The following is a 288,358-nucleotide window of genomic DNA, read 5'->3' as shown; positions in this document are numbered from 1 at the left end:
GCATGCTAAATGGAGTACACAACCACACACAAAACACTTTTGTTATCTCACAGAATGTATTTTCTATAAATAGTTAGATGAACAGTTAGGAATAGTGTTAGTCACCTTTTCTCTATGGCTCCGCTGGTGAGCTCTAAACTGCTCTTGATTTGTGAACATCTGTTGGCAGAATGGGCACACTGACTCTGGGAGAGTATTCCATGGTACCTGTTCAACAGAATCTGAAGAGTTCCATTGAACTTCCAGGTGATCTGCCTTTGTCCATTGCTGCTTTTTGTCTCGGTGCACCATACTAATAACTGATGGTCTGTTTTTTCTCACCTCCACTTTGTCTGTTTGAGATCCAGAACCAGATACGAACCTGGAAGCACAATCTAGTGCATTACCTTTCTCTACCCTCTCTGGTGACCCTCTCTTCCTTTCTGAGGTGTACGCTCTGTGGGGACTCCCTACAGGCCTCTCTTCCTTCCCTATGATTGAGTTTGTATGTGGGAAAGAAAATACTGCAACTCTGTTACTGTCCTCATTGTTCTGATCTCCTGTCTCATTGATCTCAGCCTTTTGGTTGTTTCTCACAGTCCCAGGCTGAGAAGGTCTCTTTTGCAACACAGACCCTTCCTGTCTTCCATCTGCATTGAGCCTGACCAGCCCTGCACTCCAGCTTTCTAATGGAGGAACAGACAGCTGCTGAATGCAGTGGTGGAGAGAGGGATAGTCCACATATTTAAACTTGGGTACCTTCTCTTTGGGACTGGCAGGTCTATGGTTTGGTGCCTTTGCCAAAGAGCAAGATCCCAGCCAACCATTTAGAGGAGGCACAGAAAGCTGTTGGATGCACTGATGCAGAGATGGAAAGTCCACATATTGGAAACGAGGCACCTTGTGAGGCACATCACAGAGATCATCTTTTCGTACACGCATTTGTGTAGAGGCCTCTGGGTCACTTTGCTCCTTCCTGACCATACTTATCTTCTTGTCACACTCTGATTGGACAGCTGAGGAGGAAAGTTTGGGGTTGCCAACACCATCTGGAGGCAGGTGCCTCCTGTCCTCCATTCCTGGATCTGCAGGACTGTGCTGTCCTCTCCTGTGACCATAAAGATAGTTTAAAAATGTGACCAAGTTTTTATGAATAATGAAAGTGACCAAATCAGTTCTGACTAGTTTTGAGTCCAATTATTTTGTGTGCTTTACAATTGGGTTGTTTCTTATTACTTGGCTTAAAAGAATATTCTGGGTTCAATCAAGTTAAGCTCAGTCGACAGCAATTGTGGCATAATATTGAGTCCCACAAAAGTTAATTTTGACTTGTCCCTCCTTTTCTTTAAAAAAAAAAATGGGAAAATATGTCTTCTATTGAGGCACTTAAAGTGGAAGTGAATGGGGAAAATTTTTGAACGTTAAAATACTCACCGTTTAAAAAGTATAGCAATAAGCAATATGCGTGTTAACAATTTTACTAACCTTTTCTGTGTAAAGTTATCTAATTTTACAACATCGTTGCCATGATGTCGTAATGCAGTAAACCCCAAACAACCATAAAAACGATGATTTAACACAGCTTCACAGCTCAAATAATAAAATCATTTAACAGATGAAGTAATGCAAGTGCTTTTATAAAACTGTAAGCTTCATGTTTCTGCCTTTAAACCCTCCAAAAATGGGCCCCTCTCACTTCCATTGTGTAACCTCAATTTTTGCTTTTTTAAAGAAAGGGAGGGATGACAAATACAGTAAAGGCTTTGATATACAAGACAGCCCCTTTCAGCCAGCTTCTAAATGCACAATTTGAGCATACCGAAGCCATACCCCCTTTCTTAAAGAATATAACTCACCCTCAGTGCACCTCTGAGGGGGTGTGGATTTCACAGTGTGTGGGAGGATGGTTGGGTGGGCTTGGTCTCCACAGGCCAGGCTGGCAAAACAAACAGAGAAAGATGTTGAGGGGGAAGGAGATTGAACATAGATGTGTGCACATACGGTATGTGTGTGCCAGTGAAAGTGTGTATTTTTGTGTATGTGTGCATTTAAAGGGGAGGGAGATGGCCAGAGTTGCTCCTAAAGCCCTGTGCCATGGGTATAAATAGCTCTGCAGGTATGGAGTAAAGGAGAAAAGTAGGTCAGCTTCAGACTGATCGCCTTCTCCGGGGGCAAAACAAAATATCTGTCACACACAGCACTACAATCTTCTCTTTCTGTATTCACTATGACCAAAGTCAAGAACACCCAATACTCCTACACAAAAGCCTTGGAGCAGCCCAGCCCACCCTGACTTCAGATCACTACACACACACACACCTATTGAAACAGACACTGGCTTGCCCCCTATGTGGAATCAACAGGTGAGGAGATATGGTTTCCCAACTGGTCAGCCCACAGGCTATGGTTATAATGAGCAATATTTTATCTGATCTAAGATCAGCATCATACAAACAGACCCCCAAGGTTATCTATCTTTCTAACTTATCTAGTGAAAAACATTGAGTGTAGGTTTCAGACAAAAATGCGTAAATAAATACATGAAGGAAAAAACACTTCATAATACCTTATTTTATTGACGGTGCATGATGTGTTTCTAAACAGATATTATGTTAAAATATAACTACAAAGCTTACATAGTTGCCATTTCAAAAAGCAAATTGAATAATATAACATTTCATTCAATATATTTCTTCTCTTTCTTATTTCTAAACGCCTCTAAAGAATGGCTGGCACAGAGTGAAAAACACACACAGTAGAACCTGCCCTGGAACCGTGCCGGGCGTGGGGGATAATAACCCTGCTCCACATTCACACTCGCTATGTTGTGCATGAGGAACTGGGTCACGAGCCATGGCCTACATTTTTAAGGTTTTTTTGTCTACGGTTTTTTTCCCCTCCCCACATTTATTTCGGCTGGACCCTCCCTCACTCACTCACTGCCCGAGTAGTGCAACGTAGGTTGGGGGAAAAAAGCGGTGGTTCGCACAGTTTGAAGCGGAGAACTATAGCGCTACCAACAGTTAGATGTGCCCTCTCAACATGTAGACAAACAGAGCATTCACACGCGCGTGACAGCAGAACAAGCGCGTGCAGATACAATGACAAGATGCAAAAAGAGACATGCGTCAACAAACGTATTATTAACAATAAAACATATTATTTAAAATAATAATATTACACCTGTCAAGCATAGCCGGAGCAGACATTGGGCTATTTCAGCAAACTGTTGGCTGGGTAAAAGCCGTTATAAACCCGCATAAAGCCATAAGAGGCGAAGACATTTCAAACATGAACAAATATCAGGCTTTATCAAAATGCGTGTCATTGAATGTATCAAATATAAATCACGCGTATCTTGTTTCTAAAGTTGTACCTTTTGTTACCGTAGAAGTCCGTTGAAGTCCATAAAGTGCTTGTCAAATGAGTTCTCCGTCGATTTAATCGTCATTGTGTTCGTCTAAATTGAAAGAAGACATATTGTCAAAATCTTCATATTATGTTGCTCTCTGACGCACTGTACATAATGAAAGAGCAGGAAATTACTTCGCTCTGGTGAAATTAAGGCGTTTGGCGTTCCTGAATGATCATTCAAACTTATAAAATGTTAAAACAATGACGCAGTATTATTTATCCTATGCTGGTATCAGCGGCACTTTACCAGAATCAGTTGCTTAATGTGTTAAATGTGGTTTGACTCTGGGAGCCGCTATTCGGATTGTGATAGAGGGAGACGAAAGCCAATCATAGCTTGGTCACGTTTCATCCTGCACACATGGACTACGCCTCAAACACGAATATTTGTCCAATCATCGACCTGGTTTTGATAAGTGGGCGGAGACATCTTGTCCTAGTTCTAGGCGAATTATAATTCAGCTCAGACTCCGTTTACTCGAGTCACCCGAGCGCGAGATGACACTCAATGCTCTACGCATCTTTATCAATCAGTCATATTAGCCCTGACATATGCGAGAGATGTCTTTCCTTCTTTTAACATCAAACGGATATACAAAATGTTAAAATAATAACACATCTGGGAAGAATTACCCCTATTCACAAGGATAAACCTTTTTCTTTTGCCAACATGTGTTGACCATTGTGTCACACCTTCAACCAATGGCGAGTCTAGCCCTTTTTAGGGGTGCTTCAGCACCCTTAAAAAGGAGCTCAGCTCCCCTAAAACTAGGAGTAAGAAATTTTGTTATTCTAAAATTTTAGTTCGTCTTTGACAAGGTTAAATAATGTCCAAAACATACTCCGTAGTTTGTGGTTTAAAATGTATGCATTAAGGATGAAAATGAAAACACCCCCGCTTAGCAAATGGTGTCATCCTCTTCTCTTCTTCTGCTTCTCCTCTGTACCTGCACCGCTCAGCACGACCGTCATCCAGCGCGAAACACACGCAGAGGGAGAACCCGTTATGTAGTGTTGTGATAAACTAAGTTGCTCCAAAGCTTTGCTCTCACACTTCTTTCCTTTTACCTAGAGTTGTTCCGATTCCGAAACCATATCAGTGAGTACTGGAGTCAGTATCCTGAATCACCATGGTACACCTATAATAAGTGTTTATTTTCTGACTATTTTAGTCCAGCGGGTCGCCGCCGCTGTGGAGTAGCACAGGACCTGGGTGACTCGTCCATAGTCATAAACGGAGAGAAGTAGCGCCAGTTACAATGTTCTTCCATAAGACGCATGTAGTTCTGTTTATTAACTGCTAGAGCGTGAAACAAAAACAGCGCGACAAATAAACTGCGTACCTGTGTAGTGTGTACGTGTGTCTCTGTTGGTAAAGTTTATCGTTAATTTGATACTCATTTTAACAATCGGGAATCATGTAAACATGACATCACGTGCGCCTTTTCTGGTCAGTCGTCATGGAAACATGAAGCCCTGGCGTTTGGACCAGAGTGAAAACAAACATATCACTGTATACCACCAGTATGTGTGAAAACTCTCACTGTGGCTTTTTAAATGAATTGTTATTCATTCCTAGATTTATATCTGTTATTTTTCAGTTGTGGCTGACTATCAAACTAGACAATAAAAGAAAGTTTAATGTTTTTCTTTTGCTGTATTTATTCATTCCTCACACACAGAGGATTTAAACTGAACCAGGCTTAACTCCTGAACTCCTAGCATTACTCTCTCTCTCTCTCTCTCTCTGTGTGTGTCTGTGCGTGCGTGTGTGTCTGTGTGTGTCTGTGTGTGGGCTGCCAGTGAGCAATGGACATACGACAGTTCTTTAAAAGAAAAAAGACAGATTCAGGTGAGAGACTAGAGACAGTCCATAATGACCTCTGTCTTGTTTTTTTTTTTTTTTTTTTTTGTTCTTCTGAAAAGTGTTAAGCTAAAGTAACAGATAATGCAAACCAGCTATCTGTTGTTGTATCAAATTACTTATCTAGGCAATGGTCCCCTGCTTTTTTTTTATTATTATTTATTTCAAACCCACAATGGAGAATACAGCTTCTCTTGTGAAAGGAATTTGTGATTTAAAAAAGTTTCTAAGCCCAATAATAATAATAATAAAGACATTTAAAATGGCACGCCTCTGTGTGCCTTTTGATCATATCCTTAGAATCTGTAAATGGTCTCCATAACATTTTTGTGACATGACAAACTGACCTCAACTCTCCTGCCTACAATATATTTGTGTATGATTGTCAGTGCCAAGGGAAAGAGAGGGAGATGGAGAAAGGGAAGGAGAAGGAGAAAGTGAAAGGGAGAGCATGCAGGAAGAACCAGGTGAGGAAACAACAACAATAAATTGACATATAGTGAATAGTGGCAAGCAAAACAGTAACTACTCCTCATACTCCTATACTAACTTATTGGCTTTAAGTAGCCTATATTACATTTACTTTTGTAACATTATTTTACACCACATTTTTTCATAATAAAGGAGGAGGAAAACAACAGGGAGAGTCCATAAGGGATGAGAGGGAATTGACTAGTGAAAGAAATGAAGAGACAGAGGGAGTGCAACATAGAGACCACCAAGCCAAAGCAGCAGAGACAGAAGAGAGCTGTTCAGACTTAGGGGATAAGGACACTGGTCCTAAACAGTTTAAGCTGTCTCAATACCCTCATACTCAGTTTGGCACACAAAAAAGAGCCTTTCAAGAACCATTTTTTGTAAATAATTTACAGAAGATGAATTACATTTTGATGTCCAAGTACCTGTTACTTTGTTCAATGACAATAAAGTTGAATCTAATCTAACCAATCTGATGACTGTTGATACAAAAGGAGGCACATGGAGTTAACGGTCAGGAAAACCAGCTGAGTGAAGAAGGTTTTGTGTTTGTTACAGGGGGCTGTCTGTGTGAACTCTCACAATTAAGCTGGTGCTCTGAAAAGGTCTCAGAAAAAAAAGAAAAAAAATCTGGATTTTGGAGTTAGTTGAACCAATGTTAAAATTATAAAGTTATTTTTCAATAGACATATTTTTTGTTTTTGTGTGAAAAGAGGGTGGGTGGTGGCAGTGGGGCTCATTGGGTGCTCAGCACCCCTAAAGCTCTGAGCCTAGAATCGCCCCTGCCTTCAACTAGGTAGTGTGCAGGTGGATTCTGTTGAAATTCTATCACACAACTAAAAGTGTCCCAGAAAACAAAATCTATTATGATTGAGAAACCTGTATGATCTTTTTAGTTGTTGTTGTGGTTGTTAAAACATTTGTAATTTTTTTCCACAGTAGTGGAAGTGCTTTGGTTACCTTCCTTGTGCAGTTGTATCCATCACAAGGATCAAACCAGGGTCTTTGCATGATTTGTGAACCACCCTCAAATCAGTTTTCTTGCTTATACCTGATATGCCGATGGTTGGTCAATAATTGGCTGATAAATATCGGCAGCCGATACATCGGTGCATCCCTAGTTTTGTCACTGCCGGCAGTGGACAGTCATGGCCCAAGCCCTGTCACGTTTATTCTCTGCTCACCTGCTGTCATCTCTTCTGTGCTCCGAAGTAGTTTAAGTATTGATATTGTGAAAAATAGATCTTTTTTTGTTCTAACATTGCTGTTATGTTAACAACAAAACATTTGAGTTGTAAACTTTAAACATCCGTCAATGGTCAGACTGGTGTTTTTTATTTGATTGGATTGTTCATTTATTATTGAAAACGAATTCACATCCTGAGGTGTACAGGCCGCATCACCACAGCACCACCTCAGGTTGTGAACTCATTTTTAATAATAAATGAATGATCCAAGTCCACTTATGACACGTAGGACCAGAGGCATTTCCAGCATTGAAGGACATCCGGGGCTTAGCCCAGACAATTAAATTTTCACACTAGCAACCACTTCCCTGTAGTCCAAAGCTGGTGAGAGGGTATTCTTTGAGTTTTGCTCTGGCTGGGCCTGTTTCTACAGTTCCTAAATCTTCCACTCTAGTACTATCCTCAACATCCTCTCTCCTCCCTGAATCATCTGTGATGCAAAAGAACAGATCCAGCACATAACTTATTGCAAATCAGCTTCAAACAACTAATTCATCAAGTGCTACATATGTCAAATTGTAGACCAATACCATTGAAGAAAATGTATTGGGAAGAGCAGATCAGTGGGATTGCCCTAATATCTATCATGATTCTTGAATTTTCATGTACATTAACATAAAGTCATCACAAAAGAGTTATATTATAGTGAGTAAAGTGAGGTAAAAAAAAATATTGAATATAAATAATTAATATTTTTTGACATAAATAGTCAAAATGGTGTATGAGATCCTAAGTTAAAGCAATACATGAATGACTTTAGTTTAAGTTCATTGACACACTATGGCATCGAACTGTATATAATTCTCATCATCTCTATGAGAATAATTCATCTGTCAAAATCCTTTCATTAGGATCATTGAGATAAACAATGTTTCACTTTTAACTTTCTCTAAAGTAAAGTGACTTATTAATTGTTACCAGTTTCCATGCCTGATTCTGGCACAGCTGCTGCTGCTCCTCAGTCTGTTGCTCATCTTTGCTACCCTCTACAAAACCATTTAATCAAATCAAAGTGTATATTTCCTACAAACTAATATAACAAAACAAGTCACACATACATTTTATGTTAATGCTTATTGGTTATCCTTAGAGAAAACAACACCTGATAAACAAGAAAAGTACACTGCGAACAAGTCCCGAACCACGGTCTCTGCCGTGAGAGATGACTGCTTTAACTCAGAGCTACCAAGCTGCATCAATCTAAACAAGGAGGTTAGAGGCTACAACTCTTGAGGTTTAGCCTACTGTGGGTGAAAGCCAGCTAGATGATGATCTTAAGACTTTAAGGACAAAAACAAATGTGAATTCTTACCCACTGACTTCTTTCGGAAAAATCCCTAAAGCCTCATTTGCTTAATTTTTGCTATCTTTCCTGCTAATTGCCGTTAACTCGCCACTAAGTAACGTTAGTTGATGACAACGACTGTGCAAGCTCCTCCTCTACCTGCTGCATATTCAACAGAGAGGAAGAAACGGAGTCAGCCCATAGGCTACCGACAGCAAAGGAACTTATTCTATAGGCTAGATTATGCCTATGTCTATTTTTACAGGCTGTATGCAGTATGTGCAAAGCCAAAGCACAATGAAATAAGGCAACTTATGATTTCGGGGGTTTACATAGGCTTTTGTCCGGTTTCATATTTGTCAGTCAACTATTCAAAATACATTCGGGGCTACACTCAAAACATTCGGGGCTGAAGTCCCGGCAAAATCGGCTGACGCCGCTTATGCGTAGGACCTTATGATTTCCACGATGTGAAAAACAGGGATGGAATCACTAAATCCAGTCATAAAAATTGCATTGGCTATAAATTGCAGAATGACTTGTTACATGACATATTTTAAATGACAAAGAATGTTTGAATGCACAAATATTCAAATCTAAATTGCGATTTTTCCTAGTGTGATTATTAAACTGCAAAAGCCTGCGATTTAATTAAATAAATAAATATATATATATATTGATATTCTAATATCTATCTGTATGTGCTGTGTGCTTCAAAATGAATGTGAAATTAATTCAGAAAAAATAACCATTCAATAACCACAACATACATTATGACCTCTTGTGTGTTTTTGCTTACATATTACACCTGTTGGGAATATAAATTGTCCTGGAAAATTGTGACTTGAAAAGAGTGGAAACAATGTGATCCATGGTAGAAAGACAGTCACAGTGCCGGTGCTATGATTTCCGAGGCCCTTGGTAACAACCCAGCCCAGGACCCCAGCTTTGGACCGTTCCTCCGGGGGCACTTGTGTTAAGTTTGTCGATGTTGGAAAGTTTTTTCTCTGTCCCCCCTGAGCACTTTTGCCATCTGTCCATCACAAGGCCCCCACCCTAATGCAGAAGGCTTAGGCAATTGCCTAATCTGCCTATAGCTAGTGCCAGCTCTGGACAGTCGTATGGGTTTTGAACATCATAATTAAAAAAGAGTAAATTATGACAGAATTGTACTTCTTGAGTGAACTATTCCTTCAAATATACACTTATTGACATGGAGCTAAATGAACATTTTTATGTTATAAATATAAGAAAGATTCACATTTGAAACCTAAATTGCCAACACTACACGCTCACTAATAGCAGCTTTTATTTACACGATCACAGACAACAAGATCAAATTTTGACATTTGTAACTGAAATTCGGCTACATCCTACTGTGACTGTGGCTTCCCGGGTTTTTCATCTGATAACCCACAGACTGTGGTTGAGATATCAGATGACAGAGTGTCATCCTGGAGATCCGCAGGTGCCAAAACCCTCATATCTTAATGAAAATATTCAGACCACACAATAAAATTCCCTCTCTTATGAATTTTTTTTACACAGTGCCCCTCTTTTGGAGGGCACATATACTGTTTTTACTGAGTGTATATTTGGGTGAAATAGTGCTGAAAAAATCTTTGAGTAAATCTTTGATATGTTTTCTCTTTGGTAATAGCCTGCATGTTAGGACTGCAGGGTTTAACAACAGCATTAATACTCATGGAATGAGCCGAGTATCAGTATGTGCAATGCCATCTTGAACATGACAATTTGAGTTTACTCACTTGAGTTTTCTTATAATCTGCCACTCTTAACTCAAAGGGAAAATGAAGTTAAGCAACTCAGATGTCCAAGTAATTGTCTAAAATGGAAGAAAGTTTTTTGAAGAATGTTTTCTTGGTCAAGACAAGTGCTTTGAATGCATTTCACATTCTATAAAGGCCAAACAGTGCCACATTGATAACAATTTACAAAGCATTTTCAAAAAGAAAATGTAAGAATGTGTGAAATTTCTTTTTTTGGAACTAACACCTAGTTTTTAACGTCTGACATTCTAGAAAAAAAAAATTATCTCAGTACTTTAATCATTTCAATACATGGATATTATTGGCATTTTCCCACTGAATTATAACTAAATTGTCAGGTGCCAGTGCATTATAAACAAGCACCATTAATTCCTTTAATTTTTGTTTTATAAGCAAAGAAAAATCTATTTTTAGGAGAGAATTAACTGAAAGAAACATTAACTGCAGAGATGGAAGAGGGATGTGCTGTTGTCCTCATTTTCTTGTATGTCTTGATGAGCCGTTATCTCACCAGTGTCTTTAGTATTTATTTTAGTTTTGGATTAATTGCTGTATAAACTACACAGTTAAAACGAAAAGTCCTCTGTGACAATCCATAGCATTTAGTACATGCTGTCTTGTTGAGCTGATGGTTTTGATAGACTGGATTGCAACAAGTGTTTATGGTGCTTGTCAGATGTCCTGGTGTGGTTTTCCTCTCTTTTGGGGAATAAATCAAGTGGAATAAGGGAATTCGAGAGGTATTTAAAACCTCAGCCAACCCCTCTCATCTCCCTTCCCTGCTTGCTGAGATTTCCTGAATTCATTAGGTTGGTGCAGAAACATGAGCATGACAACCTATTAGAAGACATAGAAACACATTTTGATGAGTAAAACTGTTGTTGTCAATTCAAGACAAACCTGTTGAAAAGACCAGCATTGCTGATCACCAGCATATGTTGTGCTTATGAAAGCTTGTATGCTGGTGTCCCTACCAGGACTTTTTAACTAGCTTAACCAGAAAGGTTTTCTTGGTCAACTAGTATAATCAATACTGGTTGACCTGCATTTTTGGCAGGTAAACAACATGGTTGGTCCACTAGCTATACCAGTGCCTAATTAGCACTAGCCAGCACAAACCAGGCTGGACCAGCATGGATATTCATGGTGGTCTAAGCTAGTCTTGTCAGCAGGGCATGTGACTAGTGAATTACGACCAGAATACAATATTCATTTATGTTAGTTTTAAGAAAGGTTTTTAAACCCTTAAAGGGATCATTCATCCAAAAATAAAAATTCTGTCATCATTTAATCACTTGAGTGTTGCTCCAAACCAGATAACTTTTTTCATCTGTAGAACACAAAAGATTAATTTTACAACGTTTTCACAGGATTTATTTGCCATATAATGAAAGTGAACAGTTTCAAGCTTGAAAAAATAAAACATAAACCCACAGAAATAGCAAATAATATGATTAATATGGCTCTATTTTCCAAGTCTTCTGATGTGATGAACTGAACAAAATTTAAGTTGCTATTTGCTCTCAAATCAAATCATTCATTAAGCACTGAAATCAAATATGGAAGCTACATCGAACATGAACAAGATGCGATGAGAATGAGGTTTGATGTTATCGACGTTGCTGCTATATTTGATTTATGGAGTTTATTAATGATTTGATTTTAAATTTAATTCTGTTCATCACACAAAGTGATTCTACTACTTCAGATGGCTTGAAATACACTCACTAAGCACATAGAAAGACTATGGTCCTAATAAAGTGCTGGATGTGGTCTTTTACTGTTGTAGTCCATCCGCCTGAAGATTGGACGTGTTTTGCATTCTGAGATGCTCTTCTGCTCACTACAATTGTGCAGAGTGGTTATCTGAGTTAGTGTAGCCTTGTTGTCAGCTCGAACCAGAACAAGGCATTTCAGTCCGCAGATATGCAGCGCACTGGATGTTTTTTGTTTTTGGCACCATTCTGAGTAAACTCTAGAGACTGCTCTGTGTGAAAATCCCAGGAGATCAGCAGTTCCAGAAATACTCAAACCACCCCATCTGGCACCAACAATCATGCAACGTTTGAATCACTAAGATCACATTTTTCCATCTTGGTTGATGTGAACATTAGCTAAAGCTCCTGACCCATATATGCTTGATTTTTTGCATTGCACTGCTGCCACACGATTGGCTGATTAGATTATTGCACGAATAAGTAGATATACAGGTGTTGCTAATAAAGTGTTCAGTGAGTGTATATTGCATGAGCAATATCGATTACTTATTCTCTGGTTTTATGATCTTTTTTGAGCTTGACACACCGGAGCCACTATTCACATTCATTAAAAGGCAAATAAACCCTGTGAAGACCTTTTAAGAATTGCTCTTTTGTGTTCCACTCAAACAAATTCATTCTGGTATGTAGCAGCATCAGGGTGAATAAATAATGAAATAATTTTCATTTGGGGTGAACTATTCCCTTAATTTGCAGGGTTTAGTCTGTGTGTTTCAAATGTTGAAGACATGTAGGTAAGTTGTTAAAACAACAACAACTACTATTAACAACTACTATTCTTTCGGCTAAAGGCTGAAATCCAACAAAAAGAAATGCAACATGTAAATGAAATCACTGAAATGTGTCTCTTCCTTACCTCAGTTTCCCATCTTCTTTTGCCTGTCAAGGAACTTTTGCCGCCTGTCCTGCGGAATCTCATCCAAGCTGATACCATGGTTGCTCGCCCTTTGTGGCATCATACAGAACAGATATCAGCATTGCCTTGTTAAGAGTGTTTACAACTAAACGTGCCTCACTTTTTCTAAAAGATGTACTCTGCCGTTCAAAAGTTTGGGGTCACTTGCCTGAAATGTTTCTCATGATCTTAAAAATATTTTGATCTGAAGGCGTATGCTTAAATGTTTGAAATTAGATTTGTAAACAAAAATATAATTGTGCCACCATATTCATTTATTTCATTACAAAACTAAAAATGTATTTAATTTTTTTTTTTTTAAATGGATGACTTGGACCAAATAATTAAGAAAAACAGCCAATAAGTGCCCAGCATAGATGGGAACACATTTACTCCTGTTTTAAAAGCATCACAGGGGCATACCTCAAGAAGTTGGTTGAGGAAATGCCAAGAGTACATTTCTGCAAAATCTAGACAAAGCATGGCCACTTTGAAGATAATAAAGATTTATATTGGATCTTTGAAGATTTATATTGGATTTTTGTAGTCACAACATAATTCCCATATTTCCATTTCTATAATTCCATAGTTGTGATGACTTATTATTCTAAAATGTGAAGAAAAAATTATAATAAAAAATGAGTAAGTGACCCCAAACTTTTGAACGGCAGTGTACATAATGCAAAAAAGGTACTAATATATAGGGTTGGTTTCTTTCTTACCCAGGTGTAAGGTCTGGTGGTATAGGTAGTGGCTTGTCGAATCCATCCCTCCCAACCAGCCAAAATGTTTCCTCTACACCTTTACCCTGTTAAAGAATAACAGACATAGTTATAGAGAAAAAGAGAAGGGTATCATTTAGTCGCTATAATCAATCTACTCCCAGGCAGGGCTGTACCCAGGACTTGTGGGGCCCCTGACTATATATTGTTCTGGGCACCATCAATACTTCTGAAATTGTTGTGGTTTCACCTGGACCTTTGGGCCCCTAGAATCATTAACACATTTCACCCCATTAGCTACAGCCCTGCTTCCAGGCCTCAAGACATTTTTGAGGTCTTGGCACTAGCATTCTAGGTGTGTTTATGTACCTTAAGCTCTGTCCTGCCCCTAGTAGCTATTTTGTAGCCAAGTTTGAGGCTGTTTAGGACATCAACAGTACTCTGGTTGACATGAATTCTGTAAGCTGCAGAAACAGAGAAAGAAGAAAAAAACACTCTATTTGATGTTACACAACATTAGAAAATACCTAATCATTGTCCACATTGGGATCCTTTGAGTTCACTTATACAGACCCAGGACATTAAGAACATTTTGTATAATTTGAAATATAGGTAATGGTGTTCTCTTAGTAGCTGAGACTTCACCACTAGATGGCAGTTCGTAACTGCTGAAAACGCCTTGACAGTAAATTCTGAGTCCTTTAAATCTGATGCGCTGAACAAGTTGTCACTTTAGACATTCTGCACTATTCTGTTCACTACAGACTATCTAGACAAATAATGTATTTTAGTAATTTCATTATGTAGATGCTGAGATTTAAAATTGAATAGGTGATACAGCAGTCACAGCACAGGATGTGTGTGACCTTGATGGCCTAATCTACTAACACATCTTGAAACAGTATTTGAAACAGACCCTTGTTGCACTATATGATATATATATTTTTTTATCATGTTTCACACATTTTTCAATGTTCTTCAGCATAAAACATGTTCTTAAGGAGAAGTAATGGTCTGAGATAAATGTAGCAGAAGGTCTAATTAAAGGTGAAACAGTTCAGGGTGATAGCGGAGGCTGGGTTCTAAGAGGACATTAGCTTTAAAGCAGGATTTTCTTTCTAATTTGGTTTATACTCTTAAGAGCTTACAGGGCACCCTGCACTTTAAGCCCTCTGAGCTTCTCACTGACATGCAGTCACTGATCAGCACACACACAAAGTATAAATTACTGAGTCTTCAAACTGATCCTCAGCCAAAGATACGCATAAAGCAAATTCTAGGAATAACAGCTTCAGAGATAGTCGCTTATATTAGACAAACAGATGTATGTACATATACACAAATTGGAGAATACATGAAAAATATTTGGTGCACTCACGCAACCCTGTGGATTCCATTCGGGAAGCTGTGTTTACTGTGTCTCCGAACAGACAGTACCGAGGCATCTTCAACCCAACTACGCCCGCTACCACTGGACCTGATACACACAGACACACATACATTTTAAGTAAGCATGGCAGTGTGCAGCGGCTATTGCAGCCATAGAATTTGAATAATTATGTATAATTTAGTCTCATTTTGGGTAGTAATGACTATATGTAATCTACATAATCACATTACAAAAATGATGTAGGATACCTGTAATTAGATCATATTTTTTTAATGAGTTCAATTAAATTACAGTTACTTTTTATGATTTATATGATTACATGTGAAGTACATGTGAAGTTCTTGACTTAAAAAAGGGGGTCTCAGGGAATAACAAAATGCAAAGTGCTATTAAATACATTTATAATAAAATGTTCATAGAAACAAGCAAAAAGGAAACCATAAGTAGATTAGATTACCTACTGTAGTACCTGCACTCAAGGGGTCGCATTATCCCCTGTGTAGTGAAAGGGGACTGGGAGGGGTTATTAGGCTATAATGCTGGTGTCACAAAACATGGTCAGGATGGCATATTTAGCAACTATCAAAACTTCTGCAGGGAAGACAGCACCTTGCAAATGTGAGTTCAATGCTTTACCATAACTCCACATTTTGTGATTCACTGAAATGTGCAAAAAGCCATATTTGGCACTCATCTCGGACTTGGAATCAGGTTAGCTTACATGCTAAAGCTAGTGGCAACATCAAACGAGACGACATGCATTTGAAATGATTTCTCCTCATCTGAAAAACTGTGAATTCATCCATTTAGCATTTGAGACAATACTTCCCTTTGAACTCGCCCAGTAAATTACCAAGTACATAGTGTAGTTACAAAGTTAATAGAACCGAATTTTAAATGACACAACTATTGTGTCAGCTACACTTGTTCAAGCATGTGTTCTCTACAACTTACTGTGTTGTGGGGTGGAGGAGAGGCCCTAAGAGGTGGCAACTAATTTAATAAATCTGTTAATTGGATGATGTCCTGGATTTACATTTCACTTGTTCTTGGAATACACAGTCATCTGGGGATCAAGTGTAAATACGTATAGCACTATGTTCAGGCCAGTGACGTAAGAGAAGAACATCAATGAAATGTCAATGAGTTTGATATTTAACCTTATGAGATGATGCATTTAATGTAAAGGTGCACTCAGTAACTTTTGTCTTTGTGTCATCTTGGACTTACACTGATATCTAGTGGCTTGGATGCAGCATGATTTAAAATCAATAGCTTTCAGTTGCAGATGCCATTGTAGAAATGTATTATTAACATTCAGCCATGATTACTTTAATCAGAGAGAGAAAGTATCAAATAACAGGGCGGTTACTGAGATTAAGTGAGTAGTATTTGGCTGGTCATGAGATTAAAACATGGCAGCCCCTGTGTGCGGACCCTCTCATTATAATAAAACAGCTTTTATAAGGTTACTGATATGACTGGAGTCTCATTTTAATGTGAGTGGTCATGATTTCCTACATACATTGCAAAATTACAATTCATGTCTTTAGGAGGACTTTTTTAATAAGGAAAAATTACTGAGTGCACCTTTAAGGTAAGAAAAATCTTGGAGTAAATGGATTAACTGAACTCTCAACACATTTTTGTGTTATTCATACCGGAATGGAGTCCAATGCGAATTTTGACTTTGACATCAGGCATGTGCCTCATTTGAAAGGTTCCAATGCAGTGGAGAATATCCAGAGACATATTGGCCATCTCTGCTGCGTGTCGGTTACCGTTACGGTTCGGGACCCCTGATGCCACCATGTACGCATCACCAATAGTCTCTACCTGTTGATATATGTCATATCATACATAAAACCTTTATATTACCAAAATATCCAAAATCACCAAAGATAGAAAAACTATTAAGTTATTTGTTTCCTTCCACTAAAATTAATAGGTTGAAGCTGACTGATAAGCAGGGAATATACTCTAAATGTAATATTATAGGATCAGCATTAAAATGGATAGTTTACTCAAAAATTCATAATTCATTATCCAAACATGTATGACTTTCTTCCGTGGAACAAAAAAAAAGAGATGTAAGGCAGATGGACAGCCTCAGTCACCATTCACTTTCATTGCAACTTTTTCCCATACATACTTACTTGCATCTCTTTTTGTGTTCCATGGAAGAAAAAGTCTCACGGTTTTGGATCAATATGAGGGTAAGTAAATGATGACAGAATTTTTATTTTGGGGGAAATATCCGTTTAAGCAATGTGAAAGCATCCAAACTCCTCAATTTCCTCAACAGATTTCAAGTCTTATGAGTGGGTCAGTGAAACATAAATAAAGCTCTGGCAAACCTTGTAGACATCATGGATAGCGATGATTCCATCAAAGAGTATGTAAAGGTCGTTAAGGAGATCGACCACCTCAATAGGTTCACTCAGAGCAGAGATGGTTGTGAAACCTACAATATCACTGAAATACAGTGTCACATCTGAAAAGTGCTCCGGTTTCACTGGCTTCCCTGTCTTTAATGCCAAGGCCACAGACCTGAAAGAGAGCAAAAATAGAGGATGAGAGAATGGCATGCTAAGAAAAGAGAAGAGTGGAAGTAGGAGGGTGAAAATTGAGAGAATGATCTCTGAGTGGGACTCACTTGGGCAGCATCTGGGCTAAAAGAGCATCAGTTTTTTGTCGCTCTACCTCTAGTTCTTCAGTCCTCTCTCGGATAAGATCCTCCAGGTTAGAGGAGTACTGCTCCAGCATCCTTAACATTGAGTCAATTATATTTGTCTTCTTTCCCTTGTTCATGTTCTTGAACTGCAGGTTAGAGAGAAAGAGATAGACAACAGGAGAGAGAATTTACTCTGCAGTGTAACTTTATCTAATTTAATTAGTTTATTTTTTATTATATTTTACACTACTGATATTTTATTAGCTAGTGTTACTTGCTTATTTGTTTTTTGAACTTTATTTTACATTGCATAATTTCTCATTGTATGCAGTTATGCTGCAAACGCGTTGGCAATACAAATGTACAGTTTTTGTCATACTAATAAAGCACATTCAAATTAAATTGACAGAGAAAGAGAATGGGTTAAGACTAATCACCTTAGTATGAGAGTACAGTTTAGAGGGGAATCAAGAAAATAAGAGTTGAGAGAGAATATTGAAATTGTCTAAAGAATGAGACCAGTGAAAGGATATTGATGAAATGTAGCAAAGGTATCAGGATTTTGTGGTTTATGCGTGTATGAGATTGTATGTGTGTGGGTGTGTGTGGGTGATGCAGAAAGAGAGAGAGAAAGAGAGAGTGAGAGAGAGAGAGAGAGAGAGAGAGAGAGAGAGAGAGAGAGAGAGTGAAAGGGATAGAGATAGAGACAAAAAAAGTGTGAGAGATTGTACCTGTCTGAAGATCTCCTCAAATGTGGGCCTCTTGTCAGGTTCTTCACTCCAGGCCTGCTTCATGATCTGAATGACCTCCAGCGGAGCTTCATCCAGAGACACAGTTGGCCGACACAATGGAGGAGGAGAGCGCACCTTGTCTATGATCTCTGCGGTCACAGATAACAACTTATTTATTCAAAACTCAATACACAGCTGTATTCAGAAATTTTTGAATTTCTTAGAACAAACTCCATCAAGGGAATAGTTCACCCTAAAAATTATAATTCTCTCATAATTTACTTTCCCTCATGCCATTCCAGGGCAGATGTGTATCACTTTCTTTCCAATGTGTTTCCAGTGATTTAATCTGTCATCTTAAGCGGTCCAAACATTTTTTTTTGGGTGAGAGCAGACCAAAATATGACTCCTTCACTATAAACTTGGACATATGCAGTTTCCTTGGCGATCATGATCTCAAGCTTGATTACACTTCCTTGATCAAGAGCACTACGCATGCGTCAAGCACTAGAAAGTGTAATTGAGATTAAAATCATGATCGTGTCTAGAGACTGCAATGTCAACATATACAGTGAAAATGGTCTGTTCTCACCCAAAATCGATAATATCACTTCAGAAGACTACGTATGTATAACTTTTATCCTGTTTTTATGTGCTTTAAGGAGCTTAGAAGATTTGGTCACCTTATTCTTATATATTCTTATAAAAATATTTGTGTTTTGCAGAATAAAAAAAGTCAAACATCTGTAATGGAATTAGGGTGAGGAAAAAGATGAGAGAATTGTCATTTTTTTTTTTATCCCCTTTTCTCCCAATTTTGGAATGCCCAATTCCCACTACTTAGTAGGTCCTCGTTGTGGCCTCAATCCGGGTGGCTGAGGACAAGTCTCAGTTGCCTCAGCTTCTGAGACAGTCAATCCGTGCATCTTTTCACGTGGCTCGTTGTGCATGACACCGCAGAGACTCACAGCATGTGGAGGCTCACGCTACTCTCTGCGATCCACGCACAACTTACCTCATGCCCATGAGGAGGTTACCCCATGTGACTAGCCTCCCTAGCAACTGGGCCAATTTGGTTGCTTAGGAGACATGGATGGAGTAACTCAGTAGACCCTTGATTCAAACTCGCGACTCCAGGGGTGGTAGTCAGCGTCAATAATCGCTGAGCTACCCAGGCCCACTAAGTCATTTAATCTTTAGTCTGTCAATTAATCCATAAGAATATAAATCATTATAGTAGTGTATAGTAAGGCTGTGTCAATACAATTAAAATCAATATATTGCGATACCTTATTTCGCTATATTGTCTAGATACTTTAGATCCATGTATCGATATTTATGTTCAGCTATTTGTGCTTTCATATCATTCCCAGGTATTTCAATAAAGTAGAAGCAGGTTGTCTAAATAAGTGCAAACTCAGAGTGGCGTTCTTCAGTGCAGCTGCATATATATACAAATAAACAGTATACTGTTTATGCAATATAATACAGTGGCAAGATGTGAACCCTTTCAAATTAACTGGTTTTCTGCATTAATTGGTCATAAAATGTGACCTTCATCAAAGTCACAAGTATAGACAAACAACAATATGCTTAAGCTAACAACACACATACAATTCTAATCGTTCATTTCTTTGTTGATCACATCCCCTTAAACATTCACAGTGCTGTGGAAAGTGTAAGTGAACCCATAGGCTAATTAATTAATCAACAAAAGTTAATTAGAGTTAGGTGCTGGCAAACCTGGCATCTAATTAATGAAACTATATTGGAGGTGTGGGTTAGAGCTACTTTAACTTATAAAAAGCACTCAAACATTTTGAGTTTGCTTTTCACAAGAAGCATCTACTGATATGGACCATTTCTCACAAAAAAGAGATATCAGAAAACCTATGATCAAGAAATGTTGCTTTGCATAAAAATTTTAAGGGTGACAAAGATGATTATAAGTAATCTCAAAGATTTTAGATATTAATCTGCCCACAATTAGACAAATTGTCTATAAGTAGAAACAATTTAGTATTGTGGCTACTCTCCCTAGAAGTGTCCGTCCAGCCAAGATGACTCAAAGGGCACACCACAGAATGCTCAGTGACACCTAAAGACTTGAATGAATCATTGGAATTGGAGTAACTAAGTCAGAGCCCAGACCTTAACCCAATAGAGATACTGTCAAATGACCTCAAGAGAGCCGTTCACACCAGACATACTAAGAATATGGCTGAGCTGAAGTAGTTCTTTAAGGAAGAATGGTCCAAAATTCCTTCTGAATGTTGTGCAGGTCTAATTCGCAGTTACCGGAAATGTTTGGTTGAGGTTATTGCTGCCAAAGGAGGATCGACCAGTTCAAGGGTTCACTTAATTTTTCCACAGCAATGTAAATGTTTAATGGGATGAGTTCAATAAAGACATGAAAGATTAGAACTGTTTGTGTGTTGTTAGTTTAATCACATTGTTGTTTGTCTATACTTGTGACTTTGATGAATATGAGATCACAGTTTATGACATAATGCAGAAAACCATCTTATTTTAAAGCGTTCATATAATTTTTCTTGCCACTGTATATGCAGTTTATAGACATAATATTTATTGATTGAATCTATGGTATTTGTACATTTTTAAATAGTGATGAAAAACTAATGATACATTTAATTAAATTATAATTTCCTTAATTTACCAAGTTAGAAGATCCACTGTATAATCAATAACAGCATTAGCTGAAAGATCATTTTTATCATACTGTATGTAAGCAAATGGATGTTATAACTGAAAGATACCCAGATGAATTGGAACTGAAAGCTTGTAAATCGGACTTGAATCATGATACAATGATATTTGGAATCGTGACGTGTATTGTGATGTATCACCATATATCGAATAGTGACATGTGTTTCACAATATGTATTGTATCGGGAGGTGGCTAGAGATATCCAGTCCTTATATTTAGTACTGCATAGTTTACGATCTATATTTGAGTAAATATAGAGTAGATTGAAAAATCTTCATGGAAAAAAGCCTTAGCATGTATCAATATCCCCTGGGTGCTTACTACATACATGACGAAAGTAGTTACAAAGAAAATAAAGTTTTTTTGCATTGTGATATTATTTTCAGGACAATAAGCTCATTTTACCCCTCAGTTCTTATTATTGTAACATGAAAAACATTTATATATCAATTTTAAAAAAGTATTCATACATCATGGTGACATTTGTTGTACTGCCTTTAATTAATTATAAATTAACAGATTCTAATTTTTTGATTGTAATTCAATAATTACAGTAATGAGAATCATCATTAAAAATAATGAGGAAGACAATAGCAACACATTACAGTAATGAGAATTAGACTGCATTTTCATTTTTGTGATAATGTTTTTTAAATTATAATTTTTATTTTTATGCAAAACATTATTCCTTTTTTCTTTTTTGGTTTTGGGATGACCTGGATGTGACCTGGACATTTCTTGACAGGTTTTTTGAGATTCACCCATGTAGAGGAGTTAGTGGTGTGTGAATGTGTATTGGTATGTGGATGTCTTACCTTCAGGAGGCATGTCCAACATGCAAAAAGGTGCACAGCGAGAGATCACCTCCTGCATGATAATAGAAAAGCTGTAAACATCTGCTGAATAGGTGCCCTTCTTCTGCAGCTGAGGATTCCGTAGCATCTCTGGAGCTGTCCATAACTGATCTGTACCAAAAACAGAAAAAAGAAAGAGAAATAGAAAAGTGTAAAAAGGGAGACTGAATATGTTTAAATAAAATTAAAGAGGAGAGGAGAGGTTAGGGTCAGTTCAAACATCAGGATTTTTAACATTGCATTAAAAATTAAGTTAACTGTTTCACTGGTGGTATAGATTTGAAAATGTCTATAACGGAGGGGCTCGAGCACAGGACTAAGCTTGAGCTCTGAGATACCACCTGGACTATCTGACTAAAGAAGAAACTCCATTTAAAAAAATTTGGTATAGGTGTTATGAAGTATAAAGGTGGAGATGGGGAGGTGGAAGAATCATCACTTGTATAAGGGAAGCAGCCACTTGTATATTTTTGGGATATGATTGGCAGGCCTAAATGAACAAGCTCCTCCTGAATTTATGTTTGGTACTTCATTATAATATATTTTATTTCACAGTAAAGCCCATGCATGACATCCTCTTTAATACACACTAGAACTTAAAACTATGCTATGTATGGTCTCCACACAAATTAGACTTACCCTCAGGTTGGTTGTCCTCCATGATGATGTTTTGACTGTGGATGATCTCATTGAAGCCATAATCTGTAACTTTTAAAACAAACCGTCCATCTACCACACAGTTCCTTGACTTCAGACGTCCATGTATAATTCCACGATTGTGCAAGTACTTCATTCCCTGAAAGGAAAGGATAAAGAAGACAATGAGAGGAAAGTGACACTTTCCCCAAGTAACAATACAAGATAAGTATAAAGAAATGAGAGCAGGTTATGATAACCAGGCATTGTTCACCAAAATATGTCATTAGCACATATTCATCCCTCCATTCATTTTATCTTCATGCTGAGTTATTATCACGTATCTGTTTATCTATACTAGGGATCTCAAATACAGTATAGTGTTAAAACTTATGGCTGTAAAAACACTTGTATTTGTTGCAGCTGTTCGACTGGGGCCTGATAGAGTAGACCAACTGGCTAGTGGCCTCTAGGTACTTTGAGTTTGAAACTCCTGATCTATACAGCCCTTTATTATAAATTGAGCTATCCTTTCATCTCTTCAATTTCTCACCCTGATCAGGTCAAGGAGGAGAGAGGATTTGAACATCCAGTCCAGTCTCATTTCCTCATTGTTGAGCAGGTCTTCCAGGCTGCCTCTGGTGCAATGCTCTGTAACAATGCCAAATATCCCAGAATCCATGAACAGACCTAGAAACAGGTTCAGATTCTCGTGACGCATGTCTCTCAGCTGGGGAAAGAGAGAGAGAGAGAGAGAGAGAGAGAGAGAGAGAGAGAGAGAGAGGTGGAAGTCAAATAGAAGTATAAAGAAGGCTAAGAAAGCTGAAAATAAGCAGTTTTACATGTACTTTTAAAAGTCAGTAGCAAACAATTTTTTAAGTTGATCATTTATTCTATTCATTAACTTTCAATCATTTCAGTCACTTTCACACTCTCTTTACCTTGATAAAGATGGATTGTGTGCTATCACTGATGTCTGATACAGATCCTCCACAGGGACATTTCTTCAGCCAAACCCAATCACCCTGAGAAAACAGAACAATATTAGCACAACATATAGTCGATGAATCACATTTCACTAATATATTACCACAAGATAGGATTTACAAATAACTGCTCTATGTTAGTTGAATAATTAGAGCCGTCAAAATTAAAGCATTAACGCATACTATTTAAAAAGTAAAATGCATTCATTTTTCTTAATTGCGATTAATGCAGTTACCATAAACTCTGGTTGGAAGGGCAAAACCTTAGTGATGTGTCTGCCGAGAGTCATTACACTGATACACAAATCATCACAACAGCGATGGGAATGGACCTCTTAAAGCTATTTGTATGTACAAAACAAGCCCAGATGGGACTTGTGACAGAAAGCATGTACTTTGCTGTAAGGCACAATTTAATTACCACAGAAGCAAGCGATGTCTTAACTATCACCAAAATGCAGAATGAGACATTTTTGTCTGCAAGCACTTTTCATGTGGAGTTCTAACGCCCTAATGCAAATAATGAACGTTGCTTCGCGATTGCTGTAACAAAGCAGATAGTATGCTATAATATAGCCCTAGTATGCTGGCTCAATACTGTAATTTTATGGAGGATGAGAGTTTTAATTCCCATTGCAGTGAATATGCAATCTATGTGGGGACTAGTTCTTTCAATTAGTCAAACTCCCTCTTAGACTTTGGGAAACATTCAGTATTACTTAAATTGGTGATATTTTTGTGCATTTTTTATCTTTATACTGTGGAAGGCTTTGTTTGGAAAATTTAAATAAAGCATTATAGTGTTACAAATTGTTTTGCTTTCTTTCCTAAAAAGAAAATAAATGCATTTTGACAAGAAAAGAAGTATACATATAATAAAATTTTAGCACTTTCAAAATCTGTGATTAATCACAATTAACAATGGAAAAATTAATAGCGATTAAAATTTGTAATGACTGACAGCACTTAAAATACTATACAATTTCACACATTCATGCACTTTAATACTATACAATCCTTGAGTGAACTAAGGGTAAACAGATTTGCCTTAATGTTCATAACCATGGCCTTGAGCATGAGACTCAAATCTAAAATAAAATGTATAATAAATAGACAAAGGTGGAGCTGCAGTGGTCGAGAGATGCCAAAAAGAATTGTCTCAAGACTGAGGTAAACAGGCATTTATTTATGCCTACTCTTTCATTTTGATTTGGCACAATTAGATTAACATGCTCCTCCCGATTCTGAGCTTTTATATAAAACTCCATTTAGAATCAAAACACTACACTATATCTGTAGACAAACACATATATGTTTAACACACCTCGAATACAGCAACATTGGACGTATCAGGAGTTGACGCAATGTAACTGCGACCTGAAACTGAGTGACATGGTGTTTTAACATCTAGCTGACTCTTCACCATACTCTCCTCATTCAGCTTCTACAGAGTGATGTAAGAAAAACAAAGTTAGAGAGAGAAACATAGACAAAGGCTAACACAAGAGAAATGTGAGAAAGTGATAATTTCACTGACCCTCCTGCTGAGTGTGGTGTTGATGAAGACCAGGTCATCCAATGACAGCACTATTTTAGTAGGGCTTCCGGATCCACCTCCACCACTAAATACTCCTAATATCCCCACTTGGCCATGTTTCCTGTAAACACACATACAGTAAAATACAAATTTCTGTTATTATAGATCATTTAACCCTTGTGCGGCAATACAAAATCGTAACTCAGAGGTCCTTTGAGGACAAAAATGTCCATGTCAAAATACTGCCATAAAAATTTTATATATGAATATTATTTTCCACTTTCACTCACTGATTTTTTTAACCAGCATCAGTCCTGATCATAACTACCAAATATTCATTTGTTTTGAGGATTTTATCCCTTAAATGCCTGTTTGTTTACACAATGCTACTGTTGTTTTTACACACACACAAACACACACACACACACACACACACACACACACACACACACACACACACACACACACACACACACACGGGTTGTGTTTCCATGTTTTATGGGGACTTTCCATAGACATAATGGTTTTTATACTGTACAAACTTTATATTCTATCCCCTAACCCTAAACTTACCCCTAAACCTAACCCTCACAGAAAACTTTCTGAATTTTTACATTTTCAAAAAACATAATTTAGTATTATTTATAAGCTGTTTTCCTCATGGGGGCCGACAAATTGGTCCCACAACGACAAAAAATTTGAGTTTTACTATCCTTATGGGGACATTTGTTCCCCACAAAGTGATAAATACACGCTCACAAGCACACACTTCTCAGTACACACATACAAAACACACTCTGACATCCATACTGAAAATAGGAAAAAAACATGTATTATCTCCATAGACTAAACATGAGGAAAATGATGCTATCTGGTGGAAAACATTTTTTTTAAATTTTGAAGCCAGGGCTCCAGAATGAAAGCATAATATCATAGAATTCATGATTTTATTCTTTAATGGCACTGGGATCAAATATTGGTTTCAATAGGGTAATTTTTGTCCTGCAGGTCCCGAGTGTAACTATTTTGTGCTTAAAAAGTGTAATATAGATGAATTTTAGGAACTGAGGTTGAAATACCAAAATTCCCCCCAAAATACACACCTTTGGCAAAATGTATGCCGTTGGAATTAACACAGCCAAAATTATCAAAAAAAAACTCAATGAAAAAGACACAAAAAGTCCCAAAGGTCACACAAGGGTTAAACTTGTTCAACTCAAGGTATGCTGCTCTCTCAAGCAAGCAAGTTCATACCTTATATGGAGAAAACAGGAACCTGCTCCACCCAGCAACAAACAAAAAAAAAGAAAGAGAAAGAAGAGAGTCACGCCATCCAGGCCTGCAACAGAAAGGAAGAACAAGAGATGGACGAATCAGTGGGAATGCTCATGTTATGAAATGAGGTTACTTTATGTGTTCCTTTCTCACCTCCACTGCAAGCCACATAAGGGCTGAACCAACAGTTGGAGTCACTGCTCGGAGATGCTCCAGCAAAATGAATTAATTTCCCCAAGTACTTCAACCCTCCATATTTCCCATACGTGTGTGGTGCTTCTAGTGCATGTGTACAGTGCAGGTTTGATCCAGAGCCATCTGTATCCAGGACAACGTAGCGCGCTTGCATTCCCTCACCATCAGTACCTGACGATATCCGCTGGTTAAAACCATTAAACTCAAATCCACCCTTGTTCTGAGCCAGTACTTCACCCGATACCCAGCGCCCGCCACCAGCAGCTCGACTTTGCTCTGCAGCCATGGCTGTGTAATAAATCATGTTGTAAATGGTTCCAAAAAATGGAGAAACCTGTAAAAAAATATCACAAACAATTGAATAAATAACACCATAAGTCCTAAACATGAATCCCCTATAATTTTTTGTCTCCAAGTCAGTTTAGTCTTTAATTTTGGGCACATTGAGATTTTATTGATATATATAAGTTCACTGTCCATCCAGGAAGTGGCAGTGCATCTGTGTTATTAGATGCATATCAGTAATCAGATTGGGGAGTAACTGTATTCCATTATAGTTACAATTTAAATTTGATAATCATTAAGGTACTTAAAAAAATATATTGGTTCCTTAAGGAATTGTAATGTTACCACAGACTATTTAGCAGAGATGGAACAATTAAAACAAATGGGAGAAATTTAAACGGTTGTAGAAAAGGAAGTCCCGCCTTACAGGTAAAAGAGCCAATCAGCTTTTAGATAAAGAGATCACCTGTCAATCAACTCGAAAACATGCATGCGAACGACCTGAACCAGCCCAGTTTTTTAAGCATGAACTGAGCTAAAGAAGCACAATATATGATATTGTTGTCAGATTTTACTGCTAATATAAAAGATGTTCTTTGATCCGATCTTTCCCGTTCAAGAAGATTAGAGCTGTACTTTTATGCCGCTTATGCTTGGAATAGTTGGAATAAATGGAATATATGTCATCATCTACTCAACCGCAAGTCTTTTGAAATCATACAATAGTTTTGTGAGAGGAACAGATTAATATTTAAATGGTTATTCACTTGCCACATTCACGTGAGTTCATGACAGAAGAAACTACGAATCATTCTTTTGAATCTATCTTTTCAATGAATCGGTTGAATCAGTTGATCCGGTTAACCAAAACAGTGTGAATGATTCGTTCACATCAGAATTATTTAGTTCTCGAGGTCGATTCATAATCCGGTAAGATCATAATAGTGATCTGATTATCAGTCATGAATAACAATTTCAATTTTGTTTTTTTCTTTACACAAAGCTATAGTATGGCTTCAGAAGACTTAAACGACTCACGTGTCGTATGGACCACTTTTATGATACATTTCTAATACTTTTTAAAGGAAACAGAGAACAATCTCAGAACATTGGCTAACATTCTCTAAAAGTTCTCTCAGAGTTATGAACAAATGTTATTGCAGTAATGTTAATATAAAGTTATTTCAACATTTGTTGTCGTTGGTAATATTTTTCAAAATGTTAGCATGAAAATGTTATTCATACATCGTTTTTGGAACATTTTTAAACTTTGCTGTATTGTAAAAAAAAATATTTTCTAGAATGTTCCTATAAACAAGAAACATTTTCTTAAAACAATTTAACTTTAAACATTCTCAGAACTTTAAAATACGTTTTCAAAATCTAATGGGAATGTTTGGAAAACATTCTTAGAACATCCTAAATTTGAAAGCTTCAGGTCACTATTATGTTTAATTTCATGTTTTAAAAGTAAAAGTAATTAGTATTTAGATGACATGTTGCTTACCTTAAATAATGTAACTCTCACACGTACAAATAAAATTTTGCAGCATGTATTCGCAGGGTTAGGGAATAACGGAATACATGTAACAGGATTGCTAAACATGAGTAACTGTATTCCACTACAGTTACAATTTAAATCGTTGTTAATCAGAACACATTTACATTCAAAAAGTATTTTGATTACTTAAGAGATTTGCATTTATTGTAATTTTTTCATTTTATATTTAGTCTATTCAGTTGAAAAACATTTATCCATATAAATTATGTGAGTCGAGGAGCGTTTAAACAGCGGTGAAACACTTTCTTATGATGTGTTACACTCATACGAGCAGATAGAGAAGTAAGTTCGAAGTATGTTTTGAGCAGCAGAAATAGAAATGTACCTTGTATAAATTGTCATGAGAACATTTAGCTTTATGCTAAACTAAAAATGTTATTTCTTGCCTTTTTTACATGCACCTGATACCAGCCACGATCATATATTTTTTTTATCAATTCTCTCCAGTAAAATCTTTGATATTAGGACAAAAATCTTATTCTTGAAAATATTGGTTGTAAAAATATCTAAAAATCCTTAAAACAAGATACATTTTCTATAGAAGCAACACTGCATAAAACATTTTTTTTTTTTTTAGAGAACATATTTTTAATGTGTATTTTGTCTTACTGTACTGGCAGTTTTTTTTAAGTCAAAACAAGTGAAAAAATCTACCAGTGCTGAAGAAGTAATCCAAAGTATTTAGATTATGTTACTGAATTCGAGTAATCTAACAAAATACTTCTCAAATTACATTTTACAGCATGTATTCTGTAATCTGTATTGAAATACACGAAAAGTAAACCTCCCAACCCTGTGAATTCGATCTTACACTGTCAGTAATTCAAATGTAGGCCTACAATGCTTAAAAATTATGTTTTTTAATCCCAGTTTCACATACAAAAGGGGAAAATACTGTAATCACACACAATGAAACAGAAGCTGTTTCTGTTTTGCCTTGCTGAAAAAATTATTTGAGGCCTGCACGAATTTCCATGCTGGTCCAAGATGGTTTATGCTGGTTAGTGGTGGTTTGGTGGTCTAGCAAGTGGACCAGGATAGCCATGTTTTTCACCAGCAAAACTTCACTCAGAAGCTGGTTTACCAGCATGGTCTTTCTGGTTAAGATGGCTAATCAAGTTCTTGCAGGTTAATTTAACTAATATGCTTGGTGGGGACATCAATATCCAAAACACAACACATGCTAGTTAAGCAGGGTGATGTTCATACATGCAAAACATTTAGAGAGAAAACACAGCTGAACCACTTAATATTAAACTTAAATTTTTTTAAATAAATATGTACACTCCCTGAGTACTTTATTATGATGATCTGTACTCCTTATTCATGCGATGATCTAATCAGCCAGATGTGTGACAGCAGTACAATGCATAAAATCATGCAGATATGGGTCAGGAGCTTCAGTTAATCAACCTTTAGAATGGGGAAAAATGTGATCTCAATGTGATCATTAAGACTGTGTCTAAATTGTTGGAGGCAAACGGGCTGGTTTGAGTATTTCTGTAACTGCTGATCTCCTGGGATCTTCACACACAATAGTCTCTAGAGTTCACTCAGAATGGTGCCAAAAACAAAACAAAAATATCATCCAGTGAGCGGCAGTTCTGCAGACAGAAACACCTTGTTGATGAAAGAGGTCAACAGAGAATGGCCAAACTGATTTGAGCTGACCGAAAGGTTATGGTAACTCAGAAAACCACTCTGCACAATTGTAGTGAGCAGAATAGCATCTCAGAATGCACAACTCTTTGGGCCTTTAGGCAGATTGGCTACAAGTGCAGAAGACCATGTCTGGCACTTTATTAGGACCATAGTGTTAATAATAAAGTGCTCAGTGAGTGTATATTAAATATACAATGCTAAAGGCCAATTTTACATGTTTACATGTTGAGGAGTGGTTAAAAAAACAAGGAAGCATCTTCGGTGTTTGAGTATTTATGCTATTTAGGCACAAACTGAAATTCATGCTTTCTAAATAACTGTGGTCCAGGTTTTTGCCATCCTATATTTCTTGTTGAAATTACACCACTAGTCCTAAAACTCTTTGGTAAGACAAGTTAAGACCCACTGTTCTACCTGTTCAGCTGGTGTGCTGCTCCGGATGTCATAGGATACCTGTGCTTCATTAAAGGCCTCATAGAAGTTTTGTTCCCCTTGGTCCATGGTTATTGTTAAAACCCCATCGTACGCCCGTCGCAGTTTAGTGTCATTGGCCAAGATTGGATAGTTAATGTCTTTGTATGGCAACGAATACAGCAGTGTGTCATATGGAATGAAGATATATCCTCTGTCAATCATTCTCATTTCCATTGCTGTGGTTAGCAACTGATACTGTTCTTCTCCACCAATCAGAACAGAGTGCATGCACATGATGACAACTGTAGACAGACAATGAGGAGTCAAGAAAGCAATAAGAAGGGGGGAATGTGAAGAGAGTGTTGATGAATCAATGAAAGGATGAGCTGGTGTCAATGACTACAATCCACAATAAGAGGGTCCCTTGGCACAGAATGATATGACAAACTTTTACATTGAAAATGTGTAATAATTACCATTTACAGATTATAGATTATTCTTTACTACTATACAAAGCTAGTCTCAGCCTCAGATGGCTCACCAATGAACCAAACAAACTCTGTGCACAAACCGTAGTCAAAGGTCAGGCTACAAAAGACTATTACAAGGCCAAAAAGCCTGAACTATGGCAACTGTCATATAGTCATTCATCTGAAAACTGAAACTGCGAAAAAAGGCTTAAAAGTTCCTTGATTGTCTAGTCAAATGTGGATCAACTTTCTAGAAAAAGCCTAAGTTGTTTGGCTGGTCCTTGCTGGTTTAAGATGGTCCTAGCTGGCTTAGAATTGGTCCACAAGACTGGCCACCTCTCTAAAACCAGCCAACTGATCAGCCTGACCAGGTTGAGCGACTAGCTAAAACCAGCCAACCAGATTAGACTGGCTTTAATAATTATTTTTTCCCAGCGGCACTCTCAGTTTTCTCTAAATCTGAGTAGTTGAGCCAAACCTGCCTGTCTATGAGACCCAATTTTAGTTATAACTCAGTTTTGGCTAAATGTGTAACTACTCAGTTTTAGGGCAGTAAAGATTAAAACATTATCTGTTAAATGAAATGATAGATAGATAACATTATAAATTGCAATTCATTTGCATTTCTATATATATATATATATATATATATAAGTTGTTTATAAATTCATGTGAAACCCCTATTCAGTGGTTTCTGTTTTAATTAGAATTTTTGTAAAAAGAGACATAAAAAAATCCAAACATAACTCACTCCTCACACGATCTGCCTCCCGTATTGCTTTTAGGGCTCGCCTTGGTCCGTCCTTGTCCATTTCCATGGTAACAACAGTTCCAACTGGCAGACCAAGAGCACGTAAGGATGATGCAAGTTCATGCCCTGTTGCTTCCCATATGTCACTCTCCGTTGTTATAATCCCAACATGTGCCCAGCGGAAAAAGCGTAGCACAGAGAAAAGCACACGAGAAGACAATGGGAGTGGCCGTAGAAACGTGGGATACATTCCCTCACCCATGTCAGCCTTTAGGCAAGCCCAGGACAGGATGCCCTTGTTCCAATTCTTTGCCAGCAGTGCAGCAGATGTGCAGTAGCTGGGATTCGCAGGTCCAAGTACAGCCGAACCATAACCCTCCAGCTCGACAAAGCGAGCCAGGCCTCTGGAGCTTGTGCAATCCTCATTAATGAGTACGTAATCATACCAGTAGCCTTTGTTGAGTTCAGGGTCTTTGTTGATGCGGCTGGTGGCTAATCGTGCAGCCAAGTCTGGCAGGGCTTTGGAGTACATAGGGTCACATGCCCATGGTCCTACAATGGCAATTTTAAAGGTGGTGCCCCAGACCTCACAGGGCAAGTATAATAATATGACTAGAGGAAGGAGAAGCCAGTTACCCCACCAGCTTTGGCTGCATATCACTGGGATGGCCTGTATCACAGACCTCACTGGGCCATCTGTGTTTTTGGCTTTGTGCTTTGTGATTTGTTTTCTTCGATTTTTTAGAGCAGAACATTGTAGTTGCCATCGGGGGTGGTAGGACTGGCAAAGAAAGCTAGAGTTTTGTTGGTCAGCCATTTCCATTTGATTCTCTGGTCAAACTGTTAAATGGCAGTGACAATGAGAAAAAGGGTGGCACAGAGAAATGTTGTGAACACTTGCCAGCGACAGTTTGATGGCTGATAAAAAACACCCCCAAAACACACAGCTCCTGCTTTGGGTTCTACCCACTGAAGGGCACTAGCCCAAAACTATTGCACAATACCCAGCCATCACTGTCTGCTGTAGAGATTGAATGTGTGAACATGTGTGTGACAGTGTTTAAGAGAGACAGGACAAGGTTGTGATGACAGAGAGGGAGAGAAAAGAATAAAAAGGTGAGGGACAAAAAAAGAAAAAGACAAAAGTTAGATTTTCTATTGTGTAAATATATAAAATATATCACAGTTCTTTTCACCACAGTTTAATATGTTTATCATATGTAATGTAAGACTGCATGGTCATGGAAATCATTTTCATTATCATTAGAATACCAATTATATACTGTAGCTAAAATTTAGCAGACAAGTACTTGGAATAGTAGATACAGTATATTCCTTTATATCACTGAGCACTTTATTAGGAACATCTGTACACTTATTATTCGTGCAAATATCTAATCAGCCAATCGTTTGCCAGCAGTGCAATGCATAAAATCATGCAGACACAGGTCAGGAGCTTCAGTTAATGTTCACATTAACCATCAGAATGGGGAAAAAATGTGATCTCTGTGATTTCAACCATGGCATGATTGTTGGTGCCAGAAGTGCTGGTTTGAGTTTTTCTGTAACTGCTGATCTCCTGGGATTTTCAGTCTCTAGAGTTTACTCGAAATGGTGCCAGAAACAAAAAACATCTAGTGTGCGGCAGTTCTGTGGACGGAAACGCCTTGTTGATGAGAGAGGTCAATGGACAATGGCCAGGGCTGTGTTTCCCAAAATCATCACAAGCTTAAGTTGATCATTAAAAACTAATGGTGCCAATGGTTTCTACGACCTACTTAGGCTTACGATGCTTTTGGGAAATGCAGCCCAAACTGGTTCGAGTTGATAGAAAGGCTACGGTAACTCAGATAACCCCTCTGTACAATTGTAGTAAGCAGAATAGCATTTTTGAATGCACAACATGTCGAAACTTGAGGTGGATGTGCTACAATAGCAGAAGACCACATCAGGAACTTTATAAGGACCACAGTGTGCCTAATAAAGTGCTCAGTGAGTGTATATAATATACTCATGATTTTGATTATATTTTGATTGATTTTGATTTGATGAGCAATTTTCCGTTGGGTTCCTATTTGCATCAATTCCCCATTTGATGTAGGCTTATCTATCTCAGCCTTTCTAGCTTGCACCCACATTCCAAAATTGCTGTGTCATTTTACAAAGGTAATTCAATCTAAAACACTACACAGCCTGTTTTAAATGTACAGAAGACAACCTAGATGATGTCCTAAGTTGTAAATAAAACTATTTATTTTGTATTATATTGTGCTTATTATACTGTATATAAAGCCATCTATTACATTGCTTTCTGAGTGTGGCAATCTTCAAATAAACACTATTTACTAGTAAGAGCTTTGTGATGACTGTAGTGACAGAGAAGCAAAAAGCAGGATATGATAAGAAAGTTCTTTAACCCTCTTACCATATTGTCTTTCCCTCTGTGATCTGAGAGACCTGATATCTGATTCCAGGCTTTGGTGGAATCAGCTGACCAATCACTTCCTCACCTGACTCATGTGCCATCTGTCTGTGAGGTTTAAAGGTGGAGGTGGGGTGAAGTGTTACACAAATTTTACTAGGTTGTCTGCCCATTCCTTACTCTCTTTTTCTATTCATTGTTGCTCAGCAAGCAGATTACAATTAAAGAGCTCTACCTTCATTAGCCATTGTCATGATAACTGCCAAATAACATGAGGCTTAATCAATCTTAATCTTAATCAACCTTATCTCTTTATACCATCATCACTCTGTTTTTCATGGCCTGTCAATAGCTCTCTCTTCATTGATTTATTTTTTACACAATCTAACCCATGTCTTCAATATTATTCAATATTATCCTTTTTAACTGTCCATATTGCTCTCTAACTCTCAACCTCTCACACTCACTCCTTAACCCCTAGGTCAGGGTTGCTCTCTCTAGCCAGCTTTGAAATAACTCTGGATTACTGAGGATAGCACGGGACCTTGCTGTGAGACTCACTTTAAGGGTTCCTATGTCTGTGATAATAAATGACTGGAACACAAAACCACAGCCCTTTATTTATTCAGTCCCATTTTTATGGGTTGTTTGAGAGCTCAATCATTTAATCAGTTACTAGAATTTCACATTCTTAAGGATTCTTCAATTTGCTTAAACATTGTGGTTTTTAGATTTAGATGCAATTTTGGTCATCCAGGATCAAATAGCTATTGTGGAATTACAACATAGCCATGTTGGGTAAAAATAGGTTTGAAAGGCTGCCATTTCACAAACCTACACAAAATATATTCCTTAATGATATTTGTAGAATAGTAATTGTTTAAGAGTGTAAAGGTTTAGAGTGTTTTAGAGGAGATATCCTGAGATATAAATATTATAAATAATATAGAGTTATTAATCTGACAATATGCTTGAATCTTGTGACCTAGAAGTACATCTCAATTTTCTGGACTTTTACACATTTCTTAACATTTTGTGTTCTTTATGGTAGATATTATACTGCACATTGCATTTATTTCTTGCTAGCTTTTATAGTAATTATTTTTTCAACATTTTAATCATGGCTGAATTTTGGTAAAGGGGCTATGGCCATTACTTTTCTTATCTTTATAGTCAACATGAAATATTAATGTATGTGACAACAAATGGAGGTATCACCATGTAATTTCAGCATTGGCACATAAGACCAGAGCATTGCCTATTTTTGGCAACTGTGATTCAAGTAATTAATTGTGATTAATTTTTGTACTGGTAATTCTCTTGAAATGCAACAAAAAATACAGAAACAAAAATATTGAACAAACTCAGTAAAAACTATTATATAGTATATAATATATACTGCTTAATACATTTTAAAACTATTTTTATAAAACATTTAACAACCTAAGATTACATTTAAATCCCTTAGGGAAGACCCAATCCTCTAAGCCTTTGGGACTACCCATACAGATTTTATATGAAAAATTACATACATTTTTAAAATAAAGGACTGTTAAACTGAAGAACAAAAGATTGGCTAACCTGGTGTGTGTGTCTAATTGAAAGCCATGTGCACTGCTCATTCCATTAGAACACGGAGAGTCTTGGAAGAGCCAAAGGTAGACCAGGACTGCACTCCCAGGGAGGAAATAGTAATAAAATAACAAAATCAGAAATTAAAGATTTAAAAGTCCAAAATTAAAGTGGAGAAATGTCAGATATTCCATTCCAAATAGAGGGAAGAATCTTCAATAAATGTCCTTGATCTTATCATCATTCAAGTGGACTATATTTTCACAAAGCAAATGTAGAAATCCACCTTTCCTTTTTATTATGGAGACTTTTTTGTTTTGTGGTTCCTGGAGGTTGGAGGCCCTGTTTTGGAGTCAAGCCCCACTCTGGAGAGCCTAATGGGGGAAGCCACTGGAACAAGAGCCTCTCTGAGTCCTGGGTCTTACTGGGAATAGGCCGATTTACAGAGAGGGAGATTGTGAGAGAAAAGGAACAAGCAGAGGGGAAAGGAGGGGGCAGGTAGGGAATCCAAGTGGTGACTTCTTAACCCTCTTTAGTCTATAATCCACACATACAGTACATGGCAAAAGGCAGTTGTCTTAGGATGTCTATGAGTTTGTGGCCATTTGTAGTAATATGTGTGTTGGTTGGCCCCTTGAAGTAGATTGAAATCACCATCCATGCATGACCACAATTAAAAAACAAATATATATATATATATATATATATATATATATATATATATATATATATATATATATATATATATATATATATATATATATATATTTTTTTTAATTTTTTTTAATTTTTTTATTTTATTTGCCAAATTGTTTGGTCAACACTATTCTCAAAGTAAAATAGTAAATGAATGATATAGGCATGAACTGCCCTATTTAATGCAGCACCATGATACATACTTTACAATGGATGAGTAGCATGATTCAGAATTATTCCTAACCACAGTCTGCATAAAACATGTTACTGTTTTCTTAAATACTGTCAAGGACAGCTTTTTATATCTGTGTTGCAGTGAGTTCATTAAAGATAATAAAATCAAGGTACTGGACAAGAAGTGAAATAAACTTCTCAATACAATAAGCCACTCAATACATTTTTATCAGCATATTTAATTTGACATCAGACTTCTGAAAAGCTTTAAAGATTATGTTTTTAAACCATTAGTGTAACACATCCTCAAGTCACATTTGAACAATCCATCCCAAGTGTCAGTGTGCTCCTCCTCTTGTCCTCATGTCTTTCTCAAAGTTATAAGCTTGGCAAGGCATGCCCAAAAGGTGAAAAGAGATTTGAGTTCCCAGGAAGTCCTAAACCTGGAAACCTTTGTTAATTATGACATTGTGTCTTTGCTATTCACTAAAGAGCTAGACTCAGATTTCTTTGACATAAAAGGTATATTTCAGCCTAATATTTGCCTGTCAGAAAGATTTCTAAGCTGAGAAATCCTGGATCACAAGTTGTGTTTTGGAGTTGTGTTCAAAAAGAGTTTTTCGAAATCCTGGTCTTATTTTTTTATATATTTTCTCTTACACAACTGATTCTACTGATCAGCTCATTAAAGGCTCCAAGACCTGAAAGACATCCAAAACGTGCAGTGCTGAGGTCAGACAGGACGAGGATTGAGAAAATGAGATGAAGAGAATGATGAAGGGATGTGCAGGGGTTATTCAGTTCTTGTTCAGTGGTAAGTGCTCTAAGGTCAAATCCTGTGAAGGCTACTTCCTGACTATATCTATATCTGACTGTATCTTCACTACTGGCTGCTCTTGGACTGCCTGAACATTATTCATATGAATCTCTGAAAATGGGTAAAAATAGTAAAGTATGACAGTGTTGCCTTTTCAAAATTGTATGCATGTTACAAACAGCGTGTTCGCTGTCGTGTTGCGGTTGCCAGGGATGTGAGTGGCGTGCAGGAACCTGAGTCACGGCTGACTCCAAAGGAGGAGATGGGGGTGAGTTGTGACATGTGACGAGAGCACACGCCGCCTAAGCAATTTATGTACGCTACCATTGCGGTGCTGTCTGAACGGATCAAGACGTGCGTCCGGGGAGCCAGGACTGAGTTTTGGGGCCGGGGTGCCGTGAGAACGGCGCGCACTGGCTGGATGACCCATGGAGTGAGGAAATTGGTCTTTATTGAAAATGTGGGTGCCCCAGCCCGAAGGTGGTGCAGCAAATGAAAAAGTATTCTCCTTCCGGCCCTCCACCAGGGGACGGAGTGGTCTTGGTACCAGCTCTGGAGCGAACATCTGACTGCCTGGGTCGCCCGTCTCAGGAGCGCTTCGGAGCTTTCCTGGTCCTGGAAGGGGTCCTGGAGACGGGAGGTGTATGCCACCTGCGAGGTGCTCGACGCTGGGGCTGAGAGCTGGGCCCGGGTTGAGGCAGAGCTCCCTGTTGTCTAGCTGCAGGGGGACGACCTCGGCGAGCAGGCTGGGCGTGCTGGTTTGGCGGCGCCGCGGCAAGATGTGCCATCTGCTTCTTCACCGCCGAAAACTGCTGGGCGAAGTCATCGATGGTGTCGCCGAAGTGGTCAAGCTGGGAGATGGGGGCGTTGAGAAAGCGTGCCTTGTTAATGTCGCGCATCTCTGCCATGTTCAGCCAGAGGTGACGCTCCTGGACCACGAGGGTGGCCATCGCCCGCCCAAGTGCCTGCGCTGTGACCTTCATGGCTCTGAGAGCGAGGTCGGTGGCAGAGCGCTGTTCATGCAATACGTCAGAGTCGAAACTACCCAGGTGCAGATCTTTGAGTGCCTTGGTTTGGTGAACTTGCAGGAGAGCCATGGCCTGCAGGGCGGATGCGGCCTGTCCAGTGGCACTGTAGACTTTCGAGGTCAGTTATGCTGTCATTCTACGGGCTCTGGAGGGGAGTACCAAGCAGTCCCGCCAGGTGGCGGCATTCTCGGGACACAAGTGGATTACAACCGCTCTGTCCACCTGGGGGAACTTCGTGTACCCGTGGGCCATCCCGCCATACAGGGTAGTGAGGGCAGACAAGCGGAGGGGTCGGTTCCGGGCAGCAAAAGGTGCCCTCCACGACGGCATCAGCTCATCGTGCACTTCCGGGAAGAACGGTACTGGGGGGGGGGCGTGGCTATGAGCGGCGCCCAGACCCGAGGAACCAATCGAGTAGCCGTGATGGGGGGACAGAGGTTTCTAGTCCAGCCTCGCGCTCACGGTGGCCCGGGAAAGCATAGCGGACATCGCCGCGTCAGCCTCAGACTGGGCGAGCAGACCTGAAGGTGGCAGCTCAGAGGAGTCAACAGCATCAGACGCCGCTGTGGCGCTCTCCGATGCAGCGGCGATGTCGTCATCCAATTTCGGGTGCTCAATGAGCAAGCCGCACACATCCCGAGCTCTGACGGAAGCAAGCAAGCGTGCCGGTGGGCGGGTGGTGCGTGGGGATTTACCCGGCGAAACTGAGCCCATCATCATCCCCAAATCGCCTTCATCGCCAGCCAGGTCGTCCTCAATCCCGTGGGAAGAAGGAACGACGCGGGGGCGGATGAAGTGGCTTTCTCTCGTGAGAAAAGAAAGCCGCAACCGCAATATTGCCATGGCTATGTCCTCGCACTGAGAACATGAACCATTCATAAAATGCTGCCTGCATGTGATCGCAGTCCTGGCACGCGAGGCAGCTTTTATGACCGTCAGAAGTGGAGAAAAATCAACCGCATCCAGGAACTACATAGAGGCGGAAAGACATCTTTAAAAAGATGCGTCCTGAAAAGGACGTTCAACGCCTGCTGTGTATTGCTCTTTTATGAGTGGGAACTCAAACTCTTTTAGAGGAAATAAACTCTTTTTAGGAGGAGAAACACTCTTTCATGCAATGAAAGCGCTGTCGGAGCACCCAGGGGCGTAGACTGCACAGCATGCAGAGAGAGAGAACGCCAGCTGGAAACACGCCGTAGATCCAACAGCAGTGCTTATCGCCAGTAGAGGTGAGTGAAACAGTGGTTGCACAACCGTTCGGCTCTGAAGAAAAATTCTGACTGTCACTCGCTGCCCCGCTTCCCTTTCTACCCGTATGTCCGGGGCGGGGCATGCAAATTCTGTCTGCCAACTTGACATTGTCCTTTTCTCAGGTTCAGAGGTACGTTTGGCGTCCCAGGAAGACCCACTGTGTCACTTCATTCGACACAACGTCGAGTAAGTGACAGAAGGGGAACCTGCTTTCTGGAATACACCCCAGTTTCATTAGTATAACTTGTGGATGTTAGTGAATTCCAGACGTTCGTAAATAGAACGCTCGTGCACGTTCATTTACAATTATCATAGTCCATCCCCATGAAACGCCATATAAGGAAGTGCAATGGGAAAAAAGAAATTGACAGAATGACTGAAGAAAGTCGTTGACCAAAACGCTGTAAAATATTACAGATTTAAAAGGTATATGACAGTGCGCAAGCATTTTATTCTTTCCTTCTCATTGGAACTTTCCAGTATGTAACTGAAAATGTAAAGGTACTTCCTTGCTCAGCCAACATATTGAGGACAATTAATAATTATGTATTATAAACATATTTAGGATATATTTCTGTTTAGATTTATACATGAATTAATTGATTCTGCACCTTTCTAAATGTATCAGAACCTCCTTGATCTTTTCCCTAAGTGTAAATAATTTGGTGTTCTAGAATGTTCTAGACTGTCACTGCCTTTAACTTGATCCAGTTAAATCTTCCTCTCCCTTTATTGTTCCTAATAGACAAAGAACCATAATACAGCCACTGGCAATATTGACTTAGCTTTTACCACAACCATACTAAGCACTGTGAGGGTGGCTTGTATTAATCAGAGGGTTTTGGGAGCACCAGATACAAAGTTGACCTTCTGACCTGAAATGTGCTGGACAGGGAAGATAAATGATGATACAATCACATCTGTTGGCTTCTTCCTTTGCATATCTACTTATGAACCCCTTCCAGTTCATATGGTTAACTAATTTATTGTACAAGAGTAAACATTATATTATACACATTTACTCATGACCATAGAAACACAGATACACATTTTATTTTCTTTCATGGTGGGGACTTTCATTGATTTCTGTTGTAATTACTGAGCTAATGATAATTTCTATGCTCTACACCCGCCCCTACCCCTAAATCTCACACAAACCATTCTTCTTCTTCTTCTTATTATTATTATTATTTACATTTCCATAAAGACCTTATTGCTGTGTGGGTAATGTTGGTTGGACCCCACAATGTACAGGTGGTTTTATGTTTTACTATACAACTAATTTTACTACCACAATGTCCATTTGTGTGTGTGTGTGTGTGTGTGTGTGTGTGTGTGTGTGTGTGTGTGTGTGTGTGTGTGTGTGAGATCTGTCTTGCTTGCCCATGATTGATAGAGTCAATTTTAAGATAATCAGATTACTTAGATTGGGTTGTGATATACTGAGCCTCTACCGACAAGCTTCTTACCTCTGATCAATGAGAGAGAGATGGGGTGGGGGAGAGAGGTAGTTCCATAATTTTAAGTCTACAAAAATTATTAGCATATTGTCATAATAAACCTGATCATAAACACACACACACACACTCACAAATGTGTCTGTGTATGACATGGGCACCAGGGGCATAGCAGTCATTTTAAAAGTGGGGGGAGGACACAGCTGTCAGTAGGTGGCTCTCACAGGCCCAACACTTACAGTGCAGTATTAATATATTACAGTATATATTAATATATACGTATTATATTAATATATACGTATTATTTACTTTTAATATTTGTAGTATTTTAAAGATCCCTGTATTTTAAATGAATTGCACATATTTGCTAAATTAGCTCCAAAAATAAAGGGCATCTTGTGGAGCACTTGCTTCTGTTTCATATGACAAACTCGTCCTGAATAAATTATTTAATCAGTTACAATAATGACAATTGTGCCTGTGCACAATAAAAAAAAATTTACTCTGTGCTTGTGCATTGTAGGATTTAAATGTATCCAAGTGGCTCGAGTGTTTTGACTATGTTCACCAAAATTCATTCAGATAAATTTAATGATTCAGTGACCATTTCTGGTGATGCCAGAAGGTGATAACAAATTAGTCTTGTGTGAAATGAGTTAGTCATTGAATCAATGATCAAAAGAAAATCCTTGAAAAATGTAAATCCTTTAAAATGTTGTATGTCTACAGACATACAAAGAGTATTTAGTAGATTTTTTTATGCATTATAAGAACAAAGCAAATCTATAATTTCCCAACAGATTGTGAGCTGCTGAGCATGACTTTATCAAAACATAACAATAATAGTCTTATAATAATTAGAATGAGTTTCAATAACGTTTGTACATTTTCATGTATAAAAAAGCATGTCTACATATATATTCAATTCAGTAAAATGTTCTTCTAAGAAGAAAATGTGTTCTTTTTACTACAGTTTGTCGACTGAACACCAACATAGAGGTAAAAAAAACAGGCGCTTATATTAAAAATAGCTTTACATATTTAACACAGATCTAGTAATATGCTTAAATTGGCAAAACAAAAAAACAATCAAACTATTACCTCACAAACATAATGTAAAAAGCATAATTTAATGAAGACTCATGTGCTGATATTAACTCCACATACAATTTGTGCTTTAAAAGAAGGATTGTCCTTTGTTTTTGTTTTCTGCAGTGCATTTCACATAATGCTGCCAATCAAGAATGTTATGCAGATAAATAATTCTCATTTGTGTGTTCCTCATCTCTAGATTATTCATTTAGATCAACATCAATAACACAAATGCATAAATGAGCATTGTTGAAAGCATCTTTGTAGAATTTAACAGATTGATTAGTTGATTAGACTGTCTGACTGACGACCTATTACATAAAGGTTGTTTCGGCTCAGGAAACTCAGCTGTGATTGGCTGGATAGTCGCTCAATCAGCCCAAAGTAACAAAACGCAAAGAATACTGCATACAAATCCACCATTTAGACTCGGTATGAGTTTAGCCTTAGAAAAGTACAGGGGACAAAAATCACCTTTTTAAAGAGTGCGGGGGACCAGCCCCTGCGGCTGCTATGCCCTTGATGGGTACAGCACACTTGCAGTGAGATGTGCTGTACATGTGTTTAAATTCAGTGATGTTTAAAGACCTGGATTTTTCTCTCAAATGACAAAGCAAATACAGTAATTTTAGAGCCTTAATGCTGGTCGCTTATGTAGATGATCAGATGACCGATGATGCAGTCATTTTCCAAATAAAACCTGTGAATCTCCATGTGATCTAGAAGAGCACTCTGGTCAAATTTAGGCCTACCGCCTTTGCTGAGCTTCTGAACATCAGCTGACGGTAAAACCAAAACCAAAACCATCGGTTCAATATTAGCTTCAAACTGTTCAACACACATCTAAAATGGATCAATTAACCAGTTAGCAAAGGTCTGGGAAAACAGGATGTTGAAAGTAGTGCTATTTTTCTGATTCCCTCAGTCAGTAGACACCACCTTTGAAAGATCATAGCCTCTCCCTGTCCTTATTCTCTCTTTTATTTGTCTTCTCTCTCTTGTTCCCTTCGTCTCTTTTCCACCTCTCTTTGTTCACCTGAGAGTCGGGTGAGAGCCCCTGATGAGTGACAAATACTTTTTGTTCATGTGGTTTTCAGTGTTATGTTTATATTTTTGTATGTTTACGTTTTGTTTAAGGTTTACATTTTCACAAGGTTAGTAGTTGATCTAATGTGGATTAAAATTATAGTCAGGGGGAGATGATGTGGATTAAAATTATAATCTGATCAGCAGGTTATCAGATGTCATGTTTTTTCCATAGGTGCTCCAGGTCACACAGGTTAGCATAATATTTGTTTGAGTGTGTGTAACACCCATGTGAAGCCACACTTCACACAACACACATACTGTAATCAAATTTTCTTTTTTTTTAATTCATGCATGTTAGTTTCATAAAAAAGACATGTCATGATCTTATATTGTAGCCCAATTTTCGATGTGTTGTGCATTCTGCGATGCTATTCTGCACACTACAATTGTACAGACTGGTTATGAGAGATACCGTAGACTTCCTGTCAGCTTGAACTAGTCTGCCCATTTTAGGTTGAACTCTCTCATCAACAACGCATTTCTGTCTGCAGAACTGCCGCTCACTAAATGTTTTTTGGTTTTGGCTCCATTCTCAATAAACTCTAGAAACTGTTATATCGGCATGATTTTATGCATTGCACTGCTACCACACAATTTGCTGATTAGATAATCATATGAATAAAATGCTCAGTCAGTGTATATTTAAGTCATCATAATATCATAATATTCACATTATGAAAGTGAAATTAAAAGTGGAGATTTCTGGTAAAAAGTACTGAAATATTGATCAGTTTCTCACCCACACCTATCATATCACTTCTGAAGACATAGATTTAATCACTGTAGTTTTATGGATTACTTTAATGCTGCATTTATGTGATTTCTGGAGATTCAAAGTTCTGGTCATGATTCACTTGCATTGTATGGACCAACAGAGCTGAATAATTCTTCTACAAATCTTTATTATCAATTAATCATCTTTGATTCACTGATTTTGATTGTATTAAAATAGAGCGATCTGGGTTCAGAAACAGAATATGGTTGCTTATGAAAAGGAATAAATCTAGAACATAAACATTTAATAACTATTATACAAATATTTCTTTTAAGACATGATTTCAAAAAATCATCCAAGGTACATTCATTAAAAAGTTAATTATTCACTTATTAAGTCGGTAGGCCTTCATTGGCCACTTTAGATTACATAAAATGGCCCGTTGTGACTAACTTTATTTTTGTTTTGAGTAAGGCTACATTACATACAAGGCTAAGATTAAAAAATCTGAAGCTAGTTACAGTTCCAAAACTGTGAGGCTCTGCCTATTGTCCACCACTGTACAAGGTTTTATATCATATTCTTGAAAGCCATTCAGTCGACGGGCTAGAGACCCCAAAAAAGCTAATTCTACAGTCCCGACACACCATTGGCGCAGGCAGCGAAAGCAAAAGGGAGTACGACAGTGAGGGCAGACGATGTTGGGACAGCCTATTCCGTTGTGTGTGAGTAGGGCCTTGCATCCTGGACAGGCCCGGAAGTATGGGCATCCTCTAACAGAGCTGTGTTGGTCACTGATCTGTTTGACGCTGAGGAGCGCTGCACGGAGGGCGCAGTTTGGCAGGACACAGGAGTCACTGGTCGAAGCATCGCATGGCCACTCTCTCTGACATGCCCAGCAGAACTGAAACACACGACGCTTCACTTTAGAACAAGACCTGCAGACAGCGCGCTGACCATCAAGCTTTCTGATATCAGACTGCTGACAACCAGGACACTGTGGAGAGAATGAAAAATAGTACAGATTAGCACCTCTTAACAAAACCCATAACATGGACACAAAAATTCTAACTACATACATCAAGTGAAAAGCATCTAACTACATAACATTTTATGTGAAGTATTTAAATTTACAGAGGCCTATTCATTCAGATATATACAGTGTGCTATTTCATAGAGGGCCATAACCACAATAGATAGGGTGAATGAATGATAGGCCTAACAAAGGTTGATTATTAATTTATTACATTTGGTGTCCCTAAATCCTAAACATGTGTTTACATTCTTGGCTACAACAAATTTGTTAAGCCTAATTTTCACTATAGATTTACTGGCCTTTTGTTGTCTTAAAAATGACTAAAATCATTGAGCAGTATTTCCTTTGTCTGAAAAGGTTTTAACCCAGGAAGGCTCTTTGAAACACTTATCGGTGGAAACTGCGTCACAGTTAATCAGCCCTCTTGACATAGTGTGCTAAATGAAGTCTAATATCTTAATTCCCCTCCTGTAGTATTGTGTCAGAACATGTGCCTCAAAATAGCTTGTGCTAAATATCTGACGTCATGATGGCTCACAGATCTCTGCGTCAATGTACCTTTGGAACATTCATGGCTTAAATCCTTCTGGACTATATCCACAGAAAAACCGAGAGAGGAACCTGTGAACAAGAGAATGAGATAGAGAGAAAGAGAGTTGTAGATGCAACCAGGCGATTAGAAAAAACAATTCCTAAAAGCTTTGTCTTTGTCCTAACAGGAAAATTAAGGACACAACCCCAGAGTTACTTATTATCCCATAGTATGATCTACATTATGACAAATTACCAAAAATATCAGAGAAGAACACCAGAAGAACTGATTAATGTGTAAAATCAACATGCACTTCAAAAAGCTTCAGTATTTTTCTCACAACAATTAGAAAACTTTACTTCCGCAAATGCCAACAAAGTTTAATTCAAGTCTGAATTCCCCTCACCTGTTAAATTAAAACTTCTTGTTACATAACATATAAAGAGAGCAAGAAATTAACTAGTAAAAACTAGAAAATGTAAATGAATACCTTGAGGAGACAAACACACTGTTCTTTCCACTTCAATGTGCTAGGAATCAGAACTCATCCAGAACAATTACAGAATGTATGAGCTCAAACAAAATGAAAGTTTGATCAGAATGGGGGGAATTCCACAGTGCCAGTGACTTTCACTTTCTGTTGATAAGAAAACAGAAACCTTTTGTCAATCTTCCAAAAAGTTAGATTTTCAGCTTAGAAAAGTATATTGTATGTCTCCTGTATTCACAGTTATATTGTATTTAGTTTTTCAAAATACTATATATTTACTGAAAAAGATACCAAGATCTTCTCCCCCAGTTATTTATGCTATTAACTGCCACCTACTGGTCAGTCAAAAGGAAATTACAGCATCAAATATAATCTCTAAAGACAGATGCAGACTCTTTTAATTCAATATGAAAATATTTTGGTTATTGTATTGAAAAAATAGTAATTCTCCCTTTTAAATTTACAATAATAACTTAAAGCACTAATGCACTTGTTGAAATTTTTTATCTATGAACTCCCAGAGCACTTTATTAACACTATGGTCCTAATAAAGTGCCTGTCATGGTCTTATGCTGTTGTAGCCCATCTGCCTCAAGGTTCGGTGTTGTGCATTCTCAGATGCTATTCTGCTCACTGTAATTGTACAGAGTGGTTATCTGAGTTACCGTAGCCTTTCTGACAGCTTGAACCAGTCTGGCCATTCTGCGTTGACTTCTCTCATCAACAAGGCTTTTCCGTCTGAACAACCTCTTACTGGATGTTTTGAGATCACCAGTTACAGAAATACTCGAACCAGCCCAACTGGCACCAACAATCATGCCACGGTTGAAATCATTGTGATCACATTTTGTCCTGATTCTGATGGTTGATGTGAATATTAACTGAAGCTCATGACACATATCTGATGATTTTATGCATCGCACTACTGACAATTGGCTGATTAGATAATTGCATGAATAAGTATGTGTAGAGGTGTACCAAATAAAGTGCTAAATGTGTGTATATAAATATATTTTTTTATTTAATCTCTAATTTATCTTGAAGCTAATTGTTTTTCAGGTGTATTGTTAGCCTATTGTTTGCTTGTTTGTTTTTTTAATGATTTTTAATCTTATAAATACAAATTCAACCATATCATCTTATTGCCTTTAGACCTAGTTGGATTTACAAGACTTGCATTATTGCATGATGAAGAAGCCAATGATTCCCTAATGAGTATGTAAAAAATGACAACAGGGTTCAATTTAGGTTAATTTGTTCATCTGATAAATGAAAGAAAAGGTCTAAGACAATGTAGAGGCAGCATTTCATTAAGAGATTAGAAACTACAGTCACCCACCAACCCAATACATTCTATGAAAACCCTTTGTGCCTCCATGTCTATTTTAATATAGACAATACTATGATGACATTATTTTATCATACTTTTATTGAAACCATCATATCTTTCTCCCTAGTGGCATGGTTTGGTTGTGTCTCAGTCAAGCACAAGAATCGCCTAAACCAAAATGTAAAATGGTCAAGTAAGCTGACTGGGGAGCCCCAGCTGCACCCTGTATGCTAAACAGTTACAGCGGCTAGCTATGGCTATCAAAAAAGATAGCCTACATCCTCTGAATAGGGAATTCCAGTATCTCCCCTCTGGATGGAGGCTAAAAGTTCCTGGTTATAGAACCATAAGATTTAAAAACAGTTTTGTACCAGCAGCAATCACTCTGTTAAACAAACGGTAAAATTATTTGCACAAAATGCATAAGCAATCTGGTCATGTACTGTTTTCTGTTCCTCCTTTCTTTTTGTTACTACCTGTATTATGTTTTAATGTTGCATACTATGTTGTGGTCAACAAAGTTGTAAGGATGTCCTGCCTCTCAGACTGTAAAACTAGTTTACCTACGGGTACCAATAAAGTAACCTACCATGATATTGTCCTACTACTGTATTTGTCTAATATGCTGTTTGACTCATTTGATCAGATGTGTTAAGTTTTTAAAATGTTTGTGTTAATTCTGTTTTTGAGTCCCTGTGTGCAGTATTACTATTCCACATGCCTTTGAAATTCACTGACACTGCATTTATTCACTGTGGAACTGGTGAAGCATGGTGAAGTGCATGTACTTGAAAGCATGTTGTATTCTACTTGAAAACAATAATGTCAGGATGGAAAAAATGAAATAAAACGCAGAAACTGTGCATTATTTTCAGGTGTTAATCTTTAAAAATATCCTAATGTGGTTGGTTTTAACAGATTTTTTTAGTTTTTTAACGTTTGAGGTAATTGTGGCAATTTTATTACATTATATAACAAAATATCAAACATTTTAAGGATAGTGCAAACATACATTTCAACAAGGTTTTCAAATTATAAAAACGTAATGGTTACTGTCGTAACCTCCATTCCCCGAGGGAAGGAACGAGACGTTGTGTCGAATGAAGTGACACGGGGGTCTTCCTTGGACGCCGAATCGTACCTCTGAACCTGAGAAAAGGCCAGTGTCAAATTGGCAGACAGAGTTTGCATGCCCCGCCCTGGACATACAGGTATAAAGGGAAGTGGGACAGCGAATGCCAGTCAGGATTTTGCACTGAGGAGCCGAAAATGAAACACGGCCATTTACAGTGCTAGGTCTAGTGCTGTGGCAGGAGGGACACAACATCTCGTTCCTTCCTTTGGGGAACGGCGGTTACGACAGTAACCATGACGTTCTCCTTCTGTCACTCACTCGACGTTGTGTCGAATGAAGTGACACAAGGGGTCCATAGAAAAGCGCCACGCACTGACCGTGTTACGTGATTGTCGAAAACAGGTGCATAGCAGGCTATTGCGTGCTAGAGGTGCCTGTGCCGACTGCACGTAGCCCTCCCCAATGCCCCCAACTCTTTCTTTTCTTTTGCATTCAAACCCCTGAGGGGGGAAAAAAGCTATTACATGCTGTGGCAGGGCGGAGGGCGGGGCCGGGTCGTGATCCTACACACCCGGTCCCGTATTAGGCTAATCAAGCCTCCCGAGAGGCATAAAGGTCGACTGCAGAGGATCGTGCAAGACAGAGATAGTTTACGGACATGTCCGTCGTGTGTGTGTTTCTGTCCTTGTTTTAAATTGTTAATTAAAATATAATTTACATTGACAAGCCGGTTCTCGCCTCCTCCTTGCCCATCTTAACCCCCTTACGCTGGTGGCGAAGCCCGGGAAGGAGGAGGGATGCCCGTCGCGGAGTCCTCGACACTGCCATCCACCCAGGGGAGCGCCGCTGCCATCCACCGGGGGAGGGAGTAGACCGACTGCCTGGATGCGGTGAACGGCCTCCATCCGCGAGGCGAGTGGGGACTGGACTCCTCGACCGCCTGGGGCGATGGAGCCACTGCCAGGGGCGGAGGAGAGCCCTGCCATCCCCCAGAAACACGAAGGGATCGATGGAAGAACACAATCCGTGAGGAGAGGAGGGAAGTGTCTCCCCGACTGCCTGGAGTGGTAGGGCCGATGCCAGGGGTGGAGGAGAGTCCCCACGAGTCGCCGAGAACGCAGAGGGGCGTTCTTTCCGCCGGAGGTCGTGAGACTGACTCCGGTCTGCTCGGGGAGAAGCTGCTGTCTTCCGCCTGAGAGGGTGGAGTAGTGATCGAGGACCATGCAACGGTGTATCAGAGAACCGGCTTGACAATGTAAATAATATTTTAAATTAACAACTTAAAACAAGGACACAAACACACACATGACGGACATGTCTGTAAACTATCTCTCTCTCTCGCATGATCCTCTGCAGTCTACCTTTATCCCTCTCGGGAGGCTTGATTAGCCTAATACGGGACCAGGTGTGTAGGCCCTGCCACACATGCCTAGCATGGGAGCAAGCCCAGCAGTCGTGGCCTTCTCTCTCACTATGTCTCTCACATAGGACGTAAAGTGGCTGGGGCCTATCTTAAGTCGGGGTAGGCGACTACAGGCTCTAGAGGGGAATACCGGGCGGTCCCGCCAGGTGGCGGCGTTCTCTGGCACAGATGGATCGCAACCCCCTATCCACCTGGGGGACTTCCGTGTACCCGTGGGCGGCTCCGCCACCCATGGTAGTGAGAGCGGACGAGCGAGGGGGTCGGTTACGGGCAGTAAAAGGCTGTGGGGAGGACGGGGGGGGTTCCAGTAGAAGCCCACGCTCACGCCTCCCGACACGCTCATCTCAGATGCAGTGAAGGGAGAATGCCGGCTGGCCGTGTGGCAAGTCGCACTCATCCCGAGCCCGGACGGAAGCACACGAGCGTGTCGGGGGCCGGGTGGTTCGTGGGGATTTACCCAACGAAACAGAGCCCGCCATCATCTCTGTATCGCCTTCATCGCCAGCCGGGTTGTCTTCAATCCCATGGGAAGAAGGAGCGACACAGGGGGCGGCTAAAGTGGCATTCACCGCTGAGAATAGCGGGGCTCAAAATCCTGACTTACATAGACGATTGGCTGATTATAGCTGATTCGAGAGAGATCGTATTGCAAAACACTGCCCGTGTGCTTGCTCACATCACAGCGCTCGGCTTCAGAGTGAACGTGAGCAAGAGCAATTTCACTCCCGCGCAGAGAGTTACTTTTCTGGGTCTGGAGCTGAATTCGGTTAAATTGCGCACGCGTCTCTCACAAGAGCACGTTCTCTCCTTAATGAATTGCCTCTCACAATTCAAAGAAGGAACGAGAATACTTTATCGCGCATGTCTCAGGCTACAGGGTCTTATGGCTGCGGCTATACATGTCCTGCCTTTGGGCCTTCTGAGAATGAGGGCGTTCATGAAGTGGGTTTTAACTCTTCATCTCAGCCCTTTAAACGATCTCCGCCGCTGTGTCACAGTGACGCGCTCGTGCACAGCAGCGCTGCGCCACTGGAGGAACGCAGAGTTCCACGCGCATGGGACCCCTCTCGGGGCGATTATGCTGCGGAAAGTAGTGACGACAGACGCGTCCTTAACAGGATGGGGAGCCACGCAAGAGGGCAGAACAGTGAATGGTGTGTGGCCAAGCACACTTCACTCAGCCCATATAAATTATTTAGAGCTCCTCACTGTGTGGAAGGCTCTGAATCACTTTCTGCCCTGCGTGCAGGGGCATCATGTGCTGGTGCGCTGCGACAACACGACAGCTGTAGCATATATCAACCGCCAGGGGGGGGGATGCGCTCCTCCAAGCTGCATGCTCTCACTCACTGGCTGTTAGTATGGAGCAGGCGGCACTTCCTGTCGTTACGGGCGACCCATGTCCCGGGCATACTGAACAGGGGCGCAGACCTCTTGTCAAGGGGAAACCCGCTCTACGGAGACTGGCACCTCAATCCTCAGATAGTGTCTACTGTGGAGGAGGTTCGGCCAGCCAACCGTAGATCTCTTCACCTCGCGAAAACGCCCATTGTCCTATGTTCTTCTAGCTACGGGAAAAGGACGCCCCCCTCGGCTTGGACGCACTGGCCCACCCGTGGCCCAACGTGCTGCTTTATGCATTTCCTCCCCTTTGCCTCATAACGCCGTCTCTGGCCAGGGTGAGGGAACAGAGCTTGACCATGATTTTGATAGCTCCCAGGTGGCCCAAGGCGCCGTGGCTCTCAGAGGTTATCCCTCTGCTGTATGCCCAGCCATGGCCCCTCCCACTTCACACAGACCTTTTGTCTCAAGCGAACGGGGAAATTTATCACCCACACCCGGACAGGGTGGCCCTCTGGGCCTGGCCCGTGAGAGGGCCAACTTAAACACATTGGGGCTCCCCCCACATGTCGTGGCCACCATTCAGTGTGCCAGAGCCTCTTCGACACGGTCTCTTTACGACTGTAAGTGGCGTGTGTTCGAAGAGTGGTGTGAAGGGCGACGGGTAACGTCATATCAGTGCTCAATCACCGACATCTTATGCTTTTTGCAGGACCTTATGGACAAGGGAAGATCCTTTTCCACTATTAAGGTCTATTTAGCGGCTATCGCTGCATGTCATGTGGGGTTCGACAGCGCTACGGTGGGGCAACACCCCTTATTCAGTAGGTTTATGAAGGGCGCACGCCGCTCTCTTCCAGTCCCCAGGAGAGTCGTTCCTGAATGGGACCTCTCCATGGTGCTGGACGCAATGTCTCAACAGCCGTTTGAGCCCCTGGGAGTATTTCCCTTAAGAAGTTGTCTTTCAAGACAGCTTTGCTCTTGGCCTTGGCATCTGCCAAGCGGGTCAGTGATATGCATGCACTCTCTGTTCATCCCTCGTGCACTAAATTCTCTCTCAGTGGAGATAAGGTTTTTCTCAGGCCCAACCCGGCCTTTATGCCAAAATGCTTCCCGGCATTCACATGTGAGGTGATTGAGCTCTCCGCGTTCCACCCAGCTCCTTTCTCCTCCACAGAGGATCAGAGGTTGAACGCTTTGTGTCCTGTACATGCCCTGCGGGCATACTTAGACAGGACCAGCTCGTTTAGAAAAAGCGACCAGCTTTTCATCTCTTGGGGCCCCCCGCACTCAGGGAACCCCATTTCCAAGCAACGCCTTTCTCATTGGCTTGTGGAAGCTATATCTTTGGCATATGAATCAAAGGGAGTGCAGCCCCCAGAGGGCATCAGAGCTCACTCCACTAGAGGTATGGCTGCCTCTTGGGCTCTATTTAAGGGATATACGTTTGCCAGATACCACCGGCTAGATGTCACCAGAACCCCGGTAGCTCATTCTGTCCTGGGTGTCGGCTCTTTGTAGCTTTGTGCTCTTAGGCCCTCCACCCCTCCTTAAGTCTGGGCTGCCTAGTCCAGCACTTTAAAGTCACTAAGCAGGTTTCTACTCTACACCTGCCACCATATATTCACCATGAGAGTGCGGTCAGGTTTATTCACGAATGCATGTTACCATATGCTATTCTTTGTTGCTAAAGTGGCTTCCTCACTTTGTGGGGTGGTTTCCGTGTGACGTGTCATGCACCGCCTTTCGAGGTGACCGTCCTCTGGCTTTCAGGGCCTCATTGTAGTGTATTAGGCAATCGGGGAGCTGTCCTATGGGAGATATGGTGGATCTCGAATACGAGATGATGAAAGAGAACAATAGGTTACTATCGTAACCCCGGTTCTCTGAAACATCGAGTGGAGAGATCCACCAAGCTTGCCCCGCTTGCTGCACGAGAAGCGAATATGCTCACTGAGGTAAGATAGCGCGTACGAGTGTTTTATGCACTTGGTAAGGGGCGAGTCCCTTACCGAGCATTGGACACGCGCTTCTGTCTGTCAGGCCAGACTTGGTGCAATTGGATGCTTCTGCAGAGGTCAGGTGCGGATGTCCTTCCCATAGGTGGATCTCTCCACTCGATGTTTCAGAGAACCGGGGTTACGATAGTAACCTATTGTTAGGCAGAATGTTAGAGACTCGCAGTCACCATTTACTTTTATTGAATGGGAAAAACCAATATTCACGATTTCCCATGTTCCATGGAAGTCAGATATGAGGGTGAGTAAACAATTACAGAATTAAAATTGAATTTTTGATCACATTAATCCTTTAATTTAGCCAAAAGAAAGGTCAGTTTTGTCAAGTTGTATTGCACTTTCATATGAAGACATGGACATATAACTAAAATATCTGACAACCACCACAGAGAAGAATTAATTATCTGATGTTACACATTTAAAAATGTATCCTGTATTGGAGCTGGGACCACAGAGTTTGAGAGCAGGTGAGTTAAGTGCTCAAAGTTAATGGGCAGTACACACGGGAAACATCTGAAAAAGATAGCAAAAACCAATAAGTCAATCATCACTGAACATTAAATAATGAGAGTAATATCAGACTGGTATAAATGTAAATGGATTAATAGCACCCACAAATTGATTTATGAAGCCTAAATGTAATGCACACTTGATGCTGATAAACATACAAGGCCATGCACAGTTGGAAGGGATATTGGTCTGCTTTTTGGATAAGACAGTGTTGTACAATTCCACTAATTTGAGTTATGTCGTGGTGGCATATGAAATACCACATGACAGTGCCATAAATATTGATGATGCTTTTGACATTTGGGAACTAAGAAAGGGGGGAAATTGTGACTTAAATTTTGGTCTGGGCTCCACACAAGGCTTGGAATATTGCGTAGGAGTCAGACAGGCCAAGTGGTCTAGGAGTTTAAAAGATTTAAAGGGACCAAATATTCTTTTAAAAACAGGATTAAATATTCCATTTAAAAACTACTAAAGAAAAACTCCCAAAAATAATCCTTGTGCAATAGAGGGAATAATATTCTGAGTAATTTGCAGTTGATTGGACATCTTTATGTCAAGCGGTATTGGAATTTAATGGATTTAAAGTGACCAAATATTCTTTATAAATACTCACAAAGAAAAACTCCCAAAAATAAGCTTTTTGCAACAGAGGGAATAATATTCTGAGTAATTTGCTATTGATTTGACATCTTTAGGTCAAGTGGTCTTGAAGTTTAATGTGTATGAACCCAAACATCCAACGAATGTCAAATGTAAAACTAACTTTACCGCAGTCAGCAACTATACATTAGCCTTTATGTGGCCCATTTGTGGCTGATAGATTAAATGCCAGTATTCTCACAGAATTTAATCAGAAGAACACCAAGCCTACTCAATCCTTTAATTTACTGCACAATAAATCAAACATAAACCACAAAATTAAAATCACAATCTTTTTTATTTGAAGAAATAAATAACAGGTTAAACATTACAGAAGTGTGTTGATGTTGGTAATAACATTGAAAGTGGTTGGAATTGTCTAACTGCATGATGTGAGTGTACAAACAATCATTTGTATTTTTCATTTATATATAATATTAAACTTAACACATGAAAAAAAGTGTATTAAAGTTGGTAGTCATATTAGAAATCACAATAATGGGCAATATCTTTTCCATTAACAACCTTTTAGGAAGAAAATAGAATTAACAGAATCAGTCACATCAAACATGACAAACACTACACACATCACCTACACCAACACTTTTGGTAATCAGCTCATTTTTTTCAATTAATTTCCTTTTTTTTATTTTATGAAAATATAGTAATATATTAATATGATTTTAAAATGCCAAAACTTCACTTAAAGCTAGTTTCACTCCTCCACAAATAGGATTTAAAAGAAAATGCAACAACAACGAGACCGACCAATGGCATTTTTGAACAGGCGGAGTTGTGGACTCCTACACCTGCCTACATGTATTTTTCCAAGTATAAACCAAATGTTAACCACAAGTTAACGTTTTCCATGGTTTGCCATAGCCAAGCCACATATGGCTCTCAGCTATGTGTTGTCATCTGGGCCATATACCTCAATGCCAGAGTTGTGACCCAACAGAAACTTCCCTCCAATTCTAAAGATTTGGCAAAATATATATGGCTCAAAGGTCCTTTCTATCTGGGAAGGTTTGGCGCCATCTTGTGTTGATAAACAGCAGCAAAAACCATAGAATTCGAACAAACCGTAATTATATGTTCCGTCATGACGTCACAGTTTAGATTTAATTTTTTTCACCAGATAAATCAGTAAAAGGGTCACAAAAAGGTTTAATGTGCCTCAAGTCATCTGTTTCAGTCACGTCACTTTTCCTTGCAGCATTATGAATATCCTGAACTGACAGATTAACAGTTGTTCGAGAATTCACACTTAGGTCTAGTATTTTATTAGTTTTCCCAGAGGTGGGATCAAGTCAGTTTTCCAAGTCCCAAGTCAAGTCCCAAGTCAAGGCAGGCAAGTCCAAGTCAATTTACAAGTCCTCAACTTTTAGCTTCAAGTCTTAAACAAGTCATTAGTGCGCTTTGCCCAAATTAGTGTCAGAGTATTAATTACTATAGTACATTTATACTAATTTTATCTAGAAGTTTCTAATTTACAATCTAATTTTGCTTTCTTTTTTTATCGATATCTACCTGTAAAGACCAAAGAGGGTAATAAAGATGATACATGGATCTTATCCTTGGACACACATTAAGGCAAACCAAACTTTTACTCTAAACACGCAGTGAAAGGACGCTGAACGTGCTGAACTGTTGAGTGAAATCTGAAACATTACCAGGCAGTGGCTAATTGCAGACATTTAAGTTGCATGTATACCAGTTATATACTGTAAAGGGCTGCGAACAGAGTAAATTATCGGTTTTGTGATTTTTAGAACCATAACCAATATAATTAAATAAATATAGCTAAACACATGACAGAGGATCAGCGTGTCTGCAAAAGAATGAGTGTGTTTACATGCACGTTCTAACCAGTTATGCTCAAAAAGCACCAACATGTGTGTGGTCACAATAAATGGCGTTCCTTTATCGAGGTCATACAACAGTGCAATGAAACACTGGGTAGATTTTGTCCATTACACCAATTGCTATAACACGTTAAATGCTACTGACTGCAGTAAAAAATAGTTTGCGGTTCGATATGCAGACTTTGTTAGCCTGTAAATCTGCCATGTGCTGCCATAGATATGCATGTTACTAATTGTTATAAATTAGTTAACAACTTACTTCTCTCTGTGGATTTTCAGATGCCTCACAAAAATTGGACGTTGTCGACGAGGTGTCTGTAATTTTGGACCACAGGTTCTACATGTTGCAATCCTTTTGTTGCCTTTAACGCTGTATTGAATATATCCCAATTATATCACCTTTGGTATCATTTTTGCTGTGTCCTAGTCCTTAAATGCGCGCCGCGGCCTTCAAACTGGGTCCAGCTTTCGTGGAAGCTGATTGGTTGGTTGTCTGATTGGTTGAATAGTATATGGCGCATTGAAATGCAGATTTGAAAATCAAATGAATTGTTTATTTGGGAAATGAATCATTGATTTACTGCACATTTTTTAATTATACAACACTTCTCTTTGGTTTTAAAAAGTATAAGTACAGGTGAAACTCGAAAAATTAGAATATCGTGCAAAAGTTCATTAATTTCAGTAATTCAACTTAAAAGGTGAAACTAATATATTATATAGACTCATTACAAGCAAAGTAAGATATTTCAAGCCTTTATTTGATATAATTTTGATGATTATGGCTTACAGCTTATGAAAACCCCAAATTCAGAATCTCAGAAAATTAGAATATTACATGAAATCAATAAAAAAAAAAAGGATTTTAAATACAGAAATGTCGGCCCTCTGAAAAGTATAATCATGCATATGTACTCAGTACTTGGTTTGGGCCCCTTTTGCATTAATTACTGCCTCAATGCGGCGTGGCATGGATGCTATCAGCCTGTGGCACTGCTGAGGTGTTATGGAAGACCAAGATGCTTCAATAGCGGCCTTCAGCTCTTCTGCATTGTTGTCTAGGGAATAACACTTTTAAAAATGTGCGTGTGTGTGTGTGTGTGTGTGTATCTCAATGGGCAGGACAGAGCAAGAAAAAGAAACCGATCTCAAAACTCATCTCGAAAGGATTTATTAATCCACAATGCCATGATAGAGGAGTGAAGAAAATATTTACAATATATACAAACAATAAATGAGATCAATAAACATACTAAACATAAACAAAACCTAAGGCAGCGATGCAAATCAAACAAAGTGAAAAGCGAAAAAGCGTCACGGAAGGATCACGAGCTTGAATAGCAATGAGATGATCGATAAGTTGAACGAAACGTCATCGTCCTCAGAAGATTGAAGATGGTAGATTGAACCAACGAACGCCTGTACCACCACAATGGCAACAGTGATCACGCATGTGTATTTGAATGAAGTAATAGACGGACACAGAACTGACCTAATGATGCTTCAGAAGGTATATAGTCATTGTGTTTAACATCGAAACTCGATCGATATCAGATGGAAATATTCTGACTAATCAATCAACAAAAGAGAAAAAAAGAAGTTGTAAAAGTTGAAAACCACTGTTAATTTCCAATAAGTGGTATGGTTTTGTTATTAAGGACAGCATGTTCATTCAAGCATAACAGAACGAAGTTCAGTGCATATTTTAAACAGTCACATTAAGTTATGTTTATTTCTTTGTTATCTTTAAATGTTAATGGGTTGAAAAACAGTGTTAAGCGTAAAGCAATTTTTTATTTTTTTTGCAAGGAACAAACTGTGTTTTCTTACAAAAGACGCATTCGACTGAAGTGGATGAATAATTCTGGAAAATTCAGTGGGGAGATTTGGCTTTCTTTGCACATGGTTCTTCACATTCGGCTGGAGTAATTGTATTATATAACAGGTTTATAGGCTCAGTAATTGACCATGTAGTGGATACTGAGGGTCATTGGTTAATGATTGTAGTGGAGTTAAATGATGCACTCTATATCTTATTATGTATATATGGCTATAATAACAGCGTTGCTAATAGCGAAATGGTTGTGAATCTAAGTTAATTAGTTATTGAATGGAAAATAGAATATAAAACAGATAAAGTGATAATGGGGTGGGGGTAAAAACATTATTATAGCCCCTGATTCATGGTTGGATCAAATGCCCCATAGAAGCCCACATCCTGTAGCTATATAATGATATCTTATTGAATTAGTGTACAACAACAAATGTTAATGACAACTGGTGAATTTCCAATCCGAACAGTATGCAACATACATGTGTTATGAATCAGACGAGGGCAGACGAGGAGTGAGGATCTAAATGCAGTTCTTTAATGAAGGAACAAAATGATGAACAGGGTAACTCAAAATAACTGAACAACACAGGGAACAAACAAAACATCCACGAAGGGAAAACAAAGTATAAACATGAAAAACATCCACGGAGGGCACGGGCAGGAACACAATCAAGGACAACCATAACATACAACGACCGACAACGAATGAACAAACAGCAGGGTTTAAATACACAAGGGTGATGATTAAATTAAACTCAGGTGAGAACAATGACACTGGAAGTGATGAGGGCAGGGGATTATGGGAAGTGTAGTTCGGGACAGGTGACAGGGGAGAAACACTGAGCAGACAACGGGGAATCGTGACATAACCCCCCCTCAAAGGAGCGGATTCCAGACACTCCTAAAAAAAATGAAAAAAACCCCACAAAAACAAAAAACAAAATCGTCCAAGGAGTGAAGGGAGGGCAGGCAGACCAAGGAGGGCACAACGGTCAAACAGACAGTCCAAGGGGGGCACAAGGTGCAAACAGGTAGTCCAAGGGGCACAACGGGCAAACAGGCAGTCCAAGGGGCACAAAGGGCAAACAGGCACTCCAAGGGGGGCACAAAAGGGCAAACAGGCACTCTAAGGGGGCACAAAGGGTAAACAGGCAGTCCAAGGGGGTCACAAGACGGGGACTAGGTCAGGAGGCCTGGGACGGTCGAGGCTACAGGCGCTGGCTCTGGGATGGTCGAGGCTACAGGCGCTGGCTCTGGGACGGTCGAGGCTGTGGCAGGCGTGGGCTCTTGCCTGGGGAGAAGAAGCCTTTCCTCTTCTCCTCCTCCTCCGGGCGGACGAAGCTGGCAACGCTGGCTCTGGGAAGGACGAGGCTGGCAACGCTGGCTCTGGGACGGGCGAGGCTGGCAACGCCGGCTCTGGGACGGGCGAGGCTTCCAACGCGTCGGCCATGGCAGGCGTGGGCGTTAGCTCGTTGGCCGTGGCAGGCGTGAAGGGACAAGCCATGGAAGGCTGGGGGGTGACCACCGTGGGAGGAGAGGTAAAGCCTTCTTCCACAACACCCACAGTGAACAATGAGCCGCTAACTCGCAGGGTCTCCTCCACAAAGTCTACAAAGTCTTAGCGAACTATTGAGGTTTCCCTTGAAGAACACCACCAAGGAATACTCAGGGAAATCTGCCACATTTGCCAGCTCCAGAAACTCATGAATGTGATCCTCCACTGGGCGGTCCTCCTGCTTGAGGCAGAGAAGCCTGTAGTTTGCCTGGTGAACTGCTAGATCCATGGTCGGTCGGTCGGTCGGTCGGTCGGTCGGTCGGTCGGTCGGTCGGTCGGTCGGTCGGTCGGTCGGTCGGTCGGTCGGTCGGTCGGTCGGTCGGTCGGTCGGTCGGTCGGTCGGTCGGTCGGTCGGTCATGAATCAGACGAGGGCAGACGAGGAGACAACCATAACATACAATGACCGACAAAGAATGAACAAACAACAGGGTTTAAATACACAAGGGTGATGATTAAATTAAACTCAGGTGAGAACAATAACACTGGCAGTGATGAGGGCAGGGGATTATGGGAAGTGTAGTTCGGGACAGGTGACAGGGGAGAAACACTGAGCAGACAACGGGGAATCGTGACACATGGATGAATCCCTCAGGAAACTGACGAAGTTCAAGATTAGATTATTGGCTTATCTCTAGTCAGCTAGATAATGACATATCAGGTTGTAAAATTTCAGCTTCTCCACTAACAGATCATTGTATGATTAGTCTGACTTTATCAATATCTAAGGAATCTCAAATCTCTCACAATATTTGGAAGTTCAACAATGACTTATTACAGAATGACAGTTTTCGCAAACAGGTGATGTCTCTCATTGAAGACGTTGAAAAGCTTGACATGTCTAATTTGAGTAAATGAGAATTGTTTAAATTTAAGGTTAAACAAATAGCCATAGAAACACGTAAAGATATATCTGCGGCTAGAAAACAAAAACAAAAGGAACTAATTGAAGACATAATTTAATTGGCAAGTGATACACAACTATCACCAGAAAACAATACAAAATTACAATCCTTACGGTTGCAATTGGAGATGTACTTAAAGCAAATGGAGCTTATGTTCGATCAAGAGCAAGGTGGATTGAAACAGGTGAAAAGTTCATCATACTTTTTTGGCTTCGAAAAACAAAGTCTTTTCTATAAAAACCTTTATAAATCTATACAATAAATCAGATTTGGAATCTCTATTTGTAATCTAGGACAACATCCATAAAGGAACAAGGATGATAAATACTTACTTGAAGAGGATTTCAAAATAATGGAAATAGATACTGCATTTAAACTAGTGAAAAGTGGCAAATAACCAGGAATTAATTGTTTATCAACAGAATTTAAAAATACTTTTTGAACGATATTAGGAAGCTTCTATATAATGCACTTTTGGAATGCAGTCAGAATGGGTGTTTATCCCCAACTATGAAAACAGGTTTAATAACCTTGCTACCTAAACCCAAGAAACTACTGTTAACACTATAATTGGAGACCAGTAACTATTAAGTAATGATTATAAATTACTTGCCTTAGTGTATGCTAATCGCCTTAAACTTGTTCTTGAGAAACTTGTAGAAGAATATCAATCAGCATTCATCAAGGGAAGATATATCCAAAATCATGTAAGATTATCTTTAGACATGATTGATTATCAATCAATGATTCAGTCAGATAGCCTCATTTTATTTATTGACTTTAAGTTATTCGATACTGTGGAACACGAGTTTATGTTTACAACACTTAGAATGCTTGGATTTGGAGAAAGGTTTTGCAAGGTTATTAAAATGTTTTGTAACAATATTTATAGTTATCTCTCAATCCTGGAATGACACCAAAAATAAAACAATTATGCAGGAATAGACAGGGATGTCCAATTTCTCCACCTTGTGGAATAAGAGAACCATTACAATAAATAGGAAGACATTATACAAACAAAAGTGGTATGAGAAAAAAGTTTTATATGTTGTTGATTTGGATGAAACTGGTCAGATTATACAGTAAAATTCCTTTATTGAGAAATGTCAAATAAAATGCCTCCTTAGAGATTTTAATAGTGTGTGCAAAGCCATTCCACTTGCTCTCAAACCACTAATACAAAATCTTTGATAATGTTATGGCAGATTTCTCAGAAAATAAAGGAAAAGCAATTTAAAATAATGAAAAATGTCAATCCAGCCATTGAAACTGTACAAAAAGATATATATATATATATATATATATATATCTTGTTTTTATGTTTTTGATTTGTTATTTAAACCTTTTGAGAATGTGTACAACTACTGTGATATGAATGGAGATGTATTTGTGTTAAATTACAAAAGTGATATGCATATTCTTGTTCCCTACTTTAGTTTGTAATTTTTAATTGTTTAATAATAACAATTAAAAAAAATTATATAAAAAATAAAAAAAAACTTGCCACAACGCCACCTGCAGGTGTTCAACTAAACAACCCAATAGGTCAGATTTTCCCATCATGTGATGGGAGCTCATTGATTACGAATACAAGAATGTATTTTTTGATCATTTTTATTTTATTTCAGTTAGTTTTTTTTAATAACTGCTGTTAGTTTCATTTTAGATTTGTATTTATTTTAAAATATTTTATTTTATTTCAGTTTACAAAAATGTTTTTTTTTTTATCTATTCAGGGGTGACCAACCCTGCTCCTGGAGAGCTACTTCCAGCAGAGTTTAGTTCCAACACACCTGCCTGTCATTTTCAAGTAATCCTAAAGACCTTGATAAGCTGGTTCAGGTGTGTTTGATTAGGGTTGGATCTAAACTTTGCAGGAAGGTAGCTCTCCAGGAGCAGGGTTGGTCACCCCTGAATAGGTTTCGTTTTTGTTTCAGTTTAGGAAAATAACCTTGGTATGTACAACTAGGGGCGGACTGGCCGTCGGGAGCACCAGGAAGTTTCCCAGTGGGCCTCTGGGTAATTTGGGCTGGCCCTCTACTGCACAAGTACCAGCTGTGCAACAGGCAATATAGGCAGCCACCCTGAACTTTAAAACACCTGCACAGACCCCATTAGAAAATATTTAGAAACATGATGCCACATTTATTTTTAAAATTTGAAATGACTTTTATTTTGATATAACAAATACATTATATCAAATTTCGACGATTTTCCAATGATTGTTACCTTGGAAGTATCTCATTATTTGACATACAAATCACAATAATGGTGACAACCAAAGACAATATATTAAGTATAAGTTTAACAAATAATTGAAAATTACAGCATATACAATAACAGCAGTGTATATAAAATCTGTAAAGCTATTTGCAGTACATAGTAATTTGCATAATTTATTCATACCTTAGGGAGCTGAAGTGCAGCTTGCTGAATAATGCGCAGGTCTGGTAAAAATGTAGAGTGGAAACATGAGCAATTAATCTGCAAAATTATACACTTTAAGAGGTGTGTTTATTTGGGAAACTTGATTTTCAAAGTACAGCTTGATATCAAATATAACACCTAAGTTCTTCGCTGTTGAAGATGACGTAACACTTCATCCATTGAGAGACAAATTATATTTTAGCGGGTTAATTTAGAGGTTTTTGGTCCAATAATTAGTACCTCTGTTTTGTCGGAATTGATAAGGAAGTTTCTGACCATCCAGCCTTTGATTTCATTGATACACGGCTAATTTGGAGAATTGTGAATTTTCATTGGTTTTAGAAGAAATATAAAGTTGGGTATTGTCAGCATAACAGTGGAAACTTATTCCATGATTCCTGATAATATCTCCCAGGGGAAGCATGTACAGGTGAAACTCGAAAAATTAGAATATCATGCAAAAGTTCATTAATTTCAGTAATTCAACTTACATGGGCATAGGCTTCAAATGTCGTATTCCTCTTGTCAAGCCACTCCTGAACAACAAACAACGTCAGAAGCGTCTTACCTGGGCTAAAGAAAAAAAGAACTGGTCTGTTGCTCAGTGGTCCAAAGTCCTCTTTTCTGATGAGAGCAAATTTTGCATCTCATTTGGAAACCAAGGTCCCAGGGTCTGGAGGAAGAATGGCGAGGCACACAATCCAAGATGCTTGAAGTCCAGTGTGAAGTTTCCACAGTCTGTGTTGGTTTGGGGAGCCATGTCATCGGCTGGTGTTGGTCCACTGTGCTTTATTAAGTCCAGAGTCAACACAGCCGTCTACCGGGACATTTTAGAGCACTTCATGCTTCCTTCAGCAGACAAGCTTTATGGAGATGCTGACTTCATTTTCCAGCAGGACTTGGCACCTGCCCACACTGCCAAAAGTACCAAAACCTGGTTCAATGACCATGGTATTACTGTGCTTGATTGGCCAGCAAACTCACCTGACCTGAACCCCATAGAGAATCTATGGGGCATTGCCAAGAGAAAGATGAGACATGAGACCAAACAATGCAGAAGAGCTGAAGGCCGCTATTGAAGCATCTTGGTCTTCCATAACACCTCAGCAGTGCCACAGGCTGATAGCATCCATGCCACGCCGCATTGAGGCAGTAATTAATGCAAAAGGGGCCCAAACCAAGTACTGGTACTGTTTTTTTTTTTTTATTATTGATTTCATGTAATATTCTAATTTTCTGAGATTCTGAATTTGGGGTTTTCATAAGCTGTAAGCCATAATCATCAAAATTATATCAAATAAAGGCTTGAAATATCTTACTTTGCTTGTAATGAGTCTATATAATATATTAGTTTCACCTTTTAAGTTGAATTACTGAAATTAATGAACTTTTGCACGATATTCTCATTTTTCGAGTTTCACCTGTATAAGGAGGTTATCAGTGGCCCTAAAACTGATCCCTGTTGCACTTCATACTTAACTTTTGTTTGATTTGACAATTCCCCGTTAACACATACACCGTAGTGGTCTGATAACTAGGACCTAAATCATGCTAATGCAAGTCCACTAATGCCAACATAATTCTCCAGCCAATTCAAGATAATGTCATGATCTAAAAGCACTAGAAGAGAAATGCAGCTGTGATCAGATGATAAGAGCAAGTAATTTGAAACTCTGACAAGTGCAGTCTCTGTACTGTGATGGGGCTTGAATACTGACTGAAATTGTTCATATATACCATTTCTCTGTAGAAAAGAACATGGTTGGGAGAACACTACCATTTCTAGTATTTTTGACATAAATGGTAGATTTGAAATTGGTCAATTATCCAGGATCAAGCTGTGGCTTCTTAATAAGCGGTTTTATAACTGCCATTTTAAAGTTTTCTTGGGACATGTCCTAAGGATAGAGTGGAGTTAATAGTATTTTGATAAGTTTTGTTAGCTCTTTGTGACCTATGATAGCGAAGGATTGAAATTGCTTGTGAGGAAAATTACGAGACACTGTTTTCTGAGGTGCTATGACAGATGATTGCATAGTTCCGAATTTATTTCTGATTATTTAAATTTTATCTGTAAAGAAATTAATGAAGACATTACTCTTGTGCTGCGACGGATTATCTGGTTCAGTCGATGCTTTATTCCTAACCAATTTAGCTACAGTACTTAATAAACACCTAGGATTGTTGTGGTTATTTTCTATGAGTTTGCTAAAATATGCCCCCTGGCAGATTTTCGTGCCTGTTTGTAGCTATAAATACTAGCCTTCCATGCATTCTTCTAATTTTGAATTCTTCCACTTGCACTCCATTTTCCAAGCTGCCCTCTTGAGATCATGAATGTGATCATTGTAACATGGTGCAGGGCTTTTTTCTTTGATTTTCTTTAATTAAGGGGGGTGACACTATCAAGAGTGCTAGGGATGATTGTATTTATATTTTCTGTTATTTCATCAAGTTCTTCTAGGCTTTGGGGTTTACTGAGTGTATGAGAAAGATCTGGAAGATTATTACTGTAGCTATCTTTAGTGGTTGAAAGAATAATTCTACCTGAATGATAGCATGGTGTAGATTGAGTAACATTAGCTGATTGCAGCATACAAGAGATGAGGTAGTGATCTGAGATGTCATCGTTTTGTAGCAGATTTTCTATATTATCAACATCAACTCCATATGACAGAATTAAATCTAGCGTATGATTATGATGATGAGTTGTTCCTGTTACATGATCTACATGAATGTTGAAGTCACCAACAATTAAAGCTCTATCTACATTCATTCATAGATCTGATAGAAAATGTGCAATTTCATGAAGGAAATCTGAGTAAGGCCTGGTGATCTATATATACTGTAGCAAGGACAAAAGACAACAGAGATTTTTATTTATATCTGATGGTGTCAAATTAAGAATTATTAGTTCATAAGACAAACTTAAATCCTGTCCTCTGATTAACACCAAAAACTTAGCTGTAAATTGTAGCAACAGCTCCTCCTTGACCCTTCATATGAGGCTCATGTTTATAACAATATCCTGGGGGAGTAGATTCATTTAAACTAATATATTCATCCAGTTTAAGTCAGATTTCAGTCAAACAGAGCACATCTAAACTATGAACTGTAATAATTTAATTTACAATTAGTGTTTGGTAGAAAGAGATCTAATGTTTTGTTGCCCTACCTTTTCTATGATGTTTATCTTTTTTTTTTAATTTTTTTTATCAAGTTTGACTTTAATCACATTTTTTTCAAATGATTTAGTGAGGGTATTGTGTTTGGTAGTTCGGGGAACAGACACAGTCTCTATGAGATATCTAGGTGATACAGTCTCTATGTGTTGTAGTTTATGTGACCTGTGTGACCTCTCAAGGCAGCTAGCAGAATTTCGGATTAACCAATTTGTCCACTTCCTGACCTTTGCCCCAGTTAGTCAAATACTATCACTATTAAGACTATGAGCCAAATTACTAGAGAGGAGTGTGGCACCTTCAGTGGAGGGTTGGAGTTCGTCTCTCTTTAGCAGGTCAGGTCTACCCCAAAAACTCTTCCAATTGTCTATAAATCCTATATACTCTTCAGTCAGTTCACTAACTGGACGTCTATAGATATGATATTGTGATTGGATAGTTTAATCTGATTATTTACTTTAAATAACACTTTGTGATTTTATTGGTTTTACAAGCCATATCCTTGGCTTGATTAGAATACTCACTTGGTTGAGAAAGCCACATAGTCAATAGAGAAACTTTAGGAGAGGGGAAATATGGGACAAAACAAGATGTTTTTCAGAATATATCAGGACACTAGAAAAAGTGCTTAAATACAGGACATTCCTGGGGAAAAAAGGGACGTCTGGCCACCCTATAAATGTTAGGTTTTATGTATGTGCAACCGATCAAAGCTTTCCTTAAAATGAGACGTCATGTCACTACCGAAAGATTATTATATGTTTCGGTAGTGACAATTTTAGCTAATTTTAAGATAATTATATGTTTTATACAGCTTCATACAAACAGAACATTTAAAATTAAAACCCCAAAAATGTATTTAATTGCAGAGAATATGTGTGTCGGTAGTGACAATTATTAATGTTACACACTGATGTTTCAGACGTTAGTGCACATTTACTTCAAAATGATGGGATCGAACTACTCGCCATACGGCCATGATGGACAGGGATGCAGTCTCACTTCCTGATAAAAAATAGGGGTGTGGACAAAATCAGGCTCAACCACTGGACTAAAACATTTTGTGTTTTGGTAGTGACATAAAAATGAGGGACAGCATTTTAAAATAAAGTTTAATTATTTAAAAATGAAACCATCAGGTGACCTGGTTAGCTCAGCGTGTATTGACACTGTCTACCACCCCTGGAGTCGCAAGTTCAAATCTAGGGTGTGCTGAGAGACTACAGCCAGGTCTCCTAAGCAACCAAATTGGTCCGGTTGCTAGGGACAGTAGAGTCACAAGGGTTAACCTATGTGTGCTATGTCTCTACGGCAACAAGCCAGTGATAAGGTGTGTGGATTGACTGTCTCAGTTGCAGAGGACACTGAGATTCGTCCTCCGCCACCCGGATTGAGGCAAGTCACTACACCACTACAAGGATTTAGAGCACATTGGGAATTTGACAAATAAAATAAAAATGTATTAATAAAAAAAAAAATACACCATCAAAACAATTGAAATAATTTCTTTAAACTTTCAAATAAATTAAAAAGTTGTTTAAAAAACAATATTGAAGTATTATTTTGATATGTTGAAATTTAAGGGTGTGGGTTTGGGACAGTCACCTACAAATATAAAGTACTGTATAAATTATGATATTTTTTTTTTGTGGGACTGCAGTTTGCACCAATTAGATAGAATGGTCCATATACAGTATGTCGATCTGGGTGGTTCCTGTGTAAAACACTCAACATTTACAAATGATCACATACACCAATCAGCCGAAAACACGAGGTGCTCTTTTGAAGTTTATTTATGTATTTTTATGCTTGAGTAATACTACAATCAGGGATGGTCCGTGGCTTTTTTTTTTTTTTTTTTTTTGTATCTGTTTCGTACAGAAAAGTAGCGTTCAGGGTGTTATTCGGAAATTCTAAAGTTTTTAGAGCATGAATGAGAGGGCGGGATGTTGAAAGATCATGACAGACATGATACAGACAATGAACAAACAGTCATGAGTGTACGTACATGGCTACAATAAACGACCTCTCACCTGTAAACACGAACACTTTATGTTTCGAGGCGGAGTTAGACTTTCGTTGATCTAATGTTCTATTCCATACTACTGACCAATGATAGAAAGTCCTCAGGGCACGATAGGAGGAGCATGAATATTATTAAGTGTGTGTGGACAGTGGAGGGTATTTTTCAACCTCAGTCTTTGGAGCACACCAGAAGTTAATTTCTATTGTGTATGTGTGACAGAAACACATAGTTAAAGAAGTAACATGGTTGAAATTGCAGAGTGCAGCTGGTCTTCATCGGTGTTGTGCTGCATCGGCTCCGTCACTGTGCTGTATTACATGCTGAGGTGGTCTTGGCAATGTTGGCATGGTTTTAAAGTGTTCGTGATCTCTGAAATCTGGCAAACGGACTTGAGAACATATGGGAAGTGGGCCGGTAAGTCATAAATAAATAAATAAATTTCAGAAAGCTGCATAGTAGCTGTATTCATCATAACTAAGATAATATTACTTCAATTGTTTGAGCACACATGCAGTACAGGAGCTTGAATAAACAGTCACGACTATTAGTGACTGTTCATCATCTAGCCTACAAGCTCTTTCACTGTGATCTTAAGTAAAAGTAGTCTATCAACTTGAAGATTTCATGGACAAACTCTGTACTACAACATTTGTAAAGTTTTTGGAAAAGTGATGTGTTCTAGGCAAATTATTACTTTGTGCTATTTAAGTTTGCTAAACGAATTTACACATGTAAATATTGTATGTTGCCTGTACTGCTCTAAAGGCAGAGGAGATGCAGGATCTAACTACCAGTCCAGGAATGTGTTGAGACACATCAGGTTTTGTCACATATCTGTGTTAACTGAACTTGGATGATGATGACTGATATTTTTGCCAATATTGATAAAAACAACTGTGACCAGCATGAATTCCATTCTGGTCCATGCCAGTTTATACTGTTTAGTACTGGTTTTAATTTCTAATGCTGGTCCAGCTGGTGAAGTAGTAAAACCTTGCTTTTAACCAGCAGAACCATATTTTTGATGGTAGACCAGCTGGACAGATGTTTGCGGTTCAGCAGCCTGGTGGGTTGACACCAACATCTTGTGACCAAAACCAAATATTTACTGGTGTCCTGCTTTGCTGCTGCTTTTTTTTTTTTCCTGCAGGGATGTCGAGTTCTGTTAAATACAGCATTCATTCTGCTATGGGCATCAGCAAGGCCAACAACACAACAATAATCATTGGCTTGTTTAACATATTTCTTGAAATATGTAAATATGTCAAATCTAAACAAATGGCACAGTTGGCACCAAACCTCGGAAACTACTGAAAGATAATTATAGACGTGAATGATTTTAATAGTGATCTTTGTATTATTGAAGATAAAATAAACAGATTTAGCTAAACTGTAGTTTGTCTTTCACAGTTGTTACTGGAGCGACATCAGGGATTGGTGAAGCATATGCTAAAGAGGTCAGTGAATTCTTTGTCTCAAATTTTCTTACAGTATTTGGAAAGATTGATTTAGTGGCAGTGTAATAGTATCTGTTTAGATACTAAAATTCTCAGTGCCTTTATTTACAAAGATTTTAAATTTCTTCCAAAGAGTTCCTATCAAAGAGTTTCTGATTAAAACTGGTTCAAAAAACTGCTAAGAGCAAGTTTAAGGAAATTCAAAGGTACACTGTAAAAATCCTGTTGTTTTTAAAAAACAATTTGGCAGCTGTGGTTGCCAGAATAATTCTGTAAAAAATACAGTTAAATGTAAGCCACTTTACATAACCTGTACATTTTACAGTTTAAAGTGGTTGTGATTTACACGCTGGCACTGTAAACAAACAAATAAATTAAAAATCTGTTAAATTTACAGTAAAAATAAAATTAACATACCTTCATAAACTGTAAAAATCTGTTGTTTACTTTATGAAGTTTTTGTTAATCACTGTAGTGACTACAGAAGGCCACATGAAGATCATAAGTAGTGCCTCTTCCAGGCATAATGACAAACTAACACATCGAGACATTGCTCAGAATCACTCAAACAAACACTAAACGCCATCATGGTAACACATGAGAGATTTAAATAATGCAGTAAACATGAACTAAATTATATCAAATGTAACACAGAACACCCCAGTGTACATAACTGATTTTAAAAACAAGAAGAAACATAACTATTCCCATAAAATATAATGAAATGTAATGGGTCATGCAGAGAATTGTGGGAACACCCGATTACTGTTTTTTACTGTAATTTTAACAATAATTTACTGTAAAAAAAAAAGCACATGTACTGTCTTGTTCTTTTTGCCATTAATTAAACAGGAAAATCATTCTTTTTACATTTAAATTATTACATTTTTACATCAAAAAAGTTTTGACTTTTAAAATATATTAAAACATTTTACAGTTAATATTTGTTAATCAATTAACATTTTATTTCTGTAGCATTTTTACACTATTTTACTCTTAAAATTACTGACATTTTTTACAGTGTAGTGTAAGTGTTGACCGTATTGTATTGGAAGACCTAACATTCTATGAACGTGCTTTCTTAAATCGCCCAAAGTGATTGGTAAACAGGGAACCACTATTTGTTATTTATTTATAAACCTGCTTTTAAAAAGACTACAAGCATAAAATATCCAATACAGAACCCAAAGGAAGGTTGTTGCTCAACTTATATGGAAATGCATAATTAAAGGGAAAATTTGATGTGGAATAACCGTTAAACAAAAAAATACGAAAGAAAAATGAAGCATGGAATTAAATTTGTTTCAACATATTTTATGTATCTGAGTTTAGAATATTTACAAATAAAAATAAAATTCATCAGTAAAATACAAGTTATGAGCATCTCAAGCGCATCTGTCAGAGCAACTTGCACCCCACACAAAACATTTTCAAATAGTCTTTTTTCCATAGAAACATGTTTTCATTATTGTAAAGTGATGTCACTGATGGAGGATCTCCGTGCCAGAGCAAAGATATCTAACTAATCATAATTAATTAAACAAACTGCTGATTATTTTCATTATTGATCATTTCATTTTTATCATTTTAGTGGTATTTAGATTTTTTCTATAAGTTGTTGCAACCTTCTGAAAGCATGTAGCCCATATTATTTTCTTTCAAAAGCTTATTCAACAATGAGTTTCAATGTACTGATTCAATTAAAAAAAAATGTGATGCAATAAAAAAAATATGTTAAGGGATTTCACTTGCTGTCTCAGCTACGAATCACATTTGCCCATATTTTATCATACAAGTCCAATACATTCTTTCTTTGTTGGTGAGTGCATGGTTTCAACATAACACAGTTATCAACAATGATAACTGTGTTAACTGTGTTAACTGTGTCATAGTGTCAAATCCTGCACTATGATTGCTTTTTAATGAGAAATGCAGAGCAAAATTGACACTTCTTGACTCAAAAGCAGTCAAATATAGCAAATAGCATAGAGAAACTGCATTAATGCATCTTAAGATATGATTCATTAAATACTATAGAGATCTGGGGCCATAGTATAAAGCCACTTAAAGTAACATTTTAGTAAGTGATGTAATTTTACTCTTTTTTCTGGACTTTAAATAAGTTTGATTCATAAGTGTTCAGACTTAGTCTCAGCTCCTAAATTATTTAAGAGTGCTGAAGATGTATCCTAACCAACTTAAGAGTGGCACGAATTGTCAAATTGCCATCATCAAGTAGTTTGGAATTCATCACAACGTTATCTTCGAGGATCCAGACATGGCAGTAATTTCCGTTTCCCAAAATCTGCATGGATGTGATTAAGTGTTTTATCAGATTTGAATCCAGACAGGCTTTTGGCCACCATGGTGCGTTGTTCTTTTTCTTAGCAAAGGAAGAGGAAGGTAAGTGTGTTGAATGAGAGGACATCCATCAAACAAAGTGTTATGTTGGAGAACCCCACACTCCTGCAGATATGTTTTATGACAGATAACACAAGAGAGAGGGACAGACAGAGAATAAGGGAGAGAGGGTGCTTCTAAATCATTTCCTGTAGTGCTCCATGGTTTCATCTCTAGTGAGTGTAGTACCGTTAAATTCTGTGCTTCCATGATTGACTCTCACCTTTAGTTAATAACACTTAAATTAATAGTTTACACAAACATTTAAATTATTTAATCATATACTGTATTCACCCTCATGTTGTTTCAAACTTGTATGACTTTCTTCCATGGAACACAAACAATATTAGGAAGAATGGTATTGACTGACAGCCTCTTTTTTTTTTTTTTTTTTTCTTCATACAATGAAAGTTAGTGGTGATGGATGCTGTCAGTCTCTAACATTTGGTCTAATGTCTCCTTTTGTGTTCCACAGAAAAAAGTAATATGGGTTTGGAACAACATGAAGGTGAGTAAGGCCACATCCACACTAAAACATTTTTGTATGAAAAGGCATTGATTTTGCTACTGTGTAAACAGAGACTCCATAACTGCATACTATTTTTTTCTCCCTAATTTGGAATGCCCAATTCCCAATGCACTTTAGGTCCTTGTGGTGGCGTAATGACTCTCCTCATTCCGGGTGGCGGAGGACGAATCTCAGTTGCCTCCGCGTCTGAGACCGTCAATCCGTGCATCTTATCACGTGGCTTGTTGAGCGCATTTTCGCGGAGACTTAGCGCGTGTGGAGACTCCCGCTATTCTCCGTGGCATCCACCCACAACTCACCACATGCCCCACTGAGAGCGAGAACCACATTATAGTGACCACGAGGAGGTTAACCCAATGTGACTCTACCTACCCTAACAACTGGGCCAATTGGTTGCTTTGGAAGCCTGATTTGAGTCACTCAGCACGCCCTGGATTCGAACTTGTGACTCCAGGTGTGGTAGTCAGTGTTTTTACTTTATGAGCTAAATGGATTAGTGTGGATGTGGCCTAAATGACGACAAACTTTTTATATTTGTGTAAAACTTGTAAGCTGAACAATAAATAAAAAGGATGCCTAAAATCACCGTATTTACAATTTTCTCCATATACAGACACGGAATTGTCCAACCAGAAAGTGGCTTTAAATAGAGTTGTGATGTATGTTTGTGTATGTGTGTTTATATTTCAGCTTGCAAAACGAGGCTTAGACATTGTTCTGATCAGTCGCTCAGATGACAAGCTCCGGCATGTTGCCAAGGAAATAGGTGAGTTACAAAATGTGGAAGTGATTTAAAAAATTTAGTCCTTCAAGGAGTGAAATCTTTCATCAAAACAGAGAAAATCTTTTGTGTATTACTGTACCTTAATCATATGTTCGGAAGTGTAAAATTGTAAATCCTTTTTATAATTATAGTGTAATGAACATTATTTGCAATTATAAGGCAGAAAAAAACAGTCCTGTGTAAATCTTGTGTTTGTCTAGTCAAACCAGTTTTCTCTGAAAAAGGTTCTTGTTTTGACAGAACACAGATCTGTTTTGCTCTGTGCATAATTCTGTATGTGTTTGTTCCAGAGTCTCAGTACAAGCGGAAGACTCGTGTAATTCAGACAGACTTTACAGATGGCCATCCCATCTATTCAGCTATTGTACAGCAGCTAGAGGGCCTGGAGATTGGAATTCTGGGTAAGATATTTAGATAGCCAATACTAAATTAGCCAAGTAACAAAAATACATTTCTGCAAAATTCTCATGCATAAACCATTCTTCATGTAGAATATTTTTCTAAAACTCTCTAGTCACTTAGAGATAAAAAAATAAAACGTATACTTCATTCAAGCCCTAATCAAATCTTTCATTTACATTAAATCAATAAGCAGATGCCTGTATGAAAAGCAACTTAAAAATCAGGAACTTAAGCAATTTGTCATACAAAAGCCTACAATATCTACAGTATCGCACAGCAAAGTTCCAATAGCTAGAGTAGGAGAACATACAAAGAAAGTTAAATAAGAAGTGACTTATGCTTGTGGACTGGTTTAGTGCTCATGGAAGGGATATGTTTTCAGCAGTTTCTTGAATGATGAGATTGTCTTAAATAATCAGGTGGAGGTTGGAAGAGCATTCCACCACCGAGGAACCAAAAAAGTTAATGATCTGCAGAAAAACTTTGTGCTTTGTTTCGATGGAACCACAAGGCGCCAACGAGCGAAAGGGGACATGGACATAAGTGAGTTGAAGTAAGGGGGTGCTGTTCCATTGTCTGTCCTGAAGGCCAAAGACAAAGCCTTAAATTTGATGCGGACAGCTACAAGTAGCCATTGGAGTGAGATCAAGAGGAGTGTGACATCGTTGCTGGCTGCCATGTTCTGGAATATCTGGAGTAGGTTCATCATGCTAGTGGGGAAACTGGCCAACAAAGCACTGCAATAGTCAAGTCTTAAGATGATAAGAGCATGGACCACAAACTGAGTAGCATATTTAGACAGGAAGGGTCTAATTACCTCATGTTGTAAAGCACAAATCTAGATGATCGGGTGTTTGACGAGATGTGGGCGTGAAGTTTAGCTGGTCATCAAACACCACTCAAGTTCCTGACTGCCATTGTTGTTATTATATTGTTATATGGTATTGTTGAACCAAGATGAATAGTGAGGTTGTGGATAATAGATGGGTTGGGTGGGATAACTAGGAGTTCTGTAATTGCAAAATTGAGCTGAAGGTGCTGTTTTTCATCCATGCTGAAATCTCTGAATGGCAGGCAAAGATGGTGGGTTCATCGGGCTGGAACGACCGGTAGAGCTGCGTAATGGAATAGGCTCAAGAGGACAGGTTGTAGGATGGCTGGAAAGAAGAACTTTAGAAACAGTTCTCCAAGAGAGAAGAGAAAGAGCAGAACAGATGATAGGATATAGGGAGTGAACAGCTGCAGGTGTGTGGAACACTGAAAGGCCCACTGATGATCACTACCTTGTCAGTGAAAAAGTGGCATAGTCATCATCATCAGTCAGAGAAGTGAAAGATAAAAGCAGCTAGCAGAATTCTTAAGCGTTACTGATCTTATTCTGGTAATGGGTAAACTTGGAAGTAGTAACACTAGAGGAAAAATAGGAGAGAGCTTTGGTCAGCTTGGTCTTTCTATTGTGCCATGTCCTCTCTGCAGCCCTGAGCTTAGTTTGGTGGTCACAAAGTGCTTCAGAGTGCCTGGGGCTGGATGCACATGTTCGAGGTGAGAGGACAGACACTGTCAAGGCACGAAGTTAAGATAAAGCAAGGTGTATTTGTGGTTTTATTAGTGATACAGTTACTGGTGAGGATAAAATTGAGTTGTTTGTTGAAGGGGTGCAAATTCTTGTGAGGTCAAACAAGGTCAGAAGAGCTAGCAAGTGGATGTTGACGTAACCAAGCACCAACAGCAGAGAGCTGTCCTCAGGGAAAGAGTACAGCTGCATGTCTAGTTCTACGATGAAGTTGCTTAGTTGACTTGAAGGACGCTAGATGATAAAAAGTTAATTTTAGCTGGATGATTGGTAGAATTAGCATGATTTTCAAAATGTGTATTTTTGCAGAGAGATGAGAGAGGAGTGAATTTCCAGGTGTTGAAAATGAGCAAACTAGTTCCCCCATTCTGTCCAGTCAGGTGAGCAGTGTGGTGAAAGCAAAGTCGGTAGAGAGGGCTGATGGAGTTGCTGTGTTGTCTGCGAAGATCCATTAAAACTCTTTTTATTTCATCTTAAAGGGCCATTCAGTAGTTTTCTAGCTAGCATTAGCATTGCTCTTCTTCGTGTACATTAAGTACCGATACAACACTGGTGTTGCACGCTGTACTGCCATCTATTGACATGGATCAGCATGATTTGTCACTGCTGTCCCTGCCAGATCTGTAATATCATTTGCATCTGGAAAATGTCAGAGTTTGAGGTAATTTCTAATGTTATTTATTACTACTATAATATAATTGCTTTGCCTAAAAATAAACATCAGAATTCAAGCAAACAGACTTCTACAGTTAAGGACAGATTATTATTGTCCCTTATATCAATAACCTTTGGAGATGGTCTACGTTTCACTTTATTTCTAAAGAGAGTTATTACCTTTATTACAGAACTGCTTTGCGAAAAATAACCTAAATTATCTTGCAATACAGAATGTCCTGGTAAAGGATAGTTTAGAATAGTTTTTGATGATCAAATTTAGCATGTCCATACTTTTTGTTTCCAGCAACCAAAGTCATGGTTTACACAAAATACACAACAATCGCTGTGCCAAGCTACTTTACACTAAACGAATGAAGATGTATGCCATTTCATAAAGGTGGAGGTAGATGTGTTCCCCTTACTATAGCTGCGATAACAATTAAAATTAAATTACACGTTGCTTTCTGGTTGCGTTTGTAAACACTGCTCAAAACTGTCCATTACGTTGAATACATGTCATTTTAAAAGTTTTCTGTAAATTCTACTTATACTATTTTAGAGAGTGGTCTAAACAATTAATAATTCCTTACCTGTCCAACAAAAAAGAAGCAACTTTGGCATCACCACTCTTTCCAACTTGTGTATGCCGTACCAATGTTTACTATAGATTTTTGCCTTTGCCGATCTTTCTGTCTACTTGCTTCAGAAATGTTTCGTTCTTCAACAATACAGCTACTGAAACTCCTGTTGTCTCCGCTGCTTAAGCACAATAATAAGTATGTTCATTGTGTTCTTTTTCTTTACGTTCTTTCTAAGTGTATCTACATAGGCAGCAGCCAATTAGTGCGAGGATTTGCATCTTTGCCGACGTTTAGTGAAACACCGTGGGTCATGTTATTTCACCATGGTGAAACGCATTGATAGGGGAGACCCGCACTATTCATAACAAAAACACTTTATAGAAAATTATTACGAGTACAGTCTTCATCTCATATGAGTGACACAATTTATTTGTTAATGTGTAAAACAATTTAAACTAGCCCCAAATTACTGAATGCACCTTTAATAAACTATAAGCCATTCAAAGTTTTATTGACAGATGAGTGAGAGTATAGGTGAACCTGAGTGTATAATTTGTATATGCTTTCAGCACTTCACTGAAGCTTCCTGTTGAGTGTAATCTAGGTGAAACGAAGTTGCTGAATTAGGAGCTGTTCAGACAGAATTGTAGGGGTCTTGAAACACGTTTTTAAGCTGAAGTGTGTAATTTCTGCACCACTAGTGCCATCAAACGGAGTCACAAAAATAATTGTTTTTAATACAGCTTTCCGAATAGTCCCTGTGGCAGCGGGGGCGTGGTCAAGCGCCCGTCCGGGAGAGGAAAGCGGTAAGGGCGCTTACACCTGAGCTAAATTATGCCTAACACCTGTCTCTAATTCCAGTGAGCATGAGGAGAGCGGCATAAAAGCAGACACCGAGCCTCCAGTCAGGAGGAGACGACAAGCCAACTCAGTGCGCTTGATCAATATTGTGATTTGTAAAAAGAGAATTAAAAGCTTACCTGGTGCTGAACACCTGTTCCCTGTCCTCCTTCTTGTGGGAAGCTTACACTGGTGCCGAAACCCGGGAATTGTTCATCCAAGAATGGAGATGGGTCGCCCCGTAGAGTCCTCCCAGCTGACGGAGATCCTCCAGTCCCTCGCGGCACTACACCAGAGCCACCAACAAACCCTGCTTGAGCTCCGGCAGGACCAGGATCGCCGGTTTGTTGAGATCATGCAGGCTCAGGCAGAGGACCGGCACGCCATCCGGAGCCTCCTCAGCCAGGAGGCCGCGCCCGGCCACAGCCGCGACCCGGACACCCGCTCCACGCTGCCCCGCCCACGTTACAGAAGATGGGGGTAGCAGACGATCCTGAGGCCTTTCTGGATTTGTTTGAGCGGACGGCAGAAATCTGGGGCTAGCCGCATGAACAATGGGCAGCCCGCCTAGTTCCTCTCCTGTCCGGGGAAGCTCAACTCGCGGCTCAACAACTGCCGGCAACTAACCTCCTGGCCTATTCAGACCTAAAAAGAGCCATTTTGCAACGGGTCGGTCGGAGCCCGGAAGAGAATCGTCAGCTCTTCCGGGGCATGAAGTTGGAAAAGTCAGGTCGCCCGTTCGCATTTGCCCAACGGCTCCGGGACGCCTATCGGAGGTGGCTGCTCGGGGGGGACCGCGACGTCGAGGGTGTTATCGATCAGGTGGTACTGGAGCAATTTAGTCAGCGGCTGCCCCGGAAAACGGCGGAGTGGGTCCAGTGCCACCGCCCGGCGTCGCTGGAGGAAGCCGTTCGTCTCGCAGAGGACCATCTGGCGGCGATCCCGAGGGCGGACGAGCCCTCTTCTTCGTCTCTCTCTCTCCCCTTCCCTTGTGTCTGCCCTCGCCCCCTCCCCTTTGGTCTCTTCTTCTGTTCTCTCCCCAGGGCCCGTTCCTGCCCCGCGCAGGCGTGGAGGGTTCCAGAGACCAGCTTCCCGGCCTTGGGAGAATGTACCCTCCCACTCCCGTCTTTCAGCCGCTCTCCTCCTCAGGTGGGGAGCCCGCCAGCACTAAGTCGCGGCCGCAGCGCCTGGGCCAGCCTGTTGGAGCTGCGGAGACCCGGACCACTTCGGGATCAGTGTCCGCTGATGGAGGTGGGGGCGGTGGTGCGGGTCTCCGGCGTCCCGCAGGCTGCCCCTATCGGGCTGGAGCATGCCGGTTCGGTAAGGATCAGGGGGTATTTACCAAGCTTTGCTGGATACCGGCTGCAATCAGACCACCATCCACCAGCGCTTGGTTCAACCCGGGGCTTTGGGTTTAGCTAAACTGGTGAGGGTGAGGTGTGTGCATGGGGATGTTCACAAGTATCCCATGGTGACTTTGGTGATTAAATTCAGGGAAAAAAAACATAGTGTGGAGGCAGCGGTTAGTCCCGCCTCACCCATCCGCTAATCTTGGGTACCGATTGGCGAATTTTAAAGATATTTTAGAGGGTATTTGTGCGGATGGGTCCTGCATAAAGAGGTGTCGCGGTGTGCGATGCTTTGGCAGGGGAGGCGGAGCCGGGGCCGTCCTCGGCTGCTTCGGGATGGCGAGGAAAGGGGCGAGGTGGCCGCCCCTCCTCTCAGGGAATTCCCTGAGGGGACTTCCCTCTAGAGCAGTCGCGGGACCGAAACCCTTAAGCATGCTCTTGACCAAGTGAGAGTAATTGATGGTCAACAGCTCCGGCCGGGCATCGCCCTTTCATACCCATATTTTGCCATGATTAGAGATCGGTTATATAGAGTGGCGCAGGGCGGCTCAAACAAAGGAGGAAGTAACACAATTATTGGTTCCGCGGACGCCGGGAAATGGTTTCCAGGCGGCTCACTATAATCCTATGGCGGTCACCTAGGGGAGCGGAAAACACTTCTCCGTCTAATAGCCCGTTTTTATTGGCGGGCATTGGCGGTGGCGTCCGCAGGTGGTGTGCGGCGTGCGTGAATGTCAGCTGGTAAACCCACGGCCACCCCAAAAGCGCCATTGCGCCCTCTACCGTGTCGAGGTCCCCTTCGAAAGAATTGGGATGGACCTCGTCGGGCCGATAGAACGGTCAGCACGCGGACATCGCTCGTGTTAGTCCTAGTGGATTACGCGACGCGATATCCGGAAGCAGTGCCTCTGAGCAACATCTCCGCGCGTAGTGTTGCGGGGCACTCTTCAAGATAATCTCCGGGTGGGGATTCGAAAGAAATCCTCACCCGATCAAGGCACGACTTTTATGTCACGAACACTTCGCGAACTTTACGAGCTCTTGGGCATTAAATCGATTCAGCACTAGCGTTTACCATCCGCAGACTGATGGCCTAGTGGAGCGATTTAATAAAGCAGCTCAAGAACATGATTAAGTAAATTCGGTACCACGATGACGCTAGAAATTGGGATAAGTGGCTAGACCCCTGTTGTTTGCAGTATGAGAGGTCCCACAAGCCTCCACAGGGTTCTCCCCGTTTGAGCTGCTGTACGGGCGACGGCCCCGTGGTGTCCTTGGCGTCATCCGCGGCGTGGGAGGAGGACCTTCTAATAGCAAAAATGAAATTCAGTTAGTTCTCGATCTTAGAGCAAAACTCCACACACTGGGGCGATTAACACAGGAGAATTTGCTCCAAGCTCAAGCATGACTGTATGACAGGGGTGCTCGGCTACGGGAATTTGCACCGGGGATAAGGTACTCGTATTACTCCCAACATCGAGGCTCTAAATTACTCGCCAAGTGGCAAGGACCCTTTGAGGTCACCACGGCGAGTAGGGGATCTTGATTATGAAGTTAAGCGTACCGATAGAGGCGCGCGTCAAATTTATCACCTCAACCTCCTGAAATTATGGAGGGAGGAGGTGGCCTCTGTGGCGTTGGCCACGGTAGTTCGGAGAGGGCGGAGCTCGGACCGGAGGTAAACAAAGACTACAATCTTAACACTCCGGTTACTTGTGGAGACCAACTCTCACCGCGGCAACTCGCAGAGGTTTCCGAATTACAAAAGGAATTTGCGGATGTGTTTTCCCTCTACAGGGCCGTACAAACATCATACAGCACCACATCGAGACCGAGCGGGCGCGGTGGTGCGTTGCCGCCCTATCAGCTTACCCGAACATAAAAAGAAAATAGTGCGGGAGGAATTAGATGCGATGCTTGATATGAGCGTAACAGAGGAATCCCACAGTGATTGGTCCAGCCGGTTGTTCTTGTTCCCAAGAGTGATGGGTCTGTTCGATTCTGTGTGGATTACAGAAAAGTCAACGCGGTGTCTAAATTTGGCGCGTACCCAATGCCCCGTGTTGATGAACTGCTTCGATCGGTTAGGTACTGCTCGATTTTATTCGACCTTGGATTTAACAAAGGGTTATTGGCAGATCCCCTTGACACCAATGTCCCGTGAGAAAACAGCCTTCATAGCGCCGTTTGGATTACACCAATTTGTGGCGCTTCCTTTCGGTTTGTTTGGAGCGCCGGCCACGTTTCAGCGACTCATGGATCGGATACTCAGACCTCACACCGCGTACGCCGCTGCCTATTTAGATGATATTATCATTTATAGCAATGATTGGCAGCGGCACATGCAACATCTGAGGGCCGTCCTGAGGTCACTGCGGCGGGCGGGGCTCACAGCAAACCCTAAGAAATCTTGCGATTGGGCGTGTGGAGGTGCGGTATCTGGGGTTCCACTTGGGTCATGGCCAGGTGCGTCCCCAAATTGATAAGACACGGCGATTGCGACTTGCCCTAGACCTAAGACCAAAAAGGGGGTGAGGCAGTTCCTGGGGCTGGCTGGCTATTATAGAAGGTTTGTGCCTAATTATTCGGACGTCACCAGCCCGCTGACTGACCTCACTAAAAAGGGGCTCCAGATCCGGTTCAATGGTCGGAGCAGTGTCAACAGGCGTTTATGCAGATTAAAGCCGCACTTTGTGGGGGCAGCTTCTTCATGCACCTGATTTCTCTCTCCCTTTTATTTTGCAGACGGACGCTTCAGACAGAGGGCTGGGGGCCGTACTCTCGCAGGTGGCGGAGGGAGGCGCCCAGTGCTGTACATTAGCCGGAAGCTCTCTTTGAGGGAAACTAAGTACAGCACCGTGGAGAAGGAGTGTTTGGCCATCAAGTGGGCGGTCCTCACCCTCCGGTATTACCTGCTGGGGCGGGCCTTCACCCTCTGCTTGGATCACGCCCCACTCCAGTGGCTCCACCGCATGAAAGATACTAACGCCCGGATCACCCGTTGGTACCTGGCTCTCCAGCCCTTTAAATTCAAGGTGGTCCACAGACTGGGGTGCAGATGGCTGTCGCCGACTTTCTCTCCAGAAATGGGGGAGTGGTAGGCAGGCGGATGGTGCCCGGCCTGAGTCGGGTGGTGGGGGTATGTGGCAGCGGGGGCGTGGTCAAGCGCCCGTCTGGGAGAGGAAAGCGGTAAGGGCGCTTACACCTGAGCTAAATTATGCCTAACACCTGTCTCTAATTCCAGTGAGCACGAGGAGAGCGGCATAAAAGCAGACACCGAGCCTCCAGTCAGGAGGAGACGACAAGCCAACTCAGTGCGCTTGATCAATATTGTGATTTGTAAAAAGAGAATTAAAAGCTTACCTGGTGCTGAACACCTGTTCCTTGTCCTCCTTCTTGTGGGAAGCGTTACAGTCCCCACCGTCTGCTATTGATCGAACAAACACATAGTCCCTGCCAAACTCCTGCACATAATCTACTATTGGTTGAATTGTTGTTGCTTTGTCTGGCTGGATGGGCTGTCAAACAGAGCAATTTTATAGCGCTACAGAGACACAACATTTACAATTTTAATTTTTTTTATCTTTGAATACCTTATAGTTGTCTCTGTATATTAAGCTGGGATAGAAAGTATTTTAATATTGAAAAAGTTACACATTGTAGCTTTAAAAGCTGAATAAAACAACAACAACAACGCAACAGTCGGTTTAGGTGCAATGTTCCAAGACGTCCGTCTTTTTTTTTTTAAACGGGCACACAAACGCATTCTGCCTGAAAGCCTGCTTATTCATTCATTCTTTTTTTCTCCATAGTGAACAATGTAGGGATGAACTATATGGGAGTTCTGGCAAACTTTCTGGATGCTCCTGACACCGAACAGGTCTGAACTTGTATACACCACACAGCTCCACACTTTCTACTCTTTTGTTTTTGTATCTATGCAAATTTGAATTATATCTAGCACTTTCTTTTCTCTCCAGAGAATCACACAGGTGATAAATTGTAACATACTGTCCATCACTCAGGTAGGACAGTATACCAACCTATTTAAACATGATCTGTTCTGTCATGGATGTTTTGAGATTGCACTTGCATACATTACATTCCTCTAAACATTTAAAAATGCGAGTTAGGCAAGACAACAATGATGTTGATGATAATGTTTGCATTTTGCAGATGAGCAGACTCATTTTGCCAGGATTGGTTGAAAGGTAAACACGCAGCTGGTTCTGATAATATCTGTTAAATGAAGAACATCGTGTTTATGAGGACTTGTTTGTTTCCTCCAAGGGGAAAAGGTCTCATAATAAACATATCATCAGAGGCAGCCTCTCAACCCCAGCCAATGCTGACAGTGTATTCTGCCACTAAGGTACAAATTTATTACACACACACACACATACGCACTCGCACGCACAAACAAAATGTAAAATACTTGTATATGTAAATTAAGGAATAGTGGAGGGGTTTGGAGCACCACAGGGGAGATTGTATAAAGGCAGTATTTTCTATTTACTCAACCTAGTGTCGCTCCAAACCCGTATTTGATTTATTTTTCTGCGGAACACAAAAGTAGAAATGGTTTCATTCAATGATGGTTCGTAGTGACCAGGGTCTGTCGAGCTCCATAAAAGCAGTCTATGACTTGTGCACAATATTCCCAGTCTTCTCAAGTCATACGATAGTTGTTGACTCAATCTTCCCCTCCACCGAATCTTGCATCTAATCTGCAATCTACATACGCGAGAACCAATGGCGTTTTGGTGCCATTGGCATCAATGTACCATTTTTGAATCTTGATGTGGATGCAAAAATTACTTAACTTTGTGTAAAGAACAGATCGAAATGTATTGTATGGCTCAGAAGACTTGAAATAAAGCGCATGAGTCATTTGGACTACATTTATGGTGGTGTTTTGTGTTTTAAAGCTTGACAGGTCACTTTGCAGTATTATTGCATTGGAAAGAGTGGCGTAAATATTCTTTAAATTTGATTTACTTCTGTGTTCCACAGAAAAAATAGCAGTTTAGGAGAACAGATGATAGATCACCACCTAAAATATCACACTAACAAAAGTGACTTAAGTGTCTGTTCCTCCTTTCTTACATGTAGATATTTGTGACATATTTCTCTCGCTGTCTGAATGCAGAATATAGATCACGAGGAATCACTATTCAAGTAAGTCCAGTACTAGTAAACATCATGTACATTGCTTGCAAAACCTTTACTTCCTCTTTCTTTTCTCAGTGCGTAGCCCCGTTTATGGTCTCCACTAATATGACTCATAACTTGCCTGTGAATCCTTTAATAAAAAGTGCTGCTTCGTTCGCTAGAGATGCACTGAACACTGTGGGTTACACAACATTTACAAGCGGATGTATAACTCATGCACTGCAGGTAACCTCTACACTCTCACCTTTTGTAAAATTTAGGGTGACTGTTTGTGCATTACGTTTTTACCCACAATACACACTTCAACAATATATAAATGTACAATTTTAAGTTATTCACAAGTTTCCAACCAATGAATTTCCATGATTTTTTTCAGTCAAGTTAAGGATTATTATAAATAATTGTATTGCACTCACAAAGAACTATTTTTATTGTATTAATTTTTTTAACTGTTTGCCAGTATTTATAGGCATTTTATTTTATGGCATCTTTATATACATTACTTGTTTGTTTGCTCGCTTTGTTTTTTATTTTTCATTGAAGTAAATTTTGTTAAATGTAAAAAGAAAACTGCACTTACAATGCATTTTTTTCATATTGAGCAATTTCTCCAAAAAAAAAAAAAAAAAAAAAGTAGAAAATAATATACATTTATAGAACATTTTGGTTTAGGTTTTCAATGACTATTGGAACCCTGTTTACAAAGCCTAAACATTCACATAAAAACTAATTTGTGTGTTGATACACAACAAACAAGGTTGTGTGATAATTTTCTAGTAGCCGAGTTAGTCATGCCTAGATTCAGAAAAAATTGTGAATCTGAATATGTAATGAAATGTACCATTCTTACCATTCTCTTTTTTTTTTTTTTTCTCAGCACATTGCTCTGTGTATCTTTTTTCCGGGCTGGCTGCGTCTCTCTTCCTTTAGTGTGCAACGCATGGCACAATTTGCTCGCAGTGTTGAACCTCAAATTAAGAAGAGGATGGCAGAGACAAACAACAAAAAGGACTGACACAAGCACACTGTGTGGACTGCAGTGATGAACACACAAAAAGAGATACACAAACACATACACCAACCTCTGTATTTCTACTGAGGCAAACACACATATTTAGAACTACAGTGACACGTACACACAAACACATGTTCTGGTAGGTTGACAGATGCACACACACACACACACACACACACACACACACAAGTCACAGCTGCAGTGACACATTAGGTATGCAATACAAATAATGTTTATTCATGATTTTTATGCATAGGAATCAGGAGTCTTAATCAATAGGATAACGACTAGAGAGCTCCTCTTTTAATCTGTAATCTTTAAAATTGATTTATTTTCCATAATGTGATATGAAGAACAAGCACTAGAGTGATGGAATATAATTTAAATTTTTGCATAAAAAAATAAATAAATAAATAAATAAATGAGAGACAATAAAGGGAAAAATGCAATGTTTAGTTTAATAACATTCCTCTGCTTACAGACTCTACATTCAGTCATATGATTCAGCTATTGCATACAATGCAGTCCCATTTCTGGTCCTGTACTGAATACAGTAGCTTTATGTATACTGAAGTATATTAATGATGCACAATTTCAGATATAAGATTTTTTTATAGATATTCAGGATTCTGTGGAAACTGGACTGTGTGAAGTAATTTTTGCACACTAAAAATCAAAACACTGTAAACAACAAAAATACTTTTTATATATGAAATGTACAGAATGTAATGGCTTTTTTTAAAATGTCAGCATTCTTTGTGTTTTTGTTGACAAATACACAAATATGCAACACTCACAAACACATGTACGGACACACATTTGGTCCAAGAGACAAATATTAAAGTATTATTGAAGCCAATAGAGCTGTTCAGGTTGTAGTCCAAAAACTCATAAAGCTAATTGACCATGGGTTCCCTCTGGATTTTCCTATTAAGGTTTTTATTAATGCAGTTTTGTTTTTACAAGTCAAATAAGGTCTGTGGTAAACATTGATGTTACATGGATACATTTTCTTCTACAATATAAATTACACACTTTCATACCTCAAACGTGAATTTTGAACACAGGTGGCTTCAAAATACACGTTTGAGGTATGTAAGTGTGTAATTTACGTCCACATATCATCAAGTAATGTTTACCACAGACCTTATTTTACTCATAAATTCAAAAACCCCATTATAAAAACCTATAGGAAAATCCCAAAGGAAACCATGGCCAATTAGCTTACCGGGTTCGCCTACAAATTGACGTCACAGCTGAACAGCTCTTTGTCCATTTTCATTTCACAAAGACCAACGCAGACACAACAGTGAGAGGCACTTCTATGTTCATCGTCATTATTGGCCTTGACCAATCAGATTCAGCTACTGAGCACCAAGCTCCACCTTCAGCCCAGTCTGCACAACCATTAGCACTAACGGCACAAAGAGCTTGTACTGAGCAAACTGCAACAAATACACAAAATCAAATGAGAGGATGAAGCAATAAATTAATTATTTGCTTTCTTTATCAGCTCCACAAAGCGAGTTTTGAATTCTGAGTTCTTGCAACTATAAATAACGGAAATTAAAACTCAAGAAAATGCATTCCCTTTGTCTCCTGTATTATTCACATAAGGATATTTCATATAATAAATAACATCTATTTAACACTGTGAATGACAGCAAATAGACTGAGTGCACAGTGCAACTCAAGAGCTCTATAATCGTAAAGCTGTGATCAGAATTTCCCTATGACACCAACAATGACCCAAAATCATGAGGGCTTCTTATTGGCCTACAAGTTTAAACTGGATCACAATGGGTCAAAAAGGTCTGTTTTATGCCCAGAAATGATTTACACAATTCTTCAACTGTTCATCACAATTAACTGAAAAGATAACAAAAAGCAAACAAAAGTTGGTAAACAGGCTTGCTTTGCCCTAACCACTGAATTAGGGCAAATGATTGCCCAAATAATTTAAGACAAACTATTTCTACTTTAAAGTCAACAGTCATTTTCTCCACAAAGAATATTGCGCAAACATAAAGAATGGATTATAGGATCTGTTTCAAGATTAACAGTTACTGTCTTAAACTTGAATGAACATAATTAGCAATTCAATTATGACAGCAATCTCTTTTCCACAAACACTACACTTGCTGTTAGCAAGTGGAGGGTTTTGGAAAAGAAATCAAAACAACTGCATGCTGTGTCATGATTCTGGGCTATTTACACAAAGCAGTTAGTGTTGAAAGTGTAGTGAGTGACAATGATCAGCATTTTACAAGTGAATTATTAAATATTACCTAAAACACAAGGTCAACACCAATAACACACTCTATCCACTTTTGAAATAACATCTTTACCAAAAGCACATACTCTACCCGTTTATGTGCATTATCTGCCATTTGTTGAGGAGTTCTACAAAATAACCTTCAAAATAAAATGAACTTGTATTCAGCTCACTTTCATTTGTAGTTTCTGTCTCACTCTCTTACACACAAACATACCTTTTATTGTTATTTCTCATAGTTCAGTACATGTAACTGGTGTCAGCCCATGAATCATGAGAGTTGGGCCTAGATCTTGAGTTAGAGTGTCCAGCTGCATCAGATAATGCTGCGAGCCTGCGATTGGTCAGAACTTGAAGGTCGGTGGGGCAAATACAGGAAGCGAACTGCTGCCGTAGAACTATGTTTTTCCTCTTTTGTAAGTCGCTTTGGATAAAAGCGTCTGCCAAATGAAAACATGTAAATGTAAATGTTCAGGGCATTCACCACACACAGATATTCTTCTGATCCAGATTTTGTTTCCTCTTTTTGCATGTACTCTGAGCTTGTTCCTCTCAGCATGCATGTCACATTATCCCATGGCACAATCTTAATAGCAGCACGAATCCTCAGCTTCCTCAGCAACTCTCTAAATTGCTCCTCTTTAGCCAACCAACCCTCTTCTCCCGACACTGACTCCACACAGAGGAATATACGCTATTTTGCATGGTCCCACTTGCTGTGCCATGTTTAACACACACACCATCTGAAGCAGGAACAGACTGCACACATCTGCATAACTGGCACTGGCCGGGTACAGCAGGTTTGACGGCCACACATCGATGGTCTCCACATTGTTGCCTCCCCTTATGTATGTGATGCCCTTGCTCTCAGGTGGCAGCTCGAAGAAGTACCGCCCTAAACAAACATTCTTGCCCATTTTGATGGCATCACAAATAATGCTCACATACTCTTCAACCTGCAGCTGCCGAGGGCTCTCGGCATGCCGCACTGGTGAAAAATGGGCCTGTAAGGATGGAAGGTCCAATCCAAAATGATCCCCTTCATCCGATCACCCTCGCAAAAGACAAGGTCCTGCAGGAAATAGTCCTCTGGGTAACAGTTGTCATAGGAGCCCAAGACCAGGGTATTAGGCTTCATACCTCCTGGAAAAGATATTTGGTACTAATAATACGTAAAAGAAATGGACTGAGTGACACAGACAGGCAGGTGATATTAGGGTAATCTTGGACATTTGGTATTGTGGTACACCTAAATTTTGGTGTTTACATTACTTTCTACCTCAGAAGCAAGCCTGACAAATCTGTCAAAATTAACAATTTAACTCATGCAATTACTTTAAAATGTTTATAGTGTTTTCATTTTCGAATTTACTAATTTTCACGTTACATTCTGACATTTTATTCAGCTCTCTGTGAGTGCTAAACACTGGTTGGAATAGGGCAGAATCTTTGCGCTGTGTCCAGGGTCCCTACACTGATGCACACACCTCAAACACACACAATTGGGATTCCGCGTCAATGATCAAGTGATGAAGGACCACTTAACCGATGGGACTTGTCACATACACACGACCCACTGAATTGAAGCATTACCCTGACGTCACATTCCAGACAATTTGGATGAAGTATCACTACATTCACAGTGCCAGCAGTAAAAGCAACACAAGAGGTTCTCTGCAAGCGATTTTCATGTGAAGCAACAAATCATGTAAATGTGGCTTCACTATTACTGCAGCAAATTGGATAGCACCTATTAATATTGTGGAATATGTGGGCTGAAAAGACTGAATGCCCATTGAAACAAAGTGCAATCTGCGTGGTCTAGATATTTCAATTAGATAACCTCCCACTTTGAATTTTGGGAAATGTTTAATGTTAGTTAAATTGGTGCTATTTTAGTACATTTCTATTTTTATACTGTGGAATGCTTTGTTTAGAAAATGTTAAAACAATATTGCTACATATTGTTTTTTTTTACTAAGAAGGAACTAAATGCCCCCGTGACCCTGTACACAGGATAAGCGGTTGACGATGGATGGATGGATGGATGGAACTAAATGCATTTTAACAGAAAAGGTGGTATAGTCAAATTTCAGCAATTTCAAACTATGTGAATAATTATGCAAATAACTATGAAAAATCATGTGATTAACTATTTTAAATCGACTGACAGCACTACTTACAATCATTTAAACATGTATCAAGCATTATAAAATGGACAGTTCAAGCCCTGGATACTGATTGGGAACACTCACAAGCAGCTATTTTCTATTAATACAAGCAGGGTCGTATGATGTATATAATGTATACTGCTCTGGGCCCATGTTTGTTTAATTTATTTGTTGTTTCTCCATTATCCATTTTTTACAATTGTTTTGTCAGTCCAGCAACTCAGCCAGGTAACTCCGCCCCTTCCACTGTACAGCAAGCCGCAAAGGCTGAGTGCATGAAGTGTCCAACATTCCACACTCTGTTTTGAAGACTAATATGTTTTGTATTTAAGATTAAACAACATGAGAAAAACTGTCCTGAAAACCTGAGCTCTTGAAATAATGGTGTATAATGAATATACTTAAGTTAAGTTAGTATTAGACTCTGTTGTGGATTCCTCTTGTTTAGACAGTTTAGGATGCGTTAGGATATTGAGTTACTTTTTTCGGTCACATTTTCATCAACAGTATGTTTTAATTAAATCCATTTGATTATCATCATGAGGAGTCTTTTTCATCTAGTCTTTGATTTCGATTCATAAAGTAAAATAAACGCTGGCTCCAAACCCATATGACGTTTCCTCCATGTAATATGCAGAAAATTTGCTTCGGTCAACATTCTCTTTCATCTTATAGAAACAATATGCAGTGAAAATGTTCCTTTTTGGATGAACTATCCCTTATTCTTTTCTAGGTTATGTAATTGGTATTTGCTAAAAGCTTTTGTTGATCTGAAGTGTTGGGCTGACAATTAAAAGTGCAAACAATGTCCCAGATTACCCTTATTCACCATTGGTCATATCAAAAGTGTTAATTTACAGCAATCTTCAAATAAAGATCAGCAAAACCAAATCATATAATTTTGCTCAACTCTAACCTATTCCAGTAATGCGAAGCATGTTTTGAGTGCCCTGCCTGACAGAGGGAGAGAGATTCAGATCCACAAAGGCCTTCACACCTAATTTATCCACCAGACTAAGTCAGAAATTATACTGTGGCTGCACTGGGTCTGCCAGCAACACATCTGTGAGAGAGAAAGAAATGAAGTTTGGTCATTTAAATTGTGTAATTTGTTTCCTTCCCATCAACCTTGCATTCTTAGAACAATTGTGCAACAACCACATGAGGAAGACTGTATCTTAAGTTCATAAACTCTAAAGAATAGTAAGTCATCATTGACGGCCACACGTTAATGGTCCTCAAACTATCGCCTCCCCTTATGTACGTGGGGGTGGATGAACTTGAGTTAACACAAGAGATTATAATGGAATGTGAAGTCTTAACACTTTACCAAATACATCTGGCTTTTATAGACGAAGTCTCCTCAAATGCGTCTACCATGACCACTTTTGTACATGTATATGGAAATATGAAAATGTACTATTAAGTCTGTATATAACTTGACTATTTGCTTATTAATCTTCATCTAACCAACCAAGATTAAAACCATTGTTTTAGTGCAATGGTTGATTGACAGGCAAGTAGACAGCCCTTTCCTGTTGTCTGAAGTGCATCAGAATGCAATGGTTTACACCAAAAAAAGTGATGTGGTCATTGTCATATTTGACTACCACTGAAAGTGGCTTAGAAAACGTTTGTACCTCATTTACACCTGTATTTTGCTCTGACTACGTGTGATTTAATTGTCCAAATGGATGTTAATACTATGAGCCTTGAGAAACAATGTTGTTATTATACAAATACACCCTGACCCTGTTACCCCCTGGGATCCCACCGATCTGCACATGTCCCAGGACAAACAGTCCTCCTTTCTTCAACTGGTTGACAAAGCAGATGAGCTGACAGGAGGAACATGGGTTTGCCACCATCAGTAAAACCTGCGGCTGCCAGAACTTCACATGATCCTTACTGGAGTCTAACATCAGCAGGTACTTCCTCACCTGAGAAAAGGAAAGAACATCTCATGCCGTTAAAGTTCTTTGCATATGAGGAGTTGCACGATTACTGATTTGTAACAGTTGACTAGTTGAGCACATCCCCATTGATGTTGATACATTGCACTGTTTAACAGAGCAACTCAGTAACAGCCACCTACACAAATCAGATGGAAAGCGACTAGTTGACTTCAGGCTGACAGTGTAGACTACATTTGTCTGTGCAAACCCCTAGTGCATAGACATGTTTTGTGTGTAAGTGTACATGCATAAAATCATTTTCTTAACCAATATTTGCCTTGTTTTCCAGTACAAATATGTAAACATCCTTAAAACAAGATGCATTTACTTGAGTAGCAAAACTGTGCAAGATAAACAAACAAACAAACAAAAAAAAGACTTAAAATTTAGTGAGTTTTATGTTTGGAGCAAAAAAATAAAATAAAAATAGTATATATATTCTCTAAGATTTCAACATGTATGCTTAAATGAGCAAATGGTTACAAAAATAAACTTAATTCAACAGATATTATATTCTGGAATTCTTTTAGAAATTGTACTTCTCAAATAAGTATTGGAAAACAAGATAAAAATGCTGATTTAAAACATGATTTTAGTAACTGTATCCTGTATACTGTAGGTACATGGTGAAAGATGAGTGCTTGGCTGATGTAGCCCCAGCTGCTGGTGGGAGAGCGGAAGTGCAGGAAGAGTAGGAGCAGAAGCAGCAGTACAATACTAGCTGAGGAATACACTGGGTTTACACAAACATCATGACCACACAGCTTACAATTACCAACAAACATGTGTGCCAAGAATAAAACTGAAATGTTGGCCTGGAAAGAGAGAGAAAGAGAAACACAGAAGAGAGAAAGAAGTATCAGTAAACAAATGTGAAGACAATTCAAGTTTGTTCCATCTAGATTTGATAAAACATTTCAGTAGTAGATACCAACACCACAGAAATTTCACAATTCTCAACTGTAATTTCAATATCACAGCAAAGCTAATATAATTTATATACCTAATAACGCCTGTTTAAATGATCTTGGCACTCTTAGGTTACTTCATGCTGATAGCACATGACACTAATGCAATTGACAGAGTTACTACCACTAATCATGACAATATTATTAACAAAGTTGACTGAATATAGCACTTTTAGACAATTCTACATGTAAACAAAACAAGCAAACCAAACAATTATAACAATAAGCACAATATACTTACTATACAGGCAATAATGGAGCCAGAGTCAACAGTATAGTTCAGAGTGATGGTATCAGCAGGATTTGATACAACAGACAGTTAAAACAGAATAAGTAAAAGTGGAAAGATAATAGTCAAAACAAGAAGGGGTCATGAAACTGTCAAGTCCTGCAGCTCTCACGGCCTGGATCACAGATAAATGGAGTGATGACAAACAGCAAGCGCTAACACAAGACGGTCAACAGCCAGAAGTGAGCTCACAATCGAGTCGTAGCTACACGGTCACAATTTGTTTGGATTAAATCCAAGAATGTCCATAATATGGATGTGTGTAGTATGAGATGGAGAAAAACACAGACTAAATGTAACAAAACAGAAGCTAAATAAGCATCTTCAGTATAAAGGTAATGGAAATGGGGTAAGTAGAGTCCAAAACCAAAAGTACTACTGGGACCGATGGGATGAGTAAAAGCCTGCTAAAATTTAATTTTATATCAAATTTTTTGGGGACTTTGTACTGTACTGATATTTCACCCATAGATTACAAAACACACTTTGTGCAGTACCTACAGTTTGGAGCTGAGGCCCATTCCAGAGCCAGGCAGGCCAAATCCATTGCAGCATATGCCAACAGGTAAAACACTGTCACAATGCCAGCAATCACATTTAGCTGTCCTGCAAATAGAGTACACTACAACAGACACTTTACAAGTTGTCAGAAATCTCATTCGACAACACATGCGCACAGGTCCGAGTACCTGCACCAAGCCCCAGGTATACAGCACGGACACCCAAGTACTGTCTGGCTTAAGTTTGTTTTCTGTTCTGACTAGAGTAAAATCAAGAAATTATAATGAAAATAAATCATAATTTCTGCCATTACACATAAAAACGTATCAAATGGAGCGGTTTTATTTGATAGATATTACGGTTTCATTTTCTGTTAATGCATGATTTTCTGTAGAGCTGCTTTGAAACGATGCGTGTTGTGAAAAGCGCTACACAAATAAAAATTATTTGACTTGATATGTTGTGACACTAAATTGTTTCTGTGGCTATTGTATGTCATTAAGTTTTGAATGGCCAAATACTTGAATATGTTTGTGGAGAACCTGTATTTGCTCACAGATAACATCTCAGAAGGACATCAGAAGGGTAAAAGTCTAGTTTTGTAAACTTTTATTTTTTATTTTCGGGTCTCAATGGTCAACATTCAACAAATGCAATAACTTTATTTGTCACCCAGTACATTATAAGAATCGTTGCTATGTGGTAGTTCGCATGTCACAAGGATGCTAGCGGATTTAAGTTATGACACAGACTGACCAATCTGCGTGTGAAAATGATTTATGATAAGTCACGCTATAGCAAATACATTATTCTTATCATTTTATACAGTTATCCACAGAATCTGAAAATTGTGAACGGATGTTTTCAATTTTACAATTTTCTGTCATTATAATCCTATGGTGTGCAAAACAATAACATCTGTTTTATTTGCAGTGGAAATGGAAAATTTTTACCATAATTCAATTCTCAAAATGAATATTTTTGGAACGGTGTTAATTTGACACAAAAATACATACAAAAACATTAAAAGAAAGGCTTGATTTCAGAAGAATAATGATTGCAAATGAGTGTAAAATGATCTTTTCACTTAAAACATGTCCTTTTTACCTTTTGCATAGAACACATGACCTCTCAGACCACATAACAGTCTAGAAAATGTGACAAAAATCAAGTTACATTTCAAATTATTAACAAATTGAATACTTTCTTAGGAACCATGAGTATTTAATGATTTTAGGTATTTGCTCACTATTTGTTTCCCCTAACATTCCTTGCATAGATATAAACCAAGCCAAGACATATTAGCATCTAAATATTAGTGTCCAGCCTAAAAGACATCCCTTAAACCAAACCAAAACACACTCACCAAAAAGCTGGTCCAGAGCAACAGCATGGAGGATTCGAGAAGCTCCAATCATAGAGCACATAGCAGATTATCACAAACGGGGGCCACACATTCACTCACTGAAACACAACGGAATCATTGATTAACAATAACCCGAGAGAGAAAAAAAAAGAGAGAAAAGGGGGAATAAGAGAAAATTGAATGAGAGGTAGAACAAAGGCTACACTTATAGTATCAAAGCACTGTGTAAATGCATAAGGTTTTCATTGCGACTACATAGTCATTGATGGCACCTCTCACATGTAGAGCTCAAGAGTAGGAAGAGTAGCAAATAGACAGTGAAGGTATATGACACAGCTATGATGGTCCCTTTAGGTATAGACTCACTCTATACCTGAAAGGTTTTTCAGCTCAACTGAAAGTGAGAAATAAATCAAATGAGATGTTTATGACACTTCTAAATTGTTATCAACACTGTAAAAGGCACCATGATAACAAAAAAAAAAAAAAGGAGGAAGTGATCAGAGTGGTGTCCTCTTTGGTTTTGTACCTGACATGTTGGCGCCCGCCATGATGCCTGTGCAGCTAGTGAACATCACCGCAAATACAGTGGCGAAAGACATCATTGTGTTAGTACTGTAGTCCAGAGAGTATTGTGCTATAAGGAGACATTTGAAAATCCATGCAAGTGCAGTATTGTGTTAGAATATTTTACATAACTATCCATAGCCTCCATTAACATCATTACAACAATCACCATACATTGTATTGATCATCATTTTACTAACGTTCAAAGTTGTTCTTTAATGTTGTGCCATTGAAGCCTGTGTAACTGGGGTTGACAGTGATGGTGTGATTGTTGCCGTACATGTGTGTGATGTTGAAGCTTTGTGGTTTGAGTATCAGTGTGCTGCTGATGATGGAGATCACTGACACTGTCACCACAAGCAGAATGACAAAAGAGGTTTTGGCATAGATATGAGCACCGACCAGACACACCACCAGACAAAGCAACAGCACTAAATAGGAGTACAACACTGTGTACAAGTAATCCTGCGGCAACACTCACAACCCCTGTGACACAGCAGAGCCTGAGGAGATAATAATAAAATAAAAAGACAAGCTTCAATGCAAAAAGATAGGTCGCTGTCAGATGGGCCCTATATTGTTAATTTAATTTTGATGCCAAACCAATGATAAACATCACAACTAAGTATAAGTAGCACAGATCGTGTCAAAAGGTGAAATTTCAGAGAAAATAAGCCACATTTTTTTGTTAGTCAGCAGTGATAAATCAGTATAAATAATATTGTCATATATAGTAGTATGAATAGTATAAAACTGGCCTCACAGACTCATTAGTACAGTGTTTTTAAATGATTACCTGGATCCTTCCCAAAGAGTACATACACTCCACAGGCACACACCTTAGACATCAGGCCAATACTGCCTCCAAACTCTGGTCCCAGAGAACGACTGATCATGACTAAGATTAAAGAGTTAAAGGAATAATCTGGGTTCAATACAAGTTCATCTCAATTGAACAGCATTTGTGGCATAATGTTGATCACCCGTCTTTTTCTTTAAAAAATAAATAAAAATCAAGGTTACAGTGAGCAACTTAAAAATGGAAGCTAATTGGGCCAATTTTTGGAGAGTTTAAAAGACAGAAATATGAAGCTTATAATTTTATAAAAGCACTTACATTACAGCTCAAATAATACACACGTTTATACAGAAGAATTAAAGTAGTTTTTCTGGGATTAGTTTTTAAGGAGTTACATTGTCATGCAACGAAGTTGTAAAATTGGAAACAACTTTATGCAGAAAATGTTAGTAAGTGAGTTCATGACACAAAAATCATGTTAAAGTGCGAATTGTTTACATCTTGTAGCTATACTTTTGAAACTGTGTATTTTAACGTTTAAAGATTGGCCCAATTTACTTCCATTGCAAGTCATTGTAACCTAGATTTTCTTTTTAAAGAAACAGAGTTTCATTACAGTCAATTTAGGGTTTAGCTACAGCATTATGTCATGGCAACACAGTTATAAAATTGGATATAACTTTATACAGAAAATGTTGCAAGCGAAGTGGCTATATTTTTAAAACAGATCGACCCCATTCACTTCCATTGTAAGCACCTAACTGGATTGCAGGTTTTTGCTTTTATTAAAGAAAAGAGGGATGAGTCGAAATGTATTTTGTGGTAATCGACGTTAAGCCACAAATGCTGTCGATTTTAAAAGCTTAACTTGTATTGAACCCGGTAAATATCAAAAACCACCCATAGTTAAGTCTGTAAGACACTGCAATTAAAAACATAATGCAAAGGCATTGGTTAAGGATAAGGATGCAATTTTCAAATGTTTCCTGGGCCATTTGGCTTATTTAGAGGGGTTTGGGGTACTTCTTAAACCAGCTAAGACCACACACATTTACACTATTAATTAATTTTAAGACCGGGGACCCTGAACATCTCAGTGAACGCTTCGAATGAACCGCTTTAAAAAAAAATAATAATAATAATCTCTCTGTCCGGGAGCGGAAGTAACTGCCCATTTGCTCATCTGCACCCGAAGTACGCGGTTGAGCGAGTGTGTTATGATCCTTATATACAATAATATGACTGTTAAATTACTCCGCTATCTCACAGCAACAAAACAATAACAGTAGTTTGAATAAAGTAGGATGCGTTCATACCAGAAAAGGCAACTGACCTTTTTGGAAAAGGCATCATCTCGTGCAAGCTAATGTGTAATGTTTTCATTGAACAATATATCAGGTCAGTTTTCAGGTCGGTGGTGGAAAAGTGTGATTACAACATACCTGTCCTTGTGATAACCAGCAGCCACGACAATCTCAACCTGGTATGTATAACTTCTGCTTTTTGGAAGAAACTACCCTAAGGAATCAAATCTGGTCCTGTCGAAAATGTGGATGCAGGATGTTCCGAATCCGATGTGTCATCAGAGCATCATGTTGAGTTGGTGTGGCTTTAAAGAATAGCAGGTATACGTTTTTCGTCTGCAGCGTCAGGTCTCGTGATCAAACCCCGGGACATGATGATGATGATGATGGGAGGTAAAACCGCACAGCTGTGTACTCTGGGGGCTTGATTATAAACAACATATAGTTGTATGTGGGCACGGCATTCTCAGCCTTTCATCTCACTGACCTCTGCTTGCATCATCTTTGTCTGAATAAATTGGCAATTAAAGGGATAGTTCACCCTAAAATTAAAATTCTTTCATAATTTATTCACCCTCATGACATCCCAGATATGTATGACATTTTTTTTCTTCTGCTGAACACAAACAAAGATTTTTTAGAAGAATATTTCAGCACTGTTGGGCCTCACAATGCAAGTTAATGGGTACCAAAATTCTGAAGGTCCAAAAGCACATAAAGGCAGCAAAAGTATTCCATAAGACACCAGTAGTTAAATCTATATCTTCAGAAGCGATATGATAGGTGTGGGTGAGAAACAGATCAATATTTAAGTAATTTTTTACTGTAAATCTCAACTTTCATTTACACATTCTTCTTTTGTTTTTGACAGTTTACATTCTTCGTGCATATCGCCACCTACTGGGTAGAGATAATTTATAGTACAAATATTGATCTGTTTCTCACCCACACCTATCAAATCGCTTCTGAATAAATAGATTTAACTACTGGAGTCAAATGGATTACCTTTGTGTATTTTTGGAGCTTAAAAATGTTGGTACACATTCACTTGCATTGTATGGACCTACAGAGATAGTTAAAAAAAAAAAACTTTGGTTCAGAAGAAGAAAGAAAGTCATACACATCTGGCATGGCATTAGGGTGAGTAATTACACAGAGGTAAATAATATTGTAATTATACTCATGCTGTATAGCCAGAGGAGAACACATTGAGCCTGGTTTTACCCCAAAGTTTTTTGTTCTCCATTAACACTGAGATCACCTGTAAATCTTATGGAGTTTTGTGTTCCTTGCCACAGACGCCTTTGGGTTGCTCAATGGGGGTCTAAAGACGAATACATTTTTAAAGCATGAATTTTAACAAAGTTTTTCATTTAAACTGCTCAGTGAGGACTTAGCTGAGCATAATTAAAGCTGCTTTGAAACTGTGTGTTGTGAAAAGCACTATAAAAATAAAAATCCTTCCTGGATTTATATATGGTTCAGAGTTTTGACTCTTAATGGACAATGAATTTCCATGATTTTTTCAGTCGCATGATTACCAGACAAGGATTAAAAAAAATCAGTTTATTGTGATCGCTTTTACAATGAACGATTTCTAACTGATTGAACACTTTAGAGCAGAGTGTAACTAGAAAAACCTATACTCACTTTAGAAATTTCCATGACTTTTAAAGATTTTATTAATTTCAATTACATTTCCAGGGCTGGAAATAATAATAAAAAAAGTAATTCCTTGACATTTCCAAGTTTTCCATGATCATAGAACCCTTATGGCTTCAGTTCTAATTTATGCAGAATGTACAGTGCTGTGTGATAGACACAGAGAAAAATTTATTCTCAAGACCAAAAGACCAATCAGTGTCAATCACAGTTAAAATGTATTCATATCTGGAACACATTTAAATGTTTTGCAGGGTAAGATTTGAATTGTTCATATGAGTTGTTCATATGCAATGACAACTGAGGCTTTGAAGCACATTGCTGGCAAGGTATTGTGTATGATCTAGCTAATATAAATTGAATGCTCTAATGGTGAGTCAAGGACAAACTGTTCACATAATCAGGCAAATATACATTCCTGCTACAAATGCTTCAAGCGCAGCAATGGAAGTGTCCAAATGATTGGACCAAACTGTTATTGAATGAATAAACTAAATCAGATGAGTGTTTTGCCACAAAATAAAAAACATCTATCTACTAATTAAATGCAACTGTCTTCTGTTCACCAGGCCTCTGTATTTTAGACTGAATCCAAAGACTGGGAGTTGAGATGTGGCCATACATAAGAGGGTCCGGCTGGGAGGAGAGGGAAGGCAGTATGAGCCACTGGAACAAATGTGGGTGAGTGTTTGAGTCTGTGCTTTTTGAGTTGACCCAGTTCTCTGAGGCTGCATCCGCACTGTGCGCAGCGGTAGGGTCTCTCTCCTGTGTGAATGCGCTGGTGCTTGTGTAAGCTGTCTAAATGGCGGAAACATTTCTCGCAGTATCTACAAGGATACGGGCGCTCTCCCGTATGAATGCGCTGGTGTGTTTTCAAGCAGTAGAAACGTCGAAATCCCCGGCCACAAATGTTGCAGCGGTGCACTTTATCAGGGCTCTCAACAGGACCGCTTAGCCCTGTGTCACTCCCCACAGATGGCACTAAAACCAGCAAAGCATCGCCTTCGTTCTCCGGTAATGGAGGTGAGGTGATTTGTGGGAACGCTTGCATGGAGGTGGATGAAGGAGCTACAGCTAGATCTGATGAAGGCAGCTGTAGTGTAAGTGACTCAGGGTCATCCTCTATTTTAACATTGCCTTGTTTGACATCCTCAGGGTCCTCCATCACCTGTATCAGCTCCAGCTCATCAACATTCCCTGCAGGTGTACTCATTTCAAATTCAAACTTTGTGATGTCAGTTGGGTCCTCTGGTGGGTTTGTGGATGAGCTTGAAACTTCTGGGTCCTCATGACCCCTCTCAGAGTCTGCCACTTCAGAACTGTTTTCTTGAAAACAAAGGAAAGCTCACATGTATGAATGGATTAAATTTGTCACAGTATCTTATGTCATTACTGGTGACACTGACGTTATCTAAAGCAGAGTTGACACTGCCAGCGACTTGGTTTGAAAAAACGACCTTATCTCATTCATTTCCAGTGAGAGCTGGCGACTTCCGGCTGTGGGCGTGTCCAGCAACGCGACAAAGTTGAGAAATTATTAACTTTATGCAAATAAAGATCGAAGATTATTTTTATAATAATATTAATTAAGAGACAGTGATTTTTACACTCTCCATACACACCTTTAGCGACCTAACCGCCAGCCACTGGTGACATGCAGCGACAGAGTAGCTGGCAGTGTGAGCGCGGCTTCACACCGCGCGAGACAGCGACACGATCCCATTCATTTTCAATAAGAGCACAGCGACTTCCGGCGACACGTGCCATCACGACCATTGGCGACAGAGATCGCCGTGGGGAGCGACAAGACAAATTGAGAAATTTAAACTTCATGCAAATGCCGAGCGACATTCACAAGCACACTACCATTGAGAGTACGTCATCCGTCTCCAGGCAGGGTGAGTGTGGGATACTGGAGTCAACTCGAGTGCAGGCAAAACAGAGAAGTTAAGATTCTGTGAGCGATTTCACTGATATATGTCATTAGTCTGTAACCACATACTTATGGTATGGTCTAATAAACCGATGCGTCGAAAACGTGTCAGCATTCTGAGTGAGTTTGATATAACGTTCGTCTTGTTTAATTATATGATGCATTAAACACTGCTGCAGGTAACATAAATTCTCCCCGGCAGAATGTGCATTTTTAGAGACAAAAGAACTCATACCTTGTCAGTTAGAATGATAACTTTAGTTTTATCGGCATTATCATCTGTAATCAGCATTTCAATCGCTACAATGGCCAGTTGTGCAGTCCACCAATAACGTTGGAACACCCACCAGCGATACTGATCGCAACAAGCCGCCTGCGGTGTGAACGGGGCATGAGTAAACAGTTAAAGGGATAGTTCACCAAACAATTAAAATTCACTCAGCATTTACACACCCTCATGCCATCCCAGATGTGTATGACTTTCTTTCTTTTGCTGAACACAAATTTAGATTTTTAGAAGAATATCTCAGATCAGTGTTAAATCATATGGATTACTTTTATGCTGCCTTTATATGCTTTTTGCAGCTTCAAAGTCTTCAGAAGTGATCCATGTCTTCAGAAGCAATAAGTGTGGGTGAGAAACAGATAAATAATGAAGTCCTTTTTTTTTTTACTATAAATGTTCCTCCCTGCCCAGTAGGTGGCGATATGCATGGAGAATGCGAATCGCCAAAAACAAAAAAAGTGGAGATTTATAGTAAAAATATGACTTTAATATTGTCACCCACACCTATCACATCTCTTTTGAATTTTCCCATTTCCCAGCGTTCACAGAGACTCTGATGGTCTGGAAATACTTTAGGAGGCCATCCTTGTGCTCATACACCGTGTTTACAGCACGACTGTGGAAGTTCCACCGTGTTGTACAGGCTTTACTACAGGGGAGTCTATGCGCAACCATTTGGTCAAGCACGGTGATTGGCTTTGGTGATCTGGAGAAGAAAGCAGAAAATCCACCATGATCTGCATTTTTTTTTTTTTTTTTCAGACCCTGGGGATGTGTCATGTTGCCTGCTGCAGCTGATGTGCATAGAAGTATATGTAGTGAGCACATTCGTAGACATCCATTATCTTACATTGTACTCCGCCGGTGCCTCCCCTCATTACAGCAGCCCCATCATAAGCTTGGTTGATAAATTTGGCTTTTTGTCCATTTGGGAGTATGGTGCTTAGCCTGTCCAGAAGCGCTGTAGTGATTGTGTTGGCATTCTGGATGGTAATGAACAAAAAAAAAAAAATGCTCTTGGATGTTACTGTTGGCATGGATGTAGTGTAGCACAAGCACCAGCAGACAGTGTGTGGAAATGTCAGTCATCTCGTCTGCCTGAATGGCGATAAAATCAGCGGCCTTTACTTCCTCCTGAATGTAATCCTTGAGCACTGACAGCATGCAGTCCAACATCTTGTTTTGTACCGTCTTTGACGTGCCTTTTGAAAATGGTAGCTGCCTTAAGGTACTCCTCCAGCACAATGTCTATTGAGGCAACAATATCCACAAAAATGCCAGGGTTGTCAGAGGTGTCAATCTCGTTGCAAGGCCAACTCAAAAGCCCCCCAAAACTTCACACAATTGATTATTTTAGATAAAAACAGGCACAATTTATTCAAAATATGCCTGTTTTTATCCACCTCCTCATTGTGTTTCCTCATCGCAATCCTGTGGCCGTCGTCAAGCTGTGTAGCGATGTTCACTATGTTCCAATATGACTAGCTTGACCGAATTATCCATGTGTTCTCGTGTTTCATTACTTTCTCAGACAGGTGCTTCATATCTCTCACTCCCGTAGCTGTCCATGCTGGATCTGTCCCCACTGTTTTAAAAAGCAAGCACGGAAAGCAAAATAACATATTAGCATAACCACACCCACATAGCCAGGCCTTTTTGGTGTAACAACTCGCCTCATGTGTACGTCTTCCCTTTTTCGCTAGCCAGCTGTCTGATTGCGAGGTAAGGTCGTTCTGGGCGCAGCTCTTTCTCTAGTTTTTCCGACAAAGCTCACCTCTCAAACTTTGGAAGAGAGATTTTACAGAGTTCGGGTTTGGTCTGGAAGCAGTGATAATTGCGCTCACCATTGTCATGTAGTTAAAATTGTGCCCCTACAGACTAGTCCTGACTTGAGCAGTGGCTCCTTGGGGGCGATAAAATAATCGCCCTTTTCGGATTAGATTTGATGACACTGATTGGCTAAATTTTATGTCCTACCTTGAATACGTTCATATTTTTAATCAGGAATTAGCTAAATTTCTACATAGACCCGCCTCCTGTGAGAAAGCATATATTTTGCACAGATGATTTCTATCATATCAATTTATATAATTTATTATTGTTATTATTTTGTGTGTGTGTTGCTCGGGGGGCGGCACCGTAGTGCCCTCTGTTGGCCAGCTGCCATTGACTGTTGCAATAGGCTATCATTTATGTAAGCATATAGGCAACATTCCTAACAGTACTGAAACAGTAAACATACAGTTTTAACAAGGCATGGCAGCCCCTCAGTACACTAGAAGAGAATGTAAAAAAAGCATTGCCTTACCATTTATTTGCTGAAACTTCACCTGGTGCAGAACAATCTGGAATAATATGAAACAATGCAACAGTACCCTCTATGCAGCCTAAACTTGTTTAGAATGTTGAATCTTTGTGACCCCTGCGCTAAAAACAATGTAGATGCAGCGCAAAGAATGAAACCGAGCGCAGGTGTCTCAACATGTGTTTTTGAAAATGTGAAGTTCTTTTTACTTGACGTGGTGTTTAAACAGTGCCGGTCCTGTGCAAGATGAGGAAGAAACGGCGAGATACGGCGCAACAGTCAAAGGCATTCATCCAACATGTGTTTACTTAGGAAAACTATGGGGGAACAGAACAGGCACGCACAAAAAAACGTTCGGTGTGAACAGCCCCTAATGCTGCGTTCACACTGCCAGCTACTTTGTCGCTGCATGTTGCCAGTGGCTGGCGGTTAGGTCTCTAGTGGTGTGTATGGAGAGTCTAAACAGCACTGTTTCGAAGGTCGCCGTCGTTCGTGTTGCCAGAAGTCGCCAGCTCTCATTGAAGATGAATGAGATGAGGTCATTTTGTCGCTGCGTGTCACTGGCAGTGTGAATGCAACTTAACTCCTCCTTTCGCACGTGAATGAGAGCGCTTGTGCAAAATAAGTTCAGTAGGCCTGTTTATTTTTTCATAAATTAAAAACCTGAACCCGAAGTCCTACTTGGAAAAACTGACCTGAACCTGGCCCGACACTAGTTGGGTTCTCTGGTCCCATCGGGCCCGGGCCAGGTTGCAGACCTACTATAGATGTCTTTTAGTAAGTAACCCATTAATTTAGAGTACTGTGGACATTTGGAGTTACCCATTTATGTATGCTTGAAAGCTTTTAGTCTCAATTTTGACCTGGTTTAAATATGGAACTGCTGTCTTTCTATGACCCACTGGTCAAATTATTATAATTTTTTTTTGTTTTTACTAAACAAGAGGGTTAAATATTAGAGGGTGCTTGAAGCTAAAAAATTTATTAATCCTAATTTCAGTTTGGCTGGGTTAAAGATCAAACAACCTTAGCTCACTATAATGAAAAACAATTCCATGGAATCCATCTGATTTCAGGTTTGCATGGAACTAGTTTTCCATTTTAATAATTTTTAGTTTCATTTGTACTTTTAACTAAACACACACACACACGTCCATGTTGGTGCGACTATCCTTATGAGGACTCTCCATAGACATAATGATTTTTATACTGTACAAACTATAGATTCTATCCCCTAAACCTAACCCTCACAAAAAAAACTTTCTGCATTTTTTTTTAGTATGTATTTTATTTTTTTTACGTGATTTGAATTATGGTGACACTAGAAATGTCCTCAAACCACATTTATAGCATAATACCCTTGTAATTACAAGTTTATAACCTAAAAAGATGTCCTCTTAAAACACCCAGTCCCACACACACATTGACTAAACACTTGTATATTTCAGTTAAAACTTCACTATTTTATGGCTTACATTCAAATATTAGTTTAAACAATCGCAAATTCCCATTTGTACAGCTGTAAAAAAAAACAAAAAAAAAAAACAGACTTCTATTTTCACCAACCTATAATGTTCTTGCATCTAAGTCTGGTTATTCTAAAACCAGAATTTCTGTCTGTGAAACTGAGCCCTATTTACCCATGTGGAGAGCATTGGGATCACACTGTACTTCTCATCTCTTGCACCCCTCCACTCACTCTGTCCATCTATTCTTTGCCAGAGAGCATGTATAAAGATTTATTTTTATTCTGTAAATGGGTGTATATGTATACTGCTTATTGTAATTATGATAACCTCATCATATACTGATATTTCTGGATGTGATTGTTTCGGGACCCACTCAGTGTACTGTATGTGTTTGTATGCGTGTGGAGGATTCATGCAGAACAGTTAATGTCCATCCAACCCCATACTGCTTGAATGGATCTCTGAAAATGGTGTTGCTGGGCAACCTATCCACAGCTACTACAGCCCAAATGGGGAGCAAGGCAGGTGGAACATACCATCACCACAGTAGAGGGGGATATGTCTGTCACTGAATGGGGCACGGATGTTGACATAAAAAATGACTTATTTTTAATTTAGATATTAAACCGAATTGGTATGAAATAATTAATGTTTTTTGTCTGTTATAAACTTTAAACAGGACCATTCAGCTAATTGTACAGTAGTATAAGTAGTGTAATCCTTTTGTGCCCGTCCCCCCAATGTGTAATTATAGCAGGTTTAATTAAAAGTGTGTCTTCGGTGGGTGGCAGCTTTATGTCTCTAGAGAGAAAGTGTTCATAGCTTTACTGAGTGCCCTTACATGGAAATTTAATTACAGCTCTAAGTAATTAGAGAAAGTCTGGAGGTTGGCGAACTTCATCTGGATGGGGTGTTTGGTAAAGGTATTGGAAAGAACTAAAAATGCTGGCACATTTGATTTTCTCTAAAAACACAAAAATGGAAATAAAAACTACCACAGTAGTTAAACACCTGTTTGTTACTATGCACTGCATTTATCTGATCCATGGGGGCGGGGTGTACATTTTGTGACCAGAAAAAAAAAACACAGTTTCCTTAAGGTGTGCCTTTAGCCCCATTGTACCGTACGTGTGTTAAGAAGAATGGAAAAGGCGTTCGAGAAACAGCCAAGGGGCCGTTCACAACAAACACGTCTTTGCGTCCGTCCGTTCTGTTTTTCAGTTGTTTTTCTAAGCCGTCTCTAAACACTCGTTACGCTAACGTCTAGCTTTTGTTTAGCGCAATGACGTGTTCTGTGTGAACGGCCCCTAATATGTTTTTAGTAAACTATGCAATCGTTTGAACTTCGGGCGTCACGTGACGCACGGTTTGCGTTTCAGGAGCGAATTCATGTAGTCAGTCACTCGTGAACGCTGTAGAATGTAACTATTAGCTATTTTTTTCAAAGTACTTCATTCGTCTTTCTCCAAAAACATGTAAGTTAGGTTAGGCTACGTCTCATTACTACATCTCACGAAATAACTGTACTTTTACTTGAATATCCTATAACTTTAACGATGTTCCAGTGTGAGGTTGTGTTCACCCCCATGAGTCGCTGTGTGACGGTGGAGGAGGGCTGCTCTGCAGTGCAACATTCGCAATAAAATGGGTGTGGTTGAATCGAGCATTTGTGATGCGACGTGTTTCTGGTGCAAACCGAATGGTTTCACATGGGACTGAGTTGACAGCAGAGTGAGCACACATTATTTGAATTATTTAGAAAACAACTGTATTGTTATTTATGTTGAATTCACCCCGCCTCCTGTTCTGGCACAGTTATATATGAACTGATGGGTGGGTTATATGCGCCTCCGGAGAGATAGCCAAGCCGATCGCGGTAACTTCATTTTATTTTAATCTGTGCATTTGAAGCCTATTTGTCTTTGTTTTTTTTTTTTTTTTTTTTGGAAGAGGAGGCGACGGTCAAAACGAAACGGGAAAGACTGAGGAAGAAGACACTTGGGAAGAAAGAGGCGAGGATCAAGCGACGCAATATACAGACAACGACGGTATTTGCTTAATTTGCAAGCTTTACTGTTTACTCGACGATACCTCACCTAACAGGGGCTCAAAAAGTCGTTTCAGAAGCAAGATGTTCTGGAATCAGGAATAACTGTATGTAAAAGGCTTTCCCCCATTCTCTTTAAACGATCGGAGGACGAAATAGTGGCTTCATGTTTCACGATAACATCGTTTTGATGAAACAGAGTCGCTGAGGCCTAAACAAACACCAGGAAATAACGAAGAGTGTGTCCATGCAGTCCTAATCAATTTTCCACAGAAACATTCCCTGTGAATTACTTCCGCCACGCGCTACAGCACTTACAGGACGTGGAGACTAAAAGTCAAACAGGAAGATTAACAGGTATTGAGCTATTAAATTAGATTTATCAGAATGTTGAACGTACTGTATGGATGAAATAACTCCATCTTCTGGCGCAGGCATCATCAGCATGGTGTTATTTATAGTGATTAGGAATATTATGGAGATTATATATACCATCTGAATTTCAAGGTTCGATTCAGCTACACGGCCATCGACTCATTTCAGGTTTGGGTCGTGAATTGATGGAGCCTCCTGTTCTTCATTTGGCCGCATCCTCCGGCATTTCACTCAGATGCTGAATGCGTGTGTCATTACATTACAAGGTAATAGGACGTTAACCGTGCAAATTCAGAAGTTAAATATGTAATAAATAAAATCCATGGCAAAAAGATAGGGGGAAAAAAGTGATATCTGGAAAGTTAAATATGTTTATTTAAAGTGGCTGGAATAGCTCTGCAGAACGCAACGCAACGGACGCATGTATTGTAGACAGGGAGTAACGTTAAGGGAATGTTCAATGTGTATTTGAACGTAACCTCTGTACATTTCGGCTGTTTACAACTGTCTCCCAGGTTGCAAGGCAATCACGAGTCACGACTATAAACGGCTTGCATAGGTTGCGGTGTCCGTGAAAACAGCAGTTGCGGCCTTGGTGGCAGTAAATGCAAGAAACCGCTTACTTTCCTCCCTCTTCCTCGCTACTAGATGCCCGCAGAATGCAGTGTGACAGTGTGCATGTCATTCCGCATTGAGTGTTAAGGGGTGTGGTCAAGCCTGGCATTTCTCTACTCCATTCTACTGGACCAGTACTGAGTGAGACACAACTCCATTAAGCATTATGACGTGTGATTCCCGTGAGTATCGGAGCGTTTGTGTCTGTAATGGAACTGTTGTTTCAGCCAAAAAGTATTCTGTGGATTCGCCATTGTGCGACGCGCTAAAATGTCTGCGCTCGTCTGCTCATGATGGAAGTCGGGTGCAACATCCTGTTTCAACATTTGAGGCATTTCGGACTTCTGTCTGTGAAATAGTAGTGAAAATATATTTTACTTTGGTTTTATGGCGATGGAGAAAGCCTTACCTTGAACCAGGCTTTGCTTACATTAGCGCGGTGGCCTTGTTTGTTACTGTTCTCACAATTGTGTTCGGCCTCAAGTCCCGTGAAGTCGTATTATTTTACATAGTGGTGCTGCGAGTAACCTAACCCCACTGCAAAAGAATAAAGAAATACAACTGGTTAAATAATAAATAGCCCTAGATATTGTTTGTCTTTAATGTTCTAAATGATTATTGATATCTGTATGGCGTAGTTTTTATTTCACCAGACCTTAAACTTGTGATCTTGAAAAAAGAGTGTAATTTGGTGTTATCGAAAAAATTTTAATATTTGAAAATATTTAGTGTGAATTCACCTAAAAAAATTCAGGTTGTGAAATTCAAGTTTTTACTATTCAAGTGGTGGATTTCAGGTCTCAATAATCAGGTTGTTGAATACGGGTTGAGAAATTCAGCTGACAAAATTGAGGAAGAAATCCGGTAATTCAAGGAAGAGCAAACGAGTGTTGATGTAATCTCAAAAGTCATTTTAAACAACATTGTGAAAACACAAAAAGATATACATTAGCGATACTTATTATAATGTTTTATTAAAGTGTTTTGAAGATCAAATTAATCAGTAAATTGGATCCTTCACCTAACAGCAAGTTTCATCAAGAAACTTATTTTATAATCATATGGGCAAATGACATTTACCAGTGGAAACGAATATCAAACTACTACTTTTTAACTGCAAGTCTGCAAAAAAATTAATACATTTTAGTAGTAGATAAGTATTAAATAATATAACTAAAAATAAAATTGCATTTCCAACTGATCACAAATTATAGTCAGAATATTACTGATGTAAAAAAACAGCACCATCACTATTTTAAAGTCATTTTTGATCAAATCTAGACAATCCCCATTTCCAGCAGCCATCATTTCAACACTGTATCCTTGAGTAATCAAAATTGGTACTAGAAAATCACTTGCCATTATATCAAATACAGTTGAAAGACAGGAGGATTATTTGATGAGAACTCTTTGAAGTAGTTTAAGAAGTTCTGATTTTTTTTTCCAAATTGTAATAGTAATTATGCACGTTATTAATGTTCTCACTATACATTGTGATCAGTTGAATGCCACTTTGGTGAATAAAAGTACCAATTTCTTTCCATAAGAGAAAAATCTGTACATTTATTCCAAACTTTTGGCCACCAGTGTATACATATATTTCTCCACCTTCAGAAAACAAGAGTGGGTTTAATCATTACATTCAATATGAATCTTGTTACTGTATATAAGTGAAATAATACAGACCTATAGCTGACTGAAGCAGCAGCCGCCTTTACCCATATTGTAAGTGTGTACGTTGCATGTCTTGGCAATTTGATAAAATTATATTTAACTTTCTATTGCACATTTGTACTTGTGCTGAGTAAAAATATAGTTAACTTTGAATGTACAACACACATTCTGTTCCTAGTTGTTTACATTACCAGTCTGGATTGCTTGAGTTAGCACGCCATCTTTCTTTTTAATATTTTGGTCAAAATGCTGGATAGTCTAATTTCATATGTATTACATTTGTAGACTACTGATGATTTGTCAGTGTCTTATTTATTTTGTTTATTTTTCAGGCAGACCACGTTACCTTCATGATAATACAAATCTGGGCTTCATCTATATACTTTATAAAAGTGTTATGTAATATGTTCATTTGCATTGTACCCCTAAAATCAGACAGCAGTATTCCTTTTATAGTTTCTTTTGTCTTGCATGTAATACATTCATGAAAGATCAAAATAGAAAAGTGATCATTACGTGAGTCATTTAACCTTAAATGTCAGTCTTTTTGTTCCTCAAATTTTAAGTATTAACAATCTCACACACACAGACACACACACACACACAAAAGTAATACAGAGGCCTATAAAGTATTATTTGTCATTTCCTGTAGCTTTTATTAATCAGGTATTATATAATTAATTTCAATTATAAGACACTCAATTTCGTACATGTATGAAAAACATAAAAATAATTCACAGTAATGTATGAGCATATTGACCTGTTTCATGTGACATCATTGTATGACCATGCTGGGGATCTGAGGATCGTGTTATCTGGTCATGTATGCATGCACGTGAATCATTTTACTTGCCTTTTCAGCAGATTCGTGAGACAGCTACGATGTATACATTTAAGATGACTTTTGAGCTGTTTCCATCGCTTTGAGATTGTCCAAGAGAGGACTGGAATCTGGATTACATTAACACTCGTTTGCTCTTCCTTACATTACCGGATTTCTTCCTCAAAGTTTGTCAACACGTATTCAACAACCTGAATATTGAGACCTGAATTTGACGACCTGAAATGCACCACTTGAAAAGTAAAAACTTGAATTTCACAACGTGATTGATGAATTTGTGAATTCACACAAAATATTTTCAAATATGTAAAATTAGCAGCAACATTTTTTGATAACATCAAATCTATTTTTAAGATCATGAATTCAGGGCTTTTTCAAATTCATGTCTGATGAAATAAAAATTATGCCATATATCTGTACCTGAAACCAACCAGTACCTGAATAATAATATATATTATATATATTAGTGTTTCAATTACACATTAGTCAAGAAGGCATTATCATGCACTATGGGCCAAAGGATAATTAAAGGGATAGTTCACCCAAAATGAAACGTCTCTCATCATTTACTCACCCTCATGCCATCCCAGATGTACAACTTTATTCTGCTGAACACAAAGATTTTTAGACTAATATCTCAGCTTCTATAAGTTGATATAATTCATGTAAATGGTGTCCAGAAGTCCAAAAAACCCATAAAGTCAGCATAAAATTAATCCATACGACTCCGGTGGTTAAATAAGTGTTTTCAGAAGCGATATGATAAGTGTGTGTGTGTGCGTGTGCGTGCGTGTGTGTGTGTGTGTGTGTGAGAATCAGATCAATATGAAGTCCTTTTTTCCTATCAATATCCACTTTATCTTTAAGGGTGCACTCCGTATTTTTTTCCTCATTAAAAAAGCTGTACTCCTTAAGAAATTGTAATTTTAAAACGTCTAAAAATCACATGGGATGAAGACTCCTGTCTCACTTAATAGCAAGCCGTTTTATTCTACATGGACAGAGTCCCCTCATGGGGACTGCCATGTTAGAATCAAATGACCAGTGGAATACTACTCCCTTAATCTCAGTAACTGCCCTGTTATTGGATACTTTTACTCATGGATTAAATTGAAAATGGCTGACTGTGAATTTGGAATTTTTATAAAATTTAATCTGTAAATTAAAACTCTTGCTTTTTGAATGCTGCTGCATCCAGGCCACTAGGTGTCAGTGTAAATCCAATACGACACAAACAAAAACTTAGAGTGCACCTTTCACTACTTTTGTATTTGGCGATTCACATTCTTTGTGCACATCGACACCTACTGGAAAGGGAGGAGAATTTATTGGACAAATGGACTTAAATATTTCTGTTTCTCACCCACACCTTGATAAATAAATAAATAAATAAATAAACTTTTTGGCCACCATTCTTGCATTGTATGTACCTACAGAGCTGAGATATTCTTCTAAAAATATTCTTTTGTGTTCAGCAGAAGAAGGAAATTCATAGACATCTGGGATGATGTGAAGGTGAGTAAATGATGAGAGAAGTTTCATTTTGGGGTGAACTATCAAGCCTTCTTTCCTTAATCACGGCCCCTTCACATTTATTTGAATGTGTAGTAGGATTTAAAAGATAGGATCTCGATTGCTCAGATTAAGCGCAATTATGAAATATCAGTTTAAAATGTTTTGTGAGAAGATGGAATTATACATCACCACCACTTCTCTCTCAATGATAGGCTTTGAAGTTTTTCAGTGGGTTTTGTGGGCTCTTTATGTTTGTTCTGAATGATGTGTTAGGAACCTATACTGATACTGCTTTGAGTTAAGTTCTCTCAGATTGACTCTTGGAGATCAGCACATTGTTGATCAGCTTTCTGCCTGCTGTGGTGTTGTGATACTGTGTGTGTAAAAGTAGTTAAGGAACTTTAATACTGTAAGTACGTGTTGTAAGGGGGTAATAACAATGATTTTTGCATCCATGTGCCATAGTTCCCGTTAGTATTGCTACGGTAACCATACAGATATTCTAACAGGAAAACATGCAAATTAAAACTGTTCAGAAGAACCAAAAGAGAATGTGACTGAATAATTTGAGACATAGTTTACTGTGACAATTCCTAAGCATTTTTGCATGGCAGTCTGAATATGCAAATGTATGTAAAAGTTTAGGTCAGGCTACCTTTCCCCATCCCTCGCAACCTATTTTATAATATACAGTTGCTTCTATTTACCATGTATTTTAATCCTGATTCCTGATCTTGTTTCTGTGTTTGGAATGGCTCACGGAACAGTAAGCCTATTATATTATAGATTCTTAGCCAGATTACATCAGATTAAAGATTATGCTGTAATTTTAATCTAGACCCGACAGCAAATCTGCTCTATGAAATTATGTTTCAGTGTTGCACACTGTTTGTTCTCTTTTAATCTAGTGTGTGTGTGTGTGTGTGTGTGTGTGTGTGTGTGTGTGTGTGTGTGTGTGTGTGTGTGTGTGTGTGTGTGTGTGTGTGTGTGTGTGTGTGTGTGTGTGTGTGTGTGTGTAAAATATCTAACAGAAAATCTACACAAATAATCTTATTGAAGATTATTTTTTTTACGTTTTGTAAAACCTGGTTAGCAAAGTATTTTTTTTATTTTTTTATTTTGTTTTTAAATCGTAAAAAAAAAATCTCAAATTGCAATATTATTATGAAATATCTCTATCATTGATTTATTTGATGCTGGTCAGATGCTCTTCAAAGTAAACAATCAGAACTGTAAACCCTAATGCTCAAAATAATTGGTTGTTTTGAGTAAGAAAAAGTGAAATCATTCAAATTAGTTCAAATAAATGAACCTTAATATTTAGAACTTTTTCTTTTGAGTTCATGAAAAACACCTTTTATGCAACCCTGAATTGTTTTGAGTTTAATTAACGAATTAATTGATGCTGACTACCACCCCTGAAGTCACGAGTTTGAATCCAGGGTGTGCTGAGTGACTCCAGCCAGGTCTCCCAAGCAACCAAATTGGCCCGGTTGCTAGGGCGGGTAGAGTCACATGGGGTAACCTCCTCGTGGTCGCGATTTAGTGGTTCTCTCTCTCAGTGGGGTGCGCGGTAAGTGATGCGTGGATCGCGGAGAGTAGCGTGAGCCTCCACATGCTGTGAGTGTCTGCGGTTTCATGCACAACGAGCCAGATGATAAAATGCACAGATTGACTCTCTCAGAAGTGGAGGCAACTGAGACTTGTCCTCTGCCACCCGGATTGAGGTGAGTAACTGTGCCACCATGAGGGGACCTACTAAGTAGTGGGAATTGGGCATTCCAAAGTGGGAGAAAAGGGGATTAAAAAAGAATCATGAATAGTTTTTATGGCCTCTTAAAGCCTCCAAAGCAAATTCAGTGATATTCATCTAGTGTTTGCCGCTTCATAAGTGCTTAATATGCTTCTTATCTGACACGCGCATCTGTGTTTCATGTTCGTGTCGTGCATGAAATCTCTGAATCACGGTAATGTGCCAGCAGGCTTCCAGACATCAGGGAGCGGTATCACTTGCGCTACTGAATCATTTTTGACCCAGGAAATGCCAGAATGGGAGAAAGACAGCTCCACAGAACGGGATGACTCCCAAACAAGACAAGAAACTGAAGAGCATAACAAGAGCTTGTTATTAAAACAGGTGCTACATATGTGGTGTGGGTTCACAAAAGCCAACACAGAGCAGAACATTTTGATCTGCAAAATGTATCGCACAACGATAATCACTCCTAATACAAGCAATTTATTTTACCTTCTCAAATGAAGTATGCAAAAAAATATTATGAAAGCCAAAAGATGCGTTCCGCAGGCTGCTGAGAATGTTTCCTCATTTTGTATGTCGTTTTGGATAACGTTTATTCATTTAGCAGATTCTTTTATGTAAATGAATCTGCATTAATTCCGTCATAATTTTTTGCAAGAAGTGTTTATATTTATTTATTATTTATTTTCTTCTAGAAGTAATATCATGATTCTTATCATGATATAATATTTTGTCATATTGCCCACGCTAAATTCGTATGTAATTTTTTAATCCACAGGTGTCTGAGTGGGTGAGAGAGATCAGAAGGTAAAGGTTAAAAGTCATTTCAAGATGAGTGAGCTTGAGCAGCTTCGACAGGAGGCTGAGCAACTGCGGAATCAGATCAGAGTGAGTCTTAATACTTACATTACTGCAACAAGCTGTTTTTGTGTTTTCCTTCAGGTGTTTTAAAGATTAGAATAAGTAAGAATACAGTATGTCATAATACAGTATATGATGATTATACCATTAATATAAAAACTTGCTTTTAACTAATTTTAATATGTAGTTACATATGCTTCAAATCAGGGTCCTCATTACCCTGTCTGGATTTATTTTGCAATAATGTTCGAATTAACTAGAATGATTAATATGTAAATACGATGGACACTTAGGCAATATAAAGTTTAACTTGGGACTCTATCATTCTATTAATATTGTCTTAAAGTATTTACATGAGCAGGGTGTGTTGGTGGGGGCGTGGTTAAGTACCGGTTTGTGAATGGAGAGGGAGATCAGGAGATGAGAAACGTAAGGATCATCACCTGGCGATGATGGTCTCTAACAGCTGTTTGTAATTGCAGTGAGAGTTGAGACAGGCTTTTAAGAGTGAGCCAGATGCCAGTAAGGGGGAGAGAGCTACCCACAGACACACTGAAGTTGTGTGTTGAGTTGCTCTGAAAAGCAAACCGTGTGAATTTATTGTAAAAATGAATTATCTTCTGAGTTTAGTTTCGCCCTCTCCCGCTTCCTCCTTGGACCCCATCCTAAGAACTTTGTTACACACGGGTTGTCAAACAAACATATTACATTAGTGTTGACTTAGTTCCTCAAACTTGGTTGCCTCCTTTGCCATATCCTGGATTCCTCATTAACCAAAGATAATAGAAGAGGATGTTCCTTATATAAATTATTCAACAAATTGTCTGATGCATTGATCCATATTTCTTGACTGTATTAGCTGAGTCCACTATGGGTGCCATAAATGTCCAGTGAGGCTAAGGTGGCTCCACTCTGACTCTAGTCAAAATTAAGTGTATTTTGCGATATCATAATTAGAAAAATAAGCAGATACGATTCTCAAGTCATATCTCAATTCCTCTTTCACTTAAAAATAGTGATAGCACAATTAGTCAGTTCAACTTTTAACATCTTTTGTCCCACAGGATGCCAGGAAAGCATGTGGAGACTCCACACTTACTCAGGTGAGACATAATTACATTTATGACCCAAATGGGAATTATGACTTGATCTTCAGATATCTGGTGGTCTTCATTCATGTTGTGTGTGTGTTTTGTAGATTACTGCAGGACTGGACCCGGTAGGGCGAATAAAGATGAGTACGAGGCGCACACTGCGTGGGCATTTGGCTAAAATCTATGCCATGCATTGGGGCACAGACTCCAGGTACCTCTATCCACAACCTTCACACAACTTTTTTCAACCAATTCACAGTCTGCTCATGCACCTGCCATCAAAGAGAACAATTAAAAAATTTACAAAATAAATGTATTGTCCTCAGAAATGTGCAGATGTGCACGACTGCTTGATGGGTTTGTGAGTAGGCATTGGGTTTTGCACTTGTTGAAGCACAGAAGACAATGAACAACAAGACAAATTTACCCAAATGTTAGCTAACCTTCAATTGCACTAACGTCAAATTGGAAATTAATTTCTTCATACAAATGTGATTTAAATTGAGCTGTTCTTTGAGGTAATTTAAAAATCCCATATTAGGCTTAGGCATGTCACACCCTTTCTGTTACTACTGTAAGATTTTTTAATAGCCAGAATAAATAAAATAATTGATAAATATTTGTGAACTGTTTTATAAAATAGTTATTCGTTTGATAAAACTGTTATCATTATGTATGGTTTTATTATTTTAAAGGTGCACTCAGTAATTTTGTTTAATTTTTCATCTTGGACGTCCACTAACACCTAGTGGTGTGGATGCAGCATCATTCAAACGCAGAAGTTTTCAGTTACCAATGCCATTATAGATATTCACTATTCACAGTCAGCCATTATTAATTCATGAGTAAAGGATCCAATAACAGGGCAGTTACTGAGATTAAGCCAGTAGTATGTGGCTGGTCATGTGATCCTAACATGGCAGATCCCATGTGCGGACCCTCTCCATGTAGAATAAAACCGCTTGTATTGGTTACTGATATGATTGGAGTCTTCATCTCATGTGTGCTTATTATTTTATACATACAGTATGTTTTAAAATTACAATTAATTTCTTTAGGAGTAAAAATTTTTTAAATGAGGAAAAATTACTGTGTGCACCTTAATGCATAACATAGGATATCAGGCGTACATTTATGTGACATTTCATTTACATCTCAAATAGTGAATATGCGGTATAATAATACAAGGCTGCTTGGCTTTACTGTATACCAAAAGAGAGATCAATGATTCCCAGCCAGGGAGTATGCATACCTCAGGGGGTACTCAAAAGATTTTGATTTTGCTTTGTCAAACAGAAATGAAATAAAAAAAGATGAAAGGAAGTAATCACAATTAATCTCATAATCTCTTTTTGTAATCTACCCAGGCTTCTTGTTAGTGCCTCACAGGATGGAAAACTCATCGTCTGGGACAGCTACACTACAAACAAGGTCTGTCACGTCCTCAGAGTATTTGCATATTGTATAAAGCACATGAAACTGTTGTAAACATGTCGTAAACAAGTGTTGGGAAGATTACTTCTGAAATTGAATCTGATTACATTTCAGAAGATTACTAATTACAAGACTGAAATTGTAATCAGTTACATCTTTTTATGTTATGTAGTTTACAGTTTACACAATTTCATTAAACATTACTTAACATGAAAGCACACAACAATTTAAAATGTGTCATTCATTGTCAGTCAAAACTGATGGGTAACGTAATCAATATTTAATTATGTAATCTAGAATAAAGTAACTGTAGTTTGCAATGTAATCTAATAAGTACTTTTTATTTTTGTTATATGATCATGTAATCCAGATTACATGTAGTCCATTACTACCCAACACCCAAGATTGTCAGCATGACATCACTGTTATTGTCCAAAAATGTATTTTAATGTTTGTTTTAGTAATATTTATTAGTTCCTTATGAACTTCAGATTCATGCCATCCCATTACGGTCATCATGGGTGATGACATGTGCATATGCGCCATCTGGAAACTTTGTGGCCTGTGGCGGTCTGGACAACATTTGCTCTATATACAGTTTAAAGACGAGAGAGGGCAATGTTAGAGTCAGCCGAGAGCTGCCTGGACACACAGGTATGCTTACACACACATCTTTATTTTGAAAGAAGTGATAAACATTGCTAAAAGTTAGAGTTGTCAGAGTTAACACATGCGATTAATTAAAGTTAACACGTTAATTTTCCTTAATCATGATTAAAACATTTACAGTCAATACAGCATAAACCAGCATAAAAACTTTGCTATGTGTCTTCCCGGAGTCATTACACTGACACACACTTCCCAACAAAGACAGCAGTAATTCATTGTCGGTGATAAAGTGGTGGAAAAAGGACCTCCTAGGGCTATTTGATGTGCAAAACAAGCCCAGATAGGACTTGTTATAGAAATCAAGTATTTTTCAGCCTATTTAAGGCACATTTTAATTGGCAAAGAAGCACCAAATCGCAGAATCAGACATTTTGTCTGCAAGCGCTTTTCATGTGGAGTTGACGCCCTGACATGAATCATGAACCCGTCTATACGATTGCTGTAGCAAAGCATATAGCCACAGTCTGCCGGCAGATTAATATTGTAGAGGATGAGAGTTTAAGACATTTAATTCGAATTGCAATAAAAATTCAACCTATGGGGAGACCAATTATTTCTATTAGTCAAACTCTTAATTAGACTTTGGGAATTGTTTAATGTTATTTGAAATAGTGCTTTTTTTAGTGCATTTCAATCTTTATACTATGGAAGGCTTTGTTTTGGAAAATGTTAATAAAATATTATATTGTTAAATATTCTTTTCTTTCCTAAGATGGAATTAAATGCATTTTTACAGGAAATTAATACAGTGTCAAAATCCGCGATTAATCGTGATTAACTACGAAAAATTATGCAATAAATCACGATTAAAAAATGTAATCAACTGACAGCACTAAATGAAAAAGAAAAAAAAAAATGTATAGAACAGTTTGGTTTTGCATGTGGCATTCAGCTGTATGTTTTTGATGACTAACTGTAAAAGACTTTTTTTTCCTGTATGTCTGTAACAGGGAATTGGATTGCAGATGTTTCTTTACATCCTGTGTAGTTTCAGGGTGTGACATGTTGACTTACTGTCTTGTTAATTTCCTAGGTTACCTTTCCTGTTGCCGTTTCATTGATGACAATCAAATTATCACGAGTTCAGGAGACACAACCTGGTGTGTTCACATCACCCTAAATAAATATGTACACAAGTGCACATGAACATATAGTACTGCTGAAACAGTATAGTACACTATGCCATACTCTTAACAGTTGCTTGTATGGTTACAGCTTTTTTGCACTCTTGGAAATTAATTTACAATTAAAGATAATAACCATAATAATACTTTTATAGCTTGAAATGTACAGAAAATACAGAAATGTATATCTAACAGATAATACATATACAGCACCATTAAACACAACTTTAAAACATATGACAATATATAACATACAGGCATCAAATAACAATGTACTTCCTGAAAGTAATAGTTGATACTCTTTGGATAGTTGGAGTGTAACATGTAGGCTATCACCAATGATTTTTTGTGCTATTCTTAGTATTCTCAGTATACTCTGATAGTATCAGTTCAATCCTCTGTTCAGGTTGTTTTACTGTTTAACCTTGTGTTTGTATGTGTTTTCCAGTGCTCTGTGGGACATAGAGACCGGTCAGCAGACGACGCTGTTCTCGGGTCACAGCGGTGATGTAATGAGCCTGTCGCTGGCTCCAGACTCACGGACCTTCATCTCTGGGGCCTGTGACGCCTCGATTAAACTCTGGGACATCAGAGACAGCATGTGCAGACAGACGTTCACTGGTCACGAGTCAGACATCAACGCTGTCTGTGTGAGCACAAAGAGAAACACCAAGCGGACACTAATGGGCTTTTAACAGCTTGAATTAATTCATACCCTTGGTTAATGTAATGTTATCTCATTCCATTTTTTACACTTTTTACCAATTTACTTTGTAAACCTTTGGCACCACAGTTCTTTGGCACCACAGTTCTTTGGCACCACGGTTCATATACCAGGGAAGGAAAAGTGCTAACCCCCTTTTATAAATGACAAGTGTTAAACATTGCTTAAACCAGGGTTATAAGTGGCCTCAACTGGGGCCTGAAAAAAGTTAATCCAAGGTTGAGCATAGTGTGAAAAGCCTTTTAAAAGCTAAACACATTACTGATATTTCTGAGTCTAAGTATTTCTCCTTTACTTTTATTTATTTTCTCTTCTGTCTCAGTTCTTTCCCAGTGGCAGTGCATTTGCAACAGGTTCAGATGATGCCACCTGCAGGCTGTTTGACCTGCGTGCTGATCAGGAGCTGTGTTTATACTCCCATGATAATATCATCTGTGGCATCACCTCTGTGGCCTTCTCCCGCTCTGGCCGCCTGTTACTCGCTGGCTATGATGACTTTAACTGCAACATCTGGGATGCCATGAAGGGAGACCGAGCAGGTGAACTTAATGCAATTATTGTTATCCATGAATGCAGTACCTCTTTGCACAGTGTTTAATTTGTAAATTATGAGGTCCAGGAATAAAGAAATGTGACCGGTGATCCGGCAGTTTGGGGGGGATACGGAACATAAATTAATAGGGGGGGGGTAGTGTAATGCATTACCTTTTAAATTCTTGTAATCAGATTATAGTTGCAGACTTTCAATTTATTTAATTATTTTCAAGTACATTAACTCTTTCCCCGCCAGCGTTTTTTAAAAAAAGTTGCCAGCCACCGCCAGGGTTTTTGACGATTTTCGCTAAACTTTAATGGCCCGCAGAATATTTTCTTCCATGAATATATGAAGATGCTATATATCACAATAAAGATCTGAGCCTCTGCTTTTAGGCAAAAAAAAACGATTTTATTTTATCTTCATTTGTTCTTTTTTTATTGCGACTTGAACAGAGGTCGGTTTTGTCAAAAAACAACATTTCAGACAAAAAGCTGATAAAAAGTTGTTAAAATGTTTGTCTGATATTTTGAGCTTCTCAATACTCCACTTCTTCATGTTTGAGACGATCGCAGTCTGTTTCTTTGATCAAAGAGTTGTGTACTCTTTCAAAACATGCGGAGGGGTCTTCCTTACCGTATAACACCTAAAACACGGAAACCCGGAAAATTCTGTGTTTGGCGGGGAAGCGTTTTTTCATAAAACACGGAAAATTCCGTGTTTGGAGGGGAAAGAGTTAATGGGTTATGCTCATTTCTAAAATATTATTTATGGAGAATACATTAATTATGGCCCCCTAATTAGTTATTATGAAGGAGAAATGTGAGGAGTGTCTGACTTGTGTTATAATGAACAAGAAATTACATTATTTTGAATTTGAGTAAAAGTGTTTTAGAAAGTAACTTAAACGTAATCAGTAATGTGATTACTTTTCCAAAGAAACCATTAGTAATTGGATTACAATTTTAGAGAAATAATTTGTAATTTGTAGTTAATTACTATTTTCAAGTTACTTACCCAGCACTGGTAGTGTAGATTGCTGTAATGTAGGTTGTGTAAGCGTGTGCCATTACATGTGATGTCATAGACTACACGTGATTATCAAAAAACTGCATTGGTACTTTTTTTTTGTGACATTACAAGAATATTACAAGTTATTGACATCATTATTATTATTTTAATAAATTATTCATGAAACATACACTGGCGGCCAAAAGTTTGGAATAATGTACAGATTTTGCTCATGTGGAAAGAAATTGGTACTTTTATTCACCAAAGTGGCATTCAAACTTTGTATTACAGTTTCAAAAAAATTGGCTTCTTTTTTGACATTTTTGTCCTAATATTGACCTTAAGACATGCCAGTCTATTGCATACTGTGACAACTCAAAAACAAACACAAACACAATGTTAAGCTTCATTTAATGAACCAAATAGCTTTCAACTGTGTTTGATATAATGGCAAGTGATTTTCTAGTACCAAATTAGCAATTTATCATGATTTCTCAAGGATACAGTGTTGGAGTGATGGCTGCTGGAAATAGAGCCTGTATATATTTGATCAAAAATGACTTTTTAAATAGTGATGGTGCTGTTTTTTGCATCAGTAATGTACTGACTATACTTTGTGATCAGTTCAATGCCACTTTGGTGAATTAAAGGACCAATTTCCTTCAGAAACAGCTAAATGTTTACATTATTCCAAACTTTTGGCCACCAGTTTATGTACAGGTCAAAGCATTAATTTCTTTTAGAGGCTTTTGAGGTGCCGGAACTGTTTCCAGTACAAATGAAGCAGTGTCGTTGTAATATAGGCCTTCCTCTCTTTTCCTTACAGGAGTGTTGGCTGGCCATGACAATCGTGTGAGCTGTCTTGGGGTGTCAGATGATGGCATGGCTGTGTCTACAGGTTCTTGGGACAGCTTCCTCAAGATCTGGAACTGACAACACGCATGCACCTCTCACTTATCTTACACAGTATTCACTTCTCATACACACTGTATGTACTTACTGTACATATATTGTACACTTACCTACACAGATTCACATGCCTGAGGAGGACAAAAACTGTACATACTATATATAATGGCAATTAGTTATACGTTTACACCAAATCTTTTCAGTGCCACATAATTCTATACAGTACATATTGCGAGTCACACTGTAGGCAAGTTTGGACAACGAGTTTTAAACAGGAATGTTTACACGCACATATTTTTTCCCCTTAAGGTTTGCTGGACATATACAGTACTTACACAGTTCCATGATTCAAAGTGACAGAATGTGCATTTGGAGAAATGTGTGTTTAGTTTCAGATGCATCTAATTTGAGTGTACAATCCAAAACATTTTTCTTTTTAAACACCACTCTTACACTTAGCATACTTTTGATCAAGTGATGGCAGGAGCACCATTTAAGACTATTCATCTTATTTTGCATTTCTGGTCATTCTGTCCTCAAGACTCCAATATAAGCCTTCGGTGCTGATGTTGAGTTGATGGCAGAAAGATGAGGCAGGTTGGAGTTATCCAGCAGAAATGTCCTAATGACACAAATCACACTTCATGTAGTCATGTTTTATAGATGCGTATGCCGGCATATTACAGTATATAAGATATGATGTTTGTCTTTAATTTTCATGTTCATATTTTTCATTTTTTAAATGCTTATTTTATTCATGTTTCCCAGTGTCCACACCCTAAGGAGAATAAAGAAAACAAAACAATTAAAACTTGTGCCACTATATACAATAACCACATGTATTTACGAGAGGTTGTGTGAATCTTGATTATGTTAATGTACTCCATTAAGTTTTCAGTAAGTGCATTTTCATACATAGTTAAAATCGAGCTACAATCTTAATTTCTCTAAGTACACATGACACGATGTGTAATTGCATACTTGGAGGAAGGACATCAGCTAAGGAAGTGTTGCAAAAAATGTTACACGCCACATCTGTCTATTGGAGCATATTCACAATGCAGGTTGAGGCCAAATGTAGTCTGATTAACATGTATACAGTACATGCTAGAACTAGCCAAGCTTAAATCTCATTATCTAGGTCTTTTAGTCCAACTTCTCAAATTAAACTGGTATAATTTCCAGGCATTTACACATTTGAAAGATTGTTTTGGTCTGACTGAAATGGAACTTTAAAGTGCATGTAAACATACTGAAAGTGTGGATAGAAAACTATTTTATTGACTATTCTTTAACGGACCATAAAAACACAGTGCATGTACAACAAAGTTAAAAACATGTTTCAAACAAATTAAATGTATTGTTTTTAAAAATAAAATTAATAAATTGGGGTGAAAGGGGAAAAAAGGAGTAACAATCTTAACAGAGATCAAGTAATTTTTATTCTCAAATAATGCTTTAAGACATTACAGACTTGTGAATGCATTCAATCTTTAAGACTTTAAAATCATTTGAAACATTCATTCTCCTAAACGTAAACTAAAATATGGCTGAAACATCAACTTTTTTCTGAAACAAAGACTTGGGGGGGAAGAAATGAAAAGAATGATAATCAACCCATCACAGAGGATCAACTTTATTAAGACCTCCAAAACAACCATTAACCTCTCCTGGCTACTGCTATAAGATGAACCCAAAAGAACAAAACAAAGTCCCCCCCCCCCCTCCCCCTCTTTGGAGTAGTAAATATTTTACAAAATCAGCTAAGGGATTAATTCGTATTACTAGAGAACAACAAGAGAAATGCCATTTGTTAGCGTAGTGCTAATGGCATGTAAACTAGATATATACCTCAAACACCGCAGTAAAGGCCTTAAACCAGATAGCTCCAGACCTTTCTGCGACTGCTAAACACAACCTGGTCTAGCATTTGAAAGACTGGCTATTGTTGAATATTTACCGGTAAGTGAATGAGCAAGAGGATTTAACAATAATGTCAGAGGAGCATTTGTTCAAATTTGTTTTATCTTGTGGACTGTGCAGGAGGGAACTTGTGGATGAAGTGTCAAATCTCATCTTTACATATTTCAAATGAAGCATGTGCACCTGAGCCAGAATGAAGACAACTGCAGTTATAGACATCTGACCCAGCTGTGTGATAAGTATTTAATCCAACAGAGCTCAAACTAGGCATCAGTTCTTCCACCATTCATTAAAGAGCACTCACATTTGAGAATTTCAAAAGTTGGCAACATTTTATCCCAGTCTGGATTTGGGTGATTGAACAGACCAGGATAAAACAAACTGAATACATTCATTATGCCTGGAAAGTTGCCAAATAAGCCAATGACGTGTACCTGTAGATACAGGTACACGTCACCTGTAACCTCACACAAGAGAAAACATCCATATTAATCAGCCATTCGAGCTTGTAGCTTTAAATCTGAAGTCAGTCTTATACTGTGAGATCAAGAGTGTGGTCCATTGCTATAGAATGGACTAAAATTTTAAATTTGGTTACTGGTGGCTTTTACAAATATGATGCAAGTCATATTGTGGCTTGAGTCCAGTGGTGATGATTTGAGTGTATGTTTGACCATACTGGTCCTCAATAGCTTTTGACTGGTCTTCTTTTCTCCCCCTACTCTCTTTCCACTAAGGGAATAATGAACAGCACACACTCAGATCAAAAATAGCTCTCCTATTCACACATGCACATTCGCACACCCACACTCTCTTTTATAACACTTGCTGGGAAACAGAGGGGAGAGAGAGGAGTCTAACTGAATGTTACAGCCTTAGGTACAGCTTTGACTGCGACACAGAAAGAAGCATTGGTCTCATATTGTTATCCAGCCAGCAAAATGTTACATGTACAAATGCATTCCTTTGTTTTATTGATTTCTATGGTTGTTCATTAAATTCTTTTTAGATACATTTCCATATATTTTAGGTATAAAAGAAAAATTATATAACAATTTCCTTTGTTTTTCCAAACAGACAGGCCATTATAATCCTAATATAAATTCTTCCATTTACCTTAGTGTCAAAGCATGTTTCCTCTCTATAATAATTTCTTTATTACATCAAAAATCTGATATAAAAACATAAATTATGTCATCCAGTAGTGTGAAAAATGTGTTGTACGCATTCACTAGTAAGCATCAAGTCAAAATCTCACCAAATTTCAAGAGCTCTCCGGAATGCTGGGAACCGTTCCATCACAATGCATGAATCGAGCTCCTCACCATGACAACCCAAACCCTTTTTAATGTTTGTGCATGATACCCAGAGGCTTCCCCTTTTTGGCAAAATTATAAAGCCAATGATATTCAAGCTAATAATCGTCCACTCCGGAATAAAGTGCTCGGTCTTGTCATCTAAGTAGTTTTTCACCTAATTGAATGGCGTTTAAACAAGCTTATTATAAATACTGTGGAGGAATACACTGCGCTAAAACTGCAGCAATGAACTCTATATGGCATGGCTTTTGTGCTCAAAAAAAAAGATTGAGAGAGGAGCCTGTCTTGGTGCTCTGGTTTTTGTCCGTTTAAGTGCACTTTGTTGGCACAAGACCCCTAACTGAACAACGAAATGGATTTAGTTTTATTTATATATTTTTTTATCTCGATCACTAACTTTTCTCTTCCCTGAAGGTCAATTACTTGCTCATTCATCGCTCACCCATACACACAATCAAGCAAATACACCCAACCCCAATCCAAGGCACTGTTGTTTCAGTAAACATGGCAGTTTGATTTACGAAGCACGAAATTGCTTCAAATTCTATAGTAAGAGATTGAAAGAGTTACAGATAATAAGGGAGGTGGACAAAAGGTTTGAAATGTTTGAAAAAGAGAATGTCACAATGGCACAGTAGTGTCCAGTTCAGATAAACATATTTAAGTTTGGTTTGTTTTTCTCCAAAATGCAATTTTAACAATGTATAATTATTTGTACTTGTCTGAAGTGTTCCACTCAACATTGCTTTATTTTAATGATGACTGATTGAATGTGTCATCACAGTTGAGTGCTTGTCTAGACAAGTGTCACTGTGTGACAGCAGCCAATATGTCCAGCTTGGGGAGGGGAGGGGCTATTAGGTAACTGATGATGATGATGATGATTGTACTGCCACAAGCTACTGTACAAATCAGTGCTTAAAAATAATTTACGGTTATTAACTAGAAATAATGTTTAGGAAGGACCAAAGTGCATCAATATGTTCAAATAGAATTAGCTCATCATACACAAGACGTTTTTTAAAGGCAGCATTTTTAAGTATGTAACATACCATCGTGTATTTAACAAACTGTCTTTGATAAATAGGGATAGAAGACTAGATTCTGAACAGGTGTTCTAAAATGTTTTAGACCAGTAAGCAGGTAAATACTTTGAATATGTTCACTATGCTGTAGATGTAGATGAGTGAATAGCTAGAAAATAATCTCTGGTTTAGTATTGCAAAGCTGGAGACATTAATACCAGGTACAAACCAATCACTAATCATTATACAGTACTATTGCTTTATACTGATCCTACTGTATGTTACGGAGTAATATTTCCCACTGATACATACACAATCACACACACACATCTTTCTTTTGCACACCATCAGATACACAAGAATATTTTTGCTCAGATCCATGCCCAAGTCTTTGTCTAAATCATGACATTTTTGTTGCTAAAAATGGTGGGGTCCAAACATGAAGAAAAAAAAACTACATTTTCAAGAACATCAAGCAATTTTGACAGCATAAACACATGACTCAGTTATGAAATAACTATCAGAGGTGAGAAAAATGCTAATTTTGTATTATGCAGTAGTGGTGTTTTAACTAAAAAATACTCATGTGCCTTGTGCATACAAACAACACTTTTATCTAAATGCGTTCATGGCTTCTATGTACAATTTACACAGTGGTAACTGAACTATGCATTTATGCTGCCAAAAAAAGCACTTCATCATAACTTCCTGCCTCTAGAATTAGAATAACCAAAGAGAAACTCCCGCATAATACTTCATACAAGAACAAGCACACAGCACGTATTGCAATAGAACAGCTATTGAACAGCAGATAATAAAAGGAGTAATACAGATTACGTTTACGTACAGAGAATATCAAACTGTAGTAGATGATGATAGTTCCCACATAGAAATAAAAAGTGCTTTGAAAAGCAAAATAAAAAGACCATTGTGGGTGACTCGGTCTCACCAGCTGACAAGTGGAAATGCAAAATGCTGCATTCTGCTCTGTTAGTGGCCACCAAAGGCGTTTCCCTCGAACAAACGGTTCGGCGAAACAGGCGTCGGATTATTGTTTATTTATCAAGAAAGCAAAACCTGTATTCTTCCCTCCCTCAGAAGGGTAACATGTCAGAATATGTTAAAACCGATAGTTTGATTTCTGAAATCATTGTCTTAACTTCTACTTCTTGAAAAGAAAACATTATATCACTTGTATTCGAAACTTTGAATGCAACCACTTACAAACGACTACACTATACAGTGGAAATGGAAAATTACAGATGTTGAAGTACCTCTACCACCGCAGAGTTTCAAGTTGTTTCTGCTGCTCTTAGTAGCTTATAAAGTCTCAACCACACATACACACAGCTGCTGTGTCAGAAGACATGCAGAAATGTTGTCATTCTCTTAGCTTGCATACATTTCTAGAAAGAAAGTACAGTAAGCCATTTTGTCTGGTCTTACAAATGTCAGAAATGATCAGAGAGGAATGTTACAGGGCTAAGTGAGCTGAAAGTGAAACGTTTGGAATTAGTTGTACACAACATTGCTCTGTCAGAGGTCAGCAGTGCTCACAGTACATACACACACTCCTTGTACAGTTGGCTCAGAGAACAAAGATGGTGAAGGAGTGTTTTCAGGAAGTATATATCTAAGTAAGTGTATGCGTGTTACGTCTGTAGGCTTGTTCAAGATTATGGGTTTGTATTTACAGTGTGTGTATGTGAGAAACTGTATTGTGTGAGGACTCTTCAGTGTTTGTATGTGTGCACACAGCAGACTCTTGTTTATGTGGCAGCTCTTTCACCAGTTCATGATGCAGTTTCTATTGAGGGTCATGAAGTAGACCTGACTACTGCCACCAGAACGCACTGATGCAAAAAACACCTGAAAAAAATGGAGCAAGACAGAGATGAGGAAATAATACAGTAGTGGGTGAGTTTTAAAAGGTTATTTTTAGTAATCAATTTTCAGTAGTCAAGTAAAGGTGTATCACCGAAAGTGACAAAACCTCCCTTAAGGCCCCGCTATACTTCCAATTAAGTTTTTCTTCATTCTTCGTTCAGGGGTAAAAAGACGTTCTAAACAGTCGAGCAACAGTATACTGTTTGCATACATTCAGACACCCACCACACAGCTGTGGGTGGCATTTAGAAGTACATTTAAATATGAGGATGCTCAGAAAAACCTTAATAGAAGTAGAATTCACATGGGTTCAGTAAAATAAGTTGTTTTAGCTACTAGATCACGATTTAAATAATATCTATGCAGTAGAAAATGTGTCTTGTTTACATATTGAATTCATGAAGCTAATGCGCTAAAATGCTATACCCGGCCATAATATGAGCTGATTACACTGTTCTTGTAATTTATAATGATACTGATACTGTTGCAAAGGTGATTATAAAATTGTTAATGTGCAGAATAAAGACTAAAGATTGATGATAGGCTTATCTTACTTTGGGCAGATTTGTAAATGGCTTTCATTGCAGATGTTGTACAGATGTAGGTAAAATTGTGCCAGCTGGCTAATAACTCTGATATTGATATTGACTGACTGAACAATGTAAACAGAATGAGCTGTCTGCCTCAAAGTAGGTAGAGCTCTAAGTCACACCTACTGATGACATGGACCAATGGCAGTAAGAATGAGTTTAGCAGTCGGTTATAAGTTTTCCTAAAAGTTTGAACAGGCGTGCTTTTACGAACCACCGAAACGAATGCAAACACTTTTTAGCCAAATTTTGTTCTAAATGATGCCACACCTGTTCGTTCTTGGATTTCGTATTAAGTATTTCTGGGGCTTTAGGGGGCGTCCTCAATTGGAAAACCAATTTATAAATAGAGTAAATTATGTTTTGATGTTCTAAAATGCAATACGTTTTCCTTTAGGGGTTTACAATAGTCTAGTCTAGTAATAACGGTATAATTATTTTTATAAAATAAAAATAGAACACTGTGGTATGTCCCTATTTAGATAAATTCTTAAATGGGTGAGCGTGTGTATCACCTTGTCATTTCTTTCACACAAGAACTTAAGCCTCTGAGCTCTCTTGTGCATGAAGACTCCATCCAGGTGTCCCGTCTCAACAGATCGGATCTCAATGGCTTTCTCTCCCCAGCCCATAATTTGATTAGAGCAGATATGGGCTACACGAAAAACACACCAAAAAGAGAGCCTTATATCAATCACTTGAATAATATTGTCTCCTTAAAATGCATCTACAACAACAAAAAACAAATTGCATTACAATACACAAAAGCTATAAATATTATTACTTTTTACCTAACAGAACATAATCCTCTACTGTCAAATTTATACATTTAATTTTTTTATTAAAATTGACTATTTTACACAATATAACAGTGTTAGCTTAACAACGTGTTACGATCAAACTATTGGGATAAATTTAGCATCTAGTCTCCTGTGTGCTTCCCAAGGCTATTTTTATAAAGCACGGAGTTGCTGCCTATGTAGTGTTTCAAATCAGCCATTTCAGTTAGGATATTGCATCGTATTTAGGCAGTAGACAGAAAGGCAGCTCATGCTTTTCACCAATTTTGCTATTCTGCAGAAAGTATATGCTCCAGATATTGTGTGTGTGTACGATTGTGTACGGTATATGACACCCACCCACAGATGTGGGCATTTCTCCCCACTGCAGCACCACATCTTTAATGATGCGCCCATATGTGTTGACATAAACCCCCTCGTCCTCATAACACAACAGCATCTCCATCCCATCGGAGTTGGGCAGGAATACAATTGCATGAGGAGTCACCTGGGACTGGATCTACAGCAACAGACAGATGTGCAGAGAGCAAGAAAGAAACAGACTGTTATAGAGAACAGAGAATAGAGAACAATAGGTGTAATGTTTAAGATTTTGTTCATTTTTATTAGCCTTTCCAGGCCTATAAACACCATTTAAAATTCACTGATATTTCCAGTTTTCCATGACCTGAAACCCTGTGTATAAGACTTTTACAAATAAGAAAATGTATCTGACTGCAATGGTTTTCAATTTACCCACAATTTACAGATTGCTTCATTATGACCCACTGTATTTTTGAGTGGGGAAAAAAAGTGTATTACATGACCAACTCACATGCACAGGAATGTAGATGTCATAGTTGTTTCCGGAGTCAACATCAATGGCATGGAAGCCAGCGCTTGACCCATAGATGACCTTTAACCTTTGGCCTTCCTCCACTGTGAGGTCAACCAACAGAGGCCTATGAGGCAGGTCACCAAATGACTAGAAAGACACACACACAAATGAGACTCCAATACAGCACATCTCAAAGATTATGTGAACTTAAAAAGAAAATATATTTTTACAACACTTACAGTTGTTAATAAAGTATTGCAACACAAAACAACTCGAAGTGTACCTGAAGCATGATGCTAATAAAACAAAAGATGACTGCTTCTTTGAAAACATAAAAAAAAAACCCCACTCATAACTGTAACAGTTTAGGAAAAATACCAATGGATATTTGATGCGATATAAAAAAAACCCAGAAAACTTCAGTATCTTCATAACAATAAAGCAATTGAAAGCATTTGGATGCAAAACTTTTACTCTACCTTGAAGGCCATGAATTTGTGGTAAGGTTTGGGAGCCCAAGCATAAACCTCCACGGCATTCTTCAGAGCGATAACCAAAAACTTAATCCTTTCATATTTCACTGGGAAAACAAACATAAAAAAAGAACATTGTAAGCAGAGTCAGAGGCCTAAGAGGGAGACAAAAGAAGCTGAAATAAATGTGGCTGATGTCTTCCGAGCTAGTCTACGTTTTATTTTTTGGGGTATGCCCCAGTAGTGCACACTTTTTCCTCTCTCACTTGACTGAGAACACTTACCCACTTTGCAGTGCACATTCACTCTCCATATTTCACATTTTGCTGTGCACAATGTAGCATTTCAAAGTAAATACATTGAAGCACACATGTAGCCAAGTAATATACACTTACCCACTTTGTAGTGGACACAGCCCTCCATTTCCCCTACAGTGGTCCAGCCCTGTTTCTTCTCCACCTCTGGGTCATTATGGAGGATTTTGTTCCTCAGCCAGGCCAGATAATATACACGTACCTTATTTTTCTTTCCTGAGAGATAAGGAATATGAAAATTGCATGTATTTTACCTGATCATGTATTTGTGTGTTAAGAAAGATTGATGAGTAGGCATGTATATGAATGTAACATTTTATAGTGATAAGTACACAGTTATATGAGCAGAACATTTACGTGTAACATGATATACATTAGTGATAAGTTGGTGTGAGTGTGTGTTTGTGTCAAATAAATAAGTTGTGACTATAAGACCTTTTCAAGACCTGAACAAATAAAACGAATACAGTATCCCCATACCAAAACAAACAGACACAATATCAATATAAATCATGTATCACTGACTCTTACTTAAACAGGCAGGGGCACATATTCAACATGGCCTTTACATTGCTTATAAGTAAAACAGGGTAGGAAATATGCAAGTTTATAATACTCATGACATATTTTTCCACATACTGTATATCACACATTAAAATTGGTTTACATACCTTTACATAAATAGATACAAATTAGAGGCTGACCGATATTGGATTGTAACGATTACTCTGCGATTTAATAATGTTGAAAGAAAGCCAGTTAATCTGCCAATAGTATTTTAAAATTGTTAGCCTATAAACAATTTTCTTAGTCTTTTCTTCCTACGATGGGGCGGGCCAGAGAGAGGCTAAAAGAATCCAAAAAAAAAATGTTCCTCCACAATTTGGAATGCCCAATTCCCAATACGCTCAAAGTCCTCGTGGTGGCATAGTGACTTGCCTCAGTCCGAGTGTCAGAGGACAAATCTCAGATGCATCCATGTCTGAGACAGTCAATCCGCGCATCTTATTACGTGGCTTGTTGAGCGCATTATTACGGAGACGTAGAGCGCGTGGAGGCCCACGCTATTCTTTGCGGCACCACGTGTCCCACAGAGAGTGAGAACCACATATTATACTGACCACGTGAAGGTTACCCCAGAGACCTGGCTGGAGTCACTCAGCACACCCCTGGATTCAAACTAGTGACTCTAGGGGTGGTAATCAGCGTCAATACTTGCTGAGCTACCCAGGCCCCACAAATGTCCAAATTGTATTAAATTCCAGATGCACTTTATGGTAAGAGGGGGTAGATTTGATTAACAGCATGGAACTTTTAACTTTAAAGGCACTTTAACTTTGAAATACAACGGGGACTCTTATTTTGAAATATTTCCGCTTCACTGCTTCCAGCTGCTCATTTAAACAAATAAGGGATATAAAATGTGCACTCCTACAATAATCTGAAATGCATTACAATATAAAAAATTAAACATTGTCATATTTCATCATCATCAACAGTTGATCTTTAGTGATAGTTTGTCAAATTTCCGATATGGCTTAATGATTGTGACCTGCTCTGCAACAGCTCAAAACACTCACAAGCCCCCGCGTGCTTGGAGAAAATACAACAGTGGAGTGTTTTCACTTTGAAGGATGCAGCATGTGCATTTATTTAATTAAATTGTATTCTTTTGAAGTTTGATAATCACATTAGGTTATATCAAGATTTTTGTTGAATCATTTAAGTTAAGACTTATGACCTTAAATTTGGGAAAACTGAATTCAGACTTTTTACCCTTGTGCGACCTTCTGGACATTTTTGTCGTTTTCATTTTGTCGTGTTAATGCCAACAACATAAATTTTGCCAAAGGTGTGCATTTTGGGGGGAATTTTTATGTTTCAAATACACTGTGTACACAAAATAGTTACACTCAGGACCTTCAGGACAAAAATTTCCCCATTGAAATGGCAATATTTGATCCCAGTGCCATTAAAGCATAAAATCATGAATTCTATGATAATATGCTTTCATTCTGGAACCCTGGCTTCAAAATTTTTTTTTCCTCATGTTTAGCCTATGGAGCAAATACATGCTTTTCTTGCAAACTGGCATTTAAAGGGAAAAAATCATGAAAATAAATGAATATTTGGTAGTTATGATCAGGACTGATGATGGTTAAAAAAATTCAGTGAAATTGGAAAATAATATCATTATATAATATTATTATGGTAGTTTTTTGACGTGGGCATTTTTGTCCTTGAAGGACCTCCGAGTAACTATTTTTAAATAGACGCACAAGGGTTAAGGATTCGCGGGAACCCTGATAAAGTAATAACCATACATAGTGAGTGAATTTAAATTAGAGCTGTCGAAATTAAAGCGTTAATACATACGATTAATAAAAAAAAGTATTAATGCAGTAACTTTTCTTAAATCACAATTAACGCATTTACAAATTTTCACATTAGATTTGGACAGTTTATTCAGCTCCGTGTCAGTGCTGAACCCTGGATGGAATAAGGCAGAACCTTTACGTTGTGTCTGGGGTCACTACAATGATACACACACCTCAAACCCACACACAATTGCAATTCCGCCTCAATGGTCAAGTGATGGATAAAGGACCACAAATTTTTGGTAAAAAAAACAAACCCAGATGGGACTTGTGATAAGTCACATTCACACAACCCACTGGAATGAAGCATTAGCATGTCCCCGGTGTCGCGTTGCAGACAATTTGGATTAGGTATCATTAGTCTTAAAAAAAAAATAATAATAATAATAATACAAAAAAAATTAAATAATAATAAATTATAATAATTCAAAGTGGCAAAGTATGTAAATAAGGCTTCACGAATGCTGTTGCAAATAGGATAGAACCTATTAATATTGTGGAGGATGAGGGTTAAAGAGATTTAATGCCCATTGCAATGAAAATGCAAACCACCAGGAATTTCAATTAGTTAACCTCTTAGACTTTGTGAAATGTTTAATGTTACTTGAATTGGTGCCATTTCTTTATTTATACTATGGAAAGATTTGTTTGGAAAATGTTAATAAAACATTATTGTTGCATGTTGTTTTCTTTTCTAAGAAGGAACTAAATGCATTTTGACAGCAAAGTATACATAGAGACACTTTTAAAATCTGCGATAAATCACGATTAACTATAAAAAATCATGCAATTAATCGCAATAACATTTTAAATTTGATTGATGGCACTTATGTAAATACAATATTACTACGTTTATGGACACCTTGAATTTTTTTCTTTTATCTAGAAAAATATAAATGTTTCAGCAAAAACACAAAAATGTTGCACATTACCCAGATTTCGCTCTGCATGTAAACACCTTTACCAGTGTTCTATGGGCTCATATGATGTGTGCATGTGTTGGTTTATGTTTTGATGTTAAAACCAGAAACAAAATAATGTGTTGTTGGCTTTTTAGAATGAGCTGATTTTTATAGGGTATTGTGCATGCTGTGATGAATAGTGTGTGTTAACCTGATATTGTAATGAGTAGATTGAGACCCTCCAGAACATCCATCTGCTGAAACCTGCGTGAGTTGATCAGTGGATAAACTTTTCCCTGTCCACTGCGATCCAGCAGCTTCAGACCATTCTCTGTTCCTACCAGCAGATTCACACCTGACAGAACACATTACACACACATATTTACTATTTAGATAACTAAATGAGTTATGTAAATATATAAATGAGAACATACTGTAGACATGTATTGTTTTAATACAAAGCCATTTATAATGACTACAGACTATTTTACTATTCAAATAAGGATGTCCCCAAAGGAAGGTTTTTATATTTAGCTAAATTCTGGGGACACATTTCTTCCAAAATGATAGCTAATCACACACACACACACACACACACACACACACACACACACACACACATGTTGTGTTTCCATGTTTTATGGGGACTTTCCATAGACATAATGGTTTTTATACTGTACAAACTTTATATTCTATCCCCTAAACCTAACCCTACCCCTAAACCTAACCCTCACAGAAAACATTCTGCGTTTTTACATTTTCAAAAAACATAATTTAGTATGATTTATAAGCTGTTTTCCTCATGGGGACCGACAAAATGTCCCCACAAGGTCAAAAATTTCGGGTTTTACTATCCTTATGGGGACATTTGGTCCCCACAAAGTGATAAATACACGCTCACACACACACACACACACACACACACACACACACACACACACACACACACAGTTTGAGAAGCTACTGTACCAAGCTGCAGGCTACAAACAATTTAAAATGGTTTAGCTACAAGTTTTGTTATGCTGCACCACTAATTGTTGGGAAAAAATAGCTTGAACTGGAAATGCATAGGAATAGCTGAGCTAATGAAATGCAAAATGTAGTTAAGTTAGTAGCACTGTTGCTCAAGTAAACTACACTAGCAACCACAAACCTATGTAGACAAACTGTTGTCATTGTGCTCTTACCCCAGAGAGCAGCACACAGGATCTCAGCGTTAAATCTCTTCTTGTACTTGCGGATTTCAGGAGTGTCACTGACTGGACGAGTGTTGGTGGGATTGACATTGACCATCGAGCCCTTCCTCACCTCCAGCTTCAGCTGCTCAAAACGAGAGCCCAAACCTACAACACACAAACAACACCAACACCACCACCAGAGAAGTACAGAGTCATAGAGAGAACAAAAATCAAACAAATTATTCATAATCAAACAAAAAACTTCAGTATCTTCAATCAAGAAATGGCTGAATATCTATTACTGTATATCTGTGCAGTTATACTACCAGTCAAACATTTTAACATGATTGATAAATTCTTTATTATTTCTATTTTTTCTTCAAATTTTATTAGTTAAGTCATAACAACTGTGAAACAGTGCAAATGGAAGTATGGAAATTAAGTAGTAACCAAAAATGCTAAATGAAAAATGTATCTATATTATATATTTGCCAAGATAACATCTTTGCACACTCTGGGCATTTTCTCTTAACCAACTCTGGGAGGTATCCACCTGGGATACTTTTTAAACAGTATTGAAGGAGTCTCCATGTATACCAGGCAGTAGTTGGAAGCTTCACCTTTAATAACGGTCCCAAAAATGTACATTTTGTAAAGAAATTCATACATTAGGCACAATTTAGATTTGTCTACAAAACTAATTTCAAGCATTCAAACATAAGCCTTCTGATCAAAAGGTTTTTTTATTAAAACAAATTAAGTTAAACGTGTCCAACATTTTGACTGGTAGTGTATCTATCTTAAACAAATAACAACAAGTAGTTATCAAATAGTTCTGTTCTATACCCCCAACAGGCATGTTATCTGTGTCTCCTGATGGTTGGTACATTCCAAGGTCCACAAAAGTAGTAAATGAGGATTTTCCAGAGGCCTTCACCAATCCCCTGGACTGATACTGCAATTGATTGCATAATCTGTATTAGCTGATCAACTACACAGATGTTGTACAATATACAGTGGGTACGGAAAGTATTCAGACCCCCTTAAATTTTTCACTCTTTGTTATATTGCAGCCATTTGCTAAAATCATTTAAGTTCATTTTTTTTCCTCATTATTATACATACAGCACCCCATATTGACAGAAAAACACAGAATTGTTGACATTTTTGCACATTTATTAAAAAAAGAAAAACTGAAATATCACATGGTCCTAAGTATTCAGACCCTTTGTTCAGTATTTAGTAGAAGCACACTTTTGATCTAATACAGCCATGAGTCCTTTTGGGAAAGATGCAACAAGTTTTTCACATCTGAATTTGGGTATCCTCTGCCATTCCTCCTTGCAGATCCTCTCCAGTTCTGTCAGGTTGGATGGTAAACGTTGGTGGACAGCCATTTTCAGGTCTCTCCAGAGATGCTCAATTGGGTTTAAGTCAGGGCTCTGGCTGGGCCATTCAAGAACAGTCACGGAGTTGTTGTGAAGCCACTCCTTCGTTATTTTAGCGGTGTGCTTAGGGTCATTGTCTTGTTGGAAGGTGAACCTTCGGCCCAGTCTGAGGTCCAGAGCACTCTGGAGAAGGTTTTCGTACAGGATATCCCTGTACTTGGCCGCATTCATCTTTCCCTCGATTGCAACCAGTCGTCCTGTCCCTGCAGCTGAAAAACACCCCCACAGCATGATGCTGCTGCCACCACCATGCTTCACTGCTGAGACTGTAATGGACAGGTGATGAGCAGTGCCTGGTTTTCTCCACACATACCGCTTAGAATTAAGGCCAAAAAGTTCTATCTTGGACTCATCAGACCAGAGAATCTTATTTATCACCATCTTGGAGTCCTTCAGGTGTTTTTTAGCCAACTCCATGCAGGCTTTCATGTGTCTTGCACTGAGGAGAGGCTTCCGTTGGGCCACTCTGCCATAAAGCCCCGACTGGTGGATGGCTGCAGTGATGGTTGACTTACTACAACTTTCTCCCATCTCCCGACTGCATCTCTGGAGCTCAGCCACAGTGATCTTTGGGTTCTTCTTTACCTCTCTCACCAAGGCTCTTCTCCCCCGATAGCTCAGTTTGGCCGGACGGCCAGCTCTAGGAAGGGTTCTGGTCGTCCCAAACGTCTTCCATTTAAGGATTATGGAGGCCACTGTGCTCTTATGAAGCTTAAGGGCAGCAGACATTTTTTTGTAACCTTGGCCAGATCTGTGCCTTGCCACAATTCTGTCTCTGAGCTCTTCAGGCAGTTCCTTTGACCTCATGATTCTCATTTGCTCTGACATGCACTGTGAGCTGTAAGGTCTTATATAGACAGGTGTGTGGCTTTCCTAATCAAATCCAATCAGTATAATCAAACACAGCTGGACTCAATTGAAGGTGTAGAACCATCTCAAGGATGATCAGAAGAAATGGACAGCACCTGAGTTAAATATATGAGTGTCACAGCAAAGGGTCTGAATACTTAGGACCATGTGATTTTTCAGTTTTTCTTTTTTAATAAATGTGCAAAAATGTCAACAATTCTGTGTTTTTCTGTCAATATGGGGTGCTGTGTGTACAATAATGAGGGAAAAAAAATGAACTTAAATGATTTTAGCAAATGGCTGCAATATAACAGAGTGAAAAATATAAGGGGGTCTGAATACTTTCCGTACCCACTGTATCTATTCATGACTCGAATAAATAATACATAAAGTAAAAAAAAAAAAGAAATGAGACATTAGAAGTTGGGTGGGCAGAGAGCTCACGTCATATGTAGAGTCTTTCCCAGGAGAAGAGTGGGAGGCCGATTCTGTGGGAGAGTGGGAGGGCTGAACCACATCAGGCAGGTTGGTGTATCCATTATGACTACGCTTCTCTGGGGTCTGCTAAAACAAACACATCATTTGTATTGGGGGTGTGTGGGGGGCTAGGCATAAATTATTAAGTTTGTAATTAAGAAATAGAAAGTATAGATAGGAAATGTATATATCTTAAACTGTACTATTTTGCATTATAAATCATTAGTTTAGCAACATGGTAAAATCAGAATTTTACATTTATCATGAACTGTGCGCCTCACAACATGTCCTAATTAGGCGCAAAATAATAAAATTCCAGTAATTTGTCTGCAGTAACTGAACTCAAAACTGCTGCACGACATGGCACAATCAAGAGAGATTTCACCAATCAAGAAATTTGTTATGCAAGGCATAATTTACAGTCAGCTGGTAATCGCAAAATAAGCGATAAAATAAAATGTTTTTTGTTTCAAAACAATAAATAACATTCAATAACGCCTTCCAAATGCTCAGAAATCTAAGAGTAACCACTGATAAACAACTCAATTTCACAGTCCACATCTCAAAGACAGCACAATCATGTAGATTTACACTCTAAAATATCAGGAAACTAAGACCCTTCCTCTCTGATCATGCCACACAACTTCTTGTTCAGCCACTTGTCATAACTAGACTGGATTACTGTACCGCTCTCATTGCAGGCCTCCCTGCATGTGCAAGGAGACCCCTGCAAATGATCCAGACTGCAGCAGCAAGTTTGGTCTTCAACAAACCAAAGAGAGCACACGTTATACTACTCCATGTCCATCTTCACTGGCTGCCAGTTGATGCACTTCATTCCAGGCTCTTATGTTGGCATACAGAACAGACACTGGGTATGCTCCAGAGTTCCTAAAATAATTTCTGCAGAGCTACATTCCCACCAGAAGCCTGCGGTCGGCTAATGAGTGGCGCATTGATGTACCAGCACAAGGAGGCACCAAAATACTTTCCCGAACATTTAGTTTCACTGTACCAACCTCGTTTGTGGAATGACTTCCCAACTCAATCCGTGAAGTAGACTTACTCTCTTGTCTCAAAAAACAGCTAAAAACACATATTTTCCATGAGAACTTAACCGTGCACTAAAAAAAGAAATTAGAATAAAAAAAATATTCTTGTTGCACTCTAATGTGTCTTGGATACTATTGTTCTGATGCTAGTGAAACTTTGTAATGCAGCACTTTTCATACTGCTGTCTTCTGACGAATCGCTTACGATGTATTATTATTCCTCATTTGTAAGTCGCTTTGGATAAAAGTGTCAGTGAAAATGACACTTTAAACATTTAAACCCTGACAGGGTTATTAGTATCCGGATGCGCGAAGCGGGGGCTGAACAGCTGATTTGCACCTCCAGTTTGCTTCAAAGATGTAGTGGTGTTTATTCTGCAAAAATGTCTGACTGCTCATTATCCTACTTAATACAGGACTTCCTACTTGCCAAATAAATTAATGGACATGAAACATTGATATAAATTTAAATAATTTTATTAGTTTACTTGTAGAGATCGCAGAGTGATTCGAGTAGTAGGAAAGATGACCCGCAATGCCCTGATAACCGGTCTGATAATACTTAATTCCCGGAGGTGCAGATGTTACTCAGACATATCAGACCGCCAGATGATGCCATTGACCAAACAGAATAGAGTATTCCAGAAAGCAGTGTAATAACTTGTTACATATGTAATATAAAATGTTATATTATGCCACTTTATTAGGTAAACATGTACATCTATACATTCATGCGATTATCTAATCATTCAATCGTGTGGCAGGAGCATCAGTTAATTTTAACATCAACCATCAGAATGGGGAAAATTTTTCATCTTAGTGATTTTGATCGTTGCATGATTGTTGGTGCCAGACAGGCAGGTTTGAGTTTTCTGTAACTGCTGATCTCCTGGGATTTTCACACACACGTGTGTAAAGAAAATGATGCAACAATCAATCACAAGAATAATTAGATGTACAGGTGTTCCTAATAAAGTGGCCGGAGAGTGTGGATAGATTTCACAGTGGCCAGAACAACACAATGCAACAGAAATATAAATCAAGCAACTGAAAAAAAAAGAAGAAAAAAAAGTGTCTCATGGCTGGTTAGGACAAAGAAAAAAGATATAGCTTTTATCACTTGGTGCTTTATTTTGTCATCTGGTTTGCACACTACATTAGACAAGTCTATTGTGCAGTAAACATGAGAGGTGCTGTTTGTGTGGCAAATGTAAGTGGCTGTTATCGAAGCTGCTCATGATGAAGAGCATCTCGGATCAGTTACCCAGTTGTTTGTATTATATATTTTTTTTTATGCATTTTTGGCAGACGCTTTTATCCAAAGCATCATCTTACAGTGCACTTCATTACAGGGACAATCCCCCCGGAGCAACCTGGAGTTAAGTGACTTGCTCAAGGACACAATGGTGGTGGCTGTGGGGATCGAACCAGTGACATTCTGATTACCAGATTACCAGTTATGTGCTTTAGACCACTACAACACCACCACTCCGGTGAATTACAGCAGCCCAAATAAGAGTTTGACAGCAGTCATTCACTAGGTTTTGAGACAGCAAGTTACACAAATATCCTACCCTCTGTACAAGCATGGTTTGGTCCCCATATCCTCCAGCACGTTCTTCCTCTCCTCCACCTTCCTCCTCCTCATGGACCACCATAGTGTTCACAGAGTCAGAATCTGCATCACGTGTGCTAAAAAAAACACATTCCAAAATGGTGAAATTATCCAAGCATTAGTGTCCATAATAAGATTTATATTAATAATCTAAAATAGTCCATATTTAGTCCATATTAGATATTTAGATTTTATTTACATAGCTAAAGACCCCATGAAACCACTTAACGTGTTTTCTATTGAAACAGAAGTTTGAAAGTCTGAAGGGCTTGTATTTTTATTTAAATAGTCAAAAAGCTTTAGCTACTAGGGATGTGCCAAGGTGGTCGACAAAACAGTTCTTAGACGACTAGTAAATTACTAACATTAATATTTTTAGTGGTGGTGGTTATAATGGGAGATGCAATTCTCAAATTAATTGAGAAAACGTTGTTGCATAATGATTGAACAGTCAGCAGCACGGTTTTGTCTCTTTAATGCTTTAGGTTTAGTCTTTATGCACTGTTGTTTTTATGCATCAACAATACATTTCAAGATGATCACTGTCAAACATGAAATCCTCTACTTTGATTAATATTACTGTATTTATGAGGTGCTGTGAAGAGATTAAAATCTTTTGCTGATTTTGTCTGTCACTGCTTAAATAAATAGCAGCAGTAAAAAAGGTTTAAACTGCTTGATGTTGTGAACTGACATGTAGCCACAATATTATCTGGCAGTTCTGCACTTTTGAATGCGTAGCGAGGATCACCCTGAACTACTCCGGCTACATTGAAGTGCATCAATCGGTGTTCAGGAAGCGTTTTCCTACCGCTCTGTATTGGAGCATTTCTATTTTCATACTTTTCTTACTTTGATGGTTTTGTGCAATAAGATTGTATAGTTATTTAGCCTATTTATCTGTTGCATAACCATTAGTCACCAAGTTGAAATGCTGCACTCAGTAAGGATGCACTGATCCGATACCTGGATCGGTATCGGCTCCGATACTGAAGCTTTTAGACAGATCGGATATCAGTCCGACGAGTCCGATCCAAATCTGATACTGTGTGTTAGTCAAAATAATGTAAAGTAAAAATGACATAAAAGAACCATAAAAACACAATTAAAGTAGTTAATATGACTTGTTCATTTTATTCAAAGCCACTTGAGGATGTGCAATAGCTCTGTGAATCACAAAAGGCTTTGTTTAATAAGTAAATATATAGTATGCACAGCGCGTTAGTGAATGGTTCTGCTCTGTTGAAACAAACTCACGCACAGGCTGGTGATGCACTCGCGGCTATTATTAGCCTTCACAGCTGTGCGCAATATTTGAGTGCTACTCACGAACGGCATCTCAGATGAAGATGCTCAATATTTCGGTTCACCGGAGGTGCATTTTTACCAGAATTTGAATAAGAAGCGAATTAAACTACTGTGAACTTGCCTACAAACCAGTGGGGATTTCTTTAAGACTGCAAGGGAAGCTCAGCTTCCCCTATAATGTCAAAAAAATAATGGTCAAATATGTACTATTGTGTAAACAATTGACTAAAAATGCGTTAGAACACGTTCATCTCGAAGACGAGTTCGTTTAGAATCAGCTACATTACATATAGCAGGTCGGCTGACTCGATTTACTTCTCATACAGTCCCGTAGCGTCAGTGCATTTCCCTGTTGAAGCCGAGCGTCCATTGACTTCAATGGGGCTGCTCTGAACAGTTTTTTTCAGTGCTCCGAAAATAGACGGTCATTGGATAAATGCTGCGATTATGTCCCGCCCACGGACGCTCAGCGTCTCTGGGGGTGAATGAGGAGTGGGCTGGCCCGGACTCCGGGCTTCCGCGTGATGATTGGAGGATCTGTCGAAAGACTGCATCTCCTTTTGATTGACAGCGAATCTGTACTATAAGAAGTCACTGAAGCTATTTCGCGCTCAGTCCCATCGCGGATTTCTCAAGTGTAGTCGAAAGACAAACTGCTGCAACCTATTTCTTTATATCTGGCTGGCGAAATTGCTAGTCAATTTGCATAATACATTTCACACAATTATACACCACATTCCTTGTTTCAGTTTTACCAAGTTTAATATATTTTGTTTTAGAGCTGCTTCGTTCGTTCGTTCGTTCATTCATTCATTCATTCATACAGTAGGCTAGGCTAGCGTCGTACGGGTGAAACTGCGCACGATGGCAGACGGTGCTAATATTGTCGACCTGATTTTGGCGAAGCCATTTGAAAGTCTTCCTTACGAGGAAAAAATTAGAATTAAACAGCAGGGCAGATCAACACCTAAGATTGATTTAGTGCAAAAAATAGGGAAAAATAACAGGTCTTTTCAGCTCTCCTGGTATGACAAAGTTAGCTGGCTGACTGGAAGTGCTGTGACAAATAAAATGTACTGCTGGCCATGCCTCTTGATGAAACCATCTCACGGATGTGTTGTTTGGTCAAAAGTGGGGTTTGGAGATCTGTCTAACTTTGACAGGGCATATAAAAGACTTGAAAAGAGCAATGAACATGTGAGTGCATGTGCAAGATTAAGTTGCATGGGCAGGATCAGGGTTGAGCATGCAATCAATGAAGGTGCTCGCATTCAAGTGACTAAACATAATGAAACAGTCAAACAAAACAGGGCCTTCCTAAACCGCCTTATTGATGTAACATCCTTGCTTGGCCGACAGGAGCTGTCATTTAGGGGACATGATGAGAGTAGTGAATCATCCAACAAGGGAAATTACAGGGAGTTCACAGAAACATTATCTAAATATGACTCTGTACTGTCCACACAATTAGAGTCCTCAACTGTGTTTTCTGGTATGTCCCATACTATTCAAAATGACTTGATCTCTGCTCTTGCAGCCACCATTTATGATCAGATCAGAGATGAAATTCAGGATGCTCCCTTTTTGGATGGCAGGTGGATGAAACAACTGATAAATCCTGCCGTGCCCAACTCTCTGTCATTGTTCGCTATGTGGATAGTGCAGGTAAAATTCAGGAGCGCTTTATTGGATTTTTGATGTTTCTGGAGGGCTGAGATGCTCAGTCCGTTTTTGATGTTTCAAATGAGAACATGCAGGCCTACAATTTTAAGGATAAGCTTGTGGCACAGACCTATGATGGGGCTGCTGTCATGGCTTCAGCACTCAATGGTCTGCAGGCCAAAGTGAAAGCAATAGCCCCAAGTGCAATGTTTGTGCATTGCTATGCACACAGACTGAATCTGGTGCTGTCACAGGGGGCTAAATGCTTGCCTGAGTGCAGAATTTTTTTGCATCACTCTCTGGGTTTGGCACATTTTTTTCAAAATCCACAAAGAGGACGTCTTTTCTGGAGTCTGCAGGCTGTTCAAGGTTGCCCAGAAACGCTCCTACTCGATGGAATTTCACATCACGGATAGTGAGCACTGTGGCAAACAATTATGATGGCCTCCTGCAGACATTTGAAAACATCATTGCAGACACGACAATTGATGATGATACACTGGATTGTGCCAAAGGCTTTCTGAGGAAACTGGAGGATTTTGAGTTTGTGTTCATGTTGTACACATATGAACAAATCTTCACTGAGACTGATGTGGTCTTTGATGTTGTCCAGCAGAGGGCGATGGATGTTTTTTACTGCAAGAAAAGAATTGAATCATTTGTCAAAGAGAAAAGGTCAGAGGGGGCTTTCCAAGCTGTTTATGCCAAAACAGCAGATCTCACATCAGACCCACGAGATGAGCCCATGAGAAAGCGCCGTCTGACCCAATTGCAGGATCCCCAAGAGCACTACAGAAATCTCTACATGGCCATCCTTGATAACATCTTGGAGCAGATTCCTCAACGTTTTTCAAATTTGGAAAGTATGCTCTTCTTAGAATTAGTCAATCCAGGGAAATTTGATGACATGAGGCAAGAATTTCCAGAGGAGGCCTTCCAAAGTGTCCTGAAAAGTTATGGCCATCACTTTGATTCAGGGAGACTGAGGTCTGAACTTCAAGTCCTGTATTCAGATCAGGACTTGCAGGGTAACAGGGGAAAGCTGTGTGATTACTTGGTGTTCCTCAAAGACATGGAGTTGGACAGTGCAATGCCTCAGCTTTACAAACTGTTCTCATTAGTGGCAACAATTGGAGCTACATCTGCAGGTGTAGAAAGGAGCTTCTCCTGTTTAAAGCGTCTCAAGTCCTACACCCGTAACACAATGGGCCAAGGTCGTTTAAGCAGCCTAGCTCTGCTGGCCATTGAGAAGACACTGGTCAAGTCACTGGAAAAGACGCCTAGTTGGTACGACAGAGTCACAGTGCATTTTCTCGAAAAGGAACGTAGGGCAGAATTTACTTTTAAATAAGTTTATAATGTAGGCCGAAAATGAGCTTCCCCTCTTTGAAAGACCAGCAGCCGCCACTGCTACAAACAGACATATACAGGACTTCCTGGAGAGTTCAGAATGTCAAAAGAAAAGTGTGAGGGTTTAAAAAGTGCATGATTTAAATATATTATTGTTGTATTTAAATTAAAAGGCAATAATAATAATATTAATAACTATTTATTATTATTATTATTATTGTCATCATTAGTATTCGTTTACAATTTATAATAATATTTAAGTTGAATGGGTTCCAAAAAATAACTGTGTGAATGAAAAGTAGACTTATGTCTTACAACTAAATTTAACACAAAAAAAAAGAGATCTGAATCCAGATACATTTTTGGAAAAAACAAAACAAAAACAACAAAAATAAAACACAGATTTCTTTTCTACTGAAGACTTGAAGACTGGAATTACTGTTAATGTTGCTGCTACATTATCCAGTATACTAGTTAATAATAAAGTGTTTCTTAATAAGCTATACATTTATATTGAAATAATGTGTAGATAGAAGTTTGTGTTTCTTTACATATTAAAGAGTATACCCAATTAGTTCCACACAATAATGTAAAGATATTCTAAATTGTTTATGCAAAAAAACAACACTGGTATCGGATCGGGAATGGCTGATACTGAGATTTCCGATATCGGAATTGGAGGAGAAAAAGTGGTATCGGTGCATGCCTAGCACTTATCATCCCGTCTGATTGGGGTCACGTGACTAAAATGTAGACTAATTATACATTATTATTCTTAACACCGACTGGTCGTTTAAACAACTGACCGACTAGTCGAACTAAATTTTTTTTCGTTTTACACATTCCTATTAGCTACATCACAGTCATGAGCCATGATTTGCAGGTGGTATTAGAGAGCATTTGATTCATGGGGTCTTCAAATATTCACACATTCTGTCTACCGGTCAGTAGGGCTCTCCTCTTCGACTCCCTCTCCACTCTCACTCTCTTCACTGCTCTCGCTGCTTTCTGAGGAAGAGGAGTAATCATTAGCCTTCACCGGGGGTCGTGGCTGCTCCTCTGCCCGCTCCTTAGAGTATAGTCCATGGTCCTGACACATTCACACAGAGATCAAGAAGACATTATTATTTACCTGCATTAATTCACATATCAATAGTCATAACCAGGCCCAGACAGGAACCTCCAGACTTTTTTCTGCGCAAATTTTATGGGAAAGTCTGTGAAATTTGGTGAAATGTTGATTAAAAATTAGTTAAAAAGAATTAACACATAAGGGGCTAGACATGAATAGAACTTTTACATTTTTATTTTTTAAAGTAATCACAGAGAAATTCTGCAGTAATTACCAAGAATCATTTTTATTTAACAATTATTGTATACAGCTATCCAATGTAGGGCTGTCGATTTAACAAGTCAATTTAGTGTGATTAATTATATGAAAATTAAGGTGTAAAAAATGTACACAATTAATCATGCCCCCTAGATTCTGTAATAAGCGTAGATGTTTTTGCGTTCAGCGGTCAGCAGGGGGCAGCCTCAGCTTGGACTGTTCTTTGAACCCCATGGCCTGTACAGTCAACGCACCTCATCAAACCAACCAGAGCATGCAATACAAAATAAATCTCTGAGTCTTTCACAGATGATGTGCACATCAGGCTATTAATTTGATTAACAATTAACCGATTGACAGGCCTAATTTAATGTATTGAAAAAGCACATCATCAATCTAATATTCAGCCACATCCACAAGGACATCATCATGAGATGTAAGCATGCAAGAATACACAGACTCATGCTGATACACGCATGACATGCAGGCACTGACCTCTCCTATTGCTCTCTTATAGCTCTGAGGACAGGGGAAGAGCAAGGAAAAGAGATTGATGTGAGAGGGTGAGGAGGTGATTCAAGGAACAGATTTTAGTGTTTAGAGGAGAGGTAGAGTATAAATAGTGTTCATTCTATACAAGATACAGACAAATTATTTGGGAGTCTATGTGCATGAGCTCATACGTTTTTATGTTTATATGCAAATTAGTTTTTTGTATACATGTTTTTAACCTCCCGAGACCCAGTAATTCATATTTGTTGTTAGTGTTTAGTGAATATATCAAATGGATATAGAGACCATTCATGCAAAATTACTGGGCTTTCCTGTGATACCATTATTTTTGAGGTATGAATCTAATTTTAGGGAAAATCTTTTAAACCTAAATGCAAAAACTGGCTTTTTATTTATCCAAGAAATAAAAAGAGGTAGAATATACTTCTATTGGAAAGCGTGTGTGTGTGTGTGTGTGTGTGTGTGTGTGTGTGTATTACCGCTGGCCTGCTCGGTCTGGATGAGGTACGGGATTCTCCTGGTTTGTGTCGACCATCATGAGACAGGGTGGGGGAGGTGTCCATCTTTGAAGAGCCTGAAATTAACCCAACAATATTACACACAAACATTCAACATGTACCTTAGAACATTCTTTTATATATTCTCACACACTTGAAAGGAAAACTACACAAAACACACACTCACTGAGTATGCGATGTCTCTCTAGAGAGCCGGTCTGTGGCAGGTTGGACATGATGCTCATACTGTCGCCTCGCTCCCAACGTTCATTACGACTCAGATCTGGATTACTGATACAGAAAGAACAGACAGTGACAAGAGTCAGTGTAGTAACCTGAGTTAAATAACTTCAGACTTCAGTCTATCAGTGTGTAAGTGTGTGTGTGTGTGTGTTACCTTGCTCGGACTGGGTGTCTGATACCAGAGGAGAGATTTGTGTTCAGTGAAGTGGCTATGGAGGCTGTTCTCTGAGGAATCTTAGGGAGCGAGCGAGAGAGAGAACAGGAATTATGTACAAATTAGTCAGGGTAGACACCATATTACATATGTCTGTGAAAGATTTTACTTTATGGATGGGTATCACCAACCACTTCACAATACAATAAGATTGGGCTGAATGATTTGGAAAAAAATCTAATTATTTTATTTTGAAAAATATCCCAGGAGATCAGCAGTTACAGAAATACTCAAATCAGCCTGTCTGGAACAAACAATCATAACACGTTTGAAATCACAAAGATCAAATTTGTTCCTCATTCTGAAGCTCCTGACCCATATTTGCATGTTTTTATGAATTGCACTGCTGCCACATGATTGTTTGATTAGATAATCACATGAATAAGTAGGTGTACAGGTGTTCCTAATAAGTGCTCAGTGAGTGTAAATTATTTTTATTAAAAAGTAATTTCTTTAGTAATTTCTTAACTTGCTTGTGACACTGCTATTATGCAGTCCAGTTAAACTGAAGGAACTAGAGTTTCTGTGGTTTGTCGTTGAGATGACAACAGTCTTTTAATTAAGTGAAATGCTCTTATCTCCCTGTTTCATGAGGTTATTTTTGATTGTATGGCCAAATATATGTGAAATTATGCAAATGTGTAATAAATTAAATATAATGCACTTAAAACACATTAGCATACCGAACTCCAAGCACACACCAGTCACTCAGGGCACCAGATAGATAGAATTAGAGTGTAGGGCAAAAAAAAATAAAAAATCGCTCTGAAACCACTGAAAATATGTGTAATACACTGACCACATGTATTGAAGAAAGCGCAACACATTACAGACAAAAATCTAGGCACATAAGCACAACACAGCAGGCAGCGTTTTCAGACTATTTATATGTTAAATTAAATGGCAGACCTTGTTTGATAATTGCACTGGGTCATGTTGCATTTTCAGCTTGTCATGATTCAATAAAATGTTTTAATTTAATTAATTGTGCCAATTTAATAATGAATACATAAGTAGATGAATACAAATATTGATACAGGGATCTTAAGTATCGATAAATATATAATAGGAGAAAAATTATAACAATATATTGATATATGATTGTATTTGAATAGCCCTAATCGATGATCAGTATGTTTAACTGTATGTATAGTTATGTCTTGGATCACATCTAATTTTCACAACTGGCTTTTTTGAACACTGGAAAAACATTTTGAATTTTTTGTCTGCAGAAATATCGACACCATGGCATACAATAGTAAAATCCACTGATCAGACTGTGCATCTATCACTCACAGCTTCCCTTACTTAATTATAACATTATGCAGCCGAATGAGAAAGAGATTATTTTAAAGTCTTATGTTATATTCTTATAGTCTTACTTTAGGAGGCTGCTCAATCTCAGGAAGACGGATCCAGGGTCCTCGGTCATCTCTCATTGGCCGTGACTGAGGGACGGGGGTCTCAGAGGTGGGGTCAGAATTTTGACGGACTAGTTCTCTGGAGTGTAGAGGGCGAGGTGTGGGTGTGGGAGAGGGATCCTGGGTGGGGAAGGCAGACATGGTCTTAGTGGGCTGATCGCAAAGAGACTGAGAGCGAGGGACAGGAGCAGCATACGGTTTTAACGGCACCAGGTGGGCCATCTGGAACTAAGGCAGATGGGACAGAGGACAAGAGAAGAGAGAGAAAGAGCAGCAGCATGCCGATGTAAACCGAAAGGAAATATCAGCATGGGCGAGTGAAAAGGTTGGGCACGGGCAATTGGAGGTTTTAGGGTGGTTTAATGGGAATTGGGAAAAGATCAGGAGTATTATATAGTGAATTTTGAGAGTATGTTTAAAAGGAAGGGGAGCACAAGTAATGTTAGTGGCAGGAATAAAGTAAATTGTAGAAACGGTAATAGGAGTGTGTAATACAGAGAAGGAAAATGACCAGGGGGGTTGAGCAGGAGAGCAAGGTAGAAGATCCAACGCAGGATATACAAGTGAAGAGGATGTCCCAGAAAATGATGGAGGATTACAGAGGAAGCGAGAGGATGCCACAGCAAAGAAAAAGAAGAAAAAGTAAGTCACTTTGAACAGAAGCAGAGAACAGATTTAGCAGAGCAGTACATGAAAACATTAAAGAAAAGAACTGATCGCATCTTTCCATTTTGAGTTTGCTTTCTTACCTTTCTTTGATATAATTTTTTTTAGGTTTGAATGAAATTACTTCTGAAGTAAACAACTACTTTTATACTGATTTATAGTGGGAATAAAATAACAGGTAGCCCACCTTTCCCTGTCCACCCTGCGGTTCCACAGGTCTCTGCATGGGTGGAGTCTGAGCAGCTCCTGATTGGTTGATTGATTCAGAACGTGATTGGATGTTGGTGTCAGAGACTGTAGTGCAGATTTTGGGAGAGCCTTGTCTGTTTAATTTACTGCGCTCTTCAACCTAAGAAAGAGACAGAAAGAAAAAAAGAGGCTGGGTTGCAAATAATCATTATTCGTCACTTTGACAGACAAGGTTGTACATTTTCTGTCATGCTCAATTTTTATCCTTTGTGGCTTTTACTTCTCCAACATTCAGCCTTGTATCAAAGCTATCACAAATGTAAGGTATAATGTACAGCTAGTCTGTCAATATCGCCAAATAAACCCTGACAGGATGATGAGGACCCCAATACGAATCAGGTATCACCCTGATGGAAGTTGATATACATTTAAATAATTAAATCGTAGATGACTGATACGCTGACAAGTCTGAGTTTTTTTAAACTGAGGAAAACATTTGATTTGAAAAGCCAAAAGTTTGCACCTATAACAAACTTCCTGTTTCCATGTCATTCGGTAAAATATTGTAACGCTTGGAGTTTTTTAATGTGACATTGATTTTACAAGAACTTCTGTGGCAAGTGCTCTTTTAGTCTAGCACCAAGCAGTGTGTTGGATGTTCTTGGCTCTTCATATCATGATCTTGTGCTCTTGCAATGTGAAAAAAGTATCAGTGGTTTCTCTTCCAAAATTCTCACTGACTTCTCTACCTACAACTTTAATGGTCTGCACTTAAACAACTTTACATTATCCCAGTTTCCAAAGAAGAGAAACACAACAGACCAGTTAACTTATTCTATATCTGTCAAAATGACAAAATATTGTGAATTATTTGTCAATATTTTTTGCAACCTCTGTGGTCTTTGCGCCACTCCTAACCTCAAATAAATATCAAAGCAGTTTTATTAAAGAGAGATATTGTCTTATGACTTGAAAGAATTGGCTGTGTACGTGTGTTATGTAATTGTGTATATATTATATATATATACACCTCTCTAGCCCAGGCTGGTTTGTTGTTCTCTGGGTTCTTGCTGTAGTGGTACATCTGTGGTTTCTTGTCTTGCTGCTGCTGTTGTTGCAGTGAGACGAGGTAAGCATGCTCCTGCTGCAGCTGTCTCTGAAGTCTCTCAGACTGTCTCTGCTCCTCCAGCTGTTTACGCTTGTACTCCTACACACAATTAATAACTTATTAACTAACAAATTACAAAGGAATCAGAATTGCATGCACAAAGAACAAGTAATACACATCAGTACATTGCCACTTGCATAAACAGACACAAACAAAGATACAAAATAGACGACCCATCCCCAAAAAGAGCAAAAATAAAATTAATGAATAATTACACACAAACATGTGATTATTTCATTTCGATTTTGACTAGGGATTTTGATGAGTAATCGATTAATCGAGTACTCGTTCAGCTTTAAATATTCGACTAATAAAAACACTACTTGAATATTGCAATTTTATTTTCCTTTGTGCCTTGGTGAGGCCAACAATGACATTTCTTCTCTCTTCTAAATCTTAAAGCTACAACTTACAGTGGATATAAAAAGTCTACACAACCCTGTAAAACGGCAGGTTTTTGTGGTGTAAAAGAACGAGACAAAGAAAAATCAAGTCAAAACTTTTTCCACTTTTAATGTGACCTATAATGTGAACAATTCAATTGAAAAACAAACTGAAATCATCGTGGGGTAAAATGTTTTATTAAAAACCTTACAATAACCTGGTTGAATAAGTGTGCACACCCTCTTTTTTACTGGGGATGTGTTCAGAATTAACCAATCACATTCAAACTCATGTTAAATAGAAGTCATTACACACCTGCCATCATTTAAAGTGACTGATTAATCACAAATAAAGTTCAGCAGTTCTAGTAGGATTTTCCTGACATTTTCTTAGTTGCATCTCAGAGCAAAAGCCATGGTCCGCAGAGAGCTTCCAAAGTATCAGAGGGATCTCATTGTTGAAAGATATCAGTCAGAAGAAAGGTACAAAAGAATTTCCAAAGCATTAGATATACAATGGAACACAGTGAAGACACAAATATGGCACAACAGAGACATTACCAAGAACGGGACGTCCCTCCAAAATGTATGAAAGACGAGAAGAAAACTGGTCAGGGAGGCTTTCAAGAGGCCTACAGCAACAAAGGAACTGCAGGAATTTCTGGCAAGTACTGGCTGTGTGCTACATGTGACAACAATCTCCCGTATTCTTCATATAAATGGGCTATGGTGTAGGGTGGCAAGACGGAAGGATTTTCTTACAAAGAAAAACATCCAAGCCCGGCTGAAGTTTGCAAAAACAAACATCAAGTCTCCCAAAAGCACGTGTTATGATCTGATGAAATAATTCCAAAAGGTATGTTTGGCGCAAAAACAACACTGCACATCACATCACCCAAAGAACACCATACCCACAGTGAAGCATGGTGGTGGCAGCATCATGCTTTGGGGCTGTTTTTCTTCAGCTGGAACCGAGGCCTTATTCAGGGTGGAGGGAATTATGAACAGTTCCAAATACAAGGCAATTTTGGCACAAAACCTTCAGGCGTCCATTAGAAAGCTGAAGATGAAGAGGAAGTTCATCTTTCAGCACGACAATGACCCAAAGCACACATCCAAATCCACAAAAGCATGGCTTCACCACAAGACGTTTTGGAATGGCCCAGCCAGAGTCCAGACCTGAACCCAACTGAACATCTGTGGGGTGATCTGAAGAGGGCTGTGCACAGGAGATGTCCTCACAATCTGACAGATTTGGAGCACTTTTGCAAAGAAGAGTGGGCAAATATTGCCACGTCAAGATGTGCCGTGCTAATAGACTCCTACCCAAAAAGACTGAGTGCTGTAATAAAATCAAAAGGTGCTTCAACAAAATATTAGTTTAAGAGTGTGCACACTTATGCAAACAGGTTATTGTGAGTTTTTTTTATTTTACAAAGATTTCTGTTTTTTTGATTTTCAAATGAATGGTTCACGTTATAGGTCACATTAAAAGTGGAAAAAGTTTTGACATGATTTATCTTTGTCTCATTCTTTTACATCACAAGAACCTGGCATTTTAACAGGAGTGTGTAGACTTTTTATATCCACTGTATATGGATATTGATGTTAAAGGAATAGTTCACCCCAAAATAAACTTCTGTCATGATTTAAAGTGATTGTATCACTTCAGACAACTTTGAATTAGGCATGTTATGATAGACAAATTTCACGATACAATGTTTTGCATAGCCTCAAAATACGATATGATACAATACGAAGACCCAGACACAATCCTATTTAAGGATTCGACAAAAATGTCTTTTAAAACCTAAATGCCACAAAAGTGTCTGACATTGGCAACAAAAAACAGAGATCTAAGTAAATTAAACACCAGCACTGAATTTATTCTTTTTGATTGCTAACAAATCTAATATGTACTCACAATTTTCATGTTTTTCTTAAGAAAATATGTTTGTCTATACACTTTATATTTATATTGCACTTTTCACAATACACATAGTTTCAAAGCAGCTTCATAGAAAATCATGCCTTCTTGTCTTAAAGCCCCCAGTGAACAAGCTGAAGTGACTGTAGCTAGGAAAAAAAACTCCTTTCAATGTTATTCAGTGGTGGAAAAAAAAAAACTTGCAAAATTCGATTGACACGTAATTTTTTTTCCCCTCTTCCCAGTTTCTTAACTACACCGGCATTATTACTGGCTTATAACATGTGCCCAAATGTTGATCTCAATTCTGATGTAAACAGATTTGAGATCAACACTTGCAAATGAGCGTTTTGCTGTACATGTCCCGCTCAGTGTCGGCTGGGAGATGTGGCTGTTAAACTTACTGCTTCTGTTTCTGCCACACAAGTCCACAAATTTGTCCGGTGATCTTGCTGTAAATAAAACGACATGTCTGATGTACTGTAGTACCAGGATATGACATTGATGTTTGGCGAATTCGACAAGCTGTAGAGTTTCCGCTACAGTGAACAATCTATTTGGCATTTGCCATTAATCTTCTTGCCTATGTACTGTTTGTGTGTTTTCCTGTGAGCGCCCAGCGCCGCTTCTGTGGGGAGAAGATTGTTCCGCAGCTCACACTATTACGCTGCTTGATTTTAAATACACTATAATTTGTTTGGGTATGTTTCATATGATATATATGGTATTGTTTAGTGAATGTCATATCATACGATACAGTATGATAAGTTTTTTTTTTTTACACCCCTACTTGGAATGTATGTTTCTGTGTGAGTGCTAAAATGTGTTTGTTTGTTCATTTTTAATCAAGATGTTGTTATGCATAGTACACGTTTTTTCATTAAAAAACAGGTTCAAATGTTGAAGGTGGAACTTAAATTCTAAAAAGTAATTGATTACTCTTTTTACGTGTTAGATTAATCAACTACATTACATTTATGCATTTGGCAGACACTTTTATCCAAAGCAACTTACAGTGCACTTATTACAGGGTCAATCCCGGAGCAACCTGGAGTTGAGTGCCTTGCTCAAGGACACAATGGTGGTGGCTGTGGGGATCGAACCAACGTCAGTTGGTGCTTTAGCCCACTACGCCACCACCACTCCATATACACATTTACTGAAAATGCCAATACCTACAAGTGCAAAATCTGTTTAAAACAGGCAACACTAAGTAGTAGCTGTAACTACAGCAGCTGGTACCAAAAGTCAATTTGTTTTTTCGAATAAATTAATAATTCAACATAGGGTTCACCTGAGCAACTGAATAATCTGTAAAACACCTCTAGTCTGGATAAAGAGTGATATATTTATTGTGTGTCATTTTGTTCAATTAAATAGTATATTTTAAAAGAAACGTATCCAAAAAATATAAATTCGAAAATCAGCCCTTTATGATATATAGACAAAAACATGCACAGAGATTTGATTAGTCTCAGCATGATCTCTTCCTTTTTAAGGATCTTTTTAAGACATTAAAATCATCATTACAAAATGTATATTTTCATTACAACCCATGACTGTGGCATTGCTAGTGCCATGCCCTACCAGTTGAGCTACAGCAAATGTAAACAACTGGCTGTAGTTTCCACATTTCAGATGCTCAATAATCCTAATTTCAAGATAACTTTGAAACCGAAACTCAGTTTCTGATCATTCTAGAACAGTCTACGGGCCTCGTAGCATGAGACACATCAAATCGGTCCATACTGACACAGCCAGAGCAAAAAGGAGAGAAAGGGAAAGAACAGGTCTGTGTTACCATTAGCAAAGCCTGCTCCTGCAGTAATTGCTGCTGCAGTATCTCTAACTGCCGCTGTTCTTCCTCCAACTTATGTCTTATAAACTCCTACAGAGATAGAGAGGGGGTGGATGAAATGGGGAGCAGTGGAGGAGAAGGAAGAGACTGATCAGAATAGACTCGAAAGGATGGAATAAAAAAATATTTCAAGGAGTGGAGAGATACACCTGTCTATGAAGCCTCTAAAGATCAAGGAAGACTTTTTTTTTTTTAAAGTAGGATTTTATTAAAAGGACTCAAGGAGATTTGTTCCACGTGCTTGTGTGGCTAAGTTAAGCTGTAACATCACAATGCTTTTATAATATTAAAGGGATCGTTCAGCCAAAAACGGAAATTCTGTCGTCATGTTGTTCCAAACCCATATGACTTTCTGTCTTTGTGGAAAACACAAGATGTTTTAGGCAACAATTTGCTTTTATTGCATGGACAAAAGGTGCAATGAAATTGAATGGTGACTGATGTTACATTCCACCTAACATATTTGTGTTTCATGGAAGTCAGTCATACAGGTTAGAAAGAACATGAAGACGAGTAAATTATGACTGAATGTTTTAGGTGAACTATCCCTTTAAAATGGTGCACAGTGAGTGTTTACAAGTGGATCCTGTAATGGTGAGGATTGTGTGCATATCTGTGTGCTTTTCCAATAGTTTTAAGGAGAACACTGAAGGAAGTGTGTATTGTATATTAAAGGTCACTTTAAAGAGTGTGTCCTGTGGCATATTGTGCACTAATTCATGCTGATTGTTCTTTTGTGTTTCTGTCAGTTTAAACTGCATTGAATGTAGGCACGGCTCAGCTCACTTCACTACCCCCCCCTCCACTCAGAACCTGCTGCCATGGCAACCACTCCACAGACATTCCAGGGCCAGAGCTGTGCAGAGTGGAACACCCACTCTCAGCTGCTATTGGCTGGGCGGCTACCGTTTGATGGCTGTGATTGGTTACCTGCTCCCTTTCTGCCATCCTCCTGTCCTCCTCTCGCCTCATGTCATCGAGTCTCCGGTGAGGAGCTTTATCCTGTTGCTGCCGCACCATCTCCCTCTCCTTCCTCTGTTGCTGTATGAGAGTGAGACAGAGAGTGAGTCACTTTAACATATTAGGCTGAAATGAGAGCCTTCCTGTTGCTAAAAATCATCTAGTGCTTTTGAGAGGAAAAATTAAGGGGGTGAGAACAAGTAACATTGCCAGAGAAGAGAGAAAGCACAGAGAGAGTGATTAAACCACTGGGCACAGTTATAGCAAGAGAGGGCGAGTATAGTGATACTGATAACTCGGTGCACTGCAGTGTTGTATTTAGTATGATAGTGGCTAGATTGTGCTGTGTGCTATTCAGCAGGTGGATATACAATACAATGGTCCCAATAATTGACAATTTTCGACACTTAAGTCACACAGAAAGCCTTAATGTTATTAAATCAGATACAAAATATCATTAGATCAGAGTTTCCGCTAAGAAATTTTGGTGCCGGCCAACGTGTCCTGTCAGCATCTAATTAAACAATAGGTGGCAAAATAAAACAACTAAACTGCAATTTTCCACATATATTTTCATTTACAAATAAATATTAAAATAAAAATTATTAGGTTATGTCATATAATTTCTCACCTTGGATTATTTCCTTAGATCTTTATTTTATGACTATTTTACTTTTTCATGGCACAAAAGCATTTTGCTAACAAAGTGAAGTCAAATGTGTCCAGTGTTGCTATACAATTTGAGATTCACACAAGCCTGGTCTCCTCCTCTCCAGAAGATGGCAATGAGAAGCTTCTCACTATGGGCATGCGAAAATGAACACAGGCTGCTTTTGTCAGTGTGCGGGATACAACACGCTGTGGTCATTGATTAGGTTTTAAAGTTTAAACCTTTGTGGGATCAATGAGCTGTTATCTTTGGCATAGCGTGACACTGTAAACTTGAGGCATCAACTAAAGGACTTGCTGATGCATCTATTTCACTGGACATTGTGTCAGAAAATGTTTGATTATGTTAAAAACCATTCATTACTGGCAAACAGAAACCCTGCATTAGATTATATATATATATATATATATATATATATATTACACATTTGACAAACAGAAATTATGCAAATCGTATTCAATTGAAAAAAGATGTCTTGCTTTATCATTTGAAACCTCACAAACTTATTTTGTGAAATTTTCTGCTTGAAAAATGTGTTCGTTCTATTAATTAAAAAAATAAATAAAAGTCCACTAGGTTTAATGTTTTCTTATATATTGCAAAGACATGCATACATTTTTAAGTGTGTCACTGAATGTTTGTTAAAACACCACAAACTTACAAAACTTTAGACCAAAAGCATGCAAAATATGTTTTTATGATTATCCAGATTAAATTCTAAAATCTACCAAGACAAAGCATGTTTTGTGTGTGTGTGTGTGTGTGTGTATTTATTAAGAGATAATAAAGAGCTGTGTTCTATAGCCCTCACCCCAAACAAGGCTTCACCCCACATGATTCTTATTTAATTTACTTAGTTGTGACTATTACACAGGCTTGACTTTGGGCCTTGAACACACTCTCTCTCATTGTATAGAGTCAGATATGAATATAATGGCTTATGGTGCTGGTTACATTTAATACACACAATACTTTGTGTTCTGGCTTGTTCTTAACCCCATATCTAATCAGCCATTGTGTCCCTCCACAGTCATCCAATGACAGTCACCTCTCAAACTAATTCAATTAAAAGACTTGGTATAGCATGATGTATAATCCTCACTCGTTTACCCCTTTTCCTCTCAAATCTGCATGCACCTCTCTCACATAAAAATTCCACAAATACCTCAATGCATTCACTTAAATGAAAAGAGACGTGTTCCAGATAAGAGAAAAATGTTGAGCTCTTAAACAAACATTGCTGAAAAAACAAGTGTCAGTGGCAAATGGGTTTTATGTAGAACAATGTAGAACATTTTAGAAAGTTTTCCCAATTTTTGGCCTCTTTTCTGGGGTGTTTTGAGTGTGACCAATGTTCAGTTAAAATTTTATGGACCAAAGATAAAATCACACATAACCCTCAGTGACCCAGTGTAGAAGAATACATTTTTTTGTTTAAAAGTAATTAAATAAAAATTTTCATTAAATGTAAAATTATAAAAACTAAACATAACAATAGCTGGCAGTTGTAGCACAACAAATGTGCATATTAACTTTCACAGCCTGTTAAGGTCACACAAAAATGTCATGGCTAGTTCACACAAATGCTAATACTTTTAGAGCAAATCTATAAAGTATTTGACCTTTTATTTGTACTTTTTTAAAATACTTTCTAAGGCTATCAAATCCAATGCTAGGCATTAGTAATCAATTTTTGTTCTATATTCGCACAAAGGAGCCTATTCAGTACATCATGGATACATTATTCTAAATGTTTTTCAGCTGTTTTCTGTGCTGTTCTGTACTCAGAGTGAGTTTCTTTTTAATTATAATTTTAATTATACAAATATTTCTTCAATATTAAAAGTTCTCATTAGTTTTAAAGTCAACTTTCTTAACTGTTCATGTATTTACTCTTACTGCTTGTAATAAATTATTTTTCATATACTTTTGTGTACGGTCTAAAAAAAGTGGTGACATTTCGCAACCCTAAATGCCCAGCTTTGCAATTTTGTAACATTTATCCAAAATTCACCCCAAAACAAAACATCCATATTTTTTTTTATAACAAGTGGTCTACAATTAAAACTTTAAATATCAATGCTTGGGTCTTTGAGGGTTAGAGGGACAGTTCAGTTCTGTCATCATTTAATAACCCATTTGTGGTTCCAAACCTGTATGACTTTCTTCAGTGGAACACAAAAAGAAATGTTTGGCAGTTTTTTTTTTCTTTTCTTTTTTTGTCTGAATTACTTTTCAATTTCATTGAATATTTGATCATACAATGAAGGCTGTCATTCAGATTGACATATCCTTTTGGGTTCCCACAGAAGAAAGTCATAGGGGTTCGGAATGATTTATACCAATGGCTTTAATGACTAGCACTCTGCCCTTGAAATTCCCTGTGAGAAAAGAGATCATGATCATGTACATGTGTATGTATACCTCCTCTAAGCGCCGCCTCTGTTCTTTCTGCTCCTCTATCCGTTTCTGTCGGTCGTGCAGCAGCTGGCGTTTGTGCTCCTCAGGGTCTCTGCGTTGAGCGGCGAGCTGCACCTGCTGTCTCTTTAAGGCCTCAGAGCGCTCCTTATTCTCCTGCTGCAGCCGCAGGAAATCCCTCCGCAATGTCGACTCACCAGGAACATTCAGAATAGAGCTAAAGATAGAAATGGAGGAGAGTCAGCTGGTACAGTACAAATGCAGTTTAGGGTAGAATTGTGCAGTCTTGATTCTGTAGTGTGTAAAAAGGATTTAAAATTGTTTTTATTTTCATTGCCCTCTCAGTTACATCAATGACATACATCAGCATTCCTACTGCCTTATTCAAACAAAGAGATAGTCTGAACTTGCACCATTGGTTGAGCCTGAAGTGGACAGAATATAAGACAATGTTTTGAAAGCTTCACAGAGCATACACTTTATTTGGGAAGTATATTTAAAAATGGCTTAATTAAAGTTGTCTCTGCTGGACAAGTTCCTGAAGAAAGTCTCATGTCTTTGATGTGGAGTCAAAGTCAAATCTTTCATCTATAAATCTAAAGTCTAAGTTAAGTCTCAAGTATTTTGTCTCGAGTTAAAGTCAGAACTCAAATTGTTTTTGGTAAAAGTTTTCTTTATGCTGCAGGTTAGCTTTCTAAAAATCCTGTCCCAGGACAATTACCTCCATACATAAATAAATAAATAAAAAAATATGCCAAAAGTTAATACATTTTTATTTTAAATCAAAAGACTATGATTTGATCTTTAATACCTACACTTTTGGCCAACCCAATAGAAAAAAACGTTGTCAGGGCTCGACAATAAGGACTGCCCAGGGCCAGTGCGAGAAAGATTCGGGCCAGTTGCTAGAACTGTCACTTGCCCGATCGGGCCCGTGTTGCATTTATAACATTAGAGTAAGCAAACAACAAGCGAGAGAACACATTACATGGAGCGAACAAAGTCTTCTAACCGAGGAGTGAGCTTCAGTAGATTTATAAATGCATAATATACCGGACGTGCCAAGGCACAGTCGCATACATGCAGTCGCGTCCAGACACCGAGAGCACTCTCCTAGCAATGTCCTCACTCTTTTCCAAATGTCTTAGCAGCAGCTATTACCAATGTGTAGAAATAGCAGGAAAAACCCACTTAATGAATTTCGTAGCGGGATTGTACGTCTTACGCAACATTTTAAGTATCCCCACACATTCTGTGTTCACAGTGCGCGAAATCCCCACATTTTTCATTTTTACATGTTGGTGAAAATTAGTAATCCACACATTGGAACACAAGAAATGAACAGTTTCTTTCTATAGGACTAAAAATCCATGTCTCTCCATGCAAATGTCTCATCATCATCTCTCTCCATGCAGCGTAGACTGTTTAACATGCATGTGCTCTTGTAAAGGGACAGAGCGCTAGTTTTATTCCCACTGTAAAAAAAACAAACACATTTTCTCTCATTAATTCACCTTGAGATGAAGCGCAGAATGAGACGTAATAAACTTTGTTAAACCCCAGTTAAACACGTGTCTGGAAATCACAAGCTGCTCAATATCCAAAATGTAAGTATACATTAATTAGGTAATGTTTCAAAACGTAAACATTAATTTGACATGATAATGCCGTTTGATACGAAAAGAAGCAAGATCACTATGGCTATTAGGCTATTAATATCAGAGCTGTTCAGCTGCAAGGTGAAGATGAATATTTTAAACGGTCTACTTCATATCATCTTCATAAAACACCTGTTACATGTCTCATTTCTGGACCATACAGGTATTTTTGCTCTTTGAATATCAGTCAGTGTTGGTCTTGTTTGGGTTGTCTGATTTCATGTTATATACACATTCATTCACAGATTAGGCCTAATATCTACTGTATATTACATATCACAACTGATTTAGTAGCAAGTCTGTTCTCTCAGCCAATAATCAAAACTCGGTGACTAAATCTTTGATCCTTCTTGTGAAAACACTACACATGGGCAAATGTTGCATGACAGTATGACTAAACGCGTGACCGAAAACCCCTCATCTCCTCCACAGCGCTTGGCTTAAAAGCACATGTGTAAATGGCAGGACGGCTGAGGTTAATATGATGTATTAATGAATGTATAGCTGTAAAGCGCATATATGGAATTACTCAAAGCATAAATCATATCTTGCAAATTATAAATGTGATTCAATTTTGTATTTTTTTGTTTTTTTTTCTCCCATTTTACTCCACAATTTGGAATGCCCAATTCCCAATGCACTCTAAATCCTCATGGTGATGTAGTGACTCTCCTTAATATGGGTAGCGGAGGACGAATCTCAGTTTCCTCCATGTCTGAGACCATCAATCCGCGCATCTTATCACGTGGCTTGTTGAGCGCGTTACCGTGGAGACATAGCGCATGTGGAGGCTTCACGCAATTCTCAGCGGCATCCACCCACAACTCATCACTCGCCCCACCGAGCGCGAACCACAAGGAGGTTACCCCATGTGACTCGGGCCAATTTGGTTGCTTAGGAGACCTGGCTGGAGTCACTCAGCACGCCCTGGATTCAAAATCCCGACTCCAGAGGGGTAGTCGGCGTCTTTACTCGCTGAGCTAACCAGGCTGCTGGGGGACATTGTATTAAAAACATAAGATATGTAAAAAATATGTATCTTCTGACATATTTTTTTAAAGCCATGATGGTAAAAACAGCTCTTTGTAATTTTGGTGTTGGGGCCAGTAAAGATTTTGCCAGGGCCAACAGAAAAAATCCTTAGCGTTGATACATTGAACTTTAGTCAAGTTATTGTTTTTCTGTATTTTCATACTCAATAGAAAATGTGTATGCATTTTACTTTATTAAATGAATTGGGACCTATGGTACAGTATTTACCCCCAATTTACAAATTGACGACTATATTTATACCTACATTTAACATTGTTATGATTTTCTACCATGCTTTATGCTGAAATTTTCTTCGATTAAAACGTTTTTTAAAATAGATGTTACGTGCTTGTGAACTGCTGTACTTGTCTGGCTGTTAATGTTTTAAGCCTTACATATACACACACATTCATTCATTAAAAAAAGACTGCATCCAAACATCTAAAAAGTTTGTTCATTCAGAAGAAACGGTTCAGAAGAAACGGCTCATCTTTTAGAGCTATTGACTGATTTTCACAAATCAGAAGTCTCAAATGGAGTCACAGTCGATTGATTAAGTTGACACAGGTGCCAGCCCTTTGATGGTCCAAAAGTCACATTTAGGCAACAATCAAGTAATCCACACAACTACAGTCGATTAATGAATGTCGTCTAGATTTGTTTGTGTAAACAATAAGTAAATAATTAAAATATTATTATGCTGCCTAAATGTGACTTTTGGACCGTCAATGTGCTGGCACCCGTGTACTTCCATTATAAGAACATGACAGAGATCAATCATCTTCTAAAAATCTTCATGTGTGTTCTACTGAAGACAGACAGTCATACACATCTGGGATGGCATCAGGGTAAGAAAATAATGAGAGAATTATTCCTTTAAGCTGAGTGCGACTTCAGTGAGATTCTCTGGTCTTTGCAAATTAAACTGGGATAGGGGAAAGCATTTGAACAAATTACACACTTCACCATCAAGGGTCAACAAACCACCCAAATCTGTTTATACATGGCCTACAAAGATGCAACTTTGAAAAGATTATCAACTCAAATTTAAACTGCCATTCATACCATTTACTTCAGTAAATTCAGTTATTTAACAAAAAATGTCCATTATAATAATAATAATGCAATTTAAATCTTCTGGAAAATAACTTCTGCAGTGTTGTGTGGGGTTAATTAAACACAGATGCTGCTGTGTGTACCTGGACTCTCTCTCATCTCCTCTGTTCTCATCCTCTTCATCACTACCACTGTACTCATACTCTGTCTCCTCTGAGAGAAATCAAGAGAAAATGAGAAAGAGAGAGAGGGGGCAGAAAAATAATGAGAAAGGCTTTCGGCATTAATACTGTATAATATGTGGCTTGACACTCTTTATGCAGAATGGAGCACTTTAGTCTAAATCATCTGCACTCTTCTTTAACTGATAATGTAAGCACTCTAAAAAGACTGCTGCAGGCTGGATGCTTCCATTTTTAGCTGTTCCTCATCCTATTTATGCAGAAAGAAACATAATTCAAGCCCAGCTGTGCAGTTTAATAACACTACTGGGCACAGATCTGAGTAACTGTAAGAGACACGAATGATGCATAAGTGATACTTTTGTGGTCCAAGTCAAAGATGAGCTCTGATTGGACAGGAGTCTTAGTGACCTTACTGAACTAAGGCAGGCAGACAATCTATATTAACCATTCAGGCTCCACACGTCACCCAAAAATGAAAATTCTTTTATCATTTACTCACTCTCATGCCATCCCTAAATCTATATCTTCAGAAGTGATATGATAAGTGTGGGTGAGAAACAGATCAATATTTAATTCCTTTTTTACTGTAAATTTGCCCAGAAGGTGGCGATATGCAAAACAAAAATGCAAATCGCCTAAAACAAAAGAAGAAGAATGTTAATTTAAATATTAATCCATTTCTCACCCACTCTTATTATATCACTTCTGAAAATATGGATTTAACCACTTGAGGCGTATGGATTACTTTTATGCTCCCTTTATTTCCCTATGGAGCTTCAACATTTTGGTCACCATTCACTTGAGGACCAACAGAGCGGAGATATTCTTCTGAAAATCTTTGTGTTCAGCAGAAGATATAAAGTCATACACATCTGGGATGGCAAGCGTGTGAATAAATGATGAGAATTTTCCTTTTTGGGTGAACTATCCATTTAATACTACAAGTAGACGGATACATAGAAATTCTAATGTTCAGGAGTCTCAGCATCTATCCCGACTCTGAAAACAAAACTGATTCAATTACTGGATTAATTATTCAGCACTTATAACAGAAAATGTGGAACAGAAAGACTGACTGTGTCTGTGCCATCTATGATTGAAGCCAGAAAATAAAGTTTGAAACATGGGACCCTTGTTCTTGTATTTTGAGCACAATCATTTGTAAAGGTACAGTTCAACATGAAACAACACATCAGCACCGTGCATAAACACAATTGTACATACCCTTTTCACCACGTTTCTTGCGTGTGCGGTCGATGTGATCTTTGAGCTGGATGCGGACCTGTCTCTCTGTGGGCTGATCTCTGATGAACGAGTGCTTCAGTAGCTGTTCTGTGGAAGGTCGACTCGGATATGACTTTACCAGACAGCCCTCAATGAAGTCTATAAACTTTTTGGACCTGAAAAACATAGTAAAACAAACAGGAATGGGTGCAAGTTCTACAAGATAAATTGGATACCGTTTAGTTTGTTCCAGTAATTTGATTGGCCAAGTGGAGTTTCAAGAGTGCTGATATTTAGTATAACATCACTGGAACAATTTACTGTTTGTATCACTACATTTGCCTTCACATCGTTCCAGACAGAAGGCACATTTCTGCATTGCTCATTAACATGCAATAGTTGAACCAGTGTTGGCTTTGTTTTAAAGTATTTCCATTGGCGGACCAAAAATAGACAAAATAACTGGCCATATTGTCTCTACAATGTGTAAACTCAATATTAACTTCTTGATTAGAGAACTTTTGTACAGTATATAAACAATATCACGCTCACAATGTGCTGTTGTACTGTACTGAATGTGATATTGCTTAATTCTAGCTTACAATTTAATGTTTTGAACAAGAAGGAAAACAAAAACATAGCAGGTGATATCGAAAAGAATTACAAAAAACAGGCTGTTTTAAATAGGAGGGAGAATATCTTACACTTCATCACTATTAAGACAATGCAGTAAAATGAAAAAAATAAATAAAAGGCTGCCTTTTTGAAACCCAGCCGAACATATGCTCCATCTTCTATAACCAGCTGTTGAAGGGCCGGGCTTTCACCAGAGACCAAAATAACTCTTACTCTAAAACAAAGCATGCCAGCATATCACTGCTGGGAAAAAACAAGCATAAGAGGGTTTACTGGTTTAGTAAGTCTCATAGCCTGGCCAAGTATTTAGTTGGTTATCCAGCTGGTCTTCCAGCCTGACCAGCAAGTAAGTTCCAAAACTAATCTAAAACCAGCAAAACAGACAAGCCTAACCAGGCTGGGAGAACAGCTAACCCGCTTTTTTTCAGCAAAGATAACAACCACCACCACCTGAAAGAGATAATAAACTGTAAACGAGAAAAAGCTATAAAGCAAGCAAGCATTTCTTTATGCACTCTGATGAGCTATCTGTGCCAAGATGTAGGTGGGCGTGAGAGCAAACACTGTGACTCCAGTCTGATTAACATCTATAAAATGAGGATACCACAGACAAGAGAAGCTGACAGCTATATGGATAGGTGTGATGATACAGACGTATGCAGTGTGTGTATATGTAGAGGAGAGGAAAAAGGGAGGGAAGAATCAAGGGAAATATAGCTTGATCTTAAAATAACTGCTGAACAGAGCGTCCTCACCATTTCTTGGACTTGAGTTTAGGAGGAGGGTTCCGTGGGATAAGGAACAAGGCTCGCATGGGATGCATGTCGCACAATGCTGAGAGAGAGAACAGAAATCAAACAAGCTGATACAAGTCTTTTGCACTCACATGCTTAATTATCAGACTAACTGACTCAAGGTGACAACAATTCATGACCGCAGGCAGAACAATGTCTGAGCCTGTGATACACGCTGTCCGTGTGAGAGGGATAGTGTCTGTGTGTGTGAGGAAATATGACTAAGTGTTGTGCTGCATAAGTTACGACAATGGAGTATGGACCAACCTTTACCTCTGATTTTCTTATTCAGCTATGTGAATAAAAAAAATAAAAAATACAATAAAATAAATATAAAAATAAAAAAATCACAAAAGATAAAGTTGTTGTTTAAATTTATAATACATATTATGGCCATTGTCAGGGGGACACAACTTGGACTCTTGTCCCAGGCACTGTAATGAGGGGGGACCAACTAAGGTAGTCAATGGTATAGCCTGTAAATTGGGCCATACATACAACCATACAACATTATGCCCATTAATTACATGACAGCCCTGCTCTATATTATAATTAAAACTACGTCAAACAATGTTTACACATGTCATGACCACAGTTCAAGTTTCCTTATATTAAAAAGGAATATTTGGTGGCTGTGAAAATGGAAAAATTTAAATTCTGCCATAATTTCCTCACCCATGTCATGTTGTTCCAAACCAAGCTTTCTTTTTTATGTGGCACACAAAATTAGATATTTTAAAAAGAGAATATCACCGTTTCATCTTTTCAATACAAAGCTGGTTGATAGTGACTCACTTTAAAAGCTGAAAAAATAATCATCCAAAAGCATCATCGTAGTTCACGGTACTTGTGCTTCACGTTCCAAGACTTCTGAAGACATTCGCTAAGTTTTGGTGAGAATCAACCCGAAGCCTTTTTTCAGAGACAAATCTAGATGTCCATCATATGGGTTTGGAATGACATGAGGGTGAGATAAATTATGACTGAATTTAACTTTTGGGGGAACTATTTCTTTAAATGAGGATTAAACGGTTTTATATCCTATCCTAATATCCTTCAATTTGCACATCTGATCTGTGGGAAATATATTGCGCACAAATTATTATGTATCTTTAATTGAACTAAAATTGTAAGTATAATAGTACAAACTCAAATTGATTCTGCACCTTTTGATTATTCCCTTAAAAACACATGCTGTATCGAGTTGAGTCTGACAATATTAGCAAAAGAAATCCGTCGTTATTTAGAGATTTCCATTTTAGAAAAAAAAAAAAAAAAAACATATGTAACAATATAATGCTTTATTAAAAATTTCCAAACAAAACCTTCCACAATGTAAAGATAAAAATGCACTAAAATATCATCCATTCAAGTAACATATCCCGCTTTCCTACAGCAATCCTGAAGCTGCATTCATGATTCACATCAGAGTGTCAATGCCAGTGTCCGTGCCACTTTGAACTCCACAGGAAAAGCGGAGTGATAGTTAAGATTTGCCGTGCTTCAGTGACAATTAAAATGCGCTGAAAATACATGACTTCTATCACAAATCCCATCTAGGCTTGTTATGTACCTCAAATAACAGCGCTAAGAGATCCTTTCTCCATCATTTATCCCTGATAGGGATGCGCTGTTGTGGTGTGAGTGTCAGTGTAATGACTCCAAGCGGACAATATTACAAAGGTTCTGCACTATCAAAAGTGTTTATGCTGGCTTATGTTGTAGTAACGGTAATTGCGATTAAGAAAAATTAGCACGTTAAACTTTTTACATTAAATCACATGAGATTAATGTGTTAATTCTGACAGCTCTAGTTAAAATACTCACCATTTCAAAAGTATAGCCACAAGACAAACAATGTGTTAACATGATTTTAGTGTGATAAAATCTCTTACTAACCTTTTGTGTGTAAAGTTATAGCCAATTTTACAATTTGTTGTCATGATAAATGTCAACAAACTCTAAAACCCTAAAACTCTAAAACCCTAAAAAGATGACGATTTAAACAACTTTACAGCTCAAATAATACATGGGTTTTAAAATAAATTTATGAAAGCACTTAAATTAAATCATTTAAGATTCACATTTCTGCTTTCAAACCATTCACTCCTATTGTAAGTGCTTCACTGTAACTTCCACTTTTGTATTTATTTATTTTTAAAAGGAAGGATGAGTTAAAAAAAAAATTGTGGTAGTAAACATTATTTTACTTGAACTTAACTTGTAGTGAACTCAAAATATTCCTTTAAAGCTCGTATCTACACTCTAATGCAAGGTTGTATCTGTAGACACACAATTTATTTGTCATATATATAACTGTAACTTACGAGGTGCTCCTTCAGCCATCTCTATAGCGGTGATGCCCAGAGACCAGATATCACTCTGTTGTGAAATAAAAGGTCATCATTCAATTCATTCAAAGTCATAGGGGCTAACTGATGTCATAAAATAAAAGATATACAGAGTATGTGAAGTTAACTAAAACACACATACACAATGAATATTAAAAGGTACAGTGATTGTTCAATATGTCAGTGTTCCTTACAGATATCTCTATAGAAATACAATTTTCACAGACATATCTGTGACCCATGATTAATTTATTCAGCAACAGACAGTGTCAGATAATAGGAGAGTTACTGAGATAAAGTGAGTAGTATTAAGCTGATGTCAATATGTCAGCCATGAGGGGGAGGGGGGGCTCTTATGAGAGTCTTCACCACATCGGAGTGTATATGATTTGATAAATACAAGTACAATTACTTTCTTTAGAAGTAAAAACTTTTTGAGTGGAAAAATTTGCTTAGTGTACCTTTAAGACCAAGTAAAACAAAGAAATTCTACTACAAGCACTAATAAAACTTAACAAGTAATAACACTATCTCACACATTCATAGACAGAAGCTAATTTTACCCTGTAATCATAGGTGGAGTCTGGATTCTCATCACATGCAATGACCTCTGGAGCCATCCAGTACGGAGTGCCAATGAAAGTGTTCCTTCTGCCCACTGTACGATCCAACTGTGCGCTCACCCCAAAATCCACTGCAGAGAGAAAGAGACTTCATTTTTCAAGTCTCTTTTTATTCAATAAATCTTCTACAAAAAACAAAACATTTGTCCACAAAACCACAAAAAAGTATTATACAGAAAAATTTTGCAATATAAAACATTCAAACTCGCAGGCAGTCACAGATGAAATCTACACAACAAAAATCTGCAGATTTCCACAGAATTGCAACGTGTCATTCATATACAATTTAATTCAGAAGCTTATATACACCTTAGCCAAATACATTTAAACTCAATTATTCACAAGTCCTGACATTTAATCATAGAAAACATTCCCTGTCTTATGCCAGTTAGGATCAATACTTTATTTTAAGAATGTGAAATGTCAGAATAATAGTGGAGAGAATTATTTATTTCAGCTTTTATATCTTTCATCACATTCCCAGTGGGTCAGAAGTTTACATATAATTTGTTAGTATTTGGTAGCATTGCCTTTAAAATGTTTAATATGGGTCAAACCTTTTGGGTAGCTTTCCATAAACTTCTCACAACAAGTTGCTGGAATTTTGGCCCATTCCTCCAGACAGAACTGGTGTAACCGTGTCAGGTTTGTAGGCCTCCTTGCTCACACATGCTTTTTCAGTTCTGCCCACAAATTTTCTATCGGATTGAGGTCCGGGCTTTGTGATGGACACTCCAATACCTTGACTTTGTTGTCTTTAAGCCATTTTGCCACAACTTTGGAGGTATGCCTGTGGTCACTGTCCATTTATAAGACCCATTTGAAACTGAGCTTTAACTTCCTGTCTGATGTCTTGAGATGTTGCTTCAATATATCCACATAATTTTCCTTCCATTTATTTTGTGATGTGCACTGTCCCTCCAGCAAACCCCATACTTCATGGTTGAGATGGCGTTTTTCAGCTTGCAAGCCTCTTTTTCCTCTAAAAACATGGTGATTATGGCCAATCAGTTCAATTTTTGTTTCATCAGATGAAAGTATATTTGTCTGGCTTTTTATGGCAGTTTTGGAGCAGTGGCTTCTTCCTTGCTGAGTAGCCTTTAGGATATGTCGATATAGGAGTTGTTTCACAGTGGATATAGATACTTGTCTATCTGTTTCCTCCAGCATCTTCACAAGGTCCTTTGCTGTTGTTCTGGGATTGGCTTGCACTTTTGCACCAAAATATGTTCATCTCTAGGAGACAGAATGCGTCTCCTTCCTGAGTGGTTGGATGGCTGTGTGGACCCATGGTGTTTGTACTTGCGTACTATTGTTTGTACAGATGAACATGGTACCTTCATGCATTTGGAAATTGCTCCCAAGGATGAACCAGACTTTCAGAAGTCCAGTTTTTTTTCTGAGGTCTGAGTTTGAAGGTAGGTCTTAAAATACATCCACAGGTACACCACCAATTGACTCCAATTAGCCAATCAGAAGCTAACTGGTTATTTGCCTAAATGGTAAATGGTCTGCGCCTTTTTAACCTTAACGGTATTCAAAGCACTTTACACTGTGACACATTCACCCATTCAAACACACATTGATACACCAATGGCGGCAGAGTTGCCATGCAAGGCAACTTGGGGTTCTGTGTCTTGCCCCAGTGTCTTGCCCAAGGACACTTCGGCATGTGGAGTCATGTGGGCCGGGATTCGAACCACCAATCCTGCGATTAGTGGACGACCCGCTCTACCAACTGAGTTTCCACAGCTGCTTAATATAGTCAATTGACATCGTGAAACAATCTGTCTGTAAATAATTGTTGGAAAGATTACTCAAGTCATGCACAAAGTAGATGTCCTAAACAACTTGCCAAAACTATTGTGTGCAAATATGAAATCTGTGGATTGGTTAAAAAATGAGTTTTAATGACTTCAACCTAAGTGTATGTAAACTTCTGACTTCAACTGTAAGGTCTAGACACACTCCACAACCCTTGCATATTTGTTTATTAAATATTTTGGCTAATTTAATGATGCTTCTGGCTACCAATAAGAGCACTGTACTCTTAGTTCCATTTATCTATTACCATGTTTAAATCCCCTCTGCAGAATTCCACAGATTTGCCCTCAAAATCAGATAAACAATGCGAAAACATTTAGCCGCATCTCTGTCTGCTCATAGGGTACACATACACATTTATTGACTCCCAAGCATAGAGAAAGAGAGAGAGAACGATGTGTTTGAAATATTAAAACAACTCTGCATACAATTGGTCTTTGAAACCTGTTGTGCAGCTATGATGTTTATAAACACTCATCCAAATTCCTTCCTTCTCACATACACACATTTTAACTTCCACGATACATTCTCCCTCAGGTTGTGGTGTGGGAAGATATTTGTCACACTGTCAGGCCTATATTAATGAGCCTTGGTGCTTTGCTCTAGTTGTTCAAAACGGATGTTCTTTAATCAGACAGGATGTAGACTAGACAACACACACGCGCACACATAGCAATCAAATCCCATAGTATCAGACAGAGCAAATACAAAGTGAAACTATTACAAGAATGGTTTCAATCTAAATGTTTCACATTTTTCAGCTCATTTTTTAAAATTTGACTGTAGAAAATCGTTGCGGGTTTCCATCCACTATGTCATGCGCATTATCTTGAGGGATCCCATATCGTCTTGATGGAGCAGCTGAATGACCTCCTTTCTTCAGGAAGAGTATTATTTGCAGGATTGGGGCAATTGAACCTAATTTTATTGAATGCTGCCAGGAGACACCACAGAATAAGTGTAATATCTGATATAATGAGGGCTAAAATGGATGCGATGCCCATACTCTGGATACCAAAACTGTTCTTGTGGATTGTGAGGACCCACTTTAAAGACCAGCTGTGGGTTAAACACTTCCGAATAACTAATGCAAAACTCTAGAAAATCTACCTCCTTATAGTGCATTACATTTTATACGAATTTTGAGAGTTTACTCACATATCAAGCGTTTCCATTCAAGATTTCTTATATGCAATTTGAAAATGCACATAAAATTTGTTGTATGTAAACCCAGCTACAGACTTAAACCCATAAAACAGACTCGCCCACTCACCGAGTTTCACCTCAGCATTCTCTGTAAGCAGTACATTCTGTCCCTTGATGTCTCTGTGGATCACTTTATGAGTATGGAGGTGAGACAGACCCTGAGAGAATGAGGGGCAGACAGATTGTGTAAATTTACATATAATTATTTATAAAAGACATAAGTTGATGTTTACATGTACTGTATGCCTAAAGTGTTTCAGAATTGGGCTTAAAAATTAAATGTGTTTTAGAAGCTCATTTTTTGATTCCATAAGTTTCAATAACTGTATGATCTTTTATAAAAACACAGTTTTTAGATTTCTTATAGCAAGTCAGATTGATATTATAGCTGATTAACTTATTTTAAATAACCAAGTCATCTTAAGGACCCCTTGACGATGATGATATGAACACTCTAATGCATTACCCTCACAACGGTAAGTGAATTGTGCAAAGTGAATTAATTTAATACATCTTGTGCCTTGACATTAATGATATAAAAATAAACATTTGAAAGAACTGTACAGTGGAGCACTAATTAACTGGGAGCAATTTATGGAGCAAGGAATGTATAACGGAAAACTGAAAGTGGAATTGGAGCGGAGTGATTACAGAGTGCTTTGAGCAGCGAGGGGACAAATGCTGCCGCTCTATTCCACTCACATACTCTGTGTACAGCTGTTTCTAAAGTTTGTCTCACTCTCAGTATCTCTCTGCAGATATATGCAATCCAGTCTTCTTTCAATGAGTTTCCTTTTGTGTTCTTCACCAGGTCTGTTACTGAGCCGGCACCACAAAACTCCATCACCAACTACATACAAGCACACACAATGAGAAGAGAATATTTCTGAAACAGCATGATGATAAAGCACTTTTTATTTTTACCAAAATAACAGTTTCTTATGGCCTTTTAAATATCAAATTGTCATGCTAATTTATTTTCTGTTAATAACAATTGATTGTAATGCATGAGTTTTCCCTGCAGGTTATGATAGGGATCAGGCACAGACCCAGAGCTGGTCATCGTTTCCTGGTGGACTCTTCTTCACAAAGGCTCCGTAATAGGTGGCAATATTTCTATGGTGACTGTACTTCTTCAGCATGTTAATCTCAGCTTTAATCTCCTCCTCTTCTTCTTCAGTCACATCCATGACCTTTATGGCAGCCAGCTGACCTGTCTTTACGTGACGACCCTGAGAGAGAGAGAATTTCAAATGCAAGAAGTATAAATTAATATCTTAAATTTTTAATAGTCCTTATTCAGAGTAAAATGCATATTAAATATGATTCCAATAAAAACAAGACTGTGAGGAATTAAAGAATGATGAATTTGCAATGAATACTGATGAAAATCTTTCCAAAAAATGTCCAGCTGAGAAAAGTATTTGTCAAAGTTTTGTTGTACAAAACAGTACAACAGTTGTACACTCTCAGCCAGTTTTCATTCACATCAAATTACCCTTGCAAAAAAAATCTACTTTGCTGTAACATGGTACTGATGATCACCATATTCATGTACATTTACATGGTACATCAAGGACAAGGTACTCCAAAGAACACCATGGAATAACCATGGTACTTTCAGTTGTGTAAATATGATGTCCATGTTGTAAAAAGGTCTACTGCATGCCTTATTCTGATACTATACTGATCATTAGACACATTTCCACACTGGTCTTGGCCTATGACCAATATATAGAAGCCTATAAACTACATATTCATCACAAAACTAAAGATAAGCTGTATAAACTACACATGAGCTCCACACTACTACGAATAATCCTATAGTCTAATCATCACACAAAAAAAACTTTAATAAACCACACACACACATTATACACCAGTATATAAACTATATCCTCACTACTGCCTATAAACTAAACATCTGCCAAACAATACAGCCTGAAGTATAAAATTACACCCTTGACAAGCTTTAAAGAATGCATATGACATTCACTGCAGTAATTACAGAGCCCTGTAGGGTTAAAAATCAGTTAATGAGCCTGCAAATATAATGACTTATTACACACAAGTCTAAGAGAGCCATGTGGTTTCTTAAACTGTGAAATTCTTCTGTACTCATTCTGTACACCATCAATCATTTCTCACTCCAAGTTACCTCCCCTCGATCGTTCATTCATTCAATCATCCTTCCGGTCGAGACATCTTCATGTCAACAGTGTGTGTATTATTGGCAGGTCAGTGCACAGCTGCAGTGATCTGAGGGACTCCATGTGTTCTTGCACCTTGCTGAGAGTGCAGTGAAATTCTCACACAAGCCCTCACACGTGACATGCTATACTCCATCTAAAACTACACTCACCTAAAGGATTATTAGGAACACCTGTTCAATTTTTCATTAATGCAATTATCTTATCAACCAATCACATGGCAGTTGCTTCAATGCATTTAGGTGTGTGGTCCTGGTCAAGACAATCTCCTGAACTCCAAACTGAATGTCAGAATGGGAAAGAAAGGTGATTTAAGCAATTTTGAGCGTGGCATGGTTGTTGGTGCCAGACGGGCCGGTCTGAGTATTTCACAATCTGCTCAGTTACTGGGATTTTCACACACAACCATTTCTAGGGTTTACAAAGAATGGTGTGAAAAGGGAAAAACCTCCAGTATGCGGCAGTCCTGTGGGCGAAAATGCCTTGTTGATGCTAGAGGTCAGAGGAGAATGGGCCAACTGATTCAGAAGAGCAACTTTGCCTGAAATAACCACTCGTTACAACCGAGGTACGCAGCAAAGCATTTGTGAAGCCAAAACACGCACAACCTTTAGGCGGATGGGCTACAACAGCAGAAGACCCCACCGGGTACCACTCATCTCCACTACAAATAGGAGAAAGAGGCTACAATTTGCAAGAGCTCACCAAAATTGGACAGTTGAAGACTGGAAAAATGTTGCCTGGTCTGATGAGTCTCGATTTCTGTTGAGACATTCAGATGGTAGAGTCAGAATTTGGCGTAAACAGAATGAGAACATGGATCCATCATGCCTTGTTACCACTGTGCAGGCTGGTGGTGCTGGTGTAATGGTGTGGGGGATGTTTTCTTGGCACACTTTAGGCCCCTTAGTGCCAATTGGGCATCGTTTAAATGCCACGGCCTACCTGAGCATTGTTTCTGACCATGTCCATCCCTTTATGGCCACCATGTACCCATCCTCTGATGGCTACTTCCAGCAGGATAATGCACCATGTCACAAAGCTTGAATCATTTCAAATTGGTTTCTTGAACATGACAATGAGTTCACTGTACTAAAATGGCCCCCACGGTCACCAGATCTCAACCCAATAGAGCATCTTTGGGATGTAGTGGAACGGGAGCTTCGTGCCCTGGATGTGCATCCCACAAATCTCCATCAACTGCAAGATGCTATCCTATCAATATGGGCCAACATTTCTAAAGAATGCTTTCAGCACCTTGTTGAATCAATGCCACGTAGAATTAAGGCAGTTCTGAAGGCGAAAGGGGGTCAAACACAGTATTAGTATGGTGTTCCTAATAATCCTTTAGGTGAGTGTATTTTGAACAGCATTTTGCTAATTCTTTGATATGTATGCATCTTTTATGCTCACATATTTACCATTTGTACTTTTAAAAAATGTATATATTTGTGACAGCAGGATCATTTAAAATAAACCATAGTAAATGTATCCCCAAACAACGGCACACACATTGAGTTTTCTTTAGCATTCAATGAGTCATCTATTATTGCGTAGTAACATCAATCTAGTATTTACACCCAGCAAAATATTAGCAACCCTCTTTCACTCACCTTGTACACCTGTCCGTAAGTGCCATTGCCCACGACTTCCACCAGTTCGAAGATTCCTGCTGGATCCTGTCAGAGAGAAGAAAAAAATATAGTGTACCAAAAATATAAAATACAAGCAGAATTGGATTCAATTTAGAGCTAAATTTAGTTTGATGCAAAAAACATGAGGCTTATCGTCTCTATCAGGGAAAAGCGGTCTTTAAAAAAAAAAAAAAACACACATAAAAAAAAATTAAAACAGACAGAGCTGAAAGCTAAATCTTCACTCTCTTGCTCTGTTCCAAAACCTAGTGAGTTGTCAACAAAGACAGCATTTAAAGGCATGTTTCAGATTTAAAGTTTCAAAATGTAGGTCATTTAATTATGCTACCTCACAAGAGACCTCATTTTGTGTAAATAAAAAGGCAGCATTGCATGTAACCTTCATGATGAAGGTATTCCCAGAATTGGTTGTGACAAGCTCTATGACAAATAATAAATCCAATGCAAATTAACAGTATAATCGAGAATGCTTTGTTATCAAAGATAGATCTGGATAGGAAATATCTCATTTCCTAAAAACAAGCTTATTTTAGAGACTCAAGATTACATAAATGACTCTCTGCAGGCTCAGAGGTGCAATGACAGAACCATTAACTGCTCAGTTATTGAGCACAAGACAAAGCATCATGTTTTTACAAACACAATGGTTTAAAAAGAGAATCAATGCCAGAGTGTTATGTGTTAAACAGATCCATTATGCAACTCTTATGAAGCTTTATGTGCCTCTTACGTGTGGCTTCAACTGCGGAGTGCAGCCAAAAACAAGAATGAGAATAGGTTTAAAAACAGCCAGCACAGCTCTCAAAGAGACACACACACACACACACACACTTTGATTCAATATGGCCTCGGTACAGCTCTGTGGGTGGACAGGGCTAACGTTCTTCCTTGAGCGCGTGCGTGTGCGCACACATACACACACACACACACACACACAACAATCATCTCTCTCATCTGCCTCCAATAACTGAAATCTTTTTCTCTCTCACTCTATTCATCTCTCTTTTTCTCTCATCTTCTTTCTCTCTCAAAGAGATCTGGAGTTCTGAGCTGTAAGAGAGCAACACGCTCTCATGTGAAACTGAATGCAAATGAGAACAAACACAAACTCACAGTATTAAAAATAAGACCTTATCCCACAAAATAGCATATGACCTCATAATATCCAAACTAAGTATACAATAAAAACAGGATAATACAATTATTGACAAGATTGCAGTGGTCAAAGACTTTACATTGATTGAACATCAAGTGGCAACCCAACACAATACTAAAATTACTTATTGTAAAAAAAGTTAACAAAAATGTCTTTAAAATTCACATTTAATTGAAATTGTTTAGTTTATGAAAAGGACTTGTCAGACAACCTGTCCATGTTGGCATCTGCTTCTACAAAGTGAGTACCAAAATACTGTAGAGTTTGGGAATTATTTTCACTTCCCTTTTAAAAGCTGATAACCCCATTTATTTTGCTACATGATTATATAGTTAGATGACAGGTTAATAGGGAAATAAATAAATGAGAAAAAGATTAAGATGCTAAACTAATATTAAGGCTGTCCCTAAAGACAAAAGGAGGACAAATTAAGAAAGGATGAGTCACACATAATAACAAAAAGAATCAAGGTAATAAGAATATAAACAAAAGAGGAAGGCAGAGGCGGCAGAATTTTGTTTCAAAACGTTTCCCACTGCTTTTTCAGAGATTGTGAAACAGAGAAGAGGAAAGATGGAGAACAGAGGTATGGAGCAGCACCAGCAAGCTTCAAAATTAAAAACCCATGTTTTAACTTTAAAACAAGTCAGTGTTGTGTCTAGGGATGCACCGATACCACCTTTTCTCTTCCGATCCCGATATCGGAAATCTCAGTATCAGCTGATACCGATCACAATCCATTTTTACATTTTGGCAGATGCTTTTATACAAAGCGACTCACAGTGCAATTATTACAGGGACAATCCCCCCACAGCAACCTGGAGTTAAGTGCCTTGTTCAAGGACACAATGGTGGTGATTGTGGGGATCGAACCAGCAACATTCTGATTACCAGTTATGTGCTTTAGCCAACTACACCACAACCACTCTACATCATTGTTGTTTGCACCAATACCAGTGTTGTTTTTTTGCATAATCAGTTTAGAATATCTTTACATTATTCTGTGGAACTAATTGTGTAAATAACTCTTTAATATGTAAAGAAACACAAACCTCTAACATTATAAACACTACACATCATTTCAATATAAATGTATAGCTTATTAAGATATTTTTTGTTTGTTAACTAGAATACTGGATAATGTAGCAGAAAATTAACAGTAATTCCAGTATAATCAGTAGAAAAGTAAAAAAATAATGTATTGCAAAATTTTGTATCTGGACCTTAAAGGATTCAGTTCTCTTTTTTAATTTAGTTGTAAGATATCAGCTCACTTTTCATTCACACAGTAATTTTTTGGAACCCATTCAACTTAAATATAATTTGTAAACAAATATAATAATAAATCTCAATCGTGCACCTTCAAATTTTAAATCCTCACGTTTTAGTTTTTCCATTCTGAACTCTCTAAGAAGTCCTTTATGTTACTGTTTTTAGGCAAGTTCACAGTAGTTTAATTCGATTCCTATTCAAATTCTGGTTAAAAAAAAAAAAAAAAAAAAGCACCTGCAGTGCCGTTCTAAATGCATATTATTGTAAGTGAACCAAAATATTGAGCATCTACATCCGAGATGTTGTTTGCGCTAAAATATTGTGCAACATGTGAAGGCTAATGGTGCATTCACGTACAGCGTGAAGCGTGGCGCGATTACATACAAAGTCGATGTGAATAGACACGAATTCACGCCGAGCGTGAATTGCTTCATTCTCGTATTCACACAAGCGAGAAATTTGCATGACGTGTTGCCGCGAAAGCCTATCAGCACTGAGATTGTCCGGATGTCACTGACGTACTGACATAGTAGCAGATGAAATCTGGAAAAATTTATGAAAAAATTGTTGTAGCGGGGTGTGGGCACCCGGAATTGTATGACACAACGTCATATATGGAGACCGGACGAAAAAAAAAAAAGATATCGCTTGGAGGAAAGCGAGCGAGGAAGATGGACTACCTGGTAAGTTCTGAAAATTTGTGCGTAAACTTGATTTTACTTCACTATGAACCAAGTCGTAGAAGCCCCTCATGTTCTTTTCCAGAAGAGAAGGGGAAATACTCGCGGGTTTGCATTACTCACGCGAACGCGAGTTTAAACACAAATTTATAATCCAGCAGTTAAACTCACACCTCATATGTGAGGCGAAAATTTTCACCATTAAAATAGCTGCGGGTGTGTGTAAACAGAGCAGCGCCATTCAATAACGGAGCAGCGCGTGCATTTTATATATTTAATTGACTGCGATTCACAGAGCTATTGCACGTCTTGACCCATTAAACTTTTTTGTTTTGTTGAATTCAATATTATAAATTGTAAACAAATAATAAATGATGACAATAATAATAATAAATTGTTATTAATATTATTATTATTGACAATCTTAAATACAACAATAATATATTTAAATCGTGCATTTTTTAAACCCTCACACTTTTATTTTAACATTCTGAACTCTCCAGGAAGTCCTGTATATGTCTGTTTGTAGGCAAGTTCACAGTAGTTTAATTCGCTTCTTATTCAAATTCTGGTAAAAATGCACCTCCGGTGAACCGAAATATTGAGCATCTTCATCTGAGATGCCGTTCGTGAGTAGCACTCAAATATTGCGCACAGCTGTGAAGGCTAATAATAGCCGCGAGTGCATCACCAGCCTGTGCGTGAGTTTGTGTCAACAGAGCAGAACCATTCAATAACGCGCTGTGCATACTATATATTTACTTATTAAACAAAGCCTTTTGTGATTCACAGAGCTATTGCACATCCTCAAGTGGCTTTGAATAAAATGCACGAGTCATATTAACTACTTTATTTGTGTTTTTATGGTTCTTTTAAGTCATTTTTTGAGCTTGACAGTAATGAACATGACTAACACACAGTATCAGATTTGGATCGGGTTTGTCTGACCGATACCCGATCCGTTTAAAAGTATATTTAGTAACACAGCTGATACAGATATCGGAGCATCCCTGATTGTATGTTATAAAATTACAAGTGCACTGCTGAGTTCTTACAGCTAGACTACACACCCCAAAAAGACAACATAAAGCATCTTGACATCTGACCTGCACTTACATAAGCCATTAGACCCAAAAGTAATGCTCATCATTCAGCCTACCATAATCAATAATTAAACAAGTCTAGAACAAGTTGCACCATTAACCTGTAACCTCATGAATAGAGCTACCAATAAACAGTGATAAATATTTGGTCCTTGCCAATTTATTATCACAGCAAACATCTGGCTTCTCTCACAACTGCACTTCAGTTGGATTATTTGACAGCTGGAAGTTTGATCAGCAGGACGATTTCGACAAGCTTCTGCTACATTTCTAATGTCTAACAGAATGTTCTAGTCATATCCAATCATGCATAGCCATTAGTTTGTATTTGAAGTAGTTTGGTTAATAACTTCCATTACAGTCTCATTATTGTTTGATAGTTTGGTTTCTGTTATGACATCATTAGCCTATTGCCTAATTTACATAAGCATTCTGACCTTTAGATGATTGCCATTATGCATCACACACATTTATTTGTGTGGTTTCACAAAACAGATGGATTCAGACACTTGCCTGTCACCTTTTTTTTAAGCTAGATTTGATGCTCTGGCAAGTCTAAGCCTGGTTTATTTAAAGTGCTCCTTACAAGAACTGAAAATGAGATGTCCACAGATGAAATGTAGAGCAAGTTGGTTGTTTTTAGGTTAAAAAGACAATACAATGAAATAAACCACCTTGGTCATGTATGGTTCTAGCCAGAGGGCCAAATGAAAGGAAGACGACTTCTGATCTTCTGAATGCGTTTTGCTCCCTTAACTGTGCACATAAGAATGTGTTTGAGAGAGACACACACATATATTCATGATTGTGTGTATTCAGTATGTGGGTGTTATATAGGACAGCTATCAAACAATGAGCTAAAGTGAATCATCGAGCTCACAGTGCTCTTTCACACTCTAGGGGCAATTTAACACAGCACACCTTGCAGAGCCGTGCCCAGTAACTCAAACTAGCCCAGTAAGACAAAGCTGTACATTTCTGTCTTATTTAAAGCTGATTGACAACACCAGTGTATCCCACGTAATAGCTTAAAAAATTTCAGATGTGGTTTCTTCCATGGAACACCACATCTAAAATTATGAAGAATATCCTGGGCCACTGTTTTCCGAGTGAATGGGGACTGGGACTGTTAAGCATCAACACTACAAAACAACACCATGAAAGTGGCCCAACGTCAATCCAAGTCTTCTGAAGCCGTTTAATTGCTTAGTGTTTTATTAAGTCAAAAAGTTAAAATTGTATGTTTCATGGTAGAAAGGCATATGGGTTTGGAACGGCATGAGAGTGAGTAAATAATTAGGGATGTCCAAATATATTTTTTCTTTGGACAGTGAGTATGAGTACCGATAATGTGGTTCTCACTCTAGGTGATGCACGTGGTGAGTTGTGTGTGGATGCCACGGAGAAGAGTGTGAGCCTCCACATGTGCTAGGGCTCCGTGGTAACACGCTCAACAAGCCGTGTGATAAGATGCACGGACTGACTGTCTCGAACGCAACAGAGATTCATCCTCTGCCGCCCAAATTCAGGTTCCCTACACCACCAAGAGGACCTAGAGCGCTTTGGGAATTGGGGAGAAAATAATAATAAAATAAATCTAATGAAAATATATAAAAATAATTATTCAACATAATATTGTAATATTTTATCAAACGAAGAGCTTTTATACAGAACCTCAAATCACAATCAAAATAAAGCATTGGGGTTATATTTTATGAAAAAAGTGCTGCATAACAGAGCATCACAGATGTGATATTTTGTTTAAATACTATTACTATTGATTTACTGTTATTATTATTATTATTTAGTAGTAGTACATTGTATATTACATAACTTTAGACTAGTGATATTTTTCCGTCATTTAAATTAAGCTTTTATTTTGTGTTATGACGGCAGCTTTACAGTCCGATAAAGCCTGTCGCTACGTGAACGCAAAGCCTGTTATTTAATTATGTACTTTGTGCCTTGGGCTACAACGTGAATTTGCACTCTGTTCACGGTCTTCTGCTACAAACGGAGTGTGCGATGCTCATTATGGTGTTTTCCCTGTATGAGCAAAGGAGGAGCTTTAAAAGGTACTTGCAGCCGCTGTCAGCACAAAACTGACTCCACCCGTTCACAAGTATGGCTGTGTCAATATCGATATATCACAATATGTTTCTCACAATATTGTATCGATACTTAGATCCATGTATCGTGATATCTCATGATATTTTCAGTGCAGTCTGAGACGCTTCTACGAGACACAAAAGAGACTTAAAATGATGCAGCAGGATTCATGGTTTATCTCAAGACATGCTGGACCTCTCTCACCATATTTATTGATGTAATACATGAAATTTTATATATATATATATATATATATAAAGCTTAAGTCACCGAAATGATGAAAAACGAATGATAAAAGAACATTTGTAAAATGTATACTATGTCCGTAATTTAACAAGTTAGAAGATCCCCTTTATAATGAATAGCAGCACTTGCTGAAAGAGAATTTATTTCATATAGTGTTTAAGCAAAATTGACTTTATAAATGAAATATACCCAAATTAATTGAAATTAAACGCTAAATTGAATCATGATATCGTGATGTATCATGATATATAGAATCATGACGCGTATCGCAATACATATCGTATCATGAGGTAGCTGGTGATACCCAGTCCTTTTCACAAGTGCTCACGTTTGAAGCTGTAAGGCGGGTGCCAGTGAGTCTGGGCTACTCCTCGAGAAAACAAAAGGCTCTCATGAGAATTAACATCTGAACTCTCTCTCGCAGATGTAACAGCAACATCCGAGATGCAACATACTGTGCAGCTAACACCTCCCTTCTAAAGTATCTTCATCTTACTCCTCCTCCTCACTTAAAGCTCACTAAAAACCTATGCAATGTGAAGTGTGTACAAAAAGTAACTATAACATGTTTGGTATCATTTAAAGTCTCTCAGTGCTCTGGTAAACTGGTCTCATCCTCCCAGCCATAATGAAAAGCTAAAAGAAGTTATAAAATATGTGAAATGTGGTGTGCCCCTTAAAGGTGTGCCCTCCCCAGATCCTCCATACCTCCTGTATGTTAATCTACAGGAACCCCTCAACAGGGGACCAAAATCTAATTATAATGACAGACACCACCATTTGGTAAGCATGTTGAATTATCTGGGTATTTAAGGAGAGGCGACACATTGCTCAGGGCTCTCTGTAATCAGACGATCCCAAACAGTTTACTGTTTGTAGTTTATTTCAGGTGATTGCAATTCGTATTTCTTATGTTTTGATAAAATGTCTAACTTTGACTTATCAATGTCTAATTGGAATTGATGAATTGATTATGTTACCTGATCAATAAATTGTCAACATTTGATTTTATTCTGACTGACTCTGACATTGTGTTTCCCAAACAGATTAAACGATTCAGTATGTTACCGCAAGTCTGCGTCAGATTAGTGACGACTAATAATTGGCATCGATTCAAGTGTACTTGGTTTGCAAAGACAAAAAGGGAATTTCCGTTTAGAACAGCAAACGCTGCTTGACCAATCTAAATCTGGTGTCTTACCTCTGTTTTAATTTGATGTTTCTCCAGAGAAGTGTACGTGGGAAACCACGCATGGCCAATCCAAAGCTATTATAAGAGAAGTTATGTTGGTCAACTTACATCTGTAATAGTGGCCGTGACCTCTACTGAAGAAAACGTTAAGTTACATTCAAGTGTATGCAATTCCATGGGGCTATACTGAAGTATCTTTGATTGTGTAAACGTGAACGTGACCGATCTCAGGTATATAGCAATTACATCTGTTTGATGATCCAATACTGACCGCTTGTGATCGTGGAGACCCGTGTGTAGAGAAAACACGCGAGGACCTCAAAGCGACATAGTTTCTTAATCTAAACGGGTAAAGTACAATTAAAGGAGTTAAAGGAATAATCAAACATTCGCTCACTTTTAATGATACTCAGATATCATTAAAAACCTTTTTCATTTATGGAGTCAGATGAAATAACGAGATAATACATAAGAGAAAATGTATTTCATTTAATATTGTTGTGTTGCGTACAAGAAAGACTGTAACGCGCAGAGACCTTCACCCGTATTATTGGAGACCGTCATTGGACCGATAAACGGGCTTACAAAGTGGTTGAAGCGCTGCACATGCAAACTATATATTTACTAGTGCCCGACCGATTTATATATATACACCAAAATGATCGGCCGATATTAGCCTTTCACCGATATATCGGTATCGCGTATATGTTTACCTATACCCGCAGATATGAAAACTTTTTTCTGAACATATAAAGCAGAATACAATGCTAGGGGTGATATAGAATTGGTGTCATAATGTAGTTTGTCCAAACTAGTTTGTGAAATACATACTGGAAAGATAATAAACAATGACACCAACATTTTTCCCTTTTCAATATAACTAATATAACTATAACGTTAAGCCTGTCCCTGACAACCATGTCACTCATGTCTGTTTGCAATGTAAGCCAGCTATAATTTGTCAGTGCAGTTAGTAATGCAGCAGATTGAAAGGCAAGCAACTGTGCATCTTTTTGCAGATGTAAATGCTTCTTATTTTACAACATGCCCCTAATTTGCTGGTAGTATTAAACTAGTCAGCATTTGACTGATACTAAACAGTACTATTGATGTTTATTTTGCTATTTATTGTATTTTTATTTATTTAAATGGTCAGCAACTGACTGATACTAAACAGTACTATTGATGTTTATTTTGCTAGTTACTGTATTTTATTTATTCTTTATTTTCGCAGTGTTCATTTCTACAATTTGTTAATGTATAATAATAATGATGTCAAATATTCTTTGATAAAATATTTAAGGAAGCAGCCTTCGGAGTACATTTGCATAGTAATATTGGTGCAAAATCTGTGAACAATCCACATAGAAATGGTCTGTTTACATTCCAGCTCAAAAATTAACTATATTGGCCACCATATCGGTAATCTGTGAATTTCCCCCTCTAAAATCAGTATCGGTCGGGCTCTAATATTTACGTAGTTTGACATATCGTATCGGGACATCACTTTAAAAGATAGCAGAATTCTAATTTTTGGGTGAACTCTCCCTGTTAGTGCCAAAAGAGTGAAGGATTGGGAGTCAAACCTAGTAAGATGTGTTAGGCTTTATGTGGTCGAACGTGGGTACCACAATGTTAAAAAACAAGAAAACTATTTTTATTTGTGAATTTTTATTTGTTACCTTATCTGCATGCAGGAAGTCGCCTAATAATTAGCTGCAGCAATTAGCCCTAAAACACTGGATTAGCCACCTGCTAGCATACCACTAATCTATGACTGGATTAGCCTTCTGCTCACACATAAACTAGGCTACATAGGGACAATTCTGAAAAAACCCATGTTAGTTGTTCTCCAGCTAGCATACATATTAAATAAAAAGTGAACAAACTCCAGCAGCTTACTGTCAGTCATTAACATATGAAAGGCCTTCACACCTGACAGTCAACACTTCTCACAAGTATAATTTCAGCTGCGTACATCCATGAACATTCACAGATTCCTATATATTTCCTATATATGTCAGGTATGTGTTTTTGTCAGGAAATCTACTTTTCCATGTTATCTAAATCTGTTTTTTCCACATATATCTGGCAAAAGTGAAGATGTGCGGGTGTTTACAATGGACATTTTTCCCGAATTTGACTATTCATGATGTGGCAGATTCAAGGTTAGTAACATAAGGATTTTTAGGCTATCTATTTGCAGACACAAACTGCCTATCCTCTGGATTACCATGGTATTGTAATATCTGTATTAACTTCAAAGAATATTTCACCAAAAATTTTAATAATTTACTCAACATCAAGCCATCCCAAATGTGTGACTTACTTTCTTCTGCTGAATACAAAGATTTTTTAAGAATATTCCAGTTCTGTAGGTCCATACAATGCAAGTGAATGCTGACCAAACTTTAAAGTTCAACAAAGCACAAAATGCCAACATAGAAGTAATCCATAAGATTTAAATGGTTTAATCCATGTCTTCTGAAGAGATCCAATCGGTTTTGGGTGAGACATACTGTACATTTTGCCATTGCAGTCTCTAAGCACAATCGTGGTTTCAAGCTTGATTACACTTCCTCGCACTTGATACATTCGCAGAATGTTAGATGGCGCTAGGAAGTGTAATCAAACTTGAAATCATGATTGCTAAGGAGACTGCAGATGTCAAGATGTACAGTGAAAAAAATGTTTTGGTCTATTTTTACCCAAAACCTATTGGGTTGGTTCAGAAGATTATGATTAAACTACTGGAGTCTGATGGAATAATTTTATGTGGCCTTTATATTATTTTTTTGAGCTTCAAAGTTCTGGCCACCTTACACATACATTATATGGAAATCTTCATTTGTGTTCAGCAGAAGAAAGACATACACATCTGGAATGGCATGAGGGTGTGTAAATTATGAGAAGATTTTAATTTTTGGGTGAACTATATAAGTACTGAAGACCCACTAAAACATTAAATAACTATCACATATGCATCATGTCAACACAGAAAGAGTGGTGATATAAATGGAATATTACAGTAGTGTTTTGCCTGGTATTCCCCATATAACAATGGAGCTATTCTAAGGTTAGAGAGAAAGCCTATTCTGTGTCAACACTGATTTGCAAGGTAGGCCCTCTCAAATCACAACTGTGTGCGTGTATGTGTGTGAGACAGGGAGACCTGGGCATGGTCAGGAATCTTTACACAGCAGAGTTAAAGCTGCTCTGTGCCTGCATCAGTTTCTGTGTAAAGATGCAATGCTGCATATGTGCCTGCATAAAAGCCAGACTAAATTATTCCTGGTCTGACCCTCCTCAGCCCCAAGTATCAAAGGCAGTTCTGATGCTGCTTTTGTTCTGTGTAAATTAAATACAGCATCAGAGCACCTTGCAATTTTGTTGTGGTCATGACAGAGCATATATTTCATAATTGTTTCATATTTAAAAGCAAACACTCCAATTTTCATTAATTTCACATGTATATACTTGTAACTTTATATTTAAAACATTCATATTATTACATTTAGCAATTGTTGTAGCTGTGTAAACGCATTTGTGCCTGCTCTGAGCAGCAATAAAAACAGCCAGTGGAAACAGCCTTTAATCCTTTACTTTTGCACTTAAATGCCCTTTAGTATGTATACCATCCCTTTCATATGACATTTTAACACATTAATCCATCAGAATGTCGTCATATTCAAAATTATTTGAGTGTGAAGGCCTCTGTCAGGTGCAGGCAGGTAAACACACACACTCACCCGCAGGGCGGCCAGGTCGATGTCATCCAGACTCCGCGTAGGTGCGTTTTCTGACATGTTTACTGCAATTTATGAAGGCAGCGAGGATTATATACAAGTTCTCTAAAACAGCAGGTACAGGCGCACTATTGTTGTGATTTATTTTCTACGATGTTTATTTCAAAGGACAGTTCAGAAAAACTTGTGAGCTTCCAAGAGAAACATTTGGCTCGTCCCCGTCGCGTGCAGTTTAACCGCGTGCGAAAACAGCTGCAGGATTTCTGACCATTAAAAAAACCGTTTAAATCAGAGAACGAGAGATTCCCCAAGCGATCCTGTTCTTGCGATGAAATGTTAGTAGATGATGGTCGAGAGCTTAGCGAGCGTTTATTGATGATAAATGACCGTGCTTTAGCCTATAATCCTAAAGATTGCATGGCAACATTTACATGAGCTTGAATTGGCGCTCGGATCCAAACAGACATGCCACACTGCGCTCCGTCTCTACACTCATGTTGACAGCACTGCGTAAACTAAACCAAGCCCACCTCAATCAAAATCACTATATTTATAAACACACGAGCAGTATGAACAGAAATATATCAACAGAAATGTAGAATTTAGAAGCACAGCTCCAAAACAGCGGCTCTCGCGCAATCCGCGTCAATCTGCCACCACCTTCATGTTACGGCGCAACCCACGCACACGCCTTAAAACAGGATTTCTATCCGGATTTCGATGTCACCGCTCGCCTGAACAAATGTTCGCAGTTTCCAAACGTCTCTACAACGTGTCTCAGTTTGAAATATGCTGTCCCAATGTCGAAAAACAATTGGGACAGTAATATTCTTTACGTCGAATATTATTCCGCCCGCCTGGCAAACTTTCGTTCCCTCCTGCCGTCAGTCAGTCAGCGGCGCCTCCCGATTGTGCGCAAAACACTCCGGCGATTTGTTGGAGAGAAAGAGAGAGGGAAGAACAGAAAACCATAAACAGTCCTTTGTTTATTTTTAATCCCAGGACATTTATTTCAGCGACTCGTCACGATGAACGCATATTATTTAGCAAATATTCTTGAACGATTTGTCTCAGGACTCTTCTGGGGGGTAAAAAAACTTTGTTCATCTGGCGTTATATCTTATGTTTTGATATCTCCGATTGATCTCTCTCCACTGTCTTGGTATGATCCTATTCCTACTTCTGCTCTCTGTGCTCGGACTGTGACGTCCCTCTGCAAGAAAACACAACACTATTTTCCAAGCACTTTCATTTTTTTCTTTCCTCCCCCCACACTTCTCACTCCTGTCTTCCTGGATTGTTACAGTGCTACGGTGCTACAAAAGGGACAAACTACCTGAATAAGCTAGTTACAATGGAGACAGGTGGTGCCAGTACAATACCCCACCCTCTCAGGCAGGCACATACAGTAAAAACAGCAGTCACAGCAACTATATAGATATGTAGAATTTAGGAAAAAATAAAGCTCAATGTCTTGTGACGTGGTGATAATTTAGTCTGCAATCCAAGAACACATTTGTGTCAAACAAGCTTTATGTTACAAGGTCCAGGAATTATAAAAACACAGAGACTGTTAGACAAGGTTCATTTTAATCAAGATTTAGTAGGTTCTCATCAGTACTGTATGCTTTCTACAGAAAATCAATTCCATTTACATGAAAAATGCTACAGAGAAGTATACATTAATATGTCTGAACAATGTGGACAGTTGTAAAAAAAAACAAAAAAAATTGTCAGTTCATAAAGTATCTTGATTGCTTGATGTGATTGGAATGTTACAGTATGTTATGGTACTATCTACAGTGGTCAAAACCTAAAAGATTCTCTTAAAGGAATATTCCAGGTTCAATTCAAGTTAAACTCAATCAACAAGCATTTCTGGCATAACGTTGATTACAATTAATTTTGATTCGTCCCACGCTTTCCAGCAAACATCTGGGTTACAGTGAGGCACTTAAAATGGAAGAGAATGGGGCCAATCCGTGAATGTTAAAATACGGTTTCAAAAGTACACCACAAGACATAAACAATATGCACGTTAACATCATTTTAGTTGTGATAAAATCGCTTAGTCACTTATTCTGTGTAGTTATATCCAATTTAACAACTTTGTTGCCAAGGTCAACGTAAAATGACAGCATAAACCCTAAAACTATTTTACAGCTCTACATAAGTTTCTGCCTTTAAACCCTCCAAAAATAAGCCCCATTTACTTCCATTTTAAGTGTCTCACTGCAACCTCGATTTATGCTTTTTTTTTTTTTTTTAAAGGAGGGCAGAGTCAAAATTAACATATTTGGGAATCAACATTATGCCACAAATGCTGTCGATTTAGTTTAACTTGTATTGAACCCCGAATATTTATTTAATGTGCAAAGCCACATATAGTATTCTATATTATTTGTACAACAATACACAGGATTAGTAATAACTTGTTATAAAAATTAAAAATGTGTTGTTAAAATGGGGCAATGCCAAAATTAGCTTTGCTTTTCTGGCCTCCAGTCTGCTCTACTTGTGTTGATCCCTGTCCAAAACAGAAAGTGGAATCGTCTGGATTGCTGACATTATTACATAACAATCATTTCTCCTGGTTGTCATGGAGATGGGGGGTGGGGGGGTGTTGGTAAATGAGCTGAGACTCCCCCCGACCATCTCTCAATGTTTGATGCCCCACCTGATCCCTGCGCTGTAACACTTCCCTCTACCTGCTTCAAAAAACACTTAATCATTTGCATGAAGTGCTGTTTTTCCAGCTTTTTTAAATGTACGGTTTATCTATTATTTCCTCCTGCTTTTCTCTCCCAGGTGCCAAGACCAAGTCAGCTCTTTATACCAGTCACCATAACAACCACAAATGTTCTGACAGATTTGCTGCTACTGCATTGAGAAGTGTAGTGCAGACAGGAATGAGAAATAAAGAGAGAGGGAAAAGAAGATAAAGCAATGCCATCCACTCACACATTCTAACATTCTGTTCCTTGGTCATCAAAAATATTCCACTTGCGCTCTCTCATTCGCCTTGTTTTCTCTTCTCTTCTCTCCTCTCCTTATTCCTCCCTTTATATGTAGTATTTTACATTCTGTGCCATCATAAATACTCAGATCATTACATTCATGAGCATAATGGGCATTGAAACACATACATTTAATTGTCTCCATATAATTTAATGTTGCTGGCATCAACGTGTTTATCTTCTAATACATTATTATGCTAATCATCAATTAACTACCATTTTCTTTAGTCCAAACCAAACTGGAAGTGGTGTAATTCTAACTCTAAAATGTCATAACTTGATCTTTAGAAAAAATATGAATATGAACTTGCTCTTAAGCAAGTTTTAGTCAGTTTTAACATCGCCCCTTCAAGAGTCTGTCATGTAAACAAACCTGGGGTTAAAGCAGCTAATGCAGAGATAAAGAGGTGTATGTTTTCCTCTCAAAATCCTGTTCCCTTCTCCAGAAAGACGTATGGGCCCGCTGGCTTGAATTTACATTTAGAACGCCGATTTTGTGAATTGTGATTCAAAACATTGGGATCTTCTACGCGCTTGTTTCTCATTCATTTGCACTGTGCTCCAGCATCATTGTGAGCAAAGACCGCAATGTGCTATGTGCTTGTGGGCTTGTTATAGATTAATGTTGTCAGTTAGATCATCGTTTGGTTTTCAAATCAGTGGGGCATGGTTTAGAGGGTGAAGAGAGAGAGAGAGAGAGAGAGAGAGAGTGTGTGTGTGGACTGCAAATGTAGTCTGCCCCATTTCAGTATGAAACACCCACTTTTCACAATCAACCAACAAGCAATGGATAAAATCATGTCCCCGCCCTACATTTGTTTTCTTGTTCAATAAGCCGTTTCACACGGAAATACATCACAATACGGAAGACAATTAAGTAAACTTCCAAAAAGTAGCTTTAGGCTCAGTTAGTTCTGAGGATGTATGATATTTTAAAACTTAAAAAAAAAAAAAATCAGTGCAGTTAGTTCAGAGGATGTGATTTTTTTCCCCTCACCTTCGGTTTTACTGGCACACTTTAAACTACACTGTTTGATATTCTTCCCTACTATGTCCACACTTCCGTTGGAACCATTCCTTCTTTACTTTTAAGTGGAGGGAGCAAGTACTCCTCACACAGAAAGTGCAATGGGAAATGGACCAGGATGCCTCTGATAGCCTGTAGTTCTTGGCTGGCCTTTTCTGGGTCTGTAAGGCTGAGATTCTCAGCATTCACATGCTCCATCAGTTCATGCAAGCTGCGGATGGAGTCCAGAGGAAGACATCGGAAGACCTACAGAATGACACCATGAAGGAAAGCCATAAAAGTTCTTCAGTAAAACAATTTTTAGTGTTGTCACATTTATGGAGACAATTTAGGGACTCAAAAAGTATTTTGAATCTAAAAATTTCAAAATTAGGCAAAATATTTGTCTGAAAAAAGTAAATGTTTAAAATTATAACAGCAATAAATCCTGAAAAATTATGTCAATGATTATGCTTACTTAAAATATAACTTGAAGTTTGAAATCTGAGACTTGGCACTGAAAAGAACATTTTACAAAGAAGATTTGTGACTGAAAAAAAACTTGAAACTTCAGGCTTGTAACAAAAAAACAAAAAACAAAAGAGCACTTTTCTTTTCATTCCTACTTTTCAGACTCAAATAAATTCCTTTTCAGATTCAAAATACTCTAGTCCCTATAATGGCTACATTCACAATCCAAAGTTTAATTTAAACTGAAAACATTTTGGAAATATAATCCATAACTATTTAAACAGCACCTTTAAAATACCACGATTAGCATTGTGAGCATAAATATAGGGGTAGTATTACCAGCAAAGTGTATGGGAGTGGTGCTTTTGTCTAAGGCTTTACTGCAGAACTACTCAACCTGCAAATTACAGTAATTACAGGTTTTGCCATCATTTAGACCTGCATTCAGTGCATTCTCCCTGTGTATCAGTTTAAACCATTCACAGTAACTTTAATAGGACATCAGATACATTATTGACCGAGTCATAGTGTCCAGGACTGGTGGGACTAAAATACATGTCCCTCACCTTCTCATAGATGACAGCATTTGATTGGGCAATTTTGTTCCAAACATTGTTGAAGAAATGATCACTGACTGGATCGTCAATGTTGAGAGTTGGGTCAGATTTCGCTCCGAGAAGAACGCTGAGGAGAGAAGGTAAGTTAGATGAAAAAAACGTTTAGACTAAAACAAATTTACTCTCAAATTTATTTAGGTTCAACAGCCTGCTGGAATATATAAAAATCAACCTAGTTTACATTCAGTAGTTTGACACTTTTTGACCAAAGTTAAGTATTAATTATAGTAAATTAATAAAGTATTAATTTACATTTTTGGCTTAAATATTTTTTAAATATTACTTTATCTCTGTTCAGTAGTTAATCTGCACATTAGTGTCTCACACAAATAAAAGTGTGGAATGTGCAAACACAAACATTTGCTGTCAGATAAGGAGATTAATTCAGTCTAATCATATGATCCAGAGATACGCATCAACACGCTTGAGGTCACATCCCAAAGCCAGCAGTGAAATGTTCTACAGATTCATGCATCATTAGAAGAATCTCCTTGTTTCCCTTGGTAACCAAGAGATGTTCTGGTAGCTTGCAGTATGTAACGCAGCATGCCAACACAAATTGTTCCACTCACACATACACATCTCTCTCTTTCACTCACACACTCCCACACAGGGGAGAAAGTTAGTTAAAAGGGAAGCTGAGGTGCTTCACTGCACTAACGCAGATCTATCACAGATATTGCTACAGAACCACTCTTACATCGTAGAGATATTTTAAGCCCATGATAAATAAAGGCTTTTTATAGACAAATATGAAAAAAAGAGGAAAAGTGATTGGCTATTGGTGATTGGATATTTCACTAATAAGGTAACAAAAAAGGATTACATTAATCAAAAGCTTCCTCATTTTGCCCTGGACACACATACACACCTGAAGCACTCCTTCCGTAAGGCGAGTGCTAGTGGTCCAGCCTGGTACTCCTCTCCATTCATGACTGAGGGAACTCTTTCCTCATCTTCCACCAGCACCGCCAGCTCGCTGTCACGACTGCCCAGCATGCTCCTGTCATTGATGTTGGCTGACCCTGATTACAACGGGAGGAAGGACATTTTAAAGAACTTTAGATATGACCTACAATTCCATTATCCACCAGGAGATGGCCTTTGGAGCACATCTTCATCACAGAAATAGTAAGTATCTTTGCTTACAGACACAGAAGGCAGTCTGACTGTTATTACAGTAAAAATATCTAAACATCCTTAAAAAAAAATACATTTATTAGAGAAGAATGTTTTTTTTATAATCATGTAGGAGAATGTCCTTAAAACAAGGAAAAAAAAAAATTACCAATGGGGTAAATAATCAAACAAAAAAAACATTTATATATTCTCTGAAATCAAGTCTTAAAATATTTGCTTTAAGTAAATGTATTTGGTTTAAAGGACGTTTTGATATTTTACTGGAAAACAAGAGTCTAAGTCTTGTGACTTATTGTATTAATTTGATGTCACGTGTCTTACCTATGATGTAGCATCGGTCGTCAGAGATGAGGGCTTTGCTGTGGACATAGATGAGTTCTGTAACAGGGGAATGGGCCAGCTGAGTGTGTGTGCGCAGACCACACAGAGAAATATACTGAGTCCATTCGTCCTGCACTGATAAGGAGATGGGGCAGTCATTAAAACACTACATTGGCAAACCATCGGTGATATTGGTTAATGTGTTTGATTCTATAATGCATAGCTGAGTGAAAGATAAATAATTACGTATGAACAGAGAGAAGGAAAAGTGACAGATGGAGAACAAGACAGGATGTGAAAATCCTTAAACTGTTTCTTAATGGTTAAAATTTTAAAAACAAAATATACCAGAGTGGCAGAATAACACAATTATTTTCTTAATCAGTATTTGAGTCTTTTTCACAGTCAATAATCAAACATCCTTAAAAAGCTTAAAAAAAAGCTTAAAAAGCATTACTTGGAAGCTAATAACAGTATCTTGAATTAAACAACATTTTCATACACCATTAGCCAATTATTTTATTTTGTTTTAAGCATAAACCTCCTTAATATTTTTAGATTTACAGTATTCTTAAAACATGAAACTAATTACCAGGGGGCAATCAAAATTAAAAATTCAAAATAAATTAATTATTAAGTCTTATTATCTGACACAATTTTGTCCCTCAAGTATTTTGTTTTTTTGTTTTAAAGGGAAAGATCACCCAAAAATGAAAATGATCTCATTTATGAATTTCTTTACTCTGCTGAACAAAATCTAAGATTTTTAGGACAATCTCTCAGCTCTGCAGGTCCATACAATGTGAGTGAATGGTGACCAGAAATCTGAAGGTCTAAAAAGCATATTAAGGCAGCATAACAGTAATCCATACAACTCCAGTGGTTTTATCAGCATCTACAGAATATGATAGGTGATATTTCAGTCCTTTTTACTGAAATTCTCTACTTTCAAATTCTTCTTTTGTTTTTGGTAATTCACATTCTTTGTGCATATTTAAAATAGCATTCTCTGTGCATATCGCCACCTACTGGGCAGGGAGGACAATTTATAGTAACATTTAAATATGGATCTGTTTCTCACACATATATATTGCTTCTGAAGATATGGATTTAACCACTGGAGTCGTATTGAATAATTATATGCTGCCTTTATATGCTTTTTGGAGCTTCAAATTTCTGGCCACATTCACATGAATTGTATGGAGCTACATATCTGAGATATTCATGGCATGGGGCTGAGTAAATGATGAGAGAATTAAACATTTTGGGTAAATTATCCCTTTAAAGATATTAAGACATTTTTTGTGAAAAACAATACAGAAGTACTGAGAGATTTTTGCAGTGCAGACAGCTAAATAGTTTTTTGTCACACTTACTTTGTCCCTTTAATCGTGAAAGAATGGAGTATTCTCCTCGATTAATTGTCCTAAAAAAAAAAAACTGTTTCAAATACATTTAAGTAAAAGTATTTTGGATTGTGAAAGTGTGTGTTAATATACATGTGTTTGGGTGTGTGTGTGTGTGTGCACCTGTAGGTGAAGTGCAGTATAGCCTGAATGGCGTTTCCTCCTCCCTGACTGATGTCACCCTCAAAGCCGGGCAGCAGAGGAATCACAACAAACACCCTGTATTTCTTCCCCTCACTATACCAATTCAGAGTTACACACACAAAGAAATAAACAAGTTACACTTTTTGTCATGCTAGAAAAATAAATGTAATCAATCAAAAATTTCAAAGAAAATAAATTTTGCTGCATTAGCACACCTGTGAGCACGCAGTATTCGCTTGACAATAGCGTCTCCGATGGTGTTGTATACACTCTTCTCATCTGAACAGCTGATGAAGAACTGATTCTGTAAAAGAGGAGGAACAAAGAGAGATTTGGCTCACATGTTTGCTATACTCTTGGCTAAATCTGACATCAGGTATTGTAATAATGTGATCGAGTCAGCTGAGAACCATCAAGTTGAAGTGGCAGGATGCTGCTGTATTTGTTGTTCGATGATATTCTTGAGATGTTCTCCAATATTCATATTATTTCCTGTCATAAAATAGCTTCTTTGCTAAATATTCTATAGCCAGGCGGAATATGCAGACCTTTTCACATGTGCTGAACTGATTTGGGGGGAAATCTGCAATTCGGATTTAAACATGGTAAAATGTGTTAACCGGTTGGAGAGTAATACTACACTTTAATTGGTGGCTGAAAGCATAATCAAATCAGGCAAAATATTGACTAAATTATCACACAAGGAGTGGAGGATATGTATACATTTGTGAATGATTGGTGTTTTAATTCTGCAGAAATCTGTGAAGCTTTCTGTGATCGGAGTGCTGTGAGTTCTGTGATGATTTTGTGATTTTTCATTCATTAGATTTTTTTCCGGTTTTAATCTGGATGTAGTTTTAGGGCATCCATTACATTCTTCCTAGTTTAACTGACTGGCAGGACCCTGTTTCTGGGCACGAGGCAGATGACTATTGTGTTCCAGCTGAATGCAGTAGAATCACATGATACTGGTGGGAGAAATTTCTGCACACAAATCCTGTTTAACTGCGTGTGTGTGTGCGCACTGAGTCAGAGGGAAATGATGTTGGCTCACTAAAGTTATAGCGTGTGTGTGTGTGTGTTACCTCTAAATAAATGTAATGTTCACTCTTCTCAATAACATGTACATAGGCATTAAGAATAGAGTGTTCACATGTGCCAGCAGACCAGCGATCAACAGAACGAAGAACCTGGAAGAAAGAAAGAGGGAAGAATAATGTCAGAAAACAAAATACAGGAGAAAGGGCAGAGAAAACAGCATGAAATGTAATTGAAAATTGTGTACCTGTACAGAGGCTTTGTTGGCTCCAGGGACAGTGAATGGCAACTTATCTGCTGTGCTGTGAGATTTCGGCAGTAGGTACGGGAAGAAGTCAATCTTGTACTTATTCTTAAAGATCTTAAAAGACATACATGTATAACAATGTAATTTAAAAATATAAGAAAAAGAAAAGTACTGATAACCGTTTCTACCGTAGACTCATAAAAGAAATATTTAAATTTGATTTCTGACCTTAGTGAAGTTCCAGCGCTGGATGAAGTGGCGTGCAAGATCTCTGGCTGCTTTCCCGTGGTGCACAGCACCCAGATCACGCCAGGGGATGCGTGGCACCAGAGTTCTGTCAACATTGTCTGTGGGTGTTAAGTAAAAATGAGATGTTACACCAATGGCTGAACCTTTCATTTAATGGTGATTAAACTAGTTCAGGACCCATATTTTACATTGGCAACCCAACACAGTAACACAATTGTTCATCATACACCAAAATAATTGAACAAAATTGTCCTTAAAACCAAATATGAACTGTATTAATATTATTATTAACTGCATAGGCCCAACAATATGCAATATTGATTTGAAAATGTGTCTTGAATTTCAATGTTTTCATGCTCTTGTCAGTTAGTAATTTTCTGCAAACTGGCCATGTCTTCCTAATTTGGCTAGCTTCTAACAAATTACAGAAGAATTTGCACCAAATTACTGTATATACTGAGAGGAACCACAGCCTTTGAAATCAACAACAAATTAATGTATGCCAAGCATTTTATTAAAGTTGATAAGATTTATATTTTGTTATCCTGTCCAAACAATGCATGCTTATATTATTATTTTGCATGTTTTTCCTCTACTGTCCACAACCCTATCAGAACTGACCTGCAACTCATCAGTCAAGAACCACTGCCTTAAATAGATTCTGGGTTCAACTCAAGTTAAGCTCAATCAGCATAATGTGGTATAATGTTGATTATCACAAAAAATTATTCAGATTTGTCCGTCCTTTTCTTTATAAAAGCAAAAATCATGGCTACAGTCCGGCACTTACAATGGAAGTGAATAGGCCCATTATGGAATCTGCAAAGATGTCATTGCTGCATGTGGATAATGTTTTTATGAGAACTATTTGAAGTAGTTTAACTGTAATAGAAATGTTTCACGTTATTAATGTCTTGACTATACATTGTGATCAGCTGAATGCCACTTTGATTAATAAAAGTACCAATTTCTTTCCATAAGAGCAAAATCTGTACATTATTCCACCAGTGTTAAAGTATTTTCTGAATTAGTTTATAGTTCTACATTCACAAAAAGTGAAAAATGGGTGAGAATTACTGCATAACATTTGGATTGGACTGAGTACCTTGAAAGGGCTGGTCCAGCTGTGTCCAGTCTTTCTTAATAAAGTTGCTGTAATCTTTTCCCAGCCACAAGAGGGCGTTACAGCTCAGGTCGACTTCATCCTCGCACTCTGGAGCTGACACAAATTCTGTCAGAGGAACAGCAGAGCCATCCACAGCATCAGACTGAGAGAGGGAGAGAAAATAGAGATGGGGAGGGGGGGGAGAGAGAGAGCGAGAGAGAGAGAGGAGTAAGGAATCAATACTTAATGTAAGGACAACAAATCACTCACAATTAAATATCCTGGTTACACATTTACCTCTGGGGATGCTTTAGCATCACTGGCTGTTTTTTGAATTGCCAAATCACTCAGCCTATATTCACTGTCATCCCACCTTCCAAAGGCAAGGTCCAACCCACCCACGAAGGCCACTGATTGGTCAATGGCAACCATCTTCTCATGATGAGCCCAGAGCAACACAACTGCGGACACATGATCAGGGTGACGCATCACCTAGGCAACAGAAATCCAAAATGAGTCATATTTAACATGGTCCAGAATAAAAACAGTAAAGCAGCTATCAATATGTTTAAGTAATAATTAAGTGTAATTATTTTATTCCGACAAAAGAAATGACAGCAGAAAAAGAATATAACAGAGAGAGAAAGGGTGTGCGGTGACACTTTACAATAAGGTTCCACTAGTTAACATTGGTTCATGCATTAGGTATCATGAATTAAAGTGAACAATATATATATTTATACATAATGTATTCATCTTTATTTAAATGCTAGTTAATAAAAATACAATTATTCATTGTTAATTCATAGTGCATTAACTAATGTTAGCATATACCACTTTTGATTTCAAAAGCGCATTACTATGTTAAAATTAACCTTAACCATGATTAATAAATGTTGTAAAAGTATTGTTTATTGTTAGTTCATGTTTACTAATGTTAACAAATGGACCCTTAATGTAAAGTGTTACTGTATGTGCTTGTGTTGTGTGAGGCATATGTTTGGAGTTCGAGAGTGTATGCATGTTAAGAGGTCAATATTTCAAAGTATCACAATATTTCACAGAAACTCACGATACTCTAGTGTTAATGAATCAATGTATAATTTGTAAAGAAAAATAAAATAAAAAATTACTAATATTTTTGGGGTATTGCAAAATTAGGTCAACACATTTTTATTGGACCAAAATGCAAACCGAGAACAAGCTAAGAATACAAATTAGAACTCAATTTATAAGGATGTCAGTATAGATCATCCATTTATCTAGAATAAAGGGTTTCCATGTAAATGATAAACATGCTAGAAACAAAGCATGTTATTCCACTCTATTTTTTGTTTTACTGGAATTGCCGTTCCGATGCTCGTCGCTACTTTATGTTCTATGATCAGGTAAAGCATGTGTCTTGCGGAAGAACAATGTTTTTGTTGTGCTTCGCTCTGCTCCTCTGCGAGGATAAATGTGGTTCGAGTCTCCGGTGTACACATGGATACAGGATATCTTATCAGAGCAAATGGACAAATAAATAATGAAAGAAAGGAAAAGACGGATTTCCGGAAACATGTCATCTGAGATGGTAAGTGCCATATCATATACTGTTGTTTTGACTTATTGGAAAAAGTAGAGCCTGACCGATATGGGATTTTTGAGACCAAAGTCTATTTTAGAGGGGGGAAATTCACAGATTATCGATATGGTAGCCGATAGTTAATTTTTGAGCTGGAATGAAAACAGAACGATATGACTATACAAAGGTACTCAGAAGGCTGCTTCCTTAAATATTTTATCAAAGAATATTTGACATCATTATTATACATTGTCAACAAATTCTAGAAATGAACACTTTTATTAAAGAATAAATAAAAATCATCAGTACTGAATGTTCCGTATCAGTGACTTGCTGACCATTTAAATAAAGAATAAATACAAATACAATAAATAGCTAAATACTAGGGCTGTCAATCGATTACAATTTTTAATCGAATTAATTACATGGTGTCCCGATTAATTCATTGCGATTAATCGCATATACAAATATTTGCTGAGAAAGCCCCTCATATAACAATAACTCAATATATAATGATTACACATACTTACATCAATATATCATTATACATAGTTATCTTTAAATATTTAAAAAATTATATATATATATATATATATATATATATATATATATATATATATATATATATATATATATATATATAAATATAAAAATATTCAGATAATTAAAATGCTTTACATTCCTGTAGCTGAAGAGTTAATCATTGATAAGGCAATACAAAAAGCGGCTTTAGAATACAATGTATTGTTTATTACCATATTATTGAACATAAGTCAATCATTGGCATACAGTTCACAGCAATCCATTTCACAAGTGAATTTGTCAATCAGTTGGAGATTTACACCTACGTCAGACATCTCGGGTGTGTTGCGTCATAAGCATAAAATGTTTAGGTCACTGTGTCAAGTTAAATATAGTTTAATACTCAATCTTTAAACACATCTTGAGATCCCTTAGTTCGCATTTGCGCTCCTTCGAGTGTTATGAACACAAGAACATAATGCATGTTTGTGTTGTTCTGCCTACTGAAGTCTTTTCTTCACTGTATAAACTGCGCGTTGCTCATACAGCTGAAATTTCACTGAGCTTAAGTGAACAGGTGGTACTACAAGTTTGCATTACTCAGGAATCTTCCTTATTAAGGTCCGTGGGCATGCGATTAATTGTGTACATTTTTTTAACGCATTTTTTTTTGTAAAATTAAATCGCAATGAATTAACACGTTAAATCGACAGCCCTACTAAATACACATTAGTACTGTTTAGTATCAGTCAAATGCTGACCATTTAAAAAAAGAATAAATAAAATAAATAGCTAAATAAATATCAGTACAGTATGTTTAGTATCAGTCAAATGCTGACTATTTTAATACTACCAGTAAATTAGGGGCATGTTGTAAAACAAGAAGCATTTACATCTGCAGAGTCAAGAGATAAACAGCGGCAGCGGTGTAACACCATATTCTGCCATCCAAGTTCAGGGGAAACTTTCAATGGTGGAAAACCAGGCTTTTAAATAATACATTTTGTAAATGCAACGACTGGAATTGTTCGGTTGAAGGGGGTACCAAACTGCGAATCCTTAACAAAACAGTTTGGTGAATACATGTTTACACTTTAGCTTCCACTCAGCTGATAAGTAATAAAAGTAGCTACGTGGTTAGCTTGTTAGCAATAAGCTCATTGTCACAAAGAGTAAAAGATGGACTAGCATTGTGTCTCACAAACTAGGTAACAACATAGCATGAAATCAACACTCGACTGACACAATCCACCACCGCACCGTTGTCTGCTGAGCTGCAAATAGATGTACTGATGCTTCCCTTTCAATCTGCTGCATTACTAACTGCACTGACAAATTATAGCTGGCTTACATTGCAAACAGACATGAGTGACATGGTTGTCAGGGACAGGCTTAATGTTATAGTTATATTAGTTATATTGAAAAGGGAATATGATGGGGTCATTGTTTATTAACTTTCCAGTATGTATTTCACAAACTAGTTAGCAGCTTACCGAGAAGACACAGCTGAACTCTGCACTACTTAACTCCATCCTGTCTGCAGAGCCACCGTCAGTTCAGTAAGGTTTGCTGGACAAACTAAATAATGACACCAATTCTAAAGCATTGTTTTCTGCATTATATGTTCTGAAAAATGTTTTCATATCTGTGCATATCGGTAAACATATGCCGATACCGATATATCCGTCATGCACTAGGAAAAAGGAAGTGTTCGTTAACATTAGACATAACGATTGCTAGTCTGATAAGGTCCAACGTTGTTAAGTTTTTATAACTGCCAAATAGACCACGGTAGTAACTAATTTACAGATTGCCATTGTTACCAACCAGTGGTCAACATCATTTCAAGACTCACATGTCCTTGGCAAGCCTAGGACTAAAGGATTGATTTATATAAATGAATGCCATTATAAAAAAAATACACGTGTGCTAGCAAGTGAAAAGTTCTGCACCGGTATAATTATTGTATTGAACTACACAGACACAGATGCGTGCGTGCGTGCGTGCGTGTGTGTGATTACACAACTATACATAAACCAGATCAATAAAATATCTTAACTGTTGAGTTAAGAAAAAAACCATCTCTGGGTTGCTTTTAAATCCTCTAAGATCTCGGAGTTGTTGCCACATCTGAAAAGCCAAGCCGATGATGATTCAGGTTTTATTACGGACTCTGTCGCTTTCCCTTTTTGCTTGTAGACTCTGCTCCATTCGGGGTTTCTTTGTTTTTACAACCAGTGATTTCCCAGAGGTTTTGAAAAATCCATGGTAAATCTTTCTCGTTCGTTGCGACAATTCAACTTTCAGGTTCACACTACTTCCACACATGTGCTACAGTACCCGGATCTTATTTTACCTGTGTATGGATATGACGTGAACACGCACGAGCAAAAGATGTATGCAATTTCCCACAAAATCCGTCCCGACAGCTCTAAAATATTGTTATTTTTTAGCAAAAAAAGTTACATAGTGTAGTTTTAAGCACTTGTTTTGCAAAGCACCAAAGTTCAATGGAGATGAGAATCAAGTGAGTAAAAGACTGTGCTGTACCTAAATTGAGTAGTGATATTTCAAACACTAAGACTTGCGCTTCTATAGTATTGCGACCCGGATATCAATGTATTATCATATGTCTAGGGCCATGCTGATTCCCACCACTAATGTAGAGCAAAACAGCATTCAGGAGTCTAAAGTGCTTCTTGAAAAGTGGCTTGTTGACAGAGGACAAACTGCAGTATCAAGAGTACCAAACCTTAATGTTGGGGTGCAGATTCATGAGTGTTCTCTTGCTGTAGCCACTGTTAATACCCAGAGCCATTTCCAACTCCTTATACAACAACACACAGACTTTCACTCCCTGTTCCTAAATACCACACATGCAGCAGAGAGAGAGAGGTCAGATTAAAGTTTAATCCAACATATCAAAAACTATCTAAACTATATTGACAGTCTAACAAATGGATTGATTTTTTTTAAGCAGAGTTTCTATGTGCAGGGTTCCCACATCTTTAGGCCAATGCATTTTCATGAATTGTGCGGATTTCACGTCCTTCATAATAACCGAATAAGGATTTTTAAAATCTTTTTAAAATTTTTTATAGAGATTGCACTCACAAAGACCCATTAACTAGTATTTTTTACATTAACTATGGAAATTTCCATGACTTAACCAGGCCTGGAAATCCCAATTTAAAAATTCCCTGGATATTTCCAGGTTTGTAATAACTGTGGGAACCCTGTGTGTGAGAAGGAGAAATATATACACGATTGGCCACAATATTAAAACCACCTGCCTAATGCTGTGTAGGTCCCTCTAGTGCTGCCATAACAGCGCCAACCTGCATCTCAGAATAGCATTCTGAGATGATATTCTTCTCACCACAGTTGTACAGAGCGGTTATCTGAGTTATTGTAGACTTTGTCAGTTTGAACCAGTCTGGCCATTCTCTGTTGACCTCTCTCATCAACAAGGCATTTCCATCAGCAGAACTGCCACTCACTGGATGTTTCTTGTTCTTAATATTATTCAAGTTAAGTCAGTGTAAAAATGCAAGTCCATGACAAGTCCAAGCCCATTAAAACTAGACTTGTGACTCGGTCCGAACTAGAGTACCATAACTCTGAAATACTGTAGCTCGTCACAAACAATCATCCATGCGACTATCTAATCAGCCAATTGTGTGGCAACAATGCGGTGCATAAAATCATGCAGATACAGGTCAGGAGCTTCAGTTCATTTTCACATCAACCATCAGAATGGGGAAAAAAATTTGATCTCAGAGATCTGGAACATGGCATGATTGTTGGTGCCAGAAGGGCTGGTTTGAGTATTTCTGTAACTGCTGATCTCCTGGGATTTTCACACACAACAGTCTCTAGAATTCACTCCAAATGGTGCAAAATCAAAAAACACCCAGTGCTATTCTGAGATGCTGGTTGATGCCATTTTAGCAACAAGAGGGGGACCTACACAATATTAGGCAGGTGGTTTTAATGTTGTGGCTGATCGTGTATATAGAGTGAGAAAAGGTTTCATCCCCATACCGCTTTGCGTTTAAGAATCTTGTCCAGGCGCCAGTATGCTCCTGTAGCTGGACGTTTGAGGAAAACCTCTGGACTGAGCCTGTGGTGAGAGGAACACTTTAAATTACACTGAAAACAATTTTACCCACGCATCTCCCTTCAGTATACTGCAAAACATACAGACTTGTGATCGACACCTTCACGAATTGATAATCGAAAGATATATATCAGGATAATTTGAGATATAAATAGGTCTACCCATGGCACAATAGCCTTTGTTTTTTTCAAACATATTTCTCAACACAACTTTGGTAAAGTGTGGGCGGCAGGTTAAATTAAAGGGGGTAGCACACCAGACGTGTCTGATGGACAAAAGAGCATGTACTAAATTGTGAAATATTTTTTCTCTATGAAGGTATATAACGCACACAGCACGGCCTCACCATCTCTGGAGGCTGCTCAAAAATCTGCAGCGCCAAGGAGAGTAAATCGCATAGTTTTCCATTAAATTCAACCCAAATCATTATCAAAGGACAAAGATTATTTACTCTAGCCATCAGTGGATGATATATTGTTGGTTTGATAGCTTGAATGAAACCTCTTTAAATCTACATACAGAGAAATTGTATAATAATTTCTAATCGTTCAGTTTACGCAGTTAAACCGCAGTTTCATACAATAACCTGCAAACTCAAAGTCACTTTAATTCTAGACGAAGTACAAAAACCTTTGCACAGGACATATACACCCAAAAGTTACAATGAGCTCTAAAATACCAGTCCTGTGTTGTGATACCTGTGCCTCGAGACCTGCTTCAGTAAATGTTATATCACACCCATGTAGTCTCCAAACAATATTATGCCAGACATTAAACAGAAACCCCCCTGAGTGAATTGGAAAGTATGCAAATTAGGCTTCTACAGTCATTTAAATGTTGGCTAATATTAATATAATGATGAATCAAAAATATATAGATAAACTAAAATGCCGTTCAACAGTCAATATATATTTTATAACATGCCTATAAAACACCTATAATAACTGAGGGACTAAAATGTGATTAATTAGTTTTTTGGTTCAAATTAACTTGATTCTTATGTGGCATGACATAGAAAAATGAAAACTGTATTGTATAACTGAACTATAACAGACACTGCCCCATGCAGGCCATGAATGTGTGTGTGGTAAAGCACTAACCACCAATCAGTGATGAAGATCTCTTCCTTGGCTTGTTCCAGTGCATCAGCCAGGTCTGAGAAATACCCACTCCCGTTAACATACCTGTCAATCAAACAATGAGATAGTCAAGTGCAGACTAGGCTTTGGGTATGCAAAATTACTTTAGACCCCACAACCAATATGATCAACAGGATAATATGTTATAATCTAGGGCTTCTGTTTTCAATAAATAATAAATGGCAATAACACAAAGTGTTAGAATATACTGTAATATCAACTCAACTTTCCACAACATTGCAAAACATGCAGCTTTTAAGCTCGTTTTCTTTGTATTGAGCTATAAGGTCAATCTGTTATGTTTAGATCTCTGTTGGTCAAATGTCTTCAAATTCGCAGATCATTGTTTAATTTGAGATTTGGTACACGGTGGAAGACAAAACTTCTTTGCATGTACTTTAGTTCCTACTTCACGCATACACTTGCATATGAACAGAAATTAATCGTGCACAAAGTCTAGTGTGACCACACCTTTACACAAACAAGTCAATCAATGAATCAATCAATCTTCCTTGAAAGAAGGTACATCCTCTGAAATATTCCATAAATGCACACACCACTTTGTGAGGGTGTCAGGTCTGGGTGGGGCGAAGCCTTCGAAGCGATGTGTCTGGATGAAATCACAGGGCTCAGAGAGACTCCGAATCTCATGACTCCACCACAGAGCCTGCCGGTAGCTATTGCACTTAATCACAAGCTTCCTGCAAAACAAATACCATCTGTTGCTGCACACTGCTGTAATGTCTTTGCTAACCAATTCCAATAGTAGGAAGATTTCCTAATCTTGGTCCTGAAAACTATTCAAAACTTATGACCAGCTCTGTCATGATGCTCATTGCTCATTAGTGCACCATTTACCTGCTAAAGTTCTCAATGCAGACTCCATGCTTGGTACCAGTGTAGCAATGCCCGACCAACACCTTCAGTTCAGGATCAAACAGCAGAACAAATGACACAATTCCTGGATCTCTGCTCACCCACAGCAATAATAGGGAAAAAAAAACAACATAACATGAGTCACTAAAATGTAATAATTAAACATTAATCCATTTTCCGTCAGAACAGGCAAGGGAGGGTCAGTCCCTTTTAAAATATTTTGGCTATTCAAAATGAAAGGTAATGTAAACATTTTTTTTTAAATGGAACAGTATACAAAAAAATGTCCTACTCCCTTAAAGATATAAATGAAATAAGTGTTGTGAGATATGTGACAGCTCTATATGCTGTAAACAGAAAAAAAAAAAAAAAAATAAAAACCTTTCTGGCTGTCAATCATTTTTCCTGATGGAATTTAAGTCCTGCCTATTTTAAATTTTTTGCTGCTGCGGTTGTTTTTAACAACTACTTCTGCTCAGAGTCAGCCTTAAAAAAGCTCATTTTGTATCTTTGGAGTGTAGGGTTTTGGAAAGAGGGAGCCTGGCTACTCCACGGTCTCATCTTGTGGAAATTCCAAAACAGCTAAAATCGCTTACAGCAACTTTAAATGAACAGTTTTAATAAAATGTTGTTTCATCCATTTACTTTCTAATCTGCATAACTCAGATGCATATAATGTTAAAAGAAATATATATAATTTTATGCGCGGTAGCCATAAAAGTGTTTAAATCATTGTATGAATCAATATGAATGCCAAAGGAGGCTGAAGCCATAAAAAGCCTCCACTCATTAGTAATCTAATTAGTCAGAATGGATATTTAAATGATGCAACTTCATTTACTTTCATCCAAAATGCTTACGAAAAATACTGTGCAGGATTATCTATAATGGCAGACAGAGGGAGTGTTCAGGTTGAGAAACCTGTTTAAAAACAGTCCGTTTTTGCAATTCCATTTGGTGAAGCTAGTTGTGCAGAAATGACACACTTGACCTTTAAAGATTTTTAGGGAAATAAAGAGGGAAATGAGTAGAAGTGGATTTTAATTTAAATAAAATACAAAATCAAATGGGATTTAAAGTCCAAGTCATTTGTCAAGTCATTTTTATTTGTATAACGCATTCCACAACACATATCGTTTCAAAGCAGCTTTACAGAAAATCATGCATTAACAAAAAATTAAACTGTAATATCTATAAAGTCTTAGTGATCATTGTGTACTTTGATTAAATATGATTGTAAATTGTGTATAACATTTTTATTAAATAATAATTGTATTTAGAACCCCTTTGAGCAAACTGAAGGCGACTGTGGCAAGGAACGCAAAACTCCATTAGAAACCAGGCTCAGTGTGTGGCCACTCTTCCACTCTTGCTAACCAGCACGAATATAATGCCAGTATTAGTCATTTATGTGCAGTGCAGGCCATGGTTAAGATTAGTAAACTAAGTGTTAAGGTCCACTGTTTAAAAAAAAAAATATTTTATGAACTAAGATTAATGACTAATGTCTTTGAAGTCCATCCTGGATTAACTGCAGAAGTTTACATAGATGCAATTGTCCTTGTTAGTTGGCTGAAGGCTTTTGTTTGAAATTAAGGTATAGTCTATGTATTCCATTTCAAGAGTGTAGTCCATCAATAAACAAAGGCAGAGATCAATGAGGTGCATCACAGTTCAACCGGCAGGTCATTTTGGTGAGGTCCATCCTAAATCCAAGGTTCAGGCAGTGGCATATGAAGTATCTGATGTCTTACGGTTGGCATCAGTTCATCCTCTGAAGTCCACCGTAAAAGACTGAAGTGATGTCTGACTAGCACCAGCTGCATTTAGTCATCTTCACTCAGAGACACATAGCAGTGGAGTCCGACACTAAGCAGGTACGGAGCTGGATCTGGCCGGCTCTGGAAACCTCTGGATATGAATCCCGAGGTTGAGACATGAAAAACAAATAGAATAATATTAACGTAGATGTCATTAAATTTTATGCAGTATTATAGATCATGATGGGGTTTCTGGTTCTGGCAGACCTAACTAAAGCAGCCTAATTGTGAGTTTATGGATAAATTAGGTGTATGCCATGCTAAACACACTTAAACTGAGTGAGTTTGCCTGTGTCCTGAACGGTGTTAGGGAGACTACTTCATAGTTTAGGAGCCAAATAGTAGAAGGATCTACCTCCTTTTTTGGATTTTGATATTCTAGGAACTATTGACAAGCCAGAATTTTGTGATCGTAATGAACATGATAATATAGCATGTCAAAAGGTCACTTAAGTACTGTAGAGCTAGACCATTCAAAGCTTTGCATGTAGTTACCAGAACTTTAAAATTAATATGAAATTTAACTGGTAGCCAATGTAACAACGATAAAATGAGGCAAATATTATCATGTTTCTTGGTTCTAATCAGCACTATGACAGCTGAATTTTGAACCAGTTTATTTATTAAACTTGCTGGACATCCTCCCAGTAATGCATTATAATAATCTAGTCTTGAGGTCATGAACGCATTAATACATTTTTCGGCACAGCAACAGAGAGCATGTGTCATACCTTAGCAATATTTCTGAGGTGGAAGAATGCTGTTTCCTCCGCATCAGAGACCGTCAATCCGTGCATTGTATCATGAGGCTCGTTGTGCATGACACTGCAGAGACTCCCAGCATGTGGAGGCTCATGCTACTCTCCGCAATCCACGCACAACTTGCCACGTGCCCCACTGAGAGCAAGAACCACTAATCGTGACCACGAGGAGGTTACTCCATGTGACTCTACCCTCCCTAGCAACTGGAACAATTTGGTTGCTCAGGAGACCTGGCTGAAGTCACTCAACACACTCGAACTCACGACTCCAGGGATTGTAGTAAGCGTCAATACTCACTGAGCTACCCAGGCCTCTTAGAATTTGTATCAAATTCTATACAGATTTGTATAAAATATAACACCAAAGTTCTTTGCTGCAGAAGGCAACGTAACAGTGCTTCCAACAAGAGTCAAATTAATTTTATCTGCTTATTTTTAGAGGTTTTTGGTCCAATAATTAATACCTCATAGGGTTTAGAAGAAATATAATGTTGGGTATTGTCAGTGAAACAATGGAAACTTATTCCATGATTCCTAATAATATTTCCCAGGGGAAGCATGTATAAGGAGAAAAGTAGAGGCCCTAAAACTGATCCCTGTGGCACTCCATACTTTTGTTTGATTTGACAATTCCTTGTTTACACATACAAAGTGGTAGCGGTCTGATAAATCGAACCCTAAACCATGCTAATGCAAGTCCATTAATGCCAACATAATTCTCCAGCCAATTCAAGAGAACGTCGTGATCTATCGTATTGAAGGCAGCACTAAAATCTAAAAGCACTTGAAGAGAAATGCAGCCACGATCAGATGATAAGAGCAAATCATTTGTAACTCTGATAAGTGCAGTCTCTGTACTCAAATCCCGACTGAAACTGTTCATATATACCATTTCTCTGTAGAAAATATCAAAATATATATATATATATATATATATATATATATATATATATATATATATATATATATATATATATATATATATATATATATATATATATATATATATATATATATATATATATATATATATATATATATATATTTTTTTTTTAAACTAATAAATTAATCTGTTTTAAGACAGGTTTCAGTCAAACAGAGTGCATCTAAACTATGATCTGTAATAATTTAATTTGCTATTAGTGTTTTGGTAGAAAGAGATCTAATGTTTATTAGCCCTACCTTTATATGCTGTATATCTTCAAACTTTTGTTTTATTTTTCAAGTCTGACCTTAATCCAATTTTTTTTAAATGATTTAGTGAGGGGTTTGTATTTGGTAGTTCGGGGAACAGACACAGACTCTATATGATATCTAGGTGATACAGTTTCTATGTGTTGTCGTTTGTGTGACCTGTGTGATGTCTCAAGGAAGCTAATGGTTGGATTAGCCAGTTTGCCTGCTTCCTGACCTGGGCCCCAGTTAATCAAATACTATCACTATAAAGATTATGAGCCACATTACCAGAGGAGAGTGGCACATTCCCTGGAGGTATGGAGTCTATCTCTCTTTAGCAGGTCAGGTCTACCCCAAAATATCTTCCAATGGTCTATAAATCCTATGCTTTTCTCTGGACACCACTAAGACATCTAGCCATTCAGTGACACTAATCTACTATAAGCCTTGTCCCTAACAGGATCGGGAGAGTGGTGTTGCTTTGCTGAGCGAGTATGCTGCCGAGATGCCATGCTGTGGGGGCTATAGAGCTGGAACCAAAGTGTGTGTGTTGCTCGCTGTTCTACCCGTATCCGAAACAGTATCTACCGGCTTCTCTTTCTCACTGACCTCCACTAATGTTCGGATGCATGTTTCTAACTCGTTAACCTTCTCCGTCAGCCTGACATATTGCTGACATATCTCCCCCACTGCTGACGAAAGAAGCTATAGTAAACACGTGGCATGCAATGCAGGAAGAAATAACATGAGCGGATGCCATGACTTACCGCAATTGTTTGTTGTTGTTGTTATGGTTGTTCTTGAGCGGTGAGGGTTTGAGATCAATGTGGTTCCTGATCAGCAGATGTTTGAGACTGATGCAATAACCCATGTAAAACACAGTGGAGAAAACGAAAGAATACAGACAAGACACGAGATGTAGATAAGCGGGGACTGGTGCGCACTGTAAAATACATGCAGTTGAAACAGTATAAAAGTGGAAAAACACAAAGCACATGGTAAAATGGCAAAGTATAAAACAATGAATGTATAAGAATAAGCAATATAAGCCAAGCAGGCTAGCAAGCTACAAACACTCGTGCAGCATGCCAGCAGCAACCAAAACAGGAAGTCCTACATCTTGTATCAAAATATCCACAGAAGGGTGAAAAAGGAAAGGGGCAGTAAACTCATTGTGCTGAGGGAAGTGAAGGTCAGGCTGTGCAGAAGGGTGGGAGGTCCAGGCAGCAGATTTGCTATCTCAGAGACTTGGGGACATGCTGCCACCAGTAATCAGTAGCTACAGTATATATCTTCTGAGCATCTCTAGCTCTAAGATAGTGACAGGCCTGGAGAGCAGAAGCAGTATATTAGAGAAAGGTGCATGTGAAAGATAATGACTCTTAAAGAGAGAAAATGAAGAGAGAGAAGAATATTTCATGAAATAAAGTACATTAAGGATTGGAGGAAAAAACAGGAGGTAGGAGTTTATGTACAGTGCATCCGAAAAGTATTCACAGCGCTTCACTTTTTCCAAATTTTGTTATGTTACAGCCTTATTCCAAAATTTATTAAATTCATTATTTTCCTCAATTCTACAAACAATACCTAATAATGACAAGGTGAAAGAAATTTGTTTGAAATCTTTGCAAATTTATAAAAAAAAAAAATAAAAAAATATACATAAATATTCACAGCCTGTACATCAAGTACTTACTACTTGTTAGCCTTTGGCACCAATTACAGCCTCAAGTCTTTTTGTGTATGATGCTATAAGCTTGGCACACCTATTTTGGGCAGTTTCTCCCATTCTTCTTTGTAGGACCTCTCAAGCTCCATCAGGTTGGATGGGGAGCATCGCTGCACAGCCATTTTCAGATCTCTCCAGAGATGCCCAATTCTGGGCTCTGGCTGGGCCACTCAAGGACATTCACAGAGTTGTACCGTAGCCACTCCTTTGTTATCTTGGCTGTGTGCTTAGGTTGGATGGGGAGCGTCGGTGCACAGCCATTTTCAGATCTCTCCAGAGATGTTCAATCAGGTTCAAGTCTGGGCTCTGGCTGGGCCACTCAAAGGACATTCACAGAGTTGTACCATAGCCACTCCTTTGTTATCTTGGCTGTGTGCTTAGGTTTGTTGTCCTGTTGGAAGATTAACCTTCGCCACAGTCTGAGGTCCAGAGCGCTCTGGATCAGGTTTTCATCAAGGATGTCTCTGTACATTGCTGCATTCATCTTTCCCTTGATTCTGACTAGTCTCCCAGTTCATGCCGGTGAAAAACATCCCCACAGCATGATGCTGCCACCACCATGCTTCACTGTAGGGATGGTATTGGCCTCAAGACATAATGCTTGCCATTCAGGCCAAAGAGTTCAATCTTTTGTTTCTCATGGTCTGAGAGTTCCTCAGGTGCCTTTTAGCAAACTACAGGCGGGCTGTCATGTGCCTTTTACTGAGGAGTGGCTTCCGTCTGGCCACTCTACCATACAGGCCTGATTGGTGGAGTGCGGCAGAGATGGTTGTTCTTCTAGAAGGTTCTCCTCTCTCCACAGAGAAACGCTGGAGCTCTGTCAGAGTGACCATCGGGTTCTTGGTCACCTCCCTGACTAAGGCCCTTCTCCCCCAATTACTCAGTTTGGCTGGGTGGCCAGCTCTAGGAAGAGTCCTGGTGGTTCCAAACTTCTTCCAAGTATGAATGATGGAGGCCACTGTGCTCATTGGGACCTTCAAATGACTCCATTCAAGTTGTAGAAACATCTCAAGGATGATCAGTGGAAACAGGATGCACCTGAGCTAAATATTTTTGTGTCATGGCAAAGGCTGCGAATACTTAATTACATGTGATTTTTCTCTCTTTTTTTTATTTATTTTTTTATAAATTTGCAAAGATTTCAAACAAACTTCTTTCACTTTGTCATTATGGGGTATTGTTTATAGAATTTTGAGGAAAATATTTAATTGAATCCATTTTGGAATAAGGCTGTAACATAACAAAATGTGGAAAAAGTGAAGCGCTGTGAATACTTTCCGGATGCACTGTATGGTGTAAATGTGCACTACAAACACTTTATCTAGATAAATACAGTATGATGAAGCGTTCCATAAGTCTGGTCAGCCACTAACACGCAATTCTGAACTTTCTTTTTGTGGAAATTTTTATATGTAAATAGGCAGGACTGAAATTTCCATCACAGCACATTTGGAAGTCTCTGGGGTCTCAAATATTCTATATTTTATGATTTGCAGCCTTTGTTATTGTCTAATGTATTTCTGTACATCAGTTACTATTTTACCCTCAGGGTTCTTGCTAGCACACAATGAAGGGCTGGGCAAAGTTCACCTCTGTTTTCCAGGAACCTACACTGAAACATACCGTTTGGCCTTGCGAAAGATCTCAGGCAAACTTAGGCAAACCCTTGTGATATATTGTTACTACAAGAAACTTACTTAAACTGGCTAAAGCCATTACAGGAAGAAAGAAAATGCTATTTAATGTGCGTTTCCTGATATATCATGCAGTTAAAACACTGACAAAGGCATTTGTTGGTTATAATGTAATGTGTGCAAGTTGTGAGGCTGAAAAAATAAACCCTCCTGTCCAGTGCAAAATAATTCTGAATTGTATTAGAGACACAATAATCCATCCACAGAGTGACAGATCTCTAAATGCTTGGCCAATCACATTCACATGACAATGGAATGCACTGAAAAATGTGACTCATGCTGAATAACTTGAACTAAAAAAAAATGAACTACTTTGTGAAACCTACTGGCTGTTGTGTGTCCACAGCTGGTATTTACAGCTCTTCTAAAAGCATGCATCATGAAACAACAGATAAAAGCTAAGTAAGGTGAGGTCAGATAGATAATGACACATGCTGGAGACACCAACCTGGACATGTAGAGAAGAAATGAATCCTTCACCACCAGCCAGCGACGAGACCATCTGAAGCAAAACTGATGGTGTCCGAAACAGTTGAGCCCCTGGATGCGGTGACCTCCTGACCTTTTTAGAATATAACCTTCTCTGTGGAAAAAAAAATTACAACAAAAATCGAAAATAGAGTAACAAAAATAAATTCAGACAACAATGAAATACAGGTGAAACTCGAAAAATTAGAATATCGTGCAAAAGTTCATTAATTTCAGTAATTCAACTTAAAAGGTGAAACTAATATATTATATAGACTCATTACAAGCAAAGTAAGATATTTCAAGCCTTTATTTGATATAATTTTGAAGATTATGGCTTACAGCTTATGAAAACCCCAAATTCAGAATCTCAGAAAATTAGAATATTACATGAAATCAATAATAAAAAAAAAAAAAGGATTTTAAATACAGAAATGTCGGCCCTCTGAAAAGTATAATCATGCATATGTACTCAGTACTTGGTTTGGGCCCCTTTTGCATTAATTACTGCCTCAATGCGGCGTGGCATGGATGCTATCAGCCTGTGGCACTGCAGAGGTGTTATGGAAGACCAAGATGCTTCAATAGCGGCCTTCAGCTAGTCTGCATTGTTTGGTCTCATGTCTCTCATCTTTCTCTTGGCAATGCCCCATAGATTCTCTATGGGGTTCAGGTCAGGCGAGTTTGCAGGCCAATCAAGCACAGTAATACCATGGTCATTGAACCAGGTTTTGGTACTTTTGGCAGTGTGGGCAGGTGCCAAGTCCTGCTGGAAAATGAAGTCAGCATCTCCATAAAGCTTGTCTGCTGAAGGAAGCATGAAGTGCTCTAAAATGTCCCGGCAGATGGCTGCGTTGACTCTGGACTTAATAAAGCACAGTGGACCAACACCAGCCGATGACATGGCTCCCCAAACCAACACAGACTGTGGAAACTTCACACTGGACTTCAAGCATCTTGGATTGTGTGCCTCGCCATTCTTCCTCCAGACTCTGGGACCTTGGTTTCCAAATGAGATGCAAAATTTGCTCACATCAGAAAAGAGGACTTTGGACCAATGAGCAACAGACCAGTTCTTTTTTTCTTTAGCTCAGGTAAGACGTTTGACATTTGAAGCCCATGTCCAGGACCCGTCTGTGTGTGGTGGCTCTTGATGCAGTAACTCCAGCCTCAGTCCACTCCTTGTGAAGCTCCCCCACACATATGAATGGCCTTTTCCTGACAATCCTCTCCAGGCTACGGTCATCCCTGCTGCTTGTGCACCTTTTTCTTCCACACTTTTCCCTTCCACTTAACTTTCTATTAATGTGCTTTGATACAGCACTTTAAGAACATCCAACTTCTTTTGCAATTAACTTTTGAGGCTTTCCCTCCTTGTGGAGGGTGTCAATGATGGTTTTCTGCACAACTGTCAGGTCAGCAGTCTTCCCCATGATTGTGAATTCAACTGAACCAGACTGAGAGACCATTTAAAGGCTCAGGAACCCTTTGCAGGTGTTTAGCTGATTAGAGTGTGACACTTTGAGCCTACAATACAGAACCTTTTCACAATATTCTAATTTTCTGAGATTCTGAATTTGGGGTTTACATAAGCTGTAAGCCATAATCATCAAAATTATATCAAATAAAGGCTTGAAATATCTTACTTTGCTTGTAATGAGTCTATATAATATATTAGTTTCACCTTTTAAGTTGAATTACTGAAATTAATGAACTTTTGCATGATATTCTAATTTTTCGAGTTTCACCTGTAGTATTGAAATTGACAATCACAAAATAAAAGAAACAATCTCTACTCACAGTCCTTTGGCACCAAGGTCTCTGATGAAGGAGAGTGGACCAATCGACAGGAAGTCCAGCTATGTACACAACACACACATATGTATGAAATAACATGGGCCAACATAACATTTGGTGTACAACTGTGTAGTTGTGAATGGGTGCGTTTGTGTGTGTGAGCCTCTCACCATGCCATGATAGTTCCTGTAGAAGGTGTTTTCCAGTAAATTGTTTAAATATTCCTCTAGGTATTTCTAAACACAAAAAGAAATAAACACCCATTGCAAAACAGGTGCAAGGATAAAATAGAAAAAGTCCCATACAATGTAGTAGCTTGTAAAAACTTTGGTCAAATATCTTCTTCTGGTATCTGAAGCAGATCTTTGACTGAAAAGTTATTTAATAAAGATTTGCAAACTGCAACCATTGCTTTAATATTTTAGTATCCATATTGGTTGCATTAGTATGTACCGGTTTGCTAGATGTTCTGCTGATTCTATGTGTTCCATGTAAGGTCGGCATCTCTTCTGTCAAACCCGCCAGCTGTTGTCTCTGAATGGCAAATCTAAAGAAAAACAAGTTCAAAACTCCAGCCAAAACAAATGTTGCATTGTGAATTTGCATGTGCCTGTGTGTAATCTCACCTCCCCAGAGGCATAAACTGCAGCATCACTTTGTGTTTGTACAGGTCCCGGTGGAGCTCCTGGAAGTGCTTGTACTTTCTTTTTACCGTCCATGTGAACTCGCCATGCGTCAGGCGAACCGTGTACAGATTGCAAATGCGTACCTACATACAGGATATTTAGGCTATCAGGTACAGTGTCAAGAAAAAGAAACTGAACCTTTTGGAATTACCTGAATTTATTTATAACTTTGTCTTAAAATCTGGTTTGACCATCTAAATTACGATAATGAACAAACACAATCTGTTTTATCTAATAAAACATTCATTATTGTACTGTTCTTGTATATATTGAATACAACATTCAAACATTAACAAGCCCTACGCTAATAATGTCAACAAAATCAAGTCAGGAGATGGCAAATCTGGCATCCAATTAATGAAACGAGATTGGAGGTGTGGATTACAGCTACTTTGACTTATAAAAAGCACAAAAAAAATTTGAGTTTATTCACAAGACGACGTGCTGACGTGGACCATGATGCCTCGCAAAAAAGAGCTCTCAGAAGACCTACGATCAAGAAATGTTGCTTTGCATAAATCTGGAAAGGGTTACAAAGATATCTTGAAGAGCTTAGATATGGATCTGTCCACAGACAGACAAACTGACTATAAATGCAGACAATTTAGTAGTGTGGCTACTCTCCCTAAAAGTGACTCAAATATGAAACAATATGACTCAAAAGGGCACACTGCAGAATGACCAATGAGGTTAAAAAAGAACCCTAGAGTAACAGCTAAAGTCTACTATACGGAATACCAGGACACCATGAAGGAAGCCACTGCTTTCCAACAAAAACATTGCTGGATGCTAAGATTTCCAAAAGACCACATTGACACTCCACAATGCCACTGGGAATATGTTTTGTGGACTGATGGATGAGGCACTAGAACACATGGCACTATGTTTGGCACAAAAAGGGCACCGCATCCCACCATGAAAACATCATCCCAAAGAAGTACGGGAGGAGGGTGTATTCAATTTGGGGCTGCTTTGCTGCTTTGGAACCTGGACTGCTTGCCATCATCGAGGGGAAAATTAAATCCCAAGTTTATCAAGATATCCTGTAGGATAATTTAAGGTTGGCCAATAGAGATGCTGTGAAATGACCTCAAGAGATCCGTTCACACCAGACACCCTAAGAATATGGCTGAGCTGAAGCAGCTCGTGCAGGTCTAAACCGGAGCTACCAGAAATGCTTGGTTGAGGTTGTTTCTGCCAAGAGGATCGTCCAGTTATTAAATAATGGGTTCACTTACGTTTTCCACAGCATTGTGAATTTTTAATGGGATGTGTTGAATAAAGACATAAAAGATTAGAATTGTTTGTGTGTTGTTAGCTTAAGCACATTGTGTTTGTATATACTTGTCACTTTGATGAAGATGATATCACATTTTATGACCAACTGATGCAGAAAACCAGCTTATTTCAAAGGGTTTACATACTTTTTTTTTGCCACCGTATAACACAATAATATGCAATCATGTACAAACCCACAAACGCACCTTGGAACGGGTGGTGTATCTTTCCGTATTTTCTACTTTGCAGGTGATAGGCGTGCCACTGATGAGAGGAGAGATGGCTCCCTCCTTCAGATCTGCCAGGTGATGCACCACGAAAAAATCACGCTCCTCTGATTGAGACAAATCACAAAATCTCAGAAGCTGGAACTCAACTGATGGGTTGTGACCAAGACAGCCAAAAAAAATAAATAATTTTATTTGCAAAAATAAATGCATCTAACCCTATAACACAGTTATAACAGCAAAAACACAAATCAGACAGATGCAAACATGGACAGGTTGTGCCCCATCCTCAAACACGAACAAAATTATGAAAGGAAAATACAATACGACAGACTACATTAACAGAAGTTTACCCAAAATGGCAATTTTGTCATAATTTTATCACCCTCATGTGTTCCAAACCCCCATTACTTTTTTCTTCTGTAGAACACAAAAGCAGACATGGGTGATAAAAGCAGACATAGGCTGAATGGTCAGTCTCGGCCACTATTCACTTTGATTGTATGGAAAAGATGTAATGACAGTGAATGGTGACCGAGGTTGTCAGTATCTAACATTTATGTGTAAATAATAGTTTTCATTTTTGGGTAAACTATCCAATTGCAACTGCATATGCAGTTCAAAGTAATATTAATAGATTTTAATCTATTAATATTACTTTGATAATTTGATTTTGAGGAAGTTTTAGTTTAATTTTGGTAGTGTGTAGGGTCGTTAACTGAAGTCCAATGTAAAATCTGGGCCCAGGAGAAAAATCAGTTGCAAACTAAACTAAAGGGTTTTTCCAACATGTTATAAGAACAGAGTATTTTCTTGAGTAATATTTTCTATAATGGTCATTCTCTCTCTTCCTCTCCATTTCTTGCTGTGTTTTGAGGAATAGCCATTGTGAAAGGCCTCACTGTCTACCATGTTATATGACCATTGGTCAAAGATCAGATGAGTCATTTTGTGTCAGATTCATCTGTTCAGGAACATGATCCTAATAGAAGTCTGTGAATGAGAGAGAACCTGAGGCCTGTTGCCACAGCTGTAAAGCCGGTCAAACCTCTCTCTGTATTCCAAATCTTTCACAATCTTTTGTAAAGACTCAGTCATACATGCAAACTTTGAATACCTCTTCTTGCAGCATGCCTGACATATGGATGTGGCACAAAGAATCTTTTGTCCTCTAAGACAAATAAGCAGTGTTAGGGTGTAATCTGATAACAATGTAATAAATCAAACTACTTTTTAAAAAGTCAAAAACTAATGTTACACATTACATTTTATATTCTTGTAATCAGATTACAGTTGCTGTCTTTAAAACATGTTAATTACTTTTTAAAGTATATTACTTGGGTTACACATTTCTAAAATATTTATCTAGAATATATGTAAAATATTAATTATGTTCTTTTGTACTTTTTTGCATTTCTTTGACATCTGAAAAACTTTAAATATTAAACTAAAATGAAAAAATTGCACTTGTTTTAGGTCTAATAAAATGCTGCACAATAGAGTTTCACAGTATAAATGAAAACATTAATGAAAAAAAAAAATTGATTACCTGTGGTACAAGGCTACTACGGCTAAATCACAGTGTGCTGACATTTGGTACACTTGTTTTGTGATATTGCTTACATATAATAATAATCATTATTAGTAGTAGTAATATTATAAATAATGATATGAATAAATCAAATGTATTAAAACTATTTATTATTAAATTATTGTTATTAGTAGTGTTATCTTTTGATACTAAAACACACCTGAACCAGTCAATCAAGTGTTTTTGCGTTCAGTTGAAAAATGTGTGATCTCTCACTAATGGGTGTAATTTTTCTCACCACATTTGTTTTTGATAGATTTCAGTTGATCCTCAGTAAGACTGAACACCACAGAGTCCACACATTTCCGCCACCTTTGTACTGCATCCGTCTCAGGACTAGCCATAAGGCTACTGGACAATGACTTTTTGATCTGTGCAAACACAGCCATCCACATAAAAAGAAAAAAACATTTTAGGTAATATAGGAAGAATAGAAATCATTAGTCATATTCAAGCAATAAATAAATCAGCCAAACACCATCTTAAAAACTTTTGCAGAATTAAGATGTTTTGTATCCAGTCAAGACTTAGAGAAACTTGTTCATGCTTTCACTACCAGCAGGGTGGACTAATGCAATGGACTCCTCACCGGCCATCCCAAAAACACCATGAAACCTGCAGCTCATTCAAAATACTACTTCCAGGATTCTCCCCAAAAACATTTCACCCCAGTCTCCAAATCATGTAGAATCAATTTTTACAGTACTAGTTTATGAATAACTCAAAGGCCTAGGACCTAAATATGGACCTTTCATTTTCCCTTTTCACATCTAAAACTCCCATCGTGGTAGTTTAGTTTCACTTTCACATCTGAAAGTAAAACTGGAGATTTATAGTAAAAAAAAAATCTTATATATTTATGTTTCTTACCAACACCTATCATGTCTCTTCTGAAGACATGGATTTAACCACTAGAGTCTTATGGGTTACTATTATGCTGCTTATAAATACACCTTTCGGACCTTCCGATTACTGGCCACCATTCACTTGCATTGAAAGGATCAACAGAGCTGAGATTTACATTTACATTTATGCATTTGGCAGACGCTTTTATCCAAAGCGACTTACAGAGCCCTTATTACAGGGACAATCCCCCTGGAGCAACCTGGAGTTAAGTGCCTTGCTCAAGGACACAATGGTGGTGGCTGTGGGGCTCGAACCAGCATCCTTCTGATTACCAGATTACCAGTTATGTGCTTAGACCTAAGCAAGTCATTAAAACCTCAACGTAAACACCTACTGTTCTGATTGGCTAACATTATGCAACCCCTCAAATTCAGCAAACTCAATCGGAAGAACATTATAAAACAAAATTGCAAGGTGTACACATAACGCACATCCAGCATGTTGCATCTGAATATGACGCATGATGACGCATGTTGTGGGATGTGCAAATACAAATGAGCAATGTTTTGTGATGTCAAGAACAGACAGGTTTCAAAACGAGACGTTTTAGCAGGGTGGCAACTATAAATGCACTTTTTGGACTTCAGATCCCATCAAGCCTTGCACACTTTACACCTATTTGTGAAATTATTAAGGATCAATCTCTCAACTCCTATTGGATTAAAAGCACAACAGAACGCATCCCTCAACCACGACGTCATCAAGAGTATAAAACCTCGGCAATCCTTCTAATATCTGCTTCCAGCGACAAGTGTAGCCTTGTTGCCAAAGGAAGTAACATATGTCCCTGAACTTTGGCTATACAATCTCCATCTCGTTGGACGAGCCGAGATTTCTCAGTGTTCCACAAATGGATCCGAAGGAGACTGCCGAGCAATCCGGGTCTCACCCTTTTGCCTGCAGAAGTTAAGAAAGAAGATTTCTCTTCCTTCAACTTCACTGATATCTTCGCCAACCCGCCAAGAATCAGCCGCCTAACCGCCTGCCGACAGAGTGAGGAAACGGCCTCCCGTCATCACCAAGCTTCATGGAACCGAGTCGGATTCAAACGATGGACGAACACGCATTCTACCCACATCCTCACGCGACTCATGTAAGAGGTTTATGTCTGGGTAGAGATAGATTATTATAGTGTGCTATTCTTGAGTATCAAGGCTATTGCTTGTACAGTTTACGGACTGCCAAGTCCGCTCATTCTTGATAATAATACTCATGGTATTATTGTAACTTATTATTACCATGAATGAAATTTGCTGTGTTGTCGTCCAACCACGTTGGGCTGCTTGTGCATTTCCGCCATCGTGGGTGAGACCAACACACTGAGTTTATCCATTAAAGAACCAACGTCAATGAGATTACGATGTTCACCGCGTCTCTGAGTGATAAATCTAACAGTTGCAGTCTCTGCAACGATCGCTAAAACTCTCTCTCGTACTATCTGCACACTCACGACCCCTCACAAATATACCCATACACACATTTGGTGAGCAGATAACTTGGGGATAGAGTCTAGCTTTGTCCCCAAGTTATTGTACCAGTGGAGACATGCATTAAACGGGCACATTCTCTGGCCAGAAACCTTGTGTGACGTACTCTCCACGAGAGCCATGCCATTTAATGCCTTCCTCTCACAAACACACACACACACACACACACCTCATGTATTATAGGCTTATTTGTTACCATTTCAAATCATGTTACCATTTAGTTTGTAGTTGTAAGTCGGACGTTAACCGACTACATTGGGTTGATTATTAATTGATATTACTGCATCAATAAACTGTTATACTTTAAAGAGAAGTCTTTTGGTATTGTTCTGTATGCACCTGTGCCAAGGGCTGGCAGGGGATGTCAGTGCTCGGATTCAAGCCTTTGTTAATTCCTTTTGAATGCCGATGTTCTCCAGAGGTCAGCTTTCCTAAGGGAACAACCCTACATTGATACTGCTATACTGTCTGGTTTTTAGTCCCTGATTCCAGGGTGGTGCCCAGGCGATATTAATCCTTATTAATATTCTATTGATTTTGATAATTGATAGTTATCTTTGATGATTGTTGATTTTAAGGATTAATTAGCAAATGTTGATTCTAATCAATGTTCTATTGATTTTAATAATTAACATTATTTTATTCATTATTGCTAATAACCAAAACTGCTCCTGAATGAAGTGCCCAACACTTTATTTTCCTTCTCTTTTTAATTTCAATACAAAGCATTTTGAATTACCTTTGTATATGAAATGTGCAATATAAATAAACTTGACTTACCTAGATAAAACTAGAAGCAAACAGACTATTGACTGGATGTGGCAGAACAGCTAAAATATATGCAAGCATACAAAGAAAGCATTCTCTGAATGGCTAGTAGATCCTGCCTGGGGTCAAATGGAAAGGATCACTTTTGTCTCCTCACACTCTCACAACTGGGATACAGCAGTTTGTGTTGGGACCAGTCTGGACAGTCAAGTGTTTACCACTGTGAAACATAACTATTTCTTTTAATAACACTTAAGCATTTGGGCACTGAAGACACAGGTGTGTTAAGTTTAGAAAGTGGAATTTTCCTTTAGCTGCACAATTGTACAGGGTCTTCGTTGCCGTATGGTGTGCTTCAGAATCCGCCACACATTCGCAATTGGAGACAGGTCAGAACTGCAGGAAGGCCAAACTAGCACCCATACTCTCTGATTACACAGCCATGCACATGAAATCTGGGCAGTATGTGGTTTGAAGTTGTCCTGCTGGAAAATGCAGGGACGTACCTGGATGGGTACTGACACACCCCTGGCCCATACCGACACAGGCTTTTGGACCTGACGCTAATAACAGCTTGGATGGCCCTTTTGCTCTTTGGCCTGTATAACATGATGGCTTTGTTTTTCAAAAACTTTTTGAAATGTGGACTTTGAAATGTAGGGCTTCTGCGTTGCATAGCATCTGTGAATGCAGCAGTGAGTGGTGTTGACTAACAAAGGTTTACTAAAGTTATCCCAAGCCCATGTTCATAATGGGCTTACAGATGAATGATGTTTTTTAAGGTTTACGTTTTGCCCTTTACGCACTGAGATTTGACCAGATGCTACCACATCCAGTCAATAGTCTGTTTGCTTCTAGTTTTATCTAGGTAAGTCAAGTTTATTTATATTGCACATTTCATATACAAAGGTAATTCAAAATGCGTTATATAGAAATGTGTTGGGCACTTCATTCAGGAGCGGGTTTGGTTATTAGCAATAATGAATAATTATCAAAGTTAATTATTAAAATCAATAGAACATCGATTAGAATCAACATTAGCTAATTAATCCTTCAAACCATTTGTGAGTTTGGTAGTCTGGAACAATCTCCATCACGCCTTTGCGCTGGCACGAGATCCTCCTCGGGTTCTTCCATCTCTACCTCATGTGTGCTTCCTCATATGGTCCCTTGAGACTCCCCTCGAGCGGGAGGCAGAATCATTCCTCGGAACGAGGGCGACCCCAGAGCGGACTGTGTTGACTCATGTCCTCACAGTGAGGTCAGTCTGTCCCCATGAGAGCTGCTACGGCATGGGTATGGCCCAGGCAGCAAACGCAGCTCTCATGTTGGTCCGATGGAGCATTGTGTCACTCACAGGAACACTTGCAATATGACATCTTTAAAAAGATGAGTATACACAAGCGGCTCTTTTATGTGTGTTTTACGTCACATGAACAGAATTATATCATATATATTGAAAGGATACAACTCCTGCCTGGATGCTGTGGGAAGCGGGGAGATGTCTCGCTGAGCAAAGAACCCGATCTGGTGGCGAGGCGGAGAGACTTCTTCACTGGAACGCTAGAGGGGGCGGGTGAACGCTGCAGGCAAAGAACATCCTGATGGGTCTGCAGGGAATCCCGTCTACTGAAGGGTGTCTGTTGATGGCGAAGAGCAGGCTGATCAAGATGAGATGATCAGTCATAGTCAAGAGGATGCTGGTCTAGAAGGAAGAAATTCTGAAGAAATTATGTTTGAGTCCCCGCTTATATAGGGCAAATGCACGCCTAAAGGGGCGGAGCTCAAACATCATCACCAAACACATGATTGTCGTTATGATACAAGGGTTTCAACTAGGTTGTGGAAAAGGGATTTTCCCCATAGCGTTCAAATGCAATGTCGAGTGAAGTGAATTGATACGGAACTGCATTTAATGAAAAACCCTTATACCGCCACAGTGAGCTTATGTCCGTGGAAGTACTATGGCACCGGTATAAGCTACTGTTCAACACCAAGTTAACAAAGAATATCTATTGAAGCATTTCCTTTCTTGTTTGACTTTTTTTAACTTAATATTTAGGGTGAGTAATACCATCTTTCTGCACTGTGTTCTTAATCCCTATTAGGTGTTAATGATGACGATGGAGGATATTCTATTATTTTTCTTTCTTATGTGCCTTTTTTATTTTTATTTTCTTGTCTCCGTACAAGTAAATTTTTTACTCTGGCAAGTGAATGACCAATATACAAGGACAAGCACATGACAATGCTTAATGTTGAGCCCTGGAGAAACTAAAGAATTCTGTTACCATTTATATCTGCTGTATCTTCCAGAAAACAACTAAATTATCTAGTTTATCCTCTATATTGTATCTCTTTATGTTTCAGGTTCTTTCTTTTGGAATCCATCGTTTATACATAAACTCTTCAGCCACACCACCAGTAAAAAAATGTAAATAACTTTTTCCTCTGATTACTGTCCTCATGGTGACCCCTTACATTAAAACACTACCCATTATAGTGGTCGCTATCTTAGATTATGACAAATATTCAGATGATCTCTAGATTGAGCCACACAAACAATTTTCAAAAGCTTTTGATTTATACAACCATTACCAAATTACGCTGTAACAAAGTTAACAAGGTCGGTGTAAAACAGGAAGTGAAGCTGTATCTTGGCAGCGCTTTGTCTTATCAAAGCAAAACTTAGTACACATTTTTAGGACCATTATCTGATGGTTAAAAATAAAAATAAAAAATATATATATATATATATATATATATATATATATATATATATATATATATATATATATATTTTTGCCAACAACTTTTGAACAGTTTTTTCTAAAATCATAACGTTGGTGTCTATGGATTCCTGAGGATTTTGACAATAACAGTTTTTGCAATCTCACCCGTATTGGCTCTCCGCTACTTTGAATTTCATTATAAAGTAATATATCTTTTAAATACTTAGCCGGAATCTGAAAAATATTTGTATGCATCTTTGACATAATGTCCTAAGGGGTCTCTGAGCAGTTTGGAGAAAGTGCCACAAAGTGGTCAAAATGCTAAAAAACTCAATTCAAGCAAAACAGTTTAGGTTTCCTCCTTGCTTCCTTAATAAAAAGGAATAAAAAAAAAAATCCTTCTAACCTGGATAAAACAACAGCAGTATCTCATCAACAATTTTGTGCGCGGACTAAATTTTATTGAAACTGAGGTAAGAATAAGATATATACATTTAATAGAAGGTATGTCAGCATTTTAGAAGGCGTGTCAAGGTGATTTAGAAATCCCAGTCTTACTTTTTAAGGTCCAAAAAAAAGAGGATGTCTGGGGAAAAGGAGAAGTTGTCACCCTATAACAAGCAGACATTGCAGCGTTTCTGAGACTTATGTCTCTGCAGAACAAAAAAGAAATTTTCCCAATCAGTGGGCATTTTCAAACCATTGAGATTCCCTACCTTCATTGAATAGTTTAGAAACTGTTTGAATCTCGGTTTGAAAACGCCAACAGACTGGAGAACACCAATTATTGTTCCGCAGAGACCCGTACATGGCTTTTCCTACTTACATTACAACTTATTGACAGTTTTTCCTGGTGAACATTGTGCTGTACTGATAAGCTTTAAACTGGGTGGCCTCCCCAGGATCTGTCAGTTTTTGTATTGTAGGCCTACATATTGATTTTTAGCTGCTTATAGCATTTGAATTAAGTTATATTATTTGAATTATTTGAACTTATTTTAAATATTTGTATTAATCTTTTGGCCCACTTGGAAGTTTGTTGCAGCCCCCTGGTTGAGAACCATTGTCTTAAGCCATGTTGTAAGTGATTAACAAAACAGCATAAAGATACCTCAGGTAATTTGATACTATATCTCTCTACTACAGAGCCATGTCTCTGGGGTTAAATAACAACACTAGATAAGACTGTGACATCATGACTGACACATGATGAACATTTTAATAAAAACAAAGTAATAGGATATTGTTTTACAACACCAAGTTACATTATATATATACATAGCCTCATTTATTGCAGTTGTATTACTTTTCAACTATTACAAGAGATCATGGAAAAGTACACATCAATTAAACATCGACAGGACTTTGCTTTTTTGCTTGTCGACCTCAAAAGTACTGATATAGGAAGAGTGAGTGAGAGACAAAGAGAATATTAGTGGATGTTGCAAAATGCTCTGACTGGCTGTGCCTACTGTTGCCAAGGAATCCAGGCTCCAGGTGAAATACTAGACAGTTTAGGAAGAGAGACCGAGAGCGAGAGAGAAGAGAAGGGCAGATACAGACAGAGCTGGATGACCAGAGAGAGCAGGTTATGCCTGTACAGTAGCCAAGGACAACTAGAAACAAAGATGCACTTCTTAACCACCTGCCCTAATTGTAATGAAATTTGAAAACACTTCTTTCCCAAATTTGAAATTATTTGTCCCAACTTCAAAAAGTTTGAAGGTGAACAAAGAGACTGCATTTCACTAGCAGCAAAGTACATCAATTCCTGCCACAAAAAGAGGGAAGAGTCGACCAATCAGTGATTCGACCATTTACTCACACACAGACACACACACAAAGACACGTGTACTCACACAAACTCTTGTACACACACATACACACATATGCAAACACTAACGCACACACATGCAAACACTAATGCACACACACACGCCACTGAAAGAATATACACAGTTTTCACTGTTTTTCTGCACTTGTTCAAAACAGAATTTGTTCTGCGATACAATGTACAATTTGTCATGCCAATAAACCTCATTTGAATTAGAGAGAGAGAGAGAGAGAGAGAGAGAGAGAGATTTGCTTAGAGCATTTGCCAGCATTCTACATTTACAACTGTTTTGCCTAGATATGAAACCACAGCTCAAACCACTTTCACTATATGGAACTGCGGCCATTTCTGTCAATGGTCTGTGATTGCTTTAAAAGAAATATCAGCCTGATAACAACAGCACAAGCAGCCTAAAACAACATTTCCATGAAAATGTATTATATACACTAGGGCTGCATAATTATGACAAAAAGCATAATTGCTGATTATTTCCTTTGATATTGTAATAGTGATTATACATATCAATTAAAATAATAATTTTGTGTGGGGAAGTTGCATGCCATATAATTCAGATAGTGAGCATTACTGTTATACCTTTACACGTATTTAAACGCATCAGATTTGCCTCTATGAAAAATCATTAAAGATTTAATTTTTGCGCAACGGGAGTAGACCTAAATGGAAAGCTATAATTGACACGTTCCACGATTATATAATTATGACAGCTGTAATTGTAATCTTGATTATTTTTTGGATTAATTGTGCAGCCCTACTGTACACTGACAGATTCCTCACAAAGCGATGCTTAAACAGGGTTTTTCCTGGCTCAAAATGAGGTGGAGGTGGAACCATACTGATCAAAATAGTGACATTAAAAACACGTAAACGTTGGCTTTGCGTTAATACACTACTAATGACCTGGCAACTGAATATTATAGTGTTAATTTTGTAAGATGTTTTTCAATTTAGTCTTAATCCTGTGTCAAATGTCCTTTTTATTTTTTATCATATTTAGTCAACCTTATCCTATATTTATTTTGTCAAGTTTTAGTTGACAAAGTCTGGGCATTTTAAAGTAGTTTTAGTCAATGAAACTGTTGACATTTTAGTCATATTTTAGTCACATTTAGTCATATTGACATTTTAGTCACTTAACACTGTAAACATTTTAGCTATAAGAGTACATTTATCAATCTTGTCTATCCAAAACATATATACATATATACATACACACACATATATTTTATTGTTGTTGTCATTTTAGTGTTATTTTTCACTTAAGATTGATCTTATCATGATGATCTCATTGCGAGCTGCAGACAGCGGGGGTGAGTGACAAGTGTCTCCGTGTTAGAGTGCGCATTGGCCGGCAGAACTTTAAATCTCTCCTGATCTCGACTCCCGCTCAGATTGTGTCTCTTCCGCGACTGGTTGAAGCAGCTCTGACCGCACAGAGAATGACAGTTTTGGAGTTTGTGTTTATTTACATGGCACACTCCCGTATTATATGAACTTTAATTAAGGATGAAATAAAGATATATCGCCAAGCTGTGATCTGTGTTTCTATCAGACACTCGAGCAGCAGCGCTCCTCTCGTCTCATTATTATAGTTTTATATGATCTCGTTATGTTAAATGACATCAAGCGACTATTCGACATCGGAATTATTTTATTATTATCGCTGAGATTTGAGTGCAACGTTTGTTGGTGTTTTCCACGAAGACATCCACCAGAGTTTTGTAGACAGCCGGAGGCGGCGCCTAGTAATTCTCTATGCAGGAAAACCCCTGTTAAAGGAATAGTTCATCCGAAAATTTTAATTCTCATTATTCACTTACCCTGATGCCATCCCAGATGTGAATGACTGTCTTTCTTCAGCAGAACACAAATTAAGATTTTTAGAAGATAGAGCAGCTTATTGACTGGAGTCGCATGGATTCATTTTATGCTGTCTAAATGGGACTTTTGGACCATCAAAGTGCTGGCACCCGTGTACTTTCATTATAAGGAACTGACAGAGTTCAATCATCTTCTAAAAATCTTCATTTGTGTTCTGCTGAAGAAAGACAGTCATGCACATCTGGGATGGCATCAGTGTAAGTGAATAATTAGAGAATTAAAATTTTTGGGTAAACTATTCCTTTAAAGGAATATTACGGGTTCAATACTATTAAGTTCAATCGACAGCATTTGTGGCATAATGTTGATTACCACAAATATTTATTTAGACTCCTCTAGGTTACAGTGAAGCATTTAAAATGGAGGTGAATGGGGCTAATCCATAAATGCCAAAATTCTGACCCTTTCAAAATTACAGCCACAAAATATGTAAACAATATGCATGTTAACATTATTTTTGAAGTAAAATTACATACAATTTTACAACTTTGTTGCTATAAACCCTAAAACGACTGTGAAAATGATAATTTAAACAATTTCACAGCTCAAATAATCAATAAGTTAACAGAGGATTTAATGTATGTTCTTTTCTACTATTATAAGTTTTACATTTGTCTTTAAACCCTCAAAAAATTGGCCCCATTCACTTCCATTGTAAATGCCTCATTATTACTTCGATTTTTGCTTCTTTTTTTAAGTCGAAATAAATACTTAATAAAAACATTATGCACCAAATGCTATCTATTGAGCTTAACTTGAACCTGGAATACTCCTTTAACTGAGGGATGTGCATTAAAACGTCTATAAAAGTTCAAATCAACCCATTTTCCTGGCTCACACATATGAATGGGCCACAGGAACTGGAGACATTCCAACTTTATAAACAAGGCCCTGAATTCCTCACTATATATATATATATATATGACTGATATCTAAACTTGTCTCTCCTTGTGTCCTGTAAACACAAACCCCTCTCAAACACTTTACCTAGTTAAAAATATACCCAAATCTGATTCGACTAAGTGTTGTGTTGTGTTCGTGATTATCCACAAACAAAATCGGATGTGGGCATGAGGAGTATGCTCGGTGTCACAAAACCTGTTGAGCTGCCTATCTAGACAGCATAGTTGAGCATATGAGCGGCTTGCCAAGTTTCGTGTCTCTAATGCCCAGTCTAGGTGGACAGCTCACAAAGTTTACGGCGTCAATCTTTAATATCGACTGTTTAACATTCCTGTCTCGTGTTTTACGGGACACGTTCTCTCTCTCTCTCCATCGTTACTCGTAACCTTACAATGAAATTAGATAGTAACTGCAAAATACCTAACAGCGGTTTTATAATAATAAAATATGTTACAGTGTGTAACGTCAAGCGTAAGAGATATTTTGCAATTCACTGTTGAAAAAGTGTGAAAAACATTTTTCAAATGCACCGTGATCGGAATCATATCTCTTTCTTTTAAGACTTTTCAATTTTACTCACCCAAAGAAAGCCGTCGGATTTAAGTGTTCGTTTGGGCCCTTATAATTCCATATATTGTTATTTCTCACGACTCAAACTTCTGGATAACTTAACCTCCATCACAACCCCCAAGGCGTTGGTTTTCTGTAACTTTCAACGTAGGCAATGCTTGATATGTCGAATTTACCGTAAAGCCCCGAAAATTATCCGATGCCGCAGCCGAAATGAACACATGGATACTGCACATACTGTCCCTACGTACCGAACGGGATACATCAGCCTCCAAAGGGGGCTTCGAAGTAAGAACAATCATGATAGTCGTGCTGTAAGATCGCTTCAAATATATGATCCATTAAAAATAACTGAACATGTGAGTTCCGAATAAACATCATTTTTGAGACCCACACCTTTCAGCCTTCCAAAGCTGTCACATTGGATGTTAAAGTCTTTGAAGGGAACAGGGATGATCACTTCCGAATGGAACGCACCCACAACATTGTCTACCTGCCCACTCTGACGCAGTGGAATGTGATACGTTAAAATCCATATTTCATAAACAGACTCGTATCGTACACGTTTATTTAAAGCAACTATTTACGAAGAATATTTGTCAATTTCTCTCGCAAAGACACGACGTGGGCAACCTTTATTACTGCAACACTTACACGCAGCATGTTCTCAGACGCACTCAGGAGCATTTATAGCCTTCTTCAAAATGTTTGTGTGCTTAAACGGCGCACCGATTTATATCCACATCAGAGGAAACACACAGCGAGCTCTAACGCAGGAAGCAAATACTTGAAACCTCTGCGTATAGCAGCAAATTAAAGGGATAGTTCACCCAACAATGAAAATGCTCTCATCATTTACTCACCCTCATGCCATCCCAGATATCTATGATGTTATTTGTTCTGCAGAACACAAATGAAGATGTTTAGAAGAATATCTCAGCCCTTTTGGTCCATACAATGCAAGTGAATGGTGACCAGACCTTTGAAGCTCCAAAAATCTCATAAAGGCCACATAAAAGTTATCCATAGGACTCCAGCGGGTAAATCCATGTCTTCAAAAGTGATATGAAATGTGTGGATGAGAAACAGACCAATATTTGAATCTTTTTTTTAGGGAATTAAAAGGAATTAATAACTAGAGCCATATGGGTTAATTTTATGTTGGTGAGTAAATGATGAGATAATTTTCATTTTTGGGTGAACTGGTCCTTTAACACTTTTAGTGCACAAGGACTTGCAAAAGTTCAGGACATTTAGTAATTTTACAGTGGAAATATTACTCAGATTTGATTAAACAATTCACTTCTCACATGTGACACAATTAATGAATCAAGTATTAAAATGTTTTGTCTGATATTTCTTGAGGATGCTTCAGACCATGATATAGAAGTAAACACCCTAGTAAACAGGCTTCTATGTCCTTTCAAAATGAGAAAATTGCTATTTTTTCATTAAGCCCCTGAGAAAGCAATCTTTTTTTTTCTTATCACACCCACAGAGGAATTCTCTCACTGTTCTTCAATGAAGAGTTCTGTTGTATATGAATTTGAGGTATGTGATATGTATCATGGCTTCTGCTTTCACTTTCCACCCTTCATTATAAATCTGTTGTCTTAACTGTCTTGTATCTGTGCAACTTTATATTGCATATATATCGCGCACACACACACACATACATACACGCGCCAAAGAGCCAATGACTTTCAACGAGGCATTGTCATAGGATGCCATCATTAAATTGGTTTACTGAGTCTGGTGTGGAATAAATAAAGGCCGATATGAACCATATGTATGGGGTTATTGTGTTAAATGCATTAAACTGGTATCAGAGCTAAAAAATGAAACAGAAAAATCTTTATACCTAGGATATGCCAGTTGTTTTATTCTCAGCATCTTTAGTGAATACAATACAATTAGACCAGCACAGTGATACTAAGTGTTTAAATGGAGCTCTCACAAGCAGACATTACAAGTACTCATTTCTTGTGCGTTCGCCATACATCTTAAGACAGAGTGAATTATGAAAATTAATTTATTCACTGCAATTACTTCAAAATATAATACGTTTATAATAAGAAATAAACTTAATGCAAAGTCAAAATTAAAAAAGAAAAATTGAAAGAAAGAAAAAGTAGAGAAAGAAGAAATAAACAAGAGAACAAAATACAAATGATCATGCATTTACTCTATTTACGTAAGCCTACCACTAAGCTACCACTTCATAAAATGTGACTTCATAAGTAAAAGAATCTATAAGTGACTAATGTAATATAAATTTTTAACAGTAACACGTAAACAGCGATGATGAAAAATATAATCAATAACCACCAGGTTTAGGGGTGGAGCCAGAGTGAACAGGAGAGCCACTGCTCTCAGTAACTTTTTGCTTGTGTCATCTAGGACAGCAGTGACACTGATAATGGCATCATCATTTAAAATCAATAGTTTTCAGTCACAGATGTCATTGTAGAAATTCACTATTCACAGTCAGCAATGATTAATTTAATCCAAGAGTAAGTGTCTAATAACAGGCTGGTTACTGAGATTAAGCGAGTACTATTTGATAGGTCATGTGATCTGGCAGCCCCTCTGAGGGGACCCTCTTTATGAAGAAAACAGCTATTATAAGCATACTGATAAAACTGGATTCTTCATTTCATGTCAGCGCTCATAATTTGATATATATATATATATATATATGTTTAAAAATTACAATTAATTTCTTTAGGAGTAAAGCTTTTTAATGAGGAAAAATGACTGAGTGCATCTTTAAGTTGATATTTTAGGCTTATTTATCAAATAAGCATAATGTACATTTCTAAAGAAAACATTTTACCCTAGAGTATATATTCTTTAGAAGAATCAGTGCATTCATGACATGTATTATCAGAGTATAAAATTGTTAAGTTAATGCATGCATGGACACCCATAACCCCTAATATCAAATATAAGACAATATGATATATCAAGTCAAATGCTGTTTGAATCATGTTCATCGGTTTCCAGCTAGTTCCAAGCTCTCCAGCAATTGCTGTCTTGGCATTTATCTTGAGACAGAAAATAACTTTCTGTCTTACTTGATTGCTCCAGTTCTCTACTCTATGGGTTGGACAGAGTCATCAGAGCTTCTTCTCTACTCAGGAACATACTTTTTATTTTCCCAAGAAAATGGGTATTCGGGTGCCTGGTTATAGTGGCCCATGAGGAAGATGGCCACTGTGCCGATGGAGAACAGCGAGATGGCTGCCCAGAAACAAACCTTATCAATCATCTTACCAATCAGCACCCAACTTTCCATCTCCTGAGGAACAAAGAAGAAAAAGAGGAACAACATGAAGGAGAGAGACATGGTGTGGGTGGAAAATACTGCAAATAGAATATCTAAGTGTTCACAGGCTAGGACAATCCAGACTCCAAACACTTACAGATCCAATGTCATTCTGCTGCTTAGTAGATTCAGCAATAAAGTTACAGGCATCCACACACTCTTTTATCTCTGGCGCTGTCTTGGCCAGACTCTTGTAAAGGTTTGCTGTACTGCTGATATCAATTTCATCCACTAGAGGGAGACATACACATACACAAACAACACGTGAACAAAATTAATCACTGAAAAACCAGTGATTAATCTGGAATCCAAAAGTTTAAGTTACCATTCATGAACAGTTTAATGCAAACAAGCCTATTATTAACACATTTTTTTTTTGTGATGACACTTTTTCGACAACCTGTATCAGTGTATTTCTGTATCAGTAGTTCCTAACACTTTTCCTGTAGGGGGGGGGCCTCCCTTGTCTAACACACCCAATGCAGGTCTTGGAGTCTCCTCTAATGAGCTGATGAGTTGAATCAGGTGTGTTTGATTAGGCAGATATCCAAAATGTGTAGTGTTGTGGGGCTTCCAGGAACAGGGTTGGGAACCACTGATCTATACCTTCACAGTATGCATAGACTTTGCACTTATAGTTCATAATACTCACAATAATGTTAGGTATGCTTTAGAAAAGTGAGTTCTTGTACTGTCTAGTGAGTGAGTTACCAATTGACCGCATGAGTCCGTGTCTCTCTCTCTGTTTATCAAACATCATCTCACTGCGTGGCTGTTTCAAAACATATTCCTCCGCCCTCTGCATCAGCCCAAATGAACTGCGCCTCCTCTCTCTCATTTCATAAGCCCCACCTCCTGGCTCTCCCTCATCCAGAAATGAGGCCATGCCGAGGAAACGAGGCACCACCTCCAGGAAAATCTAATAGATGAGAGAGGTAAATGCAAAAGAAGGAGATAAGTTATTGGAAGTTAGATTCATTATAGCTTAAAGAGCCATTTAGTGAGTAATAATTTATTTAGGGAAAAGTACACAGTGACACACATGTTTGATGGTTTGTGACATATTGTGTGTACTGGGACTGCGGAGGGAGAAGTTGAGGACAATGATGCAGTTGGTGACGATCAATGTGGTCATACACATGACGAAGATTAAATACCTAAAACAAGAGTAAGAGAGTGATATTAGACCTAACACTCCCCCATCTGTCATTGTTCGGAAACAGGTAGTTCTGCCCCAAACTCACAGCTTTGGTTGAGCCAATTTTATTAGAAAATATGCACCACAAAAGCACACATCAAGGAATAACAACTTAAATGTATCCGAGTCTCACACAAAGCTACAGTTTCAATTCACTTATATAGTACACAAGTCGTGGAACACTATTGTGATACTTTTATGATGCTTTTTTTGTCCCTTTTTAGCTTGTCAGCTCCAGACCTCAATCACTTTCATTGTATGGAAAAGAGTGGCCAGGGTGTTTTTTTTTGTACTCCACAGATGAAAGAAAATCAAATAAGTCTGAAACTACTTGTCTTTTTGTTAGTGAACTGTTCTTTTTCTAAAAATAAAAGAATATACAATTTTCACCAATGCACAATTGAAAAAGCTGAATAGTCAATATAATCTCACACATTGACACTCACTTGCCAATAAGAGGCACAGAAAGTGATGTTTCTGGAATCTTCTGTGCAATCAGGATGAGAAACACAGTCTGAGCCAACAGTACAGAAATGGACACAGTCAACTTCTGTCCACCAGCTAAGAGAGATAGGAGGTGGAAAGAAAGAGCCAGACAGAGCAAAGGACAAAGAAGTAGTGTACGGAGTAGGCAAAGAGAAATGACAGCCATACGGAGTACCAACAGAGTAAGGGAAACATTGAGGGATCTTAATAGTTTTATACATAACTTTGCCTCCACACACACACAAACCTTTTGCAGGTAGAAAATATGCTAAAACGACCAGAGAGGAGATGAGGGAGCAGGGCAGGATGATGTTGATGATATAGAAGAGTGGTTTCCTCTGGATAATGAGATTGAAATACACCTCTTGGTACTCCAGATCATCAGGTGAGTAACGCGAGTTTGTCAGCTTACGGGCAGGGCGGTGCTTGATTGCCCACTCCCCATTCTCTATGAGGTCATGTGATTGAAGCATTAAAAAAAAGAGACGTGTGATTGCATGGACTCTCCTTTAGTATTAAATATGATGTGTAATATTGAATGCTTTTTAAAGGATTGTGTTTAAAGGAATATGTCGTGTTCAATACAAGTTAAGCTCAATTGACAGCAATTGTGTGTTGTATACCACAAAAATGTATTTAGATTTGTCCCTCCTTAAAAGAAAAGGTCAAACTCTCAGTTCCAGTGAGGCATTTCCAATGGAAGTGAATGGGGCCAATCCATAATGTTAAAATACTCACTGTTTCAAAAGTATAGCCACAAGACATAAACAATATGCATGTTAGCATGGTTTTATAAAACGTAATGCTGTAAACCCTAAAATGACCCTAACATTTTTTTTTTACAAGTTTTAAAAGAAGAATTCATGTCCTTTTATACAATTATAAGATTCACATTTCTGCTTTTAAAAATTAAAAAAAAAATGCCTCACTGTAACCTCAATTTATTTATTTATTTTTAAAGAAAAGGAGGGACGAGTCAATATTATGCCACACATGCTGTCAATTGAGCAAAATTATATTGAATCCAGAATACAATACAACTCAAGTTTGCCCCAGTTCTAGTACAGTGATTTGTTACTATGTTTTTGATTTATAGCTGATTATTTACTTTTATATATCGAGACCTAAAGTCTTTTAGAAGTTTTGTTGCACTGTTACTGACTTCATATTCATCCTGTTTTCATTCCTCTTTTTGTGTGGTAACTCCCCCTTCAATACCAGATTTAAAGAATCTTTGGACTTGGATTGAATATCAAATTTTGGAATGTGGACCAGTACTTAGTAATTAAATCAGCGAATCCCACTTCTAAACCCCACTACGCTTGCTAAACCTACTATGGTACAGAAAGTGTGAAAGATGAATAGTAATGTGTGTGTGCATGGCACCTGTGAAGGCCTCAGGGTCAATGTCCACCCACTCAATGGGCTTTCCTGTCTCTGTATCTTCTGCCAACACCATATAAATTTCATTAGCACTGTATGTCTGAGACCTACAGATATACAAGACAACAGAAATTGTAATTAGCACTAAATGATGACAAAATCAAAAATAACACCAGAATACAACAAAATCCAAAATCACTGACACTAAAACAAATCAAACTCTGTGCCAACCTGAACACTAGAGTGCAGTTCTGCCAGTCAAAAGGAAAGTAGGTGATCTCAATAGCACAGGTACTGCGGTAAATGGCAGGGGGAAGCCAGTACATGGAGCCATCACTGGAAATCAGTACATTAGCGTAGTATGCCACATCAAATTTGCCATCGATGCTGTCAATAGCATAGGAGAGATATGTTTTGGCAACTTTTGCAGCAACAAATGGGAAATAATGCATAAGACTGCTTTACTAACTCACTTGTTTTCCAATACTATATCTGGTAGCCAGACGGTGTTGTATGGCACACGGAGCGTATCAATACCGTGATACTCTGATGTATTCCATGCAAGACGATAATCTGACCATTGCTAAACAAATAAAAAATACAGAACATGAAAAAGAGAAAACTGGAGGGAGAGAGAGAGAACACAATGTACAATGTAAAGTGCAGACAGACTAACTTACAGTAAGCACTGATTATATATACTGTATAAGTGAGCAAGAATAAGAGAGAGAATATGGAGAGATGAAACAGAGCAATATGAAAAAAAATATTGTGATGGACATCTTGAAATAAAGTGTTTAGTTTAAAATGTTGTGTTAGAAGAGAACTTGAGACAGTAATTTCTTAATATCTTAGGAGGTTGCATAGGCTGCATATAAATGGAGGATGAATCTGTTGGCTACTCACAATTTCAATCCAAACATTTGTAGTGAGAGTCTCCTCTTTTTCATTCTGTTCAGGGAGGAGAATGTTTACAAAAATGTAAATAGCTTTTAACAATTGTATTGTGCAAAGTCCCTATTAAAAACTTGCTGAACTAAAATAACTAAATATATTATCAAATTGATTACCAAAATACTTTACACTGTAAACCTTAGTGCACACATTTCATAAATTATTACCAATAATATAAAGTGGCCCCAAAAGTATTTTGAGCCACACTTAAAAATGTATTTGCATTATATTACAAAATATCAATCCAAGTGGCATTATTTTAAAGAAATATAACACACAATCACAGTTATTGCAAAAACACAGTTATATAGCAAAACGTTTTTTAGGTTTCAAATTAGATAAATTATGCAAATTTTACAAATAGCAATCTAAATTTGAGATACTTTTCCCAAAAATTGCAAAATGGCTCAGAAAAGTGGGGTTATTATGATAAAATGTGTATCATTATTTGCAGGATTGGCAGGGTTACTTTTGAAATGTATTCCACTACAGATTACAGAATACATGCTGTAAAATGTAATTTGTAACCTACTTCGTTAGATTACTCAAGGTCAGTAACATATTCTAAATACTTTGAATTACTTCTTCAGCACTGGTAATTTTTTTTTACTTGTTTTGACTATAAAATCTCTGACAGTACAGTAAGAAAACATACATATTAAAAATACATTCTCTGAAAAACCTAAATATCTTATGCAGTGTTGTTTCTAAAACAAGATCAATCAAATTGATCTTGTTTTAAGGATTTTCAGGAAAACAATACAAAAATTATTATCAAGAATATGATTTTTGCCCTAATATAAAAGGTCTTACTAGAAAAAAAGAAATTGTGATCTAACGTGAATTTTCTTGATAAAAAATACAATTGTGCCTGGTAACATGTGCCTGTAAAATGACTAGAAATAGCATTTTAGCTTAGAATAAAGCCGACAAAGGTTTATTTCACAAGGTTTATTTCTATTTCTTCTGCTCCAAACTTCAAACTTACTTCTCTGTCTGCTCGTGTGAATGTAACACATCATAAGAACGTGTTTCACCGCTGTTCAAATGCACTTTGGATCGCATCATTTACATGTATAAATGTTTTCATCTGAAAGGACTAAATATTAAATGAAACAAATGACAATAAAATGCAAAGTAATCTCTTCAGTAATCTAAATACTTTTTGAATGTAACTGTAATCTAATTACCAATGATTTAAACTGTAACTGTATTCTAAATACCAATGATTTAAATTGTAACTGTAGTGGAATACAGTTGTATTTTAAATATGTAATCTCGTTATTACTTAATATTTGTTTGCAAATGCCACTTGGTTTTATATTTTGAATCAAATGCAATGACATTCAGACATTTTTAAAAGTGATTTCAGTGTCCACAAATGTCCAGATACTTTTGGGATCACTGTAAATGTGCATTCAATAAAACCTAAACCTAGAGAGTAGATCTAATGCATCTATTTACATGCTCATTTACTGGAATTAGGCTTAGGGTAACATTGGTCAATATTTGCAGGGAGATAAGAGAACTTACCAAAGAGATGAGGTTGGTGAGGGTTAATTTAACCTGAACCTTCACTTTTTCTTCAGGGGTTCTTGCTGGTCGAATATTTTTATTGTAGTTCTTAAACTTATCTTTGATCAACTGCAACTCTTCATTTCCACTGACTGCAAAAGTAAAACAATGCAAGATACAGATGAGCTTAATCAATACTTCACACTAGTGAATATTTGTCTTTACAAACCATAAAAAATGAAAAATAAAAAATAAATCCTTGTAACATCAGATCATGAAAGACAGGCCCCAAGTTCTGTCACATCAATCACATGAACTCACACTTATACATAGCTCTGATTAGGATTTCTTTAAGGTAAATCAATTCAGACAGTTTCTGAAATACTGGTTTATGCACTCATTTGTAGCAATAATAATAGTAGTAGTAGTCATCAGAACAACCAAGACATACAGTGGAAAGATTGAAATGTCTCCAAGTCATAACTGAAACATATGTAAACCATTTAAATCTACAGTAGGCTACACTGACTCAGCACTATGAGACCCATTCACTAACAGCCTATACTGAGGTAGACCCTAAATAAAATTTGAGTATGTATAACTGTTTAATACCAATATCAATATAAAAAACTGGGGAAAATATCAAATGAAAGACATATTTGAGAAGTTACAATTACAATTGCAAATGAAAAGTGTGACAGACAAGTGTAAAGTGAGTTATCGTATTCAACACTCACTTGTAAAACGCCAATATTTTGAGGTACAGTACATAAAAAGCACGTACCTTGCAATACAGAGGCCACAAGCGCAAACACAACTACACAAGTCCGGCCGAACCAGGCTTTCATTGCCGTGGTCGGCATTTTTGGTCGCCAAATGCTCTCTTAAAAGTTGGTAACAAAGAGATAGACTCGTTATTTTCGAGAAGTCAGCCAACGCGTTGCTACAGCTGTCACTGCACGCGGCTCGAGTTACAGCGCTAGCCGCGCGCTCTCTTAAAGTCACATACAGTGATCACACCAATATCGTTTTACCTCTAATACCTGACAATGACGCAGATTCTGTGGGTTACTTCTCTACTTTTGCTGTAATCGAGCACAGATACTATTAATAACCCCAAAATATTGTGACAGGAGCGTCCGGTTCAGGGGACAATCACAACACTTCCGATGCACGAGCACGTGAACATATTTTTGGCATGTCATGCATTTCTGCAAGTATAATGGGTTGATAACGATACTCATAACGGTTATTGATAGTGTTGTTTTCACACAGGGAATTGGGTTTTAGCCTGAGGCAATGTTAACAGGTGTACAGGGGCCAGCTTGGGGGCCACAATAGTGTTGCAGCCACCCCTGCCATGAATATAAATAACCAGAGTCTGTCTGGACAGCGTGCCCTGCTGTAGACTCTCCCTGAAACAAGGTAAATGCAGAGGATGGGAGGGAAGGGTGTGTGTGTGTGTGTGTGTGTGTGTGTGTGTGAGAGAGAGAGAGAGAGAGAGAGAGAGAGAGAGAGAGAGAGAGTGACTAACTGACTGACTGACTGACTGAGAGAACATTAAAGTTTCTTATTGTTCCCTGCAGATCAGGGGTTCAAAACAGTGTGCTATGGGGGACGCATGATCAGTGAGCTCATGTGCAAAACTGTCAGACCTATCAGGTTTAAAATTATGAGATCCAACACACACTATCATAACTACACTAGGCCAGTTAAAAAGTATGACCATACACCAAAGAGAAAATATGTGGGTATTTTATTTGTTTGTTTGTTTGTTTTTTGAAAAGAGGGAATGTGATGCCATTTCATTGAAGAGCCTATATTGGCTGCAAGATGACAAAACCAAAAGAGGGGAAAAGCAGGATGGATTGGAGAGTTTAGATGTATTGCTCTACTTTGATTATGACAAAATCATGTCAAATTCTCTGTGTACATTCTGTCTTAGTCATAACTTTGGCATGATGGTTGGTGCATTGCATGACCAGTTGCTTGGCTGCTGGGTTTAAGCAACATAGTACATGAGCTTAAGTGTCACTGGATTGCACAGATTGTTGGTGGGCTTACCGGAGCATGCATTCCTGACTTCTTCGTGTACTATTAATATAACTTGAAATTCAACCATGTTACATGTGGTAACTGGAAACTCCACATCCGTAGTATGTGAAGTGTCATGGCCAGTGACTTCTTCATTTCTTTCTTTTCTTTTTTCTGTACTGTTGTGCCATATTCGTGATCGAAACTTAAAGTTAGTATTTTGTATTCATTGATATTCTGTTCTGCTGAGCTGTTTCTGTAACTCTTGGGTTATGATTGGTATTATTAGGTTTACCAGTCAAATTTGAGTTGTCAGCTCATGCAGAATAAAAAGTATTTTATTGTCTGACAACCAGGCAACCTCTTCCCAATGAACAGTGAATCCAGCAAAAATGTTAATGGCTTGCACACGCAGCACAAGTCTCGTCACACTTTAATAGTGTTTAGTCTCCCATTCAGCTGATGAAAACACACTGCATGATCATGCGGAATGATCACATCAAGATGTAGATTGGAATGCAGGTGCGTAAAATAAAATAGCCTGCTCCTCTCTCACTGTTGCTTGTGTGCTAGTAAATGCATGATTACAATGACATAATATAAGAAACATTTAAGATTCTACACAATTTCATGATCAGTAATCAAATAAGCAAATTAGTAACATTAACTGTGTTAACTCATTTTGTACAAAAGGACAGGTTTTCTTTCATTAAAGCACTTTCACAAAATGCTTTGTAAAATATACAAGCAGGATCATGATAATATCATAATCATTGGGTTTTGCACAAATTTTTCACTCAAACCGTTATGCTGATAATATCATTTGTAATGAAAAATAAACAAAGTAGAAAAATGCAAAATAGAAACATTTTCACAAGTGGAACTTCGGGGGGTCCAGTACAATATTGACCAGGAAAAAAAAAAATGGTACTTTATGTCAAAAAGGTTGCCAACCCCTGGTATAAATAATAACACTGGTTGTACTTGCTTGTTTTGATTATGGGGTGGGGTGGGATCTACGCCCCTGTTGCCAATACATTTTTGTTGCTTATTTTGATCCTGCAATTCATTCCACATTCCTCCGCCCAGACCACTGTGAATTCAACGACAGAGGGTCAAAAGTTATGCTGCTGAAATTAGTCTGTGCTTCAGATTAGCTGAAGCTTGAAGTGTTGTTGAACATAAGGGCATGTGTTAGCTCTTGTTTTTGGGAGAAATAGCCACAGTTGCACCAAAAGTGAGTTTTAGTTCCACCACCCGAACTCCACCTTTATTCTTAACAAGTTTAGTAGGAGGAGCTTGGAGCTATAGTCAGGTCTCATGCTCAATCAACACCAATAAGGTCTGTACATTGAGGACATTAAATCTAACCTGTTTACTTTTGTCACTCATACAATTAAAAATAAAAGAATGTAGAATGAAAAATAAAGAATTTACTTCATAAGTCAATGTTGTTGAAAATTGTATTGGTCCACCAAATAAACCTCCTCACTCTGAATGCAAAAGCAAAGCATAGGAGCCGTCTGCTTCCTTTTACTTCCTTTGAATTCCATGTCTATTGTCTTGGAGGAATTTAAAGATGATATGTGTCATTTTTCTGATGTTTTTCTTGTGTTGTAGCTTTATATGTGTAACTGACATCAAAGGCAGTTTAGATTTATTCATGCTTATTTAATTATTTTTCCAATATTTTAGGTGTTAAACAAAAAATTGTCAAGTGAAACCTAACAGAGCTTTTTAGACTGTCCAAAACCCCAGAAAATAATTAGGATCTTTCAAGCCATGAGTTCCCTTTGCATTTTCCTTTTGGATTTTGGATTTATGAGTAGAATAAGGTCTGTGGTCAACTTTACATGAAGATACTTGGACATTTTGTTCTACAACATTACACACAGACATCCCTCAAATGTGAATTTTGAAGCTGGTGTGATTTTTTTAAAATATATGTAACAAGTCGTTAGATAAGAACTACTGTGGTTTTTGATTTGGCAGGCACACTCACTAACATGCTTGTGGTATTTGTAGTCCTTATCTAGCAAATCGTTAGCAACATAAATGTTTTTAAAACATGGCGGCTTCAGAAGTATAGCTGTGTCTGTGTGTAATTTATGTTGTAGAACAAAATGTCCCAGTATCTTCAAGTAATGTTTACAACAGACCTTTAACTCTTAAATAAATAATAATAATAATAAAAAAACCTAGAAAGGTCCTGAGGGAACCTATGGCGAATAAGCCTTTCAGGTTCTCCTACAAATTGACGTCATGAATAAATGGCTCTTGTCACCTTATTTTGCACCGCCCCTTTTTAGCGCTGTGCTTTCCCATTTTTTGTCTCTTAACCTCCAGTTTGCATTAAAGCTACTGATTCGATCAAAATGGATTATGTGTGGGAGCACAGAAAGTTTTCTTTCACAAAGACTTGAGGGAGTGAGTCTACACCACCCTTTTATTATGTGAAAACGTCTAGGTTACGTATGTAACCTCTGTTCCCCGATGGAGGGAACGAGACGTTGTGTCAGAGAAGCGACACTAGGGGTCTCTCTTGAGTGCCGATATTCACCTCTGAACTATGAAAAAAGGCCAATGAGAGTTGGCAACCAGTATTTGCATGTCCCGCCCCCGGACATACAGGTATTTAAGCGGCGCAAATACGGAGTTCATTCAGGATTTTTCTGAGGAGCCGAAATGGTCCGCCACAACAGTGGCTCGGCTCAGCGACGTGGCAGGGAGACACAACGCCTCGCTCCTCCATCGGGGAACGGAGGTTACATACGTAACCTAGACATTCCCCTTCTGTTGCTCTCTCCACGTTGTGTCAGAGAAGCGACACTAGGGGTCCACTTATAAAAGTGCCATGCACTGAGCCGTGTACGTGAACTGCTGATACAGGAACGAGCAGGTATTCGTACGTGCAGGACGACCAACTGTATCAGGCTGCACGTACCCTTCCCCAATGCCCCATTTAAGCCATCAGGATTCCTTATCGTTACCCTGGAGGGGGGAACAAGGTGCTGGCTGCCAACGTGGGAACGGGCCAAGCCTGGCCGGGCCTCTTTTCTCTCTATGTTTCTTGCATAGAGCAACTAAGGCCGGGGCCCTTACACGCATTGAGGGAAGGGGGTCTTAGCCCTTATTTAGGGCGGAGAAGACCCTGCGGAGGCCACGCCTACCCGAGAGGGGAGGCAAGTTTAAGTGGCAAAACCATCAGAGGCCTGCCTTAGGGCCTATTTGGAAAAGTTGGTGCGGTGGTGGATCCAGCCTCATAGAGGGGGGAACATACAGCACGGCAACCGAGGCAGCCGTGAATGCCTAAGGGAAACACGGGAGTCCGCTCGCCAGAGGGGACAGAACCGTGGTGTTACACACAGGGGGAGTCCGAAGGAGGCCTTACCTGTGGAGCACCTATACCAGTACAGGGTAGCTTGCGGTACCCGCAGTGGCTTGGGTCGGTGAGTTCCTCTGCTGAACTGTGACCCACAAGGGCTAGGGAGGAATCAACCAGTGTCCCAAACCTGGGATCTCCTGGGAATGAAGGCACACTGTTTCCCCTGGTTAGGGGGAAAGGCGCTAGGTGCAAGCGATTCACCCGGTCAGATCGTGGGCGTGCTACCGAGTTCTATGGGCTCGGTACCTGAGAAAACACGGGACGATACTGACTCAACTCGGAGATTGTAGAATCTCGCAAAAGTGTTAGGTGTTGCCCAGCCCGCTTCCCTACAAATGTCTGCTAGGGCAGTGCCCCTAGCCAGTGCCCATGAGGACGCAACACTCCTGGTGGAGTGGGCTCGGACCCGCAAGGGGAGGGGCACGGCCTGGGTGTGATAAGCCAGGGAAATGGCGTCGACAACCCAGTGGGCGAGTCTCTGCTTGGAGACAGCGTTCTCTTTCTGCTGTCCCCCAAAGCAGACGAAGAGCTGCTCAGAGCATCTGGTGCTCTGTGTGCGGTCCAGATAAATCCGTAAAGCACGTACTGGACACAGCAGTGAAAGGGCTGGATCTGCCTCCTCCCGGGGCAGCGCTTGCAGGTTCACCACCTGATCCCTGAAGGGTGTGGTAGGAACCTTGGGCAGCCTCTCCTGAAGAAACACGAGCACTGACCTAACTGCGCACTTCTGCGGGTCTTCGGCTCGGGAAGAACACCAGTCCGCGAACAGACGCCACTTTAAAGCGTAAAGATGCCTGGTAGAGGGGGCTCTAGCTTGATTGATTGTATCTATGACGGTCGATGGTAGGCCGGCTAGATATTCCGCATCCCGTCCAAGGGCCAGACGTGGAGGTTCAAGAGGTCTGGGTGCGGGTGCCAGAGCGTGCCCCGTCCCTGAGAAAGAAGGTCCTTCCTCAGGGGAATTCGCCAGGGAGGGGCTGTTGTGAGGAGCGTGAGGTCCGAAAACCAAGTCCGGGTGGGCCAGTAAGGGCCTACCAGAATGACTTGCACCTCGTCCTCCCTGACCTTGCATAGCACTTGTGCAAGAAGGCTCACTGGGGGAAATGCATACTTGCGCAGCCCCGCAGGCCAGCTGTGTGCCAACGCGTCTGCCCCGAGGGGAGCCTCTGTCCGGGCATACCAGAGCAGGCAGTGGGAGGTTTCTTGGGAGGCAAACAGGTCTACCTGAGCCTTGCCGAACCGGTACCAAATCAGCTGGACCGACTGGGGGTGGAGCCTCCACTCTCCGCCAGGCAAGCTTTGTCTTGACAGCGCGTCCGCTATCACATTGAGGTTGCCGGGGATGTGAGTGGCGCGCAGTGACTTGGGTCGCTGCTGACTCCAAAGGAGGAGACGACGGGCGAGCTGTGACATGTGGAGGGAGCGTACTCCGCCTTGGTGGTTTATGTAGGCTACGACCGTGGTGCTGTCTGTCCTGACTAGGACGTGTTTGTTCCGAATTAACGGGAGAAACTTCTGCAGGGCCAGAAAAACAGCCAGCAACTCTAGGTAGTTGATGTGCCAGCGCAGCGGGCCTCGGTTCCACCGGCCTGCGGCTGCGTGCCCTTTGCACACGGCGCCCCAACCCAATTTGGAGGCGTCGGTTGTGACCAGAACGCGTTGGGACACCTGCTGCAAGGGTACTCCTGCCCTTAGAAAGCAGAGGTCTGTCCAGGGTTTGAATGTTTGGCGGCAGGCAGAAGTAACTTTTACGTTGTGCGTGCCGCGGCGCCATGCTCGTCTCGGGACTCGAGTCCGGAGCCAGGGCTGAAGTGGTCTCATATGCATCAACCCCAGCGGCGCAGCCGCCGCGGAGGACGCCATATGCCCCAGGAGCTGTTGGAAACATTTTAGTGGGACCATGGCGCCTGGCTTGAAAGAAGCGAGGCATTTCAGCAGTGACTGAGCACGCTCGTTGGAGAGACGTGCTGTCATTGAGACTGAGTCTAACTCCAGACCGAGAAAAGAGATGCTCTGGACCAGGGAGAGCTCGCTCGTTTCCCAGTTGACCTGAAGCCCCAAACGGCTGAGGTGGCTGAGCACCTGGTCTCTGTGTGCGCATAGTAACTCTCAGGAGTGGGCCAGTATGAGCCAGTCGTCGAGGTAATTGAGTATGTGTATGCCGGCTTCTCGGAGCGGGGAAAGAGCTGCCTCTGCGACTTTCGTGAAGACGCGAGGGCACAGAGACAGGCCGAAGGGGAGGACTTTGTACTGATACGCCTGGCCGTCGAACGCAAACCATAGGAAGGGTCGATGTCGAGGGTGAATTGAGACGTGGAAGTACGCGTCCTTCAGGTCTACCGCTGCGAACCAATCTAGATGCCGGACGCCAGATAGAATTTGTTTCTGGGTGAGCATTTTGAACGGGAGTTTGGACAAGGTCCGATTGAAAACTCGCAGGTCCAAGATCGGTCGTAAGCCGCCGCCTTTCTTGGGTACAACAAAGTAAGGGCTGTAGAAACCCTTCTTCATTTCGGTTGGAGGGACAGGCTCTATCGCGTCCTTTAATAGAAGGGAGGCGATTTCTTCGTGCAGGGAATGGGCATGTTGGCCGTGTACTGCGGAAAAATGTACGCCCACGAAGGGGGGCGGAGACCTGGCAAAAAGAATTGCGTAACCGAGTCGAATGGTCCGGTGCAGCCAGCGTGACGGGTTGGGCAGTGAAAGCCACGCCTCTAAGCTCCGTGCTAGGGGCACCAAGGGGACGAGTTTTTTGGACGTACCCGGCGGGGCTTCGCAGTGGTGCGGAACAGGTAACGCGGCGTCGGGAGGCAACGTGGCATCCCGAGGCTCTGGTGCTGAGAATAAACCTTGCTCCGCACACCCGGCAGGGGGCGGGTTCGTGACTGAGGAGGAGATGATGTGCTGGCATCCTCTGGACTCGTCTGAACCGGCTGGCCGGGGAACAGTCGTGAGGCTGAAGGCGGGGACACCGCGTCCATGGAGCCGGGACTGTTGAGGCCTGAAAGCAGAGTGCCGTGAGAACGGCATTTGCTGGCCATGTGACCCAGAGACAAAGGAAATAGCTCTTTTATTGAGAATTTGGTAATGAAAAAACAAAGGATTCTCCTCCCGGCGGACGGAGCGGTCTTACCACCTCCGGAGCTAACGTCTTGGGCTCTGGGTGCGTTGTCTCAGGATCGCCTGGGAGCCTTCCGGGTCCTCGAGGGGGTCCGTGAGACAGGGGGCGTGCGCTTCCCGCGGTTTGCTCGACGCTGGGGCTGAGAGCTGGGCCCGGGTTGAGGCGGAGCAAGAGCTTGTCTTCTGGCCGCGGGAGGGAGCCCTCGGCGAGCAGATGGGGCATGGGGCGTGGCGGCAGGCTTGCGGCGAAGCATGATGTGAGAGATGGCCTCCGTCTGCGTCTTTACCATGGAGAACTGCTGGGCAAAGTCCTCGATGGTGTTGCCGAAGAGGCCGAACTGGGAGACAGGGGCGTTGAGGAAGCTAGTCTTGTTGGCTTCACGCATCTCGACCATGTTCAGCCACAGTTGACGTTCCTGGACCACTAGCGTGGCCATCGCCTGCACGAGCGCTTGCGCTGTGACCTTCGTCGCTCTCAGGGCGAGGTCGGTCGCTGAGCGCAGTTCCTGCAGCGTGTCGGGATCAGGGCCATCCCTGTGCATGTTGCATAGTGCCTTGGCTTGGTGGACCTGCAGGAGAGCCATGGCATGCAGGGTGGAAGCGGCGTGCACAGTGGTAACAAGGCATGATGGATCCATGTTCTTATTCTGTTTACAGCAAATTCTGACTCTACCATCTGAATGTCTCAACAGAAATCGAGACTCATCATACCAGGCAACATTTTTCCAGTCTTCAACGGTCCAATTTTGGTGAGCTCTTGCAAATTGTAGCCTCTTTTTCCTATTTGTAGTGGAGATGAGTGGTACCCGGTGGGGTCTTCTGCTGTTGTAGCCCATCCGCCTCAAGGTTGTGCGTGTTGTAGCTTCACAAATGCTTTGCTGCATACCTCGGTTGTAACGAGTGGTTATTTCAGGCAAAGTTGCTCTTCTATCAGCTTGAATCAGTCGGCCCATTCTCCTCTGACCTCTAGCATCAACAAGGCATTTTCAGCCCACAGGACTGCCGCATACTGGATGTTTTTCCCTTTTCACACCATTCTTTGTAAACTCTAGAAATGGTTGTGCGTGAAAATCCCAGTAACTGAGCAGATTGTGAAATACTCAGACCGGCCCGTCTGGCACCAACAACCATGCCACGCTCAAAATTGCTTAAATCACCTTTCTTTCCCATTCTGACATTCAGTTTGGAGTTCAGGAGATTGTCTTGACCAGGACCACACCCCTAAATGCATTGAAGCAACTGCCATGTGATTGGTTGATTAGATAATTGCATTAATGAGAAATTGAACAGGTGTTCCTAATAATCCTTTAGGTGAGTGTATATATATATATATATATATATACACTACTGATCAAAACTCCTTCAATACTGTTTAAAAAGCATCCTAGAGTGATACCTCAAGAAGAAAATGTCAAGAGTACATTTCTGCAAATTCTAGGCAAAGGCTGACTACATTGAAGATGCTAAAATATAACACAGATTTGATTTATTTTGGATTTTGTTTAGTCACAACATAATTCCCATTGTTCCATTTATGTTATTCCATAGTTTTGATGGATTTACTATTATTATAAAATGTGAAAGAAAAAAATTATAATTAAAAAATGAGTAAGTGTTTCAAAACTTTTGACCGTTAGTCTATATGTACAGTATCTCACGAAAGGGAGTACACCCCTCACATTTTTGTAAATATTTGATTATATCTTTTCATGTGACAACACTGAAGAAATGACACTTTGCTACAATGTAAAGTAGTGAGTGTACAGCTTGTATTACAGTGTAAATTTGCTGTCCCCTCAAAATAACTCAACACACAGCCATTAATGTCTAAACCGCTGGCAACAAAAGTGAGTACCATCTAGCATTCTGGTATGCATTAAGCACTATGAAGTGTAATTTAGCTTGAAATCATGATTGGATAGGAGACTACTGATGTCAAGATTGATAGCAAAAAAAGGAGTTACAGTTTAGTCTGTTCTCACACAAAACCAATTGGATCGCTTCAGAAGACAGTCATATGTATTACCTTAATGCTGCCTTTATGTCCTTTTTGGAGCTAAAAGATTTGATCACCTGCATTGTGTGACGAAACAGTTGTCATATTTCCATTAAAATATCTTTGTTTGAATTCTGTGGAAGAAAGTCATGGGAGTTTGAGATGACATAAGGGTGAGGAAATGAGAGAATTACTAAAGATTATCATTTTTGGGTGAATTATTTCTGTACATCAATGCATGATAGTGAGTATACTACTATAGTCTAAAATGTATATTTCCAATTAAAACACAAAGCAGGATAAAATAACTTGTTTTTTATGTTGCACCTAATGTGCCTAAGACTTTTGAACAGCACAGAATAAAAATACCGTATAGCTGTGCACAAAGTTTACATACTCCTTGTAGAATCTTTAAGTTTTCTTTAAAATTAGCAAAAACAAAAATGTGTTTCATTTTTTATTCAGTACTGTATAACAGATATTGAAGTACACTCCATTAGAAAATAACAATTAATTATTTGAAAAACTCTTATTATTATTTGACTCTTGTGTAATAGTGGAGTATGAGCTCTTCAATTGTCCTGATTGGCAAAGCTGGATCAGCCAATGTGGTTGAGAGATCAAATGAGAAGTGCCATGCACAAACATCACAAAAGGTCACAGTCACTGACCCTGAAGGAGGACCAGGGGCGGATCTAGAAAAATATTTATGGGGTGGCGAGAGGGGGGCAGGAATTTTTGAGGGGTGGCAACATATGGCAGACTTATATATACTTAATTTAATCACGTTTATCACAATTTGATGAGAAATAGTATGTACACACTACAAAAGGGCACAGGCTACCATTTACAAACTCATACAGACAAACTTAATCTCATGCAATCAATGTCTTGCATTTGAGGTTTCATGTGAAACAGTTCATATTAGGAATAAGTGACCATACAATGTGATCTCACTTAATAAGAGATAGAAGTATGATTGAAGTAAGGGCATTTATCACCGGAAAGGCATTAAGTCTCTTGCCGCTCTGGCGTCATTTCGTGCTGCATTCAGTGCAGTCGGACATTGGAGATTCACGCTCGTATATAGTCAAATTGGCCATAACTTTTAATTCTTTGCTGCCAACTGGGGTGGCAGCAGGGGTGGCAAGGTATTCTTTTAGGGTGGCATTTGCCACCCTATGCCACCCCGTAGATCCGCCCCTGAGGAGGACACATGGTATTAAGAACCAAGGGCTTGTCAACTTTTTAAAAGGATACATTTAGATATTATCTGAATTTGTGAAATATATGTACATATCTGTAGTATCAAATAGCTACATTAATACATTACTAAAAAAGCTACTTTTATGCATCATTAAAAAAAACATCTTGCAAAAGCTGCAAATTATGTACATTTACAAGCAGAACTGTTAAATTATTAAGATGAATTTACCTTGTAGGTTCTTAAATTTGTCCCACTTTTTGGCAGGGGTTACCACACCAAGCAACCCCATCTCATTCAGAACAGTTCTGTAGTACATGTAACATAATGATTCAAATATTACTATTTACACATATCAAATGAAACTGAACTCTACTAATTTCTGAGGAAAGTAATCTACAATCTCACTCCCATCCAAGCTGGGCTGCGTTCCTGCGCCCAGAGAAGAGATGCCCATTGGCCATCCTGCTCATTATGAGATGCGTTACATTTTCATCCATGCCTAAAACAATAGAAAATCTTCAGTACAATATTTTCTAAGGCATATGCAAATACAGTACATACATCTGATAAATAATATATGTGAACAATCCAACAAATTATCATTTGCTGCGTGAAATCTTGACAGTAAAAATTACCCTTGCTAGTTTCGAGTCAAAAATTGCATTTAAGCGGAATAAGTGTCCAATTAAAAAATGTATCCATCAATATGTATGTAATTTTACTTAGTTAACTCTTGCTACAGGTTTATTCGTATTAATAAAATAGTTAATTACATTTGTAAAAGTTGCCGCCTCCGGTGTTTGCGTCCGCCGTGTTTGATTATGGGAAATAGGGGTCGGCTTGTCTATATTTTAGTTCTCACGGCATCTTGAGTTGGATGGTGATTTTTATGGTGATCCTTTCAATAAATTGCCAGTCATTAGAGAATCCTTGTGCTCCTGAAATTACTGGGGGAGCTACAGTATGCATTGTCAACTTAAGTTTTGTTGTTTGAGTTCACTTAAACTGTAACACTGTGGCACTATCTAATCATTCCTCTGATTGTTTGAGTATCCCATCCAGCCCAATTGGATGATGAGTTTAGGGTAGGACTGTATGTTTGTACAACAAATGGAAGACAATGTTGATTTCAAAAGAAGTAAAAGTAAACATTCTCGAGGTTACCCAGGGCATGGTTCATAATAGAAATCCATGTTTACTTTTTGTGGCCTTGGTGTTTTGCTTCAATATAGACTGCTTGCCTTACATGCTTTACAACCACAATACAAGCCCACCACAATTAGAAAAACTGTTTGGGAATGTTGATAAGAGAGATTTAACTTTCAGCAAAGGTTAGATGCTTTGATTTCACTATAAATAAAAAAAAAACCTCATGCTGCATTTTACTGACCTACTTCCAAGAAAAAATAAGAATTCTGCTTTAATAGAGTTTTTTTTACACTGAGAAAAAGGTTATTTTTTTAACACAAAGAGTTCTTTCAATTAATATGTTATCTTTAGAGATAAAAAAAAAATATTAATGAGGTGAGTAATGGTGTTAATGTCGATAACCAGTGCTTGTGTAATAATGATAGCCTTTATCCGAGACTGTTTTATGTGATTTAAATTAAATCTATAAATCAGCAGTTGGGTTTCAATATAGTGATATGTAGACTGCCTGTTAATGCTTTGAGACATATTTACTCTGCCGAACTGGGGCATTAAAATTCTGTTTTCCATCAGACAAGTGGTGTTTTTTTTAGGGCATCGCAGCTTTTTTATGTGTTCACTGACATTTCAGGTCATACTTCTCGTGTCCAATGTTGACTTGATCGATTCACTCAATTCACTAAAATTATACAAATATATTAATCTTAATGGCTATAGGGGGCGGGTGGTGGAGGACAACAACTTCATTGTTTAGTTGCCTTGTCTGAATATTTAAATAAAAATTTGAATATGACACATTTGAATTTAACATTTGAATGGGACATTTGAATGTTTCAAACAGTCATTTTCCTTTGAAAGATGTCTCTCTCACTCACACTCTTTCTTTTTCTCTGGGAAATGCATATGTTGATTCATATTGGGCAAATAAGAGTTGGACCTCCTTTTGGGGCTTAAAAATGTATTTGTGTCACGTGGTTGTTAAAGTACACGTGTTCATGTCTGTGTAAAGGTCACTACAGGTTACTTAGTGCTTGCCTAATAAGGAGTGATTTGTTTTGCTTGACTAATCTATGGACTTTCAGATTGAGCAACATCACTGGAGACTGACAATGCAGAGAGCACAGGAAAGTTGAAGAAAGAAAGAGGGAAATTAAATGAGTAGAGAAAACAACATAGCATAAAAGTAGGTGAGGGGGATTAAATTTAACGAAGGCAGGAGGATAGTATCCCAAAACAAGTTGCAGCAAGTTATATGTGGAGATTGAAAGTAGTGAGTGAGCGAGTGGTTTTGCCTGCCAATTTCTGGCCAGAGTTAAAGATCGAAACTCTATCAAAACTTTGACAAACAAACTGTGCAAGAGAGAAAGCCTACTGATTACTACGGTTGGAGCCCAGAGATAATGACTTCTGATGAGAGAGAGTGAGAGCACAAAGACTGAGAAAAAAAGAGGGGACACCTGAGAAGACGTAGCGAGAGGGAGGACAGTGGATCATTATGGGAGTCAAATGCAAGGCTTGTTCAGCCATTGTCCTCATCCTCCTTTTGCTTGGCTCCATGTGGCTATGTAAGTTTTCCCATTTTTCTGCTTGTTTTCTATTATGTTTCTTTAGTACACTGAAAATAAGTGGTTACCTGTAATTGTTACCTCAAGGGAATATTTCCACTTTTTATATCCCATAAAAATTACATAAGTTGGTAAAACCTAATTTGTCAAGTAGATTTTTTTCATATTAAATAACACATTTGAATAGAATAATACCAGTTTATTTAGATCTTACCACATGAAGCATGTTTTTACAGTGCAGCCTTGCTGTTGTATATCTGATTGTGTGAATATGTTTATAGTTGCACTTAGTTATGTTATATGCTCTTTTTGATCTGTGGCATGGAAGCAACATCATTCAAACACAACAGTTTTCATTTGCATTCACTTTTCGCAGTCAGCCATGATTATTTTAATCCATGAGTGAAAGTGGCCAATAATAGGGCAGCTTTTCAGATTAAGCAAGTAGTATTCTGCCAGTCATGTGATCCTAAATTGGGAACCCCCATTAGGGGACCTTCTTCATGTAGAATAAAACAGTTTTAGTTGTTACCGATGCATGGTTTTACTCGATTTTAAAAATGTATTTCAAAATTACTATTCATTTCTTTACGAGTAAAACTTTTGAATGAAGAAAACATTACTGATTATTCCAGTTCATCTGGCACATTCCAAAGCTACATCATCTTGCTTTGTGGATGCCGTAATGTAATTTTGAAATTGATATCGTAGGAGTTATTTGGATCAAAAACGTGTAAACTTCATTTAAACAACATTTAAAACAATTGTATTTGTTTTGTATATGAAATTTGTTTATACATATCTGTAGACTTTGTTGATTTTGTGTTATACTTTTTGTTTTGTAGTTTTGCCAATTTTGTAGTTTAGCAAAATTGACCGAGCTTAACTTCTCGAATTTAAACATGACCACAAACATTCATGAAGTTCATGACAGAGTTTAAGGTATGAATGAGTGTTATATTCATTCATATTTTAGATAAATCAGAATTATTATCTACACTGAAAAAAGTGTTAGTGTAAAATGTGCTTCATGTTGTAACCTCTAAATGAACTTTTTTTTATTCAAGCCAAAATATTATTTAACATCATGAAATCAACCTGTTTACATTAGGTTACACTAACAAAGCTACATGTAAGGGTTAGATCAGGTAGAAATAAGGTAACAATTGCAGGGTTCTACTTTTTACAGTGTATTTGGAAAATAAAAATGGGAAAAGCCACTATAGTTCTATTGTGCATTTTCTAAAACAATTAAAAAAGTACCTAGCTCATGTTCTCCATACACTTTGAAGGTTTAACTGTGTGATTTGAACATTCTAGAACTTCCCTACTACAGTCTCAATCTCAGAGACTCAGTAAAAATGTATTCATTTCAAAATAAATACTTACATTAGATAACTTTATCTCATGCTGATCATTACGTTATGCATGATGATTTAATGTCATCGTGTTTCGCCAATCTGCATCTTTTTCCAATATTCCTATCTGTTTATATTACATTTTTCTCCCCGTTACAATCTTTTTTTGTTTCTCATAATCTGCCTTTCATTGTAGATGGGCGCCTGGACCACCATCTGGGTACTTGTCTGAAAAGTTATATTCCGAAAAACAAGGTAAGAGTGGACAAATACAGAGAGAACAAACTATCATCTAAGTGAGGCTGTTAATAGGCCATTATAAGTCTATAGGTCTATGTGTGCTATCAAGAACTTTGCCCATTTATTATCACTCATTTATGAAATCACTCTCAGTAATATGTCCTTGCTTAACCCACACTTTCCATATCTCTATTTTTCTTAGGCTGTCTCTTTGAACAGAGTTAACAGTTCAGAGGAAGGTGAAGCTGCACTGAAGGTGTGTCCTGGTCAGAGGTTTCAAGTTGCTAATTTGCTGGCTTACATGAAGTCTGCACCAGTCTCCACCAATGATGTCCTGCTAAAGCCGTATCTGGCAAGCTGGGATGAGCTCATCAAGTATGTTAACATAAAATTAAAGGAATGTTCCTGGTTCAATACAAGTCAATCTCAATCGACAGCATTTATGGCATAATTTTGATTACCACAAAAAATGGTTTCGATTAACTTTGTTTAATTAAAACAAATTTGAAATTAAAGTAAGGCTTTTATAATGGATGTGAAAGGGACACATCCATAAAAATTACGTTAAAATACACACTGTTTCAAAAATAAATCCATATGACATAAACATTATACTTGTTAATATGATAAATTCAGGGGTTTAACAGAGTTTACCAGATTACAGCATTTACTGGTGTTGGAAAATTGGATGTAACTCTATACAGAAAATGTTAGTGAGCAATTTTCATCAAGGTAAAATCATGTTAACGCATATAATGTTTACGTCTTGTGGCTATACTTTTAAAGAATTGTGTATTTTAATGTTAAAGTTTTGGCCCCATTCACTTCCATTGTTAGTGCCTGACTGCAATTTTTGAATTTCAGTTGATCTTTTATATAAATTAGGGATGAGAATTTTTCCACAAATGCTCATCCATATCATCCATACCATACATGCATATCATGATACATACTTATGATGATATGCATCATACATAGATATCATCATAAGTATAAAATCAAGAAATCTAAATAACTAGTTAAAAAAACCTCTCCTCTTCTACCTTTAAGGTTTATGGAAGCCTTGGGGCCAATGGTGGGTATAATTTCTCAAGAAATTGAATCAAAGATAACTGTCATCCGTGATCTAACCCAAAAACATGAGAAAGAAGCAGAGAAGAGAATGAAAGACAAAAAAAGAGTGACTGTGGGAAGAGACAGGGGCATTATTATACCTCATAAAAGATTTTCAAACTCCTCTAAAATGAATCACAAACTCTCAGATGGCACATCTGGTTACATTTCTATTCGGTCAATGATTAAGTGGGAGTTGAAGAATGGTTTGGTAGACTTCCAAAAGTACACAATCTCAGGCTGCAGGACTCTGCTGCGTTTGCATCGTGCTCTGCTCTGGCTCCAAAGCTTTCTACAGGAACTGGGGAAGGATGCACCTGAAGGAGGGCATCTAAGAAGACCTTCTGACCTCTGCAAAGAGACCTACCAGCATACACTGGCCAAACATCACACATGGTGGGTAAGGAGAGCAGCAGAACTGGCCTTTCTGGCCATGCCTGAAAGACCTTATTTCTACCAATTGGTATGTGTGGAAACACAGGAAGAAGCAGCTGTGGTGCTGGACAGAGTGGTGAGAGCAATAGGAGAAGTATACGAGAGAACTGAGGTAGCTCTTAACGAACACAAAATGCTGGATCTACCCTGAACACAAAAAGAGAGATGAAAGATAATGAGAAGAACTGTCAGGACCACGCTTGCCATTGATGAGTGTGGTACACAAACACCAACCTGTTGGCTTGGGTATATGAACATGAAACCAGTAGGATTGGAAATTTAGAGAGAGCTGAAGAGCTGTGAAACACATGACTGGGACTTTTAAACCCTTATGAGGATAAAGGGAGACCCAGAAGGCTTATTTGCTTTAGGTCTTACTGATATACTCAAAGAAAGGTCAATTTTCTTGAAGAATTATTAGTGACCAGAGAATTGTTTGTTTTCTGTAAGTAAAAGAAGTAGCCAATTGAGAAAACAATCGAACAGACTTCACTAGCAAACATTTAGCTGCTAAAAAAACTGAACACACAATATACTTTGAGCTGATGCAGAAATATGTTAATGAAATGCACTATGATCAACACTTGAACTTCTTAAAAGGGTGGGCTAAGAATGTCCTTTTTTATAAATGGTTCATAATAAGGTATGGATTGGTTTACATATAGTAAAATTGAATTACATCTCATGTATTTCTACACTGAAGCACATATAACAATATAAATAAAGACATAACCTATTTCTGTGTACAGAAACAATAGAGAAAACGGACAATTCCACCTGGTAAACATGCTGTGCTCACTGTGTGTCAGCTGGTTTCCTGCAGGTATTGCCCCCACATCTTTATTTGTCAAAAGATGGAAAAGATTCAATTTATTTATATACTTTCACCTACTAAGACTGTAACTAAAATTACTTTTCAAAACATATTATTACAGATATCATGCATGTATCTTTAAACATACAGTAGACATCAGACCTTACCAAAGTCCCATACAGAAAGCAATGAATTGATTCTTGTGATTATATTAGCACAGACATCATGATAGCACTTGTCGATTGTGAAAGATACAGCAATGCAGGCACAGCAAAACTGAGGTGCTTAATACATTGTACTATGGCAGACTATGTTATAAAATAGCAAAAATGTTGAAAATGTTTCAACAGGAAAAATATTTGTATAACTTTTATAACTGTGCAACTGATACCTCATTACTGTTCAGGAGAAATTAAAGTCTCACACACAAAAACTTGTTTTTATATAATTGTGAGGACTCTACATAGACTTCCATGCATTTTATATAGATCAAATGATACTTTCTATCCCCTAATCCTACCCCTAAACCTAATCCTCACACAAATCTTTTTACATTTTTCAAAAAAACATGGTGTAATATATTTAATAACCATTTCCCTCATGAGGACCGCTGGCTGGGCCCCACAAGTTAGGTGATCTCAGGTCTTACTATACTTGTGGGGACATTTGGTCCCTACAATGTAGGATAAACATGAACACACACACACTTTTGTTTACTTGGCTTAAAGAGGAAATTGCATATTGATTTTTATTATCAGTAGCTTCCTAAAAACTCTTTCAAGGGTGGAAAAAGTAAATACTTGAGGTCCATTAGAAAACAGTCAGGTTTCAAGAGGTGGCTCTGAAATCAAAGCATGGTCCAAAACAAGCAAAAAATAGCTACTATCACATAGTCTAAAACAACTTGTCTGTCGGTGATGTCTGGTAAGCACCTGCCTTACAACAGGCCTATAATCCCTCAGTCCAGCCTCTCTCAGCCTATTGCGGACAGTCTGAGCACTGATGGAGGGTTTGTGCATTCCTTTTGTAACTCGGGCAGTTGTTGTTGCTATCCTGTACCTGTCCCGCAGGTGTGATATTCGGATGTTCCAATCCTGTGCCGGTGTTGTTACACTTGGTCTGCCTCTGTGAGGATGATCAGCTGTCCTTCCTGTCTCCCTGAAGCGCTGTCTTAGGCATCTCACAATACAGACGTTGCAATTTATTGCCCTGGCCACATCTGCAGTCCTCATGCCTCCATGCAGCATGCTTAAGGCATGTTCACACAGATGAGCAGGGACCCTGGGCATCAGTAGAAAGGTCTCTTTAGTGTCCTAAGTTTATTTAACTGTGACCTTAATTGCCTACCGTCTGTAAGCTGTTAGTGTCTTAATGACCGTTCCACAGGTGCATGCTCATTAATTGTTTATGGTTCATTGATCAAGCATGCAAAACATTGTTTAAACCCTTTACAATAAAGATCTGTATAGTTATTTGGATTTTTACAAAATTATCTGAAAAGTTTATATGCAATATAATATATATACTGTGTGTGTGTGTGTATATACAGTATATATATAGAATGTGCTGGTTGATTAGAGTGTGTAGAATGTGAATGTGGTCTGTGGTGTGGTGATCTGGTAGGTATCCATTCTGACTCTTACTCAAAACATTGTGCTTGGTAAGGAAGATCTGTATCCAGGCATTGACTCCACTCTTATATAATGGGTGTATTAAGCCTATATTGCATGTATCAGGAAAGTAGCCAATTTGGATTGGTCGCATTTTGTGGCGGATTGTAAGGTTCCCACATAACATCGCATTCCTCTGGGCTTGGAAATGGCTGGTTTTGGCATGGAGCTGATCAAAATGATTACCCTTATAAAATGGTGAATCTGATGGCGGTATATAGACTGCACAGATGTATAGGGTCTTTATCACCGTCTATGATGCCTTTTTTTAGGTTTAGGAAACGTGTTAAGTTTTATATTATACATGTATATTCATGTGTAGTTTTCATTTCATCTCATTTTTCAGCCACATGTCTTCAGAATGTGACCCTGAAGATGTGTATTCCATTAACTGTATACCTTCTACAGTAAAAACAAGATTCAAGATTTAAACTTTTGGGAGCAGCATGTTCGTATAATCCTGTTAATCAAGACAAGGATATAAAAAGTCACTGTCACTCTTTTTCTGGCATCATTCCAACTATTTCTGTTCACGTCTATTATCTATTAACATTATAAGCTTTCTTAATTATGTAGTCCATGTGGGTATTTTGAGCTTGTGTCAAGTCTCGTGATTGAGCCCTCCATCCTGAAAGCCAGCTATGTTGACCTTTACCTCACTCAAGGATTTTATGACACTTGTAAAACTTAGACCTGTTTTCCTGCATATAGGTTCTGAAGATTGTAATGAAGATTATATTGACAAGGACACATTGTTTTTGGAAGTTTTTCCTTTAAGTTTTATTACTTGTTATTCTGCTACATTAGATTTAGCTTATTAAGACATATAAGCTGTTAATAGAATGAACTTAGCCAATACAGTTTTAGATGAAATAAAAAAAAATTCTGTCTTTTATTGCTCATCAAACATTTCACCCCAGATTCCACTATGTGAATCAATGAACATTGTTTGAACCATAGTAGAATATTTTGCATTTGTGTTCTGTGATTTGTATGTTGTTGAGGTGTGAACCTGTTCACACTATACCCACTCAATCACTTCATATGCTCCAAATCCAAACCCCAGCACTAATGTACTTAAAATACATTAAGTGAATGATCTGTGGAATCTAATCTTGAAAAGAAAAAAAGTCTTTGAGAAAGCTCAGGTAGGGCATTTGGTCTCGCTAACAATAATTCTGTTCAAACTGTTTGTCCAAAGAGATCACAGTATGATCATCAGCTTTACTTAACAAGATATGTATTGTCAGTGTTACATTTACAAGTTTATGAAGCATTGTTGTATGCACTTTGGTATTGAAAGGTTACAATCGGATCAAACTAATCAAGCAAGAATTAATTATTACGTGCTGATACGTTGCAACCTCCCTGTGTTTTACAACAAGCACTGCAAATCTTAATATACATCTGACATTCACAAGCAGAATCATGCTTTTTTTCATAGATGACCAACAGAATAAAAATATAGGTTCTTTGAAAATATAGAATAATTTCTGTGTGTTTTTAAAATGCATATCACCAGTCTTCGATATATATTTAATTAAATATGCTAATACATAATTATCTTCATAATCAGCCATTATAAGTAAAACACACATATATTTGTGACTTTTGTATGTACTACACAAAATGGACATAATAAATGTACTGCTTTCAAGAATATTTCTATATATTAAAACTAATATGTGTAGTTCACTCCCAGAAACATTTGTTGGCATGAGAGAGGCCCATCTCAAATGTTCCTTTGGGGGCACATTTAAAAAAACATTATACCAAAGCCTGCATGCAGCAAAATCTGCATTTGTAATCTCCATATTTGAGTGCTGAGGATTTGAGTAATGATCATTGTCAGACTTTTTTTTCTTTATTAAATTTATAGTTCACCCAAAAATCTAAAATGTCTTCCCAGATGTCTATGACTTTTAAAAGAAGATTTTTAAAAGAATATCTCAGCTGTAGGTCCATACAATGCATGTGAATGGTGGCCAGAATTTTGAAGCACCAAAAAGCACATAAAGAAAGCATTGTGATATGATAGGTGTGGGTCAGAAACAGATCAATATTTAAGTCCTTTTTTACTATAAATCTCCATTTCCACTTTCAAATTCTTCTGAATTTTCTTCACTCTTGTGACTATCACATCCTACTGGGCAGGGGGAAGAATATATGGTTAAAAACTGACCTATCACATCGCTTCTGAAGATATATAACTACTTTTATGCTGGCTTTATGTGCAAAGGAATTCATTGTGGGGGCATTTTTGCACTTTCTATGCCATTTTTGCCTTGAGCCCCTGACCCTGTGTTCATTTCTGTTTTTTGAGTGAAGTGAACTGTTGTGGAGTTGAGTTAATGACATGTGATCTGGAGCTTGAGTTAAATTAATATTTAATTTTGTGGGTTTGATCCTTTCTTTGCTCTGTGATCAGATAACAACTGCACTGCGCACGCACATGCACACGCACACACAACATATGCAATATTCAGACACCAGAGGTCACTTTCATCACAGACACAAATAAATGTGATTTAATTTATCGATAATGGGTTTTGACACTAAATTGACTATTTTGCAGTAAATTATTTCACACTTAATTTTATCTCCTTGAATGGATGTGAATGTAATAATCAGATGGATGGATGGATGGTTGGTTGGGTTGGGCAAATGTTGTAAAGTACCATACCCTATGTAGGATTATCCAATGAGATTAAAGGATTAGGGTATCAGAGGAAGTGTACACATTTGGGCAGTCAGAGGGGCTATACTCTATGACACAGAACAGCAGTGTGTACATACTTATGGTTGATCATGGATGACACACCATCTACATGAAGGTGAGAGCATGTCCTCAGTTAAGAAGGTTATGTGTTTAAGGAAATACAAAAGACAGAGATGACATAAAAATGAAGAGAAATGAAGTGGGTGACATTGTTTTTACTTTATTGACTCATGCAGGGTGAGGCCTGGTGTGACATCACTTTTGTCTCCCTTATCAGCAGAAACATAAACCTGTTCCTGCTCTCACTATCTGTTTCTATGGTTATGCTTAGAGTCACTTACAACAAAATCAAAAAGTACTCAGAAAATAAATTGTGCACAAAGATGTTTAACATGAAACAAGAAATTAAATTAAATCAAACCAACCACACATGCACAAGCCGGAGTCCACACACATATTCTCACACACACACATCCCAAACAAACTTTTTTTACCCATTTTGCAGAACCGAACCCAGGCCTGCTGTCACAGCCGATGCAAATTAATGTAAAATATCATAACCCTTTACCATGTAAGACAGATATGACTAAACATTTAAAAAAAGAAAGAAAAATACAAAAAAAAAAGACCTATTTATACACATAAACAAACTTAAATAGACATCCTCATGATAAATGAAGCATGTGCTTGATACAATTCATCATATAATAACAGTCTGAAAGAAATGCTGGAATGATTGTGAATGTATCATTGTGCAGGTGCTTATCTGACTCTCCAAATGTTTACACATCTATGTGTGTTTGTGTGTGTGTTGAAGAGCTTATGTTTATCATGCACTGTTTTATCTACATGTTGGTATAAAATATCCTCTTCAGTAATAAAGCCACATAATTTCAACCCCACTCTTGCAAACAAAACAAAACGAAAAAATCCCCAGCACTAAGATATGCTCCGAACACACAAGATACCTAGCACATTAAAGGGACGATTCTTGAAAAATGAAATTTCTGTCATCATTTACTAACCATCATGTCATTCCAAACCTAAAGCAAATAAATAAATAAATAAATATGTCAGGCAGAATTTTAGGGACTGACAGTCTCTCCCTTCCCTTCACTGTATTAAAAAAATGCATTGAAAAAGAATTGGGACTGAGGCTGTAATTCCTTAACATTCTGCTCAACATCTCTTTTGTGTTTCACAAAAGAAAGAAAGTCATGTGGGTTTCGATCAACATGAAGGTGAGTAAATGATGACAGAATTTTAGTTTTTTGGTAAAATACCACTTTAACTCAGACAGCTGCTCTGAAATGAAATGGAATCATTTTTAAAATTACTCATTCCGTATCCTAAATTAAGATATACAGATAAACTGTATTATATACTTAATTGTTCTCCATTTAAAAAAATTATATAAATGTATTCTTAATATTATTTTAATTTAGGATAGTATTTTTAATAAATAGCTCCCTTAGCTGAGCATGCAATTAAACTTTGTATTTCAGAAAATAAATTATATCCCAAATCACACATGCAAAAACACACACACAAACACTTATGTACAAAAAAAAAAAAAGAAAACTGTTGCAGAAAAATACAGAACCGTTTTTCTTTGTTCTGTCTAGGCTGAACATTGCTATGTCTGGCCTATGTCTCGCTGTGCCTTCTGCGCATAGTCATAAACTCTGTTAGATCGGGAGGATATGTGTGTGCATGTCTGTGTAAAATTAGGAAACACACTTTCTTCTTGTTAATCCCTGGAGTTGATCCTCAGTTTGAAGGAAACGCGTCCAGCAAACTTGTCTCGCTCAGTGCCCCCAGGAATGTTGTTAGCGCTGATTTTGCACTCCACGTTGACGTCCTCATTCTTGGTGATGTTGAGGAACTTAATGGCCACTAGAGGCTGAGAGTAGTTTACCTGCAGCAAAAGAAGAGTGAGCTTTACATGTTAAAGGACTAATGCCTGTTTTACACTGCACGCCGAAGAAGTGCGTCACGACAATGCCGCAGCAAACAACGCATGTACTTTTACACCAGCAGCGTTTCTGCTGCAGAAACTGCAGCACACTATACAGAAAATAAAGTTTTGGCTTCCAGGAATGAGCTATTTCTAAATTTTACAAACTTGATCATCATGAAATCTTATTTACATGCTGCTGGTGTTATCTAATGCAGTCTTGTAGAATTATTTCATGTGGCGACAGCCAACACAATAAGCTCTGCTCGTTTTTAAACATCATTATTTAATAGAAGGGCAGGACAATAAGCCTGAACGTTGTTTTGCACAACAGAAGATGGTTTGATCACTCGGTTTGGCTCGATCACACTTAATAATATTGCTTAATTATATAGTTAGAAAAAAGTAATTATGCACAACTATTGATTAGCAATATCCTTTTTTTCAAAACCAGCCAAAACGTTTAAGTGTCGAGTACTTTCCTCACAAAAAGGAAGTACTTCCAATATATTAAATAACCATTTTCACCAACAGCCAGGTTCAGCATCCCACATATTTTCCTTGATTAATTAATCCTTGTAAAAAGTTGAGGGCAACAGAGCATTTCAATATAAGTGTCTTTCAATACATGACTGAGATGCACTGACATGCACAGAATGGGGGCTACAGGGGCACAAGCCCCTGCCCCTTTCATTCACAAATCTAAAGGTGCCCTTTTAAGCGAAGGTGCCACACCCAATCCCCCCCGCTTCAACAACTATTGACAACAGACTTCTCTTCAAACTCTGTCCATGTCGTTTTGCACCTGATCCCAGATGTGAATGACTGTCTCTCTTCAGCAGAACACAAATTAAGATTTTTAGAAGAAGATTGAGCTCTGTCAGGTCCTTATAATGGAAGTACATTTGTGCCAGCACTTTGATGGTCCAAAAGTCACATTATGCAGCATAACAGTAATCCATGCAACACCAGTTGAACAATGAATGTGAATAATGAGAGACTTTTACACATCTCAAACTTGTATTTTCTTCTGAGAAACATAAAGACATTTTAATGGTGATATGATGTGAATATTTATGTATATCTTTTTTGGACTGATCTCACAGTGAAATCAGAAAGAGGATGTTGAATTTTCTTTATCTAAAATTGGTCTGTGCTTACTGAAATTAAAAACACTGCCCCCAGTGGCCAAAGTGGTAAGTGTTGTTGGGTGTATGGGCATGTTTGAGCTCCATTTTCTGGTTGTAATGTCCATGGAGGGATGGTAAAAGTGAATTGTTTGTAGCTGTACAGAATGTAATACAGTGAAGAGGAATGCATATTTTATAAACTTAACCCCAACCAAAAGCCAAACCTAAACCTAACCATCTGTGGAGTACAAATTTAATGAATCACGCTCGTCACTGATTATGCAAACGCAATTATTCCTGGTTTCAAGACAGGATCCAAACCCGGGTCTCCCATGCTGCTGACACGGCGCTTTTCCTGTCGTGCCAGAAGGGAAGGTAAATACACTTGTGCTTATAATAAAATGTCTGAGAGAGATGCCGTTTTTCAGCATAATGTGTCCGATACTAGGATACTGGAACTCTCAGAATCAACATGCCGACTTACCGTGTGATCATGCTGGCTTAGTGTTGGTCCCCATTTGTTGGTCCCCATTTGCATTGTATGGTTATATTCACAACTCTTTATCAAAATATCTTTGTTTGTGTTCCGCAGAAAAAAGAAAGTCATACAAGTTGATATGGCATAATAGTGAGTAGAATTATAATTTGTGGCTGAACTGTTCCTTTAATAAACATACTAAATAATCGAAAAGTTCAGAAAGGTTTGTTTGAGGGCTAGGGGTATGGTTGGGTAAAGTAAATATCTTTAGCTTGATTTAAAAATATTAGAAGTCAGTGGAAAGTTCCCACATTGATAGTGCAACAAATATGTGTATGTGTGTGTTTTACCTGGGCCTTCTTGCCATAGAATGGGTAGTACATGAGGTTGAAGGTTCCATTGGGGGGAAAGTACTCCAGTTGGCCGAGTTTGTCTGTGTCATCAGCCTACAGAAGGTGGGAGGGTATTGTAAGTTAATCTCAGCATTTGTTCTGAGGATGTCAGCCTGTTCTAATACCACAACTACTATTACTAAATTACTGAATTATACTATAACTATAAACACACGCCTCCTGAGTTGATCTTATGCTTGCATTTTCTGGCATATGATCTGATTATATGAATAATCACTTAATCTTTCGCCACTAAAATGCACTAAAGTATAAAGGTTTTTATTTTATTATTAGTTTTCTTTTCTGTTTCGGCCCCCTTCACCTTCAGTGGTGAAGAAGTGTATAGAATATCAAACTGTAATATACAGTTTGAATTCTCTGCCTTTGTTAAAATAACGTTTAATGTAGGTTCTAATGCTGCAACTCTATTGGCACAGTCCATTATTCTTACCCACTCATCTTTCCCAACTTTGTATTTCTGACAAGAATGGAAGGAGAGAACAAAAGAAACACAAAAAAATAAAAAAAATAAAAATAACACAACATGAAACATAAAAAGAGATGATGAACAATGGTGTAAAAGCAGCAAACAATGAACAAACATTGAAACAACACTAAAAACAACAATTAAATGACAACAATACAGAAAAGAGGAGGAGGAATGTTGGGGGAGTTATGAAGGAACAAACATAAAAGAAGCAAGATGTTCTTAGAGGAGAACAAGGACTGATGTAATAAAATATATATATATATATATATATATATATATATATATATATATATATATATATATATATATATATATATATATATATATATAGTTTAGTACATTTAAAATTAAAATGGTGAAATCAATTTAAGTTAATGTAAGTTTAAATAAGTTAATATTTATCCAGGACACACTGGACACATTGTTACTGAGAAAGTCCTGGAAGCAGCAGGAAATGTTTTCCTCTAATGCAATTTAAACTAATATATGCTATCTGGTAAACATAGTGTAGCATTACAGTGGGGAAATGATAACCCCCCTTTAAACTAAACAATGAAAGGGATAATGTTCAGTCAGACAGTCACTTTCACAATTTTGACACCCCTTCAGGATGATGCAAGATCCCTGTGCTTTGTGTTGGCATCCTGATTACCATTTTAGGGTTTATTTCGCAATAATGACCTACTGATTGTACAATATCCCCCTTTTTACATAACTACTTATCAAATAAACAAATCAATAGACATGAAATATTAATCTAAGTTGAATTAATTTTAAAATGTGAGACGAAAGAGACTGTGGAGTGCTATGAGAGACATAGTGGTCATTTTATTAAATAATTGATTGCAAGTATTCCAGAGAGATGTGTAACAAGCAAATATAGAGAGGCAACATTTCGGTCTCATGGAGTTTGAAAACAGCTAAATGGATGGATGGTGAATCCTGAACACAAACTAACTTGGAAATGTATGAGTAACACAGTTAATTTGTTTCTGTTTCTGTTTGTTTATTCTTGTCTATTTGCCTGTCAGTGAATCATCAGCATCACAGAGACTCTCGTGGAAGGTTTTCTCAGAAGTAGGCCACAGTTCTAATTACCAGCTAATTTAATCTGACCGCCTTGTTGAAAAAGATGTAACTTTAATCTGAAATCAATCCTTTCTAAAAGAGAAAAGGATAGGTGTGAGTCAGAGAGAATGAGACAGTGTGACAGAACTTTCTTACCTTAGCACCACATGTGATGAAAGGAGCCTGTCTATCCTGACTGGGTAACAGACCGATCACCTGAAAAAAATAAAATAAAATTGAGGCTGACAATTTTTTTCAGAAATAGTTCCTACCATTCCCTCGCAATAAGTTTTGCATTCATTTACCATGGTTTTATTATAGTAACCATATTTTAACCTTGATATTCATAGTAAAACCATAATAATAATACAGAAATTAAAATAAATATTTTATAAAATTACTATGGTCAATCTATTGTAAAACCATGGTATCTATATGGATACAGCACACTGCATTGAAACCATGGTTTAATAAATAAATAAATAAATAAATAAACAGTTACTTAAATTACTTTTTTAGTTACTAGAATATTACTATAGTAAACATGGGTTTTGCCAAAGCACAAAACATGGTTAGCTTACAACAATTATGGTTACTATAATATTATTATACAAAATGATTTCCACCAAAAACTATGGTTAAGTCTACAATACTACTATTGTAAAACCATAGTTAAACTGTGGTATTTGTATAGTAAAACCATAATAACCACAACATTATGCTTTTTATCACCAGAGATTTAGATTTTCTGTATTATCACAATGATTTCACTATGAATATCACGGTTAAAATATAGCTACTGTAGTAAAATCATGGTAAATTTATTGTGAGGTACAACCAAACTATTGCGAGGGCATGCGAAACTTACTGCGAAGTAACGTAAAACTTATTGAGAGGGCACGCAAAACTATTTAAAAAAATGAAAAAAACGCCTTGTCCTCTAAGCTCTGTAGTTTTGAGATTGAATTGAGAATGAGAGAGAGAGAGAGAGAGAGAGAGAGACTCACAAAAGAGAACAAAAGGAAAAGATGGACAGGTCAAGTCTGATCTCATTAGAAGGCTAAAGTGATGAATAATTAATTATAAACAGTCAGGACACTGTGTCTAACTATGCTCAATAAAGGCTCTGTGCTTTCAGGTCAAGGTCATTACTAAACTAAACTAAACTAAACTAAACTAAACTAAACTAAACTAAACTAAACTAAACTAAACTAAATGTAGAGGTGCCAAAACATTCTGGCAGGGTTTAATGGGAGAGATCTCAGTATTTATCTTTCTATCTGTCTCTCTTTTATAACCTGCTCAACTTTTCTGTTCTTGGACTTGCCAATGGCAAATGTTTTTTGATACATATGTTTTTATTCACTCATTAATTTATTCTATTCCATTACTTACTCGGTTCAGCTTGATAATGATGCAGGGCTGGCCCATGTTGTAACCATAGTAACGATCTGTATTACCCGAGCATTCATCCAGGATGGAGCGTTTGAACTGGCAAGAGCGTTTGGGGAAGTTTCTCAAACTGCCACTATCCTCCTGGATAAAGTACTGATCAGGTTTACAATCATAATTCTTCTGAACCTGGACTGAGTCATTGTAGGCTGCAGGAAAGAACCATAAGGACACTTTCAAATAAAGCTCTTTACAAGGGAAGACACTCGGAAAGTCTCCATATAGTCTTCAACCTCACATTTTTTATTTTATATTTATTCAAATGAAAATGATATGCAGTACTTAACATCACATTTAGAATTACTATACTGCACATTATGTTTGTCTAGGATGCTGAGATAAATGTCTTGCTGAATAAATGATTTTACTGGACATATGTAAGCTTTTCAAACTTTTGGCAATGACTGTAAAAAACTTACCTTACTCTACATAATACTGAGTACTGTCTCACTTAAACATGCACAGCTAACAGCATGGTACTCACGTGAAAGAAAGTTATTGAGTGCCTGGACATATCTTTCCCAGGTCTCTGTGTACTCTACAGTGTAAGAAATCTCCAGTTGCTCTCCTCTAGGTCTGATCATCATCCCTATAAAACACAAAAAATTCACTAAAAAGGAAAGAAAAAAATATACAGAGTCTGAGTGAATGTCTGGGGTGTGGCTGTTTCACAACTGCAGACCATATGGTGTCCCAGCAATCAGTGAGGACATTTCAACATGCACAGTAAAATCCAGGCTACAGGTATTTCTCACTATGCTCACTAGTATCCTGATAAGCATAAATCAATTAGTATCATCCATACTGATGAATGTGCTACTGAACCCATTGCTCACATCTTGAATGCTAATAATGCACATAAATATATAAACATAATATATAAACATAACTATGCTTGACCAACTTGTGGACCTGTTGTCCTCAGTGGTTATTTCCTGCTTTGATCATTCAAACAGGATGTAAAACATACTAGAATCATGCCATGTGCACTGTAAAAAAATAAATTTAAGTTGAGAAAACACAAAATATCATGGCAAAAGTCTGCAAGAGATTTTTATAATTCTCAATTTTTGACTGAAGCACCTCACACAACTAAAATGTGTAACTCTGTTGAAAACTTCAAAGGCAACATCAAGGAAACATAATTTTTTCAACGAAATTGTCCATAGTATAGCCAACTTATCTTTGTTTGTTCATTAAATGCTATATGTCTCCTTCAGCCAATACATTCTTGTCACAGCAACTACAGATAACTTGTTTAGCTAATTCTTGTTAGCAACGCTGGAAACTTTCATCTGTCTTGTCATTTATCATGCATGGTTTTTATTTATGGTCCTTGTCTCAAAAGAAGAGGATGTCTTGCAACAAAGACATCATTTAAGTTATTTCTTTTTAATGAGATACACAAAGACCCTCAATACTTAACACATAAACCTCAATAATGGTGACAATCAACAAACACATTATTGCATAAAAGATGATTTCTGAATATCACCACATGAAAACGACTAAGAGTGATGACAAACAGCAAACATTAGACCAAAAACAGTAACGGGGAGCCAGATAAAAAATTCTCAACAGACAAAGGCTTATTTCTAAGACACTATAATGTTTGTTGGTCTAAACAGATGTGTAAACTTGCTGTTGTAAGTCAAAGTACCTTAATGTGATACTGCATTTCAGCTAACTCTTAAATTCTCATTAGCACAATTATTTGTTGGATTTTTCACAGTGACTCTGTTCAACTGTAAGAGTGATTATTCTTTTGTATGTGTGTGTACAGTATTTACAGTATTGTATTACCAATATACATGGCAATACAAACTGTATCAAAAAATAATATTCTTTTTTTGATAAATGTATTTAATAGCATTTTTTATTGTTAATACAAACAATACAATTCAAAATAATAAAGAGTGATGATTCTTTTTAAGAGAGTACAAATACACCAAATACAGTTGATTAAAGGAGGTGTTCAGAACAGAGGTGGGATGTATATATGATACTACCTCTTTGGAAGAGGCCTATCTCACTAAATTATTTACAGTAAGTGCCAGTCATTAGCATCTGCCGTATGTCAGTTAGGGTACAAATGCCAATTACTAGTTTGGGGGTCTGAGGTATGTGAATATAGACTTAAAGGGTTACAGAGTTTTATTGCTACCTCAAAGGAAAGCCAGATAACTGGCTACTGTAAGTATTGTTCTGTTTTCTGTGTAAGAAGTCTTTCAATTTGAAAAAGATGCTATTATTTATATTCATAAATTCTTATGGTAATTGACAGTATAATGCATATCCTTTAATTTGTTTGAACAATGTTACTTCTATACTGTATGTGAAGGTGTACTGTGGTTAAGCTACACCTTTTAAACAAAAATCAGAACATGTGAAACATCTAAAGGCCACGTCCACACTAATACGTTTTCATTTAAAAACAAATATTTTTTCTCTACATTTTGGCCTTTCGTCCAAACTGAGATGCCGTTTTTGACAGCAAAAACTGAGCTTTTTGAAAACGCTCTCCAGGTATGACACATTTGAAAATGCTGTCTTCCTGCTGTACTGTGGACTGAAAACAATGATGCATTTGATGTCATGTGACCCAATCAACCGAAAACAATCAAGATGGCGGCCCATGTTGTAGCACCATTGTTGTGCCAGCTACCCACTTTGATAGTGTTGTTAAGGATAAATGTTACCTTTGTACAACCTTCCCATTGCATTCCTTCAAATAAGACAGGAAGACGAGGACAATTGTGTTTAAAACAGTACATAGAACAGCGATTCTCGCATGTACATTAAAGGAATTTAAGAGCTTAAATTGAATACGTTTTAATGTTGACCATCAACTTTTGGAAAGCAATTGAAAACGGCAGTGTGGTTGGAAAGCATTTAGAAAACAATAATGCTGTTTTAAAATGTATCATAATCAGTGTGGATGTAGCCTAAGAAACTTATTTTTGTCTGTTGTGCAAAATAAAGAATTCAAATGTGGATGTGTGTATCCGCATTTTTTAACTATACTTGTGCTCGACTGACTTGAGTCACTATTCACTTGTTTTATATGGCAAAACCTTGTGAATAATTCAACATTTGTGTTCCACAGAAGAAAGAAAAAAGGGTGTGGTACAACAATGCGGTGAGTAATTAATGACAGAATTTTCATTCCGGGGTGAACTATATCTTTAAGTCTGACGTGTATCCTCATTGGTATAATAATAATAATAATAATAATAATAATAATAATAGTAGTAATAGTAATAACAATAATAATTCATAAATTGGCCAAATAATGTTAAAGGTGTCTATAAGGGGTAATGCTAAGATGTAGTAGTTATAATTACCTTACTTTAAAAACAATTTATCTAGTTCTTCACACATACAGGTAAACACAATTCTGTGAATGTGTGCGTGTGTGCACGCGAGTGAGTGAGTGTATTGTATTACCTGGAGTTGTGAGTCTGTCCTGGTATGTTGGTTTGTGGTCATCGAGTGTCTGCAGCATTACATACATAGTGAGAGAAAATAAGCCAGCCAGGAAAATGTAGAATGCCAGGTAAAACAACAGGATCAGACCTACACAGAAACCCACACACAAACAGCAAATATTAAAACCAAGACTCGTAACACACACATACTCAAGCTCAAACACTCAGAAACTCTCCACACATGTTGCTGCAGAAATCTGCCTGGAACACTTACACATATGTAGATGACCCATAACCTGGCATTACAAAAAACATCATCGTTGTTTTTCATCATTGTGATTTTAGGTAAAGATATAAGGTAAAGTGTATATTTTTAGATCCTAACTGGCCATCATCTCTTTCACCATTTTAATCAAATTACTTACTTTTTGCACTTCATTTCAACTGTCCTGCGGTGTACAATTTACATTTTAAGCACAAAATTTAGGTCACAAACCTGCATGCATTATAAGAATGCAAGAATTAGAAAATGCTGTTTTAAATAGTAGATAAAGAAACTCAAGGCATACTACCGAGAAAGCCATGTCTACTATTGCAATGACTATGCAATTAAAGAAGTATGATTATATAATTATAAAATGTATATGTTTGTTGTGTTTGTTATAAGACCTTCAGAAAACTGAGACCATATATAAAGCTTTATTTTGTTAAATGATCATCTCTTGTACGCTCTCTTCCTCTTCTTATGTAACTGAGGAAAGAAACAAGAGTAGTAATCCTCTTAACTTCTCACTAGAGACCCCCTCCCCCCCAATATCCTCTCCTCCTTCATATATTTATACAATACATTTATACACTTTCATTAACCCGATCTCTTACATACAGACATACTTTAACAAATAACCATCCCCTACAGGAAGTCGGACAATACTGCAGTCAGTATCTGGTCTTCATCCAAATTAATGACAGCAGGGCAGAGATGGGGTAAGAAGGGGTGAAAAGGGCAGGGATGATGACAGAAGGAGAGGAGGGCCAGTTGAAACACAACAGATTAGGCCGTGAGGGGGATTTTCAGGGAATTTATGATTTAGATACACCAGAATATGTCTCTCATACAGACATTCACATACACAAATCTAAAACAATGATTACACAGAACTGTATAATTATGACATTATCTAGATTTGAATATGTACTCAATTAACCTGCTATAAATTAGTCTATATTCATATTGCAACACTAGTGGGTTGATATTTGACATTGCACAATTAAGGAATTCCTATAACACAAATAAATTATACTAGACTTTCAACCTGCATAGAATGATGCCACTGGCTGTTTATTAATTAAGAAATATCACTTGAGTAATCACTTACATAATTTTTGTTTAGTTTAGTTTAGTTTACAACTTTTATTAACCCCGCAGAGTAATTAAAGGTAGGGCTACAGGAGTGCTTCAGAGAAAACAGAAAGTTAAAAGACAATCAATAAATAAGTGGCGTCACGAGTTCGAATCCAGGGTGTACTGAGTGACTCCAGCCAAACTGTCCCTGTTGCTATGGAGGGTAGAGTCACATGGGGTAACCTCCTCGTGGTTGCGATTAGTGGTTCTCACTCTCAATGGGGTGCGTGGCAAGTTATGCATGGATCGTGGAGAGTAGCATGAGCCTCCACATGTTGTGAGTCTCCGCGGTGTCATGCACAACGAGCCACATGATAAGATGTGCGGATTGACTGTCTCAGAAGTGGAGGCAACTGAAACTTGTCCTCTGCCACCCGGATTGAGGTGAGTAACCGCGCCACCACAAGGACCTACTAAGTAGTGGGAATTGGGCATTACAAATTGGGAGAAAAGGGGAAAAAATAAGGGAAAAAAAGAAAAGAAAAAAGAATAAGTGGACAATTACTAAAAAAGTACACTGCCTGGCCAAAAAAAAAGTCGATGTTTGGATTTAAAAAATAAGATAATTAAATAGCGTTTGATTGGATCATTATTGCAGTTATTTTAACCCTAACTGATGCATTGTGTAGCTTCTCATTGTCGGAAGACGTATCTCGTGATTGTGGAAAAGATGTTACTGTGTTTCAGAAAGGGCAAATTATTGACCTGTATCAAGGTAAGAAACAACTAAGGACATTACTGAAATCACTGGAATTGGGTTAAGAACTGTCCAACACATTATTGAAACCTGGCGAGATAGTAGTGAACCGTCAGATTCGCAGAAGAAATGTGGTCAGAAAAAAATCTTGAATGATTGTGATCGGAGATCATTAAAACGCTTGAAGTCACATTGTAAAAAATCATCAGTAAAACTCAAAGCTATGTTTAATAGTTAAAGTAAGTGCATTTCCATATGCACAATGTGACAATACTTACAGGATTGTGACTAAAACAGCTGTGTAGCCACAAAAAAGCCACTTGTTAGTGAGGCTAATTGGAAAACACGACTTCAATTAGCTAGAGAGCATAAAGACTGGACTGTGGAGCAATGGAAAAAGGTCTGATGTGTCCAGATTTACCCTGTTCCAAAGCGTTGGGCAAGAAGGGAGAGAAGGGAAGGGTAAGGGTAAGAAGGGAAGAGCATGAAGCGATGCACCTGTCATGCATAATGCCCACTGTACAAGCCTCTGGAGGCTCAAATTGTGAAAGAGTGATTCAGGAGCATGAGGAATCATTTTCACACATGAATTGGCCACCACAGGGTCCTGACCTTAACTCTAAAGGTCTTTGAGATGTGCTGGAGAAGACTTTACGGATTGGTTCGACTTTCTCTTCGTCAATACAAGATCTCGGCCAAAAATTTATGCAACTCTGGACAGAAATACATGTTGTGACGTTGAATAAAGTTGTTGAACCTATGCTATGACGAATGCACACCATAATCAAGGCTAAAGGCGGTCCAATTAAATATTAGAGTATACAACTTTTTTTTTTGACCAGGCTGTGTAGATATGGCTTTATCAATTACATAGGCGGATAGCATAAAGGCATAAAGGTAAATTTATAGTGGTTCGTAAAACATCTTATACTACGTCAGTGCCACCAAAGGGGCAACAGCTCAAATTGAGAATGTAAAAGAGGTGTATCATCTCCCTTAATATCGTAAGCCATCTTTGTCACCTGCTGCTCATAGAATAAAGTAAGCAAGGGTTCAGACATAATTTATTTTTAGCATGTTTTAACAATGCCTTGGAGGCCATTCTTGTTCTTAAAGAAATAGTTCACCCAAAAATAAAAATGACCTCATTATTACTTACACTTATGCCATACCAGATGTGTATGATTTTCTTACTTCTGCTGAACACAAACAAAGATTTTTAGAAAAATATTTCAGCTCTGTTGGTCCATATAATGCAAGTGAATGGAGGCCAGAACTTTGAAGGTCGAAAAAGTAGAAAAAGTCAGCGTAAATGCGTAAAATCCATATGACTCCAGTGGTTAAATCCACGTCTTCAGTAGTGATATGATAGGTGTTGGCAAGAAAGAGATTAAATTTAATACATTTTTTACTATCAATCTCCACTTTCACTGTCGTCTTCATTTGTTTTTGGTGATTCACATTCTTTGTGCATATCACCACCTACTGGGCAAGGAGGAGAATTTATAGTAAAAACTGACTTAAATATTGATCTGATTCTCACCCACACCTATCATATCGCAACTGAAGATAAAGATTTAATCACTGGAGTTTTATGGATTACTTTTATGTTGCCTTTATGTGCATTTTAGAGCTTAGAAATGTTGGTACCCATTAACTTGCATTTTGAGGACCTACAGAGCAGAGATATTCTTCCAGGAATCTTTGTTTGTGTTCAGCAGAAGAAAGAAAGTCTTACACATCTGGGATGGCATGAGGTTGAGAGAAAGAGAGAATTTTCATTTTGGAGTGAACTATTCCTTCAAGGTAACAATTGCAGGTTACTACTTTTTACAATGTAAGGATACTCCAAATACTCTTGGAAAAAAATTTATGGTAAGGGATGCAGAAACTCTTTTATCTGTATTTGTAAGCTATCGCACTTTAAAATATATTCACCAATATATAAAATAATTTAGTACCACTGCTTTAAACAGAGGACAATTAATTCCATAAAGAAAGCTGTGTGGTACATGTATATGTTTTGTGCAAAATTTGTATGTATTTGTGTGAATGGTTTCTTGAATGCTGTGGTGGATAGCAGCAGTGTATATGCCTGAGGAGAGCTCATTAAGCTACAATATACAGGACACCTGAGCTCCAAGCAGTGAGGCCTCTGAGGACAGTCGATCAGGTTGACCCAGGCTGAGGGGGGAGGGATACAGGATCCTGCCCTCTGCTCTCCTGCATCCTTAAGCTCCATATACAGACAGGCTTTCACTGATCAATAACAGGAGGGCAGCGGTAGGTTACACTACAGGCTAAAATTACACACACAGGACACTCTTGCTGAGTGATACAGAGTGAGTGCTCATGTCTATGTGCCTGGAAAGGAGAGAGTGAAAAAGGATGCAATGGACATGTAAGTGTGAAACAGAGAAAGTTGACTTATGCAGGGATACTTACAAAGCCCAAATAATCAAACCATTAAGCACTACTTAGTCACTTAGCAGGAGAACTGGCTGTCTTGTCACAAGGCCTAAAAATAACAACATACTTTCTCAGGAAGTAGGCTGAGGATACCGAGTACCTGCATTACCAAATATTACCTTCTGAACTTAGTTACGGGTTTAAAACAGGGTATTAATCCTGATAAGATGTTCTTGCTCTCCTACAGTCAGTGCACAGTGTAGTATCAGGTAATAGGTGTCAGATCTAAATAAACTGGTTTTATTCAAGTCAAAAATATGATTGACTTTTTAGCGCTTTTTGCCTTTACTTGTAAAGTATAGGAAAGTGTAGTGTGACAGGAAAGTAGGGACTGAAAGAGTGTGAATGGAATCTAAATAATACCCGGTTCAGACCTGGGTTCTTGAGAGCCAACAGTTCTTGTGCACAGAAAACTGCTCTATAGCTGTCAAAAACACAGCCAAAATTAAGTCAAATTAAATATATCCTTGTGCAACCCTGCATACACATGCTTGGATGCTGTATTTTGGCTTCGCAATATGTAATGCAGAATTTGAATTCATTAAAACTGACTGATCTTTGGGCTGTCAGCAAAGGGTTAAACTTTCAACGTACGGAGACATGTGACAACATGGCACCGATCACAGCAGAGTTTGTCTTTGGGAGAAACGCCAACAAAACTACATCTGGTAAGAAACTTAATAACGTTTTTTTTACACTGAAACCTGTTTGAGCCAAAGATTTCTGTCTCTAGATTCATCCTATATGCCATTTTTTTAATTTGAGCGATTTATTACAAACCGTCATGCTGCTAAACACAATGTACACTAATGTGTACTTTACCGCATTGTTTCCTTTGAAATCCTATATTTACTGTGCATTTTTTACATTGAGAATCAACGGGTTCATCCAAAAGCTGAAAAAAGGTTGCTTTCAGATGCTTTATATGGAGTTCGGTTGAAAATAAAATGCATATCGTACTGTTCTGAGACCAGTACAGACAGCACACTGGAGGTCAAGTCATTCACTAAACAGGGAGCAAGGGAGCATCCTATTGCTTTCCTATGCAGTGCATTAATTCCTAAAATCCAGCCAACATTTTTGTTTCAGGCTGCAGATGATGTTTGGACCACTCACCATGTTTGGCAGACAGGGAAAATGGTAACAGTACATAGATTCAGAATTTATAATGTATAATTTTATTTAAAATTATGTATAATTTTTATTTTAAATGGTTGGTAGTGATTGGATGAGCCTGGCCATTACTTTGAATCAGAATTAATTAGGCTAATTTCTGATGTAATGTCTGTAATGTTTCAAAAACATGAAAAACCAACACTCTTGTAAACATAATAAACTATTTGAGAAAAAACAATCAAACTTTGTATATCTTAGTATTATTTAAATGTCACAACTTAGTCCCGCTGTCCACATATGTTGCCATAAGTTTTAAGGAAACTGTTTGCTCTAGATGTTTTTGTTTTGTTTTTTTTTTGCATGTTTATTATGTGCTACTACATACAAATCAAAAAGGAAATGGAAAATGCACACCACTCAGGTCTCAGGAAGATATATATATATATATATATATATATATATATATATATATATATATTAGAGATAACTCCTTAAGATAACAATGACAGAGTTTCACTTATTAGTGTGTGTGTTGTGTGTGGTTGGTGCCAAATACTGCAAAGAGTGAGAGTGATACACTATCTGTGTACTTCTGTTTCTTTATCTCTCTCTCTCATCATGATGAAAGTCATCTTCCCTCTTTCAACACTCTAATTTGAATACAGCCTGAAAGAGTGGTGCAGAGTGTGGTGCTGTGACCTGCTATTTGAATGATCACATTCATTTATAGAGATAAGAACCTCACAAACAGTCTCTTTAGATCTGCCCACTTCCTTTCTACTCTGATTCATCAATTCCAAAATCCATCAAACCTAACAGGCCGACCTACCATCAAACACAGCTTCAGATGAACACAGACCTGAGATGTCATCAAAGGGATTAACAGGCCTCAATTTCATTTCTGAATATCAATTTCCTATTTGGCAGTAACTTAGTTTGCACTATTACAGAGATAGTAACCATGTATGAATGAACACATTGGATTCACTGTAAAAACTGTCAAATCGAATTTGTTGACCTTACATAGATTTTTTTAACGCAATCGGTTTGCATACTTTTTTAAGTAAACATATTATTTGGCTCAAGTAAAATAAACTTAATATTTTTAAAGTAATGTTAACTAGTTACAAGTTAACCTAACTAATCTGTGATTTAAGTATCATTGTTTTTATTTACTTATTTAAATTGAGTTATAGCACAATTTTACAGTCTAAGGGAAATTATGACTGGAACCATTTGGTTAGCCAAATGGCACATTGGGTTCTTCTCAGTACTTCTTAGTGCAAATAAACCTGCACTTTTGTGAATACAATAGAGTAAAGAAGAATGGCTTAAGTTTAACAGGCTCCAAGTTCACCAGACGTAACACTAATCACACTAATGGTGACTTTACACAAATCACAACTGTCAACCAGCTACAACAAAACAACAACAATAGTCAAAAGAATTAAAACTACATTCATTTTTAAGTTCCCTTGTTTTGACCAACATATATATTTTATTCAAACTCAAGGGCTTATGGGTATTCCAGGAAGCCACAGTTTTGTACTTGATAATTTTGAGTCAGTAGTATTGAAGACAAGTTGAAGAATGTGTATATTTGAGTTATGATTCCAAAATGTGACATTTCAAGTACTGTTTAATTATGACCACTTAAATGTTTTTATAAATGACAACATAAGAGAGTAACAAAAACTTAATTAAAACTAGAAAGAATAGTCAAAAATGAAGCTTAAATTCTTCTTTTTTATTATTATGATTTTTTTTTTTTTTTTTTATTTATTTATTTTTTTACAATTTGGGATAAATATTAATAATTACAGTGATAGTGTATGCAATCTAATTCAACTTGAGCTAACCCTTAAAAATGTCACTGGTGCAACTAAATGTATTCAGGTTGATAGTCATGTGAAACAATATTTTTGACTTGAATTAAACAAATTTATTATGATGTTACCACATGAAGCACACTTTTAGGTTACCTGACAATTAATGCATTTGATAGATACTTTTATCCAAAGCTATAGTTTTAACCAGTACATGGGTTTGCTGAAAATCAAACTTATGACCTTGGCGTTGCTAATACCATGGTCTATCAGTTGAGGGACATGAACAGTGTGCTTAAGTTTAACAAGAGAATCTTAAAATGCAGTACGTCATCCAGCCAGTGCTAGCATAACTCTGGGACTTCTTTAGACAACTCATTTAGGCAGTTTTTTTAATGCCTTATACTTCTGTGAATGGGATATTTATATATTCAGGTATCATCATACTGCAGTATATACTGTAAGTCTCAGGAGTGGTTTAGAGTTTCAGTTACAGCTTTTACATGAGTGATGTTTAACAACAAGACAAAGCTCGATGACTCTCCAGAGGGCTGTGCTGAGATCAAATTTAAATGTTTTCATCTTATGTATTGACCTCTCTTTTTGCCCCAGAGGTCTGGAAAGCAATCCCAAGTACATTTTAATAACAGTAACAGCTGTATGAATGCAGCTCCTGCTTTCAGTGTCCTCTATAGGTCACGATTAAGCTCCAGTAATGAGGATGTACTTTGTTAAAGAATCTAAGCATTCCCAGGTTCACTCTAGTTTGGGCACAGACAGAAATAGAATAATTAAGGAGTCTTAGAGAGCACGCTGGCAGCTAGTCCTCAGAGCATTTCACACTGAGCTTTCACACACACACACACACACACACACACACACACACACACACACACACACACACACACACACACACACACACACACACACACGTTGGTGCAGCTATCCTTATGTGCACTCTCCATAGACATAATGATTATGTCCCCTAAACCTAACCCTCACAAAAAAGTTCTGCCTTTTTACATAAAAGAAAAAAAAACTGAGTATGTTTATTTAAGTTATTTGAATTATGGTGAGACTAGAAATGTCCTCATAAACCACATTTATAGCATAATACCCTTGTAATTACCAGTTTGTAACCTAAAACAATTTCCTCATAAGCCACCTAAACCCACCCCCACCATGTGCTGGTATAGATGAATGTCTTGCAGGCAGTGATCTAGCATTTCTTGCACTCAAACACACACACACACACACACACACACAAAATACCCTGTAGCATTGACAGATGACTTATAAATGCCGGAGGGGCAATTTTTGCAGTGCAATAGTTTTCATGCCATCATGCCCTGATTAAAAATGTATTAACTTCCTGAATTAATCTATGGCCCTTGAATAGGCTGCATTTCCACATAATAGCTTCTCCAAGCAACCCAATGAGCCTATTAGTAAAGGATTACTTCTTACACTAATTCACAACCCCCCACGCACACACTCAAAATGGCCTTTGACTAGATTAAATCATTTCAATGTCACTGCAAATGACAATTTGTAACAATATGCACAGGGGGAAAAGTGTTGTGTTATGGTCCATGTGTACAGGATATTGTAAGAAAGCTCATATAGAAGTATATAGGCAGATTAATGAGGGGTTCGCACATGTTTGCAAAGCATGAAGGGGTTCATAGACTTAGAATAGCCTATTAATTTGCCACTGCACTGAAAAAGAGGGAACCTACAATTGTTACAAGAATCAATAGCTGATCTAACCCATATCAATGACGTTCGTTGGTTTAACCTTATTTGTCAGGTAAATTAAATCAGATTAAAGATATTTTTTAATTTGAATACAACCAGTAAATGTAGATATATTACTACCTGAAGCACATTTTAGGTTACCTCACAAAAACATTTTGTTCAGTGTGATGCAGTGACGTACTGCTGTGAATTGAGATGTGCAGGCATTCTACCTCACGATCATTCTAGAGTTTTGCAGTGACTCGACACATTCAATTTTTCAGTGTTCATCTGCTAATGCCGCGCATTCAATATTTTAGTCCGCAAAATAGGCCTATAGCATAGTGAACGCAGTTATCTGCATTTAAGAGCCGACGAGATCTCAAATAGTCAATCATTTCAGTCATTTGACTAAGATAAACACTTCAGGCCGAACGCGTAATTGCGTAAAAAAATAAATAAGTAAATAAGTAGACTCAGCGCAACACAAACAGAACGCGGGTGTCTCGAGACGCGCTTTTAAAAGTTGACGCTCTTTACCTGACACGGCGTCTAAAAACAAGGCAATCTTGCACGAGACGCTGAAACAATAGCTGGATGTGGCGCAACGGTCAGTTTAGCACGTGTTTGCATAGAAAAACAACGGAGACGGACACAAAAATCCGTTCGGTGCAAAAGGCCTCTTAAAATGCTGTATGAACACGCACCAAAGAGGAAATAAAAGTGTGTGCCGCATTACAGCCGTTCTTTCATCGAGTTTAAGCACCTCGGACAGCGACTTGTCTCTTCACTTCTCTGCACTGACAGAGTGAGGCTCGCTTTACTTACGATTAAAAGTCAGCATATGATAACAAGTTAGTGCATTGCAATTACTAATTTTAAATGGGCATGTTTACAAAATGTAATCCTGTCAATGCAGTTAGAACACACTTACCCCAACTGCTAGCCGTCCTCCCGCAGAACTCACGGGTGCTTGGGTTCCAGATGGACTCTTTCCATTCGCTCTTCTTACCATCCTTTGCCATTTTTATGTCTGAGGTCCTGGACGAAATAAATGTGCACTCACAGAGTCAAACGGGCGGACACTCTCTTTGAGAGTAATAAAATGCAGGAGATGAGAGCTATTCAACACTTGAAGAGTCTGGAGAAAGGGTTAAAATGGTGTTTTAGGTCTCAATGGAAATCCTTTTTTTTTTTTTTTTTTTTTTTATGAAAAACTAATTCGATGGGTAAAAGCGATCCCCAAGGCACTCTACCGAAACCTGAGCACTCAAGCTAGTTGATCTCGTCACTGTTTGCAAGCAGCACAAGTTGTTTTGCTCCCTCTGTAAAACCCACCCACCAGTTCAGTGCGCATTCCGCTGAGAGAAAGAGCAGTGCAGCAGGAATGTGCCGATACTGCAGTAAAACAAGCTCTGCCTGCTCAGCCCTGATCACCCCACCTCTTGCCCCACTCCCCGTGCAAAACTTACGTCACTTCTTGACCAATAACAGAGAAATGCGACGCACTTAGACCCGCCTTCTTAGCAAGGTGACAAATCGAAAAGCCTATAATGGTTAAGACTTGTGAGGATATTCGTTAAGTATCCCATGTGGCCGTTTCCAAGGAGATACTTGCTTGCTAAGCCTCCTCTTAGGATAGTATGTTTGGTGTTCAGTGTTATTATCAGGGCCGGTGTCATGATAAATTGAGTCCACATTGGGGTATCTGTTTGTAATGCCTGAGCAAAAACCTTTCATGTTATCATGTAATTGAATAATAGCATGTAATTTAAGTCTAGGCTAACTGAAAAACACAAACAATATAGTGTTACAATAAAGTGAATTTGTTAAAATAGCTAAACAATTGAGGTGTGACCACCGGACAATTGCGAATAGTCATGTAATTGAATAATAGCATGTAATTTAAGTCTAGGCTAACTGAAAAACACAAACAATATAGTGTTACAATAAAGTGAATTTGTCAGGTTTTTAATCAGGCACTGAATAGAGTACCCATTACTAGCTCTTTGAGCCAATGGAATCATTGTAATGTCACATGGTGACTCGATTTACTGCCGGACTCAATGTATGATGACACCAGATTGAAGACTCTTGAGTGCCACTGGGCATGAATTTATGTAGTGTAAGAATAAACGATTTTTCCATCCTTTTCAGCACTGAGAACAGGAACATGTACCACATGACAGTGCCATAAGTTGCAAGGTGGGGGCCTTTATGGCTCGGACTTGTTGGTCCTGCACATCTTATAGATGCTCAATTAGACTGAGATCTGGGGAATTTGGAAGCCAAGTCAACAACTGGAGCTGATCAGTGTATACTGAAATATATTAATACTACACTTTAAGTGCTGGGTCTGTGTGTGCCACCTACTGACAGCTGATGGATGTGATGTTTCAAATGCATGTGATGTGTTTCCACTAGCTTTAGCAGATTAGTCAACATAATTTCAACACTTGTATCTTAAACAACATACTGTACATATTCACACAGCTTGAGGTGATGGTAAAGCATTCAACTCATATTTGTAAGGTGCTGTATCCACTGATATCTGCTACATTCTTTATTATTAATAATAGTTTTTTCAGACAAGCAGCGCAGGCAGGTTACTCTGCCCCTTCTACTATCTACGGCAAGCCGCGAGTGCTGAGTGCATGAAGTGTTCAACATTCCACACTCGGTTTTGATGGTTGAGAAAGTGCATCATCTGGGTACTTCAAGTTCACTTATTTTTGCATCATTTTCAGTGTGCTACTCACACTACTTCCACTACAAAATGGCATAGAATAGTGCAGAAGTGTGCAGATTAGTAAGCACCTTCTGTTTTGACAAGCCGGAAATTTCCATGGAATAATGATGTCACTTGTGAACATTCCTTGAAATGGTCTATACTGTATATTTTGTGGTCTGTCGAATAAGAATACAGTACATCTGAACTACAACACAATCTCTTTAACAACCCCCCGCCCAACCCTTCACACAAACACTTACTTAAACACACAATGCTCTTTTCATCATATAAAATTTATTTCATGACGATATCAATGCAAATATAGCACTACAGTGATTTCCAAGGTACACCGTATCTTACCAAACCAATATATTATGGCACTCATAATATGGCCAACGTTTATGTAGACACGCAAAGCCGACAGTTTCTGTAAACTAGTTTACCCAATAATATTTAAGTTACCCTTTTCATCTTAATAAATTGCCACTAGATGATGATTAAGTATATCTGAAGTACAAACTGGGCACAATTTTTAGAGATTGGGACGCTGCCCAACCTAACTGAATGTTTAAGGAAATCCTTTAAAGACTCTCAGCATGCACTGCACCGGCCCTCCTCTACTGTGGTCCTCTGTACTGTTTGATAAAGACTGTATTTTAAATGGCCACCTGGGTGGTGAAGTGTTGCTATGAAAACCCTGGTGTCGAGGTGACAACAGGTCAAACCCTTGCAACATTGCCTTCACATTTTCCAGTAGTGTTGCCAGAGTGAGAACTGTACAGGTTGGTGTTGCTAACTATTCTTAAAATTACAAAAACTTTGAAATACAACCACAACAACAACTGAGAAACATTCAATTGCCAGTTACAGAAGGATCTACTCCCCTGAACTCCATCCCACATGATATTGAGAGGAAAAAAAAGTACTCAAAAGAATAAACAAAATAAATTAAATAAAAGCAGTGTGGGATATGTAAGCAACAGTAGTAATTAAATATAGCAGCAGAAGTACTTCAAAAATATCTAAATTATATTCCAAGCTGGGTGGACCTGTATATAAACAGGAGAGTGTGTTTGTGAGGGTATGAATGCAATCAGACTTAAGTTGCTTAAAGGGACTTGCACAACACTAGCTGGAAAAAAACGTTGGTGTGTGTCTAAGACTGTGACTTTAGTAGAGAGAGCTCGCCTTTCAGCAGTCCATTCAGTACAGTGCAGACAGGTAGCCACAGATAAAACTACTAAATTTCTTTATAAAACAATTACACATGTTGTACTTTTATACATTATATGCTACAATATATTTATTCATTACAAGTATGAAAGTGGAAATAATTGCTACATAATCGATACAGTTGTACTTTTGTACAATTACAGTTGATTTTAACACTTGTGTATTTTTTTCCTTGTTTTAATCTTGAGACCATGTTGTGTGGTTTGCTTTCTTTTGTGCAGAAAGTTCCAGCATTTATTTGAGGAGCACTGCTGCATGTTGATTACCCAGCAGTGCACTGTCAGTGTGCATGTTTGTGTATATGGATGTGTGCATGAGTATTGGGCTGTGTGAGTTTACTGTTTTTTTCTCTCTCTCTAAGAAATGGGGTGACTAGACTGCTCACTCTGTAGTATGATGTGCTTGATAAATACCTTTCATATATGTGATGTTATTGATATGGATACCCTCCCCATTCTCAAGCCTAGCCCCATAGTAACCCCAGGTGATTTACACATTAGACTTAGACTATGCTGCCAAATGGACTAAGACAGACTGACAGTTGGACGTTAGCTCATGGACATGGGTTAGGGTATGATTATTCTGAGACAGATTTAATGCAAACAGATACAAAATTGTGGTAGTCTGGCTGAAGTGCAATGACACCTTGTGTTAAAGCAGCCCATACATACATTGGTCCATACATTTTTTTTACTGTTTTGTATAGGAATAATTCACCCAAAATAAAAATTCTGTCATAAATTTACTCAACAGTTCCAAACCCATATGACTTTCTTCCTTATTTGGAACACAACAGGAAATGTTTAAATTAATATCACAGTCCATCTTTTCAATACAATTTCAGTGTATAGTAGGGCAAAGCAATTTTTAAATTATTTCTAATTTATTAGTATAAATTATCAAATATTTCAGCAATCACTATACACTCTGTGTCCAATTATTAGGCAAGTGAGTATTCTGATCTTATCATTATTTCCATGCACATTTTCCAACTCCAAACCATATAAACTAGAATGCTTATTGGATTCAATCATTTTCAGGTGGTATGTATTTGTGTAATGAGGGAGGGTGTGGAGAAAGTGACTAACACCTTATATCAAGGTGTGCATAATTATTAGGCAGCTTCATTACCTCAGGTAATATGGGCCAAAAAATACATTTAACTGACACTGAAAAGTCAAATATTGTAAAATACCTTTCAGACTGATCCAACACTCTTAAAATAGCTAAACAATTGAGGTGTGACCACCGGACAATTGCGAATAGTCAACTGGGGTGCAAAAAGAGCATGGAAAAGAAAAGGCGCAAAATAACTGCAAAAGACTTGAGAAGAATAAAATGTGAAGCTACCAGGAACCCATTATCCTCCAATGCTATCATATTGCAGAACTGCAACCTACCTGGAGTGTCCAGAAGTACAAGGTTTCAAGTGCTCAGAGACATGGCCAAGGTCAAGAAGGCTGAAACACGACCACTACTGAATATATTCACAAGTGGAAGTGTAAAGAGTGGGTAAAGAAATACATGAAGACAGATTTTTTATGGGTTTTATGGACAGATGAAATGATAGTTACTCTTCTAAATGAGAGTCTACTCCCCAGATGGATGGGCCCATGGCTGGATCACCATTGGACACAGAGCACCACTTTGAGTCAGGTGCCAGCGAGGTGAAGGAGGGGTACTAGTATGGGCTACTATCATTAAGGATGAGGTATTTGTACCTTTTCGAGTTGAAGATGGACTGAAACTCAACTCTCAAACCTACTGCCAGTTTCTGGAAAGTACTTTCTTCAAGCAGTTGTAAAGGAAGAAGTCCTCAGCATTCAAGAAGGCCATGATCTTCTTGCAGGACAATGCTCCATCACAAGCAAGGCCTCAAAGTTGCCCAAATAATGACTTGCCCCCCTTTCTCACCTCTCTTAAATCCTACTGAGAACTTGTGGGCCCTTCTCAAACGTGAGATTTACAGTGAGGGAAGACAATACACCTCTTTGAACAACATTAGGCTGTGGCTGCTGCTTCAGCAAAAGTTCATCGTGAACAGATCAAGAAACTGACAGTCTCCATGGATGGAAGGCTCATGGCAGTTTTTGAA

General features: G+C 38.2%; 10 protein-coding genes and 2 pseudogenes across 23 annotated transcripts in view; 4 read left to right on the top strand and 8 right to left on the bottom strand.

Annotated features, from left to right (window-relative positions):
• LOC127629835 (uncharacterized) overlaps positions 1–3,697 on the bottom strand; it is a 4,495-nt gene extending 798 nt beyond the window's left edge. The window contains exons 1-4 of one of the 3 annotated variants that reach the window (XM_052107115.1): positions 3,526–3,697; positions 3,356–3,439; positions 1,836–1,915; positions 106–1,087 (exon numbers count right to left, since the gene is read on the bottom strand). In XM_052107115.1, coding sequence (XP_051963075.1) covers positions 106–1,056 — 951 coding nt within the window. In that variant the 5' untranslated portion in view covers positions 1,057–1,087; positions 1,836–1,915; positions 3,356–3,439; positions 3,526–3,697. Of the gene's footprint in view, positions 1–105; positions 1,088–1,835; positions 1,916–3,355 lie in introns of all 3 variants that reach the window. The other 2 variants (XM_052107106.1, XM_052107123.1) reach the window with 2 other exon arrangements.
• Positions 3,698–9,059: 5,362 nt separating this feature from the next.
• gucy2d (guanylate cyclase 2D, retinal) lies at positions 9,060–36,004 on the bottom strand. Of its 3 annotated transcripts, XM_052112489.1 has the most exons (21): positions 35,604–36,004; positions 34,026–34,130; positions 31,601–32,621; positions 30,380–30,681; positions 26,416–26,791; positions 26,242–26,326; positions 24,988–25,108; positions 24,775–24,894; positions 23,406–23,489; positions 23,018–23,194; positions 22,468–22,624; positions 21,790–21,939; positions 18,247–18,395; positions 17,498–17,661; positions 17,199–17,391; positions 16,503–16,677; positions 14,830–14,928; positions 13,821–13,915; positions 13,452–13,537; positions 12,691–12,779; positions 9,060–10,893 (listed from the first exon to the last, which is right to left on the bottom strand). In XM_052112489.1, the coding sequence occupies exons 3-20, from the start codon at positions 32,421–32,423 to the stop codon at positions 12,692–12,694; spliced, it is 3,444 nt and encodes a 1,147-aa protein (XP_051968449.1). In that variant the 5' UTR covers positions 32,424–32,621; positions 34,026–34,130; positions 35,604–36,004; the 3' UTR covers positions 9,060–10,893; position 12,691. The 3 variants fall into 3 exon arrangements, with proteins under 3 accessions (XP_051968449.1, XP_051968455.1, XP_051968463.1); XM_052112495.1 differs by lacking the exon at positions 34,026–34,130; XM_052112503.1 differs by lacking the exons at positions 9,060–10,893; positions 12,691–12,779 and having other exon boundaries at positions 13,448–13,537.
• Positions 36,005–50,660: 14,656 nt separating this feature from the next.
• Positions 50,661–52,661, top strand: LOC127624557 (uncharacterized; annotated as a pseudogene).
• Positions 52,662–68,251: 15,590 nt separating this feature from the next.
• Positions 68,252–88,580, top strand: hsd20b2 (hydroxysteroid (20-beta) dehydrogenase 2). The gene is made up of 11 exons (XM_052093635.1): positions 68,252–68,516; positions 69,513–69,559; positions 73,179–73,254; positions 73,563–73,673; positions 82,487–82,554; positions 82,655–82,699; positions 82,851–82,885; positions 82,965–83,046; positions 83,787–83,852; positions 83,922–84,071; positions 84,724–88,580. Exons 1-11 carry the CDS (start codon positions 68,345–68,347, stop codon positions 84,859–84,861), a joined length of 990 nt encoding a protein of 329 aa, XP_051949595.1. The 5' UTR covers positions 68,252–68,344; the 3' UTR covers positions 84,862–88,580.
• On the bottom strand, positions 87,370–97,406 carry LOC127620377 (solute carrier family 12 member 9-like; annotated as a pseudogene).
• Positions 97,407–99,169: 1,763 nt separating this feature from the next.
• LOC127624548 (zinc finger protein 835-like) lies at positions 99,170–102,113 on the bottom strand. The gene is made up of 2 exons (XM_052099323.1): positions 101,966–102,113; positions 99,170–100,044 (listed from the first exon to the last, which is right to left on the bottom strand). The coding sequence occupies exons 1-2, from the start codon at positions 102,111–102,113 to the stop codon at positions 99,299–99,301; spliced, it is 894 nt and encodes a 297-aa protein (XP_051955283.1). The 3' UTR covers positions 99,170–99,298.
• LOC127620383 (guanine nucleotide-binding protein G(I)/G(S)/G(T) subunit beta-2) lies at positions 100,509–122,709 on the top strand. 5 transcript variants are annotated; one of them, XM_052093615.1, is made up of 11 exons: positions 106,299–107,115; positions 111,739–111,778; positions 114,316–114,425; positions 115,463–115,501; positions 115,597–115,703; positions 116,860–116,923; positions 117,418–117,580; positions 118,629–118,695; positions 119,168–119,369; positions 119,766–119,982; positions 121,816–122,709. In XM_052093615.1, the coding sequence occupies exons 3-11, from the start codon at positions 114,369–114,371 to the stop codon at positions 121,920–121,922; spliced, it is 1,023 nt and encodes a 340-aa protein (XP_051949575.1). In that variant the 5' UTR covers positions 106,299–107,115; positions 111,739–111,778; positions 114,316–114,368; the 3' UTR covers positions 121,923–122,709. The 5 variants fall into 5 exon arrangements, with proteins under 5 accessions (XP_051949594.1, XP_051949575.1, XP_051949582.1 ...); XM_052093634.1 differs by lacking the exons at positions 106,299–107,115; positions 111,739–111,778 and adding an exon at positions 100,509–100,616; XM_052093622.1 differs by lacking the exon at positions 111,739–111,778 and having other exon boundaries at positions 106,299–106,759.
• A 131-nt stretch (positions 122,710–122,840) lies between these two features.
• On the bottom strand, positions 122,841–188,955 carry LOC127620346 (misshapen-like kinase 1). 5 transcript variants are annotated; one of them, XM_052093559.1, is made up of 32 exons: positions 187,684–188,955; positions 176,135–176,200; positions 173,361–173,543; positions 173,051–173,161; positions 172,379–172,469; positions 169,222–169,352; positions 168,635–168,689; positions 166,269–166,347; positions 164,878–165,053; positions 163,612–163,681; positions 159,729–159,939; positions 156,605–156,715; positions 155,618–155,704; positions 151,369–151,545; positions 150,337–150,498; positions 149,445–149,603; positions 148,003–148,082; positions 147,793–147,896; positions 147,588–147,682; positions 147,091–147,114; positions 146,207–146,355; positions 140,905–141,022; positions 138,246–138,365; positions 136,351–136,459; positions 135,514–135,669; positions 134,538–134,681; positions 131,128–131,262; positions 130,739–130,839; positions 130,257–130,406; positions 129,782–129,941; positions 129,158–129,297; positions 122,841–128,034 (listed from the first exon to the last, which is right to left on the bottom strand). In XM_052093559.1, exons 1-32 carry the CDS (start codon positions 187,738–187,740, stop codon positions 127,951–127,953), a joined length of 3,795 nt encoding a protein of 1,264 aa, XP_051949519.1. In that variant the 5' UTR covers positions 187,741–188,955; the 3' UTR covers positions 122,841–127,950. The 5 variants fall into 5 exon arrangements, with proteins under 5 accessions (XP_051949519.1, XP_051949525.1, XP_051949532.1 ...); XM_052093565.1 differs by lacking the exon at positions 147,091–147,114; XM_052093572.1 differs by lacking the exon at positions 155,618–155,704.
• A 303-nt stretch (positions 188,956–189,258) lies between these two features.
• pld2 (phospholipase D2) lies at positions 189,259–231,147 on the bottom strand. Its single transcript, XM_052103699.1, has 25 exons — positions 230,999–231,147; positions 220,128–220,260; positions 218,278–218,405; positions 216,734–216,876; positions 216,561–216,654; positions 216,278–216,343; positions 216,111–216,169; positions 214,291–214,425; positions 206,645–206,755; positions 206,344–206,487; positions 205,748–205,831; positions 204,572–204,650; positions 203,280–203,390; positions 198,739–198,933; positions 198,442–198,604; positions 197,316–197,434; positions 197,088–197,201; positions 196,888–196,992; positions 196,018–196,106; positions 195,782–195,895; positions 195,629–195,678; positions 194,253–194,387; positions 193,663–193,816; positions 192,741–192,858; positions 189,259–191,970 (listed from the first exon to the last, which is right to left on the bottom strand). The coding sequence occupies exons 2-25, from the start codon at positions 220,231–220,233 to the stop codon at positions 191,746–191,748; spliced, it is 2,841 nt and encodes a 946-aa protein (XP_051959659.1). The 5' UTR covers positions 220,234–220,260; positions 230,999–231,147; the 3' UTR covers positions 189,259–191,745.
• A 1,708-nt stretch (positions 231,148–232,855) lies between these two features.
• chrne (cholinergic receptor, nicotinic, epsilon) lies at positions 232,856–240,835 on the bottom strand. Its single transcript, XM_052105804.1, has 12 exons — positions 240,637–240,835; positions 239,871–240,004; positions 238,290–238,334; positions 237,857–237,966; positions 237,615–237,770; positions 237,387–237,490; positions 236,248–236,448; positions 235,961–236,075; positions 235,359–235,473; positions 235,028–235,235; positions 234,414–234,547; positions 232,856–234,289 (listed from the first exon to the last, which is right to left on the bottom strand). Exons 1-12 carry the CDS (start codon positions 240,713–240,715, stop codon positions 234,122–234,124), a joined length of 1,569 nt encoding a protein of 522 aa, XP_051961764.1. The 5' UTR covers positions 240,716–240,835; the 3' UTR covers positions 232,856–234,121.
• Positions 240,836–253,836: 13,001 nt separating this feature from the next.
• Positions 253,837–258,714, top strand: LOC127631174 (ceramide-1-phosphate transfer protein-like). Its single transcript, XM_052109201.1, has 4 exons — positions 253,837–254,308; positions 255,863–255,921; positions 256,109–256,281; positions 256,957–258,714. Exons 1-4 carry the CDS (start codon positions 254,239–254,241, stop codon positions 257,603–257,605), a joined length of 951 nt encoding a protein of 316 aa, XP_051965161.1. The 5' UTR covers positions 253,837–254,238; the 3' UTR covers positions 257,606–258,714.
• Positions 258,715–262,760: 4,046 nt separating this feature from the next.
• LOC127631181 (sodium/potassium-transporting ATPase subunit beta-2-like) lies at positions 262,761–283,695 on the bottom strand. Of its 2 annotated transcripts, XM_052109212.1 has the most exons (8): positions 283,234–283,695; positions 273,072–273,200; positions 270,109–270,213; positions 269,568–269,773; positions 268,329–268,388; positions 267,066–267,092; positions 266,573–266,668; positions 262,765–264,575 (listed from the first exon to the last, which is right to left on the bottom strand). In XM_052109212.1, exons 1-8 carry the CDS (start codon positions 283,322–283,324, stop codon positions 264,408–264,410), a joined length of 882 nt encoding a protein of 293 aa, XP_051965172.1. In that variant the 5' UTR covers positions 283,325–283,695; the 3' UTR covers positions 262,765–264,407. The 2 variants fall into 2 exon arrangements, with proteins under 2 accessions (XP_051965181.1, XP_051965172.1); XM_052109221.1 differs by lacking the exon at positions 267,066–267,092 and having other exon boundaries at positions 262,761–264,575.
• Between the last annotated feature and the right edge of the window lie 4,663 nt (positions 283,696–288,358).

The sequence above is a fragment of the Xyrauchen texanus genome, chromosome 3 (assembly GCF_025860055.1).
Source record: "Xyrauchen texanus isolate HMW12.3.18 chromosome 3, RBS_HiC_50CHRs, whole genome shotgun sequence".
Taxonomy (NCBI): domain Eukaryota; kingdom Metazoa; phylum Chordata; class Actinopteri; order Cypriniformes; family Catostomidae; genus Xyrauchen; species Xyrauchen texanus.
Note: the sequence above shows the minus strand (reverse complement) of the source record. Positions and strands in the feature narration are given on the sequence as shown.

Coding starts and splice junctions, on each gene's coding strand:
- gucy2d (XM_052112489.1), bottom strand. CDS start 32,423: ATGGAAATGGCTGACCAACAAAACTCTAGCTTTCTTTGCCAGTCCTAC. Junction 30,682..31,600: donor GGAGGCAGATCGTGTGAGGA/GTGAGTTATGTT, acceptor GTCTGTCTACAG/TTGTCATCATGTGCATGCAC. Junction 23,195..23,405: donor CACAATCCATCTTTATCAAG/GTAAAGAGAGTG, acceptor CTCTTTCCCCAG/CTGAGAGACATGCGTCACGA.
- hsd20b2 (XM_052093635.1), top strand. CDS start 68,345: ATGGTTGAAATTGCAGAGTGCAGCTGGTCTTCATCGGTGTTGTGCTGC. Junction 73,674..82,486: donor CCTGGAGATTGGAATTCTGG/GTAAGATATTTA, acceptor TTTTCTCCATAG/TGAACAATGTAGGGATGAAC. Junction 82,555..82,654: donor ATGCTCCTGACACCGAACAG/GTCTGAACTTGT, acceptor TTTTCTCTCCAG/AGAATCACACAGGTGATAAA.
- LOC127624548 (XM_052099323.1), bottom strand. CDS start 102,113: ATGTTGGACTGCATGCTGTCAGTGCTCAAGGATTACATTCAGGAGGAA. Junction 100,045..101,965: donor ACACTACATCCATGCCAACA/GTAACATCCAAG, acceptor TTTGTTTTCAAG/AAAACAGTTCTGAAGTGGCA.
- LOC127620383 (XM_052093634.1), top strand. CDS start 114,369: ATGAGTGAGCTTGAGCAGCTTCGACAGGAGGCTGAGCAACTGCGGAAT. Junction 114,426..115,462: donor AACTGCGGAATCAGATCAGA/GTGAGTCTTAAT, acceptor TTTGTCCCACAG/GATGCCAGGAAAGCATGTGG. Junction 115,502..115,596: donor GAGACTCCACACTTACTCAG/GTGAGACATAAT, acceptor TGTGTTTTGTAG/ATTACTGCAGGACTGGACCC.
- LOC127620346 (XM_052093559.1), bottom strand. CDS start 187,740: ATGTCAGAAAACGCACCTACGCGGAGTCTGGATGACATCGACCTGGCC. Junction 159,940..163,611: donor GGAGATGAGAGAGAGTCCAG/GTACACACAGCA, acceptor TTCTATCTTTAG/CTCTATTCTGAATGTTCCTG. Junction 136,460..138,245: donor GGAAAGACTCTACATATGAC/GTGAGCTCTCTG, acceptor AATCAATTGCAG/TATCAGTCCAGGGGATTGGT.
- pld2 (XM_052103699.1), bottom strand. CDS start 220,233: ATGGCTAGTCCTGAGACGGATGCAGTACAAAGGTGGCGGAAATGTGTG. Junction 192,859..193,662: donor TTACGGAAGGAGTGCTTCAG/GTGTGTATGTGT, acceptor TTCTCTCCTCAG/CGTTCTTCTCGGAGCGAAAT. Junction 191,971..192,740: donor ATGCTGTCATCTATGAGAAG/GTGAGGGACATG, acceptor GTCATTCTGTAG/GTCTTCCGATGTCTTCCTCT.
- chrne (XM_052105804.1), bottom strand. CDS start 240,715: ATGCCGACCACGGCAATGAAAGCCTGGTTCGGCCGGACTTGTGTAGTT. Junction 240,005..240,636: donor TGTGGCCTCTGTATTGCAAG/GTACGTGCTTTT, acceptor TTACTTTTGCAG/TCAGTGGAAATGAAGAGTTG. Junction 235,474..235,960: donor TCTGTGCCTCTTATTGGCAA/GTGAGTGTCAAT, acceptor CTCTTGTTTTAG/GTATTTAATCTTCGTCATGT.
- LOC127631174 (XM_052109201.1), top strand. CDS start 254,239: ATGGGAGTCAAATGCAAGGCTTGTTCAGCCATTGTCCTCATCCTCCTT. Junction 254,309..255,862: donor GCTTGGCTCCATGTGGCTAT/GTAAGTTTTCCC, acceptor CTTTCATTGTAG/ATGGGCGCCTGGACCACCAT. Junction 255,922..256,108: donor GTTATATTCCGAAAAACAAG/GTAAGAGTGGAC, acceptor TATTTTTCTTAG/GCTGTCTCTTTGAACAGAGT.
- LOC127631181 (XM_052109212.1), bottom strand. CDS start 283,324: ATGGCAAAGGATGGTAAGAAGAGCGAATGGAAAGAGTCCATCTGGAAC. Junction 273,201..283,233: donor GAGGACGGCTAGCAGTTGGG/GTAAGTGTGTTC, acceptor GTTTCTGTGTAG/GTCTGATCCTGTTGTTTTAC. Junction 268,389..269,567: donor TCATTATCAAGCTGAACCGA/GTAAGTAATGGA, acceptor TATTTTTTTCAG/GTGATCGGTCTGTTACCCAG.